The sequence below is a fragment of the Myxocyprinus asiaticus genome, chromosome 15, assembly GCF_019703515.2.
Source record: "Myxocyprinus asiaticus isolate MX2 ecotype Aquarium Trade chromosome 15, UBuf_Myxa_2, whole genome shotgun sequence".
Lineage (NCBI taxonomy): Eukaryota > Metazoa > Chordata > Actinopteri > Cypriniformes > Catostomidae > Myxocyprinus > Myxocyprinus asiaticus.
The window spans coordinates 1,978,634-2,253,079 of NC_059358.1; the positions used below are offsets into that span (position 1 = coordinate 1,978,634).

Consider the following 274,446-nt stretch of genomic DNA (forward strand, 5'->3'; position numbering starts at 1 on the left):
TGTGCAAGTCTAATGCAGGTCAGTGTTTGTTGAAGAGGAGACGACCAGCTGTGTCTGTCTTACTGTGGAATGTGACACCCTGTTCTCACCTCAGTTACACTGGAGGCCACCCGCACTTTACTGCTTCCTCCAATGAGCCTGACTCATCTTAATGACAATACCTGCTATATTCACTTTATACACAGATAAATGCTGTCAGACCCACTTTATATTAGGTGGCCTTAACTACTATGTACTTAACCATTTGATACAATGTACATATTATGTACATACATGTTGTTGCATTGTAATTACATTTAAAGTACTTGCATTTAATTACATTTGTAGTTACACTATTAACTTTACCCCTAACCCAACCCAACCCTTACCCCAAAACCTATCTCTAACCCCTAACCCCACCCTTACTCCTAAACCTACCCGTACCTCATCCTCATCCTCAGTAGCAGCAAATGTGGGAAATTTGCAGAACAACATGTAGTTACACAGTAAATACATAGTCTTGAATGTATTTAATGTTAGTACATAGTAGTTAAGGCTACCTAGTATAAAGTGTGACCAAGCTCTCTTTCATCTCTGCTTGTGCGAATCATCCTTAATCGAATGTTACATGCCAAACGAGATCTCTTTAATATCTCAGTTGATTCTCCAAGACAATGAGATGAAATGGAGATTTCATGGAGACTAATGCACAGTTGCAAAATCTATAGTGTCTACTGCCTACATAAGTAACTGCCTCCTAACTGAAATGTAACCTCATAAGTGCCACTGAAAAGTGTTTAAGCCTTTAAGCTCAGTGGGCAATAAAGCAATTAGCCACAAGAGGCTGTGCATTACTATGAATTTACTTGGATAAAGAGGTGATTTTAGATCCTAACCCCCCCTTAAAGGGATAGTTCTCCCAAAAATGAAAATTCTCTCATCATTTACTCACCCTCATGCCATCCTGGATGGCCATGACTTTCTTTCTCTTGCAGAACACAAATGAAGATTTCTAGAAGAATATTTCAGCTCTGTATGTTCACACAATGCAAGTGAATGGTAACCAGAACTCTGAATCTCCAAAAAGCACATAAAGGCAGCATAAAAGTACTCCATACGACTCCAGTGGTTTAATCCATGTCTTCAGAAGTGATATGATAGTTGTGGGTGAGAAAAAGATCAATGTTTAAGTCCTTTTTTTTACTATAAATCTCTACTTTCACTTTCACATTCTTCTTTTCTTTTTTGGCAGTTTGCATTCTTCATGCATATCACCATCTAAGGATCGGGACTGGTCAAAAGGTTTGGGACTTAAATATTGATCTGTTTCTTACTCAAACCTATCATATCACTTCTGAAGACATGGATTAAACCACTGGAGTCATGTGGATTACTTTTATGCTGACTTTATGTGCATTTTGGAGGATCAAAGTTTTGGTCACTTGCATTGTATGGACCTACAGAACTGAAATATTCTTCTAAAAATCTTCTAAAAAGCATTCTGCAGAAGAAAGAAAGTCATACACATCTGGGATGGCATGAGGGTGAGTAAATAATGAGAGAATTTTCATTTTTGGGTGAACTATCCCTTTAACCATGGTAAAATCACTTTGTTGCATGGCTTTGAATGTTTTTTTAGTTTTTTTATTTTTATTTTTTTTTTTTTTTGCTTTTATAAATGAGCAATATGACAAAAGACACCAAAGTTCAATAATTTATTGATATTAATAACCTGAAACATTTCCTTAATCCTTAACAGTAGTTCATTAGTGTAACTATAAAGTGTTTATGGTTGATAAGCTAAATAAAAACTTGCCGTATACTATAGAATGTGCGGTCACAGGTGTGCGTTTAATTTGACATCCGCTTCGAAAAAACAGCTCATCCAATCATAATTTAGAGTCAGAACTATCCATTTATAAAGCACATTATAAGGCAATGCTAATAATCTCCTTTAAACAATATCTTGCACTGATTGTACTCACAAAGCCGTGGATGCCTACAATATATCCAGATTTCTGTGTGTGTATCCAGAGTCTTAATAAAGCTGTGTAGTCTTCAAGAGTCGATCAGAGAAGGAGACATTAGTGATGTGACCGCCTCACACGACCCTGAGAGAACACACACACACACACACACACACACACACACACACAGGCGGTCTGGGAATCAAACCGTCTCTGGTGTGGGAGTGTAGGACACACACAGAAGCCTGATATCAGACTCTCTCAAGGACTTCAGGATAAACCCTCCACTGTGACAGTGTATTAAGTATTTTGGGAAACAGACCTCGAGGAAAGTTGTATTTCTCAGAGGTTGCTCTTTAATAATTAAGAAGACTTTAGGTAGTTCTCATTTAAAGAAACAGTGATAATGATTTCATCATTTACTTGCCCTCATGCCGTCTCAAACTTGTATGACTTTCTTCCTTCTGCCGAACACAAACAAAGATATTTTGAAGAAAGTACGAGGTGTTTTTGTCCATACAATGTAAGTCAAAGGGGTACAAAACTTTAAAGGTAGCATAAAAGTAATCCATACGATTCAAGAGGTTAATGCATGTCTTCTGAAGTGATAAAACAGAGTCACATGGGGTAAACTCCTCGTGGTCACGATTAGTGGTTGGGGCGTGTGGTAAGTTGTGTGTGGATCGCGGAGAGTAGCATGAGCCTCCACATGCTGTGAGTCTCCGCGGTCACGTGATAAGATGCGTGGATTGACGGTCTCAGAAGCGGAGGCAACTGAGACTTGTCCTCCACCACCCGGATTGAGGTGAGTAACCGCGCCACCACGAGGACCTACTAAGTAGTGGGAATTGGGCATTCCAACATTGGGAGAAGAGGGGATAAAAACAAAATAAATTAAAAAAAAAGCACAAATCTGTGTTCCAGTGAGACACTTACAATGGAAGTCAATGGGGTCAATCCATAAATGTTAAAATACTCACTGTTGCAAAAATATAGACACAAGACATAAACAATATGCATGTTAATGTGATAAAATTGGAGATTTAGCGGCGTTACAACGTTTACCAGATAGTAGGGTTTACCGGCGTTACATCGTCATGGAAACGAAGTTGTAAAAATGGCTATAATTTTACACAGATGTGGTTAGTAAGCGGTTTTATGACACTAAAATCACGTTAACACACAAATTGTTTACGTCTTGTGTCTATAATTTTGAAACAGTGAGTATTTTAATGTTTACAGATTATTGACCCCCATTGACTTCCATTGTAAGTGCCTCACTGGAACCTCGATTCGTCCTTTTTTTTTATGAAAAGGAGGGATGAGCCGAAATTATTATGTGTGGTAATCAGCATTATGCCACAAATGCTGTCGATTGAGCTTAAGTTGCATTAAACACGGAATATTCTTTTAATGAGATCTCATTTGTGATTTGTCTTTTCTTTGGCAAAAGAAACCGCAGCCCAGGCAAATCTGCGAATTGTGTATTTTTGGGAACTCGAAACTCAAGGATATCGTAACACTCCACGCCCTGAACATGCATTCATAAAAACTCATGCACACAGATCCACAGTTTGTCCTTCTTTGGGAACTACTTGACCTGGCAGTCAAACAGTGATTAAGAACACACTGAGATAATGGGGTAGCAGGTTTATATTTAACCACACTTTCAGTGTTTGGTGTGACAGACTGAAACCATCAATCACTGCAGCAACAATCACACTCAACAATCCACTGACAACCGGAGTTGTGCTTTCTCAAATTCACTGTATTCCCGCTTGATTTCAAACTGACACGACTCTCTCCATATGCTCAGAACGGATTTTACGCATCCATCAAAACTCCATCTGAGATTCATCAAGTATGCCAGCACCCTTATGCCAAAATACCCATGTGTTCTCCAAATAATCTCATTGCTGTCTGGGAGAAACAAATGAATTATTAAAGGATCACATTTGTGATTTGTGTCTTTTATATTGGCTAAAACAGGGGTTTCCACAGTTTTTGGTGATTGTCAAATATGACCCCCCTCCTAAAATATATATAAAGGTTGCTAAATATTTGTGTGTCTAAAATTAAATAAAAATGTTAAGTGTGATATTGTAAAGACAATTTAAATAATAACCTTTCATAGAATAACCAATAATAGAAACAAATTAAAACCATCAGCTACAAACATCAACATAAACCAACAATATTAACCACTGTTTTTTTCATACCACGTTTTCGTGCTTTTGATCGCATAAGCATGAAAACGCTGAGATGAAAAGTGAATTGTGTATTTAAAATTAATTACGTCAATGTATTGCCTTGTATTAAGCTTAAAATCATTTTGTGGATAAAATAAATAAATACCTACCAAAATAAATGAAATCCGAAAACGTAAAGCGTGTCAAATAGAATAATTCATAATATGAATTTGTAATGATTTATCATAATTTGTCAAATGTGAGTTCTAACAGTAGTGCAAAATAAGTGGGAGTCTGGGTAGTTCAGCGAGTATTGACGCTGACTACCATACCTGGAGTCAGGAGTTCAAATCCATGGCGTGCTGAGTGACTCCAGCCAGGTCTCCTTAGCAACCAAATTGGCCCGGTTGCTAGGGAGGGTAGAGTCACATGGGGTACCCTCATCGTGGTCACTATAATGTGGTTCTCACTCTCGGTGGGGCGCGTGGTGAGTTGTGCGTGGATGCCACGGAGAATAGCGTGAAGCCTCCACGCGTACTATGTCTCCAAGGTAACGCGCTCAACAAGCCACGTGATAAGATGCACGGACTGACGGTCTCAGATGCGGAGGCAACTGAGATTCGTCCTCCGCCACCCAAATTGAAGCGAGTCACTACTCCACCACGAGGACTTAGAGCACATTGGGAATTGGGCATTCCAAATTGGGGAGAAAAAAAACAACAAAAGAAGTGCAAAATAACCTCCCACCACATCAGATCGTCATGTTACCATATATATATATATATCTTTATCTTCTATTTATCTTTCATTAAGTTTTGGCCTGTCATGTGTTCAGCAGTTTCAATCTAAATTCAATGGAAATAATTTATTGCTAGAACAATAAAATGTTACTTTTGTACTTCTTTGTACATTTTTTAAAGCATAACTCCAAAAGCAAAACAGTATTCTGATGGCAAAATAAGGTAGGTGTATTGGTATCAGCCAGTGGGTTTTTGTTGTTGTTAAAATTGGAATCGTTGCATCCCTAATTATTTGGAAAATTTTAGGCTACTATGCGGTACATTGACAGCATATCTTTTTTCTACCCAATAAAACGCAACTTCTAGGAGCACAGGGGGTCTGGGTATCTCAGTGGTAAATACGCAGGCTACCACCCCTGGAGTTCACTAGCTCGCTATTTCGAAACCCAGGGTGTGCTGAGTGACTCCAGCCAGGTCTCCTAAGCAACCAAATTGGCCCGGTTGCTAGGGAGGGTAGAGTCACATGAGGTAACCTCCTCGTGGTCGCTATAATGTGGTTCGTTCTCGGTGGGGCGCGTGGTGAGTTGAGCATGGATGCCGTGGTGGATAGCGTGAAGCCTCCACATGCGCTATGTCTCCGTGGCAACGCACTCAACAAGCCACGTGATAAGATGTGCGGGTTGATGGTCTCAGAAGCGGAGGCAACTGGGATTCGTCCTCCGCCACCCGGACTGAGGCGAGTCACTACGCCACCACAAGGACTTAAAAGCACATTGGGAATTGGGCATTCCAAATTGGGAGAAAAAGGGGAAAACAAGATATCCACAAGCAGAACTGTTTTTGGGGTGCTTCTCCAACTTCAGGCACTTTATGCACTGTAAAATATTTTTCACACTCTCACTAGTTGATTTAATTTGTCTGCTAACAATGACCATCAGTGTGTGTTCAAGCATCACAAGTCATGAAAATTCATTTCCAGCACATTTGAAATTCTGTATTGTGTTTAATAGAATTCTGTGCTGGTAATTACGCTGATGGAAATGACATTTTTAGTTACCAAAGTGCTGTGCATTAAGATCAGATTATACCAGACTAACAATGACTCAAATAAACTATAAAATTAAATTAAAACTAAAAAAAAAAAAATGCTTTTTGAAATAACATCACTTGCTGTCTTGCTAAGGAAAATTTCATAGCTAACATTGTATGTATCCTTAATGCACACAATAACATTTTGCATAATTTGGCAAAATTACAGCGTGATTGGAAATGACACCCAATAAAAACAGTGATATTTCCCTTGATTTTTCTTTGTTTTGACTCATATTTCATGCGCTTCACTGACACTTTTGATCATAGTTTCTGTATATTTCACTCTTTGTTTAGATGATCAGAGTTTTAAATGTGTAATTATTTGTATTTTTGATAAAACTTTATAATAAGGTTCCATTTGTTAACATTAGTTAATGCATTGGGTATCATAAACAAAACATTAACAATATATATTTACAGCATTAATTCATAATTTTTAATGTTAGTTAATAAAAATATAATTGTTCATTGTGAGTTCATGTGTGAGTGCATATAGTGCATTAACTAACATTAACAATTACAGCTTCTGATTTGAATTTTAATTTTTATTTTATTATTAACATATGTTGAAACTAACATTAACTCAGATTGATAAATGCTTAAAAAGTATTTTTGATTGTTAGTTCATGTTGTTAACTACTATTAACAAACGGAACCTTATTGTAAAGTGTTACCGTATTTTTATAATGGATTTGCATTGGTACGAAGGCTAAAACAGTCAAATCTAGACATAAAAAACATTTGAAAAGTACCAGAAATAAATGATGAAGGCCTGGTGAAAAGTATCCAACTCGGGTTTTTTTATAAACATTTTTTTATCCCCTTTTCTCCCAATTTGGAATGCCCAATTCCCACTACTTAGTAGGTCCTCGTGGTGGTATGGTTACTCACCTCAATCCGGGTGGTGGAGGACAAGTCTCAGTTGCCTCCGCTTCTGAGACCGTCAATCCGCGCATCTTATCACGTGACTCGTTGTGCATGACACCGCGGAGACTCACAGCATGTGGAGGCTCATGCTACTCTCCACGATCCACGCACAACTTACCACACGCCCCATTGAGAGCGAGAACCACTAATCACGACCACAAGGAGGTTACCCCATGTGACTCTACCATCCCTAGCAACCGGGCCAATTTGGTTGCTTAGGAGACCTGGCTGGAGTCACTCTCCAGCATGCGAACTCGCGACTCCAGGGGTGATGGTCAGCGTCAATACTCGCTGAGCTACCCAGGCCCCCCTCCAACTCGGTTTTAATGAGACCTTCATTTATCGAAAAGAAAAAATTGAAATCTGTTAGTTTTAATAAAAATCAATCCTCTGAGACATAAAAATGGCTTGAATTTGAAGAAACACCCATATCTCTTTTTTTTCTTCTTCCTCACAGGTCTATTTCTGTGGTATGAATCATTTCAGTGATTGGTTCCTTTATATGTCCGTCAGATGATCTCTTCCTGTGGGCGGTCCTTATCCAGAATAAGCTGCAAACTGGACCAGACTTCATGCTGATAGTCAAGTCTCGCTGATGTTCAGTTATCACAGCACACACACACTCTGAAGTATTTCACTCAATGGATCAGACACACCTGTCATCTGTCCACCCCCTGGAGAGAGTGTGTGTAGGCATGAAGACCTGGGAACACAAGGATCACTGTCTCCTCTATACTGTAGGCACAGGTGGAGGGAGAACCGGAGGGGTCACGTTACACAAACACACACACTGTGATATCAGCTGAGCACTGACTGCACTGACTGATCTGAGACACTGAACAAATGGTGAAGGAAACTACTGGGACCCAAACACAAGAGTTCATGCTACTAAATGTTGAGGTGAAAGGGTCAGTAAACACAGAAAAAAAAAGGGGTCAAAATGGACACCTATGACCGTGAATTGTGTAGCTTTCATCTCAATTGTGAAGTTTAGAAAAGTCCTGGATACTTTTATCACAGAAGGAATTCCCTAGTAGATCTGTTCCAACAAGCACATCTTTTTTTGTTGTTTGTTATTAGAATTAAGTATTAAACATCGGCAAGTAATTTTGTCCCGCAACGTTTTTGCTACAGACATGAATGATACCTCAAATCATGCGGCTTGTTAGGGGGAGGTGTGCTTTACTTTATTAAGAGATTACACTTATGATTTTCACCTGGCGAGTCATAAAACAGCCTGATCTCACAGTGAAATCGGAAAGAGTAGACTGACTTTTCTTACGTCAAAATTGGTATACGTTGACCGAAATTTTGAAACACTGCCCCCAGTGGCCAAAGCGGCATATGGGCACGTGTGAGCTCCATTTATGTCCAGGAGAGGTCGCCAAAAGCTAGTAGTGAAGCAAGTTGTTTTCAGCTTTACAGGATGTTATCCAATGAAGATAAAAGCATATATTTATAGATTCTATCCCCCAACCCAAACCTTACCTTAACCATTAGTGGAGTAAAAAGTAGTGTTAGAGGGAAAAGTGAAACCTCCGAATCATGCTCGTCATTGATTATTCAAACGTAGTTACTGTCTGACTTTGAGCCCTAGTCTCCCACATAGCTGATGGGAGTGGGAGTGTGTGTGTGTGTGTGTGAGTATGTGTGTGTGTGTGTGAGTATGTGTGAGTGTGTGTGTGTGTGACTGTGTATGTGTATGTGTGTGTGTATGTATATGAGTGTGTGTGTATGTGTGTGAGTATGTGTGTGTGTGTGTGAGTATGTGTGAGTGTGTGTGTATGTATGAGTGTGTGTGTGTGTGTGTGTGTGTGTGAGAGTATGTGTGTGTGTGTGTGTGAGTATGTGTGAGTGTGTGTGAGTATGTGTGAGTGTGTGTGTGTGACTGTGTATGTGTATGTGTGTGTGTATGTATATGAGTGTGTGTGTGTGTGTGTGAGAGAGAGTGTGAGTGTGTGTGAGTGTGAGTATGTGTGTGTGTGTGAGTATGTGTGAGTGTGTGTGTGTGTGAGACTGTGTATGTGTATGTATGTGAGTGTGTGTGTGTGTGTGTGATGGTGTGTGTGAGTGTGGTGTGTGTGTGTGAGTATGTGTATGAGTGCGAGTATGTGATGGTGTGTGTGTGTGAGTGTGTGTGAGTGTGAGCGTGTGTGAGTGTGAGCATGTGTGTGTGTGTGTGTGTGAGTGTGTATATGTGTGAGTGTGTGTGTGTGTGTGTGTGTGAGACTGTGTAAGTGTATGTGTGTGTGTATGTATGTGAGTGTGGTGTGTGTGTGTGAGTATGTGTATGAGTGTGAGTATGTGTATGAGTGTGTGTGTATGAGTGTCTGTGAGTGTGAGCGTGTGTGAGTGTGAGCATGTGTGTGTGTATGTGTGTGTGTGTATGTGTGAGTGTGTATGTGTGTGTGTGTATGTGTGAGTGTGTGTGTGTGTGTGTGTGTGTGTGAGTGAGAGTGTGTGTGTGTGTGTGGATACAAAACACAGTTTGTATTTTTTATAATTGAATTTATATTGAATGTTAATATAATCAATAATATGTACTCAAGTAACTATACATGCAAACAAACAAAAACACTTTTATAGGAATGTTCCAAGCCCAACTGACAACATTTAAGCAATAATGTTGAACACCACAAAAAAAAAAAAAAAAAAAAAAAAATGGTTACAGTTACAAAAGTCACAGTTACAGTGAGGCACTTACAGTGGAAGTGAATGGGGCCAATCCATAAACATTTTAAAAATATATCCACAAGACGTAAACAATATGTGTGTTCACATACGTTTAGTGTGATACAATTTTACCGGTGTGATAAAATTAGAGTTTACCAAATTACAGGGTTTGCCGGCATTATGTTGTCATGACAACGAAATTGTAATAATAGAAATAACATTACACAGATAAGGTAAGCAAGTGATTTTATCACACTAAAATCATATTAACATGCCTTTTGTTTACGTCTTTTTTTAAACAATGAGTATTTTAACATTTACGGATTGGCCCCATTGACTTCCATTGTAAGTGCCTCACTGGAACTTTATATAAATAAATGAGGAACAAGATGAAATAATTCTTTTGTGGTAATCAACATTACGACACAAAAGCTATCAACTGAGCTTAACTTATTTGCATATTAATCTGGGAACATTCTTTTAAATGAATGGAATTAAACTTATGGATATTTAGGGAAAGCATCTGACAGAATATTTTCCAAGCTAAAAGTATGGCATTGCACATAAAAGAAAATGTTAAAACTACAGATTAAGGATCAAATGCCACATTTGAACAAACTATGACTTGTGTTTTGGGAGACATCTTAAACTTACCTTCCCCTGTCGCTGCCCTTTGACTCCACAGTGTAAAACCCTGAGCCGGAGCGATTGGGAGCGCCGGACTGTGACAACCGCTGTCTAACCACACATGTTTCATCAGTCACTCACGTCTGTCTGAGGAGTCCATGAAAAAACATCACAATCAGGGTCTTCAGTGGGCGTGACACACTCATCTAATCAGTTCCTACCATTTCTCTTCTATACTGTCTGAAAGTCCACAGTATGTGATCACAGCAGGGGTGTGTCCCAAACCCTTGGAGTGAGCGTAATTAGCATGGAAAGTTTTGATGAAAGCAATATTATAATGGTAAAGCAAGTATGGTGAAATTAAGGTATATTTTTAGCATCTGAGATTCTAGCAAAATTTACTGAGGATTATTCTCAAAACAAGAAAATATAGACCATATCTAAATATACATTGTTTTAAGGGTGCTTAGATGTTGCTGATTAAGAAAATGGTTATGTGAAAAATAAGGTTGTTTGAGGCAATAAAAATTAGAAATCTTCTTAAAATCTAGTTTAAAACACATGTGTTAAGTTCGTAGAAATGTCATCTTTGTGCCCAGTGTGGTTTCATACATTTTTGAAAAATATTTATAGCATTTTCTAAATATATATATATATATATATATATATATATATATATATATATATATATATATATATATATATATATATATTAATGTCTTTAAATTTGTCAAGCAGTGTCTGGTGCTGCTTCTCCTTTAAGAATTGACAGTAAATGTCCACTGTTCTGATTGGCCCTCTACTCTTGACTGACCTGTCATCTCACTGCTCAGTGCTACTGGGCGGGGCTACAAAAGTGATGAGGTAAAGTAGAGGCTGTCAGATGCAAATGTCTACCACAGTGTGACATCACAATGTGGAGGAAGAAGAACGAGTCGTTTTGGCAGCTTGATTTCAACAAATGCTCTTTTGTGCAGTAGAGGAAGTTTTACATTTATGTTTTTATACTCTTACATGTCAAAAGATCAAGGAAAATTTGATTGCTCGTGTCATGACCACTTTAACAATAGCAAATGAGATATTCACAAAATTGTATAAGTAAAAAAACCCCCCAAAAAACATTTATTTTACACAATATTTACTCTCTATTAATTTAACTAATATTCACACAGCAATTTGTGCTCCATTCGCTTCCATTCAAATGCAACTGAACGCGGGAGACCAGAAATGCACATTCTGCTGCGGATGACAGGTCAAGTTTGCTGAACTCTGACCTGTGAATTCGTATGACGAGAAGACGTGACCAAAAGTAGATGGAAACGTCACACGCTCGGCTCAATACAAAGACTATATATTTGCATGAAAGTGAGTAGACGGTTTGTTATTTACCCATCATATGCTGTCTGTCTTGGTGTGCAAAATGTTGCATGCTCAATGCCTAGTGTGACCGCAGCATAAGGAGGAATTAACACTTAATCGGGCAAGCGGGCACGGTTATTTATTCATAATCTCAAAATGGCCAAATACTGCTTGATTAAGCCCCACTAACATTGAAATGTGTAAATAGTGGAACACACACATTGCTCTGCTGTGGTTGGGAAGCTCCTGAAAAGAGCAGATGTCAGGTTATATTGTCACATGGATTACAGGAAGCACTCAGCAAACACGTCCAGGTGTGCACTAGATGAGCAAAACTACAAACAGATGACCCCTCCTTTATATCTATAAACCTTTCACTACTGTCGTTAGAGAGCAAAGACCGGTCAACCGCTCACAGGGAGAGTGAATTAAAAATTATGTCATTATTTACACACCAAAAGTTCCAAAACATGGTTGCAAACCAGTATGTGGAGTAAATAAAGTAAGCGTTTTCATTTTTGGGTGAACTCTCCCTTTAATAGACAACAGTGTATCACAAACATAGAATTTTCTTCCTAATAAGAACTCTGAGAAGGTACTACAGGGTGAAATATGGCATTACTGTAAGTTCATGTTATTTTCAAAGGCTGCAATTAAAGAGAGAAGGAAGAGATGCTAATGGCAGGTCTTTATCAGACACCTGGACTTCCAAGTCTTTCATCAGGTTAAAAATTACAGACCAATGGAGGAAGAATTTATGTAGGACAAACTTGCCGAGGGCTTTCAAACATTCACTGTGAGTGAGTCACCGATGGTTGAACGAACGGATCGAGTGATTTACAGATAGTAGAGAGCTTTGCTTCCATGTCAGGATGACTGTAAATATATTTGGTGTGAGTTTTAATGTTAAAGAAAATAGTTTTGGAGTAGTTTAGAGAAGCAATATGACTCACCCATTGACCTCTGCTACAAATGTTGTTACATTATGTCAAAAGAAAAACTGAGAAAACCAAGTATCAACTTTGTCTCAGATGTTTCTTCGAAGATTCCTAAGGAGAAAAAAAAAAAAATAGAAACCAAGATTTTAACATTCTCTATGGAAAATGTGAGTGGTCAATGCAAAACTCGTTGCTGCGACACTAGGGGTGTTGTGGGTGGTTGCTAAGGTATTTGGGGAAACTTTTCTCCAAAATTGAACCAGCTCATTAGAATCATTAGTTTGGGAATTGGACCATACTTGTTGCACTATAGATTCAAAAGAATCAGCTCATCAGAATCATTTGTTCAGGCATCGGGCTACACTGGTCATGCTGTGTTTTGTGCTGAAGATTCAAAAGAATCGGCTCATAAGAATCATTTGTTTGGGAATTGGGCTACACTGGTCGTGGTGTTTTGTGCTGAAGATTCAAAAGAATCGCCTCATAAGAGTCATTTGTTTGGGAATCGGGCTACACTGGTCGTGCTGTGTTTTGTGCTGAAGATTCAAAATAATCGGCTCATAAGAATCATTCGCTCAGGAATCGGGCTACACTGGTCACACTGTGTGTTTTGTGCTGAAAATTCAAAAGAATCAGCACATAAGAGTCATTTGAACAGGAATTGGACTATACTGGTCACGCTGTAGATTTAAAAGAATCGGCTCATAAGAATCATTTGTTTGGGAATCGGACTACACAAAAGAACCGGCTCATAAAGAGTCATTAGTTCGGGAATCAGACTACAGTGTTTGAACTGTACTGTATATAATGTTACTAGTAATATGTTAGGATACTAAATTGCCCCCTTTTCTATTTGTTCTGGTTAAAGACCAGTTGTGAAATATATAAATCCACCACAGGATCTTGTACATTTCCACTTGTGGAAGACATAATTGAAATTTTTTTCAGGAAACCAGCCACTCGCCGTTTCCAGTAAGGCTGCAGAAATGAGTCTAAGAAATGCTAAATGAGTTTCTCCTGCATCACAACATAAAGGCAAGAAAGAGTAAATGAACCTCCGTGGGGAGAGAGAGAGATAGATTGAGCACGTGGGCGAGGTACTTCCTGTTTTCACTGTGTTAATTATGCCAGTCTCCAGAGGACGACATATATCTCAAAAGAAGTTCCTCAAGACTGAGACAAGAGCAGTACAAATCTGACGACCCCACATACTGTACACTAAATAATCAACCAAAATCTCTTACAAAAAAACTATAATCCGTACCCTTTACTACTTGTCTAGATTACCATGGTTATATTGTATATTTAATACATTTAGCATGTCAAATTTAACTCCATATCACCTTTAAAGGAACTGTTTACCCAAAGATGAAAATTATGTCATTGATTTACTCACCCTCATGTCAACTTTTAAGTTGTTATTTTTTCGGTTTGAAAACGAAAGGAAAATATTAAAAGAATCTTCACACAGCTCTTTTTCATATAACAACAGTTTATAGTGACCACATCCGTCAAGCTAAAAAACAAACAAACAAGCAAAACTGACCAAAAAACATTTTAAAAGTAGTCTATATGACTCAAGCGCTCAATTCCAAGTCTTCTGAAGTCACACGATAGCGTTGTGTGAGGAACAGATTGAAATTTAAGCTGTTATTCACTGATAATCTTCCCCTCTGCCAAAGCTCTGAAATATTATTGGTGATACTTATTCGTACTCAATTAAAAAATGACACCTTTATGGGGCCTGGGTAGCTCAGTGGTAAAGACACTGGCTACCACCCCTGGAGTTCGCTAGTTTGCTAGTTCGAATCCCAGGGTGTGCTGAGTGACTCCAGCCAGGTCTCCTAAGCAACCAAATTGGCCAGGTTGCTAGGGAGGATAAAGTCACATGGGGTAACCTCCTCGTGGTCACTATAATGTGGTTCGTTCTCGGTGGGGCGCATGGTGAGTTGAGCGTGGATGGCATGATGCCTCCACACGCGCTATGTCTCCATGGCAACATGTGATAAGATGCGCGGATTGACGGTCTCAAACGCGGAGGCAACTGAGATTCGTCCTCCACCACCCGGATTGAGGTGAGTCACTACGCCACCACAAGGACTTAGAGCACATTGGGAATTGGGCATTCCAAATTGGGAGGAAAAAATAAATAAAAATGGCACCTTTAGACACATCTCGGCTCATCTGACGTCAGTGATGCTAAATATTCACATGCATTGGTTCTTGCATGTGAATATTGATTATGCAGAATGACATTTGAATAAAATTTAATAACTTAAATTTCGGCCTGTTCCCTGTCCCACAAAAACAAAAAGGTAACATACAGGCCTGGAACGATATAAGGGTGAGTAAATAATGACCAAACTTTCATTTTTAAGTGATCTATCCCTTTAACGGCTGTATTAATTTTGCAAAGTAAAAATTGTTGCATTTTATGAGGCAGCTGCATCTTGATTTAAATGTTGTTGTTCAACAAACTGAAACAAAACCAAACAAAACTGGAAAAAACTCAAATTAGGAGCACAACGTTGCATGGTGGCTGTTCTTACGTAAACACAAGACTGTTTTGTACAGTTAGCTGCGTAATGATTCTTTCCAGTTTAATTAAGTGTTTGTCCAAGATGAATCTCTTGAGTTATCAGACCATTCAAAGCAGTACAGTTCGGTCTTAAGCTTTTTATTTTTATGTGCTCGATGGATTCCTGCACAATTCCTCCCATGACGATTTATTTTGGAATACTACAACAGACAGACTCGATAACTGACGTTCCAGTTCATAGAGAAAGTTCCAGTTTTAATGGACTGAATCACAATCAAAACCGAGGCACATCTAGTGGTCAAATAAAGAAGTTTACAAAGAGCTCTGTGGCAGGACATGACCAAGCATTTTAACATCTGAGAGAAAATATGAAGAAGAAACAAACACCATCAAAAAATTATTTTAAGAGGAAAATCCCATCTATCCGCAAACTCGTACAATGATTTGTATACGTGAGGAAGGGCAGTTTGTGTGTTTGATATTTTCCTCACATTAGTATTCTGGTTGCAGTGGCCAGAGGGAGATCAAGAGGAGGTGGGACGGAGTAAAAGAAGCTGCATGGGACGCCTCATCCTCTTCTAACTGCACATTGCTAAGCAACTGCATGAAGAAACATGGAATCTGTACAGTGTTTGGTGGAAAAGTTGCAAAAACAGCGAAAACTTGATTCTGATTTGACCATTCTTGGAATCTTGTTTACTTGGCGAAGTTATTTACTGAACTTAATAGGTTTGGAAGAAATTGTCATAACTTAAAGGCAGAACAAAATATACAATCACTGAATGAATGAACCAGATATATGGTATATACTGTATATAGAGTCTATACACACACACACACACACACCAACAAAAAAATGTATGCATTAAATGGAATTTATTTGGAATAATTTTTAAAACGTAAAATTATTTCGTTTTTTATTATTAATTGTCAATGTTTAAATTGAATTTGATGGAATTTTGTTATGGAATTGAAATGCGTAAATCACTGGCGTTGCCAGGGGTGGGCCTGGGTGGGCCGGTGCCACCAATCATTGTCTTATGCCCCTGTTCCACCAATAGCCTCGAACCACAAACCACTAACGTCAGAGGCTGTTGTGCTGGATAATGTCCACATCCTTGCTTTAAAAACAACAGCTCGTCTAGATCGTCTTCGTATAACAAAGCTATTTACACTGAACACCCGATGTGGTGACGTGATGCATGTTGACAGGCGTCCCGTATCGTGCAGCGGCTCCAACCACTTCATTTTTACCCATTTAATAAAGGATTTGTAACGAATGTCATATATGTGAATTGATTGCTATGAATTATATTAATTAGGCTATATACTGTACTTAAATATCTTCTAACCTGTTCATCAAAACCAGATTGAGTTGATATAAGATGCTGAATTAAATGACTTTGGATGTTAAAAAGCTCTCAAAACTCCTAAAACTCTAATCTCCATCCACTTCATTTTTAAGATAAATTAATGTTAATTACAAATATCATATATATGTTTTATTTATTGTAAACTTCTATTCGTTGCATCAAAAGAAGCTTGTGACGGCAATAAATAAGCTATGATAAAATATGCTCTCGAGGCTCTTTTTTCCCACACGACTAAAATAAAACTATTTTATTTCCAAATATCATGTGCGTGAATTTTTTGCCATGAATCTATATATCATCGGTCACAGGTGTAGACAGCTCAAAATAATTATTGACCCAGGAACCTGATTCCTTCATGCTTTTTTTTCCTGTTACCGTGCTACCGCAGCAGCATCATCTCTCCTGATGTTAATGAGAGTAGAGCTGTAACATGATAGGAGGAAATAAAAAAAGGAATTTTATTGCGGTTAAATGGTTAATAGTTCAAATGTCCATACTGTTTTTAAATTTTCAAACATTTCTAGGGTAAATCCTCAAAATCCCTGTATTATACGTAATATCTGTTCTCTAACATTCCATACATTACACATGTAAAATCAAATAAAAAATGTCTGAATGTACTCAAACACGAATATTGTTGATCTTTTAGTAATCTTAAAGTAGACAACCTTTAGTAGCTAAATGTCCTAAGTACACCTGGAAAACAATTTCTAAAAAACAATATAAATATATATATATATATAAGGTTACGAATCTCATACGATCGATAATTTCTCATGGCCAACCCAGCTAAATGTTTCTAGCTACATACTGGCGTAAATCTTCAAATTATTATTATTATTATTTTTGTTTTTTTTTTGGGGGGGGGGGGGGGGATTTTTCCCCTTTTTCTCCCAATTTGGAATGCCCAATTCCCAATGCGCTCTAAGTCCTCGTGGTGGCGTAGTGACTCGCCTCAGTCCGGGTGGCGGAGGACGAATCTCAGTTGCCTCCGCGTCTGAGACAGTCAACCCGCGCATCTTATCACGTGACTTGTTGAGCGCGTTGCAACGGAGACATAGCGCGTGTGGAGGCTTCACGCCATCCACCGCGGCAACCACGCTCAATTCACCATGCGCCCCACCGAGAACAAACCACATTATAGCGACCACGAGGAGGTTACCCCATGTGACTCTACCCTCCCTAGCAACCGGGCCAATTTGGTTGCTTAGGAGACCTGGCTGGAGTCACTCAGCACACCCTGGGATACGAATTAGTGAACTCCAGGAGTGGTAGTCAGCGTATTTTACCACTGAGCTACCCAGGCCCCAATCTTCAAATTATTATATTTGTTGAGTGTATAAATATAAAGAAATGACTGCACATGCATTTCATCAGTATATTTTGGCCTTTGCACTGCACATGTTCCAAATGTTTTGCTTGAAAACTGTACTTGTGCTCTCTTTCTTTCAAATGGGTGGCGGAGGACGAATCTCAGTTGCCTCCGCGTCTGAGACCGTCAATCCGCGCATCTTATCACGTGGCTTATTGAGCACGTTACCGTGGAGACGTAGTGCGTGTGGAGGCTTCACGCTATTCTCTACGGCATCCACACACAACTCACCACGCACCCCACCGAGAGCGAGAACCACATTATAGTGACCACGAGGAGATTACCCCATGTGACTCTACCCACCCTAGCAACCGGGCCAATTTGGTTGCTAAGGAGACCTGACTGGAGTCACTCAGAACGCCCTGGATTTGAACTCGTGACTCCAGGGGTGGTAGTCAGTGTCAATACTCGCTGAGCTACCCAGGCCCCCCTATAATTAGACATAATTGATAATTGTGTCTAAAATAAAACACTGCAGTCAGTCGAAGCCATCAGGTGACTTTTTTATTTTGCGGAGGAGAAACACTGCAGGCCAAGCCTGAGCAAACAGGGACAAATGGCACTTCTTTTACACAGAAATGTCCTTTCTTTGCCCTGTCGTCTCTCATTTTATTCATCCTACAATCTCCTGACACTCTTCAAATACATTGATCAAGATAGAGAGGGGAGGGGAAATCATTCCTTATTCAATCGGACTCAAATTAGTTTGGAAAGACAAGTTGCCCTGTTTTGTTTAGAAGTCCTGTCTCAAAATTAGTGAACCATTTTCCCGGCGGATTCAACTCAAGAGGCTTGGAGCTCAATCAAGTGGAAATTGGGGTTGGCGATGGGGGTAGAAAGGGCCGTGCGCTTGGGCAGAATGAGGCAATTGTTCAACTTACTCTTTGAGTTTTCTTTGATGTCAATGCAATGAGCCCCAACAAAAATATATGGATGCAACAGAGCTTTTGCATGCAAGTGGAAAAATTCAACCTAAATGAATCATCTGCATGATTGCCTTTGTGATGAAATGACTCATGTTGGTTATACGTACAAACAAATGCAAACGATTGGCTTCAGTCACATTACAGCGGGTTGTTAGTATGTAAAAATGTCATAGAATAACTGAACTAAACTTCTAAGTTGCTGCAGAATGTAGTCAAGATGTCATTTAAGTCTATTTCAGAATTTTAAAGCAACATAAATTAATTGTGCATGATTGCATCTCATGCACAATGTACAAACAAATGCAAAAGTTTAGCTTCAGTCGCTATACAGCAGGTTGTTAGTTTCAGTACTGTACAATGAAAGTCTTGTTTCAAAGAGGACATTATGAGGCAACAGCAGATGCATGTATTGTACTACCTAAGCTGTCCTTTTTCTTTCTAATTTTCTCTTCAACAACTAAAAAGCATGCAGACAAACTCCCAGTGCCTCTTTTGTGTCGCAGGTCTTTTCTCATGCATGTGTGTGAATGCAAGTCAGGGCTGCAGATAATCACATTTTCCTAAGAAAGGTTTAGTTGTGCAAAGTAGTGCAAGTGTCTCTATATGAGCAAGAGCAGACATTCAGGGGGAACATCTCTTGCAAAAGTGCTCTGGGAACAAGTCCCATTAGTTGGGAACTAATGACATCATATATATATATATATATATATATACACAGTACTGTGCAAAAGTTTTAGGCACTTGTGAAAAACTTTCAAAGTGAGGCTTTCTTAAAAAAAAATAATGCCATAAATAGTTTTCATTTATCACTTAATGTCATACAAAGTCCAGTAAACATAAAAAGCTAAATCAATATTTGGTGTGACCACCTTTGCCTTTAAAACAGCCCCAATTCTCCTAGATACACCTGGATACAGTTTTTCTTGGTTGTTGGCAGATAGGATGTTCCAAGCTTCTTGGAGAATTCACCACAGTTCTTCTATCTATTTAGGCTGTCTCAATAGCTTCTGTCTCTTTATGTAATATCAGACTGACTCTATGTTCAGTGGGGACCATGATATCTGTTGCAGGGCTCCCTGTTCTTCTATCTATTTTGTCTGTCTCAATTGCTTCTGTCTCTTTATGTAATATCAGACTGACTCTATGTTCAGTGGGGACCATGATATCTGTTGCAGGGCTCCCTGTTCTTCTATCTATTTTGTCTGTCTCAATTGCTTCTGTCTCTTTATGTAATCTCAGACTGACTCTATGTTCAGTGGGGACCATGATATCTGTTGCAGGGCTCCCTGTTCTTCTATCTATTTTGTCTGTCTCAATTGCTTCTGTCTCTTTATGTAATCTCAGACTGACTCTATGTTCAGTGGGGGCAATGCCATCTGTTGCAGGGCTCCCTGTTCTTCTATCTATTTAGGCTGTCTCAATTGCTTCCGTCTCTTTATGTAATCTCAGACTGACACGATGTTCAGTGGGGGCCATGACATCTGTTGCAGGGCTCCCTGTTCTTCTATCTATTTCGGCTGTCTCAGTTGCTTCTGTCTCTTTATGTAATCTCAGACTGACTCTATGTTCAGTGGGGGCAATGCCATCTGTTGCAGGGCTCCCTGTTCTTCTATCTATTTAGGCTGTCTCAATTGCTTCTGTCTCTTTATGTAATCTCAGACTGACATGATGTTCAGTGGGGGCAATGCCATCTGTTGCAGGGCTCCCTGTTCTTCTATCTATTTTGTCTGTCTCAATTGCTTCTGTCTCTTTATGTAATCTCAGACTGACTCTGTTCAGTGGGGGCAATGCCATCTGTTGCAGGGCTCCCTGTTCTTCTATCTATTTCGGCTGTCTCAATTGCTTCTGTCTCTTTATGTAATCTCAGACTGACTCTATGTTCAGTGGGGGCAATGCCATCTGTTGCAGGGCTCCCTGTTCTTCTATCTATTTAGGCTGTCTTAATTGCTTCTGTCTCTTTATGTAATCTCAGACTGACATGATGTTCAGTGGGGGCAATGCCATCTGTTGCAGGGCTCCCTGTTCTTCTATCTATTTTGTCTGTCTCAATTGCTTCTGTCTCTTTATGTAATCTCAGACTGACTCTGTTCAGTGGGGGCAATGCCATCTGTTGCAGGGCTCCCTGTTCTTCTATCTATTTAGGCTGTCTCAATTGCTTCTGTCTCTTTATGTAATATCAGACTGACTCTATGTTCAGTGGGGGCAATGACATCTGTTGCAGGGCTCCCTGTTCTTCTATCTATTTAGGCTGTCTCAATTGCTTCTGTCTCTTTATGTAATCTCAGACTGACTCTATGTTCAGTGGGGGCAATGCCATCTGTTGCAGGGCTCCCTGTTCTTCTATCTATTTCGGCTGTCTCAATTGCTTCTGTCTTTTTATGTAATCTCAGACTGACTCTATGTTCAGTGGGGGCAATGCCATCTGTTGCAGGGCTCCCTGTTCTTCTATCTATTTCGGCTGTCTCAATTGCTTCTGTCTCTTTATGTAATCTCAGACTGACACGATGTTCAGTGGGGGCAATGCCATCTGTTGCAGGGCTCCCTGTTCTTCTATCTATTTCGGCTGTCTCAATTGCTTCTGTCTCTTTATGTAATCTCAGACTGACTCTGTGTTCAGTGGGGGCCATGATATCTGTTGCAGGGTTCCCTGTTCTTCTATTCTATTCTATTCTGTTTGCAAAAGGAATGTTCGAGAGTATAAAATGTATATTTCCTACTGAAACACTAAATTAGCACATATAAACAACCATCTTAAGACAAATGTTTTTTGTGAAGCATCTTATGTGCCTAAGACTTTGCACAGTACTGTATATATATACAGATAGATAGATAGATAGATAGAAGTGTACAAAAGTGTGAAAATGAAATGAGCATGTATTTTCCACAATATTCACTTAAAATTCACACAAGAAATTGAAACAGAAAATGTGAAATATCAATTGTTAATGTCATCTGCATATTTTAGAACTATGGTACTAAAATAGTTCTCCAGAGGGACTCTTTTCCCCCCAAATCTATTAAAATTATTCAAAAAATAAATACATTAAAAATGCATTTTTACCCAAAACAATGACTTGAATACACCTCTTCTATGATGAACATGTTTTCACTTCTTTTTTTCTTTTTTTATGGGTGTCAAAAAATGTCGTGGTGTAACCGTCTGGAGAGAGTAAAATAGAAGAAGCTGAAATACTTGAACAAATAAATGTTGGCATGAGTAGTGCAGAATAATATTTTATTATTATTTCTTTAAAAAATAAGCAGTGAAAACAATTGTTTTAAAATATGATTCATATTTTAGAAAAAAAAAAAAAACTGTCTGCCAAGTCAGGTGGTGTAACCAACATATAGGTAGTCATGTGACAAAAAGTTACCAAAAAAAATAATTATTTTGTCATATAATTAAATATCAATATTTTGTCTTTTTTTAATTTTTTTTTTATAAAAAGGTATATTTGTTTTTTCAGATCATGGTGTAACCCTGGAAAAACCTCATGATATTCAAAATAAAAAAAATAAATAAATAAATAATACAAAAAAAAAAAAAAAAATACGTTTTTTTTTACTTTGAAAATTATGTATAAAAACTTTATTGAAATTAACAATTAAGTTGCGTACACTCTCGTGTATTCAAGGTGCAAAGAAAGTATTTTCACACCTCTAACTGATTAAATGGAATGGCCTGGTCATTTGCGTAAAGTTCATTTCAAAGTAGCCAATTATCGACCGAGGTATTGATTTATTACTAACCATAACCCCCATTATATGCATAGGTGTGCACTGCAACCTATATTTTCTCTCCAGATAAAATGCATCAGAAAATAAATTTTACTTTACCTACTTTGCCATGCTATTTGAGATGTCAATAAAATGTTTGCATGCACTAATGCATATTGATCATGCCCTGCAAGCCCAGTTGTACAATGTCAAGTGCCAAAATGAAATATGGTGGTTCCTACCTTGTGTTTTGCAAGTGTAGATGGGCGATGCGTCGCGTCAGTGTCCCTGCGCGCGCCGCTGCTTGTGCGCACATCAGGGAATGTGGGTGACCGTGTGAAAGTGGGAACGCTTAACTTGCATTATTTTCCCACTTCCAACCAACTCCGAATGGAAATAGGCACTTGTCAATGGCAGAGGAGGGTCTCTCGGGCAGCACAAAGTGGGTACATTTGCATTCGGCCGACCCTCCCCTCGCTTTTCACGGGTATCATTGTGTAACGCGGTCGGGGTGCTTTTTTGGCCCCTGATTAAATCCTCACATTACTGCGCTCAAAAGCGCGTTATTACCAATTATACAGCCTGATAGTATAACACATCGCGATACCAACTTGTGCGGTATCTTTTACAGCAACAAATCTACAAACATGCTTTAAAAACAAAGCCGAATATATTTGGAGACATGTGTCATAGTAAATGTCTGAAACAAAGTACAGGATAGTATTTGGGGTAAAAAAGCCCCCTGTTGCAGGGCCTAAAGCCCCCTATAAATTACATTGTATTTACAGAATACTTGAGATGATTAAAATGAACAGGAAATGGTGCACCCTTATATTGAATAAGCATCTTAATTTGTTACTCAAAAATAATTTGGTGCTCCATCAATATTCAATAAAAAATAAATGTATTTTTTTTTTCAATCCTAAAACACTTTGTATCCCAAAAAAAAAAAAGCAAAATTGTCCTTAAGGTGTGCCTTTAGCCCTGTTGTACTCCACTACATTTTGTGCACTCAAAAATAAAATAAAATAAAATAAAATAAAAGAATAATTATTTTAGCCTATTTGTAAGATTTACGCATTTCAGTTTCATAACAAAATTCCATCAAATATAATTGTTAACAAAATTCCATTAATAAAACATTTTATTTTATTAAAGATTACTCCATTTAATTTTGTATAATTGTAAATTGAATAAATTTAAATGCATAAATCTTAAAATAATTTTCAGAATAAACTGAAGTTTATTTATTTATTGCTGGGCAGTTGACAAAAAAAATAAATAAAATAAAATATATATATATATATAATTTTTTTTTTTTTTTTTGTCAACTGTCCAGCAATAATTAAATAAACTTCAGTTTTACTGTGTTTTATATATATATATATATATATATATATATATATATACACACACACACAATAATATAATGCAGTTTCTCAGTTAGGCTAATATGAGATCGTAACTGCATGCAGTTTTATATAGTTGTAATTTTCACTCTCTTGTAAATATTTCAAGCTTTAACATAACTTGAATTTTCCAGACGACTCTGAATTTCAGGCTTGGAATTAAAACTTTTCGTATCATAGACCATATCCGACCCTACTTGCTAAAACAAAGAGAAGTGCTGTTGTCCTGATGGAGAGAACACCGGGTTAAAGACCCCAGAGTAATTCACTAGTGTCACCACAGGATGGCGCTACAGTACACGTAAAAACCGCATGTACATCTCATTTATGATTGGACCAGAGCTTTAAAGGTGTTTGTTGTTAGCCAATTGTTAGTGATCTGCTCATACTTAAAGTTATGGATTTAAACAAATTTCTAAGCGATCAAACATATGAGTTTCGCTTGGCAAATGATAAACTTAGTCAAGAATCCCAAAGACTCACATTAAAGTATGCACCAAAGCCAAACTACCTGACTACCTTTGAAATTACACCCCTTGGCGTAGCCAAGGGTGGGCCGGGGTGGGCATGGGCCCACCCAGATTAGACCCAGGCCCACCTAGAATATTAGAGATTATTCTTTATAGCTAAAAAAAAAAAAAAAAAAAAGATAAATTCTGATTTCTGAAAGAACAGTTTGAATGCGCCGCTTCTCTGGTGTTAAACAAAACTGAAAACATTTTGGGTGAAAACTTGGCCCATCCACTTTTATTGAGGCCCACCCAAAATTAATTTCCTGGCTACGCCCTTGATTACACCTGTCTCTGACGTAACTAGATTAGACTAGAAAAACACAGTCACAGGCAGACGATCGGCCCACGCTTTTTGGCCAATCAGAAACACCGTCATCCTGTCAATCGGTTTGCTAGCATCGGATTGGCTGACATGTCTCTGGAAGGCGGGGTTTTGGAAAGAGGGTGTGGTGAAGTGGATGCACCTTACAATAAACATTACAGTTTATTTCATCGCAGTGACTCGAGTCTTTTCAATTTACTGATTCGTTCAGTCACCATTTCTACGACAAATTAGTGTCTTTTATGTGTTATATGCCAAGAACCCCCAAATATGATGATCCCCTTGCAAGGGATCCCCTGTAGTAGTAAAATAGTAGCCTAAACATGATATTGTAAAAAACATGTTGTTTGCTAAATTAAATAACTGGCATTTAAATTGCAATTTTACGAAGGACGTTTGAATTATTAACATTTTATATGGAAAATATTGACTTTTTATTAAACTGAAATCATGTATTTTTTTAAATTATATTAATGTTGCACTTTTCACAATAAATATTGTTTAAAGAGAATAGTGATGTGCAACACTTATTTCTTACAAATAAGATTTTTTTTCCCCCATAATATATGAAATTATAAGCAGATTTATTTTTATTTTTTATAATCACAATTTTAATGTTATGGTTTCAGAATAAAACCTTATTAATGCCAAATAATGTCTTTATTTTTTTTACACTTGTTTTGTTTTTTTTGGGAACCCCCTAGCACCCCCTTTCGGCCCCTGGACCCCAGTTTGGGAACTCCTGTTATAAGTGAGTCTTTGATTCAACCGATTCGTTCAAAACGGCAACTTTTTCACGTTTGAAATGATTGAAGTGAACGAGAGCGATTAATGATTCGTTAAAAAACACCAAAGTATTTTAGGTAATACTTATAGTTGTGGAAGCAGGGTCAAATCTAATGAGGAATTTGCCTCCTGTAATCCTGCTTTTTGCCCAAAGTTCATTTATTCAGTCCATTAATCAAGAAAAGTAAAGATACCGAATGCACTAGATAATAAGTATTTTATTAAAACATATATCAAAAACAAAAGCATAGATGCATACGGATAAATCCTGATAAATATGCATTTGGAGTATAATCATACAGTAAAATGTTTAAATTCATATAGTTTTCATTTATAAACATAAAGGAAGATATTTTAGCATTAAAACTAGCAGTGGTGATATTTTCTCTAGTAAGAGAGGAGACCTTCAGTCCACGGCGGGTCTCCTAAAGGAGAAATTGCCTCTTTTTTTTTTTTTCCAGAAAAGCTACAAAGCAGCACCATTCACCTGAGATCCACATATAGGAGAAAATATTTGTAGACGTCACACAAAACCACATCTGAGCGGCAGAGAAACATCAAGAACAACACGGCTTACTGTACAATTTGACATGTTACGGGGTTATTCCTACAATGCAGTACATTTCAGAGTCACCCATCATATCTGCCTGATATAACAGATAAAATATCAAACTCACATTTTTTGGAGATCGTAATAATTCTGTGATGTTTTGTGGAATTAGTTGGTTTGTCTCACTTTAAAACATTCCATCCTGTTTGATAAAATTATAGAAATCATTCATTTCTATAAATCTATCCATTTAAAATGTAAAAAGATCACAATGAACTTCTTTATTTTAATGTTTACAGATTGACCCCATTGACTTCCATTGTAAGTGTCTCACTGGAACACACATTTGTGCTTTTTTTTAAAGAAAGGGAGGGACGAGTCGAAATTAATTTTTGTGGTAATCAACATTATGCCGTCAGTTGAGCTCAACTTGTATTGAACCCGGAATATTCCTTTAAGTGCCTGAATTTGACCAGAGCATACTTCCGAATGTCTGGAACACCATTTTAAAGAAACGCAACGCAAATTATACTTCAAGTTACAGAGTTTTAAAGGTAATGCATAGCAGGAATGATCCTTCCAAACCTGACACAAATGAAGAGCTGGACTTCGAATAAAAATATCTGATTTTGATGTGTGACTTCAGGAATATCTCAGTTACATGCAATGTTCAGTGATGATCGCATATCCGCAGTGAAAGCAGACTGGGCGTAATGAGTTTAGAGCAATAGTTCACCCAAAAATGAAATTTCTGTTGTTATTTATTCACCTACATGTCTGTCAAAACCTTACGGGACACGAGTTACTTATGGCCAGAATGTCGATTTCAGAGAGTAACGACGTACGTTTCAGACTTGGAATATAGCTCATGAATCGGGTCGATTACTTTGATGAACATTTTATGTTATTTGTTTTGTACTTATGGAGCTTTACAGCCCCAATACCCTTCCACTCTCATTGTAAACAAGACAGCAAAAGAAAGTTGTACAGGTTTACAACGACACAAGTTTGGGTAAGCTATCCCTTTAAGAATCGGGGGCGACCGTTCCGTTGCAATTCCTTCAGTTGCGGCGAGCAGGGCGATGTGTTACAGGAAGTCATGTCTGATGGTAGTGATGGTAGTGGTGATGATGGTGATGTTCGTGGTGATGGTGGTGCTCGTGTCGCTGGACGACTGGCACCACAAAGCCTGTGGTGCTGCCCGAAAGCATGCCAGAGGACTGCTCACGCTCGAGCGCCGATGGACTGTTGGGTGAGGGTTGTTTAGAAGGCGACATGGGCTGTTCTCTCGCTTTGGCCCGCAATCTCTTGCTGTGGCTGTGTTGGAGAGGGTGTTGGTGACCCGGTTGTGGATGGCTCTGTTGGGGTAGGTGATACACATCCTGACCCCCATGGCCACCCGGTGCGTGCACGCCCTGCATGGGCGGATAGTAGCCGTGGCACTTGCTGATCTTGCTCCCTCCGTTGGCCACTGCCTGGCTGATACCTGCTCCTTTGGACGTCCCCTTGGGCGATTTGATGAACTGGGGCCCGTTTCGCGTGCGTGGGTCCAGAGCTACGCAGTGGTCGGCGATGACCTGCGAGCACCGCTGGTGGGCGTGGGCCTCTGGCTCGTGAGATCGGGATCGACTCTGGGATTGTGAACCTCGCGAGGTCTGCTCTTGTTGGGCTGCAGGTGGAGAGGAACCTTGCAGAAAGAGACGGGTATGCACAATAATTATGGGAGAACATGTCCGGGTCACATTTTATTCACCCCAAATGCAAAAGAAATAAGTAATTACATTTTGTAGAAAACTAAAAATGGCAGTCTGTTTTAAGGACTTTTAAAGACCACAAGAAATTGTTTAACCAGCACAGTTTTCTTTGTGTGGGACAAATCGAAAGGATTGTCTCTTATATTTTAAATAGCCAGTAGCCTTTGTTCTCATTCTAGAGCATCTGATTTGGATACGCCCCCGAGTTCAAGACGTGTCACCATGATTTTATGTCTGTTTCTCTGAGATGAAAGACTTCAGAGAAGATATTTAAAATGTGTCTATATTCTAAAAGTTCATTTTGTGAACTATTTCAGCTTATGCCGTTTTAAATAAACATATTTTTTAAACCATATAAATGAAAGACAATACAATAAATACTAGCATGATGTGTAAATACAAGTTTTTTTTTATTATTATTATAAAAATATTATTTAAAAAATACTGCAATACAATGTTTTTAATCAGCATAAACTAAAGTCAATACAATAAATATTACCATGATGTATAAATACTTAATTTAAATAATAAATACGTTGTGTGAGTTTTGTGTATTATTATAAAAAAAATGCTATTTAAAAAATACTGCAATACAATGTATTTTTAATCAGCATAAACTAAAGGCAATAAAATAAATACTACCATTATGAATAAATACTTTACAATTTAAATACTAAATACTTTTGTATTTGTTTCCCTTTTTGTATTATTATTTTAAGAACATTTTATTTAGGGGTGAATGTGCATAACTGTCATAAGCATTACTGTATGTCTCGATGCAAAAAATCTCAATGGTCCAAAAAACACATCTGAAAAAATGTGGCCCGGACACGTTCATGTGAGATTCAGAAATGATCTCTAACACTTCAAAACACTTCAGCAGTGCTTGTAAAGTGTTTGGCGCCAATACTGAAACTTCACAGCTCACTGCTGTCAGTATAAAGAATGATTCTTCTGTGATATCACACACATGTTTATTACAATCTTACTTTCAAATCTGGAGGTGTAGTTCTCGATTCCAGCCAGATCCAGATAGTGATTCCTCCTCTCTGTGTTCTCATCCACACAGTAATGATTCCTCTCGGGTTCAGCAGTCTGACCCCTGTCACATGTCCAGAGAAAACATCTCATCATGCTTTAATACAGGACACATGGATATATAGAGGAGTTTCAGCAGACTAGATGTGCAGTGTTTGTGTTGATGTACGACACACAGATTCATCTGCTCACCTGATGTGTGTGTGCTGCCGTCTGTTGTGATCTGGGTGATCAGACTCAACGCGACTCATACGATTCACGTCTCTTTCTGAAGTGAGAGGGAAGAAAATCACAGAATCAGCAATTCAGTTCTGCAGAAGAAGCTGAATATACTGACACAGCACTGAAACCTTGGACACTTTATTTGAAGGGTCCACAATAATGCACTAGTTTAGCACGAATAGACCGTAATTAATAATTAACCGAATGTAGTGTAAGGCTATATTAGCCATATTTTATAACTTATTAAATGTCTTCATTTGTGTAGAACGTAATGCAATTAATGCTCAATTTCAGAGATCATATTCCAAGTTTACTAAATAATTAAGGCTAATTAGTATTCCTTAAAATAACTTGATTCCCTGTTCTAAAGTAAGAGTTGAACCTACTCAAGTTATGGGTTTGTTTTGCACATTTCAATTATAATAAATTAAGTTTACTGCAAATACTGTAATCACCTAATAAATGTTAAACAAATTAATAACTCAGTCATAATTACTGTCTTAACATAGTTCAATAAACTTAAGATACCTCCTAATAAATGCGAAATAAACCAATAACTTGAATAGGTTAAACTTTCACTTTAGAACGGGGGTCCAGTTGTTTTTAAGAGACGATTTGAGCAATTTATTAGTAACAGCCAATACTAGTTAGCCTTAATTACTGGCTTAATATTGTTTAGTAAACCTGGTATATGATCTATGAAACTGAGCTTTAATTGCATTACTTTCTATACAAAAATTTGACATTTAAAAAGTAATAAATATAATGGCTAATATAGCCTTAATCTACATTTAGTTAAGCATTAATTACTGTCTTATTCATGCTTAACTAATGCATTATTGTGGACCATTAAAGTGTAACCAAAAAGACTTTCGACAAAATTGGATTTATATCTCTATATTTATGTATTTGCTCTGAAATTAATTATTTTTATTCATTCAGAAGAAACATTTAAAGGAAACAGCCACTGATGATGCAAACAAACTGTTGAAAAAGAGTTTTGAATTAATTAATGGAAACTTGAGCAAATAAAAAGTGCATTAAAATCATTGTGACATTCATGATGTTGTGTAATTTTGGGTTTCCAGCAAATTCAGCCCTAGTGAAACCTGTGTGCGTGTGCGTGCGCATTTGTGTGTGTGTGTGTGAGTCCCACCAGTCCCGAGGTGTGAAGGGTTTCTCCTGCAAACTCCATGTTCAGGTGTAACCATCAGTTTGACGCGAAGGGTCTTTCGTTTGCTGTTACAGGAATGATTGACAGACGCATCCACCACATCATAGATAGTGTGCATCAGACTGGACATGTCCTGACGAACAACACGCACACATACTTCACATTCTCATACATTTTAATTGAGATGAGTGTCGACTTCAGACTCAACATGTATTAGCATGTTAGTTTATAAGGCAGTCTGTGTTTGAATGAATGATTGGATCAAATTCATCAGGCCTGTTTCACACATCCTGCATCTGCAGAGTGTTAGCAGTGTGTATTCATTTCGGGGCACCCATATCTGACTGATTCCAGATGATTTAAGCAGTTTCACAATACTACATATAGTCAAAATATTACTTTGGGGTGGAGGTAGACCGATATATCAGTTTTACCAATTAATCTGAGCCAATAGTTGCATTTTGAAACTATCGATTATCTACAAAAAAAAAATTCTGCAAACTTTTTACCCTCACTTCAATGCATGTTTTATTATTTTGATTAGTTAATTAAGTGTTCTAAATTGCTTACGAGTTGTATGTAAATGTGGTCCCCCTCCCCATTGCCATGTAAATAAGATTTCATGACAATCACCTTTGTAATAGCTCTCAATGACTCACTTATTATAGGATATAGAAAACCTAGAAATCACTTTATTTCTTTTTGCATAGAGCTGCAGCAATGCGGTCTAAGTGTAACATTATATTTTACCTCTTTTGTCACCTTTCCACTGTTGTCAAAATCATAGAGGGTGAAGACCCATTCCTGCCTGTTGTCATCACCCAGCGACACGTTACACTCAAGGTCCTGGAAGATCATGAGAACATGCAGTTACACACGTGACCAGCAGGAGGAGCCACACGCGGGATGCATTAAAGGGATAGTTCACCCAAAATGAAAAACTCTCTCATCATTTCTCACCCTCATGCCATCCCAGATGTGTATGACTTTCTTTCTTCTGCTGAATGCAAATGAAGATTTTTAGAAGAATATTTCAGCTCTGTAGATCCATACAATGCAAGTGAATTGTGACCAGAACTTTGAAGCTCCAAAAAGCACATAAAGTCAGCATAAAAGTAATCCATACAACTCCAGTGGTTTAATCCATGTCTTCAGAAATGATATGATAGGTGTGGGTGAGAAACAGATCAATATTTAAGTCATTTAATACTATAAATCTCCACATTCACTTTCACATTCTTCTTTTGTTTTTTGGCGATTTACATTCTGTATTGTCACCCACTGGTCAAGACTGGTCTAAGGTGGAGATTTATATTAAAAAATAACTTAAATATTGATCTGTTTCTCACCCACACCTATCATACCACTTCTGGAGACATGGTTTAAACCACTGTAGTAATAATAATAATAATAATACTTATAAGTTTATTTTATATAGCGCCTTTCTGACAACTCAAGGTCGCTTTACACATCAAGAAACAAACAAACAAAACAAAATACAGGTCAGAACAGAGTATTGTTCTGGACAAAGACACTGTAGTCGTACGGATTACTTTTATTGAGCCTTTATGTGATTTTTAGAGATTCAAAATTCTGGTCACCATTCACTTGCATTGTATGGACCTACAGAGCTGAAATAGTCTTCTAAAAATCTTAATTTGTGTTCAGCAGAAGAAAGAAAGTCACACACATCTGGAATGGCATGAGGGTGAGTAAATGAGAGAAATTCTGTATAATATAAAGTATGACATGACCCCATGAACCATGAGAATACTCAGTTAGTTCCTTAAGGCATAGAAAAAATAAAATCTGTACAGGTTTTACATTTCAGATGAGCTCTTAAAATGCCATTTGACCTGTTCCGATAGGATATACTGTAGACGGGAGTTTTGGGGAGGATTGTATAGACTGCTTTCGTCTTGTTCCAGGAAAAAGGTTTTTAACCACATTTCTCAGTTACAGCTTTTTGGCAACAACTGTGATTCAAGGGTGTCAATTTACATGCTTCTAATTGGACGACTACACATTTGGCGTGCCAGACAGTGATGCTGCAGGCGTCTATAGGCGCTGACAGTGCGAGCAAACTCATTTACGACATCAGAATGGATGGCGAAGAAAAGCGAGAGGACTCTCATGAATGTGTGACAATGCATATGTGTTCTCCGAGCTCATGAAGAATATACCGGTGACCTCACCGCAGAAGCCTTTGGCAATGTGCTCAAATATCTACAGCTACTGTATATCACAATTACTGTACATTTTATACTGTCAGCACTGCATTTTTTGTAGTCAGGCATATGCACCTGGTGTAAATAATTTCAGCACAAAAGTGTCCTCAATTTGCAAAAGGAGAGCAAATTTTTTTGTATGGGGTTAGCTGAAAGCTAGCATGTGTGTGTATTTGTGTGTTTGAGTATAGACATATGAGGATGGAAACTAGCAACACTACAAACTTTGCCATATTTTATAGTAGTACGACAGTAGCTCAACTGTTTTAAAATAGTGTAGCTTCTATAACAAAGATCTTAAGTAGCGAGTTTTGCTAAACAAGTAGCGGTGTAGCATGATAAAATACTTTGTCGCATTGTTTTAATCAAACGTACTCTCTCAAGAAGCACTGCAAAGTCCGATTCATGTTAGTGAATCAGTTCTTTTGGACGGTTCATTTTAATGCACCAGTCAAAAATGATTCACCAATTCTTTAATGTCACATTGTTTTAATCAAACACGCTCTCTCAAATAAAACTGCGAAGTCCGATTCATGTTAGTGAATCAGTTCATTTGGATGGTTAATTTGAATGAATCAGTCAAAAAAGATTCACCAGTTCTTTAATGTCACATTGTTTTAAATCAAACGTGCTCTCACAAGTAGCAGTGCAAAGTCTGATTCACTATAATGAATCAGTTCATTTACATGGTTCATTTAAACGCACATTTACACATTTCAGTGAATCAGTGAACAAAGAAGATTCACCAATTCTTTAATGTCACACTGTTTTAAATCAAACGCGCTCTCACAAGTAGCAGTGCAAAGTCTGATTCACTATAATGAATCAGTTCATTTACATGGTTCATTTAAACGCACATTTACACATTTCAATGGATCAGTGAACAAAAAAGATTCACCAATTCTTTAATGTCACACTGTTTTAAATCAAACGCGCTCTCACAAGTAGCAGTGCAAAGTCTGATTCACTATAATGAATCAGTTCATTTACATGGTTCATTTAAACGCACATTTACACATTTCAATGAATCAGTGAACAAAAAAGATTCACCAATTCTTTAATGTCACATTGTTTTAATCAAACGCGCTTTCTCAAGTAACACTGCAAAGTCCGATTCATTTTAATGAATCAGTTCATTTGGATGGTTCATTTAAATGAAGCATAGCATGGTGAAGTCTGAATCATTTTAGCAAATCAGTTCATTTGGATGGTTCATTTCAATGAATCAGTGAACAAAATTGATTCACCAATTCTTTAATGTCACATTGTTTTAATCAAATGTGCTCTCTCAAGTAGCAGTGCAAAGTCTGATTCATTATAATGAATCAGTTCATTTGGATGGTTCATTTCAATGAATCAGTGAACAAAATTGGTTCACCAATTCTTTAATGTCACATTGTTTTAAATCAAACACACTCTCACAAGTAGCACTGCAAAGTCTGATTCATTATAATGAATCAGTTCATTTGGATGGTTCATTTCAATGAATCAGTGAACAAAATTGATTCACCAATTCTTTAATGTCACATTGTTTTAAATCAAATGTGCTCTCTCAAGTAGCAAAATCAGTTAATTTGGATGGTTCATTTCAATGAATCAGTGAACAAAATTGGTTCACCAATTCTTTAATGTCACATTGTTTTAAATCAAACACGCTCTCACAAGTAGCACTGCAAAGTCTGATTCATTATAATGAATCAGTTCATTTGGATGGTTCATTTCAGTGAATCAGTGAACAAAATTGATTCACCAATTCTGTAATGTCACATTGTTTTAAATCAAATGTGCTCTCTCAAGTAGCAGTGCAAAGTCTGATTCATTATAATGAATCATTTCATTTGGATGGTTCATTTCAATGAATCAGTGAACAAAATTGGTTCACCAATTCTGTAATGTCACATTGTTTTAAATCAAACGTGCTCTCTCAAGTAGCAGTACAAAGTCTGATTCATTATAATGAATCATTTCATTTGGATGGTTCATTTCAGTGAATCAGTGAACAAAATTGATTCACCAATTCTGTAATGTCACATTGTTTTAAATCAAATGTGCTCTCTCAAGTAGCAGTGCAAAGTCTGATTCATTATAATGAATCATTTCATTTGGATGGTTCATTTCAATGAATCAGTGAACAAAATTGGTTCACCAATTCTGTAATGTCACATTGTTTTAAATCAAACGTGCTCTCTCAAGTAGCAGTACAAAGTCTGATTCATTATAATGAATCATTTCATTTGGATGGTTCATTTAAATGAATCAGTGAACAAAACTGACTCACCAATTCTTTAATGTCATATTGTTTTAAATCAAACACGCTCTCTCAAGTAGCAGAATCAGTTCATTTGGATGGTTCATTTCAATGAATCAGTGAACAAAACTGACTCACCAATTCTTTAATGTCACATTTTTTTTAAATCAAACACGCTCTCACAAGTAGCACTGCAAAGTCTGATTCATTATAATGAATCAGTCCATTTGGATGGTTCATTTCAATGAATCAGTGAACAAAATTGATTCACCAATTCTTTAATGTCACATTGTTTTAATCAAATGTGCTCTCTTAAGTAGCAGTACAAAAGTCTGATTCATTTTAGCAATCAGTTCATTTGGATGGTTCATTTCAATGAATCAGTGAACAAAATTTATTCACCAACTCACTCAAGTAATCACATAAGCATTTCATAGCAAAGCAAAACAAATATTTAACAAAAGAATAAATAAAAATTATATATATATATATATATATATATATATATATATATATATATATATATAAATTATATTTAAAATATGGCTGTTTATCACTGTTTTCAATTAAATTAAATGATTTATCACTTGTATTTTGTGCAAATTGTGTTCAAGTGCAGCCTTAAATAACTTTGATTTAGTTAGCTAGCGTTTGGTGGGTCAATGATGTGACGCCTTTTTATTCTGTTCATCTGTTTTTTTTTTCTTCAATTTTTAAATGACTAAAAAAATAGTTAAAAGTGGTATTTATATCTCAAATATGTAAATACTTTTTCCCACATTTAATAACTGTTCTGTTATGGAAAACTTCTAAATTAGACATTTAATTTCTGCAAGCGAAATATTAATCTCTGAAACATATGCTAAAGTAGATCATTTTGTTGTACTCTTTCTATAAATTTTATGGGTTTTTAAGAAAGGATGAATCTGTCAATTTCGCCAACACCTGAGCGACTGTCTATGTACAGATAAAAAAAACAAACTGCAAACTCATTTTCAAAACACTTCACTGTACTACTAATAACCTGTTAAAATATTATGCATGCAAAGGTAATATATTATTTAAAATAAATATTACGGTCGCACCACACGACATTTTTGGGGCAAAAACAGGTTAAGTTGGCAAAAACTATTAAACTAATTTGATTCCATGTTTTTATTTAAATTGTTGAGTTCAAAACAATTCAAATATTTACATTTCGCTAAAAAAAGTTGACCCTGGTGCATTGTAACTAAATACTTTTGTAAAAGGTGTTGTAGCTCAGCAGTGTAGTTTTGGAGTAGCTTTGGACTCACATCTAGACTGATGCGTTTCTTTGATTTGCAGGTTTCCTTCAGTGTGTCTTTCTCTCCATCCTCAGCGTGCAGATACTGCAGAAAACTCTCACATCCCTCGGCCTTCTCCGGAGGCAAAACCACTAAACACACACACACACACACACACACACACAGACACACACACACACACACACAAACACACAAACATATGTATTGTGAGTACAAATTCTCCATGCACTAACAGTACACAGTGTGTTTATTTTGCTGGTCTAGTCATGATCTACAGTATAAATGTCTTTGACTACATACCCGCCAGGGGGATGCGATGAGCCGATAACTGTCCCTCCTTCAGCTCGCAGCTCTGTAGATCCCGCAGGAGAACATGAAACAAACACAAGACGTGATCTAGAGCTGTGTGACCACAAACGCAGAAAACAAGCATTTCCTCCTCATGGATAATACAGAGATGACTGTGTGCCATGCAAAACTGAACAGAATTACATCATCCAAAGCAATAGATCGCAACAGTCTGGTTCTGAAAGTGAAAATCCTATTAATTCCTTTTTTATAATTAGGCATAATCCTATCACAGACCTATGAACTCTGAGTCTAAAGACAGCTGTTTTTGTTGAATAAATGATTATTCAACAGCCAAATTCTTAGTGAAGAACTACAAAAAGTACAATCTTGAAGTGAGATTTCCTTGTAAATGCAAATCGACAAAAAAGATCTCATATTTGAAACTTTTATATATATATATATAATTTCGCAAACTTACATCTTGATTGGAAATGATGCCCAATAAAAACAGTGATATTTCCCTTGATTTTGTCTCATATTTCATGCTCTTCACTGACACTTTTGTCCACTTGGTTTACAAGTACGCAAACTTACGAAAAAAATTTATTAGGGGCAAAATTGCTTGGTGTGGTGGAAATGACGCCTAAACTGTCATAATTTATGATGAACATAGTTCTAAACATGTAATAATGTGTATTTTTATCATGTATTTTCATTAATATTGAACGTCTGGGTCTGAAGGCTAAAACAGTCAAATATAAACATGAAAGACATTTGAAAAGTACCAAAAATAAATAGTAATAAAAAAAAAGAACAAAGAAAAAAAGTTTAAATCTCTGCCTGAGGGGTCTGGGTAGCTTAGCGAGTATTGACGCAGACTATCACCCCTGGAGTCGTGAGTTTGAATCCAGGGCGTGCTGAGTGACTCCAGCCAGGTCTCCTAAGCAACCAAATTGGCCCGGTTGCTAGGGAGGGTAGAGTCACATGGAGTAACCTCCTCGTGGTCGCTATAATGTGGTGCGCTCTTGGTGGGGCGTGTGGTGAGTTGTGCGTGGATGAGGCGGAGAATAGCGTGAAGCCTCCACACGCGCTATGTCTCCACGGTAACGCGCTCAACAAGCCACGTGATAAGATGCACAGATTGACGGTTTCAGATGCGGAGGCAACTGAGATTCAACCTCCCCCACCCGGATTGAGGCGAGTCACTACACCACCACGAGGACTTAGAGCGCATTGGGAATTGGACATTCCAAATTGGGAAGAAAAAAAAATAAAATAAAAAAATCTCTGCCTGAAGTTGAAGAAACCCCATATGGTTAAATATTTTGCTGTAAACTCCAAGTACTTTTTGTGCTTCCATAAATCATCTTTTTATTGTTATTTCATCTCTACATAAGTTTACTATCACAGGATATACTGTATATTTCTTTGTTTATTACAAGAAAAATTAGTACAATATTCACACAAATAAACACTATCACATTGATTGAGCATACCATATGCGTGTACATATACATAATATACATCTTATTTCTTACTCAAAGTGGCGCTGTTGTTTCAGTGATTGACTTGATTTACATTTGACATTGCTGTTTGACGAAGCAGCAACATGGAAGTAAACTATAGCAAGTTTAACACAAACAGTATGATGTGGCTATTGTTATTTGGGTGTACTACTGAAAAGTTGGGTGTCTATTTAGACTCAAAAAGTGCATGAGAAAATACATTTGTGTAGCTTATGTGGATCTTATATGTTATGTTGACACTATCTGGGTATTTTGTACATCCATTTGTGATAGATATACGTGCCGGGTCACTAAAGACCAGAGTATGTAATAATGTTTGGCGAAACACCCGTGCATAAAGATGCACACAGTCTTGCACTTTCTGTATTTTATACATTTGCATAGATTTGTTGCTTCAAATTCCTATAGAGAAAATGAATGAGAAAAAGTCAAAGTTCACACAATCTGACCATATTTGGCTAATCACATCTCATTTCGCCTTTCCAAGTTTTGTGGCTGATATTTTCTAGAGGAAAGGAACGGAATGACAGAACGTTGAATAGATCTGGAGGGAGATTTTTATATTTCTGTGCAGTTTTGATAAGTCTTCTAAGCTCATACTTGAGACATTATCAGCCGACAGATCCTCATACCTCACTGACGTGAAGATTTTGAGGTTTTGTTGCTAAATAATCCGATGGATATAACAAATGATCTGTTGCCACCTACTTCTGAACCACAAAAAACACACAGCTGTATATTTGTGTACAAATCCAAACCTGCTCACTGTTACACAGGTAAAATGAGACGTCAATGGTTTCTTTTGACTGAAGAAAGGGAAACTGCATTTTAAGTCATTGCAAACTTAGGCTGGACAATATAGAATATTAAAGAGATAGCTCACCATCTCTATCTCTGTCTCTTTATTCTGCACACAAATCAGATCACTTGACTCCTCTTATCTAACACTTTTAGCTCCTAAATGGATGACACTTGCTGTCTAAACTGTGTCTGCAAGAGAGCATCAGCAAGAATGAAGCTCTAGCACACAGACAAACGTCTCAAATTCTCCAAAGAGAAACCGTGAAGTTACAGTTTACGCCGTTTCAGAGAACGTGTGAATCTACTGACAGCAGAGTAAAAATGCAAGGGTTTGCAAAAGTGACGCTCTGCCATGCTCTGACCAGTAGGTGGCGATATGCACGAAGCATGCTAATCGCCAAAAAACAAAAGAAGAACGTGGAAGTGAAAATGGAAATTTATAGTAAAAAAAGACTTAAATATTGATCTGTTTCTCACCCACACCTATCATATCTCTTCTGAAGACATGGATTAAACCACTGGAGTTGTATGGATTACTTTTAAGATGCCTTTGTGTGTCTTTTGGAGCTTCAAAGTTCTGGTCAAAATTCACTTACATTGTATGGACCTACAGAGCTGAGATATTCTTCTAAAAATCTGGGAGCTCACGGTATCTCTGTCTTTATTGGTTTATAAGTTATCGTTAAAAAATCAATTCTCTTATGGAAAAATGAATGGGATTTTTACTTCTGAGCCAGACTGTCATTGGTATCTGTACACATCATTAAGACCTGTCAAAGTGGGCGGAATTAATAGCAAACTAGCCCAAATTTTATGCCACAAGACAAAATTTGTTGTCCAGTGAAAATTTCAGACAAGCAGGTTCAGTTGTGCTTTCAAAAATCCAATTAGTTTCATCTCTTCCAATTTGTGGATCTTTCCACACCCTCAAAATTTACATTTATATTTATGCATTTGGCAGACGCTTTTATCCAAAGTGACTTACAGTGCACTTATTACAGGGACAATCCCCCTGGAGCAACCCGGAGTTAAGTGGCTTGCTCAAGGACACAATGGTGATGGCTGTGGGGATCGAACCCACAACCTTCTGATTACCAGTTCAGAGCTTTAGCCCACTACGCCACCGCCACTCAAATGGATCTTAAGCAATCCCTATCAGTCAATTGCTCAAGAGTATAAGCGCCCTTAAATAAATGGTTCACCCAAAAATGTGGTTATTTATTCTCCCTCATGTTGTTCCAAACCCATTTGTTATTGTTTTTGGGGTTTTTTCCCAATGGAAGCCAAAAGGAGATTTTAAGAATCTGCATGCCACTCTTTCCCATACAATCTGTCACGCTCCAAAAAGGACAACAAAAATCACCACCATTAAATTACCATAGAAACAGTCCATACGACTTGTGCAATATTAAAAGTCTTTTTCAGGTTTTTCTTTTCAGGCTTTTTCAGGTCATTTCAAGTCAAGGTTTGAAACAGCATGATGGCAAGTAAATAATTTTCATTTTTGGGTGAACTATTCCTTTAAGGACAGCCAAAGTCCCTTTCAAGGCAAGTCGGTCCACTCGGCGGTCTTCTTGGGAACGCTCGCGCGGGCAGCTATTTTCTATGGATACAAGCGGCATACAAGTGCAGCTCCTATCTACTTGAATGGGGAAAATGACCGAAATCTCCAAGACGGTTGGTCAACATTGCGATCAAAGAACATATTTAAAATCAGCAGTAAAATCTGACAACAATGGTATCATAAAATGTGCTTCTTTAGCCCAGATCACGCAAAAAAACTCTATTTTCAGGCTGGTCCAGCTGATTCTCAGCTTAACGGACAGGTGATGTCTCCGTCAAAAAAGGTGATCGGCTCTTTTACCTTTAAGTATTGGAGCGTTCCAATTTCTCCTTTTAATTTTAATACAAGTGCTCCATCTCAGCTAAACTGTCTTTGGGTCACCTCAGCAGGAAAACTGAGTTTATGTAGATGTTTAACATGCAATGTGGCCAGTATGATCAAAATCTGAGTGGTTCAGTTTAGAACAGTTTCTTCATTGCTAGTTAAAACTGGTTTAAATTGCAAATTAGAGACTACAGACATTAGGGAACTGGGTGATTACCATATTCATGTACTCTGTTATTTGCATGATACTCCAAGATACTTTAAAGTGCAATATGGTACTAGCATGGTAGTAAAACATGGTATTACCATGGTCATTTCTGGCACTTTTTTGTACGTTTTAGCAAGGTGAGAGTTTCGTTGTGATTTCATGAACACAGCTGTAGTTTTTAATTGAAATATTTTATTTGAAATCAATAAATTCAGTCTAAATTTAAACAAATGTTATTAACTCTGGTTGGCTGACTCTTCATTATGAATCTCTTCATTAAAGCCTCTTTCAATTACTCTCTCACACATAAAAAGTCTGGCAACATCTTGTAGTTGAAAGAAGTTTGGCAGCCGCTTTGCATGAAACAGGAACAAACAGCACGCTCCGTGATGCCGTTTTTGTGCCGCTGTATTCTGAGATCTGATACACCCTGTTCCAAGACAAACTTGAGAGTTGTCACACGCTTCTTCCACAAATGTATGTTGTCAGAAGACACAGATTTGCCTTCAGATGACCTTTCGACACACTTAGTGCCTTTGTTCCAATTTAACCTGAGTTTTTGCTGAAAGTGTTTGAAATCTAAAGAAGCATTAGTAGAGAACTGTGGATTGGAACCAACTTTCTCTTAATTAAACATGTGGTCCACACATTTCAGGGCCTCGGTGGGTGATGGCAGTATGGGTAAAATACCATGTGTTAGCCTTTAAAATGCAGAGGGTGGTCAGATCCTGCAGTATGATAACCAGTTAAGCCATAAATGGCAATAAGAAAAATGAGTTCACCCGGGTGTGTACATCAGTCCACAGGATTTACCTGTTTTAGGTGTAGTGCTGTGCGCTCTTTGCTAATGTGAACCTGATGAACAACACGGATGGTGCGTTCCAGTTGTTTGATAGCACAGGGGTACTTAGTCATCATAAGTGAGATTCACAATAGTAAGTGCTAGATGGGCTGGTTTGAGTATTTCTGGGATTTTCACACACAACAGTCTCTAGAATTCACTTCGAATGGTGCCAAAAACAAAAAACATCCAGTGAGCAGCAGTTCTGTGGATGGAAACACCTTGTTGATGAGAGAGGTCAACAGAGAATGGTCAGACTGGTTTGAATTGACAAAGTCTACAGTAACTCAGATAACCACTCTGTACAATTGTGCTGAGAAGAATATCATCTCTGAGATGTGGGTTGGCGCTGTTTTGGCGGCACGAGGGGGACCTACACAATATTAGGCAGGTGCTTTTAGTGTTGTGGCTGATCGGCATATATATAACATGATAAAAAAAACTCAGATGTCTTACTGACATGGTCAATTACTGTATATTATAGAGAATTGAGGATTCCCACACTGTTTGACCACTTATGTTTCCATGATATTTTCATAATTTTTCAGACATTCGGGTTACCGAAAAAGGATTTTAAAAATAATTTTATAGAGATCGCACTCACAGCTGAGCATACCTACAAAAATATATGTTAACTATAGAAATTAACTATAAAAATCCTAAATTCCCTGATAATTCCAGGTTTTCCATGATCACGTGCACAATGTGATTATATGCACACTGATTGAACCTCACGTTCTGTGCATGATGCCATTAAACTCAAATATTCTATTCTGCACAACTCAAGTGTTTGTGTTGGATGATGTTGCTGTGCATTCTAAACAAACATATTTTGCCCAATGAAGTGTGCTTATACAGATATTCCCTGCTCAGTGTACAGGGAGCACTGCGTAGGGAGCCTGTGAATCGGAACACAGCTAGTGTCACCGTGCCATCTGCACCAGACACAAATGGCCAAAGGGATTCCACCCCGGCGCAGAGCCACTTTTCACCCTGAAGTCAAACCCGAGGCACTCTGTTTTCTTGGCCAGACATGAAGCGCTACAGAAGCCTCGTTGTTCGTAGAGAAACAACAGCTGTGGAGAGAGTCTGTTTTGCCATCTGCGTCAGAGGCCCGGCCAGCCGTTTGAAACTCCTCGGGCCCATAAATCAGACAACACCTCCTGTACTCAACGCAGGATCCCTAAACTGATCTCAACTTTGGCTTTCATTCAGACTGCTGGAATACCGATGGCCATCACACGCTGACTGATCGACGCTTTCGGCTCGCCCATTACCACTCTCATCGACTTCCTCTGAAAGTGTAACAGACTGATTATTATCTGGTGGAGAAATTATGCTCATGTCATCATGCCCACCACAGGAGTCTGATGCATCTGGTGTTTTAGAAAGCAAACCTGAGCAAGGGGGCATGTGCTTGTACTGCATATGAATTGGAAATTGTACTATAAGCATTGTTATATCGGAAAAGTAGCCAACTAACGTCAACTATCATGAAACAATTAATAACAGTACTTTTGTTTTGTGTTCCTGTAGCTCAACTGCAAATGCATGGAACTGGCAAAGCCAATGTTCTGGGTTCGATTATCAGAAGAAGAAAAAAGAAACAAATATATTGTTTAATTGTATAGTCAAATGTATTCAGACTCTTCAATAGTCAATATTTGCACAGTGTAAAATGTAGAGCATGTTAGTCACTTTGGATAAAAAGTTTGAATCCAGGGTGTGCTGAGTGACTCCAGCCAGGTCTCCTAAGCAACCAAATTGGCCCGGTTGCTAGGGAGGGTAGAGTCACATGGGGTAACCTCCTCGTGGTCGCGATTAGTGGTTCTCGCTCTCAATGGGGCATGTGGTGAGTTGTGCGTGGATGCCGCGGAGAATAGCGTGAAGCCTCCACATGCGCTATGTCTCCACGGCAACGCGCTCAACGGGCCACGTGATAAGATGCGCAGATTGGACGCGGAGGCAACTGAGATTCATCCTCCGCCACACGGATTGAGGCGAGTCACGAGGATTTAGAGCGCATTGGGAATTAGGAATTCCAAAAAAACACATTTCAGGAGGGAAAAAATGGTCGTGGCATAAACGACAGATGGAAGCATTGGTTATTTCTTTGTGCCTTTTTGTGGTTTGTTTTATTATTCACCCTCCCAATTTCTGTTCTGTTCTCTCACTTGTACCTTGCATTGTGATATACACCAATCAGAATAACAAACCACAGAATTCGGAGTAAAAAATACAAAAAAGTTTAATCTTGCTGCGATTTAGAAATTGCACATGCTAATGTTGTGATTTTATTGTGATTTAAGGGTTAGTTCACCCAAAAACTTTAATTCTCTCATCATTTACTCACCTTCATGCCATCCCAGATGTGTATGACTTTCTTTCTTCTGCTGAACACAAATGCAGATTTTTAGAAGAATATTTCAGCTCTGTAGGTCCATACAATGCAAGTGAATGGTGACCAAAATATTGAAGCTCCAGGAAGCACATAAAGGCAGCATAAAAGTAATCCATATGACTCTAGTGGTTTAATCCATGTCTTCTTTAGTGATATGATAAGAGTGGGTGGGAAACAAAACAATATTTAGGTCCTTTTTTACTATAAATCTCCACATTCACATTCTTCTTTTGTTTTTGGCAATTTGCATTCTCCATGCATATCGCCACCAACTGGGCAGGGAAGAGAACTGATGGTAAAAAGGACTTTAAAATTGATCCGTTTCTCACCCACACCTACAGCTGAAGTCAAAAGTTTGCATACACATCAGCCAAATACATTCCCTGTCTTAGGTCAGTTAGGATCACTACTTTATTTGAAGAATGTGAAATGTCAAAATAATAGTAGAGAGAATGATTTATTTCAGCTTTTATTTCTTTCATCACATTCCCAGTGGGTCAGAAGTTTACATACACTTTGTTAGTATCTGGTAGCATTGCCTTTAAATTGTTTAACTTGGGTCAAATGTTTTGGGTATCCTTCCACAAGCTTCTCACAATAAGTTTCTGGAATTTTGGCCCATTCCTCCAGACAGAACTGGTGTAACTGAGTCAGGTTTGTAGGCCTCCTTGCTCGCACACGCTTTTTCATCGGATTAAGGTCAGGGCTTTGTGATGGCCACTCCAATACCTTGACTTTGTTGTCCTTAAGCCATTTTGCCACAACTTTGGAGGTTTTCTTGGGGTCATTGTCCATTTGGAAGACCCATTTGCGACCGAGCTTTAACTTCCTGGCTGATGTCTTGAGATGTTGCTTCAATATATCCACATCATTTTCCTTCCTCATGATGCCATCTATTTTGTGAAGTGCACCAGTCCCTCCTGCAGCAAAGCACCCCCACAACATGATGCTGCCACCCCCATGCTTCACGGTTGGGATGGTGTTCTTAAGCTTGCAAGCCTCACCCTTTTTCCTCCAAACATAACGATGGTCATTATGGCCAAAAAGTTGCAAACTGCAGTCTGGCTTTTTTATGCCGGTTTTGGAGCAGTGGCTTCTTCCTTGCTGAGCAGCCTTTCAGGTTATGTCGATATAGGACTCGTTTTACTGTGGATATAGATACTTGTCTACCTGTTTCCTCCAGCATCTTCACAAGGTCCTTTGCTGTTGTTCTGGGATTGATTTGCACTTTTTGCACCAAACTACGTTCATCTCTAGGAGACAGAATGTGTCTCCTTCCTGAGCGGTATGATGTCTGCACGGTACAGATGAATGTGATACCTTCAGGCATTTGGAAATTACTCCCAAGGATGAACCAGACTTGTTTTTTTCTGAGGTCTTTTCCCATGATGTCAAGTAAAGAGGCACTGAGTTTGAAGGTAAAATACATCCACAGGTACAGCTCCAATTCAGCACACATCCTATCAGAAGCTAATTGGCTAATTGCCTAAGGGCTTGAAATTATCTTCTAGAAATTTTCAAGCTGCTTAAAAGCACAGTTAACTTAGTGTATATAAACTTCTGACCCACTGGAACTGTGATATAGTCAATTAAAAGTGAAACAATCTGTCTGTAAACAATTGTTGGAAAAATTACTCGTGTCATGCACAAAGTAGATGTCCTAAACGACTTGCCAAAACTATAGTTTGCTAATATTAAATCAGTGGAGTGGTTAAAAATGAGGTTTAATGACTTCAACCTAAGTGTATGTAAACTTCTGACTTCAACTGTATCATATCACTTCAGAAGACATGGATTAAACCACTGGAGTTGTATGGATTACATTTATGCTGCCTTTATGTGCTTTTTGGAGCTTCAAGACTTTGGTCACCATTCACTAGCATTGTATGGACCTACAGAGCTGAAATATTCTTCTAAAAATCTTCATTTGTGTTCTGCAGAAGAAAGAAAGTCACACATCTGGGATGGCAAGAGGGTGAGTAAATGATGAGAGAATTAGCAACTATTTCTTTAATTGCGCAACCCTAACTTTGAACAACTTGTAATCTAACTTTATATAATATGTTAGCAAAACATTCACTTTTGAATCCCTTTAGAGTTTACAATGAGTTCTACGAAGATGTGAACGGTTTTTACAAGTTGAAATCTTGTAATTATGGTAATTCCATCATGATGTGAACGCACATGCTCTACGGAAGAAAGTAAGGTGGGTTTGGAACTACATTTGGGTGAACTATCCCTTTGATTAGGGGGCTCAGACACCCAAAACCCTTTTGTATTCCACATTTACATTTATTCATTTAGCAGACGCTTTAATCAGCACCAGGACACTAAAACCTGAAACTTCCTCTGATCTTCTCTAAAACCTGTAGCAGATGTTGGATGTCTCTATGAGTGAACATCTCCTCACATATTTAGACCACAAATGTGTCACACTCGTCACCCTCAGCAGCAACATTTCAAACAGTTTTCACAGGCGACTCTTAAACGTGAGCTGCAGCACACTTTCTGAGCTCGTCCGAGTGGTTTGTGTATAATATTTAAAGGTTAGTATGAACACAAGAGACAGAGTTCAGAGAGATGGTGTGCTTTAAATTTTGTAAATCCAACACAGTTATTCCAGGACGCCAAACTTGAGGTAGGTCAACATTGGTCGGGTTTTCCATATGCTACTTACTAGTACACATTTTCTAACTCTGACAGTGGATATTTTAAGAGCTGTATAAGGGATTTATGTAAGTGCTTTTCTAAAATTATAAGCTTCACATTTCTGCCTTTAAACCCTCCAAAAATTGGCCTCATTGACTTCCATTGTAAATGCCTCACTGATTTGTTTTTAGAGAACAGGAGGGACGAGTCAAAATTAATTTTTGTGGTAATCAACATTATGAACGCTATCAATTGAGCTTAACTTGTACTGAACCCGACATGTTCCTTTAATAAACTGTCCGTTTTTCATGTTGGAAGTTGGATAGCATCCATGCACATGGCAAAATATGGCAACATGAGCTCAGACCAAAGTAGCGCAATATTTAAAAATATGCCCTATATGGGGGCCTGGGTAGCTCAGTGGTAAAATACGCTGGCTACCACCCCTGGAGTTCGCTAGTTCGCTAGTTCGAATCCCAGGGCGTGCTGAGTGACTCCAGCCAGGTCTCCTAAGCAACCAAATTGGCCCGGTTGCTAGGGAGGGTAGAGTCACATGGGGTAACCTCCTCGTGGTCGCTATAATGTGGTTTGTTCTTGGTGGGGCACATGGTGAATTGAGCGTGGTTGCCGCGGTGGATGGCGTGAAGCCTCCACACGTGCTATGTCTCCATGGCAACGCGCTCAACAAGCCACGTGATAAGATGCGCGGGTTGACCGTCTCAGACGTGGAGGCAACTGGGATTTGTCCTCCGCCACCCGGACTGAGGCGAATCACTATGCGACCACGAGGACCAAATTGTGAGAAAAAAAATAATAATAAATACGCCCTATATAAGTGATTTCCATCTTAGCGTTTTTAAATATTATTGTTTATCCATTGGGAATTGGGCATTCCAAATTGGGAGATTGGGAGAAAAAAAATAATAATAAATACGCCCTATATAAGTGATTTCCATCTTAGCGTTTTTAAGTATTATTGTTTATCCAATATATGAACACAAATATGGTGGAGGCATGAAAATGGGAACTGCATTCAATGAATGACCCATAAGAAAGTAACTGCGAGCAGAAAAACATGCGTGAGTGTACATGGTGAAAATCACAACAGTATGAAAGTATCTTCTCTACAGCAAATCAAAGGCAGCAACACTGCAGACCACTCAAACAGGCTGTTCTTCTGTATCTGACTTACATGTGAAATTCTGTGAGTTCTTGCCTGGACTCTGCACTGAACTAACTTGTGATGAATGATTTGACTCTCATACGAGCATTAAAAATGTCAAATGCTCAAACAGAGCATAACTGCGAGAGATACCGTGTCCCAGAAATCAGTTGATGCACGCTGATATTTTAATGCAAAATTTACTAAAAATCAAAACAATAATAATGTTTATTTATGTGATGATAAATGGATGCAACTTGCTGAATTAAGCATGCAATATATTGCAATCATGTGAGAATGTAGCATGCAACTTTTGGAATGTTTAGCATTGCATACTGTTTCACATACTTTTTTTTTTTTTGCAATATAGTATGCAATATACAGCATATGCAGTATGCTAATATTCCATTCCGAATAGCAGGCGAAATGGGTATTTAAAGTCCTATGCACATACAAGAGATTACAGTGGCCGATGGCCAGAATAATGCTGAAATACAATTTAAAAGTAGCAAATATACACACAAAATTTTACAATTCCAATTAAAATTCACTAAAAATATTTCAAAACAGAAAATGTGCACTTTCCATTAACAAATAGATTTAGAAAATGCAAAGAGCTCAGCATTTTTAAGACGTTGTTTCAATTTAAAAGAACTTTTTAAAACACATCAAGACACCTGTATGCTGTGCCAATCATGGTGCTACATCTATCTCTTTCAACGCAAGAACACATTGTGTGAACGAACCCTTAGTGAGTCAAATTCAGAAAAAGCAAAGAGCAAAGTTTTTGCATGAATGAAAATCAACCCAAAACTAATATGGTAGGTTAAAAAAATGGATGAAATAGGAGGCCTGGGTAGCTCAGCGATTATTGACGCTGACTATCACCCCTGGAGTCGCGAGTTCGAATCCCAGGGTGTGCTGAGTGACTCCAGCCAGGTCTCCTAAGCAACCAATTGGCCCGGTTGCTAGGGAGGGTAGAGTCACTTGGGGTAACCTCCTCGTGGTCGCTATAATGTGGTTCGCTCTCGGTGGGGTGCATGGTGAGTTGTGTGTGGATGTCATGGAGAATAGCGTGAAGCCTCCACATGCGCTATGTCTCCGTGGTAATGTGCTCAACAAGCCACGTGATAAGATGCGTGGATTGATGGTCTCAGACGTGGAGGCACACATTGGGAATTGGGCATTCCAAACTGGGGAGAAAAAGGGAAGAAAAACTGCATCTGGGATTGTCTTCTTTTTGGACTCTTGTAGCCTCTATGTCTGTGTCCGACACAGTAGGAAAAGACTGAGAAATGTTTTTAACATCCTATAAATATATATTTTAAAAACTAATCGGCCGATTAATCGGTTATCTGCCTTTCCCACCACCTTAGTTATCGGTATCTACAAAATTCACTATCGGTCGACCCCTAGTGACCAAATCTGCTTTAATAGTGCTGTAATAGAAAAAAAACACAAAAAGATTGCTAACCAATAATGAGTAACTGGACAGCTATCAAATGTAAATTTGCATCCAAGAAATTGTGGCACCGTAACCGCAAGATCCAACCACACATAGTCTAATTCCACCCGCATATTAAACTCCCTTGAAGAGCCTGACCCGTATCCAGTGCAGAGAGCATCTGACATGCGAGTGTTATCTCTGTATTCACACTCTCACCAGACCGGTTGGAGCGCTTGTCTGTCAACACTTTTGCGCGCATCATGCACGCGTTTAACACCCCCTGAGCCACACAGTTGGCAGACCCGTTGGCTGCAGACATTCTTGACACTCATGCAATAAAGACTTCAATCCAAGCCGCAAAGTTCCTCACAGTCTTGGCATTGGCCAAGGGTCACCTCCAGGTCAACAGCGGCCCTGCTCTTTGTTCTACCTAAAAATACACCCCTGCCCGACCACATGAAGTAAAGGCGTCCTGACATTAGATGCAGTATGTCAAATGGAGCGATGCCAGTGGACGCATGGCGTTTAGAGTTACATAATGCCTTGCCAAGATAGGAAACGAACAAGATCAAAACAATTAAATACACAGTGGGAATATAATCACAGAGACCAAAAGGAAGAAACACCAAATTATTGTATATCACTGTGTGTATACAGTATACATCATTGTTGTGGTGGCTCTTGATATTCTAAAGACGAACGTTTATTTTGCCCTCCATCATATAGATCAGTGGTTCTCAACTGGGGCGGGCTTGCAGGTCTGTTCTAATAGGGTCACGGACAGCAGGGAAAGAATAATGCTAAAAGTGAATATAGATTTGGATGGTTAGGTTCGATTTTGATTAATCTAGGTATATTTACTGTATGTTATAATGTCCATTTTGCTTGCATATGAAAGCAATTTAAAGGTTGTGCATCCAATCAAACTCTATCGTATTTTGGTGCTAATTTATCTGTCACTTGGTAGAAGCTTGGGATGCACTATCAAATACCTGGATCGGTACCGGCTCCGATACTGACATTTTTAGATGGATCGGGTATCGGTCTGACGAGCCCGATCCAAATCCGATACTGTGTGTTATTTAGAGTCGTTACTGTCAAGCTCCAACAATGACATAAAAGAGCCATTTAAGTAGTCCATACGACTCGTGCATTTTATTCAAAGCCACTTGAAGACATTCAAAAGCTTTGTGACTCGCAAAAGGCTGTGTTTAATAAGTAAATATACAGTATGCTTACGAAGGGCGTTAGTGAATGGCGTGGCTCTGCTGACACGCATATATAGCATGCGCAGGCTGGTAATGCGCTTGAGCTCTCAGAGCGCCGCGCAATATGTGAACGCTACACACAAACAAAATCTCAGATGTAGACGCTCAATAGTTCAGTTCACTTACAATATGCACCAGAGGAGCATTTCACCAGAAATTGAATAAGAAGCTAATTAAACTACAGTGAATTAGCCCACATACAGACACATACAAGACTTCCTGGAGAGTTCCCACCGTCAAAATAAAAGTCAGAAGGTGCATGAATGAAATATATTACTGTTGCATTATACCATTCTCAAAGTCAATAATAATAATAATAATTTAAGAAAAGATGGTATCTACTAGGCATCCCTAGTAGAAGCTTGTCAAATTAGACCGATGTCAACACAGACAGGTTGCATGGCATAATTATGCAAGGTAGAATACAACTGACTACATTAAATTCACAATTCTGTGTTGGGTCACCACTTGATGTCCAATGTAAAATCTGGCTCCTGAAGCAAAACCAGATGAAAACCACTGGTGTAGATGTCCTAACCCTTGACATTTATTTATGCTCAGCACTGACAACACAAACAATTGTGATGGTTCCATGCAAGACCATTTCAGAGATCTGAAGAAGCATGGACATCTTTAGACATGCACACTTGCTGTTCAACTCAACAAACATCCTCGCCTGCACCTTAATGATCCTCAAGAACCCAGCTGTGGGTGTCTCCAACAGGGTTCCCTTGAGTGAAATTCTACAGTGCATTTCATCCATGGCAAAATCAAAAGGCCTCCTCCTTTCCTGTTCTCCCTCTGTGCAGAGTTGCAACACATTTACAGAGTATTTACTATTAAACTCAAGACTATGACAAGACTGAGACAACAGCTCTTTAACAAAATCTAGTGAGCTGCCTCACTGTTTACTAACCTCATAAGTTTCATTTACTCAATAAAAAAAAAATCACTTGTGTCATCACTCAAAAATTTTTACAGAAGCCCTGTGAGGCATTTATCAAGAATTAAAATGTTTTAGTATGTAAATACTGCTGTTTTCTGCTTTGTATTGCTATACTGTGTATATAAATGAAAATGATTACATATCATTCATCCTTGTGTTCATTTTGAGAAAGACAGCATGAAAACATGCCTCGATTATTTTAAACTAGATTTATACTGTATTTTACTTCTTGCATTAAAGGGATAGTTCACCCAAAAATTCTCTCATAATTTACTCACCCTCACGCCATCCCAGATGTGTATGACTTTCTTCTTCTGCAGGACACAAATGAAGATTTTTAGAAAAATATCTCAGCTCTGTAGGTCCAACATAGGTCCAAAAAGCACATAAAGGCAGCATAAAAGTAATCCAGAAGACTCCAGTGGTTTTATCCATGTCTTCTGAAATGATATGATAGGTGTGGGTGAGGAACAGATCAATACTGAAGTCCTTTTTTACTATAAATTCTCCTTTCGTAGTAGGTGGTGAAATGCACGAAGAATGTGAATCGCCAAAAACAAAAGAAGTGAAAGAATTACAGTACAAAAGTATGTAAATATTGTTCTGTTTCTCACCCACACCTATCATATCGCTTCTGAAGACATGGATTAAACCACTGGAGTCTTATGGATTACTTTTATGCTGCTTTATCTGCCTTTTGGACCTTCAAAGTTCTGGTCATCATTCACTTGCATTGTATGCACCTACAGAGCTGAAATATTCTTCTAAAAATCTTCAAATTTTTGTGTTCTGTAGAAGAAAGAAAGCCATACACATCTGGGATTCAAGTGTGGATGTGAGGATTAAACGTAGTAAAAATCTATGCGTTTTCAAACGAAAACGGATTCGTGTAGCTGTGGGCTGAGACTTATTTTCTTAAATACATTTTTCTTAAATTCTGAGACTTTTTAGCTCAAATAAATTACAGTTCCTTTTTAGTGCCACTACTGCAGTACAAATTACGCACATCACCTTTATCCCCATACATCCTGACGGTATTTTGACGGATTTCCGCTAAAATGGCAAACCCAAAAGAGCTTATAACTTTAAAAGAAAATTAGCAAAGAACGTCAATTGCATGCTATTAATTTTTAGAAAATATATTATTATTCAGACACTCTTATGCTACAACATTGCTGACAAAACACAAAACATTAGCGCTAAAAATAAACTTTTTTTTCATTATTATTCAGTTTGACATTGTACCTTTTAGACAGTAAGTATGGATGTTCAAAGAATTTACTTGGGTGTTGTTCTACAACATGTCAACTATACCAGGGGTAAAGAACTGTTGATAGGACAAAGCAATCCAAACTTATAGCATATGGAACCATGGTTCCCAAGGTGGACTTTTATTTATGAAAGTCTCCAAATAACCTCTCCAAACAATAATTCATGTGTTTCACTGAACATTAAAACAGAATAACTGAAAATTATGAATGCAAAAAAAAAAAAAAAAAAAAAAAACATAAAATACTTAAACAAGTCTCATATGATACATTTAAGCGCACTTTGGCTTCTTTTTCCAACACTTATTCCGTCATTCTAAAAAATGTGCGTTGAGTGCCCTCTTGTGCGCAGTCTATGTAAGTGCGCTCTAGTTCTGGCCCACATGATGGACACGTGACTTCTCCAAATATCGAATCTGACACCATCTAGAGATTCAGTGAGAATGATCTGCCCAGCCTGATTTCACAATGAAATCGGAAACAGTAGATCGACTTCTTTCGTCAAAATCGGTATACGTTGACCGAAATTTCGAAACACTGCCCCCAGTGGCCAAAGCGGTAAGTGTTGTAGAGCATATGGGCACATGTGAGCTCCATTTATGTCCAGGAGTGGTAGCCAAAAGCTAGTAGTGAAGCAAGTTGTTTTCAGCTTTACAGGACCTTATCCAATGAAGATAAAACATATATTTATAGATTCTATCCCCCAACCCAAACCTTACCTTAACCATTAGTGGAGTAAAAAGTAGTGTTAGAGGGAAAAGTGAAACCTCCGAATCATGCTCGTCACTGATTATTCAAACGTAGTTACTGTCTGGCTTTGAGCCCTAGTCTCCCACATAGCTGATGCAATGCGCTGCCAATCGCGCCAGGTGGAAAGGTAAACACATTGAAACCACTGCAAACATGTCTGATAAGAATGCCGCATGTCAGCACATCGGCATACAGTCGCCAATCATAGGGTACCGAAACTATCGGAAACATCATGCCGATTTCACATGTGATCATGTTGATTTGACACATCTTTGACGTGAAGTATTGTGTTTCAGTGAATCGCTCCCAGAGAACAGCGTTGCTATAGCGATCTCTATTAGCGCTAGCCTTCGCTGGCTTTCATGATGCTCATTGAGGTATATCTCTGGATTTACACAACATATGACATAGAGTGAGGGTTTGTTTGATTCAGGATCGCCTGCTATAAGTTGTGATAGGTCATTGTCTATATGATGATTATTTTTCATGAAGTAATAAACCAAAATGCGACAAAAATGCTGTTTATCATTTTTTGGATAAATGCATTTGGATTTCACATGCTAATAGTCACTGTAATTTGGTCTATGACACAAATGTGCTTGTTATATTCTACTAATCAAGACCTTTCCAAAGATATATATATATATCTTTTTTACTGTGTTTTGTTGTTATCGCAACTTTACGAAACTTTAAAACAGAACAGTTTTAATTTATCAGCCAATTGTAGTATTTTACAAATGGTCGGATCAGCTATATTCATTGTAAAGATAAGAGTCTAAGCTTTAAAACGACACTTAATTTGTGCAGATCAAGCAAGTGGTTGTTGAGTAATACCATAATATCGTTTTTCGATATTGGGTTTTTATGGGTTTTTATAATAACACTGAGCTCCAATGATAAGTGTGATGTTCGAGAACAGGAAAATTTAGAGCTTCCCAGCCATGACATGGTGGTATGAAAACGGGGGTTAAAAGTTCAGATGTGATGATACAGTGATGTTTTTAAGTAGATAGCATCAGTATGACCCTTATCAACATGAAGTAGAGGTGCCGTACTAGAAGTGGAGATTTGCATCCTGCAAAAAAAACCCTGACATTTCAATGGAAATTCTAAAAGCTTAGGCTTATTGCGAAATCTCAGGTTTCCAAGCATCTTTGAAACAAAAATGCCCATTTTCCTCTAATGTCTAAAACCCACTCAAACATCAAAGAGCAAGTGTACCGTGAACAAAACGTTTGCCACTCAAAGGACACGTTCTCTCCATCTGACGCCTTCTCTCTCGGACTGATGCGAGTATTAAATATCAGTCTGAATCACTAATAGAGGGCAAGCTTCATGAGACCCGCTGTTTATTTGAGAGGAACCTGCAGGTTGACGGTGCGTTAAACAGCACACAGACTTTAGACGGCCCTTTGAAGTCACGCTGCCTGCCGCGGTAGTGGGCGCGTTTGCTTTCAGGAGGAAAACGAAACAGTGGCTTCTTTCAGGCCTTTTGAAACCCTCATGCCTTCTGCTGTTAAAGAGGAAGCATCTCATGATGAGACCCCAGCATTCCATAGAAAATTGCCCTGTGGCTGTTTTGAGAATCGCAATAGACAGTAATGTGCTATATAGCAAAGCATGTCTGTTTAATTTAGGGTGCCAGTACTTCACAAACTATCACATGAAAGTTCTGCTCCAAAACCTGCTGTCTGCTGCCTACCAGCTAAAACTGGAGCTCAGAAATGACTGATTTCGATTGCTCTACATAGGCAGCAACTCACAAAGTGCATATGTGACTCGACTGATCGAAACTGATTTCAATAGAGTCCTAGCTACTCCAATACAAAATAACCAATTTTTAATAATGCTGAAATGTTTTTAGTGATACTTTTTGGTACTGAATGGTATTTAAGTTTAGTTAGAATCAACAGATCCAGCCAGATCTTATGAAAGTTACGTGGCTTTGGTAACGTTTTTACAAAATTATATTACGTACATGTAAGCCAGTTAAATGTTCTCCCAAACAGATGAGGTTTTTAAGGTAAATGCTCTATCGAGTCTTAAATCATCAAAACCGAACTCCCTACCCTAAACCTTAAACCTAACCGAAAGCAAATGTGAGATGAAAAACACAACCACGTCACTTTGTGCTTGTATGACACTTTCGGCTCACGTGTCGAGTTGCGTGCTCTTCAGGACTCGTATCCCGGTCCCAGTCCTATAAGATAGCGTTGTGTGAGGAAAAAGGTCAAAAGTAAGCGTTTATGAACTGATAATCCGCCATTTAACTCGGGATTTGTGTGAAAGTGAATAAAAGTCATTGTTGTTCTAGTATAATTACGATGCCTACCTTTTGAACAACCTTTGCATCATGCGCAGACCTGTTATGCATTAAAATTACTGCCTACAGTAGGTTTTAAAACAGAGCTCAAATGGAAACAAAGGACCGAAATTTCAAAGCGTAACCCAACGGTTTTGCTTCAAACGTGCGGACTGCATCAACCCCACAGTGCCTCGTGAAAGATAATGATTTAAACATTTTATTCTTGTGGTGGAGCCGCATATGCAAGTGGCTTTTGATGGAGAGAGAGAGAGCTCGTCCAAGTAACAAAGCCCCTTTTGCAGCTATTCCCAATCTGAGAGGAATGCAGGAGGCGAGCCAGCCGCACTCCGTCTGCAGCCCCAAACCCTTCGCTTTGAAGCCGCCTGTGTGTTTCCACACCTAAATACTTTCAGATGTGGCCGTGTAGTTTTATGACTTGAATAATAGCGATACCTACACATGTGCGCGCTTGAGGTCCAGAACGGGGAGTCTCATACTAGATGACTGCTTTCCGAACAAGAGAAAAATTCACTTTTTTAACCTCTGGTTTCTCACAAGAACATAGGGCAACTCTCGCAGTTTTGTACCATTCAACTGGACTGGTGTGCAACTAGCGTGTTCACATGCACAATCTTACACTATGCTTTGTGTTTCTTTTTTTTTTTTTTTTTCTTCTCGCAGTTTGGAATGGCCAATTCCCAATGTGCTTTTAAGTCCTCATGGTCACGTAGTGATTCGCCTCAGTCCGGGTGGCGGAGGACGTATCCCAGCTGCCTCCGCGTCTGAGATCATCAACCCACACATCTTATCATGTGGCTTGTTGAGCGCGTTGCCACGGAGAAATAGCGCGTGTGGAGGCTTCACGACATCCACCGCGGCATCCACGCACAACTCACCATGTGCCCCACCGAGAACGAACCACATTATAGCGATCACGAGGAGGTTACCCCATGTGACTCTACCCTCCCTAGCAACCGGGCCAATTTGGTTGCTTAGGAGACCTGGTTGGAGTCACACAGCACGCCCTGGGATTCGAACTAGCGAACTCCAGGGGTGGTAGCCAGTGTCTTTTACCACTGAGCTACCCAGGCCCCCTCACACTGATTATGCTTAAGCCGACGTGTAAGGTCACGTAAACGTAGTCATCAACGGTTAAAGCATATAACAATCGGCAGATGTAGATTATTAAGCATTACATCAATTTCGCTCTTTACCGCTGTTCTTACTAGCTTATCCAATGTGCACAAGTGTTCTTCGCATGACTGTTTTTGTTTTGATGTCAAAAGCAGAGAATAACCTCATGATTGCAAATCTCACATAAACCTCGTTTTCTTGCGTTGTCAGAATTTTCTGAATAAGCTGATTTTTGATATTAGCGTTTTGCTATGCATGTAAACGCATTCACTAGTTCAACAGTTTTCAGAATAGCGTAGCTTTTCCAAACACAAGCAAAATTTTCCAATAGCTGGGTTTCCCTCTATGCATTTATGCAAATTTTGGGATATTGCATCAAAAAATGCTGGATGGAAACACCAAGATTTTACGTTCGCTCCCAGACATATGGCATCTGCTGCTAAACGTTAGCAAACATGAAGAGCATTTTGTCTGTATGCTCTAAACTGCAAGTAATTCATTACATTTAATAAAAGAGCCACAGTGGCTCCAACTTCCACTTCCAGGAGTGACGATTTTCTTCTCTTAAACACATGGGATGGAAACGCTGCTTTATTTGCTAATTGTTTTTGCAATATTCCGATTTTGTGACTTAATTAAATTCGTAACTTGGATGGAAACATAGCTAATGAGTAGCAGTTCAACTTAACACACTGGCTGCATTTTTACAGACAAGCATCTTGAGGCCAAAAAGTAAACATGCTTCGCAATGATAATGCTGAATTCAAAATGAAATAATCGGAGAGCTATACTAACCTCCTGAGACCCATACATGACTGCTCTGTGCATGCACCATTTGACTTTTTGATTTGAAACTAGTAGCCCCTAATAAATATGGAAAAAAAACCAAGAGCAAATAGCAGGACTAAGTTGTGAAATTTTTCATAATACCAAGCTAGAAAAAGTCTGATTTGTTTTGTTTTTATCAATTGTTTATTATATTTCGTTAAGACGTTACAGACACTACAGCTGATTTTCTATAAAGCTGCTTGTATTGGGAAAAGCACAAATAAAAAATTATACAAATAAAAATGATTTGACATGATTTGACTTTTATGCTACAATGTATTTTTTCTGCTTTGGCAACAAAATCTCAATGTTCTCTCTTTGCACTGTCAAACAAACAAGTGACAGCCAGTGCTGAAGCATTTTACCAATCAGAAATTAGCATAATTATTATAACTCAAAGTAATGTCCAGAATCGTCCAATCACTGTCAACCATGTTAAAATAAAATTAGTCATTATAAATTCTGAATCTATGTACTGATTATCATTGTCTCATGTCTGTCAAACATGTTGAGTGATCCAAACATCATCTGCAGCCTGAAACTGAACTTTTGATCAGATTTTAGGAGTGAATGCACTTAACTGCATAGAGAGCTATAGGATGCTCCCTTGCTCCCTATTTAGTGAATGACTTAACCTCCAGTGTGCTGTCTGTCTGCACTGGTCTCAGAACAGTTTGAAATGCACCTTATTTTCATCCAAACTCTGTATACAGCCTCTGGAAGCATCATTTTTCAGCTTTTTGATGCATCCATTGATTCTCAGTGTGATAATGCACAGTAAATATAGGATTATTAAGGGAAAAACGGCCAATAGTCCTTGTAAGTAGTCATTGTGTTTAACAGCGTGCCGTTGCGCGATAAATCACTCAAATGTATAAAATGGCATATCGGATGAAGCTAGCGACTCTTTTGACTCAAACAGGTTTCAATGTAAAGACTTAATAAGGCTTCTTACCAGATGTAGTTTTGTTGGCGTTTCTCCCATAGACAAACTCCGCTGAGATCAGCGGCATGTTGTTTTGTCACATGACTAGGTGCATTAAAAGTTTAACCCTTTACTGACAGCCCAGAGTGTCCTGAACTGAGATCAGTTGGTTTAAATAAAATAAAATTATGCATAGAGTATAGCGAAGATAAAACACAATGTCCACGCAGAAGGATGCAGGGTCGCATGAGGATTAACAGATATTGTCTCCTTACAGCTTCAATCGAGTTTGCAACTTTTTCAAAGTAGCTTGTAGTGCAGCTAACATCTTTTTCAAAAAGGTAGCTTGACTGTAGCTTAACTACATCATGTGTAGCTCGGCAAACTACAGTTTCAAAGCAGCTTCCACAACACTGGCAAAAAGACAAAAGTGTGTCTTGTAACAGGTCCACAGTTGTTGAGATTTTTGAAAGCAACAAAGTACCACATTCCATGCGGTGCCATTTGCCTTCAACTTGCCCGACTGTGCATAAAGGCGCATTGTATTAAACTGCACAACAGGGCTGCCACCTCTTTCTATTTCTTTTTCTCTCTGTGTTCCAGTGTTTGTTTAGCGTGCAGACAGGAAACTGGGTTTAGAGTGTCTGTCTGTAGCCCTCAGTCTGGGGAGATTGTGGAAAAAGGAGTAGGTTTCTAAGGCTTTAAAAGTGTCTGCATTTGTTCTGGGAGATACACTCATAAGTGCACTTTGGATAGTTATTACATAAGCAAACGCTTATAAGGCATGCTAATAGTAACCATACAAGCCAGAAACCTACAAGGAAAAGAGTTGAAATGATCGGATTCACATGTGGATGATGTCCATTTTAAGAATGCGACGCATCCAATCTGTTTTACAGTGCTCATCTCGTCAACATAATCACTGAAGAAATGTTTGTTGACGTTCGTTTTGTCAACGATAACGAAGATGACATGAAAAAGACGCATCACAATGATAATCAATTGGTTTTTTTCTCCCCTTTTCTCCCCAATTTGGAATGCCCAATTCCCAGTGCGCTCTAAGTCCTCGTGGTGGCGCAGTGACTCGCCTCAATCCGGGTGGCGGAGGACGAATCTCAGTTGCCTCCGCGTCTAAGACCGTCAATCCGCGCATCTTATCACGTGGCTTGTTGAGCACGTTACCACGGAGATGTTGCACGTGTGGAGGCTTCACGCTATTCTCCGTGGCATCCACGCACAACTCACCATGCGCCCCACCGAGAACGAACCACATTATAGCGACCACGAGGAGGTTACCCCATGTGACCAGGTCTCCTAAGCAACCAACTGGCTCAGTTGCTAGGGAGGGTAGAGTCACATGGGGTAACCTCCTCGTGGTCGCTATAATGTGGTTCTCGCTCTCGGTGGGGTGCGTGGTGAGTTGGAGAATAGCGTGAAGCCTCCACACGCGCAACGTCTCCACGGATACACACTCAACAAGCCACGTGATAAGATGCGTGGATTGTCGGTCTCAGACGTGGAGGCAACTGAGATTCGTCCTCCGCCACCCGGATTGAGGCGAGTCACTGCGCCACCACGAGGACTTAGAGCGCATTGGGAATTGGGCGTTCCAAAATAAAGAGAAAATAAAAATAAATAATATATTATATATATATATAATAATGATAACTATATTGTGATATATACTGTACATTGTGTCGCTTTTGGACAAAAGCGCCTGCTAAATTACAAAATTTTAATATATTTTTAGCGTGATATAAAATTACACATACCATGATATAAGATTTGGTGATAAGGCCCACCCCTATAGTTAATTAGAACAACTTTTGGGTAAACTATTCCTTTAAAAACACACCTTAGTGCAAAGTTTTCCAAATGCTCGTCATGACATGATTGATTAAAACAGGGGTATTCAATAAGGACGCTCCTTAATAACAACCACAGTAGAAAAAAGTCAAATATTCCCTTGACTGCGCTTCAGCTTGCAGAATGAAGTCCACTTGGAAAAGGTTGGCTTTCTGCAGGAGAACAGCGGTTTATATGGAAACATACCTTACACACTAAAATGTAATAACCTTTGAGTCGCCTAGTGTTTGACTAGGCTGAGAGCTGCGTAACATCAAACGCTGACTTGAGTCCAGCAGACTCTGCGCTCTCGACTCCAACTGCAAGTATTTTCTTTACTTCTGCTGTAAGTGACGGCAAAGTAAACGCTCACCGCTCCATTTCCATTCACTCATTCGGCACAAACGGACTTCAAACACTGGCTGAATGTGTTCAAATTTATGACGTCTCACAATGTGTTTGTTTACACAATGGCATTGGCAGTACATTAAAGGAATTCAATACTAGCTAAGCGCAATAAAGCATTTGCAGCACAATGTTGAGTACAACAGAAAAACGTTGCTTAGTTTAAAATAAAAAGCACGGAGACAGTAACACTTCCAGTGGAAGTCTATGGGATCAGCGTTCTGGAGGGTTGTCATTTTGATTTGAGCTGTTAACTGTCTAAATCAGGTATGACAACTTTCCTAAGTGGATGAACTTCTGGTCGTGCATTAGCAATGTAATTCCTGTGGGTGGGTTTTCTCCATGTGAACAGTCACTTTCTATTCATGCACATAATATTTGAAAGTTACTGGCGTTACAAAATCATGAATTTGAATGTTTGTAAATAGAGCAATGGCTCAAAATTATTTGTTGTGGCAACTGATTATACACAACAATTGTTTTAAATATAGCTTGACTTGTATTGAACCTGGAACATTCCTTTTATTCAAACGTCATCTTTCTTTAAACTTAAAGGCATGTTCCGGGTTCAATACAAGTTAAGCTCAATTGACATCATTTGTGACATAATGTTGATTACTAGTGATGGGCACGAGTACTCGGGTACTCGGACGTGGCAACAATGATCGATCATGAAAATGAGGATCGATGGTGATCATCTCACTTAATTTGAAATTCAGTGACAATTACCTGACAACTAAACACAAGCGTGTCAAAGAGGGAGCTTATTTTTAATTTTGAGTTTGATTACGTTGTGATTTTGAGGGGTACATTGATTGTCAGATATGTCTCATAGCAACCAAACTGATATATGACGCTGCAACACTATCGTTACGATCATCAACGAGTGTAATTAACCGTGTTTTGAACACCTGTCTCTGCAAATGTTTGTTAAACACGTTTTATTATCATTTAATGTAAGAACTTTGACTCGTTAATGGATATTATTTAATAAAAGTGAATGTTTGCCACTGACTGTAAACCTCCCTGCCCTGGGTGCCGAAATGTTTGCGTGACATAACACATACCTGCATCTCGACTAAATGGGAGTTGAAGATCTCCGCACGAGTTTCCAAGTTAGAAGTCCGACATAAAGTGTCATTCCATTGCACTTTCCACAGTTGAAATATGGAAATTCCGACCCTCAGAGTTGAATGGAACGCTTCATGAATCATCACAGAAACAACAATACGGAGCATCACGGCTTTCCCCACAGGAGCGAACACTTGGCACACACACACACACACACACACACACACACGCACACACCAGGCGTGTGTGGCAGTGGATTCAATGCATATACAGCAGGCGAGTGTTTCAAAGACTTAGACAGAGCGCCGCTAAATGGAACAGGATGCAACGTCTTCAAAACTGAACTTCAACTTAACGCGCATATTAATAACGCGATGGTTATTGTGTCTCCTGTTAAGCCAACCGCGATTTGAAAATAGACGGTTCAGACAGTCACTAAAAAAACTGGTGCGCGCTTACTAAGATTACTACGGTAACCTGAAGGAAGAACAGACAGACGCTCGTTGTGCCCATTCTTTCATTGAGTTGGGCAGCGAATCTTCATATAATGACAAAATATGATGCATTATATTTTGATTACACAATCTTTTGTACAGTTTGTAACAGATTATTTTATAACAGCCTATAATAATGAATAGACGATACACTGGAACAACAAGACGCAATGCAGCAGCCAAAGACGTTTGTCAGACACGTTAATATATATACATTTATGAACATGTCATTGCCCCTCAAGTACTTGAGTAGACAAAATGACCAAAATGCCCATCCCTATTAATTACCACAAAAATACATTTATAAAAAAAGAAGCAAAAAATGTGTGTTCCAGTGAAGCACTTACAATGGAAGTCAATGGGGTCAATCTGTAAACATTAAAATACTCACTGTTTCAAAAGTATAACCACAAGACGTAAACAATATGTGTGTTAATGTGATTTTAGTGTGATGAAATAACTTACTAACTGCATGTGTAAAGATATAGCCAATTTTACAACTTCGTTGCCATGACGACGTGATGCCATAAACCCTAAAACGACTGTAAAAACGTCATTTTAAACAACAGTACAGCTCAAATAATACATGAGTTTTAACAGAAGAATTAATGTAAGTGTTTTTATAAAATTATAACCTTCACATTTCTGCCTTTAAACCCTCCAAAAATTGGCCCCATTGACTTCTATTGTAAGTGCCTCACTGGAACCTCCTTTTTTGCTTCTTTTAAAGAAAAGTAGGGATTTGTCGAAATACATTTTAGTGGGTAATCAACATTATGCCACAAATGCTGTCTTCTGTTTTATAGTCTGACCAGTTCAGTGCAGTTTTGTGTGTGTGTGTGTGTGTGTGTGTGTGTGTGTGTGTGTGTTTTGCACTCTTAATGTCTGGTAGTCACACCCCTTCATGTATGTGTTTTTTATTATTTTTTCAATTTTTTATTTTTTTTTGCATTGTGGCTGTTTTTTAGATTTTATATAATAAATAATGAAAAAAAAAAAAAACAATCTCAGATTTTTAGTATTTCCCATTCATTTCCTATGGCGGTCACTTTGGACCAGTTACAGTACAAGTGTAACTTTTTTTTCTACCACTTAGACTGATCGAATCAACTCCAATTTCTTTTTATGTGTTCAGATATCAAATGGACGAAAAGTCACCAAGTCTCGTACCCGTCGGATAACGGAAACCAGTTTTGTTGAAGAAACAAAATTGATTTCAGTCAAAAATGACCGAACAATGCACTAGGGTTAATACTTAGGAGTTTGTACAAAAGCCTACCCCTAAGTATGAGCAATAGCAAGCAAGTACCACTAATGATCTATCATCAAACTCCAGGCAGGAAAAAAACAAAGTCAGTGCCAACATTGATTGTACACTCCCTGTTCCTTCCACATACCCTCTTCCCCCCAAAGCAACACCCTTAATAGTGCCCCACCACAAAGCCTTCAGAAAAACAGGCCGCCTTTCACCCTTGTCGCCCCTCTGTTGCCCCTCTCACTGCTTCAGGATTTCTGCTGTGTAAACCAGGAACAGATGTGCGCTGGGGCCGTGCTGAAACACCCCGCTGTTCTGGATGGCCGCCACATGCTTTTCATTCAAAGATGAAGGCTCGCAGCTCTCCTTCTAGTGAAGCCAGTTTTTTTTTTTTTTTTTTTTAAGTACAAAAACAAACTCTTCAAATGTCTCCCCTTAAAAACGTAACACGTCTTAACCTTCCTCGGAACTATGACAGAAGTTTTTTTTTGACCAGGAAAATCTCAACTATTGAACAAAAGTGGAGCAGCCGGGTCAATAACAAGGCAAAGGAACTTGCAATTACAGTAAAATTTAGGGGCAATTTCAGTTGCGCAGTTGCACTACTTTAGTGCATGGGTGATTCTTACGAAACCTGTCAAGAATTTTTTTTAATTATATTTGACATATAGAAAATGAAGCCTATTTTTTGGGCAGTTAAGAACTTTTGAATTATAACGTTATTTTCAGGACACATTTTATGCAAATTGGGTAAGAAAAAAAAATTGATTCAAAGGGAAATCAAGTGTATTTTTCTTACCGCATTAGCAAATAGTTTTTTCTTGTTTTAAGCATAAACCCCACCATATTTTGTTAGATTTCACCGAAAACAAGACTTACCATCCTATGCCATTCTGCCATTTTTTTATGGATGTCAAACTTTATATTTTGTATTTTTTTTTTTTTTTACCAGAAAATAAGACAAAAATTCCACAGTGTGGGCACGTTTGCGTTGTTACCTTATTTGCATCATTCGTAATTGTGCCGTAGAGCACAGTGCATGAAAATATCTAACGCTATCAGGGACAACAAATCCTTCTTGGTTTTTTCCCCGTTTAGTGCGAGTATGGGTTAGTTCAGCCAGTGACGGTTCTGGCTTATTTGGTGCCCTAGGCGAGATCCGATGTGGAGCCCTCCTTAACACAGCAAAAATGAAAGTGAAAGTGGAGATTTAGAGTAAAATGGGACTTAAATTTTGATCTGTTTCTCACCCACACCTATCATATCGCTTCTGAAGACATGGATAAAACCACTGGAGTCATATGGATTACTTTTATGCTGTCTTTATATGCTTTTTGGAGTTTCAAAGTTCTGGTCACCATTCACTTGCATTGTATGGACCTACAGAGCTGAGATATTCTTCTAAAAATCTTCATTTGTGTTCAGCAGAAAAAAGAGAGCCAAATTTCTGGAGTGGCATGAGGGTTATGATGAGAGAATGTTCCGTTTCTGGTGAACTATTCCTTTAAACAAAATAAAAAATAAAAAACAGACAATGAATATAGAAATGAAGCAACTATATAGGCCTATATTTTTTATGGCAAATAATATAAAAATGTACATTAAATATGCATAACTTAAATTGCACAATTTAATTATAGAGCCAATAAATAAAGAAAATGGCAGAATACTTACAGATTGCTGCTTGTGCTATTACACCTAATCCCTAATTTAAAATTTAACGCTCCCAGTTTTCATTGATGCAAAATCATCAGTTACTTTGTCATATCTGCCCTGCAATCACAAGGTTGATCTTAATTTTCTCAAGACCACTGAGGTGGTCCTGTGTCATGGTGTACCTATACTGTTGATCATGGTTATCTTATGTTTTTTCAGAATGAAAGAATGCATTATGAACATCCATAATCCTAACCATATAGCCTTTAAGGCTGAGTAGCCTGTCAGGAACAACTCGGGGCACCTTTCTCCCTTTCAGATCTTGCAAGCTCTGTGCAGGTTGGCACGATTTGGGGCACCTTTCTCCCATCGCGATCGAGCCAGGGGCGGCACAATTCGGGGCACCTTCGCCCATCGCGATCTTGCAAGCTCTGTGTGGGAGCAGCCATGCAGGTACCCCGTCGTACCGCCCCACCCTAGGCAGCTGCCTATATCGCCTATGCCAGGATCCGCTACCGAGTACAGCTCAATATCAGGACAATGGAGTTTATTCAGAAGTCCTCTGTTTGATCCAAGTCAGAGAACATGAGAAAAGTTCATGGAGAACGATGCCATTGAATGTGACACTCTTAAAATAGGCCAGATATCCACAACACTTTTCCAAAGCAAATATTGCTGAATCAAAGTTAACAAATGAGTAAAAGATGCCAGAGACCGAACAAGTCCAAATAAAACAGCGCTCTCTTGAAAAGAGCGAGAAAATATACAGTTCTGTTAGGACACTCAAATATGTTTGGCTATTTTTAATTTTATAACAAAATTTCATCATTTTTACAAATTTAAATAACTTAAAATATTTAGCTTTTTAATTTTATTTTGTGTATATATATATATATATAAATATATAAATATATATATTATATGTGTGTGTGTGTGTGTGAAAAACTTTCATGTTTTAAGCATAAACTTCACTAAATTTTATAGAATACTCTGAAAACAAATATGCCAGTTTCCTTCTCTAGTAAATCAGTATTGTTTTAAGGACATTTAGATATTTTCACTGAAAAACAAGGCAAAAATACTGTGTAAGAAAATTATTTTTTTGCAGTGTATGATATCGAGAAATCAATAGGATATTAAAAAACAAAGACTCATTTTTTAATTTATTTTTTGGATTTTCTCCCCTTTTCTCCCCAATTTGGAACACCCAATTCCCAATGCGCTCCAAGTCCTCGTGGTGGCGTAGTGACTCGCCTCAATCCGGGTGGTGGAGGACGAATCTCAGTTGCCTCCACGTCTGAGACCGTCAATCCGCGCATTACCGCGGAGACATAGCGCGTGTGGAGTCTTCACGCTGTTCTCCGCAGCATCCACGCACAACTCACCACACGCCCCACTGAGAGCGAACCACATTATAGTGACCACGAGGAGGTTACCCCATGTGACTCTACCCTCCCTAGCAACCGGGCCAATTTGGTTGCTTAGGAGACCTGGCTGAATTCACTCAGCACGCCCTGGATTTGAACTCGCGACTCCATGGGTGGTAGTCAGCGTCAATACTCGCTGAGCTAACCAGGCCCCCAACATTGTATTTTCATCAGCAATACATTTCATATGTGATCAGATTTTCAAAAGCAATGGTCAGTCAGCCCACCAATAACGTTAGAGCAGTACAGCCACCTCCGGTGATAAAATTACTGTCAATGTGAACAGGGCATTATTATTCATGAGCCAATTTCCTACTTTTTATAATGTGCCCACCCACTCAGTTTTCAGATTGTACATATGCCTTAAAAGCTTCATGCTTCAGGAACATTTAAGACAAAAGGGGCGTTGAAAAGTTGAGCTGGTTTGTCATTATTTGGGTATCCAGCGAGGCAAAGAACAAGCCAGTGTGTCGGACTGTTGATGTTTCCAGTATTAAAGCACACTGCACCCTCACAGAGTCTTTAAGAATGGCGAGTCTTTCGAGGGCGGTCTCCACCTCAGCACCAGGCACGAACCAAGTGCTGGTTTTGACAGAGGCGCCTCTTGTCTGGGCTTCCAACAACATTCTGTGCGTCAGCTATTCTGGCTTGTCATACTGACTGTTCATTTTGATCTTGCCTCTGAAGATCTATCTAACCTCGAGCCAGGTGTTTACACAGGTAAGATTTGAACACCTGCAATGATCCATCAAATTCTCCTCTCTCGAAACCCGCCAACTCATTCTTTCCCTATTGTGGTCTCCGTTTAGGAACAAAAACAAAGGCTGTTTTTCTAGTGAATGTCTTTGATCAGCCAACAGTCACATCTGTGTCCAGGTCCATAATCATCACATTTGCTGGTCTGCATTTTTTGCCCCTTTCACTCAACCTGCTTTAATCTGAAGCGCGTACCTCCTTGACAGCTCTCTGTAAAAGTTAAAGGAATAGTTCACTCAAAAATGTAAATTCTGTTATTATTTATTCATCCTCATGTCGTTCTAAACCTGCATGCTGTTATTTATACTTTGGAACATAAAAGACGATTTTTTTTTTTTTTTTTTTTAAGAATCTTTACACATAGGGGCCTGGGTAGCTCAGCGAGTTTTGACGCTGACTACCACCCCTGGAGTCGCGAGTTCGAATACAGGGCGTGCTGAGTGACTCCAGCCAGGTTGCTAGGGAGGGTAGAGTCACATGGGGTAACCTCCTCGTGATCGCTACAATGTGGTTCTCACCCTCGGTGTAGAATAGCGTGAAGCCTCTATGTCTCCGCGGTAACGCGCTCAACAAGCCACGCGATGAGATGCATGGATTGACGGTTTCAGATGCGGAGGCAACTGAGATTCATCCTCCGCCACCCGGATTGAGGCGAGTCACTACACCACCACAAGGACTTAGAGTGCATTGGGAATTGGGCATGCCAAATTGGGGAGAAAAGGGGAGAAAATCCCCCCCCCCACCCCCCCCAAAAAAATTGAATCTTTACACATCTCATTTTCATTCAACAACAGTTCATAGTAACCACGTCTGTCAAGCTCCAGAAAGGACTAAAACGCTATAAGAGCTCAATAAAAGTAGTCCATACGACATGTTAGCTATATTCTAAGCCTTATAAAATCATACAACAGGTTTGTGTGTAGAATTTAGAATGTAGAAGTCGTTATTCACTGAAAATCTTTGCAACTGAAATCCAGGTGCCGTGAATAACAACTTACATTTCAGTCTGTACCTCACACAAACCTGTGGTATGACTTCAGAAGACTTGGAATATGACGCTCGAGTCATTTGGACCATTTATATGATATCTTTACAGTACTTTATTGTCCTTTTTGAAGATTGACAGATATGGTCACTGCTAAATGCGTGCAGATACTTCAAAATGACAACATTTTAGGGCTGTCAAATTAACACGTTAATTCAGTGCAATTAATTATATAAAAATAACGTGTTAAAACAATTTATGCAATTAATCATGTCCCCGGACCGTAATAAGGAATATTCCTTCCATTGGAGCAATAAAAGTTTGAAGTACCAACTGTTTTCAGCAGGGGGCAGTAAGCAAAACTCCAGCTGTATAGACAACAAACCACAATTACCAACAGCAGACAGCACAAGATAAGAAAGAGCTCTTGCATTCAAACACAGCTTGATAGAGCACAAATCTGAACACAGGGATCTTAAGATGGGGTTTTCTACGCTTAAAACTACGTTTAACTTGACACTGTGACCTAAAAATGGTATGTTCATGACACAACGCAACCAAAGCATCCTTCTGCACCCTTATAATAAATCTATTTCGAACTGATTGACGGATTCAATAGAAAAATGGATTGCTGTGAACTGTAGGCCAATGATAGGCTTATGTTCAATAATATGGAAATAAACAATATATTAGATTCTAAAGCCACTTTTTGTACAGTCTTATCAATGCTTTTCTCATCTGCCACAATCTTGTAATGCATTTTAATTATCTGATTTTTTTTTTTTACTACACACACACACACACACACACACACCGATCAGCCACAACATTAAAAACCACCTGCCTAACAAGCCTTTCTTTTCGCCGCGGGAGTTTTCCTAATTTATTCTGGTGAGTGTTTATATTCCTCCACACACGTGTGTGAATGCAGTGCTGCAACAGCTGGCTGATGAGATCACAGACACGGAGCAACAACACCCGGAGTCACTTATTATTATTCTCAGCAATTTTAGCAAAGCCATCCTCACCCGTTAATTGCCAAAATACAGACAGCACATTGCATTCCCCACCAGTGACAGAAATATACTGGACCACTGCTAATCAACATTAAAGGATGCATATCGCTCTGTCCCTAGAGCAGATTTGGGACTCTCTGATCACTGTCTGGTTCATCTTCTTCCAACCTATAGGCAGAATCTAAAATCAGCTAAACCACATAGACTCCATTGTAAAGAAGGCTCAGCAGAGGTTGTACTTCCTTTGCCAGCTAAGGAAGTTCAGCCGCCAAATCAGACAGAAGGAAACTACAACAGACAGTCAGGACTGCTGAGAGGATTATTGGTGCCCCACTGCCCACCCTCCAAGACCTGCATGTCTCCAGAGTGAGGAAACATGAAGGTAGAATTACTCTGGACCCCACACACCCAGCCCACTCCCTCTTTGAACTGTTTCCCTCTGGCCGGCGCTACAGAGCACTGAGCCCCAGGACATCCAGGCACAAGAACAGTTTTTACCCTCAGGCCATTTTCCACATGAAAAATTAAACTGCCTCAGGACTCCCCCATAGTGCAATAATGTAAATAATTACCTTGTTTTATATTCTGTGTCTCACTTTAATGTTCTGTGTGCACTTGTTTCTCCTATCACCAAAAAAGAAAAATCCTTGTGTAAGCGAGAACACTTGGCAATAAAGCTCATTCTGATGAAACAGAAGACAAGAAAAGCACAGGGCCCAGACGGTGTTTAACCCACTTGTCTAAAATCATGTGCTGACCAGCTGGCCCCCATCTTCAAACAGATCTTCAACAGATCACTGGAGCATTGTGAAGTTCCCTGCTGCTTCAAACGCTCCACTATCATTCCTGTCCCAAAGAAACCGAAGATCAAGGACTTAATGACTACAGACCCATCTCTCTAACATCTGTGGTCATGAAGTCATTTGAGAGACTGGTGTTGACCACCTGAGGGACATCACTGGACCCTTTCTAGATCCCCTTCAATTTGCTTATAGAGCAAACAGGTCTGTGGATGATGCAGTCAACATGGGATTACATCATATCCTGCAAAATCTGGACAGACCAGGGACATATGACACCGGCTTTCTGATGGACAGGCAGCAGCTAGTGAGACTGGGGAAATTCACTTCCAGCACATGTACGATCAGCACTGGTGCCCCCCAGGGATGTGTGCTCTCCCCACAATTCTTCTCCCTGTATACCAATGACTGCACCGTCAAGGACCCCTCTGTAAAGCTCCTGAAGTTTGCAGATGACACCACTGTCATCGGCCTCATCCAAGATGACGATGAGTCTGCAAACAAAAGGGAGGTTGAATGGCTGGCTCACTGGTGAAGTCAAACCAACCTTGAGCTGAACACACTCAAAACAGTGGAGATGATTGTGGACTTTAGGAGGAACACCCCAACACTGACCCCACTCGCCACTCTAAACAGCACTGTGGCAGCAGTGGAGTCATCCAGGTTCCTGGGCACTACCATCTCACAGGACCTGAAGTGGGAGACCCATATTGACTCCATTGTGAAAAAGGCACAGCAGAGGTTGTGCTTCCTTCACCAGTTGAGGAACTTCAACTTGCCACAGGCGCTGCTGATACAGTTTTACTCAGCAGTCATTGAGTCTGTCCTCTGCACTTCAATAACTGTGTGGTTTGAGAAGAACAGCATCTCAGAATACTACTCTGTAATGCAGGTTGGCGCTGTTTTCGCAGCACGAGGGGACCTACACAATATTAGGCAGGTGGTTTTAATGTTGTGGCTGATTGGTGTGTATATATATATATAATTTTAATATAATTATTAATAATTATTTTAACATATTTATTAATAATTATTTAATCATATAATAAATGATTGTTATTTGAGTGAATTTCTCAGCCAATATTTATATATGTGGTAAATTCAAGTAATTATTCGGTATACCATGTAATTAATTTGATTGAAAATTAATCGATTGCCAACCCTACTAATTTTGTGTTCCACAGAAGAAAGTAAGTCGTACAGGTTTAAAAGTGTCGTATGAAGCACCCATTCATTATACTGAAGTAAAATTAACAATACCATTATGGAAATTGACTCAAGCAAAAGTTAATTTTAGATGTAGACCGATATATCGGTTTTACAGATTAATCGGTACCGATAGTTGCTTTTTGGAACTATCGGTTATCGCCAAATATCTATGTCGGTAGTCGGCAATAGTTTTTTCATCATTTCAAAATAAGAGTAAGAACAAGAATATTCTTACTATAAGAATAAGTGTGTTTTTCGGGCTTGTTTATACTTAAAAGTCCGACAATATGCATCAAATCTTCATTTGTTCTGTTATTATTGGGGTTTTGGTTGAACAAAAATCTGCATCTGGGATTTTATTAATTTTGCACTCTTTGTCTTTGCCCGCCATAGTAAAGAAAGAATAATAAAAAAAAAATTGTTGACATTTTATAAATCGATTTTAAAAACTATCACCCAATTTATCGGTTTTCGGCCTTTCCCACCACCTTAGATATCAGTATCGGCAAAATGCATTATCGGTCAACCTCTAGTTAATTTCAAGCCAAAAACGCAGATCAAAACTTACATGTACAGTCTATTCCCTTCAGACTCTGAAGTGAAGACACAACACGCAAGGTCCGAATCAGATTCTTGAATCAATCTGCAAAATGACTTGTTCAGTCTGCTTTTTGAACAGATTTGACCAATTTAAAAGAATCAAATTGATCAAAAGATTAAATGTAAATGATCCATTTGAAAATCGGACATCACAAACACCTAGCCGCATACAGTTTACAGATGCATTTTCGTTTTTTATATTGGTCCCGGCTGGCCAGTTAATAGCCCTAGCTCGCACTGGCCCGATAGTGGAAAACTGGTTACTGTTAACCTTAGCCCTAATCCTAAACCTAACCCTATTCTGACCCTAAACCCTAATGTAAACCCTACCCCTTAATCTACACGTACCCCAACCTCAGTAGCAGCAAATGTGAATCTTGTGAGAATTGTGCATAACAACATATACAGTAGTTACATAATAAATGCATTGTATTGTATGTATTTTAATGTTAGTACATAGCAGTTAAAGACACCTAAGATAAAGTGGGACCAAAAAGTATTTGTACTCCATTACTATAGACCTCATGAGGGTTGAGTTAATGGTGACCAAATGTTCATTTTTGGATGAACTATTCTTTGAAAGCAGCTAATGAGGTGGCCATTACTGAACAGGCTTTTAGAGTTAATACCAGGGAGTTACCCTAACCAGGAAGACCCTCGGGACACTCAAGTGTCTGTCCAACCCCCCCCACCCCACCGGGGCTGTTCGTCCATTTGCCCATCCCCCTGATACATGGGACGAGACCCCTGTGGCTCCAGTGATTTTAGAGCTTTAATAACTCGCAGCTCTGCGCTTTGAAGTTGCAGCCAGGCCGTTCAGGAATCCATTCCCTCTCTGCTTCCCTGACAATGGGCCGGGGAGGAGGGGATCTGACCAAACACCGGATTTGGCCCTTTCTAATCTGAGACCATCAGGATTTTACCTGCCTCCCAAATCCTAAAGCTGACTTTAAAAGTCAGTCAGACAATTATTGGATACATTCCATCGTCTCCATTAACTTGAAGGAATGTTCTGGGTTCAATACAAGTTAAACTCTATTGACAGCATTTTTGGCACAATGTCCATCACCACTGAAAATAATTTTGACACATTTTTTATAAATTAAAAAAAAAGAGCACAAATTAGTTATTAGAGTAACACACTTACTTACTGGCTTCTAAAAGGCTTGGCATTAAACATTAAAATACACACTGTTTCTAAAAGTATAGCCACAAGACTTAAAGGTGATGTAATTTTTTCATTGATGGATTTATCCGAAAAGACACCCCAACCAGTCCGACACAACAACATTGGCCCTGTTTACACTTGGTTTTAGGATGCGTTTTCACATGTGGACAGACGAGACACAGCATTGTACATACATACTGTAGTTGTAATATGCGTCTCGGTTGACCACTTTCATTCGGTTTTCTAGGGGAGGGTCTCTGATTTCATGATGGAATACTACAATCATTACATAATGAAATGTATTACTGCATGATAATAAATCACAAAAATAGTAAAAGAAGAAAAAGTGCTAAAAAGCAGCACATCGTTTCTCGTAACTATACAGTTTACTATAATTAATTATTAGTTATACTAAATATTCTGGGTTCAATACAAGTTAAGCTCAGTCGACAGCATTTGTGGCATAATACTGATTACCACAAAAATTAATTTCCACTCTTTCCTTCCTTTTCTATACAAAAAAAGCAAAAATCTGTGTTCCAGTGAGGCACTTACAATGGAAGTCAATGGGGTCAATCCGTAAATGTTAAAATACTCACTGTTTCAAAAATAGACACAAGATATAAACAATATGTGTGTTAACATGATTTTACTGTGATAAAATCACTTACTAACCACATCTGTGTAAAGTTATAGCCAATTTTACAACTTCGTTGCCATGACAACGTACATCATAAATCGCACAACAATTATGATTTTAGCAACTTTACAGCTCAGATAATACATAAATTTAAACAGAAGTGCTTTTCTAAAATTATAAGCTTCACATTTCTGCCTTTTAAACCTTCCAAAAATTGGCCCCATTGACTTCCATTGTAAGTGCCTCAGTTTAACACAGATTTTTGCTTTACCCTCATGTTGTGTTCCAGTCATTTTGACCCGGACAATTTTTTTTTTTTTTACTTAATCCAATTGGAATAAAATTCACAAATTCACAATCACATATGGTATCTGAAAACACACACAAAAAATGCGAACGTTTTTTTGGGTTTTATTTGACTTTGTTACATTTGTTGCGTTCCCGGTCAAAAATGACCAGCCATTGGAAATGAATGGATTAGACTACAAAATACAGGAATATTGAGTGTTCAGGAGCATTCCAATCCTTTAGATGAGCACATACGTATGTGGATGTGTGTCTGCACACACAAAGTCCTCGGACATGTGCGCGCACACACACACACAAATACACACACACATCGTGTGTTGAGCGCCCTCTTGTCCGCTTTCCATGCACACTAAAGAGTAAGGAGGGACAGTCAAAATTAATATTTTGCAGTAATCAAGTAATCAACAATATGCCACCAATGCTTTCGACTGAGCTTAACTTGTGTTGAACCCGTAATATTCCTTTAATCAAAGCGCAAACATGACTCTGAAGCAGACAAATCTCAAAACGCTTTGGAGCCAATTTACACCTGTCGTTAGCATAGCCCCATTTCAAATGGAATGCCCAAAATGCATGTTAATAAACCTGTTTGAAAACATTATTCAATTTTGCTAGCATAATGACCTCATGACCACTTTATGCCAGTAAAGCCAACAAACCTTTTAATTTTCACATGATATGTACAAGGATACCAGAAGGGACAGTTTACAGGAATTTCAATGGTAACAGATAACCAGAAAGTTCTTCCACCAAGAAAAGTAGTCCCACGAATTAGACACAGCTCAAATTTTAAACAGATGTTACTAAATAATGCATGTACGTGAACAAAAATACAAGCTTCACATTTCTGATTTAAAGCTAAAGTGTGGAATTTCACAAAAAAAAAAAAAAAAAAATCACTGATTTCAAACAGATTCCAGAAAACGCCCCTCGTCTTCCATTGGTTGACCAAAGAAATATTCCCGCCCCAAAACTCACACCATTAGTTTAGCCAATGTTGCTACTCAAACAGGAATCAACTCTAAAAGCAAAAAATATGTGATTACATGAATGCAGAAATACGTCATCTTTTAAGAGGTTTCTAAACATTGTCTAATGATATATCTGGTGTAGTTTGCCACGGGCGCGAGCATCGGTTTATCTATAGGTGTCTCCTTTCAGTTCATTTAAAGGACAGAATTACAGCTGCTCTGGGGTGCAAAGTCAAACCGCACATTGTAATGACAATATAACACTTAGATCACCTCGACAAATGTTAAACAGTCCAAATCATACATCTATCACATAAGGTATTTATACTGAATATTCAACTAAAATGTCTTATATTAAATAACCATATGGTAAAGGCTCCTTGATAAATGGTGCTGCCCATCCCTAAATCCAATTTGAAACATTGCATGTTAGTTATATATGTTAACTATCAATAGATCCTCCAAGATGCATAATATAATTCAAACTTCAACGACTAAGACAATTACAGTTTAAATTACTGCAACAAATGAATGTGTTTGAATTTTTAAAGCTGTTTCACCATCAAAGAGAAATGCCTTGTAGACAATCTATAAATAGACACTTTTGAACATGGGGTTTGGATGAGAAGCTGGAATTACCACATTAAACCATTTACACCATCACAAGAGCATGATTATAAGCAAGGATTCAACCATTCCTGACAATTACTATAAATAACAAGATATAAAGAAGCTTGTATTCATGTTCAAAACATGATGGTGCTTTATCTAGAACACATCAGGTCAAATTTGCTGTCATCTTCAGCCTAAACTACAAGAGCTCAGTAGTCTCAGTAGTAGGTCTGTTTCTCACACAAATCTATCATATGGCTTCAGAAGACCTGGAATATAGTGTAGAGTCATATGGACTACTTTTAAGATACTTTTACGGTGGTGTAATGGTGTGAAAACGCCCTTAATCACACAGTCACATCCTTCACTTCAACCCTACAGAGCTATATAAACAACCTAAACAAGTCTTATCTGCAATCAAACGACTCCCGCACTCTTACTCACACATTCAAAGAGTCTGTCGGGTAATGAATGACTGACAAAACGTATATTGGTGCCAAAACTTTGAATAAATCAAACCTGGGACCTGCCCACTAATGACATGAGACGTGCCCTGTGTGGGTGTCAGTTTCGCCTTAAGGGCACTGTCAAATTTTCCCAAATAACTCTCCCTTTCTTGGCGGGAAAATAATTTTAATGGAGTTATAGAGATCTTACTAAACTCCCAGCCTTCACTGATGCCCCCTTTTTCCATCGACAGCATAGGTGCCCAATCTTCTGCATGTTTGCACTACAGAAAAGGCGGTTTTGAGTCTGAAAATTCGACTCAGGTCGCCAAAACCTGCTGTACTCAAATCAGAAACCAGTCATGTCAGAGGCAGGGGGTGGTAAAATGGTAACATTTTCATGATATTTTGTCACAATACTTTATCAATATTCTCATAGCATTAGGTTAATATTTTTGAGGAAAAAGAGATTGACCATCAATCAGATGAAGCGTGTGAAAAGACAAAAATTATAGTTATATAATATGTATAACCACAGTTATCTATGTAATTAGGATGACATTCCCTTACGAAATTTAACCATGGTATTTGTAGTAAAACCATACTAACTACAAAATTAACCATGGTTACTACAATTTTACAATAGTAAAACCATAGTATATTTTCAAAAAGGGTGATATGTTAAATTGAACATAAATTGAGACATAGTATTCACTAATAAAACTAAAAAACATTCAGTTTGATAAAACTTATTTATTTATACCTAAAGTTTTCACTTAAAAAAGTCCCTTTAAAGCTGCGTGCACGGGGGAATCAGTGAATCATTTATGTGAACTAGTTCATTTACATGAACGGTTCAAAAGAGTTCCTAATGCTAAATATAATAGGGAATCATTTTAACCAGTTCATTTACATGAACTGTCAGAAACAACTGACTCACTAAAATGAATCGGCATTCTCAATGCTAAACATAAGATAATCGTTTATTTCAACATGTTCTTTTACATGAACCGTGCAAAAGCACAGACTCATTAAAATGAATCAGCGTTCCCAACGCTAAACATAAGAGAATCGTTTATTTCAACGGGTTCTTTTACATAAACGTGCAAAAGAACAGATTCACTAAAATGAATCACCGTTCCCAATGCTAAACATAAGAGAATCGTTTATTTCAACGGATTCATTTACATGAACCGTGCAAAAGAACAGATTCACTAAAATGAATCGGCATTCCCAATGCTAAACATAAGAGAATCGTTTATTTCAACGGGTTCTTTTACATGAACGTGCAAAAGAACAGATTCACTAAAATGAATCACCGTTCCCAATGCTAAACATAAGAGAATCGTTTATTTCAACGGGTTCTTTTACATGAACGTGCAAAAGAACAGACTCATTAAAATGAATCGGCATTCCCAACGTTAAACATAAGAGAATTGTTTATTTCAACCGGTTCATTTACATGAACGTGCAAAAGAACAGATTTACTAAAATGAATCACCGTTCCCAACGCTAAACATAAGAGAATCGTTTATTTCAACAGGTTCTTTTACATGAACGTGCAAAAGAACAGACTCATTAAAATGAATCGGCATTCCCAATGTTAAACATAAGCGAATCGTTTATTTCAACCGGTTCTTTTACATGAACGTGCAAAAGAACAGATTCACTAAAATGAATCGGCGTTCCCAATGCTAAACATAAGAGAATCGTTTATTTCAACCAGTTCTTTTACATGAACGTGCAAAAGAACAGATTCACTCAAATGAATCGGAGTTCCCAACGTTAAACATAAGAGAATCGGTTATTTCAACCGGTTCATTTACATGAACGTGCAAAAGAACAGATTCACTCAAATGAATCGGCGTTCCCAATGCTAAACATAAGAGAATCGTTTATTTCAACGGGTTCTTTTACATGAACGTGCAAAAGAACAGACTCATTAAAATGAATCGGCATTCCCAACGTTAAACATAAGAGAATTGTTTATTTCAACCGGTTCATTTACATGAACGTGCAAAAGAACAGATTTACTAAAATGAATCACCGTTCCCAACGCTAAACATAAGAGAATCGTTTATTTCAACGGGTTCTTTTACATGAACGTGCAAAAGAACAGACTCATTAAAATGAATCGGCATTCCCAACGTTAAACATAAGAGAATCGTTTATTTCAACAGGTTCTTTTACATGAACGTGCAAAAGAACAGACTCATTAAAATGAATCGGCATTCCCAATGTTAAACATAAGCGAATCGTTTATTTCAACCGGTTCTTTTACATGAACGTGCAAAAGAACAGATTCACTAAAATGAATTGGCATTCCCAACGTTAAACATAAGAGAATCGTTTATTTCAACCGGTTCATTTACATGAACCATGCAAAAGAACAGATTCACTAAAATGAATCGGCGTTCCCAACGCTAAACATAAAAGAATTGTTTATTTCAACCGGTTCATTTACATGAACCATCTGAAAGAACAGACTCACTAAAATTAATTGGTGTTCTCAACGCTTAATATAAGGGAATCATTTATTCAGACCAGTTGATTCGCATGAACCATCCAAAAGAACCGACTCACTAAAAGGAATCTGAGATCCCAAAGCTACATATAAGGGAATCTTTTATTTCAACCGGTTTATTTACATGAACTGTCCAAAAGAACCGACTCTAACTAAAATATTAGATTGAGTGCTTGGCTGGGCTCGAACCTCAATCTTCTCAAGTCATCCTTGGATCCAAAGTCCAACACTCTATCAGGTGAGCTACCGTGCAAGTTAATCATATTGGAATAAGTGTGTAAATGTAGGTGAGTCTGTAATACAAGTGCTAAAATGTATCATTTCTCAAATGATGCATTAGAGTAAAAATGTTTCGATATCATAACATAGCAGTGTGTGAGTAATAGTATGAAAAATAATTGTTTATAAAGTCATAATCAACTGTTGTAGTTGTGATTTGTGTAAAAGTGAATAAAAGATACAGTTGTCGTAGCGCCTCTAGTGCTAATATCACCAGGAAACTGCGATGAACTGAAGAACGTGGCACGAAAAACACATTTGCAAAAATGTAATTGACTGAGACTAGGCTGTAGATAGATATCAATATAATATTGTATTGCCAGGTCCCTGCTGATTCCCACCCCTAAAATGCACTGAATCAAATTACTTTTGATGTAAAAATGTGCTCTCAGGATTAAACAAATTAGAATGAAATAAAGTCAAAATAAATCTCAAAAAGACTCAAAAATAAAGACTGTGATGCACTATGATTGTTTGTAGGCATGAAATGAAGTAACACATTAAGTTATGTCATTGTTCAACTCTCAGCTCACAGGAGGTTCACAGGACGGGCATCAGCACCATTTCTGTGGAAAAAAAGGTATAACTGAAGTGATGTCATGTAAAGCCACAGTCGGACATGATAATGAGACGTATTAAGAGAAAGAGACATAGAAGCCTCTTATTCTGCCAACATGAGCACGTCTCCTTTACACTGATGTAATAGTGCCTATGGATGGACGTCCCACTGCCAAACGTCCCCACTGGGAACAAGCTGTCAAAACCCATCCATCCCACATGGGAACAACCACCGCCGTGCTGTCCCATTGCCAAGAATGACAAAAACAACAGCAGCTCTTGACATCACTAGCAAGTCGACATGTCGTTGCACGGCCCTGTGAACACACACTCACATGTGTTTGTTTCAGTTGGTGTAATGATGATTTCTCAGTAGTGCGAATGTGGTCTTTGGCAGCCAAATCGCACACGGCTCACCGCAAGCTGTTACTTCAGCGGTATTGCTCCCTTCTAGATTCTCGAGCGAGTTGAACATGATACAGGGATAAAGTGAAAGCTAGCGTCTCCTTTACAGCTGAATAGTCAATTTTGAGATGCTTAAGATTTATCTATAAAAGACATGTTTATGCTGGCTTCTAAGATGACTTCATCAGGCCAAATTCTAAAGGCAGCATCACATATATCCTTCATGGAGAAGCTAATCCCATACATTTTTGACCATAACTTTTCCAGGCGTTTGCGATTACTGGATACGGTATTTTAATCATCATTTTGATTGAGACCCATTTGCTAGTGAACCATTTAGACCAGTGGTTCCCAAACTTTTTACAGTGACATGCATGTTTTGTACATTTATATTTAGCATATACATATTGTATAAATGGCTTACCGATTAATGAGATGGGTGTGCTAGATATGACATACCTGTAACTGCATAACTTGCAAACTTGTTTTCCCCTCATTGTGAAAAGTTACGTTAAAAACAATTGGCACAAATCAAATCTGATACACACAGTGCCAGCACTTTGTAAGAGATGCAGAATACTGGTGTAATGAATTGCGCATTAATGCAGGTACAGCATTGCCGGCCGACTTCGAGCATTGCGGACAAGTACAGTATCTGCACAATCGTGTGGTCAGCTCAAAGTGCTTTTAATGTCACATTTGACACTATAAGCAAGGTTGAGCTCCTTTGCTGAAAATAAAAAACTCACGCAACAATGAAAAAAATAGGGCTCTTGAGTGCGAGCAAACGGGAGTGAAAATTACTGCGTGTTAATGTGGAAAATTATTTGGCTTCACTGGTGCAAGTGACATCTGTCATCAACACTTATGAACTTATACCATCAGAATCAAAAGTCCCTATGCATCTCACCTTACAAATTACGTTTAGAACTATAAAAAAAAAAAAAAAAAATCGTGGACGACTGATAAATGCGAGTATATTAAATACTAGCTTTCACTTTGCTACGTCGCCTAGAAGATTACTGGGCTGGCGAAAAAAGATACTTGCAACACGCATGTTGTATATTCACACACATTGGACGAGTAGATTTAGACCGATTTGTGAACCGTTTTGACCAATTCATTGAACAGAACTGACTCAAAAGAACGATTATGGCTTGCGAGCAAGTTTTACTCCACACAAGCTATACACATATGCATCATCTAGCTTAGATCATAGAAAAACTAGAAAACTGTATCTTCACAATCCAAGACTTTTGAGATTTTATTAACTTCCATGCCTTTTCCAGGCTTGGAAAACACCCAAGTTTAAATTCATTTCCAGGTTTTCCATGACCGTGGGAATGCTGCCCATAATTCCAATATCCAAAATGTTAGATAAAACCAGAGAAATGTTGACTACAAATAGGGCTGGGTATTAATACAGATATCCTGAGTTGATTTGATTCTGATTCACAAGCTCTCAGTTCAATTCTGACTCGATTCTGATTCATTTGGGTATATTTCAGTATATTTCGTAATGTCCATTTTGATTTTATATGAAAGAAATTTTCTCACAGCTAATGCAGTTAATTAGGAAATCAAGTTAAGCTCAGTCAACACCATTTGTGGCATAATATTGATCAAATTCACTTTGATTCGTCCCTCCTTTTCTTTAAAAAAAGCGCAAATCTGTGTTCCAGTGAGGCACTCACAATGGAAGTCAATGGGGTCAATCTGTAAATGTATTTATTTTTCTCCCCTTTTCTCCCCAATTTGGAATGCCCAATTCCCAATGCACTCTAAGTCCTCGTGGTGGCGTAGTGACTTGCCTCAATCCGGGTGGTGGAGGACGAAGTCTCAGTTGCCTCCGCTTCTGAGACCGTCAATCCGCGCATCTTATCACGTGACTCGTTGTGCATGACACCGCGGAGACTCACAGCATGTGGAGGCTCATGCTACTCTCTGCGATCCACACACAACTTACCACACGCCCCATTGAGAGCGAGAACCACTAATCACGACCACGAGGAGGTTACCCCATGTGACTCTACCCTCCCTAGCAACCGGGCCAATTTGGCTGCATATGCGAGCGCTTTACTCGCATCTATCTTGGGACTTAAGAATCAATTTCAGAATCGTTCAAATGAATCTCACGATGCATCGGAAAACCAATATTTTTACCCACCCCTAAATATAAATGCACTAAAAATTCATTCTATACCAAAATATTTCTATAAACATAATATAAATAAAATGAACTCCCCCCCCCCCCCCCCCCATTATTTTGTCTATGCATGTATTTTTATGCTTATTAAAGAACCGTGTTGTGAGCTTTGCAACATGCTAACGCCAAACTCTACTTTTATCATTTGTGAGTTTCTTGTGCACTTCACACAAGGAGCACTATTTGTATGATGCAAAGAGTTGCTGCCTAAGTAGAGCACTCCAAAGTGCCCATTAATGAGGTTCCACCCCAGTTAGGATGCTGCCTTAACAGGCGGCTGCCTATGTAGGCAATACACAGCAAGGCTGCTCATAGGTTTTGGAACAGAGCCCACATCAACGCTTGCACAACATTTCACAGATATTTGAAGCAATATCACAAACACTCATCACACAGCACAAGCCCTAAACATATTGCAGCAACTTTTCATGCAAAAGCCTCCACTGAATGAATTTAATTTTGTTGTATAATGTAAATATGTTTAAAAAAAATAATAATAATTTTTAAATGTAATTGCATTTCAGTCTTGCTGAAATAATGCACACTGTGTTGTAGATCTATTCTTTGGAGAAGCTGTCAGTTGCTTTCTACTCCAACAGCATGAATCTCTCTACACACAGAGATTGCAAGTGTTTGCATCAGTTTAGTGTATCAATACAGAGGCTGCCATTAGTAAACACACTTCTCAAGATATTTAAGATATGAATGCATTGCACACTAAACAGAACAGGTTAACTTGTGAGTAAAACTTTGACAAAGACTTCATCAGGATTTCAGGAATTATTCAAATGTTCCACACATTTTTATGCATGAAATTATTCTTAGGCTGAATCATCATTTAAATAAAATAGTCATGTTCTCATATATAGGCAACATGTTTAAATGCACAAAAATAAATGTTACCTGATAATCTTTCAGACTGGGATCAGATGTGCCAAATCTCTCGCCTTCTTCAAGCCCTCCTCTTGAAATAAAGGAATTCGCAACAAAACTATCCCCTGGAAATAATTAAGCAATGCTTATGCATAAGCTAAGTAAACAATAGTAGCTATTAAAAAAAACTGCAAATGTTTTAAAAACTCACCTTCGGGATTCTCTCGACGTTTGCAAGCTGCATCCAAATGGCAAAGACATAAATCGGAGTTATTGTAATAAAATGTCTAGTAAGTAACATATGTATCGCTTTCATACACACAGGCAATATATATGTAGTCAGCATTAAATGTTAGGATTTATAGCCAATATTTTTATAGATATAGGCTTTATATATGTTTCTTTTAATATTAAGGCTATAGCCTGTTTGTGAATTATGCAATGTGGAGAAGATGCGCGACTCACCATGTTTTGAGTGCAGTTTCCCCATCGTATCACTTCTTCAGTTAAGAGAACTTCTGCATGACTCAATCATGGTTACATTGTATCCCGTTTGAAAAGGTAAATCCTTAGCGCGCGCCTAGACGAGGACGGCTTCACTTTGAATATCTAGTAAAGAAGAGCGCCGGATGACTTTAGTGCTTGAGTTTGCCGAGATGATCTCGTGTTTGCGATGTTGAAGATGTGTGAGGTGCGGAACTGTCGGTCCGGCCCCTTTCACTGCAGTGCTGCCCCCCATTGACACCTACAATACATGCAGCTGCAGTTCAGTTCAGTTGACACTGACACTAGGACACCTCAGTCACTTCTAAATTAAGTGGCATTTGTTTTTAAAGAAATAAAGCACCATTATCAGGCAAAACATTTTGATCATTTTGTCTGTGTTAATGCCAGTGGCATACATGTTGCCAAAGGTGCGTATTTTTTGGGGAATTTTGATATGTCAACCTCAGTTCCTATAATACACAAAATAGTCACACTCAGGACCTTCAGGACAAAAATGTCCCCACTGAAACCCATTAAAACTGCAATATTTGATCCCAGTGCCATTAAAGCATAAAATCATGAATTCTATGATATTATGCTTTCATTCAGATCGCCCTGGCTTCAAAACTGATATTTTTATATTTTCCACCAGATGGCGCCATTTTTCTCATGTTTAGCCTATGGAGCAAATACAAGTTTTTCCCTATTTTCTGTTTTCTGTATTATAGAGCACTGCAGGACAATTGAATAAATGATGCAGCTAAAATTGTGTGTGTGTGTGTTGGTCAGAGTGTTTTGTATGTGTGTATTGAGAAATTTGTGTGTGTGCACAAAACAACAATGTAAACAAACTTAACTTGAATATTTGGTAGTTATGATCAGGACTGATGTTGGTTAAAAAAATCTAAGTCAGTGAAAGTGGAAAATAATATTAATATATAATATTTTTATGGCAGTTTTTTGACGCCATTGGACATTTTTGTCCTCTAATGACCTCTGAGTAACTTTTTTTTAATTGACGCACAAGGGTTAAGCAATGTTCCCGTTATTATGGATAGTGCACGTTTATTTGTGAGGACAGTATTTTTATGGAGCCTGTTGCTGATTCTTTATAGTGGTGTGTCTGACAGACAACGGATCGCTTTTATAAACTGCTGCAGAAGACAAAACTGTTGTATGCCGTAAACTACTTGTTGTGCAACCACAATAATCTTCTGGAGCGACTCCAAGCACTCCAGTTACATTGAAGCACATTTTGCACCCGATAAGCGGATTTGCGTTTCTTATTATATAGCCTACCTTCTCTACATTTATTGTGTATTTAGCAGTTTTCCTTTTGTATGGGTCCATATATCCCTAAGAAACACATGTACTTAAACATTCAATTGATATGCTTTTTGCTGTTGCATAAAAAAAAAATTTGCAACTAATCGTCAAACCAGTTAACCGCGATTTTTTCTCAGATGGTAATCTAACAGTCAACATCTCACACTGCTGCATCCCTACTCTACGCAATCTTTTTAATTACCCTGAACATCAAACGCCTCATGTTATTGTGTGATATTGTTGCCCACAAGTCTATTAACTCTTTACCTAATGCATTACTATTGGCAGCTACATCAATATTCCATCGCTTGAGGCCAGAGACATGAAAACCTGTTGAGAAATTCAGCAGCATTATACTGTTTGCTTAGTTTATAGAAACTCACTGGCAGCTTCTCACTACAGAAGTGTTGTAAATGCAACAACAAAACAATGAAAAAAAAAATTCCCTTCTTCCACTGATTACATTTAAACAGCTGCATGTTTTTGGAAGAACTGTCAGGCCTGCAGACATGGCAATTATGGGTTTGTTTATCTGGTCTGAATTCACCGCCACAGCTTGACGTGTTTTAATCTCACAGAGAAATATGATATAGATACCTGCACAGTGATGGTTTGCAGGTGTTTACATGTTTGATCGGGTATCAAACGCTGATGACACACGTCAAGCAGTTCTTTGTGATTTTGGGACTCGCATAAAACAGATTCTCACTTCAAACTTTCCGATCGGCACACCAAAGCAGTCAGTAATAAATGCAAATATTGTGTCAAACAGGTTTCTAAACACCAAAGGTCAAACGTTGTGTGAAAACAACACAAGTTTGAATAAATGCATCAATTATTTAATTAAAAGGAATATTCCGGGTTAAGCTCAGTTGACAGCATTTGTGGAATAATATTGATTAACACAAACATTAATTTCGACTCATCCCTCCTTTAAAAAAAAAAAAAAGAAGCAGAAATCGAGGTTGCGGTGAGGCACTTACAATGGAAGTCAATGGGGCCAATTTTTGGATGGTTTAAATGGCAGAAATGTGAAGATTTGTTGTTTTTTTTAAGGAGGGACGAGTTGAAATATATTTTGGTTATCATCAACATTATCCCACAAATGCTGTCGATTGAGCTCAACTTGTTTTGAACCTAGAATATTCCCTAAATATCTTAGTTTGTGTTTTATAACTTAAATCCCCTCAAATTATACAAAGTTATTAAAGTTGGTTATATACTTGGTTTGAATTCAGCTTCACTATTTCTAATGAGCTTTGTTCAGACAGAGCGCAAAATCCATTTGGTCGTTTGTAGTCTGAAATTAAAATCTGATTTAAAGTCAATTAATTTCAGTCCGAACAGTCAACGTATTTTTTCTTCATTTGGGACACGACACGACATTTATTCATTCGACACTTTGTTACAGTAGCCTCGAAGCATCTGGACACCAAAAAATGTCTACATTTCATTGCGTTGGATGACATTTGTTTTATAATTTCAAACCAAACAAACTGAACTTGAAAAATGTTTTGCTTGAAAAGTGTGCCTGTGCATCTTTCCTTAAAAGAAATGACACTTGATATTTTATCTAACGCAGTGACATTCAGGCATTGTTTGTTTGTCCCGGGGTCACCACTTAAAGCGTCTAAGTACATACAGTAAATGTACATTTATAGTGACGTCTGTTTTTGTCCGCAATAGGACCATTATGCCACCTACTGGTAAAGCATGATTTAGACTAGGAGTTTCAGTTTAATTCAAAAAACAAGAATTAGAGGGTGAGAAATGTTGCTCATTTTAATCGAATGTTTTAAATATATACTTGTATATAAAAAGGTAACATACTGAAAAAAATTACAAGCGGTTACATATGCAAAGCACAACTGCTCTGGTGCATATTTCAATCTGTTTTATGTACGTGATGTGCGTACGGATCGCCTGCATTGCATGTACAATACCACAACTTCAACATATTAGCATGGAACTGAAAAACAGAACCTAAAATATAATGCTCCCAAATAGGTACAAAGTGCTAAGTCTAAACTTTCAAACTTGAAATAAAACAAGTCAACATCGTTTGTTATGGGACGTGCAAACAACAGGTGACAAAAGCGCCCATGTTTAGAGGTTGCGCGATTTCCAGGTGATGAATGAAAAAACAAGGAACATCAAGAGAACCGTTTAGATACAACAGCTGTTTTCTGTTGTCAAACACAGTTGACCAAATTGGCCTGTTCCTGTCTTTGTTTGTCCACAGCGCGATCCATAGCATTCAGAAAACTCTCGACTGTCATCGTGGAGGTCTAGAAACAGCAGAGACATTTTTACAAAACAGATGAAAACTGAACATTAATTTTCTGCCATATAAAAAGGACAAAACCTTTCCAACTTTAAATTCTCATTGGATTGATTGGATGGATCATGTCTAAAGTCTTTCTAAAATGCAGATAAACACCTGTGAGCACACATTCTACAATCATATCCAATTATTTACTTGTGAAAGTGTAAATACAGCTGCAAGTGTAAAAAACTTTGCATGCACACCGAACGTTTTGTAAAGGTGTAAATCAAGTTGCAAGCGCAAGAAAAATAGACTTTAAAAATAGACTTAGCACGACTTTCTCAAGAGTTTTGAAAGCACGAGGGGGAGCCGGGTCCACCTGCATCTTGTAACCAATCAAATTATATTTCCTCTGGCAGAACAGTATCCCTCCTCTCTTATATATTTATAAAAAATAAATATTAATACACTTTTATTGTGTGCAAAGTTTAGATGACACCATTTATTGAAATAAATATGAATCTCAATATGTTCAAATGTCTCTTTTCTATTTTTAGTATATTAATTACTTTAACTTATCATTGGCAGACACCCCCTTCTTTGCTTGCATATCGTTAAATTGCAGGTTTGCAATGTTTTCGGTCGTATTTAGGTGAAAAACAGTGGCAAAAGTGTAAGGGCAAAATAAAAAAAATAGAAAGTCGGAAGAGTACGGAGTGCATTTATTTTATGTTAATATTAAGATACAGAATAACACTTACGCAAAGCATTAAAATAGTGCCTTGCAACTTGATTTACACCTTTACAAAACATTTTATGTGCATGCAACTTTTTTATGCTTGCAATTTTAATTGCACATTCACAAATCTTTCTCTGTGCATGCAAATATTTCATGTTTGTAACTTCGTTAATGCTTTAACCAATCTTGTTCTACACATGCAAATCTATTAGGCATAAATTTATCTTCATTGATTTATTTTACACTGATTTGAAGACATGTACCTTTCCATAGAGTGCATGAGCCAGAAACGGTACTTTTCTCAATGTCCTTCCACTGAGTCCAATACTCTTCCTGTCCAGAGAAAGAGAGGAGAATCGTGAAGATAAACTTTCTCAAAGGCATTATATGATATATACGCTGAACAACCCTGAAGAGGGAAACCAAAGTAATTTAATGTATTTGTTTGAAGAAAATATAAAAAATGTCCAGGTCATATTTTACTCCAAAAAAAAAATAAATAAATAAATAAAATAAAATTTAAAAAAAAAATTAAAAAAAGGAAACTGTTTTTAGGACGTCCAAATATTTCACCAAAAAATAATCAAAAATGAATCAAATAGAAAATGAAGTCTACTCTTAAAATAATTAAAATATTTCCAATGTTTTTTCTTTATTTGTGACATTATGTCTATGACATTTAAAGCATTTATTCACACAGCATTACCATAATGTTTTCGGTGACATTTTAGTTTCAATGTTTATTGTAATTCAAAGATGATTCTCAACAATTACTGTATTACAATTATTATTTTTTTTTAATTTAAATAAACTCTACTATCAGTATAAAGGCAGAATAAATAATACATCTATGATGTATAAATCATTTACAATTAAATGCAAAAATATATTTTTCATATTACAATAATTATTACAATAATTTAGGGCTGGGAAATTTACTGCGTTCATTTCTGCGATTAATATTTTTTGTGTAACGTCTCAGAAAAAATTAACGCAATTAATGCAGTATGGACGTTCATCAAGCTGCAGACAGGTATACTTGAAGAGACTGAACGGCAGCCAGAGAAAATAATAGTTTTGAGATTTTAAACATCAGCAAATTAAACTTCAGCATTCAATATATTTTATATCTGTACGTATAGTGTCTAATAATGCATTGGCAATGTACACTTATGTTTCTCTTGCCAATAAAGTTTTATATGAATTAAATCTGTCCATTTGATCCTATTATTGAAAATAATCCACAAGAAAACAGCAGAAGATTTTGCCCAAATTATAATTATATATTTATAATTATAATTATTAATAATGTCCACTGATTTTATGGCATGTATACAAATACTTGTATCACAGATTAATACCTGTAAAAATGTGTCTAAATAACTATGCACAATTTATTTATTTTTTACATATTTAAATAATTAAAATAAATGACGACTAGACAATTTCTTGCAAGTTCTTTGAGACAAAGTATAAATATATTTATATTAATGTTTGTTGTAATATATCATTAAAATGTAACAATGCAAAAAAAAACAAAAATAGGCTACATTTCCTTTAAGCATTTTCCTTGATTTTGGAGTGAAATATCCACCCATTAATCCTAATATTGCAAAAGCAAATGGTGTTTATTCAATCTAGAGGCCTAAATGAATGAAGTTAAACAGTAACTGCAGTAATTCTCATGTAACTCAAGCACTCACTGGGAGATGTTCCTCAGGATCAAACTCAGATGAGTCACGTCGCTCTCCATGAAGTTCATGGTGGCCAGTTCTTCTAAACTCAGCAGCTGCTGTCTGGGGTAGATGATCTGACGCTGCACAGAAAGACATCAGCAGACTTTCATCTCTAATAGTAAAGAAGTCTCATAAAAAGAACCAGCTCATAAGAGTCATCTTCTTGTGAATCGGAGCACACGGGTCGTGTCGTGTTTGTTATTGTGAATAACACATATATAAACTTAAGTTGTCTATTTATAGCCATTGTATTATTTTGTGGCACTCAGTCTTTTTCTGTCAGAGTATTTTAGTACTGTGTTCCATCCAGGTTTACATCAAGGATATACTAGTTCACATAAATGATTCACCTGAGCCCCACACAGCTTAATAGGGACTTTGCCATTTTTTTAAAAAGCTGAATATTTCGTGTATTGCTGCCATTCATCACTATATTTCAATTTTAGTTAAATATAATAGGGTGTTTTCTAGTTTATTGTACATTAAGTATACATTTATGTTCAATTTAATGTTGTTGACCAATTTGTTTGTACCCTTTCAGAAATTAACCATGCATGGGTTTACTACACTAATACTGTAATATCCATAGAGTAAACATGACTGTAATAAACATGGTTAATTTTTGTATGGGAATATCATCCTTGTTGTATATCTAAAATATTTTTTCTTTAAATAGCTTCAAAGTATTTAGCTACTTTTTGTAATAGCTTGTAGTGTAGCTAACTACTTTTTTTTAAAGTAGCTTGAATGTAGTTTAACAATTTTAAGTTATGAGAAGCTTGTAGCTTGAGAAGTAGCAAAGTAGCTTCCCCAACACTGGAACACACACCTTCATGAGTTCCTCCAGACATGACAGATAGATGACGAATATGGCGTTGGCACTTGGAGGGCCGATGTACTGCTTTATATCAGCTCTGTCCACAAAGGCCAGATCGATCTTTTCTGTGACGTTGGATGTCGTGAGAATGACCACATTCGGGTGTCTGAATCAGGAAAACCAAAGGTTCATGTGAATATGAATGGAAAATGACAGCAACACACAGTAAGCCCTCAAAAACGTTAGTCAATATGAAATGCCAGTTGAAACCCATTTTAATTCCATAATCTGGTGTATTTGAGTGACACTGGACATTCAGTGAGAATAAAGTACGGCATGGCTAGATTTTATCCATCAGAAATGTATTGAATTGGGAAACGGGGGAGTTCCGTGGCAGAATAGAGCAGAGTGGTTGGAGGGGAGAAGTTTTAAAGTAAGAGAGATTGGGGGCCTGAGTAGCTCAGTGGTAAAGACGCTGGCTACCACCCCTGGAGTTCACTAGTTCGAATCCCAGGGTGTGCTGAGTGACTCCAGCCGGGTCTCCTAAGCAACCAAATTGGCCCGGTTGCTAGGGAGGGTTGAGTCACATGGGGTAACCTCCTCGTGGTCGCTATAATGTGGTTCTCGCTCTCGGTGGGGCGCGTGGTGAGATAAGCATGGATGCCGCGGTGGATGGCGTGAAGCCTCCACATGCGCTACGTCTCCATGGTAACGTGCTCAACAAGCCATGTGATAAGATGCGCGGATTGACGGTCTCAGACGCGGAGGCAACTGAGATTCGTCCTCCGCCACCTGGATTGAGGTGAGTAACCGCGCCACCACGAGGACTTAGAGCACATTGGGAATTGGACATGCCAAATTGGGAGAAAAAGGTAAGAGGGATTCATGACCTCAGCCAAAAACGAAAGTAATTTGAGAAGTGGAGAGAGTTATAACATTTTGATGAAAGATTCCAAAGACTAACATTTTTTTCATTTGGTGCACCAATGAACAGAGTACAATAAGACCAAGAACGTGTATTAAAAAAAGTAAATGGGGTCTATTTTGATTTCATGTTGACTTTGTAGATGTAAGTGGAGAGAAAAGCCCGGATCATGAGAAACTGACCGTTTGATCTGGTCGAGCTGAGTCAGGACAGAATTGACCACTCTAATGGCATCAGATGGTTCGGTTCCCGCCTGAGCGGCATTCCGTGCAGCTGTGAGACTCTCCACCTGACAAACACACCCATGATGTTCATTGAGTAAAACAATGACATAAAAGCACCATAACAGTATCCCAAAAGAAACCTATACATAAGTTCGTATGCTACATTTCATGTCTTCTGCAGTCATGTGTGCAAAACAGCCAAAAATTTAAGTCATTATTTCTTGATTATCTGTTCTCCCATGTCTGCTGAAGCTCACAAATCGTTATAATCAGAATAGTTCACCAAAAAATGAAAACTCTCTCATCATTTACTCACCCTCATGCCATCCCAGATGTGTATGACTTTCTTTCTTCTGCAGAACACAAATGAAGATTTTTATAAGAATATTTCAGCTCTGTAGGTCCATACAATGCAAGTGAAAGGTGGACAGAACTTTGAAGCGCTAAAAAGCACATAAAGGCAGCATAAAAGTAATCCATAAGACTCCAGTGGTTTAATCCATGTCTTCTGGAGCGATCCAAATGAGTTTTGGGTGAGAACAGACCAAAATGTAAGGTCTCCTTTTTCACTATAAATCATGACAGGCAGTCTCCTTGGCGATCGTGATTTCAAGCTCGATTACACATATGGCGCCTTCGAGCGCTCTGCGCATGCATCAAGCACTAGGAAGTATAGTCGAGCTTGAAATGATGATTGTGCCTAAAGACTGCACAGTGAAAAAGGAGTTATATTTTGGTCTGTTCTCACCCAAAACCAACTGGACCACTTCAGAAAACATGAATTAAACCACTTTTTGGAGCTTGCATTGTATGGGCCTACAGAGCTGAAATATCCTCCTAAAAATCTTCATTTGTGTTTAGCAGAAGAAAGAAAGTCATACACATCTGGGATGGCATGAGGGTGAGTAAATGATGAGAGAATTTTCATTTTCGGGTGAACTATCCCTTTAAAGACGTGACTGCAAACGTAGATTTAAAAGCTGTGTTGGAGGGCAAGATTATTAGTGAATAACGTCTTTAAAAAGAGACAAAGCTATGTAATTACGTCAGAAAACTTAAAATATACCGCATAAGTTGTATGGACAACCTTTATGATACTTTTATGTATTTTTAAGACTTTGCCAGCATAAATGACCATCCACTTTCATTGTATGGAAAACAGAAGCTCGGACATTTAGCAAAACATCTTGTTTTTTTTTTTTTATGAATAATTCAGGTTACAAGTATAACAAGAGGAGGGAGAGTAAATGACAAAATATACATTTAAAGCTGTTCTTTGTTATCATGGATGAATGTGATGCAACAACATAAATGACATTTTCTTTCAAGAAGAACATTAATGAATTCGGAATGCCCAATTCCCAATGCGCTCTAAGTCCTCGTGGTGACGTAGTGACTCAATCCGGGTGGCGGAGGACGAATCTCAGTTGCCTCCGCGTCTGAGACAGTCAATCCGCGCATCTTATCACGTGACTTGTTGAGCGAGTTACCGTGGAGACCTAGCGTGTGTGGAGGCTTCACGCTATTCTCCGCGACATCCACGCACAACTCACCACGTGCCCCACCGAGAGCGAGAACCACATTATAGCGACCACGAGGAGGTTACCCCATGTGACTCTACCCTCCCTAGCAACCAGGCCAATTTGGTTGCTTAGGAGACCTGGCTGAAGTCACTCAGCACGCCCTGGATTCAAACTCGTGACTCCAGGGGTGGTAGTCAGCGTCTTTACCCACTGAGCTACCCAGGCCCTCCAACATTGATGAATTAAAAAAAAAAGACAGAACCTCATCTATTAAGACGAACACCAGGGTGTCTTTATCATCAATAAGCTCTTGAATCTTCTGAAACATCTTTGTGACGAGTTTTCCACTCTGTAAAAAAAAAAAAATCTCATCAGTTAATGGAGTTATGTTGAACTTCAGAGAGCAGTTTCAGATGTGATGAATTCAGTTATACCTCTGAAAACCACTTCGAGAAGAGACTGTGACTGTTGATTTCCACAAACTGGCTGTACGGATATCTAAAGAGCATGGAAACACATGTAAACGAACGGTGACTAGATAAAGGATGTTCAAAAGCTGCCTTTTATTGTTATGAAAGATGCCACACACCTGCCAGACAGTCTGATGGAGAGTTTCTGGGCAAGTCCTTTACACAAAGATGTCTTTCCTGTGCCAGGCGGCCCTGAGGGTTTATGAGAGATACAGCAACTGTGTAAACACGCCATGAGCTGATATTCAATAAAGATTGCTGAGACTTGAAACAAGCTACAATTGCGTGGATTAAGTCTTACCATGAAGTAACACCACACGATTCCAGGCAATTAAATTGCTGTCAACGTTTTTGTCAGAGAAGAAAATTGTTGTGGATACATAATCCAAGAGCTGGAGACCAAAATGAAGGCAACATTTTGTTATAGTACGCCAACAAGCAGGGTTTGGTGGTACTCATTCTTTGGTGGTACATGTGCATGAATGTGTCTTACTTGTTCTTTGATGTCTTCCTCATAAATCAAGCTTTCCCAAATGCCATGAAGCTCAGCTACAAGACATGAAGATACTGTATTACTATTGGACTCATCTTTAGGACTATATGCATTTATAGATCGATATCTATTAGTGTAGATTTCCCTCAACATGTACTTACTGTAAGTACTGCTTTCACAATTGTCACATTGACTTTTCCACACCATCGTTTGGCTAGTACTATTTCTGGATTGTGCATTTAAATTAACAGTTTTTACAGAGCAGTCTCCCAAAAATTCATGTCCATTTTTAGTTCATCCGTAACCCAAGTTTATTTCCCGATCTAAACGGGGGAAAATTCATCTAGACTGCAGGACAGTTATTCTAGAACTAGTGACACCGTGATAAACAAAGAGGTGCATTTGATCCAAAATAATATAAACAGTTCACCCAAAAATGAAAAATCATTTATTCACCTTTCTTTTTTTTTTTCTGTGCAATGCAAATGGAAATATTTTGAAAAATCTTCACGCAGTGTTGTGAGCAAACATGACACACCAGTTTGAATATGCAGAATGGAGAATCAGGTTTGAGAGCTGCAGCAGAGGGGAATATTTTACAGAGAAGAACGACTCATATATGGATTTAGAAGATTTTAATAATGTAGCGCACAAGCTTTATGGTGCTTAAAATGTGTTTTCTGCCCTTAAAAGCTGTGTAAAGATTGTTCAAAAATTATTTGTGTTCCTCGTAAAATAACTGCATTCAAGTTTGGAACTACATGAAGGTGAGAATTTTAATTTTGGGTGAATTTTTACCTTTAAATGAGCTTGTGATTGAGATTTGCACTGGATGGGGGTGTGTCATGTATACTGACCTGCTGGGAGGAGCCAATGATTGGCAGCAGACAGCTCCTCCTCCTCCTCTAGATTGAGAGTGTTTGGACTGTCGTCATTCAGAGAGAAAATATGGACACAGAGGTTATGAGCCTTCAGATCCACAAGCTGCGTGATATAAAAACACGTATATAAAAGAGAGCTTAGACTGAATAATTACATGATGTGACATACATAATATGTAGAGACACTACACACTATAAGACACTATTTTAACTAAAGGTGCTTTAAAACAATATGTATTGTGAAAATAGACTTGTAATAAAACTGACTTACACTACCTGTGAGTTTTGGACACATCTACTTATTCTTTATAACTGCTATTTTCCAAATTTCTGAATTAATAGTGAAGTCTTAAATAGGGACTTTTATTTTGAAATGATGAAAAAACTATCGGCAACTATCGATATAGATTTTTGCCGATAACGGTAGTTCCAAAATGCAACTACTGTTATATATATGTATATATACATACACAGTGCCTTGCGAAAGTATTCACCTCCCTTGGTGTTTTTCCTGTTTTGTTGCATTACAACCTGGAATTAAAACAGATTTTTTGGGGGGTTTGTACCATTTGATTAACACAACATGCCCACCACTTTGAAGGTGCAAAGTATTTTTTATTTTGACACAAACAAAAAAACAGAAATCTTGAGTGTGCCATATTCTTTCCATTTTGTTATAATGGATTTAATGGTGCTCCGTGGGATGTACAAAGTTTGTGATATTTTTTTTTTTTTATAATCCAACCCTGATCTATCCTTCTCCACAACTTTGTCTCTGATGTGTTTGGAGAGCACCTTGGTGTTGCAGACTCAGGGGCCTTTCAGACCAGGTGTATTTATACTGACATCATGTGACAGATCATGTGACACTTTGATTGCACAATGGCTGACCATAATCAACTTACGTGACTTCTGAAGTTAATTGGTTGGACCAGATCTTATTTAGGGGTTTCATAGCAAAGGGGGTGAATGCATATGCACTCACAACTTTTCAGTTTTTTTTTTTAAACAAGGTATTTTTTTAATTCCACTTCAACAATTTGGACTATTTTGTTAGGTCTATTACATAAAATCCAAAATAAAAATCCATTTTAATTCACGGTTGTAATGCAAACATTTTTTATTTTTTTAAATATAACATTAGGTTTGTAAAGATATTCACACATAGGCACAATTTATATTTGTCTACAAAACTAATTTCAAGCATTTAAGCATAAACCACAAAAGGTATTTAAGAATATAGCTGCAAGCAGCGATTAACGGGGTTCAAGCCTTTAAAGCACTTTAATTAGTAAATCAGTAAATCAATTACATACAGGTGCATCTCAATAAATTAGAATGTCGTGGAAAAGTTCATTTATTTCAGTAATTCAACTCAAACTGTGAAACTCGTGTATTAAATAAATTCAATGCACACAGACTGAAGTAGTTTAAGTCTTTGGTTCTTTTAATTGTGATGATTTTGGCTCACATTTAACAAAAACCCACCAATTCACTATCTCAAAAAATTAGAATACATCATAAGACCAATAAAAAAACATTTTTAGTGAATTGTTGGCCTTCTGGAAAGTATGTTCATTTACTGTATATGTACTCAATACTTGCTAGGGGCTCCTTTTGCTTTAATTACTGCCTCAATTCGGCGTGGCATGGAGGTGATCAGTTTGTGGCACTGCTGAGGTGGTATGGAAGCCCAGGTTTCTTTGACAGTGGGCTTCAGCTCATCTGCATTTTGTGGTCTCTTGTTTCTCATTTTCCTCTTGACAATACCCCATAGATTCTCTATGGGATTCAGGTCTGGTGAGTTTGCTGGCCTGTCAAGCACACCAACACCATGGTCATTTAACCAACTTTTGGTGCTTTTGGCAGTGTGGGCAGGTGCCAAATCCTGCTGGAAAATGAAATCAGCATCTTTAAAAAGCTGGTCAGCAGAAGGAAGCATGAAGTGCTCCAAAATTTCTAGGTAAACGGGTGCAGTGACTTTGGTTATCAAAAAACACAATGGACCAACACCAGCAGACGACATTGCACCCCAAATCATCACAGACTGTGGAAACTTAACACTGGACTTCAAGCAACTTGGGCTATGAGCTTCTCCACCCTTCCTCCAGACTCTAGGACCTTGGTTTCCAAATGAAATTCAAAACTTGCTCTCATCTGAAAAGAGGACTTTGGAACACTGGGCAACAGTCCAGTTCTTCTTCTCCTTAGCCCAGGTAAGACGCCTCTGACGTTGTCTGTGGTTCAGGAGTGGCTTAACAAGAGGCATACGACAACTGTAGCCAAATTCCTTGACACGTCTGTGTGTGGTGACTCTTGATGCCTTGACCCCAGCCTCAGTCCATTCCTTGTGAAGTTCACCCAAATTCTTGAATCGATTTTGCTTGACAATCCCCATAAGGCTGCGGTTCTCTCGGTTGGTTGTGCTTCTTTTTCTTCCACACTTTTTCCTTCCACTCAACTTTCTGTTAACATGCTTGGATACAGCACTCTGTGAACAGCCAGCTTCTTTGGCAATGAATGTTTGTGGCTTACCCTCCTTGTGAAGGGTGTCAGTGATTGTCTTCTGGACAACTGTCAGATCAGCAGTCTTCCCCATGATTGTGTAGCCTAGTGAACCAAACTGAGAGACCATTTTGAAGGCTCAGGAAACCTTTGCAGGTGTTTTGAGTTGATTAGCTGATTGGCATGTCACCATATTCTAATTTTTTGAGATAGTGAATTGGTGGGTTTTTGTTAAATGTGAGCCAAAATCATCACAATTAAAAGAACCAAAGACTTAAACTACTTCAGTCTGTGTGCATTGAATTTATTTAATACACGAGTTTCACAATTTGAGTTGAATTACTGAAATAAATGAACTTTTCCACGACATTCTAATTTATTGAGATGCACCTGTATATGCTTGTTGTTAGATATCACCTAAAATAGTGATAAAATGTCATTATGTTCATAACCATCAAGTTATGGCTTTATAACATTCATAACTATTATAGTGCCACCTATTGTCCCATTTGCATTACATTTTGCACACATCTAAAGAATAACATGTCGTATATGTGTACAACATTTGATGATAATCGGGTTTGTCGTTTATGAGTTTTAGGGTTTTGGGTACATTTGGCCACGCCCATTTTTATTATTATTATTACCTTGTCATAGCTATGACATATAATTTTGATTATTGATCTTGGCTGTCCAAAGATTCTTCCCGTACAGGTTTTGTTGCTGCCGGGTGAAAAACCTAGGACTAGTTCGCAAAAGTAGATTTTCCAAATGATTGATGATGCTAAAACAACGATTTGATTGACAGCAATAGTTCGAGAGGCAAAGTTGTTCAGGGTGAGGAGACCTATCTAGCACTTAGTCAAGTGTGTCCAAACTTTTCTCAGGTAGTGTTGTATTAAAATATTTTAAAAGCATGTATTATAAGATATAAAGCAGAAGGTCTAGAGAGATGAGGAGAAAAAAACTTACTTTCTGACCGGTTATATCCGCTACAGTAATTGACTCCACATTTTTTGTTAGAAATTCATCGTCAAACTCCGTCCACTTGTAGCACCCTAAAATCGAACTGTGTCGATCCAGCAGTGACAACACATGCGGCCGTACGTCAGATCTTTTCACTGTGCTGTAAACATACATTCAGACCATTTCAAACACAGAGCAAATATAGTTAACAACCCAATTTACTGTTTTTCAGAGTGAAAAAAGTGTGAGAGGAGGGGGCTGATTTTTACTATCAAGAATTTAATTGGAAGAGTTTGAAGTTTACATGAAAGTTTATATACATTATCATATTCATATCTGGATGGATGTACATGAATTACATAATTATATTGTTAATGGCTTAAGTAAGTTATTATTAAAACTTACGTATTAGTATTAAGTTATAAAGTGTTACACATGTTTCATATTCTATCCAACAGATCCTTATTTGTTCTAGCTAAATCAGTATCCAATCTTAGAATATTATAAAGGCCATTAAATATGGAAGTATTTCAATGACAAGTGCCTTTGAAGAAAAATCATGCTGAATTACAATAACTAAAAAAAAACACACATTGCATTAATAGGGCTTGCATTTGAACACAAAGTACACAACACAGTAACACTTCTTGGTTAACTTGGAGTGAGTCAATTAATTCAGTCAGCTCCAACTGATTCAAGTCTTTTTGATTCACTAAAAAGAACCGGCTCAGAAGGGTCACTTCTTTGGGAATCCGATTACATTGTCGCTTGTGCTATATATTCAAAAGAACTGGCTCAAAAGAGTCATTTGTTTGGGAATCGGTCTACTGGTAGCGCTTTATGATTCCTTGTGCTGTAGATACAGTGCAGGGATCAACGTTAGCGCTTGTCCGCGATTTTTGAAGGGACAAGTGAAAGAGAATTTTACTTGCCCGACCGGACAAGCAGACTGATTAAAATGTCAACAACAACAAAAATAACCGGCTATATTTGTGATAGCCTAGGCCTGTGTCACTTATTAGGAAGTTCATATTCTTATTCTGCTGTTGAAAATAATCAAGAGCATGTCATATTATAATTCTCAAGCGACCTAGTAACAGCTGCGCCCTTTTTGATTGACAGGCGACATATGTGTTCTGAACATGTCAAATATATTTCAAAATTCCGCCAAATTGCCTGTCTTGGTGAGGTATTCATGTAAACACAGAGAGTGATGTCTAAAGTGAACATAAATGGCAGAGAATAAAGAGAATTTGTATTAAAATATCGGACCTAATAGACCTGCTGCTGTCTAGTGTGAGTGACTCCAGCCAGGTCTCCTAAGCAACCAAATTGGCCCGGTTGCTAGGGAGGGTAGAGTCACATGGGGTAACCTCCTCGTGGTCGCTATAAAGTGGTTCTCGCTCTCGGTGGGGGGTGTGGTGATTTGTGCGTGGATGTCGTGGAGAATAGCGTGAAGCCTCCACACACGCTATGTCTCCGTGGTAATGCACTCAACAAGTCACGTGATAAGATGCGCGGATTGACGGTCTCAGATGCGGAGGCAACTGAGATTCGTCCTCCGCCACCCAGATTGAGGCGAGTCACTACGCCACCATGAGGACTTAGAGCGCATTGGGAATTGGGCATTCCAAATTGGGTTGAAAAAAAAGTATTCATGTATTATAATCATATAGTGAAGACCAGTAGTAGTTTTATGTTGCATTTCATTCTGAACGTTTACTTGAAACTGCTGTTAAAAACTATTAAAACTATTAATTTTTATTGTTATTTTATTATTGACTGTTTACTAGTCTTGAATAATTACTTAAGAACTTAAAACCATTCTTTCATATTTAACATATTAGCTAGTTTTATTATTTGTTGTGGTTTTGAAGCTGGTACTGAGAATCGACAAATTTCACGACCGACTACTGAAATTTTGGTATTGTGATAATGTATAGTCTTTATTGTACATGATAGATCTTTCTGCAATAACATGATGAAAAAGTAGATCTCAATCTATAGAAGTGTGAGCACACCTGCTGTAAATGATGGCGATGGAGGCTTTTCTTTATTTGACTACCATTCATAATATAAAATAATTATCATATGACAATAGCCTCCTCCTTTACCCAGTGCAGTTCACATTTCTGTCGCAGAGAACTGAGTTGATTGCATAGGTACACTATTAGGTTGGGCAGAATTTTAGAAAAATATACACATAAACCTTGACATTTTACTTGAGCATGTAACTTCAATGTCCTTTTTTCTCTCTGGACAAGTAACTTTTTTACTCGGACAAGTGAATGACCAATTTATCTTTAGATACTGCTAATGAGCTTCACCACTGTCGGGTGTTGATGAAGCCCAAGAGCAGCAGGGTGAGGGCTTGGTCAATTGCCAGTTTTGATAAATAAATTAAACTAAATTGACAATAAACAATTAAGTAATTTTAAACAGTTTAACAAAAATGGCAAGCATTGTTAATGCATTGGGTTTATTTTTCAAGTAGTCCTATTAATGTGCTTTTTTGTTTCAAAGACATTTGTCATTAATATACTTCCATACATTAATTCATAACATACCTCTCAGATTTCACATGAACCTCTATGTGCACGTCAGGACGGATTATGCCAACCTCAGTCATGTGTTGATCAGAAATGTCCATTACTCAAAGTGCAGTTGACTCAAGTGGCAGCTCACTACAGAGTAACTTACATACAACACAAAGTCAGTTTAAAACAACCAAAAGTCAAATGTGATCCAGGTGAAGTGAAGAAATAATCAGATTTATAGGCTTGACAAATACGATCTTAGAACTGAACCCCTATACTAAAAACAATACCATGACACTATCATATGGGAGGATATGTATAGAGTTATACTTGTGCCACAATTCTGTGCGTACAAAATTATATTTTGAGTGCACAAAACATATTCTGCGTGCACAAGATTATATTTTAAGAGTGCAAAAAGGTATTTTGCACGTAGAGTGGGTAGGAGAAGAATGCAAAATTTAAGAACTCACATTAAAATAAACTTTATTCAAGCACAAAATTGATTTTCTTTTGCTCAAAATGAATTTATCTTTGTTAAAGATAAATTAAACTGAGTTCAAAAATGCAAAAAATAACTTGTGTTATATCATCTTGCACGTGCAAAATAATTTTTTTTTGCGCTCAATTTCATCTTGCGCGTGCAGAAATTTTTTTGGCACTCAAAATATCATCTTGCGCATGCAAAATTGCTCTGATAAGACTGTAATATTGGTCCTGATGTTGCGCCTATCGCAGGCTGCCACGGGTTCCGACCCAAAAGCGAATCTGGCAACCTGCACCAAGTAGTGGGGGAAACTTTCGGTCTTAGTATAAGGACCATCCATCGTGTGCACAGCTATTAAAGAAAAATGTATGTGGTGTAATATCAGGGTTTACATATGATACATTCCTGATATTCAACAGGCTATTTTGAACAATCATCTAATCTAAAGCATCGCCATTACAACTGCATTATGTCCAGCAACTTTTAACGACCAACTGAACTTGATTATCAACTAAAATTAATTTTCGTGTCATAATGCAATTTACATTTTCTGAAGAAGCTCAGCAAATGCGATCAGAGGTGAAGAGGGTTATATTTAAAATATTTAAAAGTTTTAAAATGTTCAAAAGCTCGTTTTCTGAAAGTGAACTCCGCATTGGACAAATAGTTCTGATAGTTTATAGTCTTTTCTGAGAATGTCATTCAGCCGACTTTTTTTGTCTACAGAACAGGACGGCTAATTTAAGCTTGTGTAAAGAAATGGCATATAGGTCTAAAAATATTATTTTTTTCATTTGGTAATTATTTTATTTAATGCTTTATTAATTTGGTAGGCAAATTTATTCTTTTTTAATACAGGGAATTTTGCCAGCATTTTTTTTTTTAAAAGTAAGCTAAACAATAATTTTATAGAATTAGATTTTTTTTTTTTTTTTGGGGCTAATTCCATGACTGTCATCTATTATTTTGAATGCAACTTAATAAATAAACGGATGATTACTGCAATTAAATTAATCGCAAAGAGTGGCCATTCATTTGTTCTCCTTGTACTTGTCGATGACAGGTGCATGATACGAGATATTTGTGTTGGCACTCCTGGAAGTGTCATGTTTGCAGCATCGGATATATATGCAGTTAAGATCAATCCATGATCATGTACAATAAATTTGCTTTCAAGGATGTATACCTTGTCGTCATGATTAACACAGGCTAACCATTGGGGTAAATTCTGTCATGTGACACTACATTTTACATGCAAGAGTTAAACGGAAAAATATTATGTTGTCACTTGTGAAATTTTAGCCATAATTTGCATTTCATAATAAACCTTGGATGGAAACTTAGTTTATGTTACTGTATTCTTTAAAGTAAATACTATGGTACATGAATATAGTAATCATTCGGTTCATCATCTTACCATGGTACTGTTCACACTACTTTTATTAAGGCCTATTTGGAGTGTTTCAAAGCCTGTTGAGCTGCCTACCTAGTCAGCATTTTTGGGCAATGTATGTAAGTGCGTTAAAATGTTGTCTACTAGTTAGGCAGCTCACTAGGTTTCGAAACGCATCCTTTAACGTCCTAAACATCACGCGCTATCCCGAAATCAAATCTTACACGACATAACTGTATTCAGCTGACATAATTCTACATGTATTGCGTTGATTATTATTTAAAAAAAAAATTATATGTATTAACATATAATACAAATAAGTGAATTTGTTTCATGTAACACACTCACCTCACCAATTCAGCGACTGACAAACTCGAGCTTACCGCGCAAACGGTGACGTCAGCCTGAGACTTTACTGACGTCAGCGTGGCGCCGGAAGCTGACGTTAGCCGCTAATGTTGTTGCTGGACTGACAGAAGAGAGACCATTTAACAGAAACACGCAAATATCTCTAAACAAAAACAAACGGATTTAACACACAAATAAATACAACCAATGGGGAAGAAACACAAGAAACACAGACCCGAATGGAGAACGGTTGAAGGAGGTGAGTGTTGTGGAAAATGCGTGTGGGGAATCTTTTTTTTTTTTTTAATTCTGAGTGTTTAGTAAGTGTTTTTTTTTTTTTGTTGTTGTTGTTTTAAATGAGGAATGAAATATACGTTGTGATCTATGTGTTTTATTCATACAAAAACACTTCAATAGATGTTTTTCATTTGTATGATCCCTTCACAGCGCTGAAAAGACACATCTGGGGGAACATTCATGTGTTTTGATTTCATCTGTCTTTCTGTTTTTTACTGCTGTAGTTTAAAGCAGTTCTGACAGTGGGTGTTTTGTTGTCTTTTAGTATTAACACTAGATAGAGGGTTTGATTTAATGATGCTTTGTATTTTCCATAGTTCCAGGAAAATATTATTCTCATAACTCCCAAGAAATGTACATGATCTGAAATAGTCTTGTGATAATACATGGTTTAATAAGGAGGTGGAAAGCATTATTAACTTTTGTCTGGTCTGTGTTTGCAGTCTACATTGTTTATTTTCAATACATTTTTCTGTAGTTTGCTTGTCTCATGTTGCTAGTGTAGCGGGATTCGAACCGGTGGCTCCGGCATGGGAGGCGGGCTGACGCACTAGCTCGCCACCCATGCCGGAGACTTCGGTTCGAATCCCACTCGGAGCAGGTCGAGCAGGATCGGCTACAGTGGTGCCGTGACCCGGATGGGAGTGTGGTTTAGTGAGGGTGAGTGTAACGTAGCCAGCTTGTAGGTAGCTGTGCAGTGTGTAAACATCACTCCCCTGGCCTGAAGAGGCACACTAGCAACTGACACACTTGCCTGCCTCCCATGCCAGAGACCCCGGTTCAAATCCCGCTCAGAGCAGGTTACAATAAAACAAATCATGAGACAAGCAAACTACAGAAAAATGAGGTTTACACACTACCTACCAGCTACCTACCAGCTGGCTACCATTACACTCACCCCCCTAAACCGCACTCCCAACCGGGTCACGGCACCACTGTAACTGGTCCTGCGGGGTCTCTGGCATGGGAGGCGGACTAGTGTGTCAGTCACTAGAGCGCCTCTTGAGGCCAGGGGAGGGAGGTTTACACACTGCACAGCTACCTACCAGCTGGCTACTGTTACACTACAATCTGCATTGTTTTGTATTTTGCACAGCTGTATCCCTTGAACAATATCCACCAGCCCTCATCCTGTGGGAACATAGATTATATTATATTACATTATATTATATTTGCAATGTTTGCGAGGCATAACTGTATTCATGTTTGTCATTTGCGTATTGAATTGTGAATGGTCAAGCTATTCTATTGTTGTTTTAATAATACTGGAATCTTCTTCAATTGCGGAATAACTCTTGATGGTTTTGTGTGTCTTTTGACAGATTATGAGGACAAACCATTAGAGAAGCCCCTAAAGCTGGTGCTCAAGGTGGGCGGCAGTGAAGTGACCGAGCTGTCGGGCTCCGGACATGACTCCAGTTACTATGATGAACGCTCGGACCATGAGTGGGAGCGCCACAAAGAAAAGAAAAAGAAGAAGAAGAAGAAATCTGAGAAGGAAAAGTATGTAGATGATGATGAGAGGAGGAGGAAGAAGGTGAGTGAACGGAGCAACACTTTATATGCTTACAAAATTGTTAGGAGAATTATGTTGACTTGACAAAACCAAAACACACTGTTTTTGTACAAACCTGGGTTCAAATTTTTAAAACCTCCAACTCTCTTTTGACTATTCGTCCTGGAGATTTTAAGCTCTGCCCACCAAACTCTGCACAGACCTTCAGCCTGTTCTGATTTTGTTTCCATTATCTTTCCTAACAGATCAGACTAACGGTTTTCCTGTGTCTGATGATCAAATGCCATTGAGCTCATTGAATGTATAAACCACATTGCATTGCTCTAGCAGCCACCCAAAACACTCAAGCAACTACCAAGGAACGTCTCAGAAACCCTTCTCAGCCGCCCTAGCAACACCCTGGCAACCACTCAGAACACATAATCAGCCACCTATCAACAACCCAAAACACTCACTTAACTCAAGTTATCTGTAAGGCCAAATAACTTTCAAAATTCAAGATTTTAAAGCTATTTTAAGCTTTCAGGCAAGGCTTTGTCAAGCTAATATCAAAGTTTTGTGTCTTGAGCTTATTGTTTACCGTTCTTCTTACTGCTCTGTTGATTTCATTCAGGAGGAAAAGAGGAAGAAACGTGAGCGCGATCAGTCAGAGAATGCTGCTGATGTGCCAGGGGAGCCTTTCACCCTGCCGAAGCCTGTGGAGGTAACGACACTGATGACCTGTTTAATTATATTGATGTCAGGTAAATGCTTTTACTGAAGGAACTCTTATGCATCAGGTGGTTGTAGAGGACAGGAAGAGGAAGAGGGAGAAATTTGAATCTGAACCTGAAGCCGACGAGTTTCATCCTGGAGTGAAAGTGAAAGTGGAGGTGGTGCAGCAGGCGGATCGGCCCGTACGAGCCTGTCGAACTCAGCAAGGTACAACAGTGCCGAAATGCAGAATTTAAGCATTGGATCACTTTCAGTGCATGAGTGTGACTTTGGATTGAAATTTTATTGAATTACAGTTGAAAGAATTTAACCAGTTTTTGCAATAAATCTATTATTCATTAATCATTCATTTTGGTTAATTATGAAGAAGAAATTAGCTATTATGAAAAAACCCTTGCTGTGTCCGTAATCGCCCCCTATCCACTACTCTATATAGTGTACTATTTTGGGAGTCCAAATTCATCCCCTACATTTGTTCACTCATTCTTACCCACAATGCATTCTGATTTAGAGCGTGCAGCCAATGTACTGTCGCCGACGTTATCTTTCCCATAATCCAACGCAGGGAGGACTGACATGCAGGGAGAGAGAGAGCGCGAGATGCCAGTTTACAGCTGTTACAGTGTTTTACTTTTTGACATATCAAAACTTGATTTACATAACAGAATAAAATACAGCGATCCAAAAATATACAGATCAACTGAACAATTTATTATTTATTTATATAGATGAAATATTTGATATGGTTATTTTTTTATTTTGCCGTTTAAATGTAATAAAGGTGATTTCTTTCTTCAGTAATTCACTGAGGTGATATTATTGTTCACTCAGAAGACTGCGCACAGTGGAAATGATTCAAATATTCGGTTATCACATGTACGTATCTGTCTAATAATCAATGGATGTGGTTATTAATAACTTCAATACTGTATAACAGTCGCATGAGGGCGCTATGCGCACATGTCATCTCTTCTTTGCACTCAGAAATACGTTTGCATGGGAGATTGTCAAGATGGTAAAAAAAATAAATACGATAATGTACGCTTTTACAAATGTTTTTATTCTTGTTGGCATTTTTAAGCAGTATTAAATGTATATTAATGTGTTAAACATGACAAACAATGATTTATTGTATATACCATTTTATGAGAATAACAAGTATTATTATTGTTGTTGTTATGATATTTATTACCCTACATGTAGATAATAGTACATATGTGACGAAGTTGTTTCTGCGTCATCTCCAGCGCTCTGTGTATTAGTCAGCATCCAAATTCACTCACTCATTTCGTTCACTTCTTGCCTGATATAGGGCACTCACAGACATCCACTATATAGAAATAGTGATTGAGTGAACAAGTGAGCGATTTCGGACGCAGCTCCTGTCACCTATAGAGCATAAACAAGTCAGAGGGACTAACAAAAGACCTGATTTGGAATATCTTTTTTCAACTGCACTGGTTAGACTTATTTTGTCACAATGATAAACATAGCCATGAGAACATATTTTAATTTGCCAGCATAACAAACTGATTCAGATAACTTTATAAAACAATATATTGAACTTTATGGGTAATTCATACTAAAACTGACATGTTATCAAATCTACACACAAAGCTGATATGATTTTGTTCCATTTTAATTTTATTTCCTTAAATTCAAATGACTGAAACACACCCTGTCTGCAACCTCAATTCAAATGTATTTTCTGAATGATGCACAACACTGGCAGAATCAAAATATGGGTTCATATAGGTTTTTGTTTTTATTGGTTCTCTTTTTTCCTCCAAAGTATTTATTTTTATTTGTTGCCAAATTAACACCTTTTCACCTCTTTGCTTTTCCTAGAAAATGAATCCACCCCTCGCCAGCAGCTTTTGGAGCATTTCCTGCGTCTGCTACAGAGGTGAGACGTTGTGAAAGCAGATGATTGTGATTTTAAACTTTTCACCTTTCGTCCAACCTGAATTATATGAGGCCAACGTTTGTTTCTCAACAGGAAAGATCAACACGGATTCTTCGCTTTCCCTGTAACAGACGCCATCGCACCGGGCTACTCCACTATAATAAAACATCCCATGGACTTCAGCACAATGAAGGACAAAATCGCCGCAAACGAATACAAAACAATCACAGAATTCAAGGTATTGCTCATGACACAGACCTAAAGTTTGCCAAACAGTTAAATAGTTTCTTTCAACTGAGAAATATCGCTAAACTCAAATCTGTCTTATCATTTAATGAGCTGGATAAAGTAATCCATGCCTTTATTTCATCACATCTTGACTATTGTAATGCGTTATATCTGGGTGTAAGTCAGTCCTCGCTTAAGGGTGCAGAATGCTGCAGCAAGACTGCTGACGAATACAAGAAAGAGGGATCATATATCTCCTATTCTGGCATCTCTGCACTGGCTACCTATTCAGTATATAGAACACAGTATAAGGTGTTGCTATATGTTTTTAAAGCTCTACATGGACTGGCACCAGAATATATTTCTGAGCTTATTAATTTCCACCACTCCCAGAGATCGCTTAGATCTAATAACCAGCTGCTCCTTGATATTACCCAGTCATGCTTAAAGGATAAAGGAGATTGCACATTCTCAGTCACTGCCCCAAAGTTGTGGAATGGAATACCACTATCTATTAGATCCTCAACCTCTGTAAACATGTTTAAAACCTGTCTTAAGACGTGTCTGTTTAGTGAAGCCTTTCCTACTTTATAATGATCAATAGGTGTTGAACAGTTGCATTTGTGCTGTGTATTGTTGTTGGTGAGCACAGTTTTGAAACAGGAAGTTGAAAAGGGCTCATCCCCGTTTTTAGCTAATAGACTTTAGGTTACGTCACAACCATGAATCATGATTTGCTACTTTGAACAAAATGCCACAAGACTCCAATTTTGGTTTCATAGGGTCTTTAAAATATGTTGCATGCTGTACTTTCTAATTTATGATTAACAACTATAAATAAAACATTCAGTCTGATATGAAAATGTGTGTCTCTAACATCTCCAGGCAGACTTCAAGCTGATGTGTGACAACGCCATGGTTTATAACCGACCAGAGACGGTTTACTACAAGGCTGCAAAGAAACTCCTCCACACAGGCTTCAAAATGATGAGCAAAGTAACATGATAATTGCAGTTTCTTATTGCGAACTGTTTGCCTTTGATGTTTATCATCCAGTCCATCCGTGCCATCATGCTCATACAGTTCAAATGCCCTTCTAATGCGCACAGTTAAGTAACGAGTACGATTCTAATAAACGGAATACAAGTGTAAAGTTAGGGTACTAACGGTGATGGTGATGTCTAAAAATGCTTCCATTTTTGCATTTATTTTCTGTAATTGGTATGTCCCCCTTTTTCTTTAATAGCAGCATGCACTCGGCATGAGCTAGGAAATAGTGCAGATTCTTAAAAGTTTGTTCTTGATTTTACGTCATAACTTTTATTTGTTTGAAGTTTCTCTAAATATTAAAACTTGAGTTTAATTGAGAAAAATAAATCCCAGATTTTCAGTGCAGACTTTAAGGTCCCACTGTTTATCTAATTTCATTAGTGAAATTGTTTTGATGACATGACATGATCAATTTGGCTCCAGTGCTCTGTGGGTAAAAAAAAAAAAGCCATCAAGTCCTGCTGTTTTTGCCAGTCCATACCATACTGGTCATTCCTCACCCTCCCATCTCCATGGCATTCCTCAGGCCTCCCGCAGGAGGAGTAAATGGGTGCTGTGTTGCTGTATTTGTGCTATGTTCACAGGATCGGCTGTTAGCTTTGAAGCGCAGCATGTCTTTCATGCAGGACATGGATTTCTCTCAGCAGGCTGCCATACTGGGAGATGATGACATCGCCCCTGAGGAACCTGTGCCTGAGATCATGCCCATCCACACCGAATATCCAAAAAAATCAAAAAAGCAACCAGCCAAAGAGCCCATCATCAGGTAAAGCACAGGCGGCACAGACTTTACTTTGCTTTTAAAGGAATATTCCGGGTTCAATACAAGTTAAGCTCAATTGACAACATTTGTGGCATAATATTGATTACCACAAAAATCAATATTCGTCCCACCTTGTCTTTAAAGAAAGCAAAAATTGAGGCACTCACAATGGAAGTCAATGGGGTCAATTTTTGGAGGGTTTAAAGGCAGAAATGAAGTTTATAATTTTAGAAAATCACTTACATAAATTCTTCTGTTAAATGTATTATTTGAACTGTAAAATTGTTAAAATTGTCATTTTTACAGTAATTTTAGGATTTTAGTGTTTGTTGACATTGCATCATCATGGCAACAAAGTTGTAAAATTGGCTATAACACAGAAAAGGTTAGTACATGATTTCATCACTAAAATCATGTTAACACACAAATTGTTTACGTCTTGTAGCTATACTTTTGAAACAGTGAATATTTTAATGTTCAAAAATGGGCTCCATTGACTTCCATTGTAAGTGACTGATTTTTTGTAGTAGGGAAGAGTCAAAATTAATTTTGTGGTAATCAACATTATGCCACAAATGCTGTCGATTGAGCTTAACATGTATTGAGCCCAGAATATTCCTTTAAGGAATAGTTTACCCAAAAATGTAAATTCTGTTATTATATACTCACCCTCATGTGGTTCCAAACCTGTATGGCTTTCTTTCTTTTAGGGATACACCAATCTGATACCTCAATCAGTAATGGCTCAGTAACGGCTCCGATACTGACATTTTTAACCAGATAGAATATTGTTCCAACGAGCTCGATCCAAATCCGATTCTGTGTTAGTTATGATCATTACTGTCAAGCTCCAATAAAACAACATAAAAGAACCATAAAAGCACCATTATAGACCATTTCAAGAATGTAAACAAAAACAAAGGAATTAGAACGGTCCAGGCGTATTTCCGGATACTTTCAACAAAGTCTCTTTTTTCAAGGTAATTCAGACCACTCGGCGGCTGTTTTTGGAATGTTCTTGGTCAGTTTTGGCAACTATCATTCTGTGTAAACAAGCGGCATGAAAGTGCAGCTCGTATATACTTGAATGGGGAAAGACTGAAATCTCCAAAACGGTCGGTCAAGATTACGATGAAAGAACATATTTCAAAACACTGTGCGGCTTTCTTGGGCCTCTGCACTTGAGGGGAATAGTGGCCTGGCATCCTGGCCTGTCGGCCTCCAACTCGCACCGGGGTTCCGGTGTGTGGGTCCGGCGACGCATCTAACTCGCACCGGACCCTCCCCGCTCCGTTCCTTGACTTGTAAAGACACCAGCAGGTCTCTAGACCGGTCTCCAGAGGAGAGGTGCGTTCGGTGTTTAAAGGCAGTGGTGATGAGGCTCTTCATTGGGATCATGCGAGCCCCATCATGCAAGGCGGGGCGACGATGATCCACAGGAAGGGCGTGTCAACTGGTATAATAAATTGTGTTTCTTTACCTCAGATTACGCTAAAAACACAATTATACCGTCTTGTATAGCTAATGCACATGCATGTTCTGGAGTTGATTGACAGGCAATTTCTGTATCTAAAAGGTGATTGGCTGCCGTTGGGCATTCCAATTTATCCCATTCATTTTAATCAAAGTGGCCCGTCTCTGCTAAATAGTCTCTGTTTTGACAAGCAGGAAATGTTCATGAAACAGTGACATCACCAACAAACAGTCCTTGAAATGGTGTATAGTAGTCCAAATGACATATGCCATTTTATTTAAAGTCTCTTGAAGACATACTGTAGAATAGCTTAGTAATCGCAAAAGGATGAATTTAATAAGTAAATATGTAGTTTACATGCTCCCCGTGTTTCAGTGAATCCACGCTGCTCTATTGACACACTCATAGCTTGCGCTGGGCACGTGATGATGCGCTGCTGTTTTCAGCTCTCAGAGTGCTACACACAAACAACATCTCTGATGTAGATGCTTAATAGTTCACCCAAAAATGACAATTCTCTCATAATTTACTCACCCTCATGATATCCCAGGTGTGTAGGTCTTTCTTCTTTAGCTGAACACATTTGAAGAAAAACAGAAAAATATCTCAGCTCAGTAGGTCCTTAAAATGCAAATTAGTGCCCTAGAAAACAATGCTTTAGAATTGGTGTCATAGCGTAGTTTTTCCAGCAGAGCACACTCTGACTCCATTGTTTACAGAGCTGACTCTGAGCTGACGGTGGCTCTGCAGACAGGGCGGACTTAAGCGGTGTCTTCTCGGTAATTTGCTAACTAGTTTGTGAAATACATACTGGAAAGTTAATAAACAATGACCCCGTAATTTTCCCTTTTCAATATAACTAATATAACATTAACCCTGTCCCTGACAGCCGTCATTTATGTTTATCACATCTGTTTGCTGTTAGCCAGCTATAGTTTGTCAGTGCAGTCAGTAATGTAGCAGACTGAAAGATAAACATCAGAGCATCTTTTTGCAGCTCAGCAGACAACGGTGCGGTGGTGGATTGTGTCTGTTGAGTGTTGATTTCACGCTACTTTGTTACCTAGCTGGTGAGACGCAATGCTGGAAATTAAATAATGTCCATCTTTTACTCTCCGTGGCAACTAGTTATAGCTAACTAGCTACTTTCATACCTTTTCAGCAGAGTGGAAGTTTATGTGTAAACATGTATTCACCAAACTGTTTTGTTCAGGATTCACAGTTTGGTACCCCCTTCAACCGAACAATTCCAGTCATTGCATTTCTAAAATGTAATATTTAAAAGTCTGGTTTTCCACCGTTGAAAGTTTCCCCTGAACTTGTATAGCAGAATACAGTGTAACACCGCTGCCGCTGTTTATCTCTTGACTCGGCAGGTGTAAATGCTTCTTCTTTTAGAACCTGACCCTTATTGACAGGCAGTATTAATATAGTCAGCATTTGACTGATACTAAACAGTACTGATGTTTATGTAGCTATTTATTGTATTTTTATTTATTCTTTATTTTAATGGTCAGCATTTGACTGATACTAAACAGTACTGATGTTTATTTAGCTATTTATTGTATTTTTATTTATTCTTTATTTTAATGGTCAGCATTTGACTGATACTAAACATACAGTACTGATGTTTATTTAGCTATTTATTTTAGTTTTATTTATTCTTTATTTTAATGGTCAGCATTTGACTGATACTAAACAGTACTGATGTTTATTTAACTATTTATTTTATTTTTATTTATTCTTTATTTTAATGGTCAGCATTTGACTGATACTAAACAGTACTGATGTTTATTTATCTATTTTGTTTTTTTTTTATTTATTCTTTATTTTAATGGTCAGCATTTGACTGATACTAAACAGTACTGATGTTTATTTAGCTATTTATTGTATTTTTATTTATTCTTTATTTTAATGGTCAGCATTTGACTGATACTAAACAGTACTGATGTTTATTTAACTATTTATTTTATTTTTATTTATTCTTTATTTTAATGGTCAGCATTTGACTGATACTAAACAGTACTGATGTTTATTTAACTATTTATTTTATTTTTATTTATTCTTTATTTTAATGGTCAGCATTTGACTGATACTAAACATACAGTACTGATGTTTATTAAGCTATTTATTTTTATTTATTCTTTATTTTCTCAGTGTTCATTTCTAGAATTTGTTGACAATGTATAATAATAATGTCAAATATTCTTTGATAAAAATATTTAAGAAATCAGCCTTCTGAGTACATTTGCATAGTCATATTAGTGCAAAATCAGTGAAAAATCCACATAGAAAAGGTCTGTTTTCATTCCAGCTCAAAAATTTACTTTATAGGCCACCATATCGGTAATCGGTGAATTTTTCCCCCTCTAAAATTGGAATGTTCTAATGCAAATGGATGGTTACCAGACTTTTGAAGCTCCAAAAATCACATACAGTCAGTATAAACGTCATCCATACGAATCCAGCACTTAAACTAATGTCTTCTAAAGCAACATGATCACTTTTGGTGTGAAAAAGATCAATCTCTAAGTATTTTTTAGCTATAAATCATCGCTTCCGGTCAGCAGCGGTATGCGCCTTTGATGTAATCGTGTTGGCATGTTCACACGAGATTTGACGCACGTGCGACAGCCGAAAGAGCAGTGCTGTTTACAAGTAAGTAGGAGGAACACTGTACAGATGCTTCTTTGGTTTTGGTTTAGATCTGTATTTGTATCTGTTTGTTTACTCACAATGGTGCGTTTGTGCATTTCCGAGAGAAGAACATTAGATTACGTTCGTAACATGGCAATGCAAATTTGTCACACGAGAGACTTACTGGAAGCGATGGATTATAGTAAAAAGTACTTAATTGTTGATCTTTTTCGCACCAAAAGTGGTCGTGTTGCTTTAGAAGACATTAATTTAACCACTGGAGTCGTATGGATGATGTTTATGCTGACTGTCTATGACTTTTGGAGCTTCAAAGCACTTGCATTTTAATGACCTACTAAGCAAAGATGTTTTTCTATTTCTCTTCAAATGTGTTCTGCAGAAGAAAGTAAGTCATGCACACCTGGGATATTATGAGGGTGAGTAAATAATGAGAGAATTTTCATTTATGGGTGAACAGTCACTTTAATAGTTTGGTTCGCCTGGAGTTTTCCGACCGTCAAAATAAAAGCCAGATGGATTTAAAGTTAAAACTGAATATATATATATATATATATATATATATATATATATATATATATATATATATATGCATTTCTAGAAGTTCATAAATTATTGTTATTATTATTAGTTTGCAAATTACAATAATATTAAGTTGACTAAGAAAAGTGGACTTATATCCTATTGCAACTAAAGTGAATAAAAAAAGAAATCTGAATCCTGATACAAAGGTCCAGATTGAAATTTACAAAGAAAACTTCTTTTCTACTGAAGACTTTCATTGGAATTACTATTCATTTTCCTGCTATCCAGTTGACTAGTTAACAATACTGTTTTTCTTAACAGGTTACACATTTATATTGAAATAATGTAGTTAGAGGTTTGTGAGGTTTTTCTCTCTCCATATTTTAATATAAAAGAGTACCAACATTAGGGTGGAGTGGTGGTGGCATAGTGGACTAAAGCACTGAACTGGCAATCAGAAGGTTGCTGGTTCAATCCCCACAGCCACCACCATTGTGTCCTTGAGCAAGGCACTTAACTCCAGGTTGCTCCAGGAGGATTGTCCCTGTAATAAGGGCACTGAAAGTCGCTTTGGATAAAAGCATCTGCCAAATGCATAAATGTAAAATGTAGTTCCACACAGTGAGGTATAGATATTCTATATTCTAGATCGGCCGATATCGACAGTTCAGGTATCAGAATCGGATCAGTAGAGAAAAAGTGGTATCGTTGCATCTCTACTTTCTTCTGTGGAACACAAAGTGAATTTATAATGAATATCCTGGCCGTTCTTTTCCATAAAATGAAGGTAAACAGGACTTGGGTGCCAAGTACAAATATTGACAAAAACAATTAACCATTAAAATGGTCCACACAACAGTATTTGACTGATTTAGTGTTAGGTTAGTGTGAAGAACACACTGAAATTTAAGTCTTCTCCTTTGCTGCAGCTCTCAGATCTCATAAGTGATTGCATTCATATTTAAAATGCCACCGCCAGATTTGACGGCAAAACTCCATTGGTTCTTAAGCGATTGGAAAATGCAGATTGCGGAGTGAGAATTGAGATTGTTAATTCATGAATGAAACATTCAGGCCAGTTATGTGAACCGGATCGATTTGATTAATTGAAAATATCTCACTCAAATGGATCGTTCATTCACAAATCCGACGTTGTTGTTTTTGAACACGCCATGAAGAGCTGGGGCAGATGTCAAGATTTTCAATAAATAATGACTTATATTTTGGGATCTCCCTCACATAAAGCTTTTGTATGACTTCAGAAGACTTTGAATGTAGTGCACTAGTAAAACGTACCACTCTAATGACTTCGATTTAATGGAAAACAGTAGCCAGAACATTCTTCAAAAGTTCATTTTGGATGTTCATACAGGTTTGGAAAGACATGAGGATGAGTAAATGATTAATTAATTTTCATGGCATTTCTGGAGATGTTTTGTGGTTGTGTGACTCAGCGGATGTGTTTATTGTGTAGTGATCTATATGAAGTGGAGGGCAACGCTTGCAGTTTGACGGACAGCACGGCGGAGGAGCACGTATTGGCACTGGTAGAACATGCGGCAGATGAAGCGCGGGATCGAATCAACCGGTTGATGCCAAACTCTAAGGTGAAGTTACACTATGACATTATAACCAGGCCAACACCGAGTCTTCACCAATTTCTACACACTCCTCGTGTGTTTGTTTATCGAATATTTTGTAGAATCGGATGATGCTTTTGCAGCTATCGGTAAGAATATAGTACTCTCAGCTCCTTATGTTTACATGAGTTTTCCCCCAAAATGAGAGCAAAAAATGTGAAAAAAGAATTCTGTCTGGGCCTAATTATAACTCTTAACTTATGTAAAATAAATGCTGATTTTAAAGACATGTTTATAGCAAAGTTAAGATAATTTTATAATCCCAAACTATCACATTTGTGTCTTTGTTGTATGTAGATTGGCTACCTTAAAAAGGACCCAGAAGGTTCACTGATATACACAGTTGTGAATCAGGATCCTGAAGCAGAGGGTACAGTCATCACACTTTAAAATCTAAAACTAATTGAATATGAAGGATATGTTAATCATAAACAAGTGGTTATTCACAGAGGAAGAGACTCATGCTGTAGATTTGAGCTCGTTGGCAAATAAGCTGATACCTGGACTCACGTCATTGGGCTTTAAAGACGACCGAAGACACAAAGGTAACAAAAACTCTAGAGCCAAATCTTGCTTTTGGGTTTTTACTTGAAAATCAGCACTAAGAAAGCATGAAACAAAATCTGCAGATTCTGTCTGGGCTTTAGGCCTATTCACACCAAATTCGTCTCAAATTTGCCAGACAAACTGCCGACGAAAGTTCTATTCACACCGGAAACGAAACGAATAAAATGAAAAATAATTTCACCCCATACAGTAGGTGGCGCTGTTCTACAAACATTTATTATGGTGCGTGGATCTTTAAGCCTTCAGCACATTATGTAAATATTCTTAAAAAGAATGTGTTTACAGCTTCTATATAATTTATATACTGCATATTTGCATTGAATTCAGTGTCTTTGTGTGTGAGACAAGTAAAAGAGCACAGCACCTGTGTTTGTGATTGGAAAAATAAAAAATAAAATCTTATATCGGGGCCTGGGTAGCTCAGTGAGTATTGACGCTGACTACCACCCCTGGAGTCATGAGTTCGAATCCAGGGCGTGCTGACTGACTCCAGCCAGGTCTCCTAAGCAACCAAATTGGCCCGGTTGCTAGGGAGGGTAGAGTCACATGGGGTAACCTCCTCGTGGTGGCGATTAGTGGTTCTCGCTCTCAATGGGGCGTGTGGTAAGTTGTGCGTGGATCGTGGAGAGTAGCGTGAGCCTCCACATGCTGTGAGTCTCCGCGATGTCATGCACAACGAGTCATGTGATAAGATGCGCGGATTGACGGTCTCAGAAGCGGAGGCAACTGAGACTTGTCCTCCACCACCTGGATTGAGGTGAGTAACCGCGCCACCACGAGGACCTACTAAGTATTATTAGGAATTGGGCATTACAAATTGGGAGAAAAGGGAATAAAAAAAATAAATAAATAAAAACCAAAAAAATATCTTATCTCATTGGTCAGTCAGTTTTCATCACAGTCCAGAGAAAAAAAGATATTTGGACCACAAAAGCTTGTTCAGAAAATTCTTAGTGTGAATTGGCCTTTAACTAGACTTAAATCATTGTAATTACTGACTGTTTGTTCATTGCACCATGAAAACCGCAATAGAAGCTGGCATGGTGTTAAAAACACAAACATAGTTAGAACCAAACTGTCTGGGTGGGAATTGGGCTAAAAGTACTAAAAGACTCATTAATGGAATTATTATTATTTTTTTCATCCCCTTTTCTCCCAATTTGGAATGCCCAATTTCCACTGCTTAGTAGGTCCTCGTGGTGGCGCGGTTACTCACCTCAATCCAGGTGGCGGAGGACAAGTCTCAGTTGCCTCTGCTTCTGAGACCGTCAATTCGTGCATCTTATCACGTGACTCGTTGTGCATGACACTGCGGAGACTCACAGCATGTGGAGGCTCATGCTACTCTCCGCGATCCACGCACAACTTACCACACGCCCCATTGAGAGCGAGAACCACTAATCGTGACCATGAGGAAGTTAGCCCATGTGACTCCATCCTCCCTAGCAACCGGGCCAATTTGGTTGCTTAGGAGACCTGGTTGGAGTCACTCAGCATGCCCTGGATTCGAACTCGTGACTCCAGGGGTGGTAGTCAGCATCAATACTCAATACTAATGGAATTATTAAATAACCAGAATTAGTAGAATCAGAGTGATAAGTTATGAATAGCATCCCAAGTTAATTTCTTCATGCGTCCATCATTGACATCAAAGAATTCCTGTGCTACAAATGTTGCCTATTGTTTTGTTTCAGTGACGTTCTTGAGCAGTGCATACAACACTCAAACCCTTCAGAACAACTCCATTTATCCTGACCTGATGCCAGAGGAGATGGACACACTGTACTCCGCTTATGGAGATGAGACTGGCATCCAGTGCGCTCTCAGGTCTTCAGTCCAAACCCGGTTTCCCATCTCATTAAACTGGATTGCTGTTCATCACACTGTGTTGTTGATGGGATTTTCTGTGTGTTTTAGTCTGCAGGAGTTTGTGAAGGGTTGTGGAAGTTTCACCAAGAGACTCGTTCATGAACTGTTGGATAAAATGACAGCTGGCGATCACTCAAAAGCAGTCGTACAAATCAGACAGGTATAATTTATTTGAAAGAAATGTGTTCTTATGACTAGCTGCTTTTATGCATCTTGGGGATTTGTGCTTGATAATCGGAGTATACTAAAGCAATACAAGCAACCATGCATTAAAATAATTTTTTATTTGTATAGCAGCATGTAGCAATATTGTGCTTCACAAAGCATAAAATTAACTTTTTTAGTCAATTATTTTTGTATTTCAGAAAAGGCACATGCCGATTGATGATGCCAAGTCTGGTTTATGTGACATGCCGGTAAGTTTTCTGCTGGAAATCATTTAGATGTTTTTGTGCTAAAGTGTCGAATGCCTTTAAGTAGCAATTAATGACATTTTTCTCCTGTAAACGTATCTGTTTCTGTAGGGAGCAGATGGAAGTGGTTTAGAAGCTGGCTCTGTGCTGGATTTCATGTCCATGAAGAGCTACCCAGACATTTCTTTAGATCTGCTCAATACATTAGGTACACTCTCTGGTGGTGAACTCATATATTACACATCAAAACTTTATAGTTAAATATGCCTACATTCTATGGAGCCTCTTAGAGGATAGAGTGGGATTTTTTTTTTTTTGGTCTGAAATAGTTTTCCATTCCTCACAATAAATTAACCATAGTTTTACTATAGTAACATGAATAAACCATGTTTTTTGGCAGAAACTTGGTTTTACTATAGTAATATCAGCAAGTAGTAACCATAGTTTTTTGGCAAAAATCGTGGTTTTAACTGTAATAGGCTAATCATGGTTTTACCATAGTATTATTTTAGTAATTGCGAGGGAACGCAAACTATTGCGAGGGAACTCAAAACTTTATTGCGAGGGAACACACAACTTTATTGCGAGGGAACACACAACTTTATTGCGAGGGAACGCAAATTATTGCGAGGGAACACAACTTTATTGCGAGGAAACACAACTTTATTGCGAGGGAACACAACTTTATTGCGAGGGAACACACAAATTTATTGCGAGGGAACCCAACTTTATCGCGAGGGAATGCAAACTATTGCGAGGGAACACACAACTTTATTGCGAGGGAACACACAACTTTATTGCGAGGGAACTCAAAACTTTATTGCGAGGGAACTCAAAACTTTATTGCGAGGGAACGCAAACTGTTGCGAGGGAACACACAACTTTATTGCGAGGGAACACAAACTATTGCGAGGGAACACACAACTTTATTGCGAGGGAACTCAACTTTATCGCGAGGGAATGCAAACTATTGCGAGGGAACACACAACTTTATTGCGAGGGAACACACAACTTTATTGCGAGGGAACGCAAACTTTTGCGAGGGAACTCAAAACTTTATTGCGAGGGAACTCAAACTATTGCGAGGGAACTCAAAACTTTATTGCGAGGGTACACACAACTTTATTGCGAGGGAACGCAAAACTTTATTGCGAGGGAACGCAAACTTTTGCGAGGGAACTCAAAACTTTATTACGAGGGAACTCAAAACTTTATTGCGAGGGAACACACAACTTTATTGTGAGGGAACACAAAACTTTATTGCGAGGGAACACACAACTTTATTGCGAGGGAACTCAAAACTTTATTGTGAGGGAACGCAAACTATTGCGAGGGAACTCAAAACTTTATTGCGAGGGAACTCAAAACTTTATTGTGAGGGAACTCAAAACTTTATTGCGAGGGAACTAAAAATTTTATTGCGAGGATTTTATTGTGAGGGAACTCAAAACTTTATTGCGAGGGAACTCAAAACTTTATTTGGAGGGAACACACAACTTTATTGCGAGGGAACTAAAAATTTTATTGCGAGGATTTTATTGCGAGGGAACTCAAAACTTTATTGCGAAGGAACTCAAAACTTTATTGCGAGGGAACACACAACTTTATTGTGAGGGAACGCAAACTTTTGCGAGGGGACTCAAAACTTTATTGCGAGGGAACAACAACTTTATTGCGAGGGAACTCAAAACTTTATTGCGAGGGAACTCAAAACTTTATTGCGAGGGAACACACAACTTTATTGCGAGGGAACACACAACTTTATTGCGAGGGATCTCCAAACTTTATTGCGAGGGAACTCCAAACTTTATTGCGAGGGAACTCCAAACTTTATTGCGAGGGAACACACAACTTTATTGTGAGGGAACGCAAACTTTATTGCGAGGGAACACAAAACTTTATTGCGAGGGAACTCAAAACTTTATTGCGAGGGAACGCAAACTATTGCGAGGGAACTCAAAACTTTATTGCGAGGGAACTCAAAACTTTATTGCGAGGGAACACAAAACTTTATTGCGAGGGAACACACAACTTTATTGTGAGGGAACACAAAACTTTATTGCGAGGGAACTCAAAACTTTATTGTGAGGGAACGCAAACTATTGTGAGGGAACACAACTTTATTGTGAGGGAACTCAAAACTTTATTGCGAGGGAACTCAAAACTTTATTGCGAGGGAACACACAACTTTATTGCGAGGGAACTAAAAATTTTATTGCGAGGATTTTATTGCGAGGGAACTCAAAACTTTATTGCGAAGGAACTCAAAACTTTATTGCGAGGGAACACACAACTTTATTGCGAGGGAACTCAAACTTTTGCGAGGGAACTCAAAATTTTATTGCGAGGGAACAACAACTTTATTGCGAGGGAACTCAAAACTTTATTGCGAGGGAACTCAAAACTTTATTGCGAGGGAACACACAACTTTATTGCGAGGGAACTCAAAACTTTATTGCGAGGGATCTCCAAACTTTATTGCGAGGGAACTCCAAACTTTATTGCGAGGGAACTCCAAACTTTATTGCGAGGGAACGCAAACTTTATTGCGAGGGAACACAAAACTTTATTGCGAGGGAACTCAAAACTTTATTGCGAGGGAACGCAAACTATTGCGAGGGAACTCAAAACTTTATTGTGAGGGTACACACAATTTTATTGCGAGGGAACTCAAAACTTTATTGCGAGGGAACTCAAAACTTTATTGCGAGGGAACACAAAACTTTATTGCGAGGGGACTCAAAACTTTATTGCGAGGGAACTAAAAATTTTATTGCGAGGATTTTATTGTGAGGGAACTCAAAACTTTATTGCGAGGGAACACACAACTTTATTGCGAGGGAACTAAAAATTTTATTGCGAGGGAACTCAAAACTTTATTGCGAAGGAACTCAAAACTTTATTGCGAGGGAACGCAAACTTTTGCGAGGGAACACAAAACTTTATCGCGAGGGGACTCAAAACTTTATTGCGAGGGAACAACAACTTTATTGCGAGGGAACTCAAAACTTTATTGCGAGGGAACTCAAAACTTTATTGCGAGGGAACACACAACTTTATTGCGAGGGAACTCAAAACTTTATTGCGAGGGAACTCAAAACTTTATTGCGAGGGATCTCAAAACTTTATTGCGAGGGGACTCAAAACTTTATTGCGAGGGAACTCCAAACTTTATTGCGAGGGAACACACAACTTTATTGCGAGGGAACGCAAACTTTATTGCGAGGGAACACAACTTTATTGCGAGGGAACACACAACTTTATTGCGAGGGAACACACAACATTATTGCGAGGGATCTCAAAACTTTATTGCGAGGGAACTCCAAACTTTATTGCGAGGGAACACACAACTTTATTGCGAGGGAACTCAAAACTTTATTGCGAGGGAACTCAAAACTTTAATGCGAGGGAACACACAACTTTATTGCGAGGGATCTCAAAACTTTATTGCGAGGGAACTCAAAACTTTATTGGGAGGGAACACACAACTTTATTGCGAGGGAACTCAAAACTTTATTGCGAGGGAACTCAAAACTTTATTGCGAGGGAACAACAACTTTATTGCGAGGGAACTCAAAACTTTATTTTTATTGCGAGGGAACACACAACTTTATTGCGAGGGAACTCAAAACTTTATTGCGAGGGAACTCAAAACTTTATTGCGAGGGAACTCAAAACTTTATTGGGAGGGAACACACAACTTTATTGCGAGGGAACGCAAACTATTGCGAGGGAACACACAACTTTATTGCGAGGGAACACACAACTTTATTGCGAGGGAACACAACTTTAATGCGAGGGAACACACAAATTTATTGCGAGGGAACACAACTTTATCGCGAGGGAATGCAACCTATTGCGAGGGAACACACAACTTTATTGCGAGGGAACTCAAAACTTTATTGCAAGGGAACACATAACTTTATTGCGAGGGAACGCAAACTATTGCGAGGGAACTCAAAACTTTATTGAGAGGGTACACACAACTTTATTGCGAGGGAACTCAAAACTTTATTGCGAGGGAACTCAAAACTTTATTGTGAGGGAACTCAAAACTTTATTGCGAGGGAACGCAAACTATTGCGAGGGAACACAAAACTTTATTGCGAGGGGACTCAAAACTTTATTGCGAGGGAACTCAAAACTTTATTGCGAGGGAACGCAAAACTTATTGCGAGAGAACACAAAACATATTGTGAGGGAACACAAAACTATTTCAGAAAAAAAAATAAAACCCCACCTTGTCCTCTAAGGGGCTCATTAATATACTCTGTTGGTTGTTACAGGATGTTTTTCACTGCTTATTTGTTTTTTCTCATCTGTAGGTAAATGTGTGAAGAAGGAGCCAGATCATGACGACGGCCATCAGCACTTTGACGACACAGCCAAACTCTTGCAGGAGTTCCAGGATGCAGCGGTGGACAGGGTCGGATCCAGACCGTCCTCCAATCTCTCTTCCCTGTCAAACAGTTCAGAGAGGGACCAGCACCATTTAGGTATTCGATCATCTTTCTAGTGCTAGACATTGACATCGAGTGCTCAAAAGGATGTATGTACTTATGTTACAGTACTGAAGAGTATTTTGGTGAATCTCATGAAACTGGTCCATAATATGTCAAGGTCACCACAAATTTCAAATCAAATTGTGTCATTAATATTGCCACACCCACCCGAATTTATGATGTTCATCTCAATATTTATGTGTTTGCTCTGAAATGGCTTTAAATAATTATTTATTTAGTTATTATCTTCAAAACAGGGTAGCCATCATTTCAACCAAACAGCAATTTTTTCAAGTATTTTCAAAATGTTTAATGTAAAAAGTAAAATATAGTACAAATCTAGCTAAAATAATCAAGGCATGTTTTCGGCACTGTTTACTTAATGAACACATGGAATCATTTTCATTTATATGCACCAAAACAACAAGACATGGCAACATTCAGAAGTATTTACCTAGATTTAGTTTTTCTAAAACATCTGCCATGAGCACTTCTTTTTTTTTTTTTTTTTTTCACAAATTATGTGATCAGAGCTCTGAAGCCATTCACTTAAATGGATAGGTTTGAACTGATTGACAGAAATGAGAAAAGAAATCTAACGATGCTCTCGAACGATGAAGCAGAAATTGTGATTATATTTTGAATATTCAGTATATCTTCCAGCCCTAACTTTAATGGGACATTTTGGGTTGAAATGTGACCTGGGCATGTTTTAATGACATTCAGCCTTTTGTGAAATTTCTCTCATGCATCTTTTTGCTCATATGTTGTGATCAGGAAGTCCAGCTCATCTGGGGGTTGGACAGGAGATGGTTCAAGACCCGTATGAGTTCTTGCAATCACCAGAGCCTGGATCCACTGCCAACAGCTGATAATGATGTGAAGATCAGCTTATGTCTGTGCTGTATAATAATGTGCTGTTAGACAAGTTCATTGAATCACATGTTACTGTTTTTTAATAAAAGCTCTGTGTCTGGTTTGCGTTTTCTTTCTGGTTGTTTGAGTTTTCTTCTACATGCACATTTAAAGTGCACGTTCACTTTTCATTTCCACTTTGTCAGTTTTAGGAAGTATACACTTTTACATCTTTGATAAAGCTTTTGTTGTGCATGTATGTTTGGAGAGCATTCGAATGGGACAGAACCTGTATTTAATGTCGTCTGTGTAGTATTGTCTTTTACTTTATAGTTTTGTTCATTGTTTTGGAGGATGAGGTCATGTCAAACAACCTGTCCATGTTGGCATCTGTCTAATTTCGCTAGATTCTACCAAGTGACAAATTAATTTGTGACTGTCAAGTCTGATTGGATCGCACAGCCTTTGTCATCAACAACAAAGGATATGGGAAGCGTTTTCTTCTCCTTTTAAAAGTTGATACGGTTGTTTATTTCACGCATCCTGTTTTAAAAAAGATTTTATCCAATATATGATGTGGACATTAAATTATGCTGTATAGTAGGAAAGACCCATGCATCTACAGTAGTGTAAAACATGTCAAATGTGCATTCATAGAGAGCTCTCATTTGCATTTGGCTTTGCATTTTCTAGTGGTAACTAGGTTACTGTTCAAACGTGCCACTCCAGATAACTTCCATGATCTGTAGTTTTATTGCTTTCACATTGGTGAACTATTCCATATCAAATTACAGAGTAAAACAATGGTGTGCATTTTTCAGAAGTTTATATTCCACAAGTAGTTTCTTATGAACTTTTAACTTTTATTTTGAAATTTTGGTTGGTTGATTGTAATTTAAACTTGATAATGCGTTAATAAAAACATATTCAAAAAGGCAGACACTTGAATGTCTAGAAGGTCAGTGGGCAAACAGACTGTTTGATCTAGAACAGACAGACAGACGTATTGATCCTGAGAGCAAATTAATGTAAAACAGCCATAAGCATTCACATGTAACCGGTCCTGCTTAACCCACTCAGAGTGGGATTCGAACCGGAGTCTCTGACGTGCTAAAGAGGAGGCTAAAGGCTACAGCTTCTAATGTCAGTTGCTAGTGCGCCTCTTGATACCAGGGGAGTGAGGTTTACACACTGCACAGCACGTACCAGCAGGCTACCATTACACTCCCCCATAAACCTCACTCCCATCCGTGTCACAGCACCACTGTAACTGGTCCTGCTCAACCCACTCTGAGCAGGATTCGAACCGGAGTCTCTGGCGTGCTAATGAGGAGGCTAAAGGCTACAGCCTCTAATGTCCATTGCTAGTGCGCCTCTTGACGCCAGGGGAGTGAGGTTTACACACACTGCACAGCACGTACCAGCAGGCTACCATTACACTCCCCCATAAACCTCACTCCCATCTGGGTCACAGCACCACTGTAACTGGTCCTGAGCAGGATTCGAAGTGGAGTCTCTGGCGTGCTAATGAGGAGGCTAAAGGCTACAACCTCTAATGTCAGTTGCTAGTGCGCCTCTTGACGCCAGGGGAGTGAGGTTTACACACACTGCACAGCACGTACCAGCAGGCTACCATTACACTCACCCCCTTAAACCTCACTCCCATCTGGGTCACAGCACCACTGTAACCGTTCCTGCTCAACCCACTCCGAGCGGGATTCGAACCGGAGTCTCTGGCGTGCTAACGAGGAGGCAAAAGGCTACAGCCTCTAATGTCAGTTGCTAGTGCGCCTCTTGATGTCAGGGGAGTGAGGTTTACACACAGCACGTACCAGCAGGCTACCATTACCCTCACCCCATAAACCTCATTCCCATCTGCGTCACGGCACCACTGTAACTGGTCCTGCGCAACCCGCTCTGAGCGGGCACGCTAACACACTGTGATTGAACCTTGGCAGAATTTTTTTTTTTTTTAAAGTGCAACAAGATGTGCCTTTTATGCCATTAGACAGTTAGCAGTGCAAGAATCATCACATGATTACATTATGACAATTTATCTAAAAGAAATGCAATGGCCAGAATTGAAGAAGTCCAGAAAAACTGTGAAAGTATTCTGCCTTGGGTGAAATAAAATAAATTATACTATAACTGTGTGGATTTTAAAACATGCAAAAGGTTCTTTTATTCATATATGATGTTCAGTAACTAATAGCAAATCTGATATGGGGTGATAATTTGAGTGTGATTTTATGTTAATATGATAATGTGCTAAATGCACGACAATTAATTTTATTTAATTCTAATTATTTTGAAAAATGTTTGCCTTATTTTGTTGTTGTTGAACATGAACTAGTTAAAATGTGCAGCGCTTCTAAAACAAGCACAGTAGATGCTCCGTATGTCTACTTAATATTCATGAGCCAAGCCTACGCTCATAGAACGCTTCCATGCAACGTCATCATAATAACTAATATTCATAAGCTGGCATTAGTCATTGGTAGGTTGCCAAATAGCGTAAGCATGACGTGATTAATATTCATGAGTTAAGCTTCCACCTTGATAAGATTCGTAACATCGGAGATAGATGCGCGTCTCGCTGGAGGTAAGCTGTTTTTATCTTATTTCTTTACAAATAATGAACAGCGTAAGGATTTGATACGATGGGTGAGATAGTTTGGTGTTGAATATGTAAGATATAAAACGTTTTCAGACTACATAAAGCCTTTGAAAATGACTCATCTCTGTGTTGTAAAGTGTATTGGAGTGTATGAGATCATTAAGGAATCAATGGATCAGCAAACTGTATCCAAGAGATCATACAGAACAACAACACATGTCTTCTTATAGAAACTACTGGAAGCTCTTCAATGACGAATGTAAGTGTCTTTTGAGGCATGCTTATATACTGTATGTCAAATGTATTACTTTTTATATTCGTTAAAATCACTAATTGTTTTAATGGTACTTGTTATTTACATTAAAGTACATTAACATTAGTTAAGGCGTTAGTTAACACGAGATAACAACTAAATCTTGGTTAATGTCAAATTATGAATATAATATTGTTCATAGTTCGTTCGTTGTGCATTAACCAATATAGAACTTATATACAGCATAATGAACAGTAGCCAAGATTAGTAAATACTAATGTGTTTATAATAATAGTATACAATAATACTTATAAATAAAATGTATTTTAGGCAAAGATTTACACATTCCAATTTCATGGCAAAATTCCATCAAATTTAATTGTGTATTTTATTTTATATTATTTATTTATTTTTATTTTGTGTGTGTGTTTGTGTGTGTGTTTTAAAATAAATATTAAAGTATTAAAACTTATATATATATATATTATTTTTTAATTGGAATTTTGATATGAAATTGAAATAAGTAAATGTTATATATATATATATATATATATATATATATATATATATATATATATATATAAACAACCTTATTGTAAAATGTTTCATTATATTATTTATTCGTCCGTTCGTGTTATCAAAGTTATTGAATACAGAAGCAACATATTTTCTCAACTTCAAGGATTAGCATTTATTTTTCTATTTATTTATAATACAAGAGGAAGTTTCACGTTAAACTGTTTTCACAAATGTTTGATGACATTACTCACTGTGTGCAAAGCTGGTTTTCCTCTCAAGGGGTAATCAGATTGCATTTATGCAGACATTTGCTAGGCAACACAATCACTTTGTTCATGTTGAGCAGGAAACGCACACTATGATTCAACCTTGTGCTTTAGAAATTTAAAGTGAACAATATCTTGCCTGATGCAGGGCTGGAGTAGCTAATCGGGAGGATCGGGGGAATTACTGGTGGGCTACTCATAAATTGGGCCGATGTTGTGCTGAAATTTTACTCCCCGCCAGATTCGTACTCCCCGCTGTCTGAATGGTCCTTATCCCTACACTCACCCCTAACCCTAACCATAGTAGGTAGTCATTGGTTCCCACGTCTAAAGGCCACTCCTACACCCAGCCTTAAACATAAGGATACTAGGGAGTGAAAAATCAGCATGATACCGGCAGCACAGGTCCACATGTTGATTAAGAAACTTTCAGTCATGGGTGTTGCCTAATAGTTGACAACCATCCATATCATCCAGTAATTAAGGGATCAGAATTGTGTTCCTCATTAGAGTGGACGCAGTCACTAACAAATTTTATTGTCTCACACCAAAACAAATGAGGGAGTGGGCTGTGAGTGACAAAACGTTTGCTGGTACACAGACGCTCCACTGAACAGCGGGCGAAGGATCAAGTAAGATCCAGCAAGAACAGAAACTTTTAGCTAAATGGACGATGAACGACGTGCTTTAGGTAGCAGATCATTTCAAATTCAATACTGTCTCAATCAGTTAATATCTGAAATCCTCATTCCTTGCCGTGCTGAATGATAACAATATACTTTACTGTCACAAAGTAAAAGAATACTTAAATGAACACAGATGCAACGGCATAAAACGTTATGAACACAATGGGACTTTACAACTCAAGCCTGATTCTCTTAAAGAGACAGTAACCATATTGCTGCACATATATTCACAGGATCTGTTGCTATGTTAATTAAAATTTCTAAAAAGTACTGAAATTTTAAATTGTTAGTCTGTACATTTAAAATATTTATATACAGTTACAATTCTGTAGTGTTATTATTTGCCTAAAACTTGACTTATTTTTACAACAGATGCAATGAAGTAACTGCATTATGGTGCAAATTAAAAAATAAACAAATAATGTATTTTTGCTAGACCTTTTCTCTAGTCTGTATCTGAATTCAGTATGTGGACAGCAAATTTGTATTTTATTATCAGTTCTTTGGCTTCAGGCACCTTATGTAATAGAAGTGTTAAAATACTGTTTTTGTTTTTAGCGCAACAATACTCTCTACTTCTTATGTCAGAAAGCTAAAATCTAAGTGATTTAAACATAAATGTCATGCCATGCGTGGTATAAAGACATTGAGAGCTTATAATTTTGTAGTCATTGCATATAATGTATATTTTTGCCATGAGAGTTCTCGTTTGAATTCTCGAATTTTAAGGTTTTGACGTCAGAGCTGGATAAGAAAGGTTATAAAAGACAAACTTTAAATGTTGGTTTGAAAAAGCCTCGTCTCATGAAACTGGGGCAGTTTGAAGTGAGACTAGGTTGCTAGGGTGTTGTTAGTCATTTGCTAAGGCAGTGTATTTGACATTACTGTGTTATTCCAGCTGAACTGCTCTGGACGTCATCAGAGACGAACGGCCCCTCAACATGCAGACAGCAGAAATGAGCTGGTCAGAGCGCCGATGCACTCCAGGGTCAATGGCTGGTCATCGCCACTCCACGTTTTCCAGCTGATCGCATGGCTCATGTACAGCTTCATGGCCATTGTGGGATTCGGGATTTATATTCCTCTTCTGCCATCGCCATGGAAATTTGCAGCGTATGGTGTATCCTTTACAAATAGATAGATGGATAGATCAGACAGACAGAGATAGATAGATAGATAGATAGATAGATAGATAGATCAGACAGAGATAGACAGATAGATAGATAGATAGATAGATCAGACAGAGATAGATCAGACAGACAGAGATAGATGATAGATAGATAGATGATAGATAGATAGATAGATAGATAGATCAGACAGACAGAGATAGATAGACAGATAGATAGATAGATAGATAGATAGATCAGACAGAGATAGATCAGACAGACAGAGATAGATAGACAGATAGATAGATAGATAGATAGATAGATAGATAGATCAGACAGACAGAGATCAGACAGACAGAGATAGATAGATAGATAGATAGATCAGACAGAGATAGATCAGACAGACAGAGATAGATAGATGATAGATAGATATATAGATAGATAGATAGATAGATAGATCAGAGATAGATAGATCAGACAGACAGAGATAGATAGATAGATAGATAGATATATAGATAGATAGATAGATAGATCAGAGATAGATAGATCAGACAGACAGACAGAGATAGATAGATAGATGATAGATAGATATATAGATAGATAGATAGATCAGAGATATATAGATCAGACAGACAGAGATAGATAGATAGATAGATAGATAGATCAGACAGATAGATCAGACAGACAGAGATAAATAGATAGATGATAGATAGATATATAGATAGATAGATAGATCAGAGATAGATAGATCAGACAGACAGAGATAGATAGATAGATAGATAGATAGATAGATAGATAGATAGATAGATAGATCAGACAGAGATAGATCAGACAGACAGAGATAAATAGATAGATAGATAGATAGATAGATAGATAGATAGATAGATAGATCAGACAGACAGAGATAGATAGATAGATAGATAGATAGATAGATAGATAGATAGATAGATCAGACAGAGATAGATCAGACAGACAGAGATAAATAGATAGATGATAGATAGATATATAGATAGATAGATAGATAGATCAGAGATATATAGATCAGACAGACAGAGATAGATAGATAGATAGATAGATAGATAGATAGATAGATCAGACAGAGATAGATCAGACAGAGATAGATCAGACAGACAGAGATAGATAGATAGATAGATAGATAGATAGATAGATAGATAGATCAGACAGAGATAGATAGATAGATGGATGGATGGATGGATAGACTGACTGATTGATTGATTGGGCGAGCATAAATTCCCATAACACTCACTCATCTGAGCATGAAACGCTCACTAAACAAAATAAATCAACAGAAAAACAGAGGCATTACAATTGATTATATATATCATTCAGAGTAATACAAATATGATAAAACATATTGCAAAGGGCTGTTTTTGTGCTAACATAGGTTGAGCAAGCTCTTTAAGGAAAGAGAGAAAATTAAATCACATTACTACACAAGTTCATCATTATAATCATGATAGGGTGGGACCCATTCTGGAACTGGGTTCTTGTCAGGTTGTGCAGGATCATAATCAGGTATACTGGCATTTGATTTAAGTTGTTCGTATTGACCCATTGATGAACTAATCATTTTACTGATACATCCTCTAGCCAGAAAAATCAAACAACATATAAACAATGCGAGCAGTGTCAATACTGTTAACACAGATAACAAAATTCTCATTAATGTTTATTGCTATCGTGCAAAAATATTAAACCAGTCACTACTTGTAACTTCTCGCATTGCCAGTTCATCTCTATTTCTTGTCTTATTTTCAATTCCTTGTTGAATCTCATGTCCATCTGCATCATTTTCAGGTGTGTAAGTACAGCAAGCTTCTCCCACCATAACACATACTCCTTGTGTTCCACGGCTTCCTTGTTGGTGCCATTGTCACCTGCTTTCCCCTTTGGTCCTCCCCCTAAATTCTCAGGGCAGTGTTGGTTTTTTCACCGGGACCAGGACATCGCTCACTGTAAGAACACTCCCTCCGCTCCCCGGACTTCCGCCACAGAGAAGTGATTCGAGCCCTCTAGGTTTTCACCAGGGATCAATGCACGCTTTCTTGTTGTCCTGCAAATGCTGTTGCTCTCTTACAATGGCTTGCATGTATCCAGGTGGCCCTCTCTGCCACCTTCACTGCTGTTGCTGTTGTCAGAAGCACCTGATACGGTCCTTGCCAATGAGGAGATTTCCGGCTCTTCCTCCTGTAGTCCTACACCACCACCCAGTCACCGTGTTTCAGGTCGTGTAGCTGTCCTTCAGATCCTCTAGGTAACCCCTCCTTTATCTGTCTATAAATATCACAAAGCACAGCGGACAGGTTGGAGGGGTGATATGCACAAAGTTTTCTCATATCAATTTCCAGGTGTCCACCAATATGTTCACAAAATGGGTTCCATGTTTTTTTTTTTTCTCTCCCCTCCACTGCAGCATCCACACGCAACTCAAAGCACCTTATAGCGACCACAAGGAGGTTACCCCATGTGACTCTACCCTCCCTGGCAACCAGGCAAATTTGGTTGCTTAGGAGACCTGGCTGGAGTCACTCAGCACACCCTGGATTCAAACTCACAACTCCAGGGGTGGTAGCCAGCGTCTTTACCACTGAGCTACCCAGGCCCCACCCATTATCACTACTGATTTTTCCTAGAATACCCCAGCATGGTATAATTTCCTTCACGACTGCCCATGCATCCGCTTTTGCAGTTGGAAAAACCTCAACCCACTTTTCAAACATCTCAACCATTACCAAGCAATACTTTTTCCCCTCACTAGGGGTTAATTCTATGAAGTCAATCTGTAAGTGGTCGAATGGTTTGTCTGGCGGAGGGTGTGCACTTTGTGGCATTTGTTGGCCCCTCCCAAAATTGTTTTGGGTGCAAATTACACATTTCTGACAAAATATTTGAGCGTAGTTGGAAAACCTTTCGTGAGCCAGTGCCTTTTTATCTCAATTAGCATTCCTCCTTTTGACGTGATCTACCACGTGTCAATTTTGCATAGTATGGAAACAAATATTTGGGTAAGCGTGGTTTGTCATTGGGGCCGTACCAAACCCCGTTTCTAAATTAAGATCCATTGTTTTTCCACTTTGTCTTCTCTTGCTCTCTGTTGAAGTTCATTTAGTTCCGTGTGTGGTGTGTGTGTGTCACAGTGTAAACTAGCACAGTTTCCTGTTGAGCAGCTTTTTTTGCAACTTTATCTGCTCTCGCATTCCCCTGTGAGATTGGATCAGGTGCTGTAGTATGCGTTTGGCATTTACATACAGGCACTTTTGCCGGCAATAAAATTTCATTCAACAGCTCAGCCACCAGAGTATTGTGTGATATGGGTTTGCCAGTGGATGTAAGAAAATCTCTTTGTTTCCAAATTGCCCCAAAATCATGAACTACCCCAAATGTATATCTGCTATCTGTGTAAATGTGCTGTTTTTCCCTGGCAGTGAGAGCCACTAGCTCAGCAGTCTGTGCTGATAGGTGTGAGGCCAGGGGCCCTGACTCAATTGTGTCATGTAAAGAAACCACTGCAAACCCCACCCTGGTTTTACCTGTCACTGGGTCTCTGGAAGCCGAGCCGTCCACAAACTGTTCCAGTTCCGCATTATCTAATGGTGTGTCCTTGAAATCTGGCCTGGGGGAACAAACAGAAGTTATTATTTCCACACAGTCGTGTGACTCCCTGTCCTCTGCTGTAGGGAGGAGAGTTGCAGGATTTAAAACATTGCAGTGTTTAATAGTAATATTGGGCATCTCTAAAAGCACAGCATTGTACCTCAACCACCTTGCTGCAGACAAATGCGTTGTTTTTTGTTCCAGCAAAATCATAGACACAGAATGTGGCACCAGAAGTGTTAAATCTTGATATCCAACCAAGTCCCTTGAGGCCAACACTGCTTTTTCTGCTGCTGCCACTGCCCTCAAACATTTTGGCAAACCTGCTGCTACTGTATCAAGTTTTGATGAAAAGTATGCAACAGGCCTCATATGACCCCCCATGCTCTTGTAAAAGCATTGAAGTCATATACCCTTCTTTTTCATCAACTGTCTGACAGAATGGTTTCATCATATCTGATAACTCCAGCAATGCATTGCAGAGCCAATTTTAACTCCATAAATGCTTCCTCTGCCTCCTCTGTCCAGCTAACTTTATCTGTTGCAGCTAAACCTTTCCCATATATCATGCTGGACAGAGGACACTCCTTTTCTGCGTAGTTTAATCCATTGTCTACAATATGATGCCATACCCAGAAAACTCATTACTTGTTTTTTAGTAACTGGCTTAGGAATTTTCGTTATTGCTTCAGTACGTTTGGGTGATAGTGATTGTCCATCAGCTGTGATCAAATGACCCAAAAATGTAACTTCCCTTTTGACCCACTGCAGTTTTGCTAAGCTGGCTTTATGGCCATTTTCTGCTAGATGTTTTAACAGAGCTATAGTATCTCATTTGCAGGCATCCAATGAGGGAGAACAAATCATTAGATCATCAACATACTGCAGAAGTGCACTTCCAGCTTGCAATGAGAGGCTCCATTGCTACATTATAGATAGCCAGGCTTTCACAGTACCCTTGAGCCAGTCGGGTCCATGTGTATGTTTTGCCCTCAAATGAAAAAGCAAACCAGTATTGCAAACCTTTTTCAACTGGAATTCTGAAAAAATGGAAAACCATCTGCTGGTAGCCGGCACTTGTGACAATATAGTGTGTGGGTTTGGCACATTTGGAGCTCGAGCATGCACAGCTTCATTCACAGCTTCATTCACAGCTTATAGATCTTGTACAAATCTCCATTCTACTGGCTGGCCAACATCACAAATCTTTTTAACCGGAAGAATTGGAGTGCACACTGGAGATGTTGGGTAGGGCACAATAATGCTTGCACTCAACAATGATTCAAAAACTGGGGTAATACCCTCCTTTGCTTCCAGTTTTAGAGGATATTGCTCTTTACACGGTCTGTACGAAGATTTTGGAGTTCAATATTCTTTATCAGACCTACATCATATTTGCTTTAGGACCATAAATCATTTGGCACTTCAGCCAGTTCAGGGGGCAGTTCCCCCAGTGCGACGAATGCTGGGGAACACTGTCCACAATTCTCCTGAACTATCTGAATGCCCCTCGAGGTCTCGATGGTATGTCGACACTCTATTCTAAAACTCTGCATCTGAGCGCTTTGCCACACTTCACAATTTTGCATCATTACCCAATCGTCGCCTGAAAGCAACCAATCTGTTTTCAGCCAATGCTTTCTTACAGGTTTTTCAAACCAACCCTTCTCATTCTGTTAATCTGGTCCTTCTGACACAAATGCAGTACAGTGTAATGAATCACCTTCAATAAAATCAATTCCTTCCTGCGTTGTGTGTGTGTGCCAATTCCAAAACCTCACTGCCAACTGTGCATTTTTCACTTTCAGTCAATTGCCATTCATAAGCATATAATAGTGTGTTCAAATTACATTTTATCATCATGTTTTCCAGTGGGCCCTCTGTTCCCTTTCTGGCCACAACTACCCCTGAAGCTCTTGCTATTAAACTGATGCCAAAAGCACAGCAAATTCACTGGGCAGCAATCAGACAGCAAGAAAGAGTGTTTGATATTGCCCTTGAAATTGTCAGCCACAGACAAAGGTGTGGTATAATATTCCTTTGCTATGTTCCCTGTAACCCCAGTAGTTTTCACAAACCTGCCACTTAATTTTGGCTTAGTTTGAAATTCCTTTGTCATTATTACTTACTCTGTTGCACCAGAATCTACCAAAAATGTTATTGGGATGTTTCTTACTGTCAGTGTTAACTTTGGGATCGCCCTATAGGCCCCATCAGAAAACATGATTTATTTTGTTCACTGTGTGTCATGCGTATGTGTGTGTGTGTTTTTATTTTGCTCACGTGTTGATGTATGTTGCTCTTGACCTTCGGATGTCACCTTATCTATTTTCAGTCCCCCAGCCAGTCAGTCAGAATCCTCTTTGTGCTCTGCTGGTCCCTTAAATGCTGGTTTTGAACGTTCTTTGTTCTTAGGACATTCTTTTGCCCAATGTTCAAGCACACCACAAATGAAACAAACTCCCTCTTTTTTCATCTTAGGGCATTCTCTCGTCCAGTGTTCCATGGACCCACTTGTAAACATTTCTCATTGTTTGGAGTTCTGCGCCCTCTGGATCCGCCCCTCATTCGTGCTCCTCTTCCCCTAACTTTCTCTCTGCCCCTCCCTGCATGGGATCCTTGTGCTTCAAAGGCATACAGCTGAGCTATTTGCAGGCGTGCTGCTATATTCTTTTTTCGTTGTTTTGTCATTCAGAGCTTTCTCAGCACATACAGCATATTTTGCAGCATCAGCCTGTCTGCCAGTATCACAGTCAACACAGCGTTCATGTACATGTGCTCAGATATCAGTTCTCAGTCCTTCAACAAAACGGTCCCAAGGTGACATTACATTAGTGTCCGGTGGCTTTTCAATACCACTGTGAAGATAATCGTACACATTTTCATTTGGGCCTTGTTTGCATGCTGATATTTTACGGAGATCCATGCGCCTCTGGAACGTAGTTCTGATGCTGTTCATCAGGTCGTGCACTGAATGTGCGTACCCCGAGCCGTGTTCTTCAACATATGGGAGATCCAGTTTGGGGAATCCTGACGATACCCGTCACCATTTGAGCTTCATTTGCATACCCAGTAATCTCAGTATTTCTCCAGTGGAGGGTCGAAACTGTGAGATTAACTCTTTCAACTGCCGCACATACTCTTCCCCCCCAACTTCCTCCACATCAGGCAATGTTTGGGCCACTTCTTTGATATCAGCAAAAGTTGATATACATACTGAACCTCACCATTTCCAGCTGCCACCTGAATCTGTGGAATTTGGACTGTTGCTGCACGGGGAGAGTGTTCAACTGTCAATTTGGACACCCCTTGTTTGCTACATAGGCGTGTCGTTACAGGCGATCCAGGGACAACATTATAGGGAGGGGGTTGCTTTTCGGGTTCTGCTGGAAGTACTGGGGCAGATGGTGACACTGATCCACTGTGCTGCCCCTCCTGTAACCTGTATTCCTGTGGGCGACGTCATGGGGGAACTGAATTCAAATCAGGATCATCTGAATATTTCAAACAGTGAGACAATTTGTTAGTTTTCCTGTCCCTTCCTGCATTTTCCTTTCCCTCAAATTTGCTTCTGTCAGCCATTCTGCATATACTTTCCAGTCTGCTTGAAAAATGACATGCTTCTTTTGTTTCCTTTTTGACATATTGTTATGTTCCTCCCTACTTCTTTTTTCCTTTTCTTCTAGCTTCTCTCTAAGTTGTTTGAGCTGACTCATACTGAAACTCCCTATTTTAGGAAACCCACACTCCACTACCCAGACTTGCAGTTAATCACAACATCCATTGCCGTAATTAGTTATCATGTACTTACAATTTGGAAAAGCCAAATCGGGTTCATCTACAATTGAATTATCCCCATTTTTGCTTTTGTTCAAACCCATACCATCTAATTAGCGGTGTCACTGCAACAGCCCTCATTATAAAATTTACAACTAGCGGAGCATCCTGGCCCTAGTGACTGGAGTACTTGAGTGATTTTCTAGCAGATTCTCTAGCCTTGACCTGCCATAGTGACCCGTCGGCCAAAATAATTCCCTGAATTATTTAGATCACTGCCCTTTACCCAAAATGTCTTATAAAACATTTCCTCTTACCAGAAAGAGAAGTCCTGCTTGAGTCGATCTTAGTAAACCACTTGGTTTTTTGGGCCGTGCGGTGATCCAACCCCATTCTCAGCCGTCCGGGAGCCGCGCCTCACCCACTTTTTCCGGGGAGGTTCAGCCACAGGGGACTCCAACCCCTGCCGGTGCACAGTTTTTCCTTCAGTACTGAGTTTGTTAGTCGGATCAGACGACGGCCCACCCAGGGACGCCAATTGTCGTGGAAACTCTGAAATAATAGACTCAGTAGCAAAGGCTGTCTTCCTGTAAGTTTAATTTCTTGCAGAAATTGTTTCAGTCACCATTTGGAATGCCAAAGCTTCCTCTTGATGAGTGAACACAAAGTTTCTGTTACATTGTTTTTTTATCAGTATCTGTGGAGTGCAACCCCCACCTTCGCAAACTCCACACACAGCTGCTCTTGCTTTCATCTCTGAGAGTTTCAGCTGTTAATTGTCTCAAGATGTTAACCTTACTGTTATTTTAAACACCCACACTAGAATAAAAAAAAAACATTTTCTTCAACACACACACACAGAACATTAGTTCAAATAGAGGACAGCATAGTCCAGCAGAGGACAGCATTAAAAGCAATGAGTAGTACAGAAGAATAAACTGTAAAATTATAAGACATACACTATATTGCCAAAAGTATTCGCTCACCCATCCAAATAATTGAATTCAGGTGTTCCAATCACTTCCATGGCCACAGGTGTATAAAATGAAGCACCTAGGCAGGCAGACTGCTTCTACAAACATTTGTGAAAGAATGGGCCGCTCTCAGGAGCTCAGTGAATTCCAGCGTGGTACTGTGATAGGATGCCACCTGTGCAACAAGTCCAGTCGTGAAATTTCCTCCCTACTAAATATTCCACAGTCAACTGTCAGTGGTATTATAACAAAGTGGAAGCGATTGGGAATGACAGCAACTAAAATGACAGAGCGGGGTCAGCGGATGCTGAGGCGCATAGTGCGCAGAGGTCGCCAACTTTCTGCAGAGTCAATCGTTACAGACCTCCAAAGTTCATGTGGCCTTCAGATTAGCTCAAGAACAGTGCATAGAGAGCTTCATGGAATGGGTTTCCATGGCCGAGCAGCTGCATCCAAGCCATACATCACCAAGTGCAATACAAAGCGTCGGATGCAGTGGTGTAAAGCACGCCGCCACTGGACTCTAGAGCAGTGGAGACGCGTTCTCTGGAGTGACGAGTCACGCTTCTCCATCTGGCAATCTGATGGACGAGTCTGGGTTTGGCGGTTTCCAGGAGAACGGTACTTGTCTGACTGCATTGTGCCAACTGTGAAGTTTGGTGGAGGGGGGATTATGGTGTGGGGTTGTTTTTCAGGAGTTGGGCTTGGCCCCTTAGTTCCAGTGAAAGGAACTCTGAATGCTTCAGCATACCAAGAGATTTTGGACAATTCCATGCTCCCAACTTTGTGGGAACAGTTTGGGGATGGCCCCTTCCTGTTCCAACATGACTGCACACCAGTGCACAAAGCAAGGTCCATAAAGACATGGATGAGCGAGTTTGGTGCGGAAGAACTTGACTGGCCTACACAGAGTCCTGACCTCAACCCGATAGAGCACCTTTGGGATGAATTAGAGCGAAGGCTGCGAGCCAGGCCTTCTCGTCCAACATCAGTGTCTGACCTCACAAATGCGCTTCTGGAAGAATGGTCAAAAATTCCCATAAACACACTCCTAAACCTTGTGGAAAGCCTTCCTAGAAGAGTTGAAGCTGTTATAGCTGCAAAGGGTGGGCCGACGTCATATTAAACCCTATGGATTAAGAATGGGATGTCACTTAAGTTCATATGCGTCTAAAGGCAGATGAGCGAATACTTTTGGCAATATAGTGTATGTTGAATGAGCATAAATTCCCATAGCAATAGATAGATAGATATGTAAGCACAGATGTGCAGTTGAAGCCACGTTAAAGGGGTCATGTCATGAGGAATCAATTGTTCCTTGATATTTTAACATATAAGAGGTCTTTCTACTATAAAAACATATTGTAAATTTCAGAACTCAAAACTTAATCCCCAATGCAATAAAAGCATTTATTGAAACCAAGCTGCCAAAATGCCCCTTTCTCTACTTCTGCGACTTACCTATGTCACTAGGGGTACTCATTAATTCATGAGCCCCTTTACAGCAACAACATCAATGCCTACTTTACATCATCGCACCCTTGGCCCCACCCACTGGAGCTCGGTTCATAAACATAGAGAGAGAGAGCAGGGCAAACAGTGTGGCCTAGTGTGGTCTATTCCTGGACACCAAATGGGACCCATCTGGACTATTTTGAATAATTTTTGTATATAAACATGAACTACACAGACATCTTTGACTGTTGTCATGTCTCTGGCGCCGTTTTTTTTAATTTTTTCTCCCCAATTTGGCATGCCCAATTCCCACTACTTACTAGGTCCTCGAGGTGGCGCGGTTACTCACCACAATCTGGGTGGCAGAGGACAAGTCTCAGTTGCCTCCGCTTCTGAGACCGTCAGTCCGCGCATCTTATCATGTGGCTCACTGTGCATGACACCGCGGAGACTCACAGCATGTGGAGATTCATGCTATTCTCTGCGATCCACATACAACTTACCACACGCCCCATTGAGAGCGAGAACCACTAATCGCGACCATGAGGAGGTTACCCCATGTGACTTTACCCACCCTAGCATCCGGGCCAATTTGGTTGCGTAGGAGACCTGGCTGGAGTCACTCAGCACACCCTGGATTTGAACTCATGGCTCCAAAGGGTGGTAGTCAGTGTCAGTACTCGCTGAGCTACCCAGGCCCCACTCTGGCGTCATTTTTAAAAGACGCAGTGTCAAATTACAACAAGTTTTAAGCCATTTGGTTGCATTCAGCTGCTGCGACTTATTGTTCGTACAAACTGCTTAACATACTGTTCTTTCGCCCATCTGCGATATTTGTAATTGTTGGTGTATTGAAACACACACTAAATGGACGTCTTTAACCATTTTGATGCATTTCTGACGATGTGCACCTCAGTACAGGATTATACTGGAAACTGGATGTGGGTGTCTTTGTTGTACTTTGGACTATGTATGTGCGTCATGTGGATGTGTCTTCAGCATGGATTGCTTGTGAACCAGTCATAATACGATTCAAGCTTTGCAAAGCAACTAATATTGAAGGATGGGGTAGTTAAAAACACTATTGTACCCGATCAAAAACATAAGTAAACAGTTCCATTCATGAATATTTCAAATGTCATGACTGTTTGATACTTTCTGGTGCTGAAATTTTGTCTAAACCGGGCGCATTCGTTGATGCAGTGCAACAGCTTGAGGCTGTCTACACCGGGCTTGTCGACACTAACTTTCTAAACCGTATTTGTGTTGATGTTGGCAGTAGTAGCGCCAGCACTTCCATGGTAGACAGCGTCATTGATTATAATGGGTTCTGTTGCTTTTGACGCCACACACATCTCGCGTCTATTTGTGCTTGAGATGAACATTTGAATATATTCGGATGTGTTGGATATGTGTTATATGTTAACCCTGAAATGTAGTTTGATAATATTGTGGGGTTGTTGTTCATTCTCTTCCAATTGAATTTTAAACATGGCTATATTTGGGGGGCTGCATGATGTTGGCCAATCAGAACAGTGGGTGTTTACCTTGAAGTTTATAGGAGCAGAAGCCTCGAGCATGTCAGTCAGAGAGCCAGAGACAGGGTGGAAAATTATCATATATTACTAAATTATGATTGCTTTGGTTGAAAAAAACTTCACTAACATTCTCAGTAGACCTCAGGGAAGATAATAAAACTATATAAAAAAAGAACATTTCATGACCCCTTTAAGACAACAGCATGGGTTGAATTACAGGGTGATGTCAGCAACGGGTGTTCAGGCTTCATTTAGTCAGACAGCATCTCACCTCTCAAACAGTGAAGCTCTTCATGCTGTCGAGCAGTTTGTTTATTTCTCTGCTGACTGTGACTAAAGAGGAACCCAAGACCCTGATTTACACAACCACACAGAGACAAAATATACATTCAGTCCTCAACACTAGCTTTTATTTTTCCCTTGTCAATTCAGCACAACACATCTATCTATCTATCTATCTGTCTATCTATCTATCTATCTATCTATCTATCTATCTATCTGTCTGTCTGTCTGTCTGTATGTCTACAGTATTTATCTATCTGTCTGTTCATCTGTCTGCAGTATCTGTTTGTCTGTCTATCTATCTGTCTGTCTGTCTATCTGTCTACTCTATTTATCTGTCTGTCTGTCTGTCTGTCCATCTGTCTGCTCTATCTATCTGTCTGTCAGTTTGTATGTCTGTCTGTCTACAGTATCTATCTGTCTGTCTGTCTTTCAGTCTGTCTACAGCATCTATCTATCTATCTATCCTTCCGACTTTCCATCTATCTGTCTGTCTGTCTACAGTATTTATCTATCTATCTATCTGTCATTCTGTCTGTCTTCAGTATCTGTCTGTCCATCTGTCTGTCTGCAGTATCTGTTTGTCTGTCTATCTGTCTGTCTGTCTGTCTGTCCATCTGTCTACTCTATTTATCTGTCTGTCTGTCTGTCCATCCATCCGTCTGTCTACAGTCTCTATCTATCTGTCTGTCTGTCAGTTTGTATGTCTGTCTGTCTACAGTATCTATCTCTCTGTCTGTCTTTCAGTCTGTCTACAGCATCTATCTATCTATCTATCTATCTATCCTTCTGACTTTCTGTCTATCTGTCTGTCTGTCTGTTTGTCTATCTATCTGTCTGTCTGTCTGTCTGCAGTATCTATCTGTCTGTCTGTCCATTGATCTGTCTACTCTATCTGTTTGTCTGTCCATCCGTCCATCTACTGTCTGTCTGTCTTTCTGTCTGTCTTCAGTATCTGTCTGTCTGTCTGTCTACAGTATCTGTCTGTCCGTCTTTCTGTCTACCCTATCTATCTATCTATTTATCTATCTATCATTCTGTCTGTCTGTCTGTCTGTCTGCCTGTCTGTCTACAATATCTATCTATCTCTCTTAATCACCTGTGTCAACAGTTCTTTGACTGGTTGGGTTGCCATCCTCTGTTAGGTGTTGGACTAGGCAGGGTTCTGGCTAATGCAGTATCATTGTGGCTGTTGTGGCTGGCATCTTCCTGACTGTTTTGCTCCACACCTCATATACGATTATGCCTTGGATTTCATCTTCTAAAGCGTTTCTCTTCTACCTTGCTCTCATCCTTGCCATACACCTCATGGAAATCAACCTCCTAACATCACAACTTAGAGTCTTAAACTGCCATACGTGTTTAGACTCCGAGACATACAGTATGAACTCTGTCGTGAACTCGGAATCCTTCGTCAGCCACGCTACATCCGTCGATCATCCAATCTGTTTATCGCTCATCTCCCACAACCATTCCCTCTATCTGGACAAAAACACGGTGCAGTAAAACTAATATTACATCAACTAAGCACTCAAACCTTCGTTCACTAAGGCATTTAACTAATTGCTGTACATCAAAATACTCCAGACTTGTTCGTCAAGATACGGCACTTTTGAACTGTCATTCCCTAATGGACAAGGCGTCAGTTCTCAATTAATTAATTACTGATAAAAAACTTGACATGCTATTGTAAACTGAAAACTGGCAAACACCTAACAACTTTTTACAACTAAATGTTTTTACTCCATGTGGATACAAACATTTGTCTAAACCCCAACCTCATGGAAAGGGGGGCGGACTAGCTGTTGTTTGTCGAGAAGGTATGAGAACTGCTTTGATTGAATTCCATAATGTCACGTCCTTTGAAAATCTGGCTTTAGAGATTGTTGGTGAAACTCCCCTCATTGTGTTATTGATTTACCGACCTCCAAAGTCTCAGCCCCATTTTTTCTCTGAACTTAGTGAACTACTCACTCTTGCCTATGCTATGTCCTCACATGTTATACTACTTGGTGATTTTAATATTCATGTTGACACTGACTGTACAAATGCAACTGAACTCATGAATGTTCTTGATTGCTTTAATTAAATACATCATGTGAATTTTCCTACCCATAACCATGGTCACATACTTGATTGACTTCAGGTCTTAATAACGTCTCTACAACTGATTTACAGATTGGCATCTCTGATCACAAACTTACAGAACTTTCTTTTAATTTTCCTCTCTGTAAATCATACAAGAAAACCATGATATCTTATCGCAACCTCAAAGCAGTTGATCCTTCATCCTTCTCTGCCTCCATCTGTGCACCCTTACTTTCTGACTCTGTTAAACTGTTCTGTCCTTCAGAGATCCTCTCAAATTATAATTCTGTCATATCTGATGCTCTTGAAGAGCACGCCCACATTATGACAAGTCTGGTACCCGCTTCACGCTCATCGCCTTGGTTTACTTCTGAGCTTTGGGCATTGAAGAGAACCGGCCGTCGCCTTCAGCAACTTTGTAGAAAAACAGGCCTCAATATTCACTCCTTAACTCTTTCTGAACATCAGTTGAAATATAGAGCTGCACTTAACACTGCACGTTCATTGTATTTATCCTCATCATTCAGAATGCAAGTTGTAGACCTAAAGCCCTCTTTGCCACGGTAAACAAGCTAGCTCTGATGAACTCTGTTTCTCTTTTCTCCACTTCTTTCAAAATAATAATTATTTAATTTACCAATCATTCGCTCTGAACACTCCTGAAGCTCCTCTTCCCAGGTTTTTACCTGAACACCCTGTCCACCCTCTCTTGAACTTCACTCCCACAAGCCCATCTTCAGTCAGTGATTTAATTTTACAATCCAACTCATCATCCTGTTAGCTGGACCCTGCTCCAACCTTCCTTCTTAAACACTGTGATTCTGTCATTTCTGCACCTATTTCACATCTGATAAACACATCAAATGTGTCAGCCATTGTTCCTATTGATCTTAAAACTACTGCCGTTACACCAGTCCTTAAAAATCCCAACTTAGATACATTTATCCTCCTCAACTATCGTCCTGTTTCCAACCTGCCTTTTATATCTAAACTCCTGGAAAAAGTTGTAGCTTCCCAGTTACAATCACTAGAGACAATCTAGCAGCCAATAATCTCTATAACCCTTTTCAATCTGGTTTTCGTCTATTCCACAGTACTAAAACTGCTTTCTTGAGAGTTGTTAATTATCTTCTCCTCTCTGATGACTCTGGGTCCCTCAGTATTCTTTGGGCTCTGCTTTTGACACTATATGCCACAACACACTCCTTTCTCGACTCTCAGATATTGGTATTAATGACACTGCTCTATCCTGACTTTCTTCCTACCTCACTAACAGACAATATTTTATCTCAGTTAAGAAACACAAATCCCCTACTGCTCCTCTCACTCAGGGTATCCCCCAGGGTTCTGTTCTGGGTCCTCTATTGTTCATAATTTACATTCTCCCACTTAAGTCAGATCATCCGTCGTCATGGCCTCAGTTCTAACTGCTAATTTGACGACACACAGATTTATACATGCACCCATTTTGATGAAATTCACGTGACTCATCGTGCATGACACTGCGGAGACTCACAGCATGTGGAGGCTCATGCTACTCTCCACGATCCACGTACAACTTACCACACGCCCCATTGAGAGCGAGAACCACTAATCACGACCATGAGGAGGTTACCCCATGTGACTTTATCCTCCCTAGCAACCGGGCCAATTTGGTTGCTTAGGAGACCTGGCTGGAGTCACTCAGCACACCCTGGATTCGAACTCGCGACTCCAAGGGTGGTAGTCAGTGTCAATACTTGCTAGTTACCCAGGCCTCCCCAATGAATATGTATTATTATTGTTATTAATAATTTATATTTTTGTTACAGTAATTCTCATTACTGTCATTAGATTCTCATTACTGAAATAGAGTAATATCTATCTGTTGTAGGTTAGTCAGAGACAAAGACGAGACCAAGATTCATGAGGGCTTTATTGAGTTTTACTGAGATGCATACAGCATAGCCGAGTCTAGGCAAAGAGACAACTTAGTGTTTGTGAACACAGATTTTATAGCCCTGAGGCACATAGATAAAAGAAGTAAATCTAACAGATACACAGTTTCATTTTACCACAGACTTGCAGTACACAGGCATATGTGATAAAGATAACAGCTGGAGTAGAAATACAGTAGCAGTTGCTTTTTTTATTTTGTGAGAAACAGACGTAGGAACAAAGACATTATTCATTCAAAGACAACTCTGAAGATACAGCACACAGCCTTCCCTCTGCCTGTCCCAGAATCTGAAGAACAGGTGGCCCGTAGGGGGAAAGTGAAACTAGCTGAAACGTTGATTGTTGAGAAATCGTCCGTCTGTTTGTCTATATTTAGAACCTTAAAGTTTTTTGCATTTTAAATTATTTTCAATAGTTTAAGACAATTAGCGCACCCGCTCCCCCTATATATATATATATATATATATATATATATATATATATATATATATATATATATATATATATATATATATATATATATATCTGTCTGTCTTTCAGTATAAGAATCAGGGGGGCTGTATATGTTCATATGTTTTGTTAATTCTTAACTCTTCCTGTATAGTTGATTGGCATAGCTTTTGTCCTGCATTTGTTCACTCATGTGGCGGCTGTAACAATCGACCCTGCAGATCTCAACGTTCGCACCAGGAAGGATTACTCCAGCCCAATGCCTGTGTTTGACAACACCAAACATCAACACGTCATCAACAATCTGCACTGCAGCCTGTGTGAGGTGGATGTGTATGTAGCAAGGTTTATTATTATCATGGAGTATCCTATGGAAAAAGGAATATCCCTAAAATATAGAGTCTTTTGTCAAAGATATGTGTCGTCTTAAACTGATTGCTTTAGGGAATAATCGTCATCTCTTTCCACAGGGGACCTAAAGCCAAACACTGCAGCAACTGCAACAAGTGCATAGCAGACTTTGATCATCACTGTAAATGGCTGAACAATTGTGTTGGAAGGAGGAACTACTGGTGAGCAGAAGTGCCATTTGATAACAATGTATAAAGCCAGCATATGCATGTTAATTTTCTTAAAAGACATTTCACAATGGCTGAATATTCATAAAGTCATTCTGTTTCTCCAGGCTCTTTTTCATAACCATCTCGTCTGCTGTTTGTGGAATATTTCTCCTCACTCTTGTCGTGTTGTTTGTCTTCATTGAGCATCATGTGAATCCAGCTGTTCTGCGCACTGCACCGCAGTTTCAGAGTAAGACATTTCTCTGCACTCTGAACACACCTATTGGTGTATGTGTTTTTCCCATCACAAAGCAGAATTTTAGTTTATCATCAGCCTTGGAAGGGGTTGATTAGTGAGGTAAACCGCTAACAAATTTATCCATTACACAATTTTAAACTTCGATGCTCAGAAAAATCTGTTTTCGAATGCAAGATTGTGTCCTGTGTGAACAGTGTCTGATCAGTGGACGTGACCCGTTTCTAATTTCTCTTCCCAGCTGTAAGAGGAAATGGAACATGGCTCGTTTTCCTACCGGCAGCACCGTTAGAGACCAGCTCCATTAGTCTGTTAGTGTTGGCGTTCATCTCCATCATGTTGGGACTGGCTTGTCTATTATTGCTTTGCCATTTACTCTGCTTCCATATTTACTTGTGTGAGTAATGCTCCAGATGTCAACTGTACTTTTTATTGACTATTAAAAGCTACCGCCCGTTATTGATTTTGTGTGTGTGTTGTCACAGTGTCTGAAGGCATTAGCACCTATGAGTACATTATTAGGAAGCGTCAGTCACTAAACCCCAAAGAGAAAGAGCAGAGTGTTCCTCCTGCAATGACTTCTAATGGAACCACCACACAGGTACATCAAGACCCAAAATTAACACTCGCCAAGCACCAAATGTGAGTAAAAATAGACCTTTGTAAGTCATTAAAACAGAGCGGTTATTTTTTTGTTGTCTGTGTAAACATGCTTAAAATGACACAGTTCTCTTTGTATTCATACTGTCACTCTTTATAAAATTTTATATTGATGATAATTATTAATAGGACTAAATGTAATGTTAGAGTAGCTCTGCATGTTAACCAATATCCAATATTTGTCTGTCTAACAATCAATATGTGTCTGTGTTCAATAAAACATTTATTGTTTTTCAAAATCAATAAAACATTTGTATTATATTGTAATATATTTTATTATATTACTATTATATAATAATAATTCCTGTATTGGGGTCCTTCCTAGATTGGGGCCTTATCATGGCAGAAGGGCTTGCATGATCTAGGGATCTCCAGAGTTATATCATCGGCAGCAGTATGCTCCTGGTAGGGTCTCCCATATTGAACAGGTCTGGGAAGAAGATCCAGACTAACACGATCCAAAAACCCCCAATTGAAGATGGTAAAAGGAGAACGTTTACCCTGCCCGGAAGAGGGTCACCGGGACCTACCCCTGGAGCCAGGCCTGGGGGTAGTGTTCCTAGGCGAGTGCCTGGTGGCTGGGCAGACCACGTAACCCGGCCGGGCTCAGCCCGAAAAGGCGACGTGGGGGGGCCATGTGGGCCCACCACCCGCAAGGTCCAACATGGGGGTCAGGTGCAATGCCTTTTAGGCAGTAGGAAGGGGTGGGGTGGCCCATGGCATCACAGACCCTTGCGGCAGAAACTGGCTCTTGGCATGTGGAATGTAATTTCACTGGGGGGAAAGGAGCCGGAGCTGGTGCGGGAGGTTGAAAGATACTAACTAGATATAGTTGGGCTCATCTCCACTCACAGTGTTGGTTCTGGAACCAAACTCCTCGATAAGGGGTGGTCCCTCTCTTACTCAGAAGTTGCACAGGGTGAGAGGCGCCGGGTGGGTGTGGGGATACTCACAAGTCCCCGGCTGGCTGCCTCACAGTTGGAGTTTGTCCCGGTAGACGAGTGTGTCGCCTCAATGCGACTTAAGGTCGCAGAGAGGAAACATTTTACTGTTGTGTGTACTTATCTACCAAACAGCAGTTCAGAGTATTCGACCTTCTTGGAGAGAGTGGGTGGGGTTCTGGATAGGGCCCCACCTACAGACTCCATAGTCCTGCTGGGAGACTTCAAAGCTCATTTTGGCAATGACTGGGAAATCTGGAATGGGATGATTGGGAAGAATGGGCTGCCTGATCTAAACCCGAATGGTGAAATGTTATTGGACTTCTGTGCTTATCATGGTTTGTCCATAAAAAACACCATGTTCGAACACAAGGATGCTCATATCTGTATTTGGTACCAGAGCTCCTTGGGCCAAAGGTCGATGATTGACTTTGTAGTCATTCCATCTGACTTGAGGTTACATATTCTGGACACTCGGTTGAAGAGAGGTGCTGAGCTGTCAACCAATCACCGTCTGGTGGTGAGCTGGATCATATGGTGAGGAGAACCGACAGAAAGACCCAGTAGACCCGAGCACATAGTAAGGATGTGCTGGGAATGACTGGCCAAGGACCCTGTCCAGAATTATTTTAACTTCCACCTCTGTGAGAACTTCTCCCATGTCCCGGAGGTGGTGGGGGGACATGGAGTCCGAATGGATCCTGTTCAAATCCTCCATTGTGGCCAAAACCTTGTTGGTGCCAGTCTTGGTGGCAACCCAAGAACCCGCTGGTGGACACCGGTGGTGAGGGTGGTGGTCATTATATTTAAGACAGGGTACCGGAGAGTGTGTGCCAACTACCTGAGTATCACACTTCTCAGCCTCCCTGGGAAAGTCTATGCCAGGGTGCTATCCAAGAAATACTGTGGGAGGTGCTTCGGGAGTATGGGGTGCTGTGGCCACTACTGCAGGCCATTCGGTCTCTGTAAACGCAGAGCGAGAGCTGTGTCCGCATACTCAGCATGAAGTCAAGCTCATTCAATGTGGGTGTTGGTCTCCGCCAAGGTTGTGCCTTGTCTCCACACCTGTTTGTGATTTTTTTTATTTTTATGGACAGGATATCAAGGTGCAGCTGAGGTCAAGAGGGAATTCTATGTGGGGGCTGGAAGGTGATGTCTCTGCATTTGCAGATGATGTTGTCATTTTGGCACTGTCACATGGATGCCTCCAGCATGCGTTGAAATGGTTTGCAGCCGAGTGTGAAGCGGTTGGCATGAGGATGAGCACCTCCAAGTCTGTGTCCATGGTTCTCTCACGGAAAAGGATAGCATGCCCCCTTCAGGTAAGAGGAGAAAATTTACCCCAGGTGGAGTTGTTTAAGTATCTTGGGGTCTTATACATGAGTGAGGGGAGAAGAGAGTGTGAGACCGGCTGCAGACTGGGAACAGCAGCAGCAGTAATGTGGTCACTGTACCAGACTGTAGTGGTGAAGGAGGAGCTGAGCCATAAGGCAAAGCCCTCTATTTACCTGTCGATCTACATCCCTACCCTCACCTATGGTCATGAACTCTGGGTAATGACTGAAGGAATAAGATCATGGATACAAGTGGCTGAAATGAGTTTTCTCCTCAGGGTGGCAGGACTCACTCTCCACGAAAGGGTGAGCTACTCCTCCACATTGAGAGGAGCCAGTTAAGGTGGTTCGGGCATCTGGTAAGGATGCCCCCAGGCGCCTCCCATTGGAGGTGTTCCAGGCACGGCCAACTGGGATGAGACCCCGAGGTCGGCCCAGGACCCGCTGGAGAGATTATATCTCCCAGTTGGCCTGGGAGCGGCTGGGGATCCCCCGGGTTGAGCTGGAGGAAGTTGCAGGGGACAGAGTTGTCTAGGCCTCTCTGCCCTCCCTATTGCCACCGTGACCCTAATGGACTAAGCGGTAAAGAAAATGGATGGATGGGATTGATAATATATTATATTATTTAATATAAAATTATAATAATATAATACATATAACAATGATTTTTTTATATATAAATTTAAAGAGAAAAGTAATGCATTAAAACATTTTGATGGTATTTTGATGTAAAAATAATGCATATGTATCAGAGGCTAAATTTGTCATGTTCACAAAAAAAATACAATTTATCACAATCTTCTGACAGAATTAGGCTGAATTCATTCATAGAGTACTTAACAATAAATTGTAATGTATTTTTGTCATAATTTTGTAACTTTCACATGGCATTTGGCATTTGCTTAAACGTTTGAGTCTTAATTTGCACAGAACACTGAAAGAAGGCCTTTTGTGTTTGTTTTGTATGGAGTTTACAATAGTTATGTTGGCTTGATGAACCAAAACTAATTCCAAACCCTACCAATGCCTAGCAACCAACCAAAAGACCCTAGCAACCAGATAGAAGACCCTAGCAATGCCTAGCAACCAACCAAAAGACCCTAGAAACCAGTTAGAACAGCCAGGACATGACTAGCAACCGACTAAAAGACCCTAGCAACCAGCTAGGACACCCTAGCAATGCCTAGCAACCAGCTAGAATACAATAGCAATGCCTATCAACCAACCTAAAAAACCTAGCAATCAGCTAGAACACCCTAGCAATGCTTTGCAACCACCTAAAAGACCCTAGCAACCAGTTAGAACACCCTATCAGTGCCTAGCCACCAATGAAAAGACCCTAGCAACCAGCTATAACACCCTGGCAATGCCTTGCAACCAACCAAAAGACCCTAGCATCCAGCTAGAATACTCTAGCAATGCCTAGCAACCAGATAGAACACCCTAGCAATGCCTAGCAACCAACCAAAAGACCTTAGCAACCAGCTAGAAAACCCTAGCAATGCCTAGCAACCAACAAAAAGACCCTAGCAACCAGCTAGAAGAACCTAGAAATGTCTAGCAACCAACTAAAAGACCCTAGCAACCAGTTAGAACAGCCTGGCCATGCCTTGCTACAACTAAAAGACCCTAGCAACCAGCTAGAATACCCTATCAATGCCTAGCAACCAGCTAGAACACCCTATCAATGCCTAACAACCAACCTAAAGACACTAGCAACCAGTTAGAAAGCCCTAGCAATGCCTAGCAACCAACCCAAAGACACTAGCAACCAGCTAGAACCCCCAAGCAATGCCTAGCAACCAACCAAAAAACCCTTGCAACCAGCTAGAACACCCTAGCAATGCCTAGCAACCAACCAGAAGACACAAGCAATGCCTAGCAACCAACCAAAACACGCTAGCAACCCACTAGAACAGTCTTGCAATGCCTAGCAACCACCTAATTATGCAGCGTCTTTCGATCTGACTAACTTTGTGTCTGTCCGACTGTAAGGCCTGTGTAATCTTGCAACTTTTACAATTATTTTACCTAGACTTTGTCAAGCTAACATCAAGACAAACTTTACTTACAGTATCAAGTTTCAGTACGCTAGAAATAGAATAATAATGGCTCGTTTTGTCTCTCTGTGCATCGTCATTACCGGTGTACAGTAACATGTCAGCGCCATACATGTTTGGCATTACGCGACTGAGAAAATCAAGTGAGCCCGGAGCAACTTGTGTTCACAATGCACGTTATTAGTGAACTGAAACGGAAACTGAAAGCAAAGTGCACTCAGACCAACTCCCGAGAAGGTCTGAGATTGTTTGGAGTGTTCACATGACACAAGTGAAAAATTCAGCGAACTGCAATCAGACTGACTTCTGAAAAGAACAATTTACGAACTACTTAATTTTACAATTCACAAAATATTTTTTCTCATACACATAGAGCCTTGGGCCGTTGGAATCGCCTGTCAGTTGTGAAGCTCCATTGTCCAGCAGGTCTTGGTAAGCTTTAAGTGCACACAGAATTTTTAGGGCTATATTTGTTTTAATCCCATTGAATGTTTTAGCCAATGTCTTCAGATGTTCTAAGAATTTTTTCTTCTAGTACCTTCAAGCTGGAAGAAATAGGACAAACATCCAGTCGATTGCCAGAGCCCATCTGTGCTGAGGTAATCAGACTCTTCCAAATCCATCACTTACAGTATGTGGTTCCATTACGATGTTGCCTGAGGCCCCACTAATATAATTTAGATTTGAAAGTGCATTGAGTTTGCTACATTTGCACTTGGAATGGTTTTTTTCTCTACAGAAATCAGACTTTCAAAAATGCTCTCTAGTACCAAATATGGAAAACCTTGATGTAAGAAAACAAAAATGAGTTTTCCAACGAAAGCGTATTAGTGTGGATGTGGCCTTAGAAGGTAGCTGCCTGTGTAGGCTCCCAACAGCAAGTTTTTGGAAAATCATTGTTTTGCAGATGGAGGCATCCAGCGGAGAGAGACACGTGGACTTCAGCTCAGAATCACCAATACAAAAGATTCCTGGTAAAAACCAGCATGTCTAACAGAGTTTTTTGGTGACAACTGAAAATTGCAGATTCACCTGATGTTCTTCTCCTTCCTGCTGCTACTTTAGGTGAGCCTACGTTGTCACTTCCCGTGGGCTGGAACCTCAGCGGGATCGAGAAGCCTCAAGCCCCAGGACAGAATAACGTGAAGTCTGAGGGAATTCCCATCGTACAAGATACGCTGGGGAGTTCCATCATGGATGCAACAGTGGTTCATCAACAGCTGATCACAGACACTCAACCAGAGGCCATGCATCCTCAGTATCTAGGGTATAAAGAGCAGATGCCATAGGTAATCATGTGACAGCTGGAGGATATGACATCATGAATGTCCAGAGAGCGATGGGGAGCACAGATCCTTTCTGAATAAACGCTTGATTTGATTGGAATTGCAGTCCAACATACTATTCTGAATTTTGCTGAAGTGTGCACATTTTCTGTAAGCATGAAATGGACTATATGCTTTCAGGACCCTCTGATGAATTGTACATTTTTATATTTCCAGGTAATGTCGTTTAAAATGTAAAGCTGGTTTATTTTTAAAGGAATTGTTCATAACTCATCAAGGTTGAAATGCAAACAATGTTATGACACTACTGCAGCTATTAGATGAATAAATGCTCCACTGCATTAATGTTGCAGACCCTAGCAACCAGCTAGAAGACCCTAGCAGTGCCTAGCAACCAAACAAAAGACCCTAGCAACCAGTTAGAACAGCCTGGCCATGACTAGCAACCAACTAAAAGACCTTAGCAACCAGCTAGGACGCACTAGCAATGCCTAGCAACCAGCTAGAATACAATAGCAATGCCTATGAACCAACCTAAAAACCCTAGCAACCAGCTAGAAAACCTTAGCAATGCCTAGCAACCAACCAAAAGGCGCTAGCAACCAGCTAGAAGGCCCTAGCAATGCCTAGCAACCAAACAAAAGACCCTAGCAACCAGTTAGAACAGCCTGTACATGACTAGCAACCAACTAAAAGACCTTAGCAACCAGCTAGGACACACTAGCAATGCCTAGCAACCAGCTAGAATGCAATAGCAATGCCTATGAATCAACCTAAAAACTCTAGCAACTAGCTAGAAAACCCTAGCAATGCCTAGCAACCAACCAAAAGTCGCTAGCAACCAGATAGAAGACCCTAGCAATGCCTAGCAACCAAACAAAAGACCCTAACAACCAGTTAGAACAGCCTGGACATGACTAGCAACCAACTAAAAGACCCTAGCAACCAGCTAGGACACACTAGCAATGCCTAGCAACTAGCTAGAATACAATAGCAATGCCTATGAACCAACCTAAAAACCCTAGCAACCAGCTAGAAAACCCTAGCAATGCCTAGCAACCAACCAAAAGGCCCTAGCAACCAGCTAGAAGACCCTAGCAATGCCTAGCAACCAAGCAAAAGATGCTAGCAACCAGCTAGAAGACTCTAGCAATGCCTAGCAACCAACCAAAAGATCCTAGCAACCAGTTAGAACAGCCTGGCCATGCCTAGCAACCAACTAACAGACCCTAGCAACCAGTTAGAACACCCTCGCAATGAATTTATATTATATTGAATTTATAGCAATGAATGAATATTAGATTAATAAATGCTCCACTGCATTAATGTTCTGTATTTTTTATTTTTATATTTTGAAATAAAAGCCCACAGGTTTTTCTCAGGATGCTTATGATTCATACACCACATGATGGGGCTGTTGAGTGATGATGTCATCTTTAAACTGCCCATCTAGCTCATGTCAATCACAACATCATGGCTCAAAGCAGTAAAAGTGTGCTCAATTGCCTCATTCTGTTAAACTGTTTGAATTCGTCTGGGCATTGAAAAATCATGCACTGTTCGGTGTTCAACAGGGGATCTTGGATTACTGAAGACATTTTAAGGGAATTTTGTGTTTGTTATTATTATTTATTGTGTATGTTATTTTACTATTTGTATTTTATTTTCTACAATCTAGGGAACACCGGGGCTAGTTGTCACAGGGGTTAAATCTCAGTAAGTGTAACATTTTGAGCCGAAAGTCCATTTACACAAATGCATGTTTTCACTAGCAGTAGTTTTGTACGTTGGTTTCAAACATCTAGTACAAAAGTGAATTAAAGGAATATTGCAGGTTCAATACAAGTACCACAAATATTCATTCAGAGATGCCCCTCGTTTATAAAGGGGGATTTCAATGAGACACTTACAATGGAAGTGAAGGGGGCCAATCATTAAACGTTAAAATATTCACTGTTTCAAAAGTATAGACACAAGACATAAACAATATACATGTTAACATTATTTTAGGGTGATAAAATCACTTCCTAACATTTTCCGTGTAAAGGTACACTGTAAAATGTTATAAGTAAATATGCTTATTTGGCTCAAGTAAAGTGGACCCTAGTTCACTTTACTTGAGCCAAATAAGTAAATTTACTGCCAATTTACTGTTTACTATTTTAAGGCAATCAGTTTACATACTTTTTTAAGTAAGGTTAACAAGTAGATTTTACAGTGTATAGCCAATATTACAATTTAGTTGCCACCCTGTAATTCTAGTATTGGATATGACTTAAAAAAAAAACCTTTAAATTTTACTGTCATGAATCATTTTGTGTTTCAAAACTGTTTCACCCTTTAAATTTAGCTGAAAAGCCTATACTAGTCTATTTTAAGGCAGGCTGTGACAACTTACCCCACATATGATGAAAATGTCCTTCTGTGGGTCATAGCTGGGGTCATAATGTAATTTTATGTAGTGAAGAATAAGCTATGTGTCTATATAGGAATTAACTTTCAAAAATAAACCTACAAATGCACTGTTGTAAATAGTGTGACAACTTCCCCTGACTTCCCATATTCAGACTATTATGTAATCCCAGTCACTAGTGTAACAATTAGTGGATTTTATGCTTTATTCTCAATGCTCCAAGCTGAGCTCTGGAGAGATGAATGCATTCACGGAGGTTTGTGTAGACATCTTTTCAGCATTCCAACATTACTATCTTAATCTTGTTTACCATCTCAGAGGAAACTACTGAAGATATTTCGGTTCAGGCTGCACACCAAAGCACATGTTCCATCATTGAATTAATTTGTTTGTAAGCATGTTTAACTTCAGTAAAATGTACTTTGATGTAAGAATGTGAGGCTTTGCTTCTACTGTCTGCCTTTATGCAACACTTAATCACTCTTTACACACACAATTAGGGTCGAATTTTATTTTAAAAACCATTTTGTATATATATTGTATAGAGTTTGAGTCCCTCTGCAGCTCTTGGTTCACTGTTCAGGTTGGCGTGCTGCCCATAAAGGTCAAACATTATGGCTGGAAATTGAAACGTTGTGGGTTTGAACCCGACGAGTGGTGCATGAACTGTCAGCATTGTGCCCTTAACATCAGACTGTATAGACAAGTATACTATAGTTTGCTCTGTAGTTTTTATTTATTTATTTCATTATTTTACATTTCATTATTTTTTTTATTTCTTTTTTTTTTTATCATTGGAAAAAAAGCATAACAGCATTTTAATTTCTTCTCTGTATTTTAATTGCATTTTTAATTGCTTCTCTGATTTATTTAAATATGCTTAACACTGCTAAGTGTAAAATGTGCTCAATTAATGCCAAAGCAAACGTAGTTGCATTGCCATTTACCAAACTGTATTGTACTTCATATAAATACTTCACATTTATTCTGAAGTTAAAAATATGCACACTATTTAAAGATTGTGCACTATAATAAATGTATTTATTTAATTACACTATTTAATGTATCACTATTTATTTACTCATTTCTGTTGAATGGATATTTGTTATATGCATCATAAATATAGACTGATTAAAATATATATATATAATGATGATGATCAAGGGCGTAGCCAGGAAATTAATTTTAGTTGGGCCTCAATAAAAATGGATGGGCCGAGTTTTCGCCAACTTTTATTAAAATTTTGCTTAACATCATAGAAGTGGCGCGTTCAGACTGTTCTTTCACACTTTGAGAAATCAGAATGATCTAGTTATTAAATGGAAATATCCATTTTTAAACTATTTTATAAATATATATATATCAAAGAATAATCTCTAATATTCTAGGTGGGCCTGGGTCTAATTTGGGTGGGCCCGTGCCCACCCCTGCCCACGCTTGGCCACGCCACTGATGATTATGATGATTTATTATTGTCAGAATGATCCACTCTGGTTTGTTGAGTGCGAAGTGACAGCGCGCGTGCCAATCGACGCGCGGCGCTTCATCCGCGAGCGTGTTCAGGCAGCGTCGCGTCTTTATTCTCACAGAAATCTGATGTAAACACATCTTTTTTTAGACACTGACAAAGAGCAGAGAACGACAGAAGAAACAGCATTCAGGTAAGCTCGGCTTGTTATCGCAGTTTCCTCTCATATCATTTGATTTTAACACGCGTCGTGAGGACATGTTGCATGCGTGTTCACAGGAGGGTGTTTGTGTGTTTATTTTCCGTTTCCAAAAACAACTCGAGCAGATTTGAGGCTTTGTTGATGATGAACATGGTCACGGAAGTCAGTTTTTTTTTTTTTTTGGTTGGTTTCATTTTTGCTCAGTGCGTTGCGCAATTCTGTGCAATATTGATACATTGTTGCACGTAAGAACGCAATGTTGCAGTTATGCGTGCAATGTTCATGGACAATAACAATGATCCATCGCGAGTTTTGTAACGCCTCTGTGTGATGCTTCTGATGGACAGCTATTACATAAACATCATCTAGTGTGATGTCATCATGTAAGATCTAATAAACGAGGCATATATAAATGTAAACATATGGAAATGAAAATATAAGTTGAATATGGCCTGCCCTTTAGATGTGGTATGAGGTCTGCTTTTATAATGCATATAGACTATGGGTGTTCATATAGGAATGCAACCAATCCATCCATCATCCTCTCTTTGTTTATTAGGTTATACTGAGTGATGAACAAAATCTGCAATATTGCTCTGGTTAAATTAACGTTCATATATTTGAGAATTGCCTGTGCCAGTTATGTGTGTGATAATGTTAGGTTTTCTTATTTTAACCACCATCACAGTTGTTTTACCCATATGGTTGCAAATGATCTTCGCTTGGCAAGAGGATGCAGCCATTCGCTGAGTTTGCCCCAGATTTTTCACTTCTAGGTTGCACAAAACAAAAACACATTGACCTTTGACTTCGTCTATGTACCCCAACATCCAGAATTCATTATAGGCAAATATCTATTGGAGAATACTCCAAACAACTTAGATTGAACATTTGAGATGTCAGTCTGTATTGTTACATTGAGTCAGTGTGTTTAATTGTCATAACTGGAGATGAAAAATAGTTTTGAGTATTGAGTCAAGAGTTCAGGGAGATGCAAGAGAAGAAAGACTCGATATAAAAGAGTGACTGGAATCCTCATGGGTGGCACTAGGAAGAGCTGGAGGTGATTTAATGACCCAGACCATTGCAGCGAGGTGATCTGAGGGCTTTTGTGACACTGTTCAGAGCAGAGGCCTAAAGCAGATAGTTCACTGCATGATCAGACATTATGGAGAATGTATTCCTGATTTACCTGTGCTTTTTGATTGCTAGAATAACACTGGCATAATAGTAGAGAATATAGTAAACATTGCATTGTAAGATACATCCACACATACAAAATAAAACAGAGTTTAAGGGGGATTCTGAAAATATCTTAATGTGATACCTTACAGAATTTATTATTATTAGGATTCCACCAGTAGGAGGAAACCTATTGTTATTGGTGGTTTTATTATTATTATTATTATTATTATTCTCCTCCTTGCGCCCCAATATCTCAAAAAGTCACCAGTCAAAAATGTTCTAATTTGGCACATTGATACTACAGGCCACTGGGAACCCCCACACCAAGAATGGCCCACATTTGCCCTTAGGGGGCGCTACAGGCCACGCCCAAACGTCCCATTTTCAAAGTGTTGGCATTTCCACCCCATTTGTCCAATTCTTCTGAAAGTTGGTGTACATGCCTCATTTCTCATGGGGAACAAAAAAGCCTCAAGGACCCATAAGGTCCGCCATGATGGATTTTCCTGTACAGTGAAAATTTGGGAAAACCTACAAAAATCTTCTTCTCTTGAACTGTTGATCCAATTGACTTGAAATTTGGTACCCATGTGTATAATTGAGGTCTTTCAATTTGTTACTTAGCAAAAATGAATACAATACAAAATGGCTGAAACGGGCGTATTTATGTAAATGTCCACATTGCCTCAATATATATGTGTCAGTAAATCAAATGTCATTTTGACTGATGGTTTTTCAAACCTAGCATGCTTCAAGATGACATCACTCCGAAGTACCGTGCAAAATAACACCTTGATATGTCAAAAGATGACAGAATTACAGCTGTTTGAACTTGGGCCAAATCTGACAATGCTAGCCACTGGTTCTTTTTTTATATAGAAACTGAAAGCAGAAATACTCAGCAATGTAAATAGCTAACTTGGCTAAGATGTTGTGCTGGTAAGTGAAGGGTCAGAGGTTCAAATCCAGCCATAGCCATGATTTCTTGTTTAGGATTCAGACAGAAAGACATGTTTTTTAGGATTCCTCCATCGGGAGGGTTTAAACCCCAACCCTCTACTGATACATTTTTAAATGATTTGCCATTTTGAGGAGGAATCCGCATTGCTGCTTGCAGCTATATTTATTATTATTATTATTATTATTATTATTATGTTTGTAACAATTACAACCGAGTTTAGGAGAGATTTAGAAATATATTATTATGATACCTTAAAAAATTTTAGATGATTTTTTTATAAAAAATAAATAAATATAATTATATTAATTGTAATTAATTAAATGACAATTATTAAATTTATATTTTATTTTTAATAATTTATTTGTTATTTTTTAAATACCTTTTTTTAACATTTACAACCGAGTTTTTGGGGGATTCGAAAATATTTTATTGTGATACCTTAAAAAAAAAAAAAAAAAAAAATATATATATATATATATATATATATATATATATATATATATATATATATATATATATATATATATATATATATATATATATATATATATATATATATAATATATATATATATATACACACACACACACAGTATATATATATATTATCATTTACAATCAAGTTTTGGGGGGATTTGTAAATATGTTATTGTGATACCTGTGATGCCCCTTTTATTTTTTATAATTTAATTTAAAATGAAGACTTACAAGTGTAACAAAATAAAAAAGTTAACAATAGACCCTTATGTTTGTTTTAATTACATAAAATAAAGTCTTTCAGTGTAAAAATATTAACATTAGTGAATTCACAATATTTCTAAATAATTCACAAGTTCTTGAATAATATTACAATCAAAAAATAAATAATTCAGGGTTACATTTATATCATTACAGAGAATACAAACTTCATCAAAGTCAGTATATTTAGAAAACCAAAGAGTGGACATGATAGTGGACCTTCTTTTACCTGGCAGTAGAATATTTGACAGGAACCAACCAGACAATCTTCTACTTAATATTGACTACAACAGAAATCCAAAACAATTATGTCTTCCTGTTGTCATGTGACATCATTTCCACTTTTCTATCTCCAGTGTGCAGTACTTGTCAATCTTTTTCTATGTCCCTGGCATTGCATTTTAATTCCATTGCAATTTTTTCCAGATTTTTAGGTCAAATTATTGTGTGAGCAGTGAGCACTTATTAGTGCCATGCATGACCAGAAGGCAGATGCATGAAAGCATGTGCTCCATCAAGATTTTCTTGAGGTCTGTGTGCATGCAAAAAAAGCTCTCTCTCTCTCTTTCACATTTCTATCTGTCTGTCCCTTCATCTCTCTGCTCTGTCTATGAAGTTAGTAAATTCATGCAAGAATCACCTCCAGCATTAGACTGCATCACATGTCTGCACCATTCACCGCTTTCTGAAAGATGTTTAATTATAAAACTGTGTAAGTTTGCACATGTAATCAACATGATCACCTAATTTTTTACAGTTACCACGTGTGTGTGTATATATTGACAAAATGTGCTTAAATGTTCTAAAAAAAAAAATAAAAAAAAAAGTAAGGTCACAATATTTTTTTCCCCTTTTTATGTAAAATATAAATGTATTTATTTGTGTTGATTTGGGGATAAATATGGCAAGGCCATGTTTTGTAAAAATTTTTTTGAATTGAATTGTTCCTGCTCATTTAATGAAAAACCGTGCAGAAAACGTGCCTTGATTATTTTTTTTTTAAAACACATTTTTACTGTTATTTACTATATATTGTCAAAAGGCTAAAACGCAGTCCTATAGAGAACATGGATTTCCAAGAAAGCAAAAAATGTTATCATTTATTGAATAAGTTGCACTTTGCCCTGCCACCAGTGATAGTTGGCGATGTCACCATCGATGCGGCAACGAGTATGTAGTACACAAGACAGGACTGACACATTACTGCACAATGGGCCCATAGTGCCGCTCTAACTGAATGGCATTATTGATAGTGAGTAATAAAGGTTTGTTTCTTTGTTGAAAGACAAGTTAAACACAACACTCTTGAATAGGGATGTCTTCAAGTGGATTTTAAGGGTCCTCTTGTACATTGACAGTACTTCAGGAGTTCACTTTGGTCATACAGTTCTCTTCTGTGCAACCATAAAGACAGATTCAGTTACTGTAGGTCATTTGGCATAGAAGGTAGTGTTGCTGTGACATAGCCCCTCTGTTTGGCTTGGAACTGAAGTTACTGCCCATGCCTGACTGTTGGTGAAGGTCCAGACTCTGTTTTATAATGTTTGGCATAGTGTTTTAAAACTCCATTAACTTAGGAAAGAAGAACCAGGCCTGGTTTGTATGTTTTGTAGAGGTGTAGGCTACCTTACCATGGCAACACAGGGCTAATTCATCTGAGGCTGCAGTACAGTATTGGAGCATTCGAGAGGTGATTAAGTGTGTGTGAAATTAATGGGCTTCAGTTCATCTCAGTATGTGCAGGCTCATAACACTTAGCAATACTGTTTGATGTTCATACATGACCAAACGTGTGAGGTGCATGTGTTTATTGCAACCCAAATTCTGTGAGACAGAAAGTGTTTTGTAGTCTTTTGACAATTGACATAAAGTCTGGTCCACATTGCAGCTTATTCTAGACAAGCACCGCCCACGTAGACCATCTGACTGACATGTAAAGCGACCAATCACACTTTGTTTTGATTCTATGTGTGGTTTAGGGGCATGTTTATCTCACGTATTGGTGAAAAGTGGTATTCGATCAGTGTTGGGTAAGTTACTCTAAAAAAATGTAATTAATTACTACTAATTACATCGTCTACAGTGTAATTAGATTACTGTACTAATTACTCTGTCTGAAAAGTAATTGCATTACTTATTACTAATTAATTTTTAAAACCCATAAATCAACCTAGACCAGATGAAAAATACAAGGATAGACATGAAACTGTTCTTTCAAATAATTAATATAAAATCAAATAAATTATTCATAAACCAGCCAAAGAATTTAAAGGGGCAGCGTTAAATTAGAAGTTAAATTTCGATTTTAAATGCACAATTGTTTTATATATAACTGTTCTGTAGTCTATACAGTATCTAATGCAATTACATCCGAAGTAACTGTAATTAAATTACTGAAAAAATGAAGAGTAATCCCTTTACCTTTTTCAAAGAAAAAGTCATTTAATTACAGTAATTAAATACTTAGTAATGCATTACACCCAACACTGTATTCGATAGATGGCTGAAGAGGAGTGGTTGAAAAATAAGAGGACTCTGTGTCGTTTTTACAGTTTGATGAAGGATTATGAAGACATTTTTGTTTTGGAATAACGTGCACTGATGAATCCTTCACAATAAGATCAGGAACATGTATTTAAGAAGGTAAATGGGGCTGATTCTGATTTCATGTTGACTTTAGTGATAACATAATGAAATGGAATGGATTAATGTGAAAGTAAAACTAAATTCTGTTATTGCACCCCTTTGCCTTTAACCAACTAACAGTCATCTCAGTGCATGTTGTCATTCAACACACACAGACTGTTATTGTCGTTTCAGTTGCATCAAGAAACACAAGGAACGACCACAAAGGAGCAACACTGACGTGGAATCAGAGAGCTGGAGGGGCAGTCGAGGGCAAAGGTAAGAACAGAGATGCTAAACTAATCAAATGTCATAGACTGTATCCTAATTCACACTGAATGTAAGTACTTTGCTGGTGCTTTGAAAGTAGAAAGTACAGCACTATAAAATGTTGTTTTTTTACATATGTCTTTGTCACAAAATGTGTGTGCTTGCATGCAAGCATTAGCATCTAGCTAAATTAGTTACTATAAAATTCATTGCTACTTTGTTACATTCACTGAATTATTATATATCAGTATATATCAATTATTTTAAGATTTACGCATTTCAGTTTTATAACAAAATTCCATCAAATTGAATTGAGTAATCTTTAATAATAAATAAATACATATTCAAGTTTTATATATTTAATTTTGTTAAACAATATACAATTAAATTTGATGGAATTTTGTAATAAAATTGAAATGCGTAAATCTTAAAAATAGGCAGAAATATTTTTTGAGTGGTGGTGGCATGGTGGGCTAAAGCACATAACTGGAATTCAGAAGGTTGCTGGTTCGATCCCCACAACCACCACCATTGTGTCCTTGAGCAGGGCACTTAACTCCAGGTTGCTCCAGGGGGATTGTCCCTGTGATAAGGGCACTGTAAGTCGCTTTGGATAAAAGCATCTGCCAAATGCATAAAAAATGTAAATGTAAAATGAGTGTTGAAAAACGTACATAAGATACTGTACATAAACATACATTTAAAAACTGGTGAGGCAGCTTCAGCCTTGAATTATTATTTTTTTTTTTTTTTTTTGCATTTTGCACCATTTATTTATTTATTTTATTTATTTTTACGGGCAATAATGGGTAATAGCCCAAAGAGTAGGGATGCACACTTTGAAAATCCATTAGTAAAAGTGTACCTTCTAAGCACATTTTATTTACTGTTTGCAACACACTATTCATAAAACACAAGCAGAATAAATTTCAGAGTAAATAGTTTGTAAAAACCGTACTTGTGTGCATTGCTGCATTCATGAATGAGAACATCTGGGACTCACTAATAATCCTAATTGCTCATATTTAGGCACAGATAGTATCTGAATTTGGATGCAGCCAAAAGGTGACTCAAATGATGCAGTATACTTACAGTATACTCTATGTATACTCGGCCATCTAGCGAATGAATTTTCAGGTGGTAGTGTCTCAAATGAAGCGCTTCCGCATGACTCGCGTCAATGCTGGCGAATATATTTAAATCTGTGCAGTGAAGTGTGAGCGTTAGCGTTGCCTACGACGCCAATCAAATTAAATACATGATATGCTGATTAATTAACTGAATCACATATATAAATATTTGCTGAGAAAGCCCCACAAATAACAATAATTTAATATATAATGATTAAATAATTCTAAATAGTTTTATTTAAGTAATAAGTAACAATAGTAAAAAAAACAGCAGTCCACAGAAATCCATTTTGCAACTGAATTCGTCAATCTTTCAGAGATTTATCATAAGGACTTGTCTAAGGAGGTATCAGTGGGCGCTGTTGAAGCACGCCACTTTGGTTGTGTCGCAACATTAACACAGCATTATTAGTTCACTTCATGAAGTTAAATGTAGTTTTAAACATAGAAAAACACATTTTGAGATCTCTGCATCCATCTATCTGTGTTTGAACACAACAACGCGTCCTCATGCTGCGCATCAAGCAAGCCTGAGTGTGGTTTGTTGTCTATACAGCTGGAGTTTCGCTTACTGCCCCCTGCTGAAAACAGGTGCTACTTCAAACTTGAATTGCTCCAATTGTATGAATATTCCACATTACGGTCCAGGGACACATTTAATTGGGCTCAGTCTTACAGTGCATCCGGAAAGTATTCACAGTGCTTCACTTTTATTAAAAAAAAAAAAAAAAGAAAATCACATGTACATAAGTATTCACAGCCTTTGCTCAATACTTTGTCGAAGCACCTTTAGCACCATTAACAGCCTCAAGTCTTTTTGAGTATGATGCTACAAGCTTGGCACACCTATTTTTGGGTAGTTTCTCCCATTCTTCTTTGCAGGACCTCTCAAGCTCCATCAGGTTGGATGGGGAGCGTCGGTGCACAGCCATTTTCAGATCTCTCCAGAGATGTTCAATCGGGTTCAAGTCTGGGCTCTGGCTGGGCCACTCAAGGACATTCACAGAGTTGTCCCGGAGTCACTCCTTTGTTATCTTGGCTGTGTGCTTGGGGTCGTTGTCCTGTTGGAAGATGAACCTTCGCCCCAGTCTGAGGTCCAGAGCACTCTGGAGCAGGTTTTCATCAAGGATGTCTCTGTACATTGCTGCATTCATCTTTCTTCCGATCCTGACTAGTCTCCCAGTTCCTGCTGCTGAAAAACATCCCCACAGCATTATGCTGCCACCACCATACTTCACTGTAGGGATGGTATTGGCCAGGTGATGAGTGGTGCCTGGTTTCCTCCAGACATGACGCTTGCCATTCAGGCCAAAGAGTTCAATCTTTGTTTCTCATGGTCTGAGAGTCCTTCAGGTGCCTTTTGGCAAACTCCAGGCGGGCTGTCATGTGCCTTTTACTGAGGAGTGGCTTCTGTCTGGCCACTCTACCATACAGGCCTGATTGGTGGAGTGCTGCAGAGATGGTTGTTCTTCTGGAAGGTTCTCCTCTCTCCACAGAGAAACGCTGGAGCTCTGTCAGAGTGACCATCGGGTTCTTGGTCACCTCCCTGACGAAGGCCCTTCTCCCCTGATTGCTCAGTTTGGCCTGGCGGCCAGCTCTAGGAAGAGTCCTGGTGGTTCCAAACTTCTTCCATTTACGCATGATGGAGGCCACTGTGCTCATTGGGACCTTCAATGCTGCAGAAATTTTTCTGTACCCTTCCCCAGATCTGTGCCTCGATACAATCCTGTCTCGGAGGTCTACAGGCAATTCCTTGGACTTCATGGCTTGGTTTGTACTCTGACATGCACTGTTAACTGTGGGACCTTATATAGACAGGTGTGTGCCTTTCCAAATCATGTCCAATCAACTGAATTTACCACAGGTGGACTCCAATCCAGTTGTAGAAACATCTCAAGGATGATCAGTGGAAACAGGATGCACCTGAGCTCAATTTTGAGTGTCATGGCAAAGGCTGTGAATACTTACATACATGTGATTTTTTTTTAATTTTTAATAAATTTGCAAAGATTTCAAACAAACTTCTTTCACGTTGTCATTATGGGGTATTGTTTGTAGAATTGAGGAAAATAATGAATTTAATCCATTTTGGAATAAGGCTGTAACATAACAAAATGTGGAAAAAGTGAAGCGCTGTGAATACTTTCCGGATGCACTGTATGTTATGTACAATTAATCCTACTTAATGCATTAAATTGACAGCCCTAGTTGTAAGCATTCACTGTTTTTCAGTTGAGGGAAATGACGTTTCAAACCAAAATGGAACAGATATAATAGTCACGTGCATTTCCTACAGAAACGTGTCAAACTGATGGAGCTGATAAGACAGTCAGTTTTCACATCTGTCTCAATCAGATGATCTCAGAATTATTCTACATTAACACCGTCCATTATGTTGATGTGTTTTGCTGTTTAGTGGTGTAAATGATGAGTAAATGAGCACTTCATCTGGCATAGCCTGAATTCCACAGAGCTCACCTCAGACCCCGAACACTCACCACATCTGCATATTCACAGTCTGCTAACATAAGAACCCCAGTTGCCTTGTGCACTGATAGAATCTGGCTAAGAAGTGGGCTGGTGCCAGTGTATGATGAAAGAAACATTGCTACTTAATGGGAAACATTGGCACCTGCCTCCTTTCCTAGTTGTTCCTGTAGTCACAGCTGAAAAACAGCGTAGACCAGTTTGGTCTTAAAGGGAGAGTTCACCCAAAAATTAAAATTCACTCATCATTTACTCACCCTCATGCCATCCCAGATGTGTATGACTTTCTTTCCTCTGGAGAACACAAATGAAGATTTTTATAAGAATATTTCAGCTCTGTAGGTTCATACTAGTAAATAAATGTGACCAAGTAAGTGGTGACCAAAACTTTGAATCTCCAAAAATCACAGTCAGCATAAAAGTAATCCATACAACTCCAGTGATTAAATCCATGTCCTCAGAAGAGATATGATTGGTGTGGGTGAAAAACAGATAAATATTTAAGTAATTTTTTACTGTAAATCTCCACCTTTGACCAGTCTTGACCAGTAGGTGGTGATATGCACGAAGAATGCGAACTGCCAAAAAAGAAAAGAAGAATAATGTGAAAGTGAAATTGGAGATTTATAGAAAAAAGGATTGAAATATTGATCTGTTTTTCACCCACACCTATCATATCGCTTCTGAAGACATGGATTAAACCACTGGAGTCATATGGATTACTTTTATGCTGCCTTTATGTGCTTTTTGGTCCTTCAAAGTTCTGGCCACCATTCACTTGCATTGTATAGACCTATAGAGTTGAGATATTCTTCTTAAAATCTTCATTTGTGTTCTGCAGAAGAAAGAAAGTCATACACATCTGGGACAGCATGAGGGTGAGTAAATGATGAGAGAATTTTCAGCTTTGGGTGAACTACCCCTTAACTGGTTTCAAATGTGCAATGCTGGCCCGTTGCATCTTGATAGCTGACCGGCCAAAACCAGCATGAAGTGTCTAAAATGTCAGCAGGGTGGCCAGTGTTAAACAGATACTGGATATACAGTGTCTTTAGTGTCAAAAATGTTTTGGGGGCATATATATATATGATATAACAATAGCAAATGAAATGTACACAACATTGCATATGTAAAATTAACACTTGTTTTACCCAAATTTGACTAGTAAAAGTATTATTCAAGTTCCAGTAATATCAGCTTTAATATTAACCTATAATATTCCCATTCCTCGCCAGCAACATGGAGGAGTTTAAAGTCCAGACCGCCAAACACCCGGTGCCCAACAGCTCGCCCATGAGGCCGCAGAGCGAGCACTCTAAAGAGCATACGGCCAAACGTCTGTCCTCCGCATCCAACGGCACGAGCGATGGAGGTGCGGGCGTTAAAACACCCGTGGAGATCACGGCGCTGGAGGAGTCGTTCCGCAAGTTCGCCATTCATGGAGACACGCGCGCCACTGGCAAAGAAATGAACGGCAAGAACTGGTCCAAACTGTGTAAAGACTGCGGCGTCATCGATGGCAAGAACATCACCCTCACAGATGTGGACATCGTCTTCTCCAAAGTCAAGTATACCATCAGCTTTAACACTTACAAACATTTAGGAATTAGGCCTGTATGGTATGAAGTAGTGTTTACTCAGCAAAACATGTTTGGGTCATATTTCACCCAAAGAAGATGAAGCCTATTTTTAAGATTTGTGTATTTTTGCAAACAAAAAGAAACAGCTTTCCATATTGACAACCACAAACAAAACCAGAGATGAAAGCTAGATGGACACTGAGGATGCTTAAGCGAATATGAATAACATATTTGCTTTTATTCAGCTTATATTTGACTATGAAGCAACAAGGAGTTGTCTGTTGTTTTTGGCACATCCCCTGCTCATTCTGAATAACCTCGATGACTTCAGGCTAGAGAGTCATCGCCGATTGAATACGGCCAGCTTTTTATTATGTAGAGCACACTATAATCTGATCTTTTAACATGGGGAAGAATGGTAATGTTTAAAAATAAACCAGTGAATAAAACGATGCTGGTTTGTTTCAGGAGAATCCATTTATCAAGTCTTGCATTATTCGCACATACAGGAATGTGGATTCTCTGTGTCTTTTAGTAGGACTACAGTGAAGAGATTTGTTTCACCCCGGCTAAGCGTCAAGAATAAAGATTATTCTGCTAGACAGCATCAGAACAACGTGGCGGCAGAGCACGCACAGAAACGAGTTACAAAATGAGTGAAAGGGAGAAAAAATAAATGCAATATATGAGCGTGCTGCTTACATGTTTTGCAATACGAATATATCATTCAGTGCATTGACATTTAAAGTGATAGTTCACCCAAAAATGAAGATTCTGTCATTACTTACCCTCATGCTGTTCCAAACCTGTATACATTTCTTCAGAAGAAAGAAAGCCATTTGGGTTTGGGACAACATGATGCTGAAAAAATGATGATGAAAATATTTTCTTGGTTGCATTGAGTTACTCAGTGTTCTGCCATGTCACCATCAGGATTGTGTGTGTAATAAAGCAGGATTTTCTCCAGACTGCTGTCATAGATTGCCACAGAGTTAAAGATGCACGTCTCCTTTAATCAGTGCAGAGATTAAACCCCTCGTGAGTGCCGACTCGTGTTAATGATGCCTGATACACATTTAAAGCTATAGCGCATTTGTGCACCACTATTTTTATTGCACCACTTAATTATTAAATCAAATAAATGAAATGACTAATATTAAATAAGTACATTAAATAAGTTCTTAATTTTGAATGTATTTCTCTGATCGGAAGAAAAACACCCGTTTAAGTCACTTCAGAGCAAATGCAAAAATTATAAAGGAATATTCCGGGTTCAGTACAAGTTAAGCTCAATCGACAGCATTTGTGGCATAATGTTCATTACCACAAAAATTAATTTCCACTCGTTCATCCTTTAAGAAAAAACAAACAAACAAGTGAGTCATTTACAATAGAAGTCAATGGGGCCAATTTTTGGAGGGTTTAAAGGCAGAAATGTGAAGCTTATAATTCTATAAAAGCACTTGCATTAATTCTACTGTTAAAACTTGTGGATTATTTGAGCTGTAAAGTTGTTTTAAATTGTCATTTTAGGGTGTGTTGACATTACAATTTAATTGGCTAAGCTGTAAAAAATGTCTGTAATTTTAGGCTGTAAATAGCTACAGTAAAAAACCCTTAATTGATAAACGTGTAGATACCTTAAAATATACGGTACAAAGCTGTAATATATTTAAAAAGACAATACATGTAGTTTTACAGAATGTTTTTTTTAAATTTAAATATTTTAGAATTTTTTTAAATCTGATTTTCCCGTATAATTAACGGTAAAAATGTATATCATGTTTAACAAGAGAGTCCGTGTACTTTTGACGGTAAATTATTGTTAAAATGACAGTAAAAAACAATAATCGGGACGTTCCCAGAATTCCCAGCATGACCCATCATATTTCATTATATTTTATGGGAATAGTTCTGTTTCTTCTCATTTTTAATATCAGTTATGCACATTGGGGTGTTCTGCTTTATATTTAATGTAGTTTAATGTTTACTGTATTATTTTAATTTCACACGTGTTACCCTGATGGTGTTTAGTGTTTGTGTGAGCGACACTGAGCACTCTACATGTTTATTGATTATTGCCTCTATTGATGAACTTCCTGTCATCATGTGCTCTTCTGTAATTACTATGGTGATTAACAATACATTATAAAGTAAAAAGCAGATTTTTACCGTTTCAGAAGGTTAATATCAAGTTTATAATTTAATAATATAAACGACAATAATGCACCGTAAAATATACAGGCATCAAAAAGACATCCCGTAAAGCCTGAAACGTGGTTACCGTATTTTTTACAGTGAATTTCTGGCAACCACAGCTGCCGGTTTTTTACCGTAAATTTAACAGGATTTTATTTTACAGTGTATAACTTTCCACAGATGTGGTTAGTAAGTGATTTTATGACAGTAAAATCACGCTAACACACATATTGTTTACGTCTTGTGTCTATACTTTTAAAACAGTGAGTATTTTAATGTTTACAGATTATTGACCCCATTGACTTCCATTGTAAGTGTCTCACTGGAACACACATTTGTGCTTTTTAAAAGAAAAGGAAGGACGAGTCGAAATTAATTTTGTGGTAATCAACATTATTCCACAAATGCTGTCGATTGAGCTGAACTTATATTGAACCCGGAACATTCCTGTTTAAGATAAATATCCAATATTTTCCAGAGGCTAAAAATATTGAAAAGCACAGATTACATGTGGGCCTGTTTGTACCTTCAATTTCAGTTGGCAGCAGGCGACAGTTGCACAGGCATGGACACCGAAGAAGTCAAATTAATTATAAAGCCGAAGAGACGTGTTTACTGAAGATTATTGCTATGACAGCAGGTTGCCGGTGGAGACCGTAGGCTTTATGGAGTTTTGTTTAGGTGCTTTATCACCACGACACAGGCTGTTTGTATATGTGTTACTATGCACTGTTTTACTGTGTGTGGCACAGTGCGATTAAACAGACCCGTGTTGCTTTATGGGGCAAACGTGCTCGCTGAAACAATGTAAACCTCAGAGCACTTCTGGAGATGTAGACTAATGCAAATCCTGCAGAAAAGGATGCTTTTTAAAGGGATAGTTCACCCAGTAATGACGATTCTGTAAACTCGCATGGCTTTCTTTCTTCTGAGAAATTCAGAAGAATGTTTTCCATACAATGAAAGTGAATGGTGACTGAGGTTGTCAACATTCTGCCACACATCTCCTTTTGTGTTGCACGGAAGAAACTCATTCAAGTTTGAAGCATCATGAGAGTGTGAGTGAATAATGACATCATTTTAAATGTTTGAACTATCCCTTATAAGTGTGAGAAGTTTGGAGAATTTATTGACTAATTTATTTGACATCAATCAACTCCCTTTGGTGGTCACATTTCGTACAGTTTGAGTCTACGTTCTTTAAATGAACATTTCTGAAATGAAAGGGCTTGTTAAACACGTGCAATGGCCCATAACGCAGAGGCCCTCAGAACTGACATGCTTGTGTAATCACACATGGCTGTGTTTAGTGTGTGCTCCGTCTCCTTGGAAACACAGACTTGAGTGCATGTGCTACTCTTACAGAAGTCCTTCATCTAAGATGCAACCATGCAAACTTTAAAAAAAAATAAAAAATAGTTCACTCAAAAATGAAACTTCTGTCATTTACTTACCCTCATGTTGTCCGGCTACTGGTACATTTTTTTTCTCTCTTCCATGAAACACAAAATGAGAGATTTGTGCACTATATTTCAAGCCTTCTGAAGTCATTTTTGAGAACCAGGTCGAAACTGCAAAAAAAAAAAAGTGGCACCTTCTCTTTTAGTGTTTCATGGGGGCCTTTTAATCAGGCCTCGCGGGTTTGTGCTTTGCTGTACGTTTATATTTGATGCTACAGTGTGTACTGATAAATGTATCATAAGTTTGTCTTTTGCTTTGTTTATTTTACTGTCTTCTAGGAACAAATCCAGCCGCACCATCACATACAGCCAGTTCAAAGAAGCTCTCGCGGAGCTTGCCGGGAAACGTTTCAAAGAGAAAAGCAGCGAGGACGCCGCACAAGAGGTTTACAAAATGATAGAAGGGAAATCGCCCGTTATATCTGGAGTTACGGTAATGTAATGGAGTATCCTATACAGTCCAGTATCTACTGTCATTTGAAAGCGTGTATTATAAAGTGGATGAACATCATGCCGAGTGAATTTCATCCAGTCCTGTGTTTACAAACAGTTATATAATGAGTCCTCATTTAGAGTAAACCATCTAGCAAGTTGTTATTTAACCCTCAGAAACCCACTGTAGCAAAATTGTTGTCAAAAGTTGTATAGAGCAATAAAATAATAATGATTTTAATAAAGGTTAAAACAGCATTCAATAACAAAGCATACTCTAAAATGTGTCAGACAGGAAAATACTTTCAATCCCAACATGTCACACAACATGTTCACTAAATACTGGATAAAATATAGCAAGTAAATATTTGATCTGTAAGACACTGTCTTAATTTTCAACATGCTTAGTGATAGAAAAATCTCCCAAAAATATAGTAATTTTCTATAGTAAATATGAGATTTTTCAACGGGTCTTATGGGTAAATTTTTATTTTTATTGTTTTTATTTATTTATTTAACATTTTCAATGGGTCTTATTGGTATTTTCCTTATTTTCCAACATGCATCATAATAGAAAAATTGCAAAACATAAAAAAATAATAATAATAATAATTAAAAAAAATACAATGATACGATGATTCAGTTGGGTCTTATTGGTCATTTCATATTTATTTGTTTTTATTTATTTATTCTTTCAATTTTTCTTAATTCCAAACATGCTCAGTGATACTGCAACCAAAAATATATAGTAAATATTCATAGCAAATATGAGATTTTTTTAATGCATTTTGTTAGTCAATTAATTATTATTATTATTATTTTGTTTTATTTTATTTATTTTCATTTTTCAGTGGGTCTTAGAGGTATTTTTTCTTAATTTTCAACATGCTTAGTGATAGAAAAATTGCAACACCTTAAAAAAAAAATGTAGTTATTATATATAGCGCATATATATATATATATATATATATATATATATATATATATATATATATATATATATATATATGAGATTTTTCAGTTGGGTCTTATAGGTCATTTTTCTATTTATTTTTTCTTAATTTTCAACATGCTTAGTGATAGAAAAATTGCAACACCTTCAAAAAAAATGTAATTATTTTATATATATATATATAATATGAGATTTTTCAGTTGGGTCTTATTGGTCATTTTTCATATTTATTTGTTTTTATTTATTCTTTCAATTTTTCTTAATTTCCAACATGCTCAGTGATTCTGCAACAAAAAATATATAGTAATTATTTATAGCAAATATGAGATTTTGCATTTTGTTAGTCAATTAATTATTATTATTGTTATTATTATTTTTTGTCTTATTTTATTTTAATTTTTTCAATGGATCTTATAGGTCATTTTTCTTAATTTTCAACATGCTTGGTGATATAAAAATTGCAACACCTCCAAAAATATAGTAATTATTTATAGTAAATATAAGATTTTTCAATGGCTCTTATAGGTAATTTTTTTATATTTATTTATTTTCATTTTTCAAGGGGTCAGATTGGTAATTTCCCTTAATCTCCAACAAGTTTAGGGATAGAAAAATTGCAAGACCTCAGAAAAATATAGTAATTACATATAGTATATGTTAGATTTTTCAATGGGGCTTATAGGTCATTTTTCGAAATTTCCAACATGCTTAGAAGATATAAATATTGTAACACCTCCAAGAAATATATGAATTAAATATGGTAAATATGAGATTTTTCAATGGTTCTTCTAGGTCATTTTTCATTTCCATCTTTTTTTAATGCTATTTAAGTAATAATGTCAAACCACACATACTTGTAACAGTTTTGCAACCTTGAAAATCCAGCATTTCAGTTTTGCATATTTTGTTACAATATATGGCTCTCTAAAAACTCTTTCAATAAGGAAAAAAAAAAAAAAAAAAAAAAAAATATATATATATATATATATATATATATATATATATATATATATGATCAACATCAAAGCTTGGGTCTCTGAGGGTTAATGATGATTATGACAGTAATGATTAAAGATTATGAACTTCAATGTTCCAAATCAACAAGATGAAATGTTGGTTGTGCAAATCCATTAAGAAAAATGCATAAGAATTACATTACATTTCCTTCTCTTTCGACACTCTCAGAGAGCTGTGGCTTCACCCACCGTGTCCCGTTTGACGGACACCACCAAGTTCACCGGCTCTCACAAGGAGCGTTTCGACAAGACGGGGCGCGGGAAGGGAAAGGCGGGGCGAGTGGAAGTGGTTGACACATCGGGATACGTGCCTGGATACAAGCACGCAGGGTCGTACGAGAAGAAAGTTCAAGGGAAACCGCCACAAAAACCCATGTGAGATATGCAATGAATGCATTAGAAGACAAACCCCGACTCTATAAAGCACAAAAGGATTTTCCGTTTCCATTGAGGTTGTCTTTTTCCTCTGTGGTTTTGTTCCTTTTCCTATGTGTGTGTTTTAACTGGAACACTGTTTACAACCGAACAAAGTCATCGCCAGCTTGTACATTCCTAACAAACTGCATGTTGATGCAGTGCGATAGCTCATCTATGCCAGCAGAAAGTAAAGTGACTACAGTATTGCACGCTCTACTATTGAAGGTTTGTGTCGATAATCTGTTGTGCTATTGAAATGAAATGCACATTTGAGCATTTGACATTTTTCTTATGTTTCAGTAGAGTAAGGCCAGAAACATACTTAACGCAAGTATGCAGACACAAATGCTTGACCAGCATACTGCAAGTACAAGGTCCTGTTATACATACTTAATGTGCGTTGTTACGCTACAGTGGCGGTAACAAACATCAGTACTCTAGGGGGCGATAGAGTTTCCTTCAAATGTCCGTGACATTAAACCAGATGAGTTATTATTCAGGTAGCTAGCTATTAAATGTGTTGAAAGTTTATTAAACTTTAACTAACTTGCTTAGAAAGATTCTCTTCAAACATGTTCCCTCATGACCAGTGTTGGGTGTAATCTAATTACAAAGTCATTAATTACTGTAATCGAATAACTTTGTAGTCATAGTGTAATGAATTACATTTTTAATTCTTATCAGATTACAGTTACTGACTTTCTATGAAGTACTAAGTCTCTTACTTGAGTTACACATTTTTTAAAATAATATTAATTTATGTAGAATATATTTGTGTTTCTGCGACAGCTGAAGAGTCACTAACGAGTCATTGGAAGGGAGTTTAAGACTTGCATGCAACAATGAACAAGGGGAAATATAGAGATTATTTTGAATTCCTAGAGCGTAAAAACAAAATGGATTAAGTGTTTTAGAAAGTAACTTAAAAGTCAAGTAATTCGTAATGTGATTACTTTTCATTAAGTAATCGGTAAAGTAATTTTGTTACAATTTTAGAGATTTAAGTACTTACCCAACACTGGTCATGACAGTAGTTGACCTGAAAGAGAAAACTGACCGTGGAAGAACAGTTTGCGATAATTTCCGCTATAGCGCCCCTTGTGGCAACGCTGAAAATGCAACGCGTAGTTGCATTTCGGAACACGACGATGCACAAAATCCAGCTTGCATAGCCAGACACTTTTGCATTCACATACTTGCGAAAGAGTATGTATCGGGCCTAAGTTCTATACAAATATATTTTTAATTTATTTGTCTTATCAAAAATGACATATCATTTATTTAAGTCATTTGGACAGATGGTTTTAAAACCTGACCTTGATAACGGATTTATTCTGCTATGTTGTTATTAGAACTAAGCTTAGACCATTCAGATTTCAAAACTAAAGTCAATTCTACTGATATTGCATTTCATTTATATTTTGACATATCTTTGGTCATGAACCGAATGCAAAGGTCCAGCCATTCTAAACTGTTCGTTTGATGCATAAAACTGCTTGTGCTCAAGATTGTATATCTAGTAGTTTGGTTGATGCTTCTATCCTGTATTTGGGTATGTCAAGTTCATGGCATAACTATGCATTTCTAATACTATAATGGCATAATATGGAACACTGGCTGTGTGTTGTTTTAAGGTAATTGTGGAATGATTATTAATCATTATGTGAAGGAACCCAGCGTCAGAAAATGTACAGGACTTTCTGGGAATCTATCCTATTTGCGGTTGATAACATATAGACCTAATAACAGCATCAGTGAAATAGGGATCATGCCTTTACAGAACGCCTCTGTCTGTCCCAACTAAAAGCTTTGGCCAAACATAAAAAAATGAACAATATAGTTGGTAGTCTCTAACGATTTTAACACGTCTAAACAGGCCCACACAGAATGATTGAAATTCTGCAGATTTGAAACACGTGTTAATTCACAAAATTGCGCTGTTGAAATAGTTTTTTTAAAAAGTGCGCTCAGGTGCATTTAATACATTTGACCATATTCAAATCTGTTTTACAGACTATCCCCAGAATTAACGCAGATCATTTATCTGATTAAATCTGCAGATTTCGGGCGGGCCTGATTAAGAGCAATAGAACAAACTCAGAAATTTAGGTATTTAAGGTATTAAATGTATTTTGTATTCTGCTGTGGATTTTAGTTTGAAAAGCACTGTTATTATATCAAGGCACTTTGCTTTTTTTGTTAGTATGTGCAATGTTTCTGCCAACAGAACTATGTTTACAAGAGTCAAACTCTAGCCAAATGATATGCAGTAACTAACAGTGGCATGGCATAAGTGTTAAATCTAAACCAATACATTCCCTTTATTGTACTGGTGTTCATGTTTTGTATAAATGCACTGCCATCTGAACACAAGATTCAATTTTCAGGGTTTCCACATTATTTAACCAATACATTTCCAAGACTTTTCCATGAACTTTCTAGCTCTTAAGGATTTTATTTTGAACCATTCAAATTCACACCGATTCGGTAATTATTCTACTCGAGCAATAATTAGTTGAAAATGTATATTGGAGCAGCGCATAACTAGAAAAAATGTATATTGATTATAGAAATTTTGGAAACACTTTACAATAAGGTTTTATGAAATAACAATGAACAGATTTTTTTTTTTTCCCAACATTTATTAATCTATCTTAAATGTTTAATTTACTACTATTCATGGCGGTCTGGGTAGCTCAGCGAGTATTGACACTGACTACCACTCCTGGAGTCACGACTTCGAATCCAGGGTGTGCTGAGTGACTCCAGGCAGGCTTCCTAAGCAACCAAATTGGCCCGGTTGCTAGGGTGGGTAGAGTCACATGGGGTAACCTCCTTGTGGTCCCTATAATGTGGTTCTCGCTCTCGGTGGGGAGCGTGGTGAGTTGTGCGTGGATGCTGCGGAGAATAGTGTGAAGCCTCCACACGCACTACATCTCCATGTTAACGCGCTCAACGAGCCACGTGATAAGATGCGCCGATTGATGGTCTCAGACGTGGAGGCAACTGAGATTCGTCCTCTGCCACCTGGATTGAGATGAGTCACTACGCCACCACGAGGACTTAGAGCGCATTGGGAATTTGGCATTCCAAATTGGGGAGAAAATAAAAAAAAATAAAAAATAATATACTACTTTTCATTGTTAGTTTATGCCAGGTTATAATGCATTAACTATTATTAACATACAGAACTTTAAATGTTAAAAACGTTTTGTAGAAATTAAAATCTAACATTTACAGAATTAATTAAACTTGGTTAAAGTTTTCTTCATTGTTAGGTCATGTTAACTATTGCGTTATTACACAGCTATCTGGTATACTTGATTCTGATTGGTCAATGGCGCCATCTAGCGGTCTGATATCTCTGAGTAACAACCGCACATCCAGGGATTAAGACGTATCAGACCACTTCTCCGGGTATTAGCGAGCCTTCTTTCCTGCTTCTCGGATCACTATGCGATCTCTACAAGTAAGCTAATAAAATAATTTAAACTCAAATCAATGTTTCATGTGCATTTATTTATTTATTTGGCAACTAGTTTTTTAGTAAGCTGTATAATGGGGGGCCTGGTTAGCTCAGCGAGTATTGACGCTGACTGCCTCCCCTGGAGTCGCAAGTTTGAATCCAGGGTGTGCTGAGTGACTTCAGCCAGGTCTCCTAAGCAACCAAATTGGCCCGGTTGCTAGGGAGGGTAGAGTCACATGGGGTAACCTCCTCGTGGTCACTATAATGTGGTTCTCTCTCTCGGTGGGGCGCGTGGCGAGTTGTGCGTGGATGCCGCGGAGAATAGCGTGAAGCCTCCACACGCACTATGTCTCCGCGGTAACGCGCTCAACAAGTCACGTGATAAGATGCGCGGGTTGATGGTCTCAGACGCGGAGGCAACTGAGATCCATCCTCCACCACCCGGATTGAGGCGAGTCACTACACCACCACGAGGACTTAGAGCGCATTGGGAATTGGGCATTCCAAATTGGGGAGAAAATAAAAGAATAAATAAACTGTAGTCAGACGGTCATCAATTACAAAGTAAACACCACCAGAACTCCGCCGCAAACCGGAGGTGGATTTCAGCCGTTCAGCTATTTCTTCCTTCTCACATAACTACAACGCAAATCAGTATTTTGTGTCCATTTATTTATTTGGTTAGTAGTCGTGTAATAAGCGGGATAATGTACAGTCAGCACAGGGCGATTCAAGTTTCCTTCGCTTCGTGGTCCTGATCACTCTGTCGGGTTTATTTTGCAACTGTACATTAACCATTACATGGTTAACCATTACGTAATGTATACAACCTTATTGTAAAGTGTTGCCAACTTTTCCATGAACATTCTAGTTGTTTGTGAAAACTATATAACGACTTTTAAAAACTATTCGAATTCACAGATTCGCGAATGAATCATGCAGACCCATTTGTGATCCTGTTCGCAGTAATCTAATGTTAACTTATGCACTGTTAAAGTGTTACAGATTTATACGATTATCATGGCTTTTCCAGGCCTGGAAATCACCATTTTAAACTTCCCTCAAATTTCCATGTTTTCAAGGAGTGTTTGGAAACCCTGAACTTTGTAATAGATTAAATTGTCCACTTCTATGGAGGAAACAACTAATGCATCTAAGGGTTTAAAGGGACGAATGATTAGTGTATAGACATATTCTTCTACAAAACATCTATTTTTCAGATATGAACAGTGGCTTATGGTTCCTATCATACATGTCATGCTCGCCTGTAGATTCTGCTTAGAAAGTGACATTTATGACAATAAACCACAAAGTACATTTGCTGTCGTATTTAATGTTTTGTGTGCTTAATGCCAAATACTGTTGTTAACCATCTGTTTTGAAGAACAATGCTGTCTGTTTTTAAATAATATTTTTCAGTGTTCTACAGTATCCTGATATGCATGTTTTATGGTGATGATAAAACTGATTTTAACGTGTCAGTGTTTTGTAGCATTGTACTGAATAAAAAACAAACTACCTGGTTCTCCTTTATTTCCTTTTCACTATATCAAATGAAGACTGGGGCTAGTTGTCAACTTCATTTTAAGATTTTGAGTCAAATGCTCGTTTTCTCTACCAGTTTTGGTTTCAAGCACTAGTTCAAAACTGTATTTTCTGCAATCTATTCTCCAAATAAAACTTCCAATATTTTTGTAATAGCAACTGGGTAAACAACTGAACACAAAATTACACTGGCATACATTGAGCCAAGAGTCAGCTACGTATATAATATAGGTAGATTTTAGATTTAAAAGTATAGACATGGTTTTTACATGTTGTAATTAAGTACAACATGTGTTGGCCAAAGCAATGGAAAGTTACCATTGTGACAACATGCCCCGCTATTGGGTCAAGCTTTGTATCCTCTCTGCAATACTGGCAGAAAAGTTAAATAGCCAATTTAGATGAACTGTTCAATTTGAAGACATAAGCTGTGTGTCTATACAGAGATTAACTTTAAAAAATAAACTTTCCTTGAGAAATATTTACTGGACTTAACTAGCCACAGAACTTAACTTGCTAAGGCACAGAAAAGTGTTTTAAACATTTACTAATTTCAAATATTTGTGTTAGTGCATATGTCCAACAAATTCGCCTCTTGTCATTTTTATAAGACACTGTGGAACTACATGTTTGAATACGTTTAAGAAAGAAAGAGAACACGTGCTGCCTTGCACAAAGACTGTCTATCAAATAAAAGGCATGTAATTTTAATGATATGTGACGAAGCACTATTCACTGTCTGGGAAAAGACAGGTGTTTATAGATGAACACAATCTTCTCTCAGCTCATCAGAGCCTCTTCCAGCTGCTGCAGCAAACGTTCATTTCTGGCAATTAAAGACCTGCAAAACAAAGTTAACACACGATTCAAATGTTGTGCCATTTCTTCAGCGGTATTTCCGAGACATTATAACCTCAGTTTTACAAAGTTCTAGAGAGTCCTGAGATCCTGACTCATACTTGTAGTGTTCTCGCTGCTCGTGTGCGATCTCGTTGGCTCTGTGGCCGTCCTGGACTGTCTGTCTCTTCCTGTTCAACTCCGACGAGTCAGACAGCTCTGCTAAAAACAACAAGCACAAACGTGATCAAAGCGTCATCTCATTTTGAAAAACGTAATGAGGCAATGAACGCACCTCTGTCCTCTATGTTTGTCATGTTCTTCAGTCGAGAGGAGAGAAGCCTCTTTTCAGCTCTGATCAGCTGTTTCTGTAAAGACACGTTTTCCTCCAACACAGTCTTCAACTGCTCATTAAGAGCTTCCTGTATTCAAACAACATGTAACTAGTGTTGGGTAGATTACTTTTGAAATGTAATCTGGTACTGTTTACAATTGACACAACTGAAAATGTAATCAGTAACCTACTATACTATTTTAGATGACACTTTTAGCATGTTTTGATATAATTTTGAGAGTTTTAAAGGAATATTCCGGGTTCAAAACAAGTGAAGCTAAATGGACAGCAATTGTGGCATACTACTGATTACCACAACAACAACAACAAAGCACAAATGTGTGTTCCAGTGAGACACTTACAATGGAAGTCAATGGGGTCAATCTGTAAACATTAAAATACTCACCGTTATAGACACAAGACATAAACAATGTGTGTGTTAACATGATTTTAATGTGATAAAATCACTTACTAACCACATCTGTGGAAAGTTAACAATTTTACAACTTCGTTGCCATGACAACACGTCACAAACCCTAAAATGACTGTAAAATCAATGATTTTAACAACCATACAGCTCAAATAATACATGAGTTTTAACAGATGAATTAATGTAAGTGCTTTTATGAAATTATAAGCTTCACATTTCTGCCTTTAAACCCTCTAAAATTGGCCCCATTGACTTCCATTGTAAGTGTCTCACTGGAACACAGATTTGCGCTTTTTTTAAAACAAATGGAGGGACGAGTCGAAATTAATTTTGTGGTAATCAACATTATGACACAAATGCTGTCGATTGAACTTAACTTGTATTAAACACGGAATATTTTATTATAAGACTTATTAACTACTAATGATGATGCTGTAACATTAAAAACAAATAATGAACTGACACTCTTAGTTCTATTTTTCGAAATATTTAGGACTCTTACTATGGACTCTTGTGCCTGTTGAAGCTGAAGTTGAATTTCTTCAATCTCAGATCGATGTTGTTTCTTCTGTCGTTCGGTTCGAGCGTTCAGAGCTTTGACTGTTTCTTTAAGACTCTGGATCTCCTCTTCTCCATCCACAACATCCTTCTCCATCATGCTGAGGATCTTCACCATGTTCACTGGACATCACAGAGAGAACGGCGTGGATTAGTTAGTCTAGTATATACTAGCTCGGTTCTGGAGAGAGGATACTCACTTACTGAGGAGCGTTCTGTTTTGTTGATTTTCCTTCGTCCCAGACCAGAGCTCCTCCATCATACTTAGGAGCAACTCCATGGGTTTCCTGTACGCACCCTGAGATGCAGATCAATTATGATAATTAATCAATATCCCATGTTTTTAGGAAGATTAGTTTTGAAACTGAATTGCATGCAGCATTACTGACCTTACGTGGTTTGCGTTCTCGCTCTGATGCAGGTGGACTTCTATCAGACGTTCCTCTGCTCTGGTAGGTTAATCTGGGAGGATGCAAGATGGGATTTGGACTGTTTTGCAGTTTGATGGTTCTACAATTGTCTTCTGCAACACAATGAGAAAAAATGTGCATTGCTGATAATTTAAACTGAATGATGCAGACAATCAGTAATGGGAGGGATTGTATTGCAAGTACCTTGTGAAGCAGCGCACGCAGTAGGGTGTGGTGTAAACATAGTCTCTCCTCGAACTGTACCGCGGTTCAAACAACTCACCGAACGACAGCTTTCAACAATGGGACTGAGAAAAGTCACTTTGTGCCCACCTTGTCGAGTGGGAACTCCTAATTGTGTGATTGAGAATAAAGATGATTATGACACAGAAGTCATATGCAACACACAATGCACTGTATGTTCTACTGACGGAGTTAAAGCTAAAGTGTGTAACATTTTCTGTGTTAAAATACTTTCCCAGCTTAATATGAAGAGACAAACGCTGTACGAGTAAGCCACTTTTTTTTTTATTTTTGCAATTACGTTCATTGGCTCAAAGTACACACTTCAGCTTTAAGAAATACGATCAAATGTCAGACAAGAGAATATCACCCTGTGGCAGGGAGGGGGGCAGGGCCGGGTCGTGATGCTGCACAACCGGCCCCTAATCAGGCTAATCAAGCCCTCCAGAGGGATAAAGGCGACCAGAGGCGGCAATTCCGGGGAGAGAGTGTTACGGGCAGCTGCCCGGCATGTGTTTGTCTTTTTAAGTTTATCATTAAATGATTATTTATGTTGTTAAGCTGGTTCTCGCCTCCTCCTTTCCCTTGAACTGTGTTACACTGGTGCCGAAAACCTGGGTAGGAGGAGGGATGTGCCGTAGTAGAGTCCTTGCCACTACCATCCACCCCAATGGAGCAGCCGCGGCCATCCGCCGGGGGACGGAGGAGCCCGGCCGCCTGAGAGTGGAGGAACGGCCGCCGACCGCGAGGGGAGTTGGAGCTCCTAGCCGACCGCCTGGAGCAGTCAGGGCTGCTGCCAGGGGCGGGGGAGACCCCTTCCGTCCACCGAAAACACGGCCACTGCCTCCGATCCGCCCGGGGAGGCGCGGCTGTCGTCCACTAGAGGGTGGAGGAGTGGCCGAGGACCAGGCTATGGCTTATCGGAGAACCGGCGAGTAAATTATAATTTTTTTTGTTTTGTTATCATTGTTGTTGTTTCCCTCCCCTTGTCCCCTCCCAGATCCAGGAAGACAGGGATGACCTGCCGGCAGACGGGGCCGGAAGGGCACGATGTGCTCCCTGGCCTGAGAGAACGAGGGAGGAATGTGGCAGGGCGGAGGGCGGGGCCGGGCCGTGATTTCACACACCCGGCCCCTAATTAGGCTGATTAAGCCAGACAGGGATAAAGACAACCGGAGACGGCAGTGCGACAGAGAGAGAGTTACCGACACCTGTGTGTGTCTTTTTGCTTAAGTTTATTATTAAAATATTTTTTATATTGTTAAGCCGGTTCTCGCCTCTTCCTTTCCAGTGAACTGTGTTACACACCCCTTGTGGAGATAAAGTGAAATTACAAAAGAAATAAAAAAGAAATTACCATCCTTAGGATCCAAGTTCTTCAGAACGGATTCCTACATGATAGATAATTAGAATAAACATTAATTGTTTTAAAATTTAATAGCAAAAGTAGCAAGTAAATAGCTAATACATACAGTATATCTATTATCTTTTATAGACAAAGATGCACCTGATTTGGTGTCGAGGACCTTTCACATCCAGAATCATTAATTAAATGCATGACATCAGAAGGATTTTCTAAACACAAGAAAAATAATGAGGAAAATACATAAACAATGGTTCAACAATTCGTTTACGTCATCACTCAAAATTGTTCACAATCTCCGTTTAACAAAATAATAAAATATTGTGTTAAGTAAAAAAAAAACAGTGTGGAAAACATACTCTGATTAATTTAGACTTTTAAGCAGTATTTTACTTCTTGAAATGAAACAATTTGAATCTATTTGGCAACAATGGCCGTTTGTTTGAAATTATGATAAAAATCAGAGTGAATATACAGTATTATACTGTAAAACTCAAAGCTGAAAAATGTAACCTTTTCAGTGTTAAAGAACGTTCTTCTATCCCAGCTTAATAGGCAAAGACAACTATAAGTAAACCATAGGTTCATTATCTCAAACTGTACGCACGGTTTTCCGTGGCGCTTTGAAAACTGCTCTGTTTGTTTTGAGGGACCCGCTTAGACCCGCCCCATCAACGTTACTCAACCAATAGCGTGATTTGGAGGCATGACGACTGGGGGCGTGTTCAAAAATCTGTTTTAAAAACATTTATTTTTGCAATTCCATTTGTTATTGCAGAAATTGCATACATCAGCTTTAAATGTGTCCCAAAATAAACATAATATTGAATATCGTCTAAAGGGTGGAAAATATGCAGGGAGTGTGATCCTCATAATGATGCAGTGCAGTTATTATCAGTGTGTTTACCTAGTAAGAGACGAGGGCTGCCTTCATGTTCAGAGCGATTGGTGAGAGATTGATGCTTCATTCTGCACACTTCATTGAGAGCAGCTTCCTCATTGTGTTCTAAATGTGAGAGCGTCTTCATCATCCTCTCCACTGCTTTTATTCTCTGCTCACTACTTCTGCAACAAAGAGTGACAATAACCAACAGTCTCTGAAAGATTACAAATGTAACAAGTGGCTGTATAATGTGGTTTACAATGTCAAATGCATCCTGTACCATTATTATTATTATTATTGTGCACTATTTATTTAAACTCATTACCTGCATGCTGTGTCTTGTGTTAAGACGTGTCTGTTCTGTTTAGGGTACAAATTTGACTCTGATGAGAAATGCATGAGAGCAGCCTTCCGTTCTCGGTCGCGCACAGGACAATCATCTTTAATTGAGAGAAAATTTACTTTTAAAATTTGACAGTACAATTTCATGGTGAATTTTCATGTCTATTCACTGTAATTATCAGTCACAGGATTCAGAGGAAAGGACGAGGATACATCGGTTTTACAGATTAATCAGTGCCGATAGTTGATAGTTGCAGCTGATTATTTGTATTCATTTTTATTGTATTTTTTTGGGGGGTGCTGTTTGCTTTATTTCTCCATGTTTCTCCGTGGCCGGTGCTGGAGGGTTTTTTTATTTTCAGGGATTGATTGGGGTCCAATTTATTAAAGTAAGTTTTAAAAATTAGCGTAAAATCTAAAAATGTTCTTCTTGATTTTGATTGACCGTGTCCCTAGAGAAAAGCAAAAAATATATATATACACATATATGGTTTTGTACAGCATCGGATTACCAGACAATTATGACAAGCAGCGGCGTAGCTAGACCCTGGCTGATAGGGCTGAAGCCCCGGATCTTTTGCTTTTGTGTGATGAAGAAAAAGAGTAAGGCTTAATGTTCATTACATCAGGCTACAAAAGCAACAAGGCAGGCTGTAATTCTGGCTTCAAATGTAAATTAATTCCAATCAGTGAGCCCAACTTGCATTGATTGACAGTTCGCACTTTGACTTTTACCTGCTGTTCATGCTCAAATTCATCAGATGAATCGTTACGAACGCCTCGAGTGATTTCTGTTTTCTCTCACAGGGGTGCAGCTTTTCTGTATCAGAGGTGCTGAGGTTTTATTATGCAAGCCTTATTTCTAAATATAACATCTATAAGCCTCATTTCTAGTCTTTATTTATTATGTTTTTAACAATTCACACACCAAGTAGATTTTAATGCATGCACCAGTCATCTTGTTCAGTTATTCGTGTTTAGTCGGGAGTCGGTACGCTGGAATAAAGAATGTTTATTGCGAAGGAATTTCCTCAAACGCAGCTCAAAATAGCAGCACATTGAGCTACAAGTGTAAATAACACAATACATACTGTAGGTCTTAAAATGATCTCACAAAAGTCAAACAAAGATGATGAAACGGTCACTGCCTGTATATGTGCTCTGCACGTGCTGGTTCACATTTCCATGTCATGTGCGTGGTTAAACTGCTGCGTTTAATTAGCTTGATTTTTAAAAGCTTTAAAATCAAATGACATTGAAAAAACACTCTTTTACCGTTTATCAAGCGTTGAAACTTAACCTGGAATCATGTTTAATAACAGTCATGAAACCCAACGCAGGTGTTTCGAGATGCGCTTATAAAATTAAAGTTATTTTTAACTTTACTCGGTGATCCCACAATGCCGTTTTATTGCCATGTTAATAAAAATGCAAAAAATTCGGATTTCGATAGTAAAGTCGTAATATTTAGCAAATAAAGTCAAAATTACGAGAATAAAGTCGTAGCATTGTGAGAATAAAGTAAGATCTCAATATTAGGCTAAACAGAGCGTCATTATCACAACGATAGAACGGACGCCGAGCCAACAGCTTCATTAATGCAAGAGATGGATGTGGAGGATGTAGTTAAATCATACTTTAGGACAGGAGAAATCCAATATATAGAAATCCTTGTTCTTTTGGCACATCAGCACAGAGTTATTAGTATCCGGACTTTGCAGCGGTTATTTAGGAAATGTAATTTATTCAGGAGAAAGAACCAGACAGATTCACGCAGTCCCAATCGGTGTTCCTCTCTAAACAGTACTGTAACTGAGGGGATGTTACCACATACAATATCTTGATACGGACTTATATAATTCACAGCAGTTCCAATTTTTTTCACTTCACTTGAGAGCGAGCCTGTATCTCACGCCTCCCTTGACAGGCGCCCACATGTTGAAAACTCCTGTACTAATGCACACCTCATTCATGAACAGAGAGTGCGCAAAAACTTCCCACAAATTCAGCTCGGTTGCATAGCCAAGTTATCTCCCTGGTTAGAGATGTTGTATGTAAAGTCCCAGACGCTCCACTTTGCTGTTGTCCACCACATCACATTCCTTTCGACTTATTCTCAAAATGTTACAACTTTAATCTAATCATAATGCTTCGACTTTCTTGTCGTTATTTTTACTTTATTCTCAAAATATTATGATAAATGGCATATGCTAATTAAATTGCTAAATTGATTTGATTTTGAGCGTTAATTTCTGCACAATGAACAGTGAGACGACAAGTTGTAATTCTCACTTTGATCCTCCGAAATTTTAATTAAAATGTGTTTGATCCATTTATTGTGCGCCTGACGTTTGCTCGTATAAAGTTCTGAACCACTGTCAGTGTTGCACTTAATATAGTTATTATTTGACAGGTAGGGTGGTCATTTTTTAAGTCATGAAAGGAAGGATTCTTCTTATTTTTATATTATAATATGGCCTAAGCCCCGGATGACAAGTGATCGCTAGTGATCTACTAATGATGAATGATGATCTACTGTTTATGTTTTACAGCTCATAATGTATTTATTAGCCTATATGCCAATATTTACATAATCGTGTTTATATTGTGATACATTGTAGATGATTAAAAAGTGCATGTTTTGGGGTCTGAGTAGCTCAGCGAGTATTGATGCTGACTACCACCCCTGGAGTTCGAATCCAGGGCGTGCTGAGTGACTCCAGTCAGGTCTCCTAAGCAACCAAATTGGCCCGGTTGCTAGGGAGGGTAGAGTCACATGGGGTAACCTCCTTGTGGTTGCTATAATGTGGTTCTCGCTCTCGGTGGGGCGTGTGGTGAGTGGTGCATGGATGCCGCAGAGAATAGCATGAGCCTACACACGCGCTATGTCTCCGCGGTAACGCACTCAACAAGCCACATGATGAGATGCACGGATTGACGGTCTCAGACGCGAAGGCAACTGAGAATCGTCCTCCGCCACCCGGATTGAGGCGAGTCACTATGCCAACACGAGGACTTAGAGCGCATTGGGAATTGGGCATTCCAAATTGGGGAGAAAAGGGGAGAAAATCCAAAAAGAAAAAAAAAGAGTGCATGTTTTGCTTTTCTTATGTCTTGGTGTGAGCTGGGAGCGCTGACATTTTAAAATAAGAGTCCCCAGTGTATTTCAGGTATATTCACAGTTAAAAGCCCTGCGTTATGCACTAAAACTAAGTCACGTTAACGAAAGACCAAGAAACTTTTTAACATTTAATAAACCGATTTTAAAAACTATCGGCCAATTAATCGGTTATCGGTCTTTTCCACTAGCTTAGTAATTGGTATCGGCAAAATCCATTAATGGTCGACTAATTCAGAAAGATACCAAGAGGGAGGCTGCAGGATGCGACAGTTAGATAATTTTGCAAAAATTATCAATTAAACCAGAGGTGTCAAACGTACGGCCCGTGAACGAGTCCAATTAACCAAAATAAGAAAATATATAAAAAAAGAAAGATAACGAACCAAGTTTGCGGAGTTTGGTCATAGCGTGGACCAAGTACAGACGGTAGTAAGGGTGTCTCTGAACTACAGGATTCAATCTCAAGTCCAGTTCATTCAAATTCTGCAGCTTGTGCAGAGAAAAGACGTCCTGTAGTGATGCCAGTCTGTTGTAGTACAGATTGAGTTTCTCTAGCGTTTCCAGATGCTCAATCCCCTACATCAACAAAGAGATATTTGATACCAAAATACCACGGTTACTACAGTTATTGTTACTAGGGTACATTTTTGATAAATTAATGAATGCACATTCAAACAGAGATGTCATGAAACTTATTTTCATTGTATTAATTTCATTATTTTATATGCTGTTAAACACATAAAGAGTAATATCAATGGCTTAATGAGTAAAGAAAGTTATTAGAAAGTGCTACCTTTGAAACAAACAATTTATTGACCGGTTGATGATGCAGGAAACAAAATATTTACATGTTGACATTTACCTGAACTGTGATCAGTGCATTATGAGAAAGATCCAATGTTTTCAAACGCACAAAATTCTTCAGAGATGATCCCAAATGACAGATCTTCCCTTCATATGTTCCTGGTAGGATCAATGACCTAACATCCGCTGCATTAAATGATTAACAATATCAGTTATTCAAATAGTGACATTTGATTAAAAGCCTGAAATTGGTTGGGTCATTCCAACAATGCAGTTCATTATCATCCCCCAACCATATATGTCTTAATATAATAAATAAAATATTAAACACTCTTTTAAAGAGGAAAATCATAGTAGTGTTTCTTTTTTTAATCACAACATTGCTATTAAATGAATAGGGGTATAATTAAAATAATTTAAATACTTTGTGAAAAAAAAATCTGTAATTTATTAGAAATATTACAAGTGTTTCTTCAATTCATCTTGAAAAATACCCAAATGTAAGATAACTGTCAATCCCTCACTAAACAATGACTAACTTTAACTTTATTTTGATTAAATGTAAGTGCCTGAGATTAACCTGACCATATTTCTGAAAGTCAGCTATACACTAATAGAAACTGACTTTATTCTCAAAATTTTGACTTTATTCTCAAAATATTACTAATCTCAAAATGCTACGATTATATTCTCAAAATATTATGGCTTTAATCTCGTAATGCTACGACTATATTCTCAAAATATTACTACTTTAATCTCGTAATGCTACGACTATATTCTCAAAATATTACGGCTTTAATCTCGTAATGCTACGACTTTATTCTCAAAATATTATGGCTTTAATCTCGTAATGCTACGACTATATTCTCAAAATATTATGGCTTTAATCTCGTAATGCTACGACTATATTCTCAAAATATTATGGCTTTAATCTCGTAATGCTACGACTATATTCTCAAAATATTATGGCTTTAATCTCGTAATGCTACGACTATATTCTCAAAATATTATGGCTTTAATCTCGTAATGCTACGACTATATTCTCAAAATATTACTACTTTAATCTCGTAATGCTACGACTATATTCTCAAAATATTATGGCTTTAATCTCGTAATGCTACGACTATATTCTCAAAATATTACGGCTTTAATCTCGTAATGCTACGACTATATTCTCAAAATATTATGGCTTTAATCTCGTAATGCTACGACTATATTCTCAAAATATTACTACTTTAATCTCGTAATGCTACGACTATATTCTCAAAATATTACTACTTTAATCTCGTAATGCTACGACTATATTCTCAAAATATTATGGCTTTAATCTCGTAATGCTACGACTATATTCTCAAAATATTATGGCTTTAAAATATTACTACTTTAATCTCGTAATGCTACGACTATATTCTCAAAATATTACTACTTTAATCTCGTAATGCTACGACTATATTCTCAAAATATTATGGCTTTAATCTCGTAATGCTACGACTATATTCTCAAAATATTACTACTTTAATCTCGTAATGCTCGTAGCTATATTCTCAAAATATTACTACTTTAATCTCGTAATGCTACGACTATATTCTCAAAATATTATGGCTTTAATCTCGTAATGCTACGACTATATTCTCAAAATATTACTACTTTAATCTCGTAATGCTCGTAGCTATATTCTCAAAATATTATGGCTTTAATCTCGTAATGCTACGACTATATTCTCAAAATATTACTACTTTAATCTCGTAATGCTACGACTATATTCTCAAAATATTATGGCTTTAATCTCGTAATGCTACGACTATATTCTCAAAATATTATGGCTTTAAAATATTACTACTTTAATCTCGTAATGCTACGACTATATTCTCAAAATATTACTACTTTAATCTCGTAATGCTACGACTATATTCTCAAAATATTATGGCTTTAATCTCGTAATGCTACCACTATATTCTCAAAATATTACTACTTTAATCTCGTAATGCTCGTAGCTATATTCTCAAAATATTACTACTTTAATCTCGTAATGCTACGACTATATTCTCAAAATATTACGGCTTTAATCTCGTAATGCTACGACTTTATTCTCAAAATATTATGGCTTTAATCTCGTAATGCTACGACTATATTCTCAAAATATTATGGCTTTAATCTCGTAATGCTACGACTATATTCTCAAAATATTACTACTTTAATCTCGTAATGCTACGACTATATTCTCAAAATATTACGGCTTTAATCTCGTAATGCTACGACTTTATTCTCAAAATATTATGGCTTTAATCTCGTAATGCTACGACTATATTCTCAAAATATTATGGCTTTAATCTCGTAATGCTACGACTATATTCTCAAAATATTATGGCTTTAATCTCGTAATGCTACGACTATATTCTCAAAATATTATGGCTTTAATCTCGTAATGCTACGACTATATTCTCAAAATATTATGGCTTTAATCTCGTAATGCTACGACTATATTCTCAAAATATTACGGCTTTAATCTCGTAATGCTACGACTATATTCTCAAAATATTACGGCTTTAATCTCGTAATGCTACGACTATATTCTCAAAATATTACGGCTTTAATCTCGTAATGCTACGACTATATTCTCAAAATATTATGGCTTTAATCTCGTAATGCTACGACTATATTCTCAAAATATTATGGCTTTAATCTCGTAATGCTACGACTATATTCTCAAAATATTACTACTTTAATCTCGTAATGCTACGACTATATTCTCAAAATATTACTACTTTAATCTCGTAATGCTACGACTATATTCTCAAAATATTATGGCTTTAATCTCGTAATGCTACGACTATATTCTCAAAATATTATGGCTTTAAAATATTACTACTTTAATCTCGTAATGCTATGACTATATTCTCAAAATATTACTACTTTAATCTCGTAATGCTACGACTATATTCTCAAAATATTACTACTTTAATCTCGTAATGCTACGACTATATTCTCAAAATATTATGGCTTTAATCTCGTAATGCTACGACTATATTCTCAAAATATTATGGCTTTAATCTCGTAATGCTACGACTATATTCTCAAAATATTACTACTTTAATCTCGTAATGCTCGTAGCTATATTCTCAAAATATTACTACTTTAATCTCGTAATGCTACGACTATATTCTCAAAATATTATGGCTTTAATCTCGTAATGCTACGACTATATTCTCAAAATATTACTACTTTAATCTCGTAATGCTCGTAGCTATATTCTCAAAATATTATGGCTTTAATCTCGTAATGCTACGACTATATTCTCAAAATATTACTACTTTAATCTCGTAATGCTACGACTATATTCTCAAAATATTATGGCTTTAATCTCGTAATGCTACGACTATATTCTCAAAATATTATGGCTTTAAAATATTACTACTTTAATCTCGTAATGCTACGACTATATTCTCAAAATATTACTACTTTAATCTCGTAATGCTACGACTATATTCTCAAAATATTATGGCTTTAATCTCGTAATGCTACCACTATATTCTCAAAATATTACTACTTTAATCTCGTAATGCTCGTAGCTATATTCTCAAAATATTATGGCTTTAATCTCGTAATGCTACGACTATATTCTCAAAATATTACTACTTTAATCTCGTAATGCTACGACTATATTCTCAAAATATTATGGCTTTAATCTCGTAATGCTACGACTATATTCTCAAAATATTATGGCTTTAATCTCGTAATGCTACGACTATATTCTCAAAATATTACTACTTTAATCTCGTAATGCTACGACTATATTCTCAAAATATTACTACTTTAATCTCGTAATGCTACGACTATATTCTCAAAATATTATGGCTTTAATCTCGTAATGCTACGACTATATTCTCAAAATATTACTACTTTAATCTCGTAATGCTACGACTATATTCTCAAAATATTATGGCTTTAATCTCGTAATGCTACGACTATATTCTCAAAATATTACTACTTTAATCTCGTAATGCTCGTAGCTATATTCTCAAAATATTACTACTTTAATCTCGTAATGCTACGACTATATTCTCAAAATATTATGGCTTTAATCTCGTAATGCTACGACTATATTCTCAAAATATTACTACTTTAATCTCGTAATGCTACGACTATATTCTCAAAATATTATGGCTTTAATCTCGTAATGCTATGACTATATTCTCAAAATATTACTACTTTAATCTCGTAATGCTACGACTATATTCTCAAAATATTATGGCTTTAATCTCGTAATGCTACGACTTTATTCTCAAAATATTATGGCTTTAATCTCGTAATGCTACTACTATATTCTCAAAATATTATGGCTTTAATCTCGTAATGCTACGACTATATTCTCAAAATATTACTACTTTAATCTCGTAATGCTACGACTATATTCTCAAAATATTATGGCTTTAATCTCGTAATGCTACGACTTTATTCTCAAAATATTATGGCTTTAATCTCGTAATGCTACGACTATATTCTCAAAATATTACTACTTTAATCTCGTAATGCTACGACTATATTCTCAAAATATTATGGCTTTAATCTCGTAATGCTACGACTTTATTCTCAAAATATTATGGCTTTAATCTCGTAATGCTACGACTATATTCTCAAAATATTACGAATTTAATCTCGTAATGCTACGAATATATTCTCAAAATATTACGAATTTAATCTCGTAATGCTACGACTATATTCTCAAAATATTACGGCTTTAATCTCGTAATGCTACGACTATATTCTCAAAATATTACTACTTTAATCTCGTAATGCTCGTAGCTATATTCTCAAAATATTATGGCTTTAATCTCGTAATGCTACGACTATATTCTCAAAATATTACTACTTTAATCTCGTAATGCTACGACTATATTCTCAAAATATTATGGCTTTAATCTCGTAATGCTACGACTATATTCTCAAAATATTACTACTTTAATCTCGTAATGCTACGACTATATTCTCAAAATATTACGGCTTTAATCTCGTAATGCTACGACTTTATTCTCAAAATATTATGGCTTTAATCTCGTAATGCTACGACTATATTCTCAAAATATTATGGCTTTAATCTCGTAATGCTACGACTATATTCTCAAAATATTATGGCTTTAATCTCATAATGCTACGACTATATTCTCAAAATATTATGGCTTTAATCTCGTAATGCTATGACTATATTCTCAAAATATTACTACTTTAATCTCGTAATGCTACGACTATATTCTCAAAATATTATGGCTTTAATCTCGTAATGCTATGACTATATTCTCAAAATATTACTACTTTAATCTCGTAATGCTACGACTATATTCTCAAAATATTATGGCTTTAATCTCGTAATGCTACGACTTTATTCTCAAAATATTACTACTTTAATCTCGTAATGCTACGACTATATTCTCAAAATATTATGGCTTTAATCTCGTAATGCTACGACTTTATTCTCAAAATATTATGGCTTTAATCTCGTAATGCTACGACTTTATTCTCAAAATATTATGGCTTTAATCTCGTAATGCTACTACTATATTCTCAAAATATTATGGCTTTAATCTCGTAATGCTACGACTATATTCTCAAAATATTACTACTTTAATCTCGTAATGCTACGACTATATTCTCAAAATATTATGGCTTTAATCTCGTAATGCTACGACTATATTCTCAAAATATTATGGCTTTAATCTCGTAATGCTACGACTTTATTCTCAAAATATTATGGCTTTAATCTCGTAATGCTACGACTTTATTCTCAAAATATTATGGCTTTAATCTCGTAATGCTACGACTATATTCTCAAAATATTACGAATTTAATCTCGTAATGCTACGAATATATTCTCAAAATATTACGAATTTAATCTCGTAATGCTACGACTATATTCTCAAAATATTATGACTTTAATCTCGAAATCTTAGATTTTTTATTTTATTTTATTTTTACATGGCACCATGTACATTCGCCATTGTACATTCCCTCACTAAACAATGACTAACTTTAACATTATTTTTATTTTGTATAAATCAAACAAGTTTTGATTAATCAAATGTAAGTGCCTGAGCTTAACCTGATCATATTTCTGAAAGTCAGCTATACACTTTAATAGAAATAGCCTACAACCTTAAATAACAAAACAATCATATTATTATTTTAGATACAAAGTTCAAAAGGTACTGCGTAACAGGAATGACACTGTATAGTTATATTATTATGGCCATTGTATAATTGAATTTAAAGACAACTAAACCAATTACATGCGATTTCAAAATAAAGATGATGTAGCTTTTAATCAGACTATATAATATATAATATGCTTACCTAAACAACTGTGTTGAAGATTTAGTTTATCTCTGATCCACTGCTCTGTTATGGACAAACCGTCTACCGCCATTGTTTTGAAGCTGGTACACAGTACGCATGCGTATGAAAGTCTTGGCTAATTAATATTAATTACATAGCGTGACGTTCGTCCGCCTGATTTGTTGAAAGGCATACGTCAACAAGTCTGTTAACAAATCAACTACGGCGAAGGCTTACCTTATAAATATAAATTAGGTTTAGCTGGAAAGCTTAGCGAAGGTTAACAAGCAACGTCTACGTTACATATTTAATATACATGTGCTACGCTTTCGACAGAGGCAAGGAGGACGTCGTGAAACTACAACATAAATATTTCATTTCACCAAATGGCAACATTTTCATGGTATTTTTAGGGTATTACACTGATGCCCAAAAAATGTTAGCAGAATTGTCCAAATATGTGTATTATCTATCTATCTATCTGTCTGTCTGTCTGTCTATCTATCTATCTATCTATCTATCTATCTATCTATCTATCTATCATAATAATAATAATAATAATAATAATAATAATATGTTTAATTTATATAGCGCCTTTCCAGAGCTCAAATATGCTTCACAATACAGAACAGTAACATAACAGTCATATAGACAATCATATGATAGACAATCATATGGACAGTGGACAATTGCCCAGTCTGGAACAAAAACAAATGCAGTTGCATATAGCAGATAACAGATCGTGCAATCAATTAGACATTTTAATCAAGTACAAAAGAACATATAACATCGTGTAGACAGTATAGAAAGTGTAAGCAGTGTTGGCAGTGGCCCAATCAGAATACAGATAAGCATACAAATACAATGAGCAGTACATGAAGCATCTACACATTATGACTGATAATATTGGGAGAACAAATAGGTTTTGAGCTGAGATTTGAATTTAGATATAGAGGTAGTAGTTCGGAGAGCCATGAGGATTGAGTTCCATAGCTTAGGTGCCACAACAGAAAAAGACCCGCTGCCCATTGACAAAAGGCGGAATCTAGGAACAAGAAGAACTTCACACCCAGAAGATCGGAGTGAGCGAATAGGAATATAGGGAGAAAGTAAATCAGAAAGGTAAGAAGGAGCTAGACCGTGGAGTGACTTAAATGTAAGCAGGAGAATTTTGTGTGCAATACGGGATGCGACAGGTGGCCAGTGAAGGTTAAAAAGGATGGGGGTAATATGTGATGATCGTTTAGTGTAAGTTAGTACTCTCGCAGCAGAATTTGGAATATATTTCAAGCAGGAGATAGAGTGTGCCGGTAGTCCAGAAAAAAGGGCGTTACAGTAGTCAAGGCGAGATGTAATAAATGCATGGACTAATGATTCAGCATCTTTCGGGCTAATGTAGGGATGAAGTTGGTTGATACGACGAAGTTGGAAAAATGCTGCTTTAGAGAGTTTGTTAATATAGGCATCTAGGGTCAGTGAAGGGTAAAGAATGATACCTACATTTATGACTGTGGCAGATGGGAAATTTAGAGTAGCAGCAAGGGACATTAGTTAGATTCTTTTCTCCAAGGCGAATAATTTGTCCAAGAGGCATAATGTAGATAATAAATAGTAATGGACCAAGAACTGAGCCCTGAGGAACACTTTGTTTGAGTGGGACAGTGGGGGATTTGTAATTGTGCATAGAGATGTAGTACTGACTATCCTTGAGATATGAAGAGAACCAGGATAAAGCAACACCTGATATACCAATCTATGAAAGGCGAGAAAGTAGTAGTTTGTGGCAGACAGTGTCAAAAGCTGAGCTGAGGTCAAGTAATAAGAGAATGGAGAGATTGCCCGAGTCACCAGAGAGTAAAAGGTCATTGACGACCTTTACTAGAGCAGTTTCAGTACTGTGATGTAAGCAGCAACCAGATTGAAATATATCAGACATATTGTTGTGAGCTAGAAATGATTGCAGCTGAATGGCGACAACTTTTTCCATGATTTTAGAGACAAACGGTAAATTAGAAATTGGGCGATTATTTGAAAAGTCTGCTGGATCCAGATTTGATTTTTTGAGAATAAGAGTAACAGCAGCAGTCTTGAGTGATATTGGGACAGTGGCAGAGATAAGAGACATGTTCACAAGGTGTGATATAGGAGCAGAAATAACAGAGGTACAGTGTTTTAGAAGAAATGTGGGTGCAGGATCTAGCCAGCACGCAAAGGAATTGGATTTCTGTATTATGTCACTAATGAGGGAGGGGTTCATCAGGGTAAAGTTAGTCAAGGGTTGAATAGACTGATCAAGCTCACAAGTAGAAATGTAATGGTCAGGTCATTACCAAAGGTCTCAAATAAAGCATCCAGCTTTCCCTGAAAATGGTGCAAAAAGGAACAGCAAATGTAATCAGATTGGCAAATACTGCGGCTGGGTGCTTGCACTAGTTTGTTTACCATGCTGAACAGTACTTTAGTACTTTTGTTAGCTTTATTAATGATGCTGGAGATATAAGTAGAGCGGGTCGCGTTCAAGGCAGTTTTATAATGTCTAACATGTTCTGAGAATGATAGGAAATGGACAGTTAGACCCAAATTCCTAAAAAGTCATTCAAGTTGTCGGCCTTTTGCTTTCAGAGCACGCAGCTCTGCATTAAACCATGGATGCATAGGAGCATACTCATCTAAGGCATCAGCAATAAGAGAATGGTACACATCCAGTATTATAGATGGACAGGTGAGACTGAATACATCAGAAATAGCAGAGGAAACAACTGAGGCAGAAAATGAATTGGCATCAACAGCATTGATGTTACGATATGATATGGCTGTGTTATCAATACATTTTGTTGGAGATCAAAAGTAATAAGCTTATGGTCAGAGATAGGAATAGCCAGACCACAGATGGAAACATTATTCAAATCAGATGTACAGACCAAATCAAGCGTATGAGTGTGAGTTGGGAAATTGACATTCTGAAGAAGATCAAAACAGTCCAGGACAGTCTTTAGGTGAGTACTGTTAGAGCGCGCAGTTCAATTCCGGGTTCATTACAAGTTAAGCTCAATCGAGAGCTTTTGTGTTACAATGTTGATTACCCACAAAATTTAATTTCTACTCGTCCCTCCATTTCTTAAAAAAAAAAAAACCGGTACCTGGGTAGCTCAGTGGTAAAATACGCTGGCTACCACCCCTGGAGTTCACTAGTTCAAAACCCAGGGCATGCTGAGCGACTCTAGCCAGGTCTCCTAAGCAACCAAATTGGCCCAGTTGCTAGGGAGCGTAGGGTAGAGTCACATGGGGTAACCTCCTCGTGGTCGCTATAATGTGGTTCGTTCTCAGTGGGGCGCGTGGTGAGTTGAGCGTGGATGCCGCGGAGAATAGCGTGAAGCCTCCACACACACCATGTCTCCGTGGCAACGCGCTCAACAAGCCACGTGATAAAATGCGCAGGTTGATGGTCTCAGACGCGGAGGCAACTGAGATTCGTCGTCCACCACCCGGACTGAAAAAAAAGAAGCAAAAATGGATGTTGCAGTGAAGTCAATGGGGTTTATTAAATGCCAAAATGTGAAGCTTATAATTTTATAAAAGCACTTACATTAATTCTTCTGTTAAAACTCATGAATTATTTGAGCTGTAAAGTTGTTTACGGCGTTACGTCATCATGGCAATGAAGTTGCATAACTCTACACAAAAAAGGTACGTGATTTAACACATTAAAATCATATTGTTTACGTCTTGTGGCCCCCATTGACTTCCATCCTAAGTGCCTCATTTTTTTAACAAAACAGAGGGATGAGTCAAAATCAGTTTTTGTGGTAATCAATATTATGCCACAAATGCTGTTGATTGAGCTCAACTTGTATTGAACAGGGAATATTCCTTTAAATAAAAGTCGCTTTGGAAAGTCTATTTTAGTGAATCGGTTCATTTGAACTAGTGCACGTAAATGATTCCCGGATTCATTCGAGGCGCTTGACAGAGTCTTTTCGATACTTTGTATTTGTGCAAGAAGCCACTTTTTGTTCATAGCCAGTAGTTTTATAGATTGTCCTTTATTATGTCAAGTCATTCAGGTTTTGTCCCAATTCTGCCCACAGAAAATTGGGCTTTTAAAATATGAGATTGATCATTTTTGGAGACCCATCGTCCCTGACCAATCAAAGTGAACATTCGGGCCATTGCTCTAAACCTCGCCCACTTAGATGCGCCCTAGATTTTCCGTTCTCGCTTGTTTTTTCAATGGCGGAGACGCACAAACACAGCACAGATCGGCAGCTCATCCATACCTCTCTCCATGACCGCAGGTGGTGACGCCGTCTGTGCATCGAGCTCCATCACAGGATGAGAGGATGGCGCGGAGGAAAGATGCTGATGCTGATGCTGCGTGCGGACAGAAGCTGATACAAGAGGAGAATGATGCAGAACTCTTCCTGGAAGAGATTTTACATCTGTACAAGCAGCCCATCAATGAGGAGCAGGCATGGGCTGTGTGTTACCAGTGCTGTCGCTCTTTATTGAAGGAAAATCGCGGTTCCGATGGCTCTGCTGGTTCCGATGGCCCGGGAGATGTGATGATTTATAAAGACGGATCCGTGCGGTTACATTTCGGAGGTAACAAATCAACACCATCCGCTTCCATTACATACACCAACATTGGCGTTTCTATAGATAATGCATGTTAATTATCATTGGTTTGAGTTGTCTTATGATTTGCAACCTTCTATATTTAGGTATGTTTAAATTTTTTCCATATTATTCTGCATCAAACATTTTGCATAATATTGCATTCACCACGTTACAGTATAACATGAACAGTATTTGGTTGCATGGGCCTATGTGTCATGATTGATGACATGTTTTGATTTTTCCATCCTATTCTGCAATACAAAATATGCACAAAATGTAAGCTACTACAGTATATGCTGCTGTATTGCATGCACAATGAATGAATGCACAGGCCTATGCCTTATGATTTCCATATCTTGCATATATTTTGATTCTGCATCACCAAATATGCAATATTGCATTCACCAAGTTCTATGCAGTATTGCACGTGCTACTGTGCTCTTACTGTGACAGCTGTGATTTATGATGTAACAATAGTGGAACAGACCTTTATCACCAGTAACATCACTGGACTAAATTGAGAACTGGGCATGCATGACTCTAAAATTAATATAAAACGGCATAAATAAAGCATAAGAGAGTTTAAAGAAGATGTGAGTGGTCTCAGGTGGGCAGGTTTTGATAGTTTTCTCCCCGATGCACAGAGGGACAAAGGTTGTTGTGGACACTCATTTACATTAAATTTTTTAATCATGATCAGGGTCTGAATTGCACATTTGTATTTATATATTCCGTATTCCCTTTGAGTGTAAACTTTTATTTCATTACAGACAGGTTTAAATTTAGCATGCATGTCTTTATGTTCTGTCAGAGTGAGACTTTGTTGACGTAATTCTCTAAAAGTGACCCTGCAGCTGGTGATATTTGGTACAGTATCAGGATTTAGATTTTGGGGTGTGTCTGAGACTGGCATGCACACTTGGCACTAGTTTTCTTATGCTTTATAAGATTGTGGTTAAGATCTCTTTGTTTAGGCTTTGAGGTATTCCACTAATTTTAGTAATAATTTCACATGTTTGTTACTCACTGTGCAGCTTATCCTTGGTTATAAAGATTGAGATATTTGATTGTAATGTCATCCTAACTGGAAATGTGCTCAGAGGGTGCTGTTTCATTGCTTTGGAGACAGAATGGAGTTCTTGTTGGTGCTTTGTGCTTTGTCAAAAGTGCAGGCAGTAAATATTCCTGTCGACTCGAGAATGCTCACAGCACACAGAGCTGTTTCTTTGACTGTGAAAGAGACACTGACTGACATTTAAATAATATATATCATTGCATCAATATAAAAATACATGAATAAACAGGCTTGGGGAGTAACGGAATACTTGTAACAGCGTTATGTAATCATGTAATCCGTTACAGTTACATAAAAAGCCAACGTATTCCGATTACAGTTGCATTTGGTAAAAATTGGGATTACTAGCAGGATTACAATTTTTGATTTATAACAAAAAAAACTAAAGATCCTCCTGACATACAGTAAAATGATAAAGGCCGCTGTTTGCTTTAGTACAGAATACAGATATGATCAGATGCACGCTCAAGATCTCTTCTGGTTCTCTCTCGTGAATCTGTCGCATGCACAAATAACAACAGTTGTGAAGATGCAGTGATTTTCCAAGGACCTGACATATAATTTAAAGAAGCATATAAAGGTAAGACCCACATGAAAATCACGTTAGCTAGGATAGCTAAAATTAGTCATAAGTGTTCCTTAATTTCGTCGTCCAACCGTCTGTTGATCGTTTTCGCGGGAGCAGAAATTGAAGCTGAGCAACGACCACACGGTACACGGGACGCCTATTGTCGAAACTGTAGTGTGACTTCTCATACATTAGTTGAAACTCTAAAATTGTTGTCTGAAATGTGTTCATGTTCTTTTTTTCTTCTTTGTTTAAAAAAATCCAGATTGTACACATGAAGGCCAAATGAACTGAAAATGTTATGAAGTTCTTGGCGGAAAAGTGCAATGGATAATTTATCTGATTTTGATACTTATTATAAATGTATCGTTAAGAACAGTTCAGAAGTCTGGATGAGGGAGAAATACTGGCAAATGTAACAATTTATAACTCATAGAAATTAGGAATAAGTAAATCAAGACACTTAAATGGTTTAAATCTATTCTTTAAAGCAAGATTTTATTTATTTATTTATTTATTTTATTATTATTATTATTATTATCATTTTGTCATTAAAATCCTCCTTAAGCATAAACATAGAATCACCCATAAATGTTAGCTGGTGATGTTTGACTGTGAATAATGTGCAAGCAGAGGACAGACACTGGAGGCATTAATAATAATAATAATAATAATAATAATAATAATGATGATGAAGATGAGAGCTTGTGATCTACCTATTGCAGTCGGATGTTAATGAATGGTCAGTGTCGAATTAGTCTACATGCTAACAGAATTACATGGCAGAATTTAACTTGGTAGTGTTTTTGAATCTGAGGTATATCCTGTCAGATTTAGATTAATGTTAAGACATAATTCAGTGCATCTGATCTAACTGTATTTGCTTGATGAGAAAATAAACTATTTTCTGTAACAGACAAAGGAGTCACCTGATTTGGTTAAAAATGCTGAGTTGTTCTAGATTTTAACATATTCTGTTTTCCTAATAAGGAGGCACTGTCCCTGTTTTTCATGTTTTTTTCTTATACTGTATATAATCAGAATGAGCTTTATTGCTAAGTATGCTTACACATACAAGGAATTTGTCTTGGTGACAGGAGCTTCCAGTGTACAACAATACAATACAGCAACAAGACAGAGATAATAATAAAAAATAAACAATAATTATACACAAACGTACATACACAGACAGACACACACATACATACATACATACACATACAAATACGTAGTGCAACCTAATACAAATCTGTTATCTGTTATGTACAGTGCAAATGTTTTTTTGTTTTTTTTTCTCAGAGGAATGTAATTGCAGAAGAGGTTGGATGTGTTGGATAAATATAAAAAAGACTAAACTGTGTATTGCACATAGTTATTGCTCAATGGGGCAGTTTAACTGTTCATGAGATGGATAGCCTGAGGAGAAAAAACTGTTCCTGTGCCTGACGGTTCTGGTGCTCAGAATAGCTAATATAGCTACATTATTCAAACACGGTTTGTTTGCATTCAGAAGGCATGATTAAAAGTCTTCGAGAACATATCGATTTTCTTTTGTCTTTATTCACATATGTGATCTTGAGGCAATCAAAAAGTAACTAAAAGTAATCTGATTACATTATTTTCTTATTGAGGTAACCGGATGTTACTGAGTACATTTTTACTAAGTAATCGGCATTTGTAACGGATTGAATAAATTAGGACTGCGTGATATGTTGTGACTAACCGATATTAGTATTTTTTCTTATGTATCGAATCGTATCGGTCAATACAAAAGGAAATAATGCAAAAACAGATTTTCAGCCTTTTGACAATATTGCATCTATATAACAATACATAGAAATAAACTAGGAATGCGTGATATATCGTGACTATATCGGTTATCAGCCGATGTTTTTGAATTTTAAATGTATCATATTGGTTAATACAAAAAAAAAAAATAATGTTTTCTCCCTTTTTCTCTCCAATTTGGAATGCCCAATTCTCAATGCGCTCTAAGTCCTCATGGTGGCGTAGTGACTCGCCTCAATCCGGGTGGCGGAGGATGAATCTCAGTTGCCTCCGCATCTGAGATGTCAATCTGAGCATCTTATCACATGGCTTGTTGAGCGCGTTACCACGGAGACGTAGCACATGTGGAGGCTTCACGCTATTCTCCGCGGCATCCACGCACAACTCACCACGCGCCCCACCGAGAGCAAACCACATTATGACGGCCACGAGGAGGTTACCCCATGTGACTCTACCCTCCCTAGCAACCGGGCCAATTTGTTTGCTTAGGAGACCTGGCTGGAGTCACTCAGCACGCCCTGGATTCAAACTCACGACTCCAGGTGTGGTAGTCAGAGTCAATACTCGCTGAGATACCCAGGCCCCCCGATTTTCAGCCTTTTGACAATATTGCATCAATATAACAATACATAGAAATAAACTAGGAATACGTGATATATTGTGACTATATCGGTTATCAGCCAATATTAGTGATTTTTAAACGTATCATATCAGTCAATACAAAATGGAAATAATACAAAAATAGATTTTCAGCCTTTGGACGATATTGCATCAATATAAGAATATAGAGAAACAAACTAGGAATGTGTGATATATCATGACTATATCATTTTTTAAATGTATTGTATCTGTCAATACAAAAAGGAAATAATACTGTAACAATTAAGGATGGTAAAGAAGGAAGCTGGGACTGGCTTGACAAACACATAGACATTTAATAACACTTTTCAGTGTATAAAGAAACAAAAGCATGCACTGCTTTTCAGCCAGCAACGTCAAATCATAAAACACACACAAGAACGCGGACAAGCTTTGTGCATCTCTCTCCCATCTGCCGCTGTCTCTTCTCCTTATATACTCCCGCCTCCCCTCGCTCTGCCCAGATGCCGCTCGGCTCCGCCCTGCTCACCACAATTACAAAAATACATTTTCAGCCTTTTGGCAATATTGCATCAATATAACAATGTGTAGCTTAGTAAATATCACTTCACTTCTTGTATTGTTCCATTAGCTTTAAAAATAGCTGCTGTCTGCTCAAGAAACCTGGTGCTGACCCATGTCTATTGGAGAATTATAGGCCTATTTCCAACCTTCCATTTGTGGCCAAGATCCTTGAGAGTGTAGTTGCTTCCCAAATTCAGGAACACCTGAAGTCTAACAATCTTTTCTCTTTCAGTCAGGTTTTTGCCCACTACACAGCAGGGAAACAGCTCTATTAAGGGTAGTAAATGACCTTCTCATTACTGCAGACACAGGTTCACTCAATATTGTTCTTCGACTTAATCTTAGCTCAGCTTTTGACACTGTCTTCCATAAAATTCTTCTTACTCGTCTTTTAGCTATAGGCATCTCCAGCACTGCGTATCATTGGTTAGTATCCTATTTGCAAGGTAGGCAGCAGTTTGTCTCAATACAGAGTCATCAATTGCTTCTGTTTTAAGATGAGTCCCACAAGGGTCAGTGCTGGGCCCCCTTCATTTTGTAATTTATATCCTTCTACTTGGTGAAATTATAAGGAAATATGGCCTTAGTTTCCACTGTTATGTGGATGACACCCAGATTTATGTTAGTTATGGTTCATCAACACCATTCCCACCACCCTTATTATCTGCATGCCTCCATGATTTAAGACATTGGTTGGACGCTAACTTCTTGAGGCTCAATGCGGAGAAGACTGAGATCTTGATAATGGGCCCCAAATCATTGGTATCATGCTGTTCAGACCTAACCTTGGATGTTGACGGTACTGCCATTAAGCCCTCTCTCACTGTTTGTAACCTTGGGGTGATTTTTTGATACATCACTCACCTTCGAGGCTCATGTTAATAACATTATAAAGACGTCATTTTTTCATTTACACAATATTGCCCGTCTCCGACCAGTAATCAGTACGAGCGATGCAGAAACACTAGTGCATGCATTCATCTCCTCTAGATTGGATTAATGTATCTCACTCTTCTATGGTTTACCCACTAAGACCCTAAATCGCCTACAATACATCCAAAATTCTGTAGCTAGAGTTCTTACTTCTAGTAAAAAGTCTGCACGCACCACTCCCATTCTGCGACAGCTCCACTGGCTACCAATTATCTATTGCATTCAATATAAGATATATATATATATTTTTTTTTTTTTTAATTTTTTTTTTTATAGTGATGGTACTCATTAATCAACAGAAATATGAAATAAGAAATATGGGAACCATATTGATTTTTTTTATCTGTATTGGTCAGTATTGGATATTTATCAGCTGATATTGCAGATTCAATTGTAAACTCTGCCACTATTTTGGGAGAGTGGTAGATTATGGCAAAGCCCTTTAAAAGCACTACCACTGACTTTCCATTTAAGATGTACTTTAACATGAATTCTCAACAAATTAGTTGTTAATAGATATTAAAAGTCATTGCATAAAATAGATACTTTACAGTAGGTCAGCCAATGCAAAAAACTGATTGTTCAGCAAAGAACATGGACTTTTTTAGTTCAACACCACATCAGCACTGTGCTGTTACTAAAACTGAAGTTGCATAAGTCGTGATGCATAGATGACCGCTCAAAGTTATATACTGTAAGCAGTAACTGGTGCCACAGCTGGATTTATTGTAATTAGGCACTGCATATTAAACTGATCACTATTTCAGGCCAGTAATGTGTGACCAAGCATTGCCGAGTTTGCATTCTTCTGCACGCATTAGAGTTACTTTGCAAATATGCCTAGAGATTAAGTTGAAGTTTAAATGCCTTATCATGCATTTTTTTAAGTATACTGATATACTCATGTTGTTGGTAAAGCATCAGTCTGTTTTAGATTGAAGAGTGGGCGTTAATACAGTAATAATGCCCATCACATTTGCAGAACTGTCAGTGTGATTTATGTTAAAACGTACAGAGCTTCAGATATGTCCAGTCCACATAACAACTGTTTGTGTACCGAGCACTGTAAGCTGTGTCATCTTAGTTCTTTGTCATCTGCCTCTGATTGTCATCTTTTCTTTTCTCCACAGGTACTCGCAATCCCCCCCGATCGTCAACACAGGTGAGTCATGTATTAGCACTGCTACTCATTCCTCATGACAGTACGAGTATCTACTGCATGAATGACCACAAATCCTTATTTACTTGAGAAAGTCCTCAAGTCGTCTTGACGTGGGATATGTAAAACTCATTTTAATGTCTCCCAAACATTTCCAATGCACCTAGACATAATTGCATGTCAACAGTAATGAGTGACTGTCCATCTCGCAAACTTCACCGATGCAGTGGTGTAGGGTTTTTTTCTGGATGTTTGCTATGGCGTTGTTAGGTGGTTGTCGGAGCGTTGCTATACGATTTCTAAAGTTCTGAGTGCTTCTGAGCACATTGCTATATGGTTGCTAGGGTGTTCTGGGTGGTTGCTAGGGTGTTCTGCATGCTTGACAAATCGTTGCTGAAGTATATTTTAACCATACGAGTTACCGACCAAACTTGAATACTCTGGGTTTGGAGTTTATTAGAATCACTAACTCTAAGGATAAGCAAGCACCTCTATTAATGCAACATTTCAAAAAGCTTAGAAATGTTTACAAATGCCACCTGTACATAGGAGATTCTAAATGTAGTTATGTTGTTGACCACAGATGTGATCTTTTAGCACCTGGTCTGTATTAAAGCAGGTACGTTCTTGGACGGCTGTCTGATTGAAAATGTCACTTCATAGTACATTCATTTGATGTCAACAGCTGGTGACATTTTCAGAGCCAATTAGAGACCTGTAGCCGCTGTATTCCCCCAACAGATTACGGTGTGCATTCTAAGCACACTTGACCTTTCAGGTTTACTGTGTGTACAGTAGTACAGTGCAAAAGTCATTTTTAAATATCTCGTTAACTGCGATTCCTCAATAGTGGGTTTGTTAATGTCTGTTTACAATACTAATAACTAGAGCGCAGGTGGCTGACGGCAGTATAACCAAAATCTTTTTTCACAGTATGAGAAATTTTATATTATGGTACAGTATAGTAATAGGTTATTTTGCTGAAAGTTCAACAATAAAAAAGGGTTTGATGATTATAACTGAGTTTGTTGAAACAAAAAAGGGTAAAGCTAACATTATAAAATGGATAGTTCTAGTTGTAAATTCTGATTGGATGAGCCACTTTTGAAGCTGGTGTAATATAGTCGACATATGCACACCTGTGACCGCACACTGGTTCAATTCTATATTAATAATGCATTCATGGGGTCCTGAGTAGCTCAGTGGTAAAATACACTGGCTACCACCCCTGGAGTTCGCTAGCTCGCTAGTTCGAATCCAGGGCGTACTGAGTGACTCCAGCCAGGTCTCGTAAGCAACCAAATTGGCCCGGTTGCTAGGGAGGGTAGAGTCACATGGGGTAACCTCCTCGTGGTCGCTATAATGTGGTTCGTTCTCCGTGGGGCACGTGGTGAGTTGAGCACGTATGCCACAGTGGATGGCGCGAAGCTCTATGTCTCCGTGGCAGCATGCTCAACAAGCCACGTGATAAGATGCGCGGGTTGACGGTCTCAGACGCGGAGGCAACTGGGATTCGTCCTCCGCCACCCGGAGTGAGGCGATTCACTACACCGTCACAAGGACTTAAAAATGCACTAGGAATTGGGCATTCCAAACTGGGTGATAAAGGAAAAAAAATAAAATAAAATCTGGAAATGACGCTGTGGTGGGAAATTTCATGACTTGAATGACATACTGTAAATCTCCTGCGATGCATGTGCACACACTGTTGGACATTGTTGGTAGACAAATTAAATAAATTAGCAAGAGTGTAAAATTTTGTGATAAAAGTGCCCAAAGTTGAAGAAACGGCCATATGCATCATACTGCTCAGCCTGTGATCAAGACTTATACACTTGAATTAAAGCATTTGAGATGTGCACATACAGTATACAGTAGACACAATATTAACTTGAAATATTGACATTATCCATTGACATTGGCTATTAGTAGATGTTTGGAACTGACACAAGGAAAGCTTACACTTCTGTTAATCTTAAGATGCTGATATATCTGTCTCAGTGTAGTTCATTGACTCAGTGCCCTTATAAAGTGTGAAAAATGGTCAATTTAATGCTTTGACAGATGCACTGGTCTCGCACTACACACACAGTTCTGCAGCGAACCCATCCCACTATGTATATCTGAGACGCTATATTCAAATCCCTTTTAAGCTGCTTTCCAGCGGAGAAGAGCTCAGACGGAAACCATTTAGAATACATCGAGTGAATCAGCTGCTGGATGCATTACGTCTGCTTCAGCTGATTCTCACCATAATGTGCAATGAGACTTAGACCACCTTAGTAACTGCAACTTCTTGGCAACCATGCAGAACACATCAGCAACTGTAAAGCAGTTCCCTAGCAACACCATAGCAACTGCTTGGCAACCACTTTGCAATGCATGTGTATTTTTTAAATCAACTTTAAAATTTAGCAGACACTTTTTTAACCTCACGTTCTTGGTGAGAGTCGGCTGACTTACTGTTTTTGGTCATTATATTTGTTTTAATTAAACATCAATCAAAGACTCTTCATAAGCTCGGGGCCTCTGGCTATTTAATAGAATTATTTTGAATTCTGCTTTGATCACAAAGCCTCTTTTATTAATGAGATTCTAGGGTTTAATGAGCAGCTTTTAAACTGAAGTAGTTATTATCCAGGAATTTCATTTTTGGATGTAATGAACTGCTTTAAATACAATGAAGAGTCTGTTTGTTCACTTAACTGCATTTTAAGAATCTGTTGGTAAACTGTTTGAGTCTGTTGACATCACAGTATTAACAAAAATGTCTTTATGAGTAGACGGACCCTTGTGTGGACAGCTGGGGCAACCCAAATCTTCCAAACAATAGTGATGTGGGTGATATTTTGGCACAGATTCATCTGTCACTCAGAAACGTTGCATGACATGCCCTCATCCTTAAAAACAATGAAGAAATGTTACCAGCTTAAAGAAAATACGTCCAAGACTACATTAAAAACAGGTTACGGGTTTGGTATTGTGTTGGGTCGCCACTTGATACTCTGAAATCTGGTACTGAAGCAAAAGCAGTTGTTTTGTCAGATTTAAAAAGCAAAACCCTTTCAGGTTCATTGCCTTAACCAGTTGTTGGAACAGGCTTCACACAGTTTCGTAGTGTCAGGTTGCAGAGAAAGTTTCACCTCCAGTGGGTACATGGTTGTCCAGTCTCAGAATTTATTGAAAATAAAACTTGTTTCTTAAATTGCACAAACCTGACACTTTTAGATGCTCTGTTAAATGTTGTTTGAAAGGAGAGACTTGTTTTGCAGTGGATTCACAGTTTACACCATACAAATAAATGGGAAAATACTTCTGGAACCAAGACACATAAATAGTGGTGGGTTGGATTACTTATGAAATGTAATCTGGTACTGGGGCCAGATTCACAAAACAAGAAGAACATTCTTCTTAACTACCATTTTCTTCTTAATTTTTAACATAAGAAAAAAGCTAAGAATATTTTGTATTCCCCAAAAAATTTAAGTTCTTATATTTTTTTGGGGAGGGGGGAATTTCCCCCCTTTTTCACCCAATTTGGAATGCCCAATTCCCAGTGCGCTTTTAAGTCCTCGTGGTGGCGTAGTGATTCGCCTCAATCCGGGTGGCGGAGGATGAATCCCAGTTGCCTGAGACCATCAACCCACGCATCTTATCATGTGGCTTGTTGAGCGTGTTGCCATGGAGACATAGTGTGTGTGGAGGCTTCATGCCATCCACCGCGGCATCCATGCTCAACTCACCACACGCCCCACCAAGAACGAATCGCATTATAGCGACCACGAGGAGGTTACCCCATGTGACTCTAACCTCGCTAGCAACTGGGCCAATTTGGTTGCTTAGGAGACCTGGCTGGAGTCACTCAGCACGCCCTGGGATTTGAACTAGCGAGCTAGCGAACTCCAGGGGTGGTAGCCAGCGTCTTTTACCTCTAAGCTACCCAGGCCCCCTTTTAAGACTGTTCTTAAGAAAAAACGTAAGAAGCATTCAAATTCTTGAAAAAATAAAATAAATAAAAATCTGTGTAAATAACATAACCCTTAAATAACCCTTGTGCGACCTTCAGGTCATTTTAGTCTTTTTCATTTTTGCTTTTTTGATCATTTTGGCCGTGTTAATGCCAACGGCATACATGTTGCCAAAGGTGTGTATTTTTTGGGGGAATTTTGATATTTCAACCTCAGTTCCTATAATACATCTATAATACACTGTGTATACAAAATAGTCACACTCAGGACCTTCAGGACAAAAATGTCCCCATTGAAACCCATTAAAATTGCAATATTTGATCCCAGTGCCATTAAAGCATAAAATCATGAATTCTATGATATTATGCTTTCATTCCGGAGCCCTGGCTTCAAAATTTACATTTTTAATATTTTCCACCAGATGGCGCCATCTTTCTCATGTTTAGCCTATGGAGCAAATACAAGCTTTTCCCCTATTTTCTGTTTGCTGTATTATAGAGCACTGCAGGACAATTGAATAAATGATGCAGCTACAATTGTGTGGGTGTGTTGGTATGGATGTCAGAGTGTTTTGTTTGTGTGTATTGTGAAATTTGTGTGTGTGTACAAAACAACAATGGCATTATGTATACAAACTGGCATTTAAAGTGTTAAAGGGGCATATCCCAGACTGTGATAATCCAAAAAACTTCCCCTTAGCATTTAGTATATGGGAAATAATTTTTTTGTGTTTGTTTCATAAAAACAAATGTTACGTGGAGATCGCCGAAATAACAACAGGAGTACCACGTGAGCATAAACAATCATAACAAACTGAAGAAGGATGCGATTCATAAAGTAACTTTGCCCTGTGTATGTGTGTGATTGTGTATTTATCCTCTTGGGGCTTGCTGTAGAAAGTGTTACAGAGCTTCAGTGAGAAAATGAGTTGCGTTCAATAAGCACACTGTTCTGTATATGATTTCTACATTTTATTGTCAGTAATCCTCATTTTAGTGTATGAATATCGCGGTGTCGCGTCTGGGGTGGACAGGCAGGTACCTTGTCGCTGGAATCTTGTCGCGTCTGCTATGACGAGGTGTTTAATGACTAAAACTGTAGTCAGTAATGTAATCTCTTGGATTGCATTTAAAAAAATAATCTAATCTAATTGCTTATGGATGTTCTGACCTAATTCTTGTTTATTTGATGTGCATTTGAGTAGGAAAGTTTGTGCCATTTTGACAATGTTGCTAAAAAAATATTCCGGGTTCAATACAAGTTAAGCTCAATCGACGGCATGTGTGGCATAGTGTTGATTACCACAAAAATGAATTTCCTTTTCTTTAAAAATTGTAGAAATCGAGGTGACAGTGAGGCACTTACATACAATGGAAGTCAATGGGGCCAATTTTTGGAGGGTTTAAAGGCAGAAATGTGAAGCTTATAATTTTATAAAAGCACTTACATTAATACTTCTGTTAAAACTCATGCATTATTTGAGCTGTAAAGTTGTATAAATTGTTGTTTTTACAGTCATTTAAGGGTTTTAGGTTTTGTTGACATTGCATCGTCATGGCAACAAAGTTGTAAAACTGGCTGTAACTTTACGCAGAAAAGGTTAGTAAGTGATTTATGACCTAAAATCATGTTAACACATATTGTTTATGTCTTATGTCTATACTTTTGAAACAGTGATTATTTTAACGTTCAAAAATTGGCCCCATTGACTTCCATTGTAAGTGTCTCACTGGAACACAGACTTGTGTTTTTTTGTAAAGAAAAGGAGGGATGAGTCGAAATTAATTTTTGTGGTAATCAACATTATGTCACAAATGCTGTCGACTGAACTTAACTTATACTGGACCCGGAATATTCCTTTAAATGGTTTTAATGAGTACAACGTTTTAAAGGTGCACTCCAGGGTTTCTGTTAGCTGGTAATTACCGGTTTTTGACCGTTAAAATGTCCTAATGTTCGACAAATTCAAACATTGTCGGATACAATGTCCAGTGAAAATATTAACATGATGTGTCAGCAACCCCTTTAGTTGATGCCACATGTGCACAATATCATGCCACCCCAGCTTGCGAAGTCCTAGTCTGCGACTACAGTGCATTATAACCCGCACACTGGCAAAAGCAGCCGTTATTCCTACCTGCTGCGCAGAAGCTTCTCACTTCAGAATCACAGTAAAACAGCCTTCTGAGGGGGCCTGGGTAGCTCAGTGGTAAAAGATGCTGGCTACCACCCCTTGAGTTCGCTAGCTCGCTAGTTTGAATCCCAGGGCGTGCTGAGTGACTCCAGCCAGGTCTCCTAAGCAACCAAATTGGCCCGGTTGCTAGACAGGGTAGAGTCACATGGGGTAACCTCCTCGTGATCGCTATAATGTGGTTCGTTGTCAGTGGGTGGGGCGTGGTGAGTTGAGCGTGGATGCCGCGGTGGATGGCGTGAAGCCTCCACACGAGCTATGTCTCCGTGGCAACGCGCTCAACAAGCCACGTGATAAGATGCGCGGGTTGATGGTCTCAGACGCGGAGGCAACTGGGATTCGTCCTCCGCCACCCGGATTGAGGCGAATCACTACACCACCACGAGGACTTAGAGCACATTGGGAATTAGCCATTCCAAATTGGGTGAAAAGAAACAGCCTTCTGGAGGACAAGGACACCAGGAAGGTTTAATATCTTAAGTTGTAGAGAAACACTGGACACATTTGACCTCACTTTGGCAGCAAAATGTTTTTTTTTTAAACGAAAATCAACTATAAAGAGCAAACTTTTATAGTTTGACTTGGTTGTGTCATTATTAGCCTATATCACATTATTGTGCATAGGTCATCGTGTTACAACTCAAAATAAACACCAAAATGAGATTACCAGATTTTTTCCATTTTGTCCGACAAACTTTATCATTCCCGGACACGTTGGCCTTCTCCAAAATTTCTTAGTGGAAACTCTGGTGCACTTAGTCATTTTTTTCCCACAATAAAAAAGTTTTACTCTTATAGAAATGAATTGTAGTTTTGAAACTTATGTATAAAATCATGAGGACTCACCTGAAATGAGGACTCTAGTCATATCAGTAGCTTTATAAAAAATGTTTTATTCTACATGGGGTAGGGGCGCCCTCATGGGGGCTGCCATTTTGAATCACATGACCAGCTGAAGACTACTCGCTTAATCTCAGTAATCATCTTGTTATTGGACACTTTCACTCTTGGATTAAATTAATCATGGCTGACTGTGAATAGTGAATTTCTACAATGGCATCTGTAACTGAAAACTGTTGATTTTAAATTATGCTTCATCCAGGCCACTAGGTGCCACTGTAAGTCCAAGATGACACAAACAAAAAGTTACTGAGTGCACCTTTAAAAATGCATCTTACTCTGACAGTTTTGCCATTACAAACATCATGCATGTGTGGTAACAGGTTAGACCAGTTATATTTGTGAATTAACGACATTGTCAAATGTTGTCAAAAGGAAAAGCCCATTCATGTTCGTTACTGAAGCCGAGTACAAAAGCAATTTGCGAAACTAAAACTAACTTTACTGCCCTAACGCAATCGGTTCGGCATTTATGTGTGGAAAACCACTCCATCTTCAGTGTAATTATGTCTGGTGGCCAGTATCAGGTCTGTGTTTGCAATTAAACACTCAAAGACTTACCGAACGTATGTCAGCTTTAGAATGAAAAATGTAAAATATTTAAAAAGACGAATAATAGAGATCAATAAATTACGAAAAATGTACTGCCTTTGCCTAATTAATATGTAATTATGTAATCCAATTAAAATGTAATTTAATCTAATTACAAGTACTTGATTTTTGTAATCTGATTATGTAATGCAGATTACATGTAATATGTTACAACACCCAACACTGCACATACATTACACACTTCAGCTTTATTAATATGATTTCTTGCAGTGTAACTGATAACGTTAGGTGTTCTTGTGTTGTAGGTGATCGAGTCTCTAGGCATTATGATTTATAAGGCTCTGGATTACGGCCTGAAAGAGAACGAGGAGCGTGAGCTGAGTCCTCCACTGGAGCTGCTCATTGACCTCATGACGAACGTTGTCGACACAGAGAGCGACTCCTGCCCTGACGAAGGCTACGCTGCCACTGAAGAAGAGGAGGATAATGGAGAGGAGAATCCCGCCCATCCCTGCCGTATCCGCGGCTACTGTGACATCATCAAGGTATTAGAGGCAATTTGGCACCAAATAGCACATAAAAAACTAATAACACAGTCTATTAAGTATGCTTACTACCTACTATATACTGTATACTACCTACTATTTAAAAAAATATATATGTTTTTTCTCCGCAATTTGGAATGCCCAATTCCCACTACTTAGTAAGTCCTTGTGGTGGCGCGGTTACTCCCCTCAATCCAGGTGGTGGAGGACAAGTCTCAGTTGCCTCCACTTCTGAGACCGTCAATCCGCGCATCTTATCACGTGACTCGTTGTGCATGACACCGCGGAGACCCACAGCATGTGGAGGCTCATGCTACTCTCCACAATCCACACACAACTTATCACACACCCCATTGAGAGTGAGAACCACTAATCGTGACCATGAGGAGGTTACCCCATGTGACTCTACCCTCCTTAGCAACCGGGCCAATTTTGTTGCTTAGGAGACCTGGCTGGAGTCACTCAGCACGCCCTGGATTCGAACTCGTGACTCCAGGGGTGGTAGTCAGCGTCAATACTCGCTGAGATACCCAGGCCCCCAAAAAATAGTATGTTAAACAGAATGCATTGTGCAACGACAAACAGTAGCATGCACTTGGGATGTGCACGGATAGTCGACATTCGGTTAACCGTTTGACATGCCACTATTCGAATACCAAAATCACTATTCGGTTATTCTACTCGTGCACTAGAGGTCTTCAACCTGACTTGAACTCGACGAGTTTTACAGCCGGGTTTTGGGTCAGTTTTTCAAGTATAGGGCGGGTTAGGGGCTGTTCAAACATACTTTTGTGTGCTTCTGCACTGTTTTTCTAAATACTGTTAACACGCCCTGGACGAACGTCTTTGACTGTAGCACTCTTTTTGTCTTTCAGCATCTCATGCATGATTGCCGCATTTTTTGACACCAATTAAAATTTGTTGTGCTGCATTGTGCTACGTTCTGAAGAAGTTCAGGTTGCAAAGATGACTTCATGTGACTGTTATGCCATTAAACATGAAGCACCCCAAAGAGGATATTTAACCGCAGCAGTGTGAATCCATGCACGTGAAAATACTTGCATTCGTTGCCTCATGGAAATATGACTATTTTTATTTATTTTTTCTCCCCAATTTGGAATGGCCAAATTTCCAATGCGCTCTAAGTCCTCGTGGTGGCGGAGGACGAATCTCAGTTGCCTCCGTGTCTGAGACCGTCATAGCGCATGTGGAGGCTTCACGCCATCCACCGCGGCATCCACGGACAACTCACCACGTGCCACACCGAGAGCGAGAACCACATTATAGCGACCACGAGGAGGTTAATCCATGTGACTCTACACTCCCTAGGAACCGGGCCAATGTCCTGTTAAATTTATGGCACAAAACTGGCAGATTTGGTTCCCCGAACTTTACCGTTAAGCGCAGTAGCTGTTCTAGCTTGTATGGCGCCTTGGGTGAAACCCACTTCAACACGCCCCCAAAGTTGTTGACTGGGGGTGGGGGGGGTCTGTGTGGGTGCCTCGTGCCACCCCCCCGCAAGATGCCCCCGACGGTCTCAGACATGTCACCCATGCCTAAATCCGCCACTGGTTAAACGTATGATGACAGTGTTTCAGGCATTACAGGATGCCATTAAATGTCTAGAATTTCTTTAAATCTATAAAAAACAAAAAATTTTTAAATGTACCATTAACCACCATAATAACACAGGTGGTAAAACAAAAGGTAACACACGTGACACTAAAATAATGCAGTAAACATTAACTAAACAACATAAAAATGTCAATAAATTATAATCAAATGTGATGGATCACGCAAGGCCCAATTATTGTTTTTAATATTGACAACAGTTTACCATAAAAGTACAAGTATTGTCTTGTTGGACATAATAAATATGAGGGAATTCAAACTTTTTTTATAATTTTTTTTTTATATAATATTTTACAGATTTTTTTTGTCTTGTTAGATATAATATAATTTGTTACTGTAGCATTTTTACATTATTTTTCGAAACATTTTTCTCAGTTTGATTGATTGGCAAATATAGCAGGTCATCCGGGCATTCCCAGCGAACAAAAAATTCACATACAGTATAAATACTAAATACAGTATTGTAGAAATAGTATGCATTGTACTCTAATTTACCTTTGATTTCTATCGTGACAAAAGAACAAGAAGTAAACCAGATGCAATTTTAAATATCTTTCTTGACTCATTATTTGAACAGCCAGTTAGTTAATATAACTAGCCAATTAGTGTAATTAGTTAAAATAGGATTAAAAATGCAAAGCAAGCATAATTATTTCTGAGATGATAACTGGACGCCTCTCTCTGAATTAAACATGCAACGTAAAGAGGTCACGTGACAACAATGTAGCATACTACTGTTCAAAGTGTTTTTTGTATATTGCATACTATTTAAATCTAGTCTCAGAATGAATGTTACTATAACAACATTTTTGCAAACGGACTTTTACGTGCCGCATTCTATGTTGAAATGAATGCTAGAGGCGCTACAACAACTGTGCGGTTTATTAACTTTATAAACACTTATTTTGTGCTCTATTACTCACACACTGCTTTGTTATGCTATCGAAACACTTTTAATCTAACGCATCATTTGAAAAATGAGACATTTTAATGCTTCTCTTACAGACCCACCTACATACAGTATATACATTTATTCTGATGTGATTAACTTGCGTGGTAGCTCACCTGATTGAGTGTTGGACTTGAACTTGGAAGACCACGGTCAAGCAAGCTGACACTTATTTTGTTTTAGGACACTATCGGTGAGGTTTAGGTGTTGGTTTAGGTTAAGAATGTCTGTTTTGTTCACCTCTTATTTGCTTTTAGATCATTATTGGTTAGTGTGGCGCACAGGTGGAACTCGTTCACCACTCATCTCCCCGGCTTCACCCTGCCCAGACGCCGCTCGGCCACGCCCTGCTCTCCACAGTTAGGTTTATGTTAGGGAGGTTTGTTTTACTTTTTAAAACCTCCATCTAATATTCACCTTAAAAACAGCGTCTGAGGGGGTCTGTGTAGCTCAGCGAGTATTGACGCTGACTACCACCCCTAGAGTCGCGAGTTCGAATCTAGGGCGTGCTGAGTGACTCCAGCCAGGTCTCCTAAGCAACCAAATTGGCCCGGTTGCTAGGGAGGGTAGAGTCACATGGGGTAACCTCCTTGTGGTCACTATAATGTGGTTCTCGCACTCGGTGGGGCGCGTGGTGAGTTGTGCTTGGATGCCACGGAGAATAGCATGGGCCTCCACACGCGCTACATCTCCGCGGTAACGCGCTCAACAAGCCACGTGAATTGACGGTCTTAGACGCGGAGGCAACTGAGATTCGTCCTCCACCACCCGGATTGAGGCGAGTTACTACGCCACCATGAGCTTAGGGCGCATTGGGAATTGGGCATTCCAAATTGGGGGGAAAAGGGGAGAAAGCGTCTGATTATAACACCATTTCACTTGCTTTTGGCGCCACCTGTTGGACATTTCACTGGGAAACTGCAGTAAAACGTCTAAAGAAGCACGTAAATTAATTTTGCAAAAATGTTGCTACGGTCACCTAATGTTCATGAGATCAGGCTGACTATTTTAGATACTATTAAAAAAATAATTTTACAGTACAGTATACAGTATTTTCATAAGCAAAAAGTTAAAAGAGGCCGTGCTACAAAATAGTGTGAATATACTCACATCTAAAGGCCGTTCACAATGGAAATTTGCAATATAGCATGGCCTTTAGTGCTCAAGTATGTACTGTATCTGTATACTGCTGTAACTATTTAAAAAGTATTCAAAATAGTATGCAGTATGCAAACTGTTTACAGTGTGCAGTAGTATTTTTCTGGTACACACTCATTCACATAATGCATTTTTCCCTCATCTGCTGTGGTAAATGATCAGGTCAAAGTGTGAGCATTTATGAGTGTGTTTTTTAAGTAACGGTACATGTTTCTGTTTCTGTTGAGTAAGGCTGTTTCACTAATGGGCTGCAGAATGCACAGTCGGACAGTTTGCTGCCAGTATGAAGACAAGAGTGACTCACAACACTTTCTGTCCATTGAATTCATTTATGGCATACTAGGACATTCATATGCTGTATTACAGTTTATAGTGTTTCATTTTCATATGGAAAGCATTCATTCTAACATTGTTTATTCACAACATGTAAATCATTTTTAACATTTGAAATAACAACTGAAACCAGCTGAATAAATCGCTATGTTCTCTGTGTCTGTAGCTGTGCGCCCTCCACCTGCCGACCCCTGCAGACGCACCCGCTCACTATCAGGCCGTGTGTCGAGCTCTCTACGCCGAAACCAAAGAGCTCCACACCTTCTTGAAGAAGATCAAGAGTGCCAAAGAGGTGAGAGGTCAACACATTATGGCCTCATTATGAACCAGAGAATGATTTTTCTTTTAAACCTTTCAGATTCACCTTTAAAAACACAAAGAACCGGACAACACAGAGCTCGAAATGATGCCATGCATGTTCAGATTTACCTATACTTTGTTTGTTTTTTATTCACTGTGTAGTTGCACTGCTTTAACGCTTGAACTGCAGGCATTTTCCATTTGTCCCACTGTGGCAGCAGCTTTTGTTTGGGAATAACAGGCAGCTTTTCGGTACGGTAACAGTAAACCCTCATGGGAACGAGCAGAGCCTGCACAGAGAGACAAATTCGTGAAGGCAGAAAGGCTCATCTTACACTTGATAAAGAGGGTGCATTTGCCCCACAGCACACACGCATTTAGTTCCCGCCCCTTCCTGTCAATAAAATGCAGTGGATAAAAAACTATTTGGACACAAAATCGAATTGCGATTATTTTGAAAAATATTGTGATATGATCAACAACAAAAAATAAATAACATGTTAACAAAGAGCATTTACTGTATAGTTCCCACTCTATTGAAATGTCTCGTTTTGGAAACTGTGTATTCGTGACATCACGGGACATTGCTCAGTTGTATTTACAAGCCCCACGACGTGTCATCGCACCCTTGGCCCCGCCCACAGGCGCTCAGTTCGCATCGTAAACAGAGAGGGAGAGAGACAGACCTAGTGTTACCAGCTATTCTTGAACACCAAAGGGGAACCATCTGGACTATTTTGAAGCTTTATTGCATATACATTACACGGACATCTTTGACCATTCTCATGTTTATCGCATTGCTTTTAAAAGACACTGTGTCAGTTACAGCTGAGAAAAGGAGGCTCCGTTCGGCTTCATTAAGCTGTTCTGCGTCTTGCTGTTCTTAAGCCCATCTGTGCTATTTTTAATTGTTGGTGTATGTAAACAAGCACTAGCTGGACGTCTTTGACCATTTGGATGCGTTTCTGGCGATCTGCATCATGTTTCCCTGTGCTGTGGACTGTGTATGTGCAGCTAATATCAGTCTCGACTGCTTGTGAACCAGTCATAATACGATTCAAGGTTTGCAAAATATGGATGTGTGTGTTTTCTGCATTGTGGATGTTTTATATTCTCACCTCTTCATTTATGTGTGCTTGTGTTCTACATTGTGTCTTGATTTATTGATTGTAATTTGTAAGTCTCACCCATTCATTTCCTATGGCAGGTCAAATTTGACCCAAACAAGTTTAGGAAAAGTTACCAAGCCTTGTACTGCTTAGATTAATCAGACCATTTTTATTAAAAACAAAATTGAATCGGTCAAAAATGACCCAAAGAGTGATTAAGTGTTAAATGTTGACAAAAAGGATTTTTTGCATTGGGACACTATTTTCAGGACAATAAAGCAAATTTTCTCCCCAAATTCTCATTACAGTAATTTAAAAAATCAAATTCACTTAGATGCCATGAAAATAGTTGGTGGTAAAATATGAGTCATAAATTCTTGACACATTGAGATTAACTCAGTTGTTAGGAGAAATAATATACTTGCGACACATCGCAGTTGCAGTAAAATGCTGCTGCATCTAATCATTCTAGAGAAGTCTGATTGGCTCTGCTGGTATTAGAATTTTTGTGTCTGATTCTGATTGAACAGAACCTGCGAAAGATGGAGGGCGACACAGTCGACGATCCGGGAAGGGAGATAAACGAGCTGCAGAATGCTGATTGGGTAAGTGTGTTTCAAAAGAATGGAGACATTTGATTGGCTCTCCTGTCTTTTATTCTTTCTTTCCCAATCACTGTGTTTTTATTTTCACTTATATACTGTATATATAAATATATTATTGTATAGTTTCTACAGGAGTTTCCTCTTCATTTTTACACACTGTGGGGTGACTCGGAAGTCTCCTTTTATAAGTCAGAGACCTCAATATGAACTCAAATGTTTCTCAGATTCTCCCAAGACTAAATGATCTGAGCTATGCTCTCCACATTCATTTTATAGCTCTGTATTCTGAATTTAATTTACCTTCATATAACAGAGGTCGGTTGGTTCACGCACATGTTCCTGCTCTGTTGTGTGGTTGTGTGTTGTCAGCCATGGTTCTGGGTGCAGGTCATGCAAGATTTGAGAAACGGTGTGAAGCTGAAGAAGGTTCAGGAACGGCAGTTTAACCCGATGCCTATTGAGTTCCAGCTGACCCCTTACGAGATGCTTATGGACGACATCCGTGGTAAACGCTACAAACTACGCAAAGTCACGGTGAGTTCTGTGTTTTTGTGGGACCTGTGGATTAATTTAGCATTCTGAAATGTTCATCTAAATTGTTGACTTTCCATTACAAATGATTCATTTGTAAGTGCATTTTTTTCCCGGTGACTTTTAATCAACTAGTGTCAAGGTGATTTTTAGTGGATGTATGAAGTCAGTTCCCCTTAAGTTCTCACAGTGTATGTATGTGTTCAAATCTCATATGCATTTTGTCTCCTTCTCTCTGTTTCTCAGGTGAGTGGAGATATTCCTCCCAGGTTAAAGAAGAGCGCTCATGAGATCATACTGGATTTCATCAGGTCCAGACCACCCCTAAATCCCGTGAGTGCACATTATTTTACCTGCAGTTTATCACCCGTAAATACTTCTAACTGGCCACGAAGCTGTATTTTGCAGCATTTAAAGTATATACTATATATATACTTGTATACTGTATATACAGTTTATATACTGTATAAAATATCAATTTTATTACTGGACCGTTGTAGTGGAAAAGAAAATGCAAATGGATGAAAAGAGTAAATTAAACTACAAAGGAGCAAATATACATCTGTTTATAAGCTACTTTATATAACATGAGTTGACAGAAACAGTTTGTGAGCGCTCGTCACTGCCAAAGCGCGAGTCAACGAAAAGTGTCGTGTGACAAACCTGTTTGAAGAGCTTAACAGAGACACAGTATATGCTCGTCGTGAACAGTAGTAGCAGTAAAAAAGGTTTATCCTACAATAAAGGTGTGTGTGTGTGTGTGTGTGTGTGTGTGTGTGTATGTTTGTTTACTAAGTAGCCAATGTGTCATGACAATCTTTGACAGTGACAACAGAACAGATTATATTTTCTTTCTATACATGGGAGTAAATGTTGACATTTTACAAACTGTACATTTTAATTGTACATTGCGATTTTTAAGAGTGGTGCATTCTGCTGCAGTATATGGCCTACTTATAAAAGTCTGGATATTTTAAAAGCTAAACAACAAACAAAAAAAAAAATTCTGATGTTTTTATGTTTTCAAAGAACCACACTTTTGAAAGAATTAAGCTATATACACGTATCTATATATAATGTTTTATTCTTGTTAATTGCATGTGTCCATGATGTATTAAAGAGCATATTTAGTATAGTCTACTTGCCTCATTAATATAAAAAAGTATTTAAAATCTTTAATGCATTAAATAAATGCATTCCGGCCTGCCAGCTTTCCAAAGTTGAGTATATAGATAAACCGTCTCTTAGTGCTGGGGTTTTCAAACTGAGGTCCGGGGTGCCACAAGGGGATGCTAGGGGGTCCGCCAAAATATTTAGAAAAAATTATATTATTTTTTATATATTATTTTTTATTTTATGTAATTGAATTTATTTAATTGTTTTTATATCTAAAATTATTTTGGCGTACGGGGGGCCTGGGTAGCTCAGTGGTAAAATACGCTGGCTACCACCCCTGGAGTTCGCTAGTTCGCTAGTTTGAATCCCAGGGCGTGCCGAGTGACTCCAGCCGGGTCTCCTAAGCAACCAAATTGGCCCGGTTGCTAGGGAGGGTAGAGTCACATGGGGTAACCTCCTCGTGGTCGCTATAATGTGATTTGTTCTCGGTGGGGCGCATGGTGAATTGAGCATGGTTGCCGCGGTGGATGGCGTGAAGCCTCCACACGTGCTATGTCTCCGTGGCAACGCGCTCAACAAGCCACGTGATAAGATGCGCGGGTTGACGGTCTCAGACGCGGAGGCAACTGAGATTCGTCCTCCGCCACCTGGACTGAGGCAAATCACTATGCGACCACGAGGACTTAGAGCGCATTGGGAATTGGGCATTCCAAATTGGGAGAAAAAGGGGAAAAATCCCCCCCCAAAAAAAAAAAATTTTTTTTTTCATTTTGCCGTACGAAAAATACTTTATCAACTTAATAAGAAGTAAACATTTTCCAGGTAATATTTTCATAACTTCTTTTGGCTTTAGTACAAAGACAATATAAAAGCCAATTATTTAATTTTGCAAACCAGAAGTCTTTATTTTTTATTTATTTTTTTATTCCCTTTTCTCCCCAATTTGGAAGGCCCAATTCCCACTACTTAGTAGGTCCTTAGTAGGCGGTTACTCACCTCAGTCCGGGTGGCGGAGGACAAGTCTCAGTTGCCTCCACTTCTGAGACCGTCAATCCGCGCATCTTATCACATGACTCGTTGTGCATGACACCGCGGAGACTCACAGCATGTGGAGGCTCATGCTACTCTCCACGATCCACACACAACTCACCACACGCCCCATTGAGAGCGAGAACCACTAATCGCGACCACGAGGAGGTTATACCATGTGACTCTACCCTCCCTAGCAACTGGGCCAATTTGGTTGCATAGGAGACCTGGCTGGAGTCACTCAGCACACCCTGGATTCGAACTCGTGACTCCAGGAGTGGTAGTCAGCGTCAATACTCAACCAGAAGTCTTTATAATATAATGTACTATTTTTTTCCTCACACAGGGGGTCCCTTGCAAAGGGATCATCAAATTGGGGGTCTTTGCCATCAAAAAGTTTGAAAACCCCTCTCTTAGTGAAACTGCATCTGGTACAAAAATGTTGTGATTTTTGTTTTTCATATTTTTTGTTTCGGTGGTTTAACGATCAGAAATTTACCAGGATTTTGGACAAAAACGAAAGGAAAAAAAAAAAAGATTGAAAATGTATTCAACTAAATGATTTAATTGAAGTAGTTGGCATAATTGGGGAACAAACTGTTGTTTTATATGGTTCGAGGGCAAAAGTCCCTTTTAATTGCCCCTTAACTCTTGTGTGTTGGCAGTTTAGGTAAAAAAAGACCCAGTGCAGTACAGTAGAAATAGAGTGCACCTCCCTTTTGATTATGAACATTGACGCAGGCTTGTTTTTCACACTGAACACAAGCTTTTATATTGTAACATTTCTTCTGGAAAGAGTGCCACCTGCCAATGGTTTTACAGTTTTACCGTAGATAAACAGTAAACCCAAAGTTTGGAGTGAAAACAGCTAATAATTACAATACTTACACATTGTATCTATTTGAAACATATACAGAATCATGGTTTATTTTCTGAAAGGTTGTTGTTTTTTAGAATATATACGTCTGCTCTGGAGATGAAAAATAAGCAAAAGATCTCATGAACTCGGGATCAGGATATCATAGAAACTTGGGCATGGTCTCTTTTGTCTTGGACTTGTAGAAAACCACTTAGCAACACCCTGGAAACCACCCAAAAACACCCTGACATTGCATAAGTATAAAAAAGTATCATAAAAATGCAATAAAAATGGAGAAAAATGACAAATATCACAAGTGTGTTAATAAAAGTTAATTTCAGACGCTGATCAGGAATTTGTCGCTACATGGACTTCTGGTGAATCTTAGATAAACTTCTTTTGAATCTTTTCATCAAGGTTTAAAGTCATGAGAAGACATGTGACTTGTGATGTTTCTTTAGTAGAAGGTTCTTTAACTTTAATCCTTAATTTTGGACTCTTTCTGTACGTGTGGTTTCAGGTAGCTGCACGCAAGCTCAAGCCGCAGGCCGAACATCCTCCCAGCCTTCATGAACGCATTCTGGAGGAAATCAAGTCAGAGAGGAAGTTGAGACCTGTATCACCTGATCAGATCTGGAGGAGTCGATTCGGTGAGATTTTAACACACACATGCAAAACATTTTCACAAAGTCAGACATGCACACCAAACCATACTTTACATGTATTTATTTACTTGAGATTGACATAAGAGGCACTATATTCAAGTAAACGGTCATTGAAGCCGAATATGCACCATGCATCATGGATGAAGGTCACTGCACATGGTTTGCTGCAAGCTCGCACTCAATTGACAAAATTCAATTGAGATAAATGATCACAATAAATCTGTCTTAGCTGACATTTCCTCCAATTACAACACATAAGCTTTAATGTGTGGCGTATACTGCATTTGCTTCATACATGGCTGACTTTATCATGATTGTCTTTTCTTAATTATTCCACTTATATAGTACATTGAAATTTATTCAATGTCTTAATTGCAAGTCTAATCTTGCTAGACATGCACTGGAGTTAACAGACTTCTGCCAATGCAAACACTGACATGTATTAAAGTTTATTAAAGATCTGAATTTTGCTTTAGTTTGCTATTAAAGTCAACATTAAATATCAAAATTGACCTTATTTACTTTCTTAATACATGCTCCTGCTCTTTTTGTGTACAAAATTATCGATGCATGTTAGAGGTTGACCGATAGTGGATTTTGCCAATACCGATAACTAAGGTGGTGGAAAAGACCAATAACAGATTAATCATTTTATAGAATAATAAAACATTTCTTAGCCTTTCCTTACAATGACGGGCACAGACATAGAGGCTACTAGAGTCTTAACTAAATAAAATCCCAAAAGCAGTTTATTGTGCAACCAAAATCCCAATAACAACCATAAAAATTAAGATTTGGTGCATAATACGGAACTTTAACTATATACAAGCCTGAAATATGTTAGTATTTACAAAATTAAGCTTTTTATAACCTATATATTCACCAGATGAAGAGTTTTGTAGATATATTTTACCAGATGAGGTTTATTGAATAAAATAAAAATAAAAAATGTAATAAAAGAAATAATGAATAAAAATAAAATAAAAAAAGTGTTATAGTGGCATAGATTTTTGCCGATAGCCAAAAAAAGCAAATATCGTCACAGATTAATCGGTAAAGCCGATTAATCGGTCTACCTCTAAAATGCATGTTATTCTGCAGAGCAATGTTTGTCATTGTAATCTTGCTGGTACATTCTGGTACTTTTCACAATCCAAATAATTCTCAATGGATAAAATCAAGCCCCCCCCCACCCCCCGAATGGCTTTTCATGTTGACTTTAAAACAGGAATACTGGCCAAACAAATTTTCAGCGTTTGCTCACACTCATGCTGTTGAAACATGAACACAAATCGAGTTGTCTTTCTAACATTTGTTCAGTATCTCACTAAGGGAAGGCCTCAGGTGTGACCGATTGAGGAAGCACCAATTAACAACGTCTGTCAGCATGACAGACCAATAGCTATAGCGATCAGGAGTCCCACCTCCCTTGTATATAGACCGTTGCAGCTTGCTGCTGTGCCATTCTCACTCTCTTCCCCGTGAAGCTTGTGGAAGCTGCGCTCATCAGACGCATTATTAGATTTATTGCTCAACAGTTTACAGACGAAGCTGCAAGGTAATGTCGCAACGCGATAGATTCAATCTTGCTGTTTGCTGGGTGTATTATTCTCGAGAGTGTAAAACGACCATGTCTAGGCGAGTTTTTCATTCTCGTGAATTATATATCTTTTCGCTCTCATCTACACATCTAGAAGCGCTTATTTTCAAAATCAAATAAAGGAGGCTTCGGGTTGCGGTGGCGGGTAACAAAGACCCGTTCCTCTCCTCTCAGTCCAAGGAGCCACAAGAGCCCTGCAGCCAGGGAGAAATTATGGATAGGATGTCCCCCAACCTCCCTTGCGGGGGCCACTGGGGAGGATGAGACAAAGAGTTGTCCCCCCGTCTCCTCGAAGACGACGATGAGGAGGAGGATGACACCATCCTCCCACTGAATTCAAATCGGCCCGCCAATCAGCAGAGTAGAGAACCACCCTTCCCCACCCCAGTCAAGTTGGATCTTATGGAAGTGTTCCGTAGAGCTGCTGCAAAACTTTCTATAGACTGGCCATCCTAGCAGGTGGGCTAAGGGGCAGCAAGAGGCTACCTTCGCCTCTCGTGCCGGCCAGACAGTTCATTCCAGTGGTCCCGGCCTGCATCGGCGAGATAAAAAGACACTGGGACAAGCCATTCTCCCACCGTGTGTCCGTTAAGAGATTCGCACGGTTGGATATACAGGATATGGGGGATCTGGGGATGGCCGACAGGATGCTCTCAGGATGTGTCTAAGGCTACTGGGTTTATGGCATCAACAGTAGCGGTGATTCCCCTGGGTATGTTGTGAATTAAGGAATTTCAGTACTGCACAGCAGAGCTCCGTCTTTTCTTAGAAAAGGGACCCTGTTAGGTCTGGTTGTTCTAAGAAAGGTGGTGACGACAGACGCGTCACTCATGGGCTGGGGCGTGATGTTCAAAGGCAGAACAGTGCGAGGTATGTGGTCTCTGTTCCTCATGGAGAAACACATAAATTATCTGGAGCTATTAACAGTGTTAATAATTTGTATGGTTCCTCCAGGGCTACCATGTGTTAGTCAGAACAGACAATACTACGGTAGTAGCGTACATAAACCGGCAAGGGGTGTAAGTTCACAACAACTTCACAGTCTGGCACAGAGGCTGATTGTGTGGAGCAGCACTCACTTTCTATCATTACACGTGACCCATGTCCCGGGGATATTGAACATGGACACGGATCTGTTGTCCAGGGGAAATCCCATATACGGGAATTGGGCGCTTCACCATCAGGTGGTGAGCCAAGTGTGGCAGAGACACAGTCTGGCTATCGTAGATCTCTTCGCATCACGCGAAAATGCGCAATGTCCCCTTTTCTTTTCCTTGGTGGACGGAAATGCTCTAGAGCGTCCGTGGCCAAAAGTGTTACTACGCGTTTCCCCCTGCTGAGCCTCATCGGGCCAACATTACAGAAGGTGATGGAATACAGGCATTCACTGATACAAATTGCACCGTATTGGCCGAGGAAGCTGTGGTTACTGGAGATAATCCAACTCCTGTACGACCAGTCCTACCCTCTCCCATTGCACAGAGACCTTCTTTCTCAAGCGTGCGGGGAAATATTTCACCCCTCCTCGCACAGGATGGCTCTCTGGGCCTGGCCCGTGAGAGGTTGAATCTAAATGCCACCGGGTTACCTCCTAAAGTGATCAAAACGATTCAAAGTGCGATTCAAAGGCCTCGACATGCTCTTTGTATGATCACAAATGGGGGGTGTTTGAACGATTGTGTGAAGTCATTTCGTTTCTGTGTTCAGTGACTGATGTTCTATGTTTTCTTTGGGATTTGTTAGATAAGGGTAGAGCCTTTTCTATTTCGATGTATCGTGTGGGGCTCGACTCAGGGATGATGGGTCAGCACCACTGATATGTTGATGTATGAGAGATGCATGATGGTTACACCCGGTTTCTTAACCCCAGGTCCCATCTTGGGATTTATCAGTGGTTTTAGACTTGCTTTCACAGCCTTCTTTTGAACCATTAGAGTATGTCGACTTAAAGTTTCTTTCTCTTAAGACGGCTTTCTGTTGGTGCTCACAACAGCAAAGCTGCACGCTTTGTCAGTACATTCCTCATGTATGCAGTTTGCATCTGGTGGGTTAAGGGTAACACTTAAACCTAATCTGACATTTGTTCCTAAAGTGAGTGATTCAACAGGGGCTTGTAGGTCTGTTGATTTGCTAGCTTTTCATCCGCCGCCTTTTTCCTCACCAGAGGAAGAGCGGCTGCACCATTTGTGCCCAGTTCAAGTGTTGTATACTTATGTACAGAAGACGAGAGCACAAAGGTGGAGTAATCAGCTCTTTGTTTCGTGGGCAGACACTCATTAGGGTAAACCAATTTCCCGCCAGCGTCTCTCCCACTGGGTTGTTGACGCGATTGTAAAGCGTGAATTTGCAACCCCCACCGGGATTACAAGCCGACCCCACTAGGGGCATGGCCACTTCCTGGGCTTTTTATAGGGGTATTTCAGTTCAAGATATATTCGCTGTGGCGAGCTGGGCATTTCTGCACAGATTTGTGAGATACTACAGGCTGGATGTGACTGAACTGTCACTGGCTCATTCGGTTCTTGTAGGAGCAGTGCGTGATGCGCTGTAAGCATGTACACACAGGGGGCTGAATAAGGAATAAGATCTTATTGGAATAAGGGGAATATGTTTTATGTGTACAACAACGGTAGTTAAGCTATACTTATGTTGGCTGCCTTTTTATTATTCGGCTGTTGTGTCTGTCTTGTACATCATATACATCTGCAGTAGGGGGAGTTGTCTTTATCCCTTAGTGAGATACCGAACGAATATTAGAAAGAGAACGTTAGGCTACTTTCGTAACTCCAGTTCTCTGATAACAGAAATGAGGTTTCTCACCTCACCACCCACCTTGCAGACTGGCACGGTGAAGAGATATGCTGAGAATGGTGCAGCAGCGAGCTATACAATGGAGACGGGACTCCCTGATCGCCTGTCACGCTGACAGATGTTGTTAATTGGTGCTACCTCAATCGGTCACGCCTGAGGTATTCCCTTAGTGAGATACTTCACTTCTGTTATCAGAGAACCGGGGTTACAAAAGTAAAAACAAAAACACATTTTCAATCGATATGAGGGTGTCTAGATGACTCAACTGTTATTTTTGTGTGAACTAATCCATTGCATTCAGTATCTAATACGAGAATTACTGAATTCACTTTTTCTGGTGTTGTTTTGAATGCTAAAGGTCTAAATACTTGCCTGCTTAACGTCCTGCTTGTTTTCTTGCAGTAATGCGACCTCTTAGCATGTCTCAGAGTTTTGATTCATCAGGTAAAAGCTGTCTGATCTGATGCTTCAGTGTTGTCTGTGATGATCAAAACGTTCTGTACAGCAGCTCATCTCATCTCATTTCATTTAAACACATTACAATTGGTTGCAGTTAATTTGAAGGTCCTGCTCTGAGTATTAATATCTCAATTTTAGTTTCGTTTAATGCAGGTATTTTTATGCATCCATCAAACAAGTTTTTTATAAAGTTAAATAAACCATTGTACTTTTGGCACTTGTTTTTAATGTATATAGTTGCCCCTCAAATGAAATGTGACCAATTAAAAATCAATTTTGATATCGACTTATTCATACAATTGATTATTAATCTATTACATGATGACAATACTGTAGGTTCATTGAAAGTCATGCTCAGATTTATACATGTATGTGAAGTTTAGACATGTGAAGTGTTGGTGACTGATCTGAGAACAGCTCACAGCAGATGTTCATTTAAAGTGTTGCACAACAATGTTTTTCATGTTAAAGAATGAGTGTGCAGAATTTAATCAGAGTTTAAATGGAGTTTTCAGACTTCACTGTGTTCTTTAGAACCAGCAGAACTTTAAAAATAAAGTACCCGAGAGTCTTTATCTATCATGCTCATTCACAGCTTTCATCTGCAGAGTTGTATATATGGTGAAGCTTTATGTGCTCGTGTTTGTCTGTGGACCGCGCGACTAACCGCTAATGCACTATTACAGTGTTTCCCAAACTTTTTTGCCATAAGTACCTCCACAGCATCACCAGTAATGCTGAAGTACCCCTTCATTGATACAAAACCTAAGATGCGCACCACAGACTATATAATTTAACATATTATTATTAACGATTATAATCAATTATACTTTAGGTATATTTCAGTTGTAATGTCCGTTTTGCTGACTTATGAAAGAAATCCTCTCTCAGCTAATGCTGTTAATTACACAGGGGACCTGGAAATGTTAATTTTACACATTTTATTTTATCATTCGTTTTTCATAATTTTTGCCACATTTTAGCTTTTGTACGAATGTACGAATTCCATGTATTTCATCAATAAATATGATATCTTGAAATTGCATATATTATATTACATACATATGTTTTATTACATGTTTATTGTTTACATGTATAATTGGTATTATTTACAAGTATTTACATTGAGAGCTAAAACGGTACTGTCTCTTTAAGACTACTGGCATCAGTTCAGCCAGTGAGCACGCGCGGTTTCTTTAGCGCATTCGTGCTGTGTGCAATTAGAATTAATGTTTCTATTTTGTTGTTTTTGATCAAATAATGACTGTAAAAAACAGAAAGGATATTAAAAGAGACATAATTCAATGATAAATGGATTGCATGGATCTCGTATTTGGACTCACATTACACAGAACGTCAAACCAAACTATTACTCTCAACAAGCAGCTAAAGGACATTGTCGTTTTAGAGTAGCAGGGTTTGTTGACATTGCATCGTCATGTTAACGCAGTTATGAAATTGGCTATAACTTTACACAGATGCGGTTAGTAAGTGATTTGATCGCACTAAAATCATGTTAACACACATATTGTTTACGTCTTGTGTTTATACTGTCCGGCATATCGCAGCGGCGTTTTGTGGCCCTCTTCAGCCAGTCGCGGCCCGTTTCAGCTTATTGCTGCCCGTTCTACCCCGTTTCGTGGCCGGCCCACCGGGAAAAGTCCCGGTTCTCCCTATAGCCAGTCCTCCCCTGCCTTGAATACATGTGATATGATACGTCTTTATCATTACTGTCGAACAATTTTCAAGGTAAAATGTACTTTTTTTAATTTGACCTTTTATTATAAAAAATAACAAAATTAATTGTAATCCTAAAACACGTTAACCGAAGATATGTTAAGAGGTGTTTTCTGAATTATGCACTCCATTCTCTTTATTTGTCTTTACTCTTCATGTAACTGTTTTCGATAGATGTGTCATCTTCTGATGGTGCGAGGAAAGCCTCCAGCACGTTGTCGTTGGCCAACGGCGTGTCGCTTCAGCAGAACAGCTCGGGCGGCTTTCAGAGGAAGCGGCTTCAAGCACCAACGCTGGCTGAACTCACCAGCTCAGATTCAGATGTGAGGATTTGTATGCATATTGTTTTTTACGATATACGTTTTTTTGTAGTCCAGCTATTTTCAGTAATGTGTTGTCTGGTTTAGGATGAGACCATAGGTCAAAGGTCAGCCAGCTGTTCCAGCATCTCTACATCGATGGTGGACGACACATCACCAGAATCTGTCTTGGGGAAAAAGAGTGAGTCAACTTGAGATTTAACACACACTTATGTATACTCACTGCAAGAAATCAGACGTTTTCCAGTAAAACATGTCTAAACATCCATAAAACAAGATCAATTTATTTGTCAATTTTTCAGTCAGTTATATAGTATACTCGTCCCTCCTTTCTTTAAAAATTTAAAAATGAAGTTTCCAGTGAGGCATTTACAATGGAAGTCAATGGGGCCAATTTTTGGAGGGTTTAAATGCAGAAATGTGAAGCTTTTAATTTTATAAAAGCACTTACATTAATTCTTCTGTTAAAACTCATGGATTATTTGTGCTGTAAAGTTGATTTATTGTTTAAGGCGTTATGTCGTCATGGCAACGAAGTTGTAAAATTGTCTATAACTTTCCACAGATGTGGTTAGTAAGTGATTTTATCACACTAAAATCATGTTAACACACATATTGTTTACATCTTGTGTCTATACTTTTGAAACAGTGAGTATTTTAATGTTTACAGATTATTGACCCCATTGACTTCCATTGTAAGTCATTGTAAGTTGCATCATATGTGAGATGAGTCACTCTCCGTCTCTCATTGAAACTGCACCTAAACATCATGTTTTTGTTCATAATATTTCCGTTATGGTGGCTTCATGTCAGGAATATTCCACTTAAATGAATAAATATCATTCTCTCTGTCTTTCTCTCAGCTCCGCCCATGTTCCTGCCCATCTCGTCCACCCCGCAGCCAGAACGCCGGCAGCCCGCCCAGCGGCGGCACTCCATAGAGAAGGAAACGCCCACCAATGTGCGCCAGTTCCTGCCGCCCTCAAAAAAAAGCTCAAAATCTTTAGTAAGTGTGACGAGGAGGAGGGCGTGGCCGGGCTGTGAGTGTGCGCACCTGGTGCTGCGTGGCCCAATCAGTGGGAGAGAGATAAGAGGAGGAGTCTGGAGTGCTGGAGAGAGAGACACACAAGCGGAGCTGTGTCGCTTCTTTGCTTTATTAAACTTGGCACGGAGCCCCTTCCACTTTTAAAAACTCTAATCTGCTCCAGAATGAAAAAAGCAACATAAAAGAATCATAAAAGTAGTCCATGTGTGACGCACTCCATCAAATAAATCACAATGGGTTTTTGGAAATGTGAAATTTGGTCAAAAACTTGATTTTGTATTGCCTTGTTTTGAGATTTCTATTGTTTTTTTGATTAAACAGAGTCTCAGCTTTTAAATTATGTCAGTGTGATCATCTAAACTCTAAATAATTTTTTTAATTCGGTGTGTCAAATCGCTTTAGCTGCTACCAATTTAAACACGAGCGCTGAATTTATCTCATATAAACTCTAGAGAAGAGAATAGAGCTAAAAGTGTAAAACTGTAGTCATGTTGTAGCCGGTGGATGTTCAGTCGCCACATTGATATGTGAACTTCATCAAAAGCTCCAAGATGTGTGTGTGTCTGTGCGCGTGAGTGTCTGTGTGAGTGTGTGTGTGTGTTTGTTTGTACTCTGTGTGTGTGTGTGTGTGTGTGTGTATGTGTTTGTGCTCTGTGTGTGTGTTTGTACTCTGTGTGTGTGTGTGTGTGTGTGTCTGTGCGTGTGAGTGTCTGTGTGAGTGTGTGTGTGTGTGTGTGTGTGTGTGAGTGTGTGTGTGTGTTTGTTTGTACTCTGTGTGTGTGTGTCTGTGCGTGTGTGTGTGTGTGTGTTTGTGCTCTGTGTGTGTGTGTGTGTCTGTGTGTGTTTGTGCTCTATGTGTGTGTGTATTTGTGTTTGTGCTCTGTGTGTGTGTTTGTGTTATGTGCGTGTGAGTGTCTGTGTGAGTGTGTGTGTGTGTGAGTTTGTTTGTACTCTGTGTGTGTATGTCTGTGTGTGTGTGTGTGTGTGTTTGTGCTCTATGTGTGTGTGTATTTGTGTTTGTGCTCTGTGTGCGTGTGTGTTTGTGCTCTGTGCGTGTGTGTTTGTGTTATGTGTGTGTGTGTGTGTGTGTTTGTGCTCTGTGTGTGTGTGTGTGTCTGTGTGTGTTTGTGCTCTGTGTGTGTTTGTATTTGTGTTTGTGTGTGTTTGTGCTCTGTGTGTGTGAGTGTCTGTGTGTGTGTTTGTGCTCTGTGTGTCTGTGTGTGTGTGTGTGTGTATGTGTGTTTGTGCTCTGTGTGTGTTTGTGCTGTGTGTGTGTGTGTGTGTCTGTGTGTGTGTGTGTGTGTCTGTGTGTGTGTGTCTGTGTACTCTGTGTGTGTGTGTGTATGTGTGTGTTTGTGTGTGAGTGTGTGTGCGTGTGAGTGTGCATATGTGTGTGTTTGTGTGTGTGCGGGTGTGTGTGTGTGTGTTTGTGCTGTGTGTGTGTGTGTGTGTGTGTGCTGTGCTCTGTGTGTGTTTGTGTCTGTGTGTGTGTGTTTGTGCTCTGTGTGTGTTTGTATTTGTGTTTGTGTGTGTTTGTGCTCTGTGTGTGTGTGTCTGTGTGTGTGTTTGTGCTCTGTGTGTCTGTGTGTGTGTGTGTTTGTGCTGTGTGTGTGTGTGTGTCTGTGTGTGTGTGTCTGTGTACTCTGTGTGTGTATGTGTGTTTGTGTGTGAGTGTGTGTGCGTGTGAGTGTGCATGTGTGTGTATTTGTGCTGTGTGTGTACAAGTGTAAATACATGGATAAGTATGCTTTGTGAGCCCGCACTGATATTTTATAGAGTTTGATGTATAGATATGTTTTATTATAATGCACATGTGCATACTGAACATTCAAGAGAAGTGTAAGTTTTTTACCTAAACTGTCTTAATAATTTAACGTATGCTTGAATAAATCTTCCAATTCCGTCAAATAATGTCTGCGAATTATTTGGAGAGAGCAAAGTTTCATGACAGCCATCGTTTAACTGGTAACATCTCATCAACAGTTTGGGACAGAAAAGTGACATCCTCAGAAAGCTGACACCTTTCCTTTGTACCGTAGTGCGTAAATCTCAAAATGTGCTTCTGTGTCAATATGACTCAAAATGATGGAGCAGGTCACATATGACTCATGCACTGTGTTCTGAGTCTTCTGAAGCCGTAGGATAGTTTTGTGTGAGGAACAGATGCAACTGTTAGTCTGTAACATCTGTGTGTCGTGACAGGAGGAATTTTGTTACCCCGTTGAGTGTCTGTCTCTGACGGTCGAGGAAATCATGCACATTCGGCAAGTTTTGGTCAAAGCAGAACTGGAGAAGTTTCAGCAGCATAAAGACATCTACAACGCTCTGAAGAAGGGGAAGGTGGGAACTGCAACCTAGAAACCTCTAATGCACTGGAAGTTTTGTGTAATCTGAGATAAAGTTATAAAAAATGACACGCATGTGACATGCTTAATATATTTAGTATTTAACGAGTCATCTAAATCTTGATTTACTGTCTCATTTTTCACAGCTGTGCTTCTGCTGTCGGACGAAATGTTTTTCCTTCTTCACGTGGTCGTACACCTGTCAGTTTTGTAAAAGGTAATAAACAGCCATGCAACTTTATTTTTCAGTGCTGACTAGAGCTAAAGGTTAAATTAAGCAACTTAATAATATTAAGTTTGAAAGCTATTAAGTTTCCTAAAGAGTGCGTCATTTATGGAAGATGAAACCTGCAAAACTAATACTGTAAATAAATGTAAAAAATCCACAAATATATAAATAAATAAATCCACATATTTGTGCATAAATAAATATATAAAATAGTTAAATGTGGCAAATAAATGCACCCATCAATGCAAAAATAATATAATAAAACAAATAAATGTTTGTTGGGAAATGCCAAATTGAAAGTTGATTTTAAATGTTTAATTTCTTTAATCATTCATTTATTTCTGTATGTAGTTCCATAATTTGATCCATGTGAAATGAAGCTGCTAACTGCCCTAAATCGCCTATGCATATTCTGTTAGCGTCTATTTGCATATTGCACAAGGAAAAATAAATAATAAAATGTTTCATATCCCCAACCATATTGAATTATTTTTGCATTGATGGGTGCACTTAATTAATTAGCTAATTTTATAAGTTATATATGTTTTTATGCATGAGTATGTGGATTTATTTAATTATTTATCGTGGTTTCACAATATTTTATTGTTGCATTAATTTCCATGAATCAGTTCAAACTGTCCGTTTCAATGAATCAATCTTCTTGGAAGTCTCTAGAGGTAGACCGATAGGTCGGTTTTACCGATTAATCGGTGCCGATAGTTGCTTTTGGAACTATCGTTATCGGCCAAAATCTATGGCGATAGTTGCCGGTAGTTTTTTCATCATTTTTTCATTTCAAAATAAGAGTCCCCCACTGTGTTTCGGGGGGGGGGGGGGGGGTTGGGGGGGATTTTGGTTGAACAAGAAACTACATCTGGGATTTTATTCATTTAGGACTCTTTGACAGTGCCCGTCATAATAAGGAAAAAATAATGGGGTTTTTTTGTTGTTTTTTTTTTACATTTTATAAATTGATTTTAAAACTATCGCCCAATTAATCGGTTATCGGCCTTTCCCACCATCTTAGTTATCGGTATCTGCAAAATCCACTATTGATCGACCTCTAGAAGTTTCCATGTGACATTTTTCATATATTAAAATGTTTTAGGAAGTATATATGTAGTTTAATATTGCTGCTCATTGCTATGTATTGTTATATTGGTGCATATAAATGAAAATAATTAAATATCATTCTTCCTAGGGGGGCCTGGGTAGCTCAGCGAGTATTGGCGCTGACTACCACCCCCGGAGTCGTGAGTTCGAATCCAGGGCGTGCTGAGTGACTCCAGCCGGGTCTCCTAAGCAACCAAATTGGCCCGGTTGCTAGGGAGGGTAGAGTCACATGGGGTAACCTCCTCGTGGTCACTATAATGTGGTTCTCGCTCTCGGTGGGGCGTGTGGTGAGTTGTGCATTAATGCCGCAGAGAATAGCGTGAAGCCTCCACACGCGCTACGTCTCCGCGGTAACGCGCTCAACAAGCCACGTGATAAGATGCGCGGATTGACGGTCTCAGACACGGAGGCAACTGAGATTCGTCCTCCGCCACCCGGATTGAGGCGAGTCACCACACCACCACGAGGACTTAGAGCACATTGGGAATTGGGCATTCCAAATTGGGGAGAAAAGGGGAGAAAATAACATTTAATAACATTTTGAATCAATTACTTTTTTTGTTGAAAAAAGGGTTCCACTGATTGAGAGAAAATTGACATTTTAAGTCAGTATAAGTTATGAGAAAATACATAAATATTAAAATATGGTTATGTACATTTTTAGCTGTATCTCTCAGCTCTTTTACTGACTGTAATAGACACTGAAGCAGGTCATATTGGTGCTGTGTCATTTCTCTCTTTCTTGATTTTGCAGGCCCGTGTGTTCACAATGCTGTAAAAAAGTAAGTCATCATCTATACATACTGTCTGTTCACTTCATAAAAAACATTTCACAGTATTTGTGGCAAACACAGCTAATCATAGCTCCATTTCCACAGTCACAATGGGCCAGTAAATCACAGAGAGTTCATCTCATTCTGTTCTCTTTTCAAGTTCATAGTGTTCTGTTGATGGAAACTAATTCCAGTCCTTGTTGATTCAGATGCGTCTGCCATCGAAGCCCTACGCCAGTCTACCGATTTACTCACTGGGTCCATCCACTTCATCTCCAAAACAGGATACAGAGGCCCACAAACCAGAGAAGCCCAGCATGAGCCATCATCGCCCCAGCCTGCATAGAACCATGTCCAGGTAGCCCAGAGTAGCGGCTTTAAATGTTGTTTCGCAAAGTAATCAAAGTAATGTTCTACCTAAGCAATGGGCTACTCAATGTCATTAAATGCGGCAGGGCCGGTCAACCCATTAGGTGACATAGGCGAACGCCTAGGAGGCCTAGCATCGCTTCGAGGGCGCCGACCTACCGTGCCAATTTAAGCATGTGTCCAATCTGTGTTGAACAAAATGCGCCCTGTGCGCTCTGATAACGTGTATTAAATGCCTATCTACCATACTACTCTTACTGTTTCTGTTATACCTGTGTTTGGCAAAAACAGTGAGAGATGTATGGATAGTATGCCACTGTGAACACGGCCATAGACTCATGAGCGCAGGGCTCTGTTGCTGTTGCACCGTATAGCCCTGCACATATTTGTAAATTGTTATATTTTATTTTAGATAGAGGAAATAAAGTGTCTTAAGACACTGAGCATATTAATGTGTTTTTATTGTACTTTTCCCATCTATTTTAAGATTATCGAAGCATTCGCGGCAGTCATCCTCATCGCAGGAGGAGATGGAGTTTCCGAAAGAGCTGATAGAAGACTGGAATGCCATGGAGGTTTGCGTCGACTGCAAGAAATTCATCTCTGACATCAACGCGTCCAGCAAGCACAGCCTCTCTCTGGCCAACAAGCGCGCTCACTTTAAACGCAAGACTCAGTCCTTCGTTGTGTCTTCTGAGAAGGGTGCAGAATACCGGCCGTCGGAGAGAACGATCCATGAAGTTTAGACATGCCACGCTCGTAGCAGATGCGGACTGGAGGTTGGATGTATAGATCTGTCTGTGAACAGAGTTGTACAGAGCCAATAAACTCCTTCATCGTGTTGCAGTTCTTCCATGCAAACAAAAACATGGTCAGTTTTCTACAGTATTTTGTGCTGTAACTAATGTACAATGTGACTTTCTCTGTACCTGCTGTCAGAGAGAAAGCCCCCATTCGGGCTAATCAGCCGAGGAGAGGGATAAGGCCGAGCCGGATGTGGCAGTTCAGGAGAGAGAGAGCTACATGCAGCTGCCATGTGTGTGTGTTTGTGTTTTGTGTCTTTTTGTTTCATTAAATATTACTTTGACTGTTCAGCCGGTTGCCGCCTCCTCCTTGCCGAAACCCGATGCTGTCGTGGAGTCCTCGCCACTGCTGTCCGCCCAAAGGAGCAGCCGTGGCCGTCCACCGGGGGATGGAGGAGTCGTTGTCGGCCGCCTGTACGTGGAGGAACGGCCTCTGTCCGCGAGGGGCGGAGGGGCTCGTTACCGGCCGCCAGAACACGGAGGGGCGTTCCATCCGCCAGCGGTCGAAGGACTCGCTCCGGTCCACCCGGGGAGGAGCGGCTGTCGTCAGCCAGAGGGTGGAGGAGTGGTCAAGGATCAGGCGACGGTGTGTCGGGAACCGGCATGCAATTTTTTTTCTCTCTCACCTCTCTCTCTCACTCACTGTCGCGCCACCTTGCCCTTTCCGTCTCCTCTTTTCCCTCCCTTTGTCTCCCTCCCAGGTCTCAAAGGGCGGGGAAAGCCTGCCAGCAGGCCCAAAAGGGCAACGTCCCCCCTCGGAAAGGGGGGGGGGGGGGCTACGTCATTGCAGGGGTTCCCCGGCCTGAGGCAAAGGAGGGAGGAGTGTGATGAGGAGAAGTGCGGGGCTGTGAGTGCGTACAGCCGGCCCCCAATTGGGATAATCAGCCGAGGAGAGGGATAAAGCCGAGCCGGATGCAGCAGTTCAGGAGAGAGAGAGCTATACGCAGCTGCCGTGTGTTTGTTTTGTGTCTTTTTGTTTCATTAAATATTACTTTGACTGTTCAGCCGGTTCCCGCCGCCTCCTTGCCCATTTAAATGTTAACAAAGGTGAAGAACATTATTACTGTTTGATAAAAGATTTTACTCAAATTTTTTTAATTGCAGTATCATTCAAATAAGATCAGGAACTTGTCTTAAAAAAGTAAATAAGGTCCATTTTGATTTCATGATTTCATGTTGACTTTAAATGTGAATGATTGTTTGATGGTACCCCTGAAATTCATTCTGTGGCTCTGATTTTTGGTCATTCATGTGGACAGACAGTCCATGTATTTAAACTGATAAGCACAAACATGCCACTGAACTCACTCTGAGTGAAAATTAATGAGCAGGAAGATGATTAAAGGAAGTTTAGGTCCTCTAACAAGCAGAATTAAATGTTTTCTTATAGTGACTTAAATAGGTTGGCAGTGTATATATTTGTACAGCATATGCTGCCCATATCTAGGTGAGATTTGACTGTAAATAATGCATCAGCCCCACGAATCATGTGCTGAATTTTATTCACTGACAGGTATGAAAAGGTTAGCGCAATTTTATAACCATTAAAATGTGCATTTATTTTTTAGTAATTAAATTGTTTTCCTTTTTGCATATAAATGCTTTTTAAGTTAGGTAATATGTACAGCTTTTAAATTAATATCTAAAATAGCTTGTATGATGATGATGATGATGATGATGATGATGATGATGATCGTGATGAGCCTTGGTACCAAAATCTCATTCCAAAATTGTGAAGCGTTCAGACAATGAAGTAATACATTATTGTCTGTGGGTCAAATATCATTGTGATTTTTACACAGTATCCCTCTAGATGTTCTTTAAATATGGTCTAAATGCATTAATTACACAAATTGGAATTACAAACTTTATGTTTAAAAGCTGTGTTCCCTATCTGTCACTCACTCGACGTTGGTGTCGATGTAGTGACACTAGGGGTCACTCTTGGGAGCCCGAGACACCTCTGGTCTTTGATAAAAGGCCAATGAAAATTGGCGAGTGGTATTTGCATGCCACTCCCCCGAACATACGGGTATAAAAGGAGCTGGTATGCAACCACTCATTCAGATTTTCTCTTCGGAGCCGAACGGTCATGCTCATTGAGCTGAATACTACTGTTCATTCACCTGCTGGATCTGACGGCGCATTTCAGTGGCTTCTCCCCCCTCTGCACTGGTGCACTGCAGAGAATGCCCCTGGGCGCTTCGGCAGAAAAACTAGAGAGTATATTTTCTGAAAGAGCATTTTTCCCCTCTAAAAGAGTATATATTTCTCTAAAAGAGCGCACACACAGAACGTCTTTTTAAAGACGCGTCTTTTTAAAGATGCTTTTCCGATTGTGTGTTATTCCTGGTTGTGCTCGTTATCTCTCGCCTTCTAACGGTCACGATCACTGTCTTTCGTGTCTGGGCACTGCTCACGCGGAGACAGCGTTCGTGGATGGTCACATTCTCATTGCGAGAATATGTCCATGGCAACGTTGCGGTCGCGGCTCGCCTTCGTAAGGAAGCGAGCCACCCCAGAGGCTCCCGCTTCGGTCCTTTTACCCACGGGTTTGAGGCCAGCGCGGCTAGCACTGGGGGCGATTTGGGGACCCCAATGGGACCGCCTCCGCCGGGTATCCCCCCGCGGAACTCCCATCCCCCAGCACGCTCGTCTGCCCCGATCGGGCTTCCGGGTGAGTCCGCCGGCTCGTCTCACGGCGAGTTCGACCTCTTATTCGGAGCCCGCGAAAGTGATGAGCTCTCGAGCGCAGCATCGGAGAGCGGGCTCGTCCAGTCGGAAGCCTCGGCTGGGCTCCTCCCTTCGGGGTCGATCGCCCAGTCACAGGCTGACGCGGAGATGACGACATGCTTTCCCGGACAGCCGCGAGCGTCGGTTAGAGTGGATTTCACCGCTCTTCCCTGAACCCTCGCGGCTCTGTGATTGGTTCCTGGGCTCGCGGCGCCGCTCAAAGCCACGCCCCGCCCCGTTCCTTTCTTCCCGGAAGTGCATGAAGAGCTGACAAGATCGCGGGAGGCACCTTTTACTGCCCGGTCCCGATCTTTTCAGCTTCCCCGCTCTCACTACCCTCGATGGTGGGGCGGCCAAGGGTTATTCGGCAATCCCCCGGTGGATAAAGGCGCTCGCGGTGCACCTATGCCCGCAGAGCGCCGCCACCTGGCGTGGGTGCCCAAAGCCCCGTCCAAGGCCTGTAGGTTTACGTCGTCTCTGACGGTCGAAGCCTACGGCGCTGCTGGACAAGCCGCCTCCGCCCTGCACGCCATGGCTCTCCTGCAAGTCTGCCAAGGCGCTAAAGGAACTGCACGAGGGTAGTTCCGCCCCGGGATTGATGCAGGAACTGCGCTCGACAACCGACCTCGCTCTCCGAGCGACGGAGGTCACGGCACGGTCTCCCGGGCGGACGATGGCCACACTAGTGGTCCAGGAGCGCCACCTTTGGCTCAACCTGGTCAAGATGGGTGAGGCCAACAGGACACGATCCCTTGCTGCCCCCATTTTCCAGGCGGGCCTATTCGGCGACACTGTCGAGGACTTTGCCCAGCAGTTCTCGATGGTAGAGCAGTAGATGGGTGCTAGCCGGCTTGTCCTGCCCCGGCGTGGCTCAAGATCCCCCCATCTACTCATCGCCGAGGGCGTCCCCCTGCGGTGACTGCACCGGCTCCGCCGCAGCCCGCCCCTCCGGCCCGGCCCCGGCGTGGAGCCCACCGCAGGAAGCCGACGCCACCCGTCTCACAGCCGGCACCGAAGAACCCACGGAGGTCTTCGAAGCGCCCCTGAGACGGGCGACCCAGGGACAACGAAACCCGCTGCTCTGGAGCTGGTAAGCAGATCTTCTTTTTGTTACCTTTTGCATTTAATTGCGCTGCATGCCCAAGTGGCTGCAGTACTTAAGAGCTCCGCAAGAGTGGTTTCCTTGTTCCCTGGGTCACATATTCGGTGTGTACGGCTGGCATCACGACCACCGTCCACCACTCCATTTGGCAGGTTGGCGCTCCAGCGGCGGCCTCCCGCCCTGAGCGCCCAGCTGTGGCACAAATCTGCCCCCGATGTGACAGTCTCCACGGGTCATGAGGATAGGCCTCTTCCTCCCCCGTCCCAGGCTGTTCCGGGGGTGGTCACAAGGAGCCAGGTAAGTGCTTCGATGTCCTCTGACTCAGCACGGCCACGATGGGGTGTGGCACCTCAGGCTCCGCCCCGCCGCGAGGCCCCACCCGCCGGTACATCCGATGACGTTGTCCCTTTGGTCCCCCTTGCGCGGAACTCGGGTGCATGGCTTGCGCTTTCCAGTCCGTCGCGAGGGCTGGTCCGGACCGTCCGACTCGGCTGCACGATTCACTTCGCTGGGCATCCGCCCAGGTCCAGCGGTGTCCACTTCACCTTGGTGGAAGATGGAAACGCTGCTACCTTGCGCGGAGATCGCTACCCTCCTACGGAAGGACGCGATAGAACCTGTCCCTCCAGCCGAGATGAAGAGGGGGTTTTACAGCCCCTACTTCATTGTACCGAAAAAAGGCGGTGGGTTGCGGCCAATCTTGGACCTGCGAGTACTGAACCGGGCCTTACACAGACTCCCGTTCAAGATGCTGACGCAAAGACGCATTCTAGCGAGCGTCCGGCATCAAGATTGGTTCGCGGCGGTAGACCCGAAGGATGCGTACTTTCACGTCTCGATCCTTCCTTGACACAGACCCTTCCTGCGGTTTGCGTTTGAGGGTCAGGCGTATCGGTACAAGTCCTCCCTTTCGGCCTGTCCCTGTCTCCTCGCGTCTTTACGAAGATCGCAGAGGCTGCCCTTGCCCCGTTAAGGGAGGTGGGCATTCGCATTCTCAACTATCTCGACGACTGGCTAATCCTAGCTCACTCTCGAGACGGGTTATGCGCACACAGGGACCTGGTGCTCTCACACCTCAGCCGACTAGGGCTTCGGGTCAGCTGGGAAAAGAGCAAGCTCCTCCCGGTTCAGAGCATCTCTTTTCTCGGTTTGGAGTTGGACTCAGTCTCCTTGACGGCGCACCTTATGAACGAGCGCGCCCAGTCGGTGCTGGCCTGTTTGAAGGCGTTCAAACAGAAAACAGCGGTTCCACTGAAACATTTTCAGAGGCTCCTGGGGCATATGGCGTCCTCGGCGGTGGCCACCCCGCTCGGGTTGATGCATATGAGGCCGCTTCAGCACTGGCTCCAGACTCGAGTCCCGAGACGGGCATGGCGCCACGGGACACACCGCGTGGCCATTACACCGGTCTGTCACCGTCTTTTCAGCCCTTGGACCGACCTCTCGTTTCTACGAGCAGGTGTTCCTCTAGAACTGGTCTCCAGGCGCATCGTGGTCACGACAGACGCCTCCAAGACGGGCTGGGGCGCTGTTTGCAATGGGCACGCAGCCACCGGCCTCTGGACGGGTCCGCGGCTGCGTTGGCACATCAACTGCCTCGAGTTACTGGCAATTCTGCTCGCCCTGCGGAGGTTCCGGCCGTTGATCCAGGGCAAGCACGTGCTAGTTTGGACAGACAGCACGGCAGCGGTAGCATATGTCAACCGCCAAGGCGGTCTGCGCTTCCGCTGTATGTCACAACTCGCCCGCCGTCTCCTCCTCCGGAGTCAGCAGCACCTCAAGTCGCTGCGAGCCACTCATATCCCGGGCAACCTCAACGTTACAGCGGACGCACTGTCACGGCAGGTTCCCCGCAGGGGAGAGTGGAGACTCCACCTTCAGGTGGTCCAGCTGATTTGGAGTCGATTCAGTCAGGCACAGGTGCACCTGTTCGCCTCCCAAGAATCCTCCCACTGCCCGCTCTGGTACGCCCTCACCGAGGCCTTCCTCGGCATAGACGCGCTGGCACAGCTGGTCCCCTGGCATTCGCAAATATGCGTTTTCCCCAGTGAGCCTGCTCGCACAGACCCTGTGCAAGGTCAGGGAGGACGAGGAGAAGGTCGTCCTGGTAAGCACCCCACTGGCCCGCCCAGAAGTGGTGCTCGGACCTCACGCTCCTCGTGACAGCTCCCCCCGGGCAAATTCCCCTGAGAAAGGCCCTTCTTTCTCAGGGAAGGGGCACCATTCGGCACCCGCGCCCAGACCTCTGGAATCTCCATGTCTGGCCCCTGGACGGGACGCGGAAGACCTAAGCCGTCTCCCACCTGCGGTGGTAGACACATTCACTCAGGCTAGGGCTCCCTCTACGAGGCGCCTGTATGCCTTTAAGTGGTGTCTGTTCGCTAAGTGGTGTTCTTCCCATCAGGAAGACCCCCAGAGGTGCGCAGTCAGATCAGTGCTTTCCTTCCTGCAAGAGAGGTTGGAAGGGAGGCTGTCCCCTTCCACCTTGAAGGTGTACGTTGCTGCCATAGCAGCACGCCATGACGCAGTCGACGGTGAGTCCTTAGGGAAGCGTGATCTGATCATCAGATTCCTAAGAGGCGCCAGGAGGCTGAATCCCTCCAGGCCACGCCTTGTTCCCTCATCGGACCTCTGTAGATTTTCAGGGTCTACAGAGAGCCCCCTTTGAGTTTTGCAGTCAGCCGGGCTTAAGGCACTCTCCTTGAAGACTGCCCTCCTGACTGCGCTCACTTCCATCAAGAGGGTAGGTGACCTGCAAGCGTTCTCTGTCAGCGAAATGTGCCTGGAGTTCGGTCCGGGCTATTCTCACGTGATCCTGAGACCCCCGACCGGGCTATGTGCCCAAGGTTCCCACCACTCCTTTTAGAGACCAGGTGGTGAACCTGCAAGCGCTGCCCCAGGAGGAGGCAGACCCAGCCCTGGCGTTGCTGTGTCCGGTGCACGCTTTGCGCATCTATTTGGATCGCACGCAGAGCTTTAGACTCTCTGAGCAGCTCTTTGTCTGCTTCGGTGCACAGCGGAAAGGAAGTGCTGTCTCCAAGCAGAGGATCGCCCACTGGCTCATTGACGCCATAACTATGGCATGTCTCGCCCAAAACATGCCGCCCCCGGTAGGGCTACGAGCCCATTCTACTCGTGGTGTAGCGGCTTCTTGGGCCCTGGCCAGAGGTGCCTCTCTAACAGACATTGCAGAGCAGCGGGCTGGGCAACACCCAACACCTTTGCAAGGTTTTACAACCTCCGGGTGGAACCGGTTTCGTCCCAGGTAGTGGCACGCAACACAAGCGGATAAGCCCGGGATAGCCGGCCGGGTGTATCGCTTGCACATAGCGCCTTCCACCTCCTTTTGAGCTGAAGACGTGCGCTGTTAATTCCCAGTAGTGTTCACAAAGGTTGTTCCCTGGTTGACTTCCTCCGAGCCCTGTGGCAGTCGAGTTTTCGGAGAGACTCGCTGCCGGCCCAGTACACGCGCTAACTGAGAGCCCGGTTCTGGGGTAGGTGCTCCGCATGTGGCGGTTCCCTGTAAGGCTAACCCCATGCGATCTATATCTTCCGCTAGTTCGTTTCCCTACTGGCAAACTGCGTCTTCCTTGGGCAGAGCCCCTCAGTCTCCATGTTGTAGTAACTCCTCCCCCATTGGGTAGGATCTACCTTGAAGGCTCTCCACATGGTTGGAAAGACCATGTGATGTATTCTTCCACTTAAATATCCCCCCTCTCTTGGGGCGAGGTGTGGTCTCCGCGGTGTCCTCCCCTTGGGAGGGACACCCCCCGACTAGACCTGGCGGCCCAGTCGGATAATCCCCCTTCTTTTTTAGGGAGTGGAAAAAGAGAAGGGGAAAGAGGCCATGACTGGGTTAAGCCTGTCTCTATCTCTGGGTAGTCGACTTGTCCCCAAAAAGGGCCGTTCGACACTCATAACTGTGTTGGGGGAGGTTACGTGTCGACCTGGTGTGCTGGCTATGAGGCACACAGCAAGTCTGCCCACCACACACCGCCAGTTCACGTAACACAGTTCAGCCTTGTGGCGTTTTGTATAGGGACCCCTAGTGTCACTACATCGACACCAACGTCGAGTGAGTGACAGATAGGGAACGTCATGGTTACTGGTGTAACCTCCGTTCCCTGATGGAGGGAACGAGACGTTGGTCCCTCCTGCCACAACGCTGAACTACCCGCTGAAATGGCCGGACCTTATATCGGCTCCTCAGCGTAAAACCTGAATGAGTGGTTGCATACCAGCTCCTTTTATACCCGTATGTTCGGGGGAGTGGCATGCAAATACCACTCGCCAATTTTCATTGGCCTTTTATCAAAGACCAGAGGTGTCTCGGGCTCCCAAGAGTGACCCCTAGTGTCACTACATCGACACCAACGTCTCGTTCCCTCCATCAGGGAACGGAGGTTACACCAGTAACCATGACGGTTGCATGCATCAAACATTGATTTACATTCAACTTTGAGAGCAATGTGCAAAGAGCTGTTTTTCTATTTTTTTAATCTATATTTTTATTTATCTGGGGATTGCATAATTGTATGTGTTATATGTTTATAACTAATATCCAGCATTTCACTTTTTTTTAATATATTTTTTTGTCATTATACTATTGTGGTAAAACAAAGGATACAAAGAGTGTTTCAGAATGTGCACCTGAAAAAAAATATTTTTACCTATTTTTTAAGATTTATGCATTTCAGTTTCATAATAAAATTCTATAAAATTGAATTAATGCTTAACAAAATTAAGTTATTAAAACTTAAAATATTTAGGGTATTTTATTTGATTTATTTAAGATTACGCAATTCAATTTGTTGGGATTTTGTTATGAAATTGAAATGCATAACTCTTAAAATTATAATTTTTTTATTTGCGTGTGTAATAATGTTTTTTCCATGCAAGTTTTCCAATATAACCTCCTCCTATGTTTGTTCCTTTTTTTTTTTTTTTTCCCCCCAATTTGTTATGCCCAATTCCCAATGCGCTCTAAGTCCTCGTGGTGGCGTAGTGACTCGCCTCAATCCGGGTGGCGGAGGACGAATCTCAGTTGCCTCCGCGTCTGAGACGGTCAATCCGTGCATCTTATCACGTGACTTGTTGAGCACGTTACCACGGAGACGTAGCGCGTGTGGAGGCTTCACGCTATTCTCCGCGGCATCCACACACAACTCACCACACACCCCACCGAGAGCAAGAACCACATTATTGCGACCACGAGGAGGTTACCCCATGTGACTCTACCCTCCCTAGCAACCGGGCCAATTTGGTTGCTTAGGAGACCTGGCTGGAGTCACTCAGCGTCAATACTCGCTGAGCAACCCAGACCCTCCTATGTTTGTTCTTAATAATTTTGCTAATTGTCTTTGTACTTTTTTTTTGTTTGTTTTTTTTGTATTCCTTTTAATAATTCATATCTGTTAAGTCACTGACACAGGATCTTGAAAAAATGCCTTTTTCCTGATAATAATCCAATATCAAATGAAAGACAGACTTGTGATATCAGTATGGATGAGTGTTTTAGTTGAGGATGTTATTAGTTTTATTAATTTCCTCTGTGCAAACATTTGTTCATATTCACTAGCTATGAAGTTTTGTCTTTTGAATCCTAATGTAAACAATAAACATGCCTTAGAAACACTACCTTTTTAAGCATTGCAATATCTGTCCTGTCAATTTAGGATAAATCCTGAATATTTGCAGTCAAATTTAACTGCACATGTAACGTCTACACAGATACATTTTAAGCCCAAGTTGGAGTGTCATAAGGCTGACCAATGAGGTTTTGTCTAGGTCACTGAAAGTGACTCATTTAAAACGTGTAAATAAACATGTAAAAAAGCAGCTGCAATGTGTATACTTGTGAACCCCCCTTTTTTTTTAAGATCTCAGCCAGTGATGATCAACAGAATTAAAAATACAGTATATATATATATATATATATATATATATATATATATATTTATATTTGTAGTGGTGTGAATTTATGCTCTGCCCCAAACCCTGCTTTTAGGACCATTAAGATGAAAAAAAAAACAGACAAAATTATGTTCGAACATTTCATTTGCTCATTTGTGTACACAGAACTGGAGACATAATGTGCATTATCAAACAGACTGTTTAGGCTCTAGAATATCAATCCAGCACAACACAGATGGAGATTCACAGTTGAAATTACACTCGTCAATGCATTTAAAATTAAAATAAATATTTCTGCTAACACTTATATCTTGAATATATTTTAGAAACATAAAAAATAGGCTTGGAAACCATGAGCCCAGTTTAAAATGGCACTAGTTGCAGCATGTTTGGGTTTGGCATTTTTCCACGTGCTGCATGTTTACATGCAGATAGTCAGATGGTAATTAGATCAGACCGTAGCAGATTTAGCATATCCAGTTTATGATAACGACAGTTCACTTGTTAGACTTTGACTCGGATGATTGTGTTTGAAAGCAAAGTTTCTTCCACAAACTCTCATTTCAACCCAAATGTCTCAAGACATCTTCTTATTTACAGCCGGACGGACACTCTTAACCACTTCATCGGCGGGGATTTTCTTTGATTTATTTTTTACCTGTAAGAAAAAAAACAACTTTTAATCCATGCTGATTTAATAAAAAAATTTAAAAAATCATGAAATTGTTATTATTGTAATTGATCATAAAAATCATAAAATACCATGTTATATCATTAATATATAATATTAAATATATGTTATATTTTAACTATATTACCTTTACACTATATTTACATTTTCAAATGTATTTAAAATATATTAAGGCTACATTTTATATATTTTATTATATATGTATTTTAAATAAATTTATATTTGACCATGCATTTTTAAATATTATTTTATTATTATTATTATTATTATTATAATTTTGGGGAAAGTGTGACCTGGACATGTTTATATGAAGTTCACCCATGAATATTCACTGAGCAGTGCATAATTTCATATGCATCCGTTTTCATATGTGAAAGACATTAACGTCCAGTATCTCACCTCATCTCTCGGCACTGGTCTCCTCTGATTGCTGCTGGTGAGGGTAGAGTGTCTCCCACACTGTGTGCCAGCATTCACCAGCTTTCTCTCTTTGGCAGAAGAGCATTTGGTCACTGACATGGATGTATCGTCTCTTTTACCTTTAAAATATCATAGCACATATTTTAATAAAAGTGGTTGGTGTTTTTAATCCATCATTCACTAATAATTTCCCGCTATTTATCTCATTTGTTTTTCTGCATATTCAAACTTGCCGTTTTGGAATGTGGAAGTAAACGTTTGCAGGGTAAACTTCGACAGCAGTGAATGAGAGTGAATGCGAGATCACAACAAATATTATTTTCACTTACCCATTTGCACCAAGAGCAAAAGAAAAAATCCACTATTACGTTTGAATGACTTTCCAGAAGAGTTAAAAAATAGAGAGCGAGACGCCAAATTTACTGTCACTCTTTCTTTTATTTTTTATACCCTTTTCTCCCAATTTGGAATGCCCAATTCCCACTACTTAGTAAGTCCTCGTGGTGGCGCGGTTACTCACCTCAATCCGGGTGGCGGAGGACAAGTCTCAGTTGCCTCCGCTTCTGAGACCGTCAATCCGCGCATCTTATCACGTGACTCGCTGTGCATGACACCGGAGACTCACAGTATGTGGAGGCTCATGCTACTCTCCACGATCCACGCACAAATTACCACACGCCCCATTGAGAGCGAGAACCACTAATCGCGACCACGAGGTGGTTACCCCATGTGACTACCCTCCTTAGCAACCGGGCCAGTTTGGTTGCTTAGGAGACCTGGCTGGAGTCACTCAGCACGTCCTGGAGTCACACAACTCCAGGTGTGGTAGTCAGTGTCAATAGCCAGGCCCCCCTTATCTGTGTTCTGTTTGGAGCTTGACAGTACGCAAATCACCGTCCAGTTTCACGGAATGGAAAACAACTTAAACGGTTTGCCTAACATCATTTTGTGTTTCATGGAGGAAAGAAAAATGTCATTCGAGAAACATGGGTGAGTAAATGATGGCAGACTTTTCATTTTAAGTGAAATGCATTTCTTTAACCGCTAAAAAGTTATGGGCTGGCCTATAACAGGTCCTGCTCGACCCGCTCTGAGCGGGATTCGAACCGGGGTCTCCAGCATGGGAGGTGGGCGTGCTAAAAAGGAGGGTGTCAGTGTATGTCACTAGTGCACCTCTTGATGTCAAGGGAGTGAAGTTTACACAATGCACAGCTACCTACCAGCTGGCTACCATTACAGGTCTATCGTTTCTGTGGCATAACCGTATTAAATTAGGATTAAGGGGCCGTTCTCTTCTGTTTGGTGTCACTAGAGACTATTTAGCAGAGACGGGCCACTTCTATTAAAATGAATGGGAGAAATTGGAAGGCCCAATGGCAGGCAACAGCCAACCCGTCTTACAGGTAAAAGAGCCAATCACATTTTAGATACCAGGGGCGGACTGGCCATCAGGAGATCCGGGACTTTTTCCGGTGGGCCGGCCGCGAAACGGTGCCGAATGGGCCGCGATAAGCTGAAATGGGCTGCCGCGTTATGCAGAACGGGCCACAAAATGGCACCACGATATGCCGAAGGGGGCAGCGATATGCAGAAAAGGACAGTGACAATCCAACACCCCCCACCCCACCCCACCCACCCCCAACCCCAAACCCCAAACAACTTTTGGGCCAGTTTCTATGTAAAAGCCGGGAAAATTGAATTTTGTTTTTTGCGTAATCTGACGTAAAGAAGTACCATGTATATTCCAGTATTGTCAGATTTTATTGCTGATTTTAAATATGTTCTTTGATCTTAATCTTGACCAACCGCTTTGAAGATTTCGGTCTTTCTCCATTCAGGTAGATAGGAGCTGCACTGGCACGACTGGAAATAGCGTCCCGAGAGCGTTCCAAAGATGACCGACAGTGAACTGACTTGCTAAAAAGACTTTGGTTTCACTTTTTGCATCCATACACAGTTTTGCCATGAAAACATGCGCTAAATGGCTTTTTTCAGGTGTCCCTGTCCTTTTCTGCATATCGCGGCGGCCCGTTTCATCTTATCGCCGCCCGTTTTGCCCCGTTGCGCGGCAGGCCCACCGGGAAACGTCCCAGTTCTCTCTATGGCCAGACCGCCCCTGATAGTAATGTTTTGACAGTTCCCAGTTTTAAGGAATATTAGGCTATATATTGGCTTTCGTATTATCCTCTTACAAAAAAATACTGTGGTTCAGTAATGGTATCAGATGGTACTATTTGATATTTACCACATTATTATTCCACATATGTATTTAAATGGTACTGTAAGGTGCAATCAGTGCCCTATGGTATTACCATTATAGTGGGAATCGGATTGCCGTGGTTTTAAAATGCTATATATCACATAGCCTACGTTACGTAGATATACTATCAGCTGTCTGACCTGAAGCGGTTGCTGTTGTATTTTCCTTCTCGGTCGGGCTCTCGCTGGTTCCGTTCGGTTTGTGACTGTTACCGGCAACCGGCAGCTGCGTGATCTCCGTGTCCGTGTTCGTGAGCCACGTCGACTCGGTGTCTCTACTCTCGTAATAACGGGGTTCGATCGTGGCAGAACGGCTTCCTCCGCAACCCATCGAGCCCACCACCATCCGCATCCTCGAAGAGCGAATCCTGCGTGTCGGTGACTACATTTCCATCCCTATGTGTGATGTTGATGCGTGGATCAGCAGATACACACGGAATGTTTCCCGCAGGATTTGTGTCGGGTTCATTTGGCGATGTTGCGCGTCATCGTGGACGCGCGTTTATGCGCATTTCAGCACCATGGACAGAGACAGAGTCTTTTTGCATTTGGACAGTACTGTTTTATATTGCCATATAGTATATCTCCCCAGAGAACACTTGCCTTTGGGCATTGCCAAAATATAATGAAACTACTTCTTTTTTTTTTTCAGTATTGGGTGTGCTGTCTGCTTTTTACTTCTTGTAAACGTCACACTTTAAGATTTAAGACTACTTATAGAAAATCTTCTTGAAACTGACTGCGATGACATTATTGCAACACTGAATTGCGATTGGCCTACTAGAAATTGACAGGCCATAAACATTAAACACAATGTCTTGTATATTAGGGATGGAAATCGTAGGGGATTTAGTGATTCCAGTTATGATTTAGGAGGTGTACAACATAACAGAGTATTAGGTTCATTTTGAGCTATGACTGTAGTCAGATTCACTAAGAACCGGCTCATGAGAGTCATTTATTCAGGAATTGGTTTACCCTTGATGTGCTGTATGTTTTGCTCTGTAGATTCAAAAAGAATCGTCTCATAAGAGTCATTTGTTCGGGAATCGGTCTACACTGGATGCGCTATGTTTCACAATGTAGATTCAAAAGAACCGGTTCATAAGATTAATTCGTTCAGGAATCGGACTACACTGATCACGCTGTAGATTCAAAAAGAATCAGCTCATAAGAGTAATTCGTTCGGGAATCGGACTACACTGGATGTGCTGTTTCAAAATGTAGATTTAAAAGAATCGGCTCATAAGAGTCATTTGTTCGGGAATCGGACTACACTGGATGTGCTGTGTTTCACAATGTAGATTCAAAAGAACCGGTTCATAAGAGTCATTCGTTTGGGAATCGGACTACACTGGATGCACTGTGTTTCACAGTGTAGATTCAAAAGAACCGGTTCATAAGAGTAATTCGTTCGGGAATCGGACTACACTGGATGTGCTGTTTCAAAATGTAGATTTAAAAGAATCGGCTCATAAGAGTCATTTGTTCGGGAATCGGACTACACTGGATGTGCTGTGTTTCACAATGTAGATTCAAAAGAACCGGTTCATAAGAGTCATTCGTTTGGGAATCGGACTACACTGGATGCACTGTGTTTCACAGTGTAGATTCAAAAGAACCGGTTCATAAGATTAATTCGTTCGGGAATCGGTCTACACTGGATGCGCTGTGTTTCACAATGTAGATTCAAAAGAACCGGCTCATAAGAGTCATTCGTTCGGGAATCGGACTACACTGGATGCACTGTGTTTCACAGTGTAGATTCAAAAGAACCGGCTCATAAGAGTCATTCGTTCTGGAATCGGACTACACTGGATGCGCTGTGTTTCACAATGTAGATTCAAAAGAACCGGCTCATAAGAGTCATTCGTTCGGGAATCGGACTACACTGGATGCACTGTGTTTCACAGTGTAGATTCAAAAGAACCGGTTCATAAGATTAATTCGTTCGGGAATCGGACTACACTGGATGCGCTGTGTTTCACAATGTAGATTCAAAAGAACCGGCTCGTAAGAGTCATTCGTTTGGGAATCGGACTACACTGGATGCGCTGTGTTTCACAATGTAAATTCAAAAGATTCGGTTCACAAGAGTAATTTATTCAGGAATTGGTTTACCCTTGATGCACTGTATGTTTCGCTCTGTAGATTCAAAAGAACCGGCTCATAAGAGTCATTCGTTTGGGAATCAGACTACACTGGATGCGCTGTGTTTCACAATATAGATTCAAAAGAACCGGTTCATAAGAGTCATTCGTTCGGGAATCGGACTACACTGGATGCGCTGTGTTTCACAATGTAGATTCAAAAGAATCGGTTCACAAGAGTAATTTATTCAGGAATTGGTTTACCCTTGATGCACTGTATGTTTTGCTCTGTAGATTAAAAAAGAACCAGTTCATAAGATTAATTTGTTCGGGAATCGGACTACACTGGATGCGCTGTGTTTCACAATGTAGATTCAAAAGAACCGGTTCATAAGATTAATTCATTCGGGAATTGGACTACACTGGATGCGCTGTGTTTCACAGTGTAGATTCAAAAGAACCGGCTCATAAGAGTCATTCGTTTGGGAATCGGACTACATTGGATGCACTGTGTTTCACAGTGTAGATTCAAAAGAACCGGTTCATAAGATTAATTAGTTCGGGAATTGGTCTACACTGGATGCACTGTGTTTCACAGTGTAGATTCAAAAGAACCGGTTCATAAGATTAATTCGTTCAGGAATCGGACTACACTGGATGCGCTGTGTTTCACAATGTAGATTCAAAAGAACCGGCTCATAAGAGTCATTCGTTTGGGAATCGGACTACACTGGATGCGCTGTGTTTCACAATATAGATTCAAAAGAACCGGTTCATAAGAGTCATTCGTTCGGGAATCGGACTACACTGGATGCGCTGTGTTTCACAATGTAGATTCAAAAGAACCGGTTCATAAGATTAATTTGTTCGGGAATCGGACTACACTGGATGCGCTGTGTTTCACAGTGTAGATTCAAAAGAACCGGTTCATAAGATTAATTCGTTCGGGAATCGGACTACACTGGATGCGCTGTGTTTCACAGTGTAGATTCAAAAGAACCGGTTCATAAGATTAATTTGTTCGGGAATCGGTCTACACTGGATGCACTGTGTTTCACAGTGTAGATTCAAAAGAACCGGTTCATAAGATTAATTTGTTCGGGAATCGGACTACACTGGATGCGCTGTGTTTCACAATGTAGATTCAAAAGAACCGGCTCGTAAGAGTCATTCGTTTGGGAATCGGACTACACTGGATGTGCTGTGTTTCACAGTGTAGATTCAAAAGAACCGGTTCATAAGATTAATTTGTTCGGGAATCGGTCTACACTGGATGCGCTGTGTTTCACAATGTAAATTCAAAAGATTCGGTTCACAAGAGTAATTTATTCAGGAATTGGTTTACCCTTGATGCACTGTATGTTTCGCTCTGTAGATTAAAAAAGAAACAGTTCATAAGATTAATTTGTTCGGGAATCGGACTACACTGGATGCGCTGTGTTTCACAATGTAGATTCAAAAGAACCAGCTCATAAGAGTCATTCGTTCGGGAATCGGACTACACTGGATGCGCTGTAGATTCAAAAGAATCGGCTCATAAGGGTCATTAGTTTGGGAATCAGACTACACTGATCACACTGTAGATTCAAAAAGAATCGGCTCATAAGAGTCGTTTGGGAATCGGTCTACGATGGATGCGCTGCGTGTTTCACAATATAGATTCAAAAGAATCGTCTCATAAGAATAATTCGTTCGGGAATCGGACTTCATTGGTCATGCTGTGTGTTTCACAATGTAGATTCAAAAGAATCGGCTCATAAGAGTCATTAGTTCGTGAATCAGTCTACACTGGTCGTACTGTGTGTTTCACAATGTAGATTCAGTTGCGGGGCAGTGCTGCCACTGATTAGCATGGTAGAAAAGAGTATTTTAATACGGTGTTCAGTCTGCATTGGTGGAAAAATGCACGTTCAAAAACGATTAACAGAACCGAAAGTCATGAAAATGATGCGGTTCCGGTATTCTTAAAACCGGTTCCAAATAAGAACCATTTCTCGCCTAATAAACATTCAAAGAAGAACAAAAAACAATGCTAGACAGTTTTATATACTCATATTAATTTATATTTTGGTTCCATGACATACAATAATTCTGCACATATAACTCTTTTAACACCAAATATACATAACATCACATACAGTATATATTGCATCTTTGTAACACCTTTTTTCCTCTCATTTTGTTTGTTTAAATGGACCACTGATGCGTTCTAAAGAATAAAAGTTAAAAACACAGTTGTCCACACAATAATAATCACTAACATCAGATGTAACTACTACAGTACTTCACAAAACAAGAGTGGAATGACTTAAAATGCATTGTTTAGTTCACTTGCACATATGATAACACAATAACATCCTTAAAAAAATGTAAACAAAATACTAGGGACAGCAGATATAGACACTCTCCGGCCTTCATTGATTTTGCATATGAATGAGCATGCATGAGGGGGTGACCAGAACTAGAGAAAGAGTGCAGCAATGTTCAATTTAATTTTAAGATTTATTCACAAAGACAGAACAATAGGAGGGTGGGCGATTGAGAATGGCTCTTCTATTTGAAGTCGAGCAGGCTGCAGTCGATTTTGTAATACACGTAGGGATAATACTCCTGCTGGCTAAGGTTCAAGCCAGGAATATCCATGGCAGATTGCTGAAACAGGAAAAACACAACGACAGCTTACTCCAGAAGTATTCATTTTCTCCTTAGGCATTTCAAAACATTCTTCCATAAAGAGTTTTAAAGTATTACACCAAACCAATGAGCTCTGAGATGAATTACAACATTACAAACTTTGGTTTAAAAAAGCCCAGAGCCAACCGGAGACTTACGTCGATAATGGCAGCTGCGCTGCTGTCCAGATGCTTGTAAAGATCGTATAGAACTTCCCTCAGTTTCTTCATATTCTTCTTGTTGGGCTGTAGCAGCATCGCTTGGAAGTTCACAGGCAATCCATATCTGTTTATTAACAATAAAACATTGTGTATTTAGCTAAAGAAAATCTCTTTCACATCCAATAATTAAGTGCAAACTATATCTGCAGGTACTAAGCATGACTCATCATACAATACTTTAAAGGGGTCATTAAATATATACATTTTTTTATTATACATTTTTTATTATTAATCTGAAGTGTAGAGGTCTGCTACCCGACCTGAGCCTGACCGGACCCGACAAAATGGGTTTGGCTCAGTTTTTATTTTTATTTATTTATTTATTTATTTATTTTAAGTATAAGGTCTGTAATCAATTATTATTATTATTATTATCTTTATTATTATAAATATTTTTACATGCATATTAAATATGACAATAGGCTACATTTAGTAAATATTTATTATATTATTTTTTCATTTTAACGTTACTTGTTTTGCGCACGCGCTCGCACTCAGACACGCAAACAGACGAATTAGGGGCTGTTCACACAAAACCTGTTTTTGTGTGCATCTGCACCGTTTTTAAATTGTTTTTCCCATGTAAACACACACTGGATGGATGCCTTTGATCGTTGCACCATGTCTCAGTGTTTTTTCAGCATCTCACACAGGACTGCAGCATTTTTTAGACATTGTGACAAGTTAAAAAGAACTGACTTTTTATAAACGCATCATGAGAAACCTGCGTTCTGTTTCATTTGTTGTGCTGCATCTAGTTTTTTTTAGCGCAGGCGTCAAAGATTCGACATTTTACTGTCATAAAATCACTTACTAACAACATCTGTGGAAAGTTAGAGCCAACATATACAATTCAACTTCGTTGCCATGACAACGAAACATCGTACACCCTAAACCACATTAATAATGATGATGATTTGATCTATTTTACAGCTCAAATAATACACAAGTTTTAACAGTAGAATTAATGTAAGTGCTTTTATAGCATTATAAGCTTCACATTTCTGCATTTAAACCCTCCAAAAATGGATCCCATTGACTTCTATTGTAAGTGCCTCACTGGAACCTTCATTTTAAGAAACAAAATAGGTGTTGTGTGTGTTGCTACCTTAACACAGACTCCACAAAGACCCTCAGAGCTTTAATGTGGATCCAAGCAATGAACGCCTCGCTGAAGTTCACTTTAAGCCATCGGACAAGTGGCCCCTGCAGAAAACCTGCATTTAATTACAAATACCCAACATTGATGTAGTCACATGCTACAATCCAGTCGAGCAGATACATACAAACTGCTTTTTCTTGTCAGTAGAGAGTCGTGTCATCTCCTCCTTATCTGCTTTCATTTCCTCCTCATTGTACTGAAAGTCTCTCACTGTGAACCTGTGAGGTGGACACAGAGTGGACTATGATGTGAAATCCAATACTGGATCTTCTCCCAAACGTCTAAGACACACAAATCAAAGGTGTGATCTATGACATCACAGTGGAGTTGTTTACTTGTTCTCTCTGGCCTTGTGTCTGAAGTCATCGATGGCCTTTCTGAAGAGTGTGACGGAAAACAGACCGCTGTCCTGATCCTCAAACAGCAGACTGATGGGAGAAAGAGGTGTGTGGTTAGAAGCTAGCAACATGTCAGAATCACATTTGACCACAAAATCAATAGAATTACATAAGATAAGAAAATGAAGCCTATTTTAGGACCATTAAGATTTTTGTGCACTGTGATACTGTCATGGCATCTAAATCACATTTCTGTAATGCAAAAAAATGTATTTACTTTTTAGTCAAATATTAATAAGGTTTCAAGCATGAAGGGCTGAATTGTCAGGATTTTTATTATTAATATTTTTCTCGGCTAAAACTGATCGTGCAGGCCAAACTGTAAGGTCTAGGGACTTGTAACTTTGGGGAATGGTAGTACTGTGACTGGCTAAAAATGTGCATGGACTCACCCCGATTGGACAATGAGGGGCACTATTACAAAGGCAAATGCATTTTGTGCCACAACTCCTGAACCGTATGTCCTTATATCAACGGAATCCTTGGCTCAAGACGAACAAAGCATATACTCTGATTTCATTTCCGTCATGATATTTTTCCCGCCATGTTGGATTTTTTGCAAAACCTACTTATTCAGATTAGTCCTAGGCCGTTCACTCAATCGGAGCCAAACCAGTGCAGAACTATTCTCTAGAGTCTAAATATCAATAATGATCAAAAAAAGTTTGAACTTTTGATTCATTGTAGCAACGGTACGCCAAAACGTACCAAGTGGGCGTGGCCTCTTTTACATAAACGGTTATATAACGGCGACATAAACGGTTCTTTTCTTCCCAATTTGGAATGCCCAATTCCCAATGTGCTCTAAGTCCTTGTGGTGGCGTAGTGACTTGCCTCAATCCGGGTGGCGGAGGACGAATCTCAGTTGCCTCCGCATTTGAGACCGCAATCTGTGCATCTTATCACGTGGCTTGTTGAACGCATTACCTTGGAGACAGAGCACGTGTGAAGGCTTCACACTATTCTCCGCGGCATCCACGCACAACTCACCACACGCTCCACCGAGAGCGAGAATCACATTATTGTGACCACGAGGAGGTTACCCCATGTGACTCTACCCTCCCTAGCAACCGGGCCAATTTGGTTGCTTAGGAGACCTGGCTGGAGTCACTCGGCACACCCTGGATTTGAACTCCAGGGGTGGTAGTCAGCGTCAATACTCGCTGAGCTACCCAGACCCAGCGGTTATAACTCTTGAAAGGAACGGAAATTTGGGACACTTATGTACGGGGTCAATCTGAGGACACATGAAAAAAATTGCATGCCTCGGCCACTTGGTGGCACTATAACAATTACAAACATAAAAATAGCTCTAACTTTGGAACCATTGGTCTGATCCACTTGACATTTTGCAAGCAGTGTCTTTGTCCAAGGTCCCATCAAGATCTGTAAGATAGTCGCATATCTTGAAAAACAAGGCCGCCATCGACCAATCAACTTTCAGAAGCTATTAGACATGGTTAAGTAGGCCGATCAGAACAAAACATGGTGGCCTATTTGTCTCTTGGCCCAAGAGGTCTGTGCAAAATATGTAAAAAAAAAATGTGCACTGAGAGGCGCTATTGTGTTTACATCTGTGTAAATGGTTGTATATACCGTGGTGTTTCACACAGACACATGTTATTCATATCACATGATAGATCTCTTCATTCAAGGACCATTGGTGTCAATCAAATCGTTCGTTAAATATTTTAGATTATTTTAAAAAAACTACTTTTGCAAACTAGTCCTAGATTTTTTTCATTCGACACCTATAGAGGAGGAATCTGTGGAAAGTCTAGATTAATAATTGTCCAAAAAAAAAATGTGTTATTTGGCATGGCTATAACAGGGTAATGTAAAATATGGGCATGGCCTAGCTGACCTAAAAGCCTATAACTCCAAATCGACAAATCCGATTTCCATCAGATTTTGTACACGCATGCCACATGTGATTCTGAAAAAGCGTGCAAAATTTTGTGGAGATCAGACAATAGATGGCGCTGTAACGGTCAAACGGTTAAAAAGGCCATGTCTCAATGGTCCTCAATCTGATGGTTCTGAATACAAAACACCAACATCTGGATGCACACCAGTAATGAGAATACGACGAAAATGTGCTTAATTGTCATTAAAACAGTCACAAAGTTAAAACTCATAATGCTCCTAAAAATATGCTTTATTTCTTTATGATTTGGGGGTGAAATGTGACTGTTCAGGATGTTTTCATGAGATTTACGCCGCGTGTCTTTCAGATTTCACAAAGCTCATCGCAGCTATACTTTCAGTGGAGAATTTTGATGTCCATTTGTTCTCCTGCCTTTGTTAATTGGATTCCTTAGCAAACAGCGTGCCACTAATTTGTCTAGCAACATCCTGTACAACCAGACGCCGATCAGAGACCTTGAATATCAGCTGTTTACGCCTTTTAGTCAAATCAAATCCAATTCCAAACAACCTTTTGCAAGTCAGGTTTCCCAAAATGCCTTCATTCAAAGAGATTATCTTCACTCTAAAAATCAAAAAACTAAAATGGACTGATTTGAAATGCTCTACATAGGCAGAAACTTCATGTGTCCTTGCAACGCGCTTGATTTGAGTTTGACGTTGGCATGTTTCTAATCTAATGACGTGATAGTCTATAAAATATAGTGGTACATAGCACACAAATATGGGGTAAAACAGACTGGACTATCTGTATCTATATTTCTCAGTTCCAAATGATTTTATTAATAATCTCTCTTGCTTCGACTGATTTTTCTCCACAAAAGACACATGCAATGCTGCCAAAGAATTTGGCCAAAAGACGGTATCTTAGAAGGCAGCATAGCATGTTGCGAGTCTCTTACTTAGTGGATCGTGGCACCACCATTTCAGCGAGAGTTTCGTAAGTGCGCTGCCAGTCGGCGTAATTCGTCCTGTAGGGTTAGAAAACATACCGTCAAGAAAATTCAACAAGACAATCTAAAGTGTGTTCACAGCACTTCGTTTTATGTTGGAATGTGTCACTTACTTTGGTACCACCACCAGCATAGTAATGAGATACTCAGAATCCAGCACAAAGTCATCTTTCTTGACAATATCAGCCAGACTCCTGGTGAGCAGACTCCCTCTGATGAGACAACGTTGGTGTTAACACACAAATTCAACATGTAAATAACTGCAGTCCCTTTTTTTGGCTGATGCCCGCAATTTTCACACCCAAATTTAAAAGCTCACCTTAAACACAAACAGTGGACTAATTGCATAAAATTGGTCTTTTTTTCCCAAAGTTTGCGAGCATGCAATTCTTGTTCTGTCTGCTCTATCTCCCTGCAAACGTCTTATTTTATTCCACTATATGACAGCAATTACTAGGAAAAATAATCTTTCCTCTATCACCTTCCCTCACAATATACAGATCTGAAATGTAGGGGGAGCACCAACGCAGCTGAGTACTCACACATGCGCGTGTCCATAGACATCACAAGTGTATTTACAGCGCATAGACCTTCCTCACCGTTTCATCGAATATCTCGGCTTCGGAGTTGTCTAGAAGCTCAATCTTGGTGTCGTTGGAAAGCTGAGATAACATTTCTTCAGAAAATATTTTGCAGATGATTTGTTTACCATGCATTTTATACTGGACTGCACATTTTGTTCTGAACTTCTGAGACATAACATTGGATTATTTACCCAAACAAGCACACAGACAAGTACACAATGACTCATTTATTAAGGTAAGAGTTGAGATAGAGTTTATGGCTATTTGGGGCTTTCAGGAGCAGTAGAAAGGGCAGACATGAGACGTTGGGATCATATTTCACTTCGTGTTTTATTTTTATTTTTATTTATTTATTTTTTTCCTTTTTCTCCCAATTTGGAAAGTCCTCGTGGTCACGTAGTGATTTGCCTCAGTCCGGGTGGCGGAGGATGAATTCCAGTTGCCTCCGCGTCTGAGATCGTCAACCCGCGCATCTTATCACGTGGCTCGTTGAGTGGTTGCCATGGAGACATAGCATGTGTGGAAGCTTCACGCCATCCACTGCGGCATCCACGCTCAACTCACCACGCGCCCCACCGAGAACGAACCACATTATAGCGATCACGAGCAGGTTACCCCATGTGACTCTACCCTCCCTAGCAACCAGGCCAATTTGGTTGCTTGGGAGACCTGGCTGGAGACACTCAGCACGCCCTGGGATTCGAACTAGCGAACTAGTGAACTCCAGGGGTGGTAGCCAGCGTATTTTACCACTGAGCTACCCAGGCCCCCCGTGTTTCATTTTAATAAAGATTCAAACTGTGGTGCTATGACAACAAAAGCTGTTGAGAGCTTTCATTTGATATATGACATGCCTATTTATGTGCTATATGAAACACTTTCTCATTCATATTTATATTTCTACATCATTACCAGAAGCTGGAGCTCATTTGCGACATGAAGGCTTTTAGGTAATTTTGTTATTATATGTAACATAAATGCAAAAGTGATGGAGTTCTGTGAAAAGTTCAGATTCTAAGCTTTCAAACGGTACCACATATGCCTGACTTGTGGATACGGGGACATTAATTTTGTAATCCTAAACTTATTACACGCTCCTGGCCGTGCCCATGGAAACTAAAAAAGTGTCACTATTTTTGAAGCATTTCCACACACATCTTTTGCATACACTGACAGTTCATAGTGACCACATCTCTGCTAAAAAGACAAAATAGCACCATAAAAGTGGTCCATATGACTCCTGCACCATATTCTAAGTCTTCTGAAGTCATACGCTAACTTCATGTGAGGAACAGACAGAAATTTAAACTGTTATTCACTGATGTTATGCAGTGCGTAACCTAACACCTTTTACCTTATTTTTATTATTCTCAGGTTAGGTAAAGTAAGTCAAATCTGGCCTCAGAGATAGCAGCATCTGAAGTACTTATCAGTGCATCTGTCTTTTACTTGCATTTTCTCCATATTACATTCTTGCTGCAGCTTTAAAATATAATTCTCTTGCACTTTCGAACTGGCACATAAGTTATTTGGTTACTACACACACACACACACCCCAACAAGAACCCAACAGTGTCAAGATGTCAAACATGTCATTTATTTAATTTAAACCCAAACATGAATGAGCTTTCAGAGATTTTAGGATTTTCAGTGAATAACAACTAAAATTTCAGTCTGTTCCTCACACAAAGCTATCGTATGACTTCAGATGACTTGAAATATAGCACGTAAATCATATGAACAACTGTTATGATACTTTAAAGGTAATTTCTAGAGCTTGAACTGTTGGACTGCTGTTTTTAATGCAAAATATTCATCAAAATGTGTTCCACAACAAAATAACAGCATTAAAAATGACTGAAATAAAATTTTGCATGAACCAATTCTTTAAATCTGGAAGTTTTGCGCTTCTACCTACATGCATCAGCCTTACAACTGTACTAATGTACGAATACAAAGCATCAAAACATTCAATTAATATCAACAACATCCTAGCAAACAAAGGTAACCGAATGCACGGTAAAGTAAAACCCAAATATGTTATCACATAAAAGCCCGCAAAATAAAAGTTACTTACGCATTCTTCCTCTCCAGATTTTGCAAGTTTCCCTTCAGGTTGTTGTAAGCTGATGCTCGAGCCTTCAGGTCATTATCAATCTGTGATACTTGCTGTTGACCAGCAGAGGTAGACAACAGGACACACAGTTTTATAGACGTCACTAAAAACCAGAAGCCCCAATAACCCGATCAGAAACAGCTTATCAACAGAAGAATTCTGCTGTTAATTAGAGCTGGGTGAGATATGGATATACATGATGTATTCATAATGATTTTGCTTATTATATAATAAAATTAAGCAACATTGTGAATATTGCATTGGTTTTACCACGCTTTTATTCGGCCGTTAAGTTTCCTAAAGAGTGCGTCATTACAAAGGTTGAGATCTATAGTGAATATCATCAAATGGGCCCTTGTTTCATCCTAATTTTAGTTCGTAACTGAGCTTTCACTAACTGACCAATCTATCCAGTCAGACAAGCAATTGCTCGTCTCATCCAGCGACAGTAACTAAGAAGGGCGGAACTTAACGAAGGGTCGATTGCAGATTATAGTTGTGTAATTCACATAGAAATGATGACTAGATCAGATGACTTGCCTTTGATATGATCTCAGAAATGTTCTTCAATGATTGTTTGATGGGGTATTTGGCCATATCCCACTGGAACCGTGTGACGTAGGTGACCAGATCAACTGAAACGCAGTAAAAATAAAGGTTACCAAAACCAGCAACAGTGTACCATCTCGTGTCCTGTCGTAGATGCCAGTGATTCTGTATCTGGTACCTCCATTAGCGAGCAAGTTCTCCTGGACTTTGTCTCTGCTGTCCTCCAACACATCTGCCATGTACTGAGCAACCTTCTTCACCACACTGTGAAGAGCATCAAAGACATCACACTGTACTGAGACAACCCTCTGAAAACTGGCAAAGACTATCCAAGACAAGAAATTCATCCAAACATCAAACACGACGTCCAAGAAACCTAGCTGCATCTAAGACGTGATATGATTTTTAAGACACTTAAAGGAACAGTTAACCCAAAAGTTTTTGTAGCTCGACGGTGTAAATCATCATCAACTTTCCATGTATGGAAAAAGAGAAGCAAATACTGAAGAAAATACTGGGTTGAAATGACATGAAGGTGAATAAATGACGACTAAAGGCCTCTATATACTTCCTACAAAATCTGTCCAAAAAGAAAGTGTTTTTGCGTTTGTTTCGGTGGTTCAAAACAGCCCGCTGGGGCGAACTTTTAGGAACAATTCTTATCGGCTGCTCAACATCTTCTTATACGCCATCGGTATGTGTGACCTGGAGCTCCACCTACCTTGAGGCCGATGGCTAATTTTGTTTACATTGTTCAGCGAGTCAAAATCAGTCAACACGAACACATCAGCGTGTAGATTTATTAGCGAGCTGATGCAAATGTACCTACTACATCTGTACAATCGTTCGCTTAAAGACATTTTCCATTTTAAGTCTACTAAAGGAATCAAATCTTCTCAAATACTCTCAAGTGCCCATTCACTCATGTGCCATCTGCAGCAATAGCCATTCACACATCTGTCTAAAGTAAGATATGCCTCTATCATCATTGGAAACAGTATACCGTTGCTCGGCTGTTTAGAACTTGTTTTTACCCCTGAACGGAGAAGAACTTCTATGGAAGTATATCGAGGCCTGAACTGCAATAAACATATTTAATTAACACGTTAGCTTTGGCAGCCCAAGAATGAATGTAAAAACCTTCTGTTAGGATAAGTATCATGCAGCACGCTTTTGCACATTCTAATTAAAGCTCCAGATTCAACAGAGCTGAAACCGAGTGACTGCAGGAACATGTTTGACTTTGGAGTAAAAACAGACATCCACAGATGAGGCATAAGATTTATACATGATTGTAGAAAGATGCTAGTGCGTCACCAAACTGCTAATAACTCATTTTAAGTGGAGGCGATGTAACATCACCTCTATATGCGATTCCACATAAGAGTAAAGAGACACAGTTAAGCATTGACAGAATTATCACCATTAATCAAATAATGTGCATGATTCATCTAGGCTGTTTGATTCATTTATTAATAACCCAGGCATCACTATTTGTGTTACAGGCATGAATGATTCCTCAAAAAATGCAGCTTGTTGAGGAGAGGTGTGCTGTTACTTTTCTAAGCGATCTATTTCCCCTGCCGGATGATAAAATGGCCCGACTGACAGGCAGAAGTGTGTGGGTGCTCTGAGAGCGCTCGCATAGTTGCTGTAATGTGCGAGTATAAATGGTAAAATACACTTCGTAATTCTGGAACAATGCCCGTCTTGGTAGTGCTGGGTAGATTACTTCATTTTTGCAATCCGTGATTACAAACTACATGACTAAAATTGCAATCAGTAACGTAATTTCTTGGATTATATTTTTAGGTAATCTAATCTGATTATTTTTGGATTACTTTTGAGAGTACCTCCGACCTAACTCTTGTTTATATGTTGCCTAATATGCATACGTAACATATAATGTTGCTTAAATGCATACATAAGAAAATCAGAGAATAGATATAATTTTTGTGCATTTTACTCATTTTTATTTATTTATTTTTTTCCCCCCAAAAGATCAAATGAAATCAGCCAAGACCTCAGAAACAGATTTGTGGACCTTCACAAGTCTGGCTCATCCTTGGGAGCAATTTCCAAATGCCTGAAGGTACCACGTTCATCTGTACAAACAATAGTCTCTCTCTCTCTCTCTCTCTCTCTCTCTCTCTCGTTTATTTATTTATTTTATTAGTATATCAATCCACTTTTTAATCACACAGTAATTTTTGGAACCCAATTTGTTTTTATTGTAATTTCTAATAATAATAATAGCAATTTTACAGGGCTTTTATTTTGAAAGTCCGGTGCTGAGCACTCCATGAAGTCTGTGTTTGAGTGTTTGTTCATAGGCTAATTCACAGTAGTGTAATACGCTTCTCATTCAGCGTCTGGTAAAATGCTTGTTCAATGCATGTTATAGGTGGACCGAACTATTGATCATCTATATCTGAGATGGAGTTTGTTTGGAGTGACCACATATTGCACTGAGCAGCGCATCACGAGCCTCTGCGTGTGTTTATGTGTGTGTGTTGGCAGAGCGGCGTTCGTTCAGTAAAGCATGGTGCCAGAGACCACTTAGCTGTGCATGCTGACTGTATATTTATTATTAAACACAGACTTTTGCAATTCACAAAGCTTTTGGATGACTGTAAGAGCCTGATTAAAATGCATGAGTTATATGGACTACTTTAATGGTGATTTATGTCATTATTTGAGCTTGACAGTAACGTCAATGACCAACTTGCAGTATCGGATTTGGATCGGGCTTGTCGGACTGTCAGTATCGGACCCGATACCGATCCAGGTATCATATCGGTGCCATTCCTAATCAATACCCAGCCCTAACAACTACAAAGCAATACCCTGGTAACTAGTCATAACACTCTAGCATCGTGGTGGCAAGTTTTGCATTAAAATGAGAAAATCTAGCTTGGAATTAGGGTGTTTGTTTTTTCTGGTGGGTTTTTATGCATTTAGAGACAGCTGAGTGTATTAAAACGATCACAACTTTACCTCTCAACAAAAGAGTCCAGTTTGGCGAGCTCATCGGAGAGTCCCACTAACACATCTAGTGTTCCAACCTGCAGCGTGTAGGGAACAGAAAAAGAGACATTTTGACCATCGTGAGTATAATGAAGCAATACAAACGCAGCCAGACTGTGTTTGATCAGCATCAGTCAGTACAGACATCAGGGGCTGCCGCTGCTTTAGTGTGGCGCCGCCGCCTCTGTTCTCAACCAGCCGGGTGGAAAGCGGCCGGTCCAGATGACACAGGGCAGCGAGGTCATATGACCCCGAGTGACTGGGACAGAACTGGGTCACAGAAAGTGAAGATTCACCGTGAACAGAAATTCTTCTTGAGATAGGGGAGCATAGTCGGGTGGTGTCATAAATTTGCCTTCATAGATGAAGTTACTGTTTACAAACAAATGCAACGCTCCGCCACTTATGGGAAAAGAGCTCCGTTTAATGAGCACTTCACACAAACAGAGCAGGAACTGCCCAAAACATTTTACTGAGGGGTTGAAACACCCCATTTCTAAAAGATTATTGGAGATTTGGGCTTCTTTAGGTCCACTGATCCAGGATCAGTGGATCAGGACAAACTCATAAATCATTATATATATATTCTTTTTTTCTCCCCAATTTGGAATGCCCAATTCCCAATGTGCTCCAAGTCCTCGTGGTGGCGTAGTGACTCGCCTCAATCTGGGTGGCGGAGGACGAATCTCAGTTGCTTCCGCGTCTGAGACCGTCAATCCGCGCATCTTATCATGTGGCTTGTTGAGCGCGTGACCATGGAGACGTAGCGCGTGTGGAGGCTTCACGCTATTCTCTGAAGCATCCACGCACAACTCCCCACGCACCCCACCGAGAGCGACAACCACATTATAGCGACCACGAGGACGTTAACCATGTGACTCTACCCTCCCTAGCAACCGGGCCAATTTGGTTGCTTAGGAGACCTGGCTGGAGTCACTCAGCACACCCTGGTTTCGAACTCGCGACTCCAGGAGTGATAGTCAGCGTCTTTACACCGCTGAGCTACGCAGGCCCCATAAATCATGAAATTTCACGGATCACCGTCATTGTTGTCACGTCTGCTCTGTTAGCCCCGACTGACCCCCAGCTGCTGCTGGTGGCTTTTGATCTATAATCTAAATTCTGGTTGGTCCAGCTAATGTGCTTGTGTGTAGACCGATTAGACGAAGCACTGACTACCAGTAAGACGATTGGCTCTTTTAACCGGAAGATGGGACTTCCTTTCCCAAAGTCGCCATATTGAGCAATACGATTTCTCCTCTCATTTTTCTCCACGTGGTCCATCTCTGAGTGAGCTGAGAGACTATAAAAAGAGAAAGAGGAAGAGAATGTGACCTTGAGATCAGGAATGTTGAACTTGTTGTTGGTGGAGAGGTTGTTGGTGCGAGTGGTAGCTGTCATTAGTTTGTCCCATGTCTGCTGGCAGGTCTTCTCTCCTGGAGCAGAAATCAACCAGAACTCCGTCATGGCTGCTGGAGAGCGGGAATGTAGCGTCTAAAGACAGAAAGAGATTGACAGGCACTAAAATATTAATCGAAATATATATATAACAAATATATCATGGTACACAAACATGTTAAGGCTGTCTTGATACTGAATCCTTAAATTCAAAACTAACCTATAACTGGTTAACTGACATGCAGTGTGGCATGCTATCTTCAATGTAAAACTATAATAACATTGTGCGACCCAACGTCCTCATGTGTGGACTTTCATTTAAACTGACTGATCTCAGTTCAGGACACTCTGGGCTGTCATAAAAGGGTTTCGACTGACAGAGTCATGTGACAAAACAAAATGACACCAATCTCAGTGAAATTTGTCTTTGGGAGAAATGCCAACAAACATCTGGTAAGAAACCTCAGGTAACACTTTATTTTAAAGTGTCCTTGTTACACATATTTACATGCATTTACTATAGTAATGACAGTCAATTATGTATAATTGCAAGCAACCAACCCCTTACCTACTATTTACACTTCCCCTTTGACATTAACATAAATTTAAAGCTCAAATTGGAGTCCATCTCCAAGTTATTTGTCAACTAACAGAAAGAAAAGTGGTTTTAATTGCAGAACACAGCAGGTCAATGTGCATTAGGCTAGATTTGTATCAAATGAAGAGCGAAATCCTTCATAATTCATTAAGTCTTGGGCAGTTTATTTTGATTTGGTCATTTCCTCAAAATGTGACACTTGACAGTCACGAGTTTAAAGCAGAGGCACATCAGTCTGTCAGTCTGATCTGAACTAATCTGAATATCAAAATCAAATTATCAGTAAACAAAGTCACTTATAAATCAAGTCTGCCGCCAAAAAAAAAAAAAAAAAAACATAAACACACAGTATTTGATACACATTAACCAGACAAATACAACCATATCAACACTATAGCATATTTGAAATGATCCATATCAAATGACAATCTGAAAATACATAATTAATTAACAATAAAGCGCACTAATACAATAAAAACACCGCAGCTCTCCTAATCCACACAAGCAAACACAGTTAAAGCTGCAGAGGTTACAGCACGATCACACAAACTGACATTTAAAATAATGTTTCTCCAGCGGATCTTACCTGATATCAGTGTAAACGAGATGACGAGACGATTATTTGGTAGTTTCAAGTAAATAATTTCTAAAGGATGTATGATGTGATATTCATAATGTCACTTGAGTGTTTCCAAAGGCTTCACACTCACGGTCAGCTGATCGACTGCTGTGATCTGCGCATGCGGAGCTAAAAGAGAGCGACCCCAAGAGGCCTGGAGGTGTAATTACAGGTAGTCCTTCCTTAGTGTCATTTGTTTAAAATCAAATAAAATAAAATCACTTTTATTGTCACACAGCTATAAGTGCAATAGTGTGTGAAATTCTTGGGTGCAGTTCCGATCAACATAGCAGTCGTGACAGTGATGAGACATATACCAATTTACAATAACATCAAATTAACACAACACAATTTAAAGTCTAATATACACATAATTACACACAACAATATACAAATAATAACATACACTGTACAGTATACAATACACACAATATAGATACAAATTATTCAATAAAAATACATTTAAAAAAAAGTATATATAGTAGTATATATAGAATGTACAGTATTGTACTGTATTGACATTCAGGCTGTCGGTTGATAGTCAGTTGTTAAGAGAGAATATAATATAATAATAATATAATTTATTACAGTCCGGTGTGAGATATAAGAGTAAGAGTAATAAAGTGCAGTGCTGATGTATTTGATCGTGGGAGATCAAGAGTTCAGAAGTCTGATTGCTTGGGGGAAGAAGCTATCATGGAGTCGGCTGGTGCGGGTCCTGATGCTGCGATACCGCCTGCCTGATGGTAGCAGTGAGAACAGCCCATGGCTCGGGTGGCTGGAGTCTCTGATGATCCTCAGAGCTTTTTTTCATACACCGCCTGGTATATATGTCCTGGAGGGAGGGAAGCTCACCTCCGATGATGTGTTTGGCAGTTCGCACCACCCTTTGCAGTGCTTTGCGGTTGTGGGCAGTGCTATTGCCGTACCAGGCGGAGATACAGCCAGTCAGGATGCTCTCCACAGTGCAGGTGTAGAACCGTGTGAGGATGTGGCGGTTCATTCCAAACTTCCTCAGCTGTCTCAGGAAGAAGAGGCGCTGATGAGCCTTCTTCACGACGACTTCAGTGTGGACGGACCATGTGAGTTCCTCAGTGATGTGGACACCGAGGAACTCTCTCCACTGGTGCTCCATTGATGGTGATGGGACTGTGTTCTCTATCTCTTCTCCTGAAGTCCACCACAAGCTCCTTAGTCTTGCTGACGTTGAGGGAGAGGTTGTGCTCCTGACACCAGTGTGTCAGAGTGTGCACCTCCTCTCTGTGGGCTGTTTCATCATTGTCAGTGATCAGACCTACCACCGTCGTATCATCAACAAACTTAATGATGGCATTGGAGCTGTGTGTTGCCACACAGTCATGTGTGTACAGAGAATACAGGAGTGGGCTGAGAACACAGCCCTGTGGGGCTCCAGTGTTGAGGGTCAGTGATGAGGAGATGTTGCTGCCCATTCTAACCACCTGGCGTCTGCTTGACAGGAAGTCCAGGATCCAGCTGCACAGCGAGTCCTTCCTTAGTGTCATCTGTTTATGCTCGATGAAGTGCACTAAACTCCAAAATGTGTTTTGCACAGTGTTGGGTGTAATGCATTACTAAGTAATTACTTACTGTAATTAAATTACTTTTTCATTGGAAAAAGTAAAGTAAGGGATTACTCTTAATTTTCAGTAATTTGATTACAGTTACTTCTGATGTAATTGTATTAAATACTGTATAGACTCTAGAACAATTCTATATAAAACGATTGTGCATTTAAAATCTAAATTTAATGTCTAATGTTAAAATATGTTTTCTAATTTAACGCTGCCCCTTTAAATTCTTTGGCCATTTCATGAATAATTTATTTGTTATATGATTAATATATAGATATAATAATTATATAAATATATGATTTATTTGAAAGAATTAAAAGAACAGTTTCATGTCTATGCTTGTATTTTTCATCTGGTCGAGGTTGATAAGTGTTTTAGAAAGTAATTAGTAATAAGTAATGCAATTACTTTTCAGACAGAGTAATTAGTACAGTAATCTAATTACACTGTAGACGATGTAATTAGTGGTTAGTAATTACTGTTTTAGAGTAACTTACCTAACACTGATTGAGTCTATAAAGTATTTAACACAATTACATCAGAAGTAACTGTAATTAAATTACTTAAAAATTAATCCCTTAGTTTACTTTTTCAATGAAAAAGTAATTTAATTTTAGTAATTAATTACTTAGTAATGCATTACACCCAACACTGTTTATATATAATATATATATGTGTGTGTGTGTGTGTGAGTGAGTGTGTGTGAGTGTGTGTGTGTGACTGTGTGTGTGTGTGTGTGTGAGTGTGTGTGTGTGTGAGTGTGTGTGTGTGAGTGTGTGTGAGAGTGTGAGTGTGTGTGTGTGTGTGTGAGTGTGTGTGTGTGTGTGTGTGTGTGTGTGTGTGTGAGTGTGTGAGTGTGTGTGTGTGTGTGAGTGAGTGTGTGTGAGTGTGTGTGTGTGAGTGTGTGTGAGTGTGTATGCGGGTATTTAACATTAGACACTAAATTTAGATTTTAAATGCACTATTGTTTTATATAGAATTGTTCTACAGTCTATACAGTATTTAATACAATTACATCAGAAGAAATCATTTTATTAAGAGTAATCCATTACTTTAATTTTTCCAATGAAAAAGTAATTTAATTACAATAATGAATTACTTAGTAATACATTATACCCAACACTGGACTCAATACAGTATTACAGTATCAGTATATAATAATTCTATACAAAACAATAGTGAATTTAAAATAACTTACCCAACACTGCATTTAAACATATTGGAGGATCATTTATCCTGTTTAAATTTAGTTTTTATGAACTGTATTTTATATTCAATGTTATTTTAAATGACACAATAAAAAAGGTGACATCATTAGTGACATAATTAGTTATTGTTGTTGTTACATAACATGTTGTTATTATATATTAATAATATTTGTCAGAGAATATTTAGCAGAGACGGTCACTTCTATTCAAATGAATGAAATTAAATGAAATTGGAACGCTCAACCAAGAAGCTTTAGCGCCCAACGGTCAATGGATGTAGAAAGGAAGTCCCGCCTTACAGTTAAAAGAGCCAATCACCTTTTAGATATAGACATCGCCTGTCAATCAACTTTAGAAAGCGCATGCGCATTAGCTATACAAGCCGGGAAAATTTCATTTTTAGAGTAATTTGAGGTGAAGAATCATAATTTATGATTCCAGTATTGTCAGATTTTATTACTGATTTTAAATATGTTCTTTGATCGTAATCTTGACCGACCGTTTTGGAGATTTCGGTCTTTCTCCATTCAAGTAGATAGGAGCTGCACTGGTACGACTGGAAATAGCGTCCCGAGAGCATTCGGAAGATGACCGACAGTGGACTGACTTGCTAGAAAGACTTTGATATTTATATAGTGCCATTCTCAATATTCAAGGTGGCTTTACAGTGCAATCTTACGGCAGAGCAGAAACATTGAAAAAGATTTGCACAAAAGCACAGCAACAATAATTGCCAGGAATTATCATAGAAAAAAAAAAAAAAGTGACTTCACAACTCAGTTTAAACTTATTCAGTTAAAGCATTACATATTATTATGTTGCACTTCTTAAAAAAGTTTTCAAATAATTCTGGATTATTTACTCACCAGTCAAATTTGCATGCATTTGGCACTTTTAGACTCATCGCCTATTACAACTCCTATTTTATTCAATAAAGCATTAAGTCATACCAGAAGAGCTGCTGTCACTTAAAAAAAACTATACATTTGATACACCAGAATCTAATATATCATATCTATCTATAAATATATAAATTGTAAGGAGAGAAACTGTGCATGGTAGTACTCTTGTAGTATAAAAAATAACAGCTGATTGCTACTTTTATTTATCATACAATTACACAACTTTATGCTTTAATGGCCTGTGAATTTCTAAAGCTGACTGTTCCCCAGAGGTTAAAGTCAGGAATGCCCAGTCAGCAGGGCAAGCGAGGGAGGCACAGCTTTCTAATTATGGATAGGAGTCCCTCTTCCTGGCAGTGGGTGTCCCCCACCCTGTGTTAGAAGAAAAGCCCACAAAGGATTATGTTTCTGGAGTTCAGTAGGTCTGGGTGCATTGTCTGGGATACAATGCCGGGACTGGCTGGAGCCAACCCCCAGATCAAACGCCAGGGTGGGCTGCCCACCGACTGGACTGCAGCCAGTCTGACAGGGACATGTCTGGTCTCTCGCTCCCTAATCAGTCACCCGCCAGCAGGCCGAAGTAGCTGGGGAATAAGAAACATTACTTGTTAAGTCTCTAGGGATGTCCAGACCACTGCAAAATGATCAGTTTCTCTGGATTTACTATTTATAGGTTTGTGTTTGAGTAAAATGAACATTTTTGTTTTATTCTATAAAGTACTCTCAACATTTCTCCCAAATTCCAAATAAAAATATTGTCATTTAGAGCATTTATTTGCAGAAAATGACAACTGGTCAAAATAACAAAAAGATGCAGTGTTTTCAGACCTCGAATAATGCAAAGAAAACAAGTTTATATTCATTTTTACATTTGGGGGAAATTTGTTTGAATGTTCAGATGGCAAGTGAAGGA

The 274,446-nt window shown here is 39.1% G+C and overlaps 9 protein-coding genes and 1 long non-coding RNA gene across 19 annotated transcripts; 4 read left to right on the forward strand and 6 right to left on the reverse strand.

Moving 5' to 3' along the window:
* Nucleotides 1-25,647: 25,647 nt before the first annotated feature.
* Nucleotides 25,648-83,776, reverse strand: nkd2b (NKD inhibitor of WNT signaling pathway 2b). 2 transcript variants are annotated; one of them, XM_051719339.1, is made up of 10 exons: nucleotides 83,561-83,776; nucleotides 83,307-83,333; nucleotides 83,126-83,220; nucleotides 36,248-36,299; nucleotides 35,957-36,078; nucleotides 30,936-31,031; nucleotides 30,168-30,318; nucleotides 28,982-29,057; nucleotides 28,741-28,853; nucleotides 25,648-27,684 (listed from the first exon to the last, which is right to left on the reverse strand). In XM_051719339.1, exons 1-10 carry the CDS (start codon nucleotides 83,583-83,585, stop codon nucleotides 27,095-27,097), a joined length of 1,347 nt encoding a protein of 448 aa, XP_051575299.1. In that variant the 5' UTR covers nucleotides 83,586-83,776; the 3' UTR covers nucleotides 25,648-27,094. The 2 variants fall into 2 exon arrangements, with proteins under 2 accessions (XP_051575299.1, XP_051575300.1); XM_051719340.1 differs by lacking the exons at nucleotides 83,126-83,220; nucleotides 83,307-83,333; nucleotides 83,561-83,776 and adding an exon at nucleotides 58,616-58,678.
* A 2,501-nt stretch (nucleotides 83,777-86,277) lies between these two features.
* On the reverse strand, nucleotides 86,278-103,274 carry trip13 (thyroid hormone receptor interactor 13). 2 transcript variants are annotated; one of them, XM_051719354.1, is made up of 14 exons: nucleotides 103,218-103,261; nucleotides 101,020-101,136; nucleotides 98,459-98,612; nucleotides 94,958-95,084; nucleotides 94,101-94,156; nucleotides 93,909-93,999; nucleotides 93,727-93,799; nucleotides 93,572-93,635; nucleotides 93,400-93,486; nucleotides 91,573-91,679; nucleotides 90,478-90,631; nucleotides 89,616-89,728; nucleotides 88,176-88,245; nucleotides 86,278-87,195 (listed from the first exon to the last, which is right to left on the reverse strand). In XM_051719354.1, the coding sequence occupies exons 2-14, from the start codon at nucleotides 101,100-101,102 to the stop codon at nucleotides 87,100-87,102; spliced, it is 1,275 nt and encodes a 424-aa protein (XP_051575314.1). In that variant the 5' UTR covers nucleotides 101,103-101,136; nucleotides 103,218-103,261; the 3' UTR covers nucleotides 86,278-87,099. The 2 variants fall into 2 exon arrangements, with proteins under 2 accessions (XP_051575314.1, XP_051575313.1); XM_051719353.1 differs by having other exon boundaries at nucleotides 86,279-87,195; nucleotides 101,020-101,147; nucleotides 103,218-103,274.
* A 28-nt stretch (nucleotides 103,275-103,302) lies between these two features.
* Nucleotides 103,303-124,323, forward strand: brd9 (bromodomain containing 9). 3 transcript variants are annotated; one of them, XM_051719224.1, is made up of 17 exons: nucleotides 103,303-103,476; nucleotides 104,837-105,051; nucleotides 105,644-105,733; nucleotides 105,810-105,951; nucleotides 107,593-107,650; nucleotides 107,744-107,888; nucleotides 108,764-108,874; nucleotides 109,513-109,694; nucleotides 115,820-115,952; nucleotides 116,283-116,355; nucleotides 116,435-116,530; nucleotides 118,247-118,379; nucleotides 118,470-118,581; nucleotides 118,787-118,837; nucleotides 118,946-119,042; nucleotides 123,160-123,330; nucleotides 124,114-124,323. In XM_051719224.1, exons 1-17 carry the CDS (start codon nucleotides 103,425-103,427, stop codon nucleotides 124,206-124,208), a joined length of 1,956 nt encoding a protein of 651 aa, XP_051575184.1. In that variant the 5' UTR covers nucleotides 103,303-103,424; the 3' UTR covers nucleotides 124,209-124,323. The 3 variants fall into 3 exon arrangements, with proteins under 3 accessions (XP_051575184.1, XP_051575185.1, XP_051575186.1); XM_051719225.1 differs by having other exon boundaries at nucleotides 109,573-109,694; XM_051719226.1 differs by having other exon boundaries at nucleotides 109,576-109,694.
* A 2,441-nt stretch (nucleotides 124,324-126,764) lies between these two features.
* Nucleotides 126,765-156,265, forward strand: zdhhc11 (zinc finger DHHC-type containing 11). The gene is made up of 12 exons (XM_051719343.1): nucleotides 126,765-126,793; nucleotides 126,946-127,067; nucleotides 129,431-129,652; nucleotides 145,910-146,088; nucleotides 146,226-146,327; nucleotides 146,441-146,565; nucleotides 146,813-146,968; nucleotides 147,057-147,172; nucleotides 151,940-151,998; nucleotides 152,102-152,165; nucleotides 152,474-152,540; nucleotides 152,632-156,265. The coding sequence occupies exons 2-12, from the start codon at nucleotides 127,059-127,061 to the stop codon at nucleotides 152,853-152,855; spliced, it is 1,323 nt and encodes a 440-aa protein (XP_051575303.1). The 5' UTR covers nucleotides 126,765-126,793; nucleotides 126,946-127,058; the 3' UTR covers nucleotides 152,856-156,265.
* LOC127453254 (uncharacterized) lies at nucleotides 130,839-137,666 on the reverse strand. Its single transcript, XR_007899383.1, has 4 exons — nucleotides 137,348-137,666; nucleotides 135,537-136,747; nucleotides 133,190-133,272; nucleotides 130,839-131,933 (listed from the first exon to the last, which is right to left on the reverse strand). It is a non-coding gene; the product is annotated as an uncharacterized LOC127453254 (long non-coding RNA).
* Nucleotides 156,266-156,746: 481 nt separating the features above from the next.
* On the forward strand, nucleotides 156,747-179,375 carry LOC127453214 (tubulin polymerization-promoting protein). The gene is made up of 5 exons (XM_051719459.1): nucleotides 156,747-156,926; nucleotides 162,639-162,722; nucleotides 167,566-167,898; nucleotides 171,849-172,002; nucleotides 174,139-179,375. Exons 3-5 carry the CDS (start codon nucleotides 167,570-167,572, stop codon nucleotides 174,346-174,348), a joined length of 693 nt encoding a protein of 230 aa, XP_051575419.1. The 5' UTR covers nucleotides 156,747-156,926; nucleotides 162,639-162,722; nucleotides 167,566-167,569; the 3' UTR covers nucleotides 174,349-179,375.
* A 144-nt stretch (nucleotides 179,376-179,519) lies between these two features.
* cep72 (centrosomal protein 72) lies at nucleotides 179,520-195,165 on the reverse strand. Of its 4 annotated transcripts, none has more exons than XM_051719316.1 (14): nucleotides 195,068-195,165; nucleotides 188,781-188,908; nucleotides 188,302-188,494; nucleotides 184,781-184,895; nucleotides 184,480-184,634; nucleotides 183,717-183,784; nucleotides 183,567-183,600; nucleotides 182,171-182,317; nucleotides 181,946-182,079; nucleotides 181,761-181,854; nucleotides 181,501-181,679; nucleotides 180,530-180,656; nucleotides 180,357-180,456; nucleotides 179,520-180,238 (listed from the first exon to the last, which is right to left on the reverse strand). In XM_051719316.1, the coding sequence occupies exons 1-14, from the start codon at nucleotides 195,138-195,140 to the stop codon at nucleotides 180,178-180,180; spliced, it is 1,608 nt and encodes a 535-aa protein (XP_051575276.1). In that variant the 5' UTR covers nucleotides 195,141-195,165; the 3' UTR covers nucleotides 179,520-180,177. The 4 variants fall into 4 exon arrangements, with proteins under 4 accessions (XP_051575276.1, XP_051575275.1, XP_051575274.1 ...); XM_051719315.1 differs by having other exon boundaries at nucleotides 180,357-180,453; nucleotides 184,480-184,637; XM_051719314.1 differs by having other exon boundaries at nucleotides 184,480-184,637.
* Nucleotides 195,166-199,295: 4,130 nt separating this feature from the next.
* spire1b (spire-type actin nucleation factor 1b) lies at nucleotides 199,296-243,140 on the forward strand. 2 transcript variants are annotated; one of them, XM_051719215.1, is made up of 17 exons: nucleotides 199,296-199,651; nucleotides 206,325-206,356; nucleotides 214,270-214,509; nucleotides 218,748-218,873; nucleotides 220,521-220,595; nucleotides 220,965-221,129; nucleotides 221,373-221,459; nucleotides 224,651-224,780; nucleotides 229,609-229,650; nucleotides 231,577-231,725; nucleotides 231,810-231,903; nucleotides 232,586-232,728; nucleotides 234,970-235,107; nucleotides 235,259-235,329; nucleotides 237,209-237,236; nucleotides 237,437-237,585; nucleotides 238,084-243,140. In XM_051719215.1, exons 1-17 carry the CDS (start codon nucleotides 199,390-199,392, stop codon nucleotides 238,340-238,342), a joined length of 2,190 nt encoding a protein of 729 aa, XP_051575175.1. In that variant the 5' UTR covers nucleotides 199,296-199,389; the 3' UTR covers nucleotides 238,343-243,140. The 2 variants fall into 2 exon arrangements, with proteins under 2 accessions (XP_051575175.1, XP_051575176.1); XM_051719216.1 differs by having other exon boundaries at nucleotides 220,983-221,129.
* A 3,423-nt stretch (nucleotides 243,141-246,563) lies between these two features.
* Nucleotides 246,564-251,998, reverse strand: baalca (BAALC binder of MAP3K1 and KLF4 a). Of its 2 annotated transcripts, none has more exons than XM_051719484.1 (3): nucleotides 251,659-251,998; nucleotides 249,238-249,326; nucleotides 246,564-248,805 (listed from the first exon to the last, which is right to left on the reverse strand). In XM_051719484.1, exons 1-3 carry the CDS (start codon nucleotides 251,867-251,869, stop codon nucleotides 248,725-248,727), a joined length of 381 nt encoding a protein of 126 aa, XP_051575444.1. In that variant the 5' UTR covers nucleotides 251,870-251,998; the 3' UTR covers nucleotides 246,564-248,724. The 2 variants fall into 2 exon arrangements, with proteins under 2 accessions (XP_051575444.1, XP_051575443.1); XM_051719483.1 differs by having other exon boundaries at nucleotides 249,238-249,377.
* A 3,649-nt stretch (nucleotides 251,999-255,647) lies between these two features.
* On the reverse strand, nucleotides 255,648-269,945 carry atp6v1c1a (ATPase H+ transporting V1 subunit C1a). The gene is made up of 13 exons (XM_051719391.1): nucleotides 269,799-269,945; nucleotides 268,552-268,710; nucleotides 267,187-267,254; nucleotides 264,368-264,453; nucleotides 264,181-264,275; nucleotides 263,602-263,693; nucleotides 261,054-261,152; nucleotides 260,890-260,958; nucleotides 257,999-258,091; nucleotides 257,788-257,881; nucleotides 257,610-257,707; nucleotides 256,439-256,565; nucleotides 255,648-256,259 (listed from the first exon to the last, which is right to left on the reverse strand). Exons 2-13 carry the CDS (start codon nucleotides 268,681-268,683, stop codon nucleotides 256,161-256,163), a joined length of 1,152 nt encoding a protein of 383 aa, XP_051575351.1. The 5' UTR covers nucleotides 268,684-268,710; nucleotides 269,799-269,945; the 3' UTR covers nucleotides 255,648-256,160.
* Between the last annotated feature and the right edge of the window lie 4,501 nt (nucleotides 269,946-274,446).

What these genes read in the sequence shown, in the direction of transcription:
- atp6v1c1a (XM_051719391.1), bottom strand. Translation starts at nt 268,683, where the DNA reads ATGACGGAGTTCTGGTTGATTTCTGCTCCAGGAGAGAAGACCTGCCAG. An exon ending in TCAACATTCCTGATCTCAAG is followed by an intron (nt 267,255 to 268,551) that starts GTCACATTCTCT and finishes TACACGCTGCAG; the next exon opens with GTTGGAACACTAGATGTGTT. An exon ending in GCGCAGCTGCCATTATCGAC is followed by an intron (nt 256,260 to 256,438) that starts GTAAGTCTCCGG and finishes TTCCTGTTTCAG; the next exon opens with CAATCTGCCATGGATATTCC.
- LOC127453214 (XM_051719459.1), top strand. Translation starts at nt 167,570, where the DNA reads ATGGAGGAGTTTAAAGTCCAGACCGCCAAACACCCGGTGCCCAACAGC. An exon ending in ATCGTCTTCTCCAAAGTCAA is followed by an intron (nt 167,899 to 171,848) that starts GTATACCATCAG and finishes ACTGTCTTCTAG; the next exon opens with GAACAAATCCAGCCGCACCA. An exon ending in CCGTTATATCTGGAGTTACG is followed by an intron (nt 172,003 to 174,138) that starts GTAATGTAATGG and finishes CGACACTCTCAG; the next exon opens with AGAGCTGTGGCTTCACCCAC.
- zdhhc11 (XM_051719343.1), top strand. An exon ending in GTTGGAAGGAGGAACTACTG is followed by an intron (nt 146,328 to 146,440) that starts GTGAGCAGAAGT and finishes CTGTTTCTCCAG; the next exon opens with GCTCTTTTTCATAACCATCT. An exon ending in CAGAGCCCATCTGTGCTGAG is followed by an intron (nt 152,166 to 152,473) that starts GTAATCAGACTC and finishes ATTGTTTTGCAG; the next exon opens with ATGGAGGCATCCAGCGGAGA.
- cep72 (XM_051719314.1), bottom strand. Translation starts at nt 195,140, where the DNA reads ATGGCGGTAGACGGTTTGTCCATAACAGAGCAGTGGATCAGAGATAAA. An exon ending in ACACAAGACACAGCATGCAG is followed by an intron (nt 184,638 to 184,780) that starts GTAATGAGTTTA and finishes TCTTTGTTGCAG; the next exon opens with AAGTAGTGAGCAGAGAATAA. An exon ending in GAACTTGGATCCTAAGGATG is followed by an intron (nt 182,318 to 183,566) that starts GTAATTTCTTTT and finishes TCACACAATTAG; the next exon opens with GAGTTCCCACTCGACAAGGT.
- brd9 (XM_051719224.1), top strand. Translation starts at nt 103,425, where the DNA reads ATGGGGAAGAAACACAAGAAACACAGACCCGAATGGAGAACGGTTGAA. An exon ending in GCTTCAAAATGATGAGCAAA is followed by an intron (nt 108,875 to 109,512) that starts GTAACATGATAA and finishes CTATGTTCACAG; the next exon opens with GATCGGCTGTTAGCTTTGAA. An exon ending in AGACGACCGAAGACACAAAG is followed by an intron (nt 116,531 to 118,246) that starts GTAACAAAAACT and finishes GTTTTGTTTCAG; the next exon opens with TGACGTTCTTGAGCAGTGCA.
- trip13 (XM_051719354.1), bottom strand. Translation starts at nt 101,102, where the DNA reads ATGGACATTTCTGATCAACACATGACTGAGGTTGGCATAATCCGTCCT. An exon ending in AGGAAGACATCAAAGAACAA is followed by an intron (nt 94,000 to 94,100) that starts GTAAGACACATT and finishes TTTGGTCTCCAG; the next exon opens with CTCTTGGATTATGTATCCAC. An exon ending in TGTTCGTCTTAATAGATGAG is followed by an intron (nt 91,680 to 93,399) that starts GTTCTGTCTTTT and finishes TGTGTTTGTCAG; the next exon opens with GTGGAGAGTCTCACAGCTGC.
- baalca (XM_051719483.1), bottom strand. Translation starts at nt 251,869, where the DNA reads ATGCGGATGGTGGTGGGCTCGATGGGTTGCGGAGGAAGCCGTTCTGCC. An exon ending in TACAACAGCAACCGCTTCAG is followed by an intron (nt 249,378 to 251,658) that starts GTCAGACAGCTG and finishes GATATTTTAAAG; the next exon opens with GTAAAAGAGACGATACATCC. An exon ending in GACCAGTGCCGAGAGATGAG is followed by an intron (nt 248,806 to 249,237) that starts GTGAGATACTGG and finishes TTTTTCTTACAG; the next exon opens with GTAAAAAATAAATCAAAGAA.
- nkd2b (XM_051719339.1), bottom strand. Translation starts at nt 83,585, where the DNA reads ATGGGGAAACTGCACTCAAAACATG. An exon ending in AGAAACGCATCAGTCTAGAT is followed by an intron (nt 31,032 to 35,956) that starts GTGAGTCCAAAG and finishes ATGATCTTCCAG; the next exon opens with GACCTTGAGTGTAACGTGTC. An exon ending in CTACACCTCCAGATTTGAAA is followed by an intron (nt 27,685 to 28,740) that starts GTAAGATTGTAA and finishes TCTTTCTGCAAG; the next exon opens with GTTCCTCTCCACCTGCAGCC.
- spire1b (XM_051719215.1), top strand. Translation starts at nt 199,390, where the DNA reads ATGGCGCGGAGGAAAGATGCTGATGCTGATGCTGCGTGCGGACAGAAG. An exon ending in CCCCCCGATCGTCAACACAG is followed by an intron (nt 206,357 to 214,269) that starts GTGAGTCATGTA and finishes CTTGTGTTGTAG; the next exon opens with GTGATCGAGTCTCTAGGCAT. An exon ending in AGCTGCAGAATGCTGATTGG is followed by an intron (nt 220,596 to 220,964) that starts GTAAGTGTGTTT and finishes GTGTGTTGTCAG; the next exon opens with CCATGGTTCTGGGTGCAGGT.